The sequence below is a fragment of the Pagrus pagrus genome, assembly GCF_965226575.1.
Source record: "Pagrus pagrus genome assembly, chromosome: 3".
Taxonomy (NCBI): domain Eukaryota; kingdom Metazoa; phylum Chordata; class Actinopteri; order Spariformes; family Sparidae; genus Pagrus; species Pagrus pagrus.
The window spans coordinates 24,431,613-24,710,935 of NC_140187.1; the positions used below are offsets into that span (position 1 = coordinate 24,431,613).

The following is a 279,323-nucleotide window of genomic DNA, read 5'->3' on the forward strand; positions in this document are numbered from 1 at the left end:
ACCTAATCTATATATTAAGGTTGCAGGTTTTCTACATACTCAGTCAGCAAAAGACATCAACTTTCCTGTCACAGAAAAAAAGATTGGTTACTTTCTTGTTCCCCACAGCTTTTGAAATTGGAAAAAAAGCGATGCATGGAGATCCATTGTTAGATGATTCAAAATGCCCTGCATTTGAATGCCCAGTAGACCGAAATGTTTTTGGCTGGATATTTTACAACACTGTGTGGGGCTTATCTTGGTTGCTGCACAATTTCAGTGCAATAAATGTACAGCTTTTATTTATGTCACATCGGATCAGTCTTATTTTTACCAGTTGCAGATATGAAATCCTTGCAGAGGCTTTTAACAAGGGGGTATATATGTGTTGAGAGTGCTTTTACAGCTGCATTGATTAACTCTGCAGCTCCCGTCAGCCATATGAGGACTTTCAGCTCATTGATTTGGTTCATGGCCTGTAACGTCACTGTTTTGGGTCAGTCTGCCCTCTTTCACTGTTTGGGTTCAGTCTCACTTCAATCATTAACCAAGTTTACAACACTGCAGCTGTTTTTTCAAAGAAAAAACTTCTGGTAAATCGACAGTGAGCTACCTCCCAGGCACCAAGACACAGACAACCGCATTTAGCACGGTGAAGCATTTAGCATATGCATGTTTTTTGTCCATTCTACAGTGATCAGAAAACAAAGGAAAAATCAATGAATGCTTCTTTAAATATCAAATATCAAGCACATTGTGTACAGAAGTGGAGTTTTACATTAAACACAACTTTTTATATACAGTACAGTACCACCACTGAAGATGACTAATATTTACAGGTTATGTCAGTACTAACAGAGGCAGATAAATAGAATGAGATCATCTGACTATTACTCTCCTCTGCCACTTGAAAAAAAAGAGGTTGTGTGAGGACTTCACCGTGGAGATAGATCCTGACCCAACTCAATGTCTTGTGGCTCTGCTGTGTGTGCACTACGCTTACAGCTATGTTTTTAGTAAACAGATAGGCGGGCATTTGATTGTAATGTGATTAAATATTTTAATGATTATTTTCGATTGAGGCTTTAATAAGTAGGTGTTAAGGGAATATCTTTTGTGTTTGTGTACATTGCTTTGTAGTCTTCAGTGATGTGAATGTGATACAAATAGACACATTGCCATGGTCAGCTTTTCAAAGTACACATTTAAAACTAATGTGTCTTCTCAAAGCAACTTGTTGGTGGAAGTGTGCACGACAGCATCTTGCTAAATGGGGAAAGTTACTTCTGAAGCAATATACTGTTTTAAGTCTCTCCAGATCATTGAACCCACATGGCAGTCATCTGTGTTCTCGGCTTTCAATGACGTCAAAAGTTAATATGTATTTATATAGCTCATGATTAACACCAGATGTTTCCACTGCTCGTTCCCTGCATTTCACACAGTTTATTGACACAAACGGATCATACCACTGCCTCCATAAACACCCAGCAGCAGGTTGTGGAGTGTGACTTTTTTTTTTTTTTTTTTTTTTTTTGGGCACACCTACTCCGAATAAGAAGCTGGCTCACGCTGGCCAGCTGCCCCTGCGTTCCCGTGTCATTCCTCGCTCGGCTCAGACGCAGAGATGTTTGTGTTGGACGTGCTCTGTCACCCGGTGTGGGCTCTGTCCACGGCCCTGCTGGCGATCGTCGTGCGCATACAGAGGAGAGCGCGCTGGGATCCGCAAGCCTGCAGCGTGCGGCTCACTGGGAAGACTGCCATAGTGACAGGAGCCAACACAGGTCGGTCACATTCTACCTGTTTCTGACCCATGTGCAGGGGAGACTACCACTGATCCATCACACGCTTTACTGCTCACATGTTAACTTTGGATGTGGCAACAATACTGGAGGTTTGGTGGATTAAAGCTGGCTGTTCATTAAGTTTTGATATGGCAGTAATAAAGCATGTCCCTGAGTAACAGGCACTCTGGGATTTAGAGGACATTGCAGAAGGCTACCAGGAAACTTATAAGACTTTATAAATAGCCCACTTCCTTAGTGTTAATTGTCACCATGCTTAGGAATGTTTGAGGCAAATAGAAAGTAAAGTAGACAAAAAAAAAAGGTAGGTCGGTTAACAGTTGTTTAACTTTTCCTGAAGGTTAGTCAGGACTACCAGCCTGCTACTGCAGTGCAGAATAAAACGTTATTTCTCAGGCAACAAAATCATATTAAGAGCAGTTAGAATATATGATAAAAAATTATAAGGTAATAATGGTAATATTGTTGGTAAGAACTGATGTGTATTTATTGAAAAAACTGTGATACACGTAGTTATACATTAAAAGACTTTTTTTTTTAAACAGTCATATCTAACAGAGAAATTATTAATCATGAACACAGAATTACACTGTAAACACGGCATCGTAAGAGTCTAACTTCATCCTAAAAACTCTTAATATCAAATCGGAGGTGGTTTGCCGTGGGGGCCTGAAGCTTAGATGACTGTCCTTGTGTGACTTGAGGGTTGTAGCTTCAGTTCCCCTTCCCAGCAGGGTGAATCAGGGTGGAGGAGGCTAAAGGCAGAGCTCGCTCCTTCCTCGTTACCACCGCCGAGGCTGTGAAGCTGCTCAGCAGCTTCCAACTGTGTGAATGTGATAAGGCTGTTCCTGGAAAGGGTTAGCGTTAGTGACACTACCCTAAATAATAAAGATTAAAAGAAAAAACATCAAAATGTCGATAAGTTGCCGTGTTGCCTTAAGGAGTGTACACTTAACTTCAAAGTGGGGCTGAAATGTACAATTTCATTTTTGTAATATAAATCTTGAATTTAAAAGAAAAAAGATCAAAATTAATTTGATTCATCAAAGTTTTACTGTCTTTCTGCTTTTGTATCACATTCCTAGAGTGATGGCAGGATGTTTGATTGATCAAACAAAATGAGGAAAAAGACAGTTACCTCTGCAGTTACATGTAGCTGTACAGCTGTTTCACTTTCTAGATGACATTCAGTTTTTGGCTGTTCATCGGTTTTAATCAGTTTCCATAATCTCTACAGGAGGTTATGCATGTAAAAATGTAGCTCAGCAGTCATCTGTATCTCACACGTCTGACAGGTTTTTGACCTTCATTTGTAAACTTCATTCCAAAGTTGAGCCTTTCCAGCATCAGTGCTGAAGATTCTCCAGGAGTACTGTACAGTACATCAGCAGAAGTCAGTAGACGTATGTTGGTGTGACAAGGGGCACTAAGGGGGAAAAAATCAGGGGGAAGCCGAACAACTCCACCTGGGGACTTGCAACCCCAAGAAATATTTGCAACTCTGATATTGGTTGGGAAATAAATAGAAAAGGACACACAGGCTCGTTACTGAATTGGCAGAGATGTGAGGTAAAGTAAATAAAAAAGGTTTTATTTTAAACAATCAAAATTTATCAACATAAACAGTCAGGGGTTCACAGTGACCAGGGGTGCTACGACTACTCACCTTCAGTGCAGCACAGCAATCCTCACAGCAAAATGTCAGTCAAATGGAAAAATTTAAACAAAACAGCAGTGGATACTGTGCAGCTGACCCACTTATGGCACCAGACATAAACACAGAAAGCACTCTGGTAAGGGGCAAACAAGGATGCCTCACATGGACGCTCACGTGGATGCCTCACAGCCGCTGGAACACCAAATACTGCCAGCCACAGCAGAGACAGAACAATGGCACACAGAGTTATAGTTTGGCCCTGATTAGGGAATTTGTTGGAGGAGGAGTTGATTCAAGGCTGCATTCACCAACACTACGCCTTGCTCTGTACGAGGGGAGTATACCCGACCGCATTGGTAAGACTTACCCAAGTGAAAGAGCAAGGAGCTCACACACAGAGAAAAATAGAGAGAGGCTGACATATGTAACACTGTAGGGAACTACTACCAACTACATGTGTTGGCCCGTCGGACATGGCTTCAAAATAATATTGCGATATTTTTAGGCTTTATTGTGATACACAATATATATCTTGATATTTTGAAATATCCTCAAAAGCACTTCATAAATGCTCGGACTGCGCAACAAAATCAAATTTCACAATATTTATTACCAAATACTTCGATATCCATATTGCCACAACATTGTAGGGATGACTATTGGCACTAATACAATGAGATTTTTTAATAAATAATCATCAGTAATGTGGATATAATGGTTTAGTTGGTAAAGGCAAGTATTAGAACAAGTAGAACAGTCTGGTAAGTTCAGAAAATAAAATCACTTTAGTGTAAAGCCGCCTTTAAAACCCAGAAAAGACAACACTTCATGATTTAACGACATCCAAAATCTAAATCTACAATACTGATATATTACCCAGCCGTGTGTGTAGGCTACCAAAGAAGATGACTGGTACCCATTCATTTGGACTGTGATATAGATTCATTGTATCTCTGCAGTTTGTCTTGTTACTATTAAACTTTACTAACATCTAGAGGATTTTAAGTTGTGTGGCATTTGTGTAAGGCCAACTGCCCTTCACCACACCTTCACCCAAACAAGCCAAACCAATTGCTTAACCTCAGTAAGTGCGCATTACATTACCGACAGACATTAAAAACTGGTGTAAAACTATGCAGCCCAATGTTGTGTAACAGGTTGGTCAGGCACTGATCTGTCTATGATCACTGTTCCACGCAGAAGCTGTTTGTCTGGTCTGGATCTAAACAGTCATACCACAAACAACTGCGTGGTTTTACATATCTTAGACTGGATACAAATATAATTGTCATTAGCACAAGGCTGCAGTGCATGTTGTGGTATTAACCTCTCTACTTATAAGAAGTGGTGTGTAGTTATATGTAACCGTGCACATTAGTAAAGTCTGCATACACAGCAGTGTAAAGTAGTTTACCCTGATGATGTGTTGATGGTGTGCTGCAGCCCTTTTTCAGCTCCCTGTGGCTGATTTTGTTCATACTATACTGCTCCCTTTAAAACTAATACATAATAACAGCAGAATATGTCCAGGCATGACTCTCATGTATCAGTTCAGTGAATTAAAAGCTATCTCTACCATGTTTGTGATTAACAACATCGATAAATGCATTGCCAAGAAATTCCAAAGAATTAAAATATTCCCCATTTAAAATTCCTTGTAAAACACTTGGGCAGTGTTGCCAGAATGGGCAGATCCCGCCTAGTAATCCACTTACTGCTGAGCCTATAACAACCCACAACGGTCGGTTAGTAATTTCCACACAGCTCAATCAGCTCAAACACATCTAAGAAAAACACTGCTACAGCTGTTAAGCTAAACATGACCTGCCATACCCTTTTCCAAAGACATTTCCTGTTCTTTTTTTTATCAGCTGCCCCACATCTCCTTCCTTCATGGCATGCCAATCTTACAAAACCAAAACCACAAAAATAAAAACTCTGCATTTTGTCACTTGATTAGTGAAAGATTATATTTTATTGACCAGATTATGAGAGAAGAGCGATCAGGAGTGTTACACAACACCTCAATTCCTCTTAACTCCTGTCTCTTTCTCTTTCCCTTTTTAAATGTCAAGATCTTTTACATGCACAAGAACATATACAAACACTGAAGTAAGGGAAGTAAACTTTAAGCATAATAGGTCACCTTTAAATTGTATTTTACATATCTCCAAGTTATGAATCAGAAAGCAGTTTAGCAGTGAGTAAGAAATGATAATCAGTGAGCTCATGCAGCCAGCTGTTTTCTGTTTTGTTCAAAAAGTTGATGGATGGAAACAATTGGGAACCTCTCTACAAAACCATCTGCACCAAATATTACAGAGCATGTTGCATAATTATTCCAACACATCCTATATAGTCACCAGGGAAAATGGCTTATCAGAACCATAACAAACACATGGAAGCACCCAAACTTCACAAATACAAGCAAGATTTAAACCAGGAGGTTCTTGTTCTGTTGTTGTTTTTGAGGCCTGTCCCACCCTAATTGCTCAGGTTTTCTTACAAAGCACAGTCAGACACATTGTAATCATCTATACTTTCTTTAATATGTGTAAGTTTCACACATTCTTCTTATAATTTAATTGGATATGGCTTCAAAGAACTACAGGCTTTGGCTTTTGTGCCACAGACCACATCCCCCAGCTGCAAACTGAAAACAGAGCTTTGCTTTTAGAAGTCGTGATTATCGACGAGTTGCTTTTCAAACATTCAGTATGTCAGTGTTCGTTTGTCTTCAGTGCATTTGTGTTTCCTCCATTTCACAAAGTCGCCTCTTTTTTATTGCTATGTGCTATGTCAAGTAACGCAAACTGATTTTTGCTCTCTTCCACTCTGCTAGGGATCGGGAAGTTCATCGCCCTGGACTTTGCACGTCGCGGGGCCCGTGTTATCCTGGCCTGTCGGAGCGAGGCCAGGGGGTCAGCAGCGCTTAAAGAGATCAGGGAGAAAACAGGAAACCCTGACGTCCACTTGCGCCTGGTGGACCTGTCCTCTCTGGATTCTGTCAGGGAATTTGCAAAGGGGATTCTTGAGGAGGAGAAAGCTCTCCACATCCTTGTCAACAACGCTGCAGTATCAGGTGACACATGCACAGCAGAAATGTAATCATTTGTTTTAAAGCTGCACTGGGCAGTTTTGCAAAGAGATTTAATGGAATTCTGTTAAAAAAAAAAAAGTAAAAATCAGTGACTTGGATCCTTGTGAAAGAACGTAAAGAACATTAAAGGGAACATCCAGTAATTACACATCTGGAACTCACAAGAAAATAAGACCAGATGGCATCAGCAAAGGATTCGTTTTCCAGACTTGACAAACAGAAGGCATTACACAACTTTGAAAAAGGGTTCATCTCACATTTTATAAATCCCACCACCAGGTTTACCCAGGCAGATAACCAAAGATGGGTTGGACATGTCTTTTGCCACGAACCTACTGGGACCATTTCTTCTCACCAACCTGCTGCTGGGTGAGACTCTTATTTAATCTTTAATCCTCTGGACTGGGTTACCGCAGGTGGTTTATTCTATCACCTCAGTCAAAAGCACCATCTAAGCTTAACATAGTGAATGTTTGCCAATTGTCCTGATCTCTAAAGTGTCACACAGTATGGGAGGGGAGGGGAAATCCCTGTTAGTCATTCTGAAGTAGACACACAGATGATGCAGACACAGATTAAAAAGGGAAAGTTTGAATGACTGTGGGTTGACTTGACTTTTTTTATATTGGTATACTGCTTATATTGCTAACAGGGATCCTAACATACTGAAATAAACTAAACCATATAACTATAACACACTTGAAATTACTGAAAACTAAATGATACCATAAAATCAAAGGGTGGTTCTAATGTGTGTGAGTACTTACTGTATGTGGATTGTACCTGGGTCTGTTTGTCATTTTACACAATATGCAAGTGAACTGTTACTTTCTTGAAATAATAATAACCTGTTTTATTTCCACAGTGACATTAACTACATAACCAACTAGAATGGCATACAGTAGAGCGCATACCTCCGCTGAGGCCCAACAGTCCCATTGATTTCAATCAAGCATAATCCAATATCAAATTGGACAGGCTAGTAGCACTCTATATTTTGAACCATCCATAACTACTTAACAATAATTTAGGCTCACCAACAGCCAACCACTAGTACAGCATGTCCATTGTGTTTGACCATGAATAATAGGTTGATAAAAAGAGAAACAAAGTTACATTAAATACCAAAAATAGCATTGATGCAAAACATAAAACTCACTATATACTATTTTATATACAACATTTTCTCAGTATACAATAATGCTACAGTTACTTAGATACCAGCCACCTAAACACGCCTGATTTGTGTTCATTAAGATACATGCATTCTCCATTTAAAAAACATCCAGGATCTGTCCCTTTGTCCGGATCTGGGCCGAAAACCATCTTCCATCTAAGTTTCATGGAGATCTGTTAAGAAGTTTTTGTGTAGTCTTGCTGACAATCCAACCAAAAAACAACAAGACATGGCTTAAATCTTAACCTCCTTTGCGGAGGTAACAATGATTTGCGAAGAAACTGGTTAACATTTTGCTGTGATGGTTGTTTCTTACTGTAGTTTATTCTTGGGGTTGTCAGGGGACCATTGCCATGAAAAATATTTTGCTTTTCATTTTCTCTCTTTCCTTCTCACCGCTCACTTTGCATGTCTCCTTTTCATTTCAGACCTGATCAAGCGTTCGGCTCCGGCCCGTATTGTCAACGTCAGCTCAATGAACCACAAGAAGGGTGAAGTGGACTTTGCTCACTTTCGTGGCGAGAACCTCACTTATTTCATGGATAAAGTCTACAACAACACTAAGCTGCACAATATCATCTGTACCAATGAGCTGGCACGCAGGCTGCAAGGGACAGGTAAAGATTCTTATGATCAGTGGTACAGCTAATGCATGGTCTTTCCTGTTGAATAAGTGCTGCAGAGGATGTAGAAAGTAATGACAATGGATGGATAATGACCTCAAATTTTGATGTCCATTTAGATTAAAAATGCACATTTTAAAATGCTTTGCAGTCAGCAATGTGGATCAGGACACAAGATGTCTTGAGGTCCTAGCTCTGCTTCTTGAGCACTACCATATGTGACCTATTTTATGAACTTGACCTCCCAAGAGCAGGTTTGTTTATGCATATGTGCTTGCCAGCTCCTGTCTCAGTTAATCACACGTCAGGCTTGACAGCATATATCATCTGTTGTATAAAAAGGATAAATTTTTCAGACTAATGTGATTAGTCCTTTGAACTTATAGTCAGTCCCTACTAAGGACACAGATGAGGTGAATCAGATGTTCTAGCTTTAATCAAAGCCTTGCAGCTGAAACTAATTTTCTGCTTTTGAGTCATCTGAAAGAAGAAACCATGGAAACGTCAGCCTTCAAAGACTTGTTGCTGAGGCTGGCCTTGAGTTTTTCTGTTTCCATCTGCACTCTGAACGTTTGTATCTGTGTTTATGTACACATAGGTGTCACCGCAAACTCCCTGCACCCTGGTGTCGTCATGACCGAGGTGTTGAGACACTATCCATTTATGATTCGTTTTCTTTTCAACCTCATTGGATTTTTCTTTTTCAAGGTGAGTACACTATCAGATTTTGCTGAAGAGTCACAGTCCATATAATGTCTCTACCGCTTTGTACTGTCTAGCATGAATATGATTGGCTGCTGCTCAAGAATCCCCCTCCTACACAAATATATACAAATGCACTCCCAATTCACTGGAAAGGTCAGGAATTTCACCTATCACGCTGATCGCACTGCGCTAGAACAATGAGACGAGAACCTCACCCCATTCTTAAGAAGCTAGAAACAAGAGAGAGTCAAGACTCAAGTCTGATATGAGTGTATGCAGCTTGCCACGATGCAACATCTGGCTGAAGCATTGTGTCTAATTGTCCGCAGTAAAGATATGATGCTTTGATAATTAGCTTTCACAGCCAGAACACAGGCTCAATGTGCAAAAAACCCGAAGAAAACGAAAGTATTAACAAATGTTCAACAACGGTGGCAATATGAACTAACTATAGAACTTGTAGCAAGGATTCATTGTTAGGAAGCTTTTGTTGTTCAGGAAGGGATTTGTCCGAGACTTCTAGTTAAGGATCTCATTACAAGGAATGCCAGGAATTGTTTTGGTTCTGGCCTTGTTCCCCAGCACAACTTTGTCTCCTTTTATCAGTAGAGCCTCAGTTTAAGAAGACATGAGTATTAGGACAAGCTAAAGGATAAGGCTGTTGATGTTCTGTATTGTTCTAACTGTTGACAACAAATCCCGTGGAAGGATCAAACCAATAGAGCGCCGCAGGAAGTCCTAAAACCCGGAAATAGGTTTTTATTTTTAAACTTCCGTTTCCCTCATCTACGAGTGAATGGGTTTTTTGAATGGGGTTTCGATTAAATGCCTGAAATAGGGTCTGTGGTTAACACAAGCTCAAGAGATTTTCAGCATTTTGTTCTACAACTTAAAATAAGCCAGTAAACACCCCAGGTTTGCTAACTTCCGGGTTAGCTTGCAAGATAACGTCATCCCTGCAGAGCTCTTTGAAGCAACCCTTTGCTAAGTCCCCCAATTTCCAACCCAGCATTTATATAGATGAGTCTTGATTTCAGACAGAAGTAAAGGAAGCCTGGCAGTGGATTTTTTTATCCCAGAACTGTCAGTTTTACCTGCTAAAGTTACAGCTGACACTGGCAGATTAAATAAGCCGTAGCAAACTTTGAGATGGTTGAAAACTCAGTCTTTGGCTTAGTTTTCAATGTGTCAAGCTAACTTGTATGAAAATTAGGACGTTTAAAAGTTGTCCTATGTGTATTAAATGTTATAAACATGTTATAATGCCAACTCAGAACTTACCATGTAATGATTTAGGAAAGGCTGAGCTGAATCTAGGCCTATATGTCCAGGCAAATAGTCAGTGATGCTAGCGATCTATGTAGAAGAAATAAGGCCTTAATCCTGAAGAGGTCTGTTTCTAACATAACCCAACATAACCATAACCCCAAATAGTTATGTAGCTAATGATGTGCTAACTCTTAGCTTTAGAGAAACTAAGTTTTTATACTGTAGCAGCTTATCAGCAAGGTATGCTGACAATGACATTAACTTATGTCAGTGCAGACAAACATGTTTGAATCATTCCTTGCACTTGTTTAGATTTTGGAAAGATTTTAAGAAAACTTGCTGCCAGTCCAGCTCCTACTCTAGGAGGCTTCAGTCTGAGGGCCACAGAGCTGTTTTCACTAAATTTTGCTAATAATTCATTGACTGTAACCCCTACAGTTGGGGAGACGATGGTTAAAAAGTACTACAATTTGTACACTGTTTCTCTAATGTTGATGTAAATGAATTAAAGCTGACATTCAGATTTATTACAACTTATTTTGGTAGTTTGTGCCATATGTAATATTTCTATCACTTATAGTGATATCGCACTCAGCAAAGTAATATCTGACATCTGTCACAGCAACATTACTTCAAAGTCAGACAAGGCCAGAATCTTGAGCACTGTAATTGTCAAACAGGTTTAAATGAGTCAACAGTTTAGCCATGTCAGCCAACTGATTTTGCTTAGATGTGAAACTGCCTCCAAGCAAAATCCCTCTTTGCACAGGATCAAAATCTAATCTGTGGATTATCTTGAGTCACTGGGTCATGATTTGTAGATAGAGACTTTGCTGTTGAGTTTTTCAAATGTAGTCTTGCGGTGCTTTGAGCAACTGATGTCGCAATGTCCCAGATCTCAGGCCAAGTTGTAATAAACCCGAACAATCCTTTAGCCCCGATGTTTCGTTTTACATCCAAACCGCTGGCACAAATGCAACAACAGACTGCATGTGTGTATTTGACCCAAGACATTGTTGTTATGTGTTTATACAAACACTTGTTACTTGGCATCCACTGCTGATAGCCCCCCCCCCCACCACCACCACCACCACCACCACCTCGCGACTATCCTTGAGTGGGCCCCTATTAAAAACATTTTTTGTTTTTAAGGGTTCCGGGGTGGGGGGTGGTCTCCGCTCTGCAACATGTGTCTTAGAGGCTCTTTACACCTGGTATTATCACCTTATCTATTACCTTTGTGATCAGATGACAAGTGGACAGCTCCTACGTCTGTTCACACAGGCATTAAAATGCGTCTCGACAGACCACTTGGATCTCACTTCCCTGCTGATAAGCAAATGCAACACGCACATCATGTCAAGACTGGTGGGACAGAATTGTAATTGGTAAATTTACCGGCCAACACTTGCTAGATAACACACATTTAATCACTTTTTTTTAAGTGGGAAACTGCGACCGCTGCTACACATAAACACACATCATTAGTGCGCGCGGCCGGTAATGATGCCAGGAGGCTCTCCCTCAGCTGATACTGAAGCAAGGGGATGCTCTCCCTGAATTGATGTAGAACCCGCGGGCCTGCGCTCTCCCTGTCCTGGCACTAAAGCTTCAAGGTGCACAGTGGACTCATCTGACGGTAACACTGGGGTGTCTCCCTCATCTATATCTCATCCTTCACGTCTGACAGGATTTACCGTTCCAAATATAGTTGTTATTTTCGGAAGCTTGGCAGTAAATTCATCCGATTTTTGTTTATTGTGCTGTTTTTGGGCACCGCTTTTATATTCGCGTTTCATTTTCGAAGTGTCTCTGACCGTGGTGCTGAGCTGTCACTGAGCTGTACTGATTTGAATTTCCCGCCTATCGTATCAATTGGACCAAAAGTCTCTGACGTATCAAAGAAAACTATGGACCAGTAAAGTTTTTATGTTATTTTAAATGTTTGTTTTATTTTTATGCTCAGAATACAGACAATATCATGATGTGAAAAAAAAAAAAAAAAAAAGATGGTTGTTTTACAGGCGGGGGTGGGGCCCATATGGGGCTGTGGAGGTATACTTTACGGCCAAGCTTTCACATCCATCCATGCAATGTTCATACACTTTCAGATCTGCGATACATCACAAGTTTTCTTTTCTACTCTCTGAATTCAAACTCTTGACCTGACCTGAACTGATGTGCATATGTGATGTGTATCTGTAGGAGCAGACTACGCTCAACAACTGGTTATACAAGACCCACATCAGGGCAGAGATTACACAGACATCCTGTGGATCCATCTGTGTTATCTGGTGACTGTACTCTCACCTTTCCCCTTCACTGTCTTTGTCTCCCTCTCAGTCATCAGAGGAGGGCGCTGTCAGCTCCATCTACTGTGCGGTATCAGAAGAAATGGAGGGGATAACTGGGAAGTATATTGACAGCGACTGCTCCCTGCTTCTTCCCGCCCCTCTAGCTCGAGACGCTGCCCTCGCAGTCAAGGACTTTGAGATGTGCGAGAGAGTGACATCAAAGCTGTGAAACGACTATCAGGCACACGGAGGCTTGATAACAGAAAAAGGGGTCAAAGTCCACCCTCATATTGCACTGCGTCTTTAAGATCATCAGGTGGAAGGAACATGTTTTTTTAAAGGGACACACAACTGAATCAAATCTTGCATATTTGTAAAATGATGAAGCTTTGTTGTTCTTCCCTGCATTGATGTGGGTCAGGCTTAAATGACTGAAGAAGAAGCTGTCACATCAGCAGTCATGTTGTCTGAGTAATTGTCATTTTGTAAGAAGGTCCTGTGAGGTACGTTATGAGGTATGTTAATGCTGAAAACATTCCTGAGAGAGGTGCTGACATCATGTGGCCGCCTCACACCGACACGCTTCCTCAGAAATGACGACACAGGTTCCAGTAAGTGGCACAATCACTTCCCTTTATTGACTCCATTCATTAAAACACAAAGAAACATGTGAGCATTCAGTGCTTTTTGAAGAATTTGTACAGCGTTCATTCCCTCTTGTCTTCAGGCTCGCTATTTGGCTGCGGAGACAGAGAGAGTGAGAGAACAATCAGGTTACCAAATGTGTTTTTAATCACAGCACTATCACTTGTACGTGTGTCTTTGGATAATAAAAGAAGATGCAAGGCCATGCTGTGTCCCTGTTAAGAGTCTTTTTCTAACAAATGTGTCTCGCTGCATCTTCCACCACTCAAATACTTGTACCTTTCTGACGTTCCTCCACTATTTCATGGATGATCTCTTCGAGCACCGGAGCCACGTGATCCAGCTGTTTGGGTGACAGACGTATGGCAATCTCCACTGTTTTATCCTGAAAAACACACAAAAGAAGCGGTAATGGCTTGTATTTAATGACACCAGTAACAGCAACAATATTGGGGATGAAGGTGGTGTTTTTGTAGGTGTGTACTTGTACTACTTAGTAAAGACAGGCACAGGTTCTTTAACCAGCAGAGTGAGGACCTATTTACAAAGTGAGGACATTTTGTTGTTCTCAACTTCACAGGTCTTCACAAGACTTATGCGGTAAATGTACTGGACTTATGTGTGTGTGTGTGTGTGTGTGTGTGTGTGTGTGTGTGTGTGTGTGTGCACGTGCACTCACAGGATTTCCACCATGTTCCACTTGAGGAAGCTGTTGAACTGTAACCTCTTCAAACTGACCATCCTCAGATCTAGGCTCCATGTCCTTTCTACCTTCTCGCTCCTGCAGCAAAGACACACAAAACACATGTTTACACAGCAATAAAGAAAGGATCTCTTCAACCTCCGGACATTCTTTTGTTGAATGAAGTATGAAGAGGCACAATACCGTCATTCATCCCTTATCAATACACTTTATCAGCTTCTGATTTGCCGCAACAGACAACCTTCACCTGATCTCTGTAACTTTATCATGCAAACGGTGCAAAACTAAAACACCAAACTGCAACATTGATGGGATAATCTTTCCTCTGTTGGATAAAATGGACAAAATATTTTTAAAAAATACTTTATATTGTTCTCTTTTTTGCCACTGGGGCTACAGCTAATGATAATTGTAATTATATAATTATAAGGCAGTTGTATTATCAACTAAAAGATGAATTGTTTGGTCTATAAAATGTAAAAGAAATACAGAAAAATGTCTTACAATTGTCTGACATCTTATCTCATGTCATAAAATTAAAGAAAAAACAAAGAAAAGAAGCAAAATATCCCAAGTGAGAAGCTGGAACAAAGGAAAGTTTGCCAATTCTGCTTGAAAAATAACTACCTGATATTAAAAATATTCGCTGATTATTTCAGATCTGTTTCTTTACAAACAGTATATTATGCAAGATCACATTACATAATCAAACTGATGTTCACCCAGTAAAGTTACAGGACGAAAGTTTCCCGACCACACTGGAAAGAAATCAGCCAAACTGACTCATTACTTCCGCTGCACGCTGTCCAATCAAACAGGAGCTGCTTACCTTCATCAGCATCATCTCCTTTGGACTGAAGAAGGTGATGTGTCCCTCCGTCCTCTCTGCCAGCAGAGCCACCAGGCACGCCAGCACCACGCAACCGGTCACTGCTCCGCGCATGCTCATCCTGCTCTGTCCTGGACACAAACACATACACGCGTGCATAAACACATACTGTACATAGGTATGCATACAGAGCAGTGGAGGCTCATACAAGCGTACAGTGGAGTCAGTCATACCACATAAACAGGGGTGAGTGGCACCGAGGCCAGGCAACTTCCAGCAGTGGGAAAGAGAGGCAACAGTCAAAATAGGTCAACTTACAGTGTTTGACATGAGGTGGAGTGTGTGTGTGTGTGTGTGTGTGTGTGTGTGTGTGTGTGCGAGGAAACAATAAGTGAGTTTAGAGGGAGCAGGGCAGAGGGGATTCCATGTCATTATGCAAGGGTGAGGTTGACAAATAGACAGCAGATAGGGAAAGAGAGAGGTGGGAGGACGAGGGAGAAGCATGGAAGTAAACTGCTCCGCTGACAAAAGAGATAAGAGGCCGGACTTACTTACAACAGCAAGACAGCTCTTTTCACAAACATAGGAGAATGGAGACGTGGCGACAAAGAGGGGGAAGACAGGAGTTACAGAGAAAAGCTATGAGAAGTAGAAGAAGCCATGCCCTACTCACGTGCTGTGTCAGCTTCGGTCAGTTGCTGAAGGAAGTGTGCTTTAAGATGAGCAGAGCTGCACCGGTCTGAGTGTCAGCTCGTCCCTGCAGTCCGCCTTTATATCAAGCCCTCTCCCGATCCCTGAGCTTTTTACTGTCCTCCCTCACATCCGCTCCTCAACAGCCTCCTTCAGTCACTCTTCTCCATGCTCCTGGAAACACACGTATTACTCAGGAATCTGGCTTTTTATTGGGGCAGTAAGCTCATTGTGCTGTACGTATGTGGGCCTTTGACAAGATTGACAAAATGACATTTTGATGAGCAAACTCACAGTGTCTGACCATTATTACAGGATGTTCTACGCATACTATAGGTTTGTGTGATTATTTGTCGTTTATGGATGAGCCCCCGTAAAACACAAAGAAATCAGTATTCAGCCTCCTTTATTTCCTCCGCCGAAGAGGTCATGTTTCCACCCCTGTCCGTTTGTTGGTTGGTTTGTGAGCAAGATTACACAACAACTACTGAACAGATTTCCACCAAACTTGGATGAAGGATGGGTCTTCACCAAGAATAGACCCCATTAACTTTTGGTGCGGACCTGGACAAGGGGACGGATCCAGGAAGTTTTTTGTCACTTTCTTTAAAGGGGCACTATGAAGTTTTGAATAGTTACAATATTAATGAGGTAATAATACAAACTCATTTTTTTATTTTTTCCATAACTGAATAAACAAGCTGTTCTCAGAGGAAAATAAGGTCCCTAGAACACTGTTTGAAGATAAGGTGGCAGGGTCCACCACATATAAACAAAGTGAAACAGTATGAAACTGTGTTGTCCTTAAAGTTCAGTTTGTTTATTTCATTTACTCAGTCATTAAAACAAAGATAGTTTGTTTATTAAGTTTGTTTAGTCATAAAAAATCAAGTCAATAAAGATCTTTCTCTTGTGATTCCCCAAAACTACATAGTGCACCTTTAACATTGAAAGATAGGGTGAATTTAGGTGTAGATGAGTACAATTTGATGTAGATCCACGATCTGTTGAGGTTAAATTATGGTCAAGCCGTTATGGGTGGTTTGAATTGTAGACTGAAACAGGGCTATTTAGTTTATTATTGGATTAGGCTTGATTAAATTAAAGGGGACTGTTGGGCCTTGGCGGAGGTATGCGCTCTACTGAGTGCCATTGTAGTTCATACTTATATTATCACACATGAGGGCATACAAACAAACACATTTAGAGTAATTCAAAGAAAAGGAAAACAGATAGAGTAGACTTAAAATAGAGTACTGCAGAGTGAGAAACAGAGTCCAATCTGTATGTGACTTTCATTTTTTTAGTCACCATGTTAAAAATGGAAAAAGATTCATGTGATAAGTGTACTGGACTTCTGTTTTGTGTTTCTGTGTGTGTGCACTGTGCATGTGTGTGTGGCAGCCAGGAGAGGATCTGTCCAAAGAGGTCAGTCATAAATTCTTTGCTCCACACTAATATCAAACACCATGTGACATTTATGACATGCCAGTAATTTATTCTGTGTACAAACAGACCTACATGCGTCCGTTCCTTGGAGACCTCCTGACTCCAAAGTACTTTAATGATGCTTTTTGTGGAATCTGACACTTAACAGGCTTCCTGCATGATGGTGAAATGTTCTGGCAGGCCCGGTCAGAGTACTCTGCAGTGGAGGACAATTAAAAATAGTGCCATCGCTGTATCTGGTTTATTACGATTCTAGTACACAAGCACAGCTTTGTTTCTCATCTGTGGCACTTCTGTTAGCAGCACCACATTTTTCCATCACCTGTGCTTCTTATAATATGTTATGTTCTGCCTGTTGGGGTAATTTTCTAGCTCTTTAAATGTTTTAAAGAATTTTCACCTTGACTTGCATGTACTAAAATAATTATACTTGTACTTTTACCTTATAGTCAGTGTTGTATTTCAAACTCAGTTGGAGCACAAACCCAGAATCACTGCACTCAGTGTTCACTGCTCACTGTGCTGACTGAGTACTGCGCTTGCTTTGGATTTCCACTTAAAGGATGAGCCTAACGCTAGTCTTCATTTTACATCCAATTCACAAATCTCCTAAAAAACTAAACCCGACAAAGAATAGTAGCAATATGTATCGTCTGTGTAGCCAAAACCTGATATAGTTAAATGCGTTATGTGTGTTGAATTATTTATAACCAACTAATGAGTCGATCGACAGAAAATTCATCTGGGACTATTTTGATATTTTATAGAAGATTGAATCATTTTACATAAGAAATGCAAATTATTCACTGGTTCCACCTTAAAAAAATGTGAGAATATGCGCTGATTTTATTGTCTGCAATGATAGTGAATAGAATAGCTTCAGGTTTTGGGCTGTTCGTAAGACAAAAAAAGACATCTGTCACATTGGACTAAAGGTATTGTAATGGCCATTTTAAGGCACTTAATGGCATTTGATAGACTAAACGAAGACTTCAACAAATACAATCAGCACATTAAAGGATAACTAAAATTCATCTACCTACCCCATGTCTATAGAAAGTCAGGAGAAGTTTCACAACCTACAAAACATTTCTGGAGCTTCACAGCAAAACAGCGTTGCAGCATTCTCCTTAACAACTGAAGTGGCTGGGGACTTGTTTTAACACGTAAAGTTGAGTTCATGCACCCATTTTAGATGGGGTTTGCGTCAATGCCTTTAGGTTAGCAGCAACAGGGAAGATTTTCATTCATTTTGTGATTTCGGGGCTTGCGGGGGTGATTTCGGGGCTAGAGACTTTAGGGGGCCATGTTATGTTTGTTTTTTTAACATTTTAAACCAAGTCCCCATCTACTTCAGTTGTTTAGCAGAATGCTGCAAAGCTGCTTTGCTGTGAAGCTCTGGAAATGATTTGTAGACAACAACACGTTACCTGACCTACCATCACATAAAGGGTGAGTAGATAATGAATGAATTTTCATTTTGGGTGCACGTATCCTTTGACTCAACCCTAAAACCCACTAGAACTCTATTGTGTTTTAGATAATGACCTCGTGTTTATAAAAGATGACATCGTGTATTTGTGACCCACACTGGGCTACATGTAACTGTAACAGGCTTTGGACCAGGGGTGACTGGTCAGACCTCAGGTCTATATATGCAGTGTAACTGATCGACACTCTCACTCTCCTGTTGCACCTGTTCAGCAGGACAGCACTGTTGTCAACCTTTAATGAGCCTGTTGAGTGAAAACACCTGTGTGGGTCTTCAGATCCTGTATAACTTCAGCATGGGCTGCAGGTGGAGTGCCACAGACCAGGTAGAGAAGAGAGGAAGGAAAAATATTTAGAAATACTGTGACACACTATTGGTTTGGGGTTTTTTCGTGGAATTTGTTCAGCCTAATATTGTATTTTTTAGTTGGAAAGTGTTGTTCTGCTCTGCAGCCAGCAGGTGGAGTGAGCTATGCCAGGTCTCGCGGTGTCAGGCCGGTATCGCGGTACTTGGGTCATGTGGTATTCTGCTGAAACGTGTTGACGCCGTCTTTTTCCCGAGGTGAAGGAGCGGAGCAGACACGCATTGCGTGCTGCTGCAGATATTTACTAGTCATGGTAAGAGAAGTGCTGCTTGGGTGTAATTTCAAACGTTTTCTTTGTAGGATTCAGTTGAAGGCATTTTTTAGACTACAAACGCTTTTAAATCAGTTTTAATTTTTTCAAATATTCCCTGTTGTTCAGTTGAAGGCCTCGACATGAGTTGAGCAGTTAGCCTCCCATGTGGCTAACATTAGCTTTAACATGCGTATTTTAACTTAACTACTTTGACTACCACTGCAGTAACTTTTACGTATGCAGCTTTGTAACTCGCAGTCGTGCAGATTAACCCAGTGAGTTGTGCTTTTAGCAGCTGTACATTAGTTTCTGATTAGTTTGCAGTGTTAGCGGAACTGCTAGCTAAAATTAGCTTCCTGGCACTTAACCGCCGGGCCCAAGTCAACACGTGGGCTCATCTGACGACAACGTGGCTGCGTATTAACGTAACTCACGGCAAATTTTGGGGCACAACGCTCAGATAGGAATCAGTGCTTAGTAATACTCAACTGTACTATATTTTATTGCATTTTTGACAAAAGTCGAGTTAGTTACGATGCTACCAGAAACGACGTGCCTCAGTGGTTACCACGTGCAGTCCGGCAGACGCATGTTGCATCCATTATCGTGACAGTTTGTATTACCTGGTGTCAGTAGTTGTCTGGTTCGCTCCTTAATCCAACGCTTTCACCTCCCTCAGGTGCTGCTCCACGTGCTGTTCGAGCATGCGGCAGGCTACGCGCTGTTCGCCATCAAAGAGGTGGAGGAGATCGGCATGCTGCTGCCTCAGGTGGGTCTTCTGTCTTCGCTCCTATCTGCAGTTTTAATCTGTTATCCAGCTGGAGTAGAGATAACGATGTGTGTGTTTCAGGTGGAGGAGAGCGTGCTGAGCATTGGAAAGTTTAACAGCATGGTGAGCCTGGCTGCCTTCTTCCCCTTCAAGTCGGCCCAGGCTGCTCTGGAGAACATGAACGCCATCTCTGAAGGCAAGTGGGCTTCCTGCCTTTTTCTTGTAATGTGTTGGTGTCCTCAGTTGTAATGATGTTTCCTAAATCTGTCAATCCACTGAGTTACTGTGCTGACAGCCTAATATCAATCCTGAACATCTGAGGAAAGCCCTTTTGAAATGCAGCAATGGGTTGAATATGTGAACTGGGAAAATTATCCAAATTTAGTGCTGTGACACAATTGTGTAAAGTTTAGAATTGGCCAACATGGTTTCTTTTTAAAAGCCTCTAGCCTGACATGAACTGAGGTTAAATCACTTTAATGCCCAAATTCAGACCATACAATGGCTAGATTGATGAAATATATAAATTAAAATCACTAGCACCGTTTGACATGGTTTTTCCCTCCCAAGACTGCTGTGCAATCTAAGTTTTATTCCAATAAAGTGCATACAGATCAATGAAGAATCTTCTCCTGTCCTCGCAGGTGTGGTCCATGCTGACCTGAAGTTGTTCCTCGAGACAAACCTTCCCCTCTCTGGGAAAAAGAAGGCAGTATTGGGGGTTTCAGATGCCAAGATCGGAGCAGCGTTGCAAGAAGAATTTACCCTGTCCATCCAGACGGGTGGGGTGGTGACAGAGATAACCAGAGGTGAGGAAAGGCATGCATGTTTGACTATTAAGAGTGATGGAACAAGAAAAGTTTGTCACTGGAGCATAACACTAAACCTGAGGAATCATAGCCTTTTAGAAATGATGTGGCCTGTTGTGATGTAATTTTATTGTGCTGAAGCTCATGAAGGTTTATACTGAAAATCTGAACAGCCACCAGTCACATGCTGCTCTGCTGCTGTCCACTTAACTCCAACAAACCCCTTTTATCTGTCTGTCCTGTCAGGTTTGCGTCTGCACTTCCACTCCCTGGTAAAGGGTCTCACAGCCCTGGCCGCCTCCAAGGCCCAGCTGGGTCTTGGCCACAGTTACTCCAGAGCCAAAGTCAAGTTTAATGTCAACAGAGCTGACAACATGATCATCCAGTCGATCGCTCTGCTGGATCAGCTGGACAAAGACATCAACACGTTCTCCATGCGTGTCCGGTAGGGTTCCCCTCATCATGCACCTAACTACAGATGTTTGTTGGAGGGGAGATATGTAATGTGACTTTGCATATTGTGGTTTTCAGTGCTTGTGCGTGGTTTGAGTTTGGCTCTCGCATCCTGTGTTGCTTGGCAGTGATGTGGTCCTGATTCCTGTGAGAACATCAGTAACACTGACACTCGCAGGTCTCAGCAGCTTGCGCTTAGTACTGGCTTGTCAAGTTTCAGTATTTTGGGCCCTTAAACGGTGAGACATTTGTTTGTCTTAACTGTTTTGTAATGCAGTCAGTAACCTGTCTGTGTTTTGGCTTTTCTTTGAAGTGTTTTCTGTTGGTCAAGCGTCCACCATTTTGGAGTATCCTCCTAATGCTTACCACAGACAGTACACTATAAAGTGCTGGCTGTATAGAAACAGGAGGGACATCGACCTCTCCTCTCACATCTGCTCTGCCAGCTGTTGTCTGGTGGGACAATGTTGTTGGGTGAGACATCACTGCCATCGACTCGCATGTTCAAGCACGCCACTGATTTGTGTTGTGATTAGAGGCTTCACTATTCTAACAATCTTTGTTTTGTGTGCAGTGAGTGGTACGGCTACCACTTCCCAGAGCTGGTTAAGATCGTGCCTGACAACTCGATGTACTGCCGCCTGGCTCAGCTCATTGGAAACAGGAAGGAGCTGTCGGAGGAGAGTCTGGAGAGCCTGGAGGTGGTGGTGATGGACAGTGCCAAAGCTCAGGCCATCCTGGATGCATCTCGCTCCTCCATGGGTCAGCAAATCTTTTCATTCAGACATGAAATATTTGTAAAACACATTCTCATTCTCTTTGCATAGCATTGTCAAATGACAATGTATCTGTTGCCCCCTTTTTGCTCATCTTGGACCAATAATTGTCCATGGTGATAACACAGGGGGGCAGACTAGCTCTCTCATAAACCTGTAGTGAAGGCACAAATCCTCACTGCGGATCCTGTCGGGAGAAACAAACACCCATTGCATTTAAGATTTAGTGAATTTATAATTTGATATGCGAGTAGTAGTCTCCCTCTGCTCAACACCTTTTCCTGTTCAATTTCCAGGTATGGACATCTCTCCCATCGATCTGATCAACATAGAGAGGTTCTCCAATCGTGTTGTGTCTCTGGCTGAATATAGGCTGGAGCTGCAGGAGTACCTCCGCTCCAAGATGAGCCAGGTGGCTCCAAACCTGGCTGCTTTAATCGGAGAAGTGGTAAATAAAAGTTCAATTTGTTCCTTCTATTCTCATAAATGGGACCAGTGATGTTATACCAAAATCTGTCAATCCACTGAATCAATGTGATGACAAACCTATCCGGTTGCTGATGGTCCTCCAGACAATGTAAATTGAAAAATGTAATCTATTAAGTCCCACCGCTACGAGTATTTTAGTCAGTGCGACTGACCCTTTTTTTTTCCTATTTCTTTAGGTGGGAGCTCGTCTGATCTCACATGCTGGCAGTCTCACCAACCTGGCCAAGTACCCGGCTTCCACCGTTCAGATCCTGGGAGCAGAGAAGGCCCTGTTCAGGTACTGGGGCACCCCCTCCCTGCTGGGGAAAGTGGTTGCAGTGATGGCAGGGCTGGGCTGGAGCAGAGCAGGGTGACTGGAGGAAGCATAACTCTGAAGTCTCCTCTGGAGTGATCCCTCTCGCCCTTACGCACCCCCACAGTCTGAGCAGCCACTCACAGCACTGAGGTAGAAAATCTGAAAAGCTAGTTTTTCCTCATGTTCAGCAGTTCTTCCAACAGGGGGAGCCATTCAGTCACTGTTAGAAGTGCTGGCACAGAACACCATAGTTGACCCTTTTTTAAAGCATAATTTAAACCCATAAGAAAACATCTTTACCGTGACTGGATTTTTCAGTCCTTTGGTTTCTGTCCAAACATTGCACTTACATCCCTTCTTTAAAAAAAGCTTTTGTCAGTAGAACGGATGCACTTTTTGACATAGGCTCAGACTTCCCCTCGTGTCTTTTTTCAATAACATTTCATTGTTTCTTCATCTGTACACCCTGAATGTGAAATTAGTTGTATCTTCACACAGAGCCCTGAAGACTCGTGGCAACACCCCCAAATATGGTCTCATCTTCCACTCGACCTTCATCGGACGTGCTGCAGCCAAGAACAAAGGCAGAATCTCCAGATATCTGGCAAACAAGTGCACAATCGCCTCACGCATTGACTGTTTCTCTGGTGAGTGATCACACTGTATGGTGTAATGCTGTCATAGCATACATTTCCCTCGGGATCAATAAAGTACCTAATGTGGCATAACTGCAGTGATGCTCATATTTTTCGTCAACAGCATTCATCCCTCGGGTTGATGTTGATAAGCTAATTTCTGAGCAAAGCCACATGTCAAGGCGCTTTGAAGCCTGCTGTAACCTGCTGGCTCTGTGGTTGATTTTTATTGTTCGCTGTCTTGCAGAGGTTCCCACAAGTGTGTTTGGAGACAAGCTGCGTGGGCAGGTGGAAGAGCGACTGTCTTTCTATGAGACAGGCGATGTGCCACGGAAGAATGTAGATGTCATGAAAGAGGCTGTGAAAGAGGTGAGCTCAATGAAAAGAAAAGAAGACGGCGTGTGTGAAGCTGGTTCGTATACTCAGCAGGTCAAGGATCTGTTGTCTAAAGTGAATTTGTTTTTGAATGCTCCTATGATGCATTCAAAATCTTATTGCTGTGAATGATGACAAGTCTTTCCCTGACTTCCCTGAGGGTAAACACTGATTTAATGAGCCTGACGCAGCATTATCATCCCTCAGAGAAACCTGCTGGTTTCCCCCTGACTGTAATTAACATGTCCCCCTCTCCTCCCAGGCTACTGATGTTGCATCTGAGATCAAGAGGAAGCTAGACAAGAAGGAAAAGAAGCGCAAGAAGAAGGAAAAGAAGTTGGCAGAGCTGGAAGGAAATGGTGAAACCAACGGTGAAGCTGAGGTGAGCCTTGTTTTTTTTTTTAGTCTGGCCGCATGTTTTGATTTGAGATTTGACCCTAACGTGGTCCTGTCTCAGTGTACGACATGCTATATCAGCCTGACTCCGAACCATTGGCTGGTCCCAAACAGTGGACTTGATCACTGAAGTGAGTCAGACATTGCAGTCACAAGCACACAAAGGATATATTATACTTTAAGGCTAGCTTGGAGTGCAGTCGTCCATGTTGTCTTAGCTCTCGCTGAACATGTTTTCTTTAACTTGTTGCAGGTGGAGAATGGAGAAGCCGACACCCCTGTAGTGAAGAAGAAAAAGAAGAAACAAGCAGCTGAGGAGATGGAGGTCGACGCAGAGGAGGCCCCTGCTGCAGAGAACGGAGCAGAGGAAACCCCAGCGAAGAAGAAAAAGAAGCGAAAGGCCGAGGCTGTGGACGAAGAGCCAGCAGAAGAGGTCCCAGAAACGCCCGTGTCTGAGAAGAAAAAGAAAAAGAAGAAAAAGGAGGCTGGAGACTAGACAATATGGCCAAAGACTGAATCTTTATTTTTTTTGTGTACAGTATATTTTTATTTTACTTTTAACCATTTCATGTTAGCAGCTTCATGTTGTACGGTCTTGTTTTTTTGTTTTGTTAACCTCAAAGCAGGTTAGACTGCAAAGAAATGTATATAACTGTGCCTTGAAGTCGATGAACTTCTGTCTTTACCTTCTGTAAATAAATTGTAAGTTACACCTTTTTGAGGTAAACGCATCTCGTCTGTCGTGTATACAGGTGAAAGGATCACTGAGGCTGTAAGCTTGTGACTAAACGTCAATCGGTGTCTGTTTTATGACACATAATTTAACTGGTGCATTAACAACACTTTGAGCCATTACCTTCTCACTATATTGAAGACCTGATCTTTGACTGACCCTCATGGGAGATGTACATCATGCTTTGTGTGGACAAAAGAGGATGGAAACTGGGTTGGATCAGGCTATGGCAGGGAGATTACTTTAAAACAGCAATAAGATGATACCACACTGAAAAGAGCAGGTGAGCGCTAAAGCCTCTTAGAAGTCTTTTTTTGTGTGCAAGCTTACTGAGAAACGACCACTAATTGTGTAAAGTGCTTTAAGTTCTTCATGCAGGCATGTTGACTGTTGGCAAAATGGATCTCGGTGCTTTGAGTTCTGAGGCTGAGGTTCCAACTTGTTGACTCACTTGTGTAGGATGCTGGGAATGCATAACCTCCCGCTATAAATAAAAATGTTGATTTGCTTTATTGAAGTCGAGTCATGTACCTGCATCATGCACACCCAAATGGATTGCAGCATGTGTTCATGGTAACACCTTAACACCAACCTTTTCTCTTAGAGGCCAAAAAACCGGTTGTACTGGTAGGATGCTAAATGGTACAATAATCCCAAGCTGACAGACCTGTTGCACAAAGTGTCATTCAGCTAGCCATGCTCAGATTGTGAGAACTAATAATTACGGGTTCTGCTTATTTACTTAATATTTATTGCTATAAAGATTTAGCAGGCCAAACCTGACAGAATCATAGGGTGGGCCAACTTAAGCACACAGAGCAGTCCTGTTATTACCTACAGCTGTTGGTCAAGTCAACATTTCTGTGAGCTGAGAAGCAAATAACTAAAACAGCTCTTCCGAAGTCCAGTACGGAAGCCCCAAAGGGCCATGCATTCATACATTTTATTTCCTCCTCGAGATCTCGAGTTATTATCTCGAAATAACAACTGCCGTTTTCTCAATCTCGATAGTGTAGTATATGAAATCATTGCAGGAAACATCATTCAGTGTAGCAATGTCAGAGGAGCAGGAGCATATCGATCACCACGTCACATATCTTTTCGATCAAGGCCTGACGCAGGCTGAAATAGCATTATGCCTTGCTATTACAGATAATATATACATTAGTGTGCGTAATCTAGAAGACTTCAGCTATATTGGCGGCGCAATGTAAGTGAGCCTGATGTCATCATTAACTACATAGCTGACCAGCTATGTAGTTAATGACGAGATCTCGAATTAATTATATCATTATCTCGGGAAAACAACATTTCTTACGGAAGCCGAGAACGGCCATGGATTTTTCTTCTTTTTGCGCAGTTATCTTGTGATAACGACTTATTATCTCGTTATCTCGATATAACAAATATTGTTTTATCGTGATAACGAATTAATTATTTCGTTATCTCGATATAACAGAGTTCGGTAAAGTTAGAAATATATTCACAGATTCGAACTTCCCAGATCAATAACTCATAAGCGAAGTATTGTTAAAACACAAACGACAATGGACTCTGAAGCATTGAGTATTGAATATTTCTTTCCTCATCATAGTGGCTTTGCAGTAAAAACTGAAAAATGAGCACTGCAGGTAGAGCTTAAATAAAAGTTGCTCCTGATTGGCTGGTGACTTAGTCACCCAATGCATCCTTCATTTGATTGGTTCAAAGGCAGTGGCCATGAGACAGCCATGACATTAAACAGTTGTAGTATAACAAACAGGGAGACCCCTGGTTTGAACAAATGTTGGTGACACTACACTGAATAAGAGTCAAGTTATTGAATATTATTCAATTCCCCAAAATTATGCAGAAGCACATTTGTCCAAACTAACAGTTGTAGTATAACCAGCAGGAGACCATTGATGTGTGGAGTGATTTTGGTGACACTACACTGAATAATAGTGAAGTTACTGAATATTTTTTGTAGCATCTCTTTTCGGGGTTGCACTTTGTAGACGGTCCCTGCGCCCTTGTCTCACATACGGCTGACCATAGATCGTGATAACGAAATAATTAATTTGTTATCACGAGAAAACAATCTTTGTTATATCGAGATAACAAAATAATTAATTCGTTATCACGAGAAAACAATATTTGTTATATCGAGATAATGAAATACTTAATTTGTTATCGCGAGAAAACAATATTTGTTAGATCGACATAATGAGATAATAAGTTGTTATCACGAGATAACAGCGCATAAAAAGAAGAAAAATCCATGGCCATTCTCGGCTTCTGTAGTTTCATTATCTCGAGATCTTAAGAAAATTATCCCGTTATCTCAGGAAAACGGCAGTTGTTATTTCCAGATATTAACTCGTTATCACGGGAAAACGGAGGAAATAAAATGTATGCATGCATGGCCCTCTAGGGCTTCCGTAGGTCCAGTGTTAAATGTCACACATTTCTATTTATGGCTCAGTTATTTAGCTGCCATATTGCTATATATAGTGGAGTGATGACGGCCTGACCAGAGAAGACCTCACTTCCTAGATGTGTATTGTTATCCAAGTTTCTCTGTTCTGTTTTGGTTATTGCATGTTTTTACTCTTTTTGACGCGTACAGGTACATAACTTTACAGACTAGAGTTGGTGTGATAGCAATAAGCTGTTAAAAGATATTATGGATTTGGATCTTTATAATCGTGACAAGACGTATTCCAGTGATGGGAAAATGGTCAAAAGTTACACTAAAAGTAAAAGATTAATTTTGGCTCAACACCATGAGCCCCATCCTCAAAACGACCTGCTCTGCTCACACGATTGCAGTATATTAAAATCAGTTGAGCTTTTAAAGGCTGGTTGGAGGTGCTTGAGCTCTGTATAATAAAATAAAAAGCATCCATATACTCCACTCAAGTATTATATATATGGACTGTGTTCAAATTTATGCTGGGAAAAATATTGACATAAAAAGCCTTGCGAGGCTTCAGTTTCTGTCTGTTGCATATTGGATTATATTGTGGAGTGTTTTTGTTATTTTGGTTTGCTCAGTATAAAATAAAAACTAAATATGGTTTGTCATGTGTAATTTTAACCTGAAGCATCAGATATCAAAACCCTTGACGCTACATTGTTCCAGGAACTAGCTCAACCTGTTGATTGACCTTGAGAGTTGGTACTTTGTGTAATTTGGCAAAGGCCCAACAGTACTCACATTTGCCTGTGTCCACATTTTGCAGTGACAGCCTTTGGTCATTTAGTATATCAAATATTATAAAAGTTAATGTCTGCTGCCTCGACCATCTGACACAGTGAGACTGGGAAAACATGTGAAAAGTGTAAAACTGGTTCATAAGGATCAGTATGATGCTGAATGTGCATGAAAGTTGTGGGTCTGAATCCAGAAAAGCCATGTGGTTGGTAAATATTGATGCCAGACCCATACCAACTGTTCATAACTTTTAATTTGGACAACAAGGATTAAACCAATGTTAAAATGACATCAAATCCAAGGCCTGGCTGATGAAACCAGCCAACTAGTAAAGAGTTGAGGAATGAGAGACAGATGGAGGGAAACGGGGCAAAAAAGAAAAGTCAAGCTATCAACTCAAGTCACCCTCAATATAAGGATTCACAGATGTGGGAGACCAAAGTTACAAAAAACGTTTTTCCTCTAAAATAAAAAAAGGCCTTTGCCGTGAAAATGATGTGTAGAATCTATGTACATCATTCTCAATTCATGTATGCATACAAAAAAATCCACATCACAAGATGCTTGTGTTCAAGTATATTCACCAACTTCATCTCCATGATTTAGCATTCTCATCTTTCCACATTTTTTTTGAAATAAAATGTCCTTCAAAATAAAAACAAAATGCAGAAAACCACATTTTATGTCCTACCAATACATATATACTGTATAAATACATACATAAATATATTTTACATACAACAGCCATAAATTTGAAAAGGGGATATACAGAGCAAAGGGGAGGGGAGGGGTGGTAGTGTGTGTTTTAGCTTGTGTTGTAAAATGGTTTGTCCCTCTACGATCTTGTCAGTCAGATACACAGGTGTGGTGCTGTGTGTTGGTGTCTGTCCACGCACACACACACAAACGCATCATAGATGTAGCCGTCTCAGTTGGCCCAGTAGGGAGAGCTGCCGTAGCTCGACTTGTTGACTTGGCTCTTCTGCTGCAGGCTGCTGGACTGGCCACGCTGGCTAGGACCACCCTGAAAATAGACAGACAAATAATGTAAAACATCTGAGAGCATCTCCCTTGGGAAACTGCTAAAAAAAAAATATATCTCTCTGAGTGTTACCTGTCCATCCTGAGCTAGATGATGGTGCAGCAGCTGTGAGTGTGGTTGCTGGTGAGGCAGGATGTGGAGGAATGGGGCCGGTGCATAGCCTCCAGGAGCTGCTCCAGGGTTCAGAGGCCCTGGACCCCCCAGTGCTGATGGCAGGCTGAAGGGAGGAGGGGTCCCCGCATGGAAACCCTGCTTATCAAAAGACTGCAGATGGAGAAGAACGGACACATTAAACTCCAAACTTGAATATTTATTGGCATAAAAAGCAAGACAACAGGATGAGTGGAGCGTTGAGTGTTTGAGGCTCACCTGGGTCTTATTGTAAACACTTCCACTGATGTCTGGCACACCCGAGTTACTGGACGTCACTGAGACACCTAGCAGAAAGTAAACAACATTTTCATGTCACAATTCCTCTAAAAAAACAAATTAAGACATTAGTAAGTGCGTGTGTTGTCTTCTCACCTTTCCCAGGTCCAGTAGTAGCAGATTTGGCTTGTGCCTGTGAGGAGGAGTTGTATCCTTTACTGTAGTCCACTCCTGCTGGCCCCGCTGTCAGCTCCTCATACCCTGGAGAGGAAAACATCAACCACAGAGTTCAAACTTAACACATGACAGGATTTGTACAGTAAGTTAAGAGTAAAATCAAGCACTTTCAAGACACCAAAACCAACCATTTCCAGACTCTTGAGCCCTTAATCGTCTCATCTAATTAATGCAATGAATGTTTATAAGCTTTGATTTTATGTTATGATCACGATTGTTTAATTTTTGCTAATTTGGACACCAAGAGACTAATGAATATTTAAAGTCAAGCATATTTCTAACCTTAAAAAATATATGAAAACAAATGTAATAATATTATATAATAATGATAATATTTTGGGATTAAATAACACAGACTCAAAATAATTTACTTAACTGTAAACATTACTTTTAACCTTAATTAAACAGTGTGTTCCACTTACCTGAGCTGAAGGCGTGCTGGCCGTAACCGCTGGGCTGCTGCTGTGTCTGCTGCTGGAAGGGGCTAGCCGAGGGGTTTCCCAGACCAAGGCCCATACTGTGCTGCTTGGCCGAGGCTGGTCCCGGGCCCCCGGGAGGAACAAACATGGTGTGGCCATACTGGAAGGCAGCAGCACTGGGTACGGCGCCGGGCACCCCGGGGTAGTAAGGCAGGCCTGTGTAGCTGTAGCCTGGAGGCAGAAAAGCCTGCTGACTGTTGTGGTGCTGAGGCTGGCCCTGGGGCTGAGGCTGGGCCTGCGGAGGCTGGGGCTGAGCCTGGCTCTGTCCTTGGCTCTGGCCCTGGGGAGGCTGCGGGGCCGCTAAGCTTGTGGGGGGTGCCGGGGAGGTGGAGTCATTCCTGCCGAACTTTGTGACTTCACCTAAAAACACACACACACAGCAGAGCTGTCAGGTGAGAACTAACACTAGAATTTGGGCCAGGTCAGCAAAAGGTGAAGGTGCCTTACCTGAGTAGGGGTTGTTGGCTAGGCTCCCGTCTCTGCCAGACAGAGTTGCTGTGGGGCCAGGGAATGTGATTCCATAGTAATCCTGCAAAGAGGGCTGAAGGGACAGAAGAGGATCAGGAGAGGAGCCACACAACAACCAAACAAGCTAAAACGCTTGCGTTAGAGCTGTTTCAAGAGTGTGGTGATGAGGCTCACCATTGGCAGTCTGGACTGGAGCATATGGAGGTCCTCGTAGCCATAGATCTGCTGTAACATACAAAGGACAGGTGTGGTCAGCTGGAAATACTGAATAAAACATATTTTAAAGGAAAAAAATGACTGCATCTTCATCAGTTCTGAGGGGGTTTAACATGAGCAAAGCAGTTAATAGATGTGATGGGAGAAATATCCCATTTTGGTTCTGTGATTTAAAAGGAAAACCAGTAAACTACAATGACTCTAGATCCTGACAGGCTTCTTACTGGGTATGCTGGCAGCAGCCCCCCTGGGCCCATGATATACTGGTTGGGCAGTAGAGGTGGCACTCCTTGGGACAGGTTAGGGGGAGCTTTACCTGTCAATGCAAGGAAACATCACTTATTGACTTGTATTATCATGGGGACAGACCAAGGAGTAAGAACAACCCATCGCAAACAAACATTCCCAGTATCTGAGGTTCGTGTACCAGTGGAGGAGAGCAGGGCGGTGGTCCTCGGTGCAGAGAGGTTAGACGTGGCAGTAGCTCCATTGGAGCCAAGTCCCAGCGCCGCGGTGACGGCGGTGGCAACAGAGTGAAGTCCGCCGGTGCCAGTGATGCCGCCGACTGTGCTGCTCATGTTGTGGCCCATGTTGGGCATGTTGGGCATGTTGGGCATGTTGGGCATGTTGGCCATATTGGCCATATTGGCCATATTGGCCAGGTGGCTGATGCTGCTGCTACTGTTGCTGCTGTTGTGGGTTGAGTGGAGTGCTGATGCCGAGGGCTGCGCTGACGTGTAGGAGCCAGTGGAGGGGGCCAGGGAGCTTACGCTGCTGTCGACACTGGTGTACTGAGGAAGGCGAAGAATGGGGGTTCAGGTTAGATTTGAAATAAGTCCATTTTTCCTGACTGCAGATGCATAGCATCACACAGAAGGTTGTAACCATTATGCTTGAGAAAGATGAGCCAGGTACTTACAGTGAGAGAGCTGGAGCCCAGAGCTGAAACTGAGGAATGACTGCTGACATGGCTGTAGAGTGAAAGCAGAGAGGAATGAGCGATGATCAGTGCACTGTTGTGGCAATAACAATGATTTTGACATTATAAAACATAATTTTGTATTCATAAATACATTTGCATTAAATATGAAAATGTACAGGAGTGGCAGCAGCGTGCACCCAATAGTTGGCACTCTCTTGAGACTTCAGGCTGGCCAATAATGGGTCAGAAAGATAGTAAATACGACTTTGCAAAGAGTTTTTTTAGGTCCCTCTTTGCCAAAGCTGGTGAAGCCATGTGTATGTCGGTCACCTGTTGAGCGAGTTAAGCTGGCTGGCCGAGGGCAGGTCATGTGCCAGGTTGGAGAGCGTGGTGGAGCTGTGTGCAGGCAGGTTGGAAGGTAAGTGGGAGGAGGGTGCTGAGGGACCGTTGGCGCTGATGTTCAGAGACGGCGATTCTGGCTTCGGTGTGGAGGACGCTGATGAAGCTGAGAGGAGGAGTACAGAAAAGGTTTTTATTTGGAAAGGACTCAAAACAGCAAAGCCTAAGAGAAATGGCTGTTCATAGATGATTACAGAAGAAAATATGAACTGAACAAAAAGATCATCAGTAGGTAAAGTAGGGAACTTACTGTCTAGAGCAGCAGAGGTCCTTACACCATTCAGCCCATTCTGGTGATAAAGAAAACACAAATGTTTGCATATACAGATAATAAATCAATATTATAACCATGTCTATGAGACAAACATACAACATAGGAACAGGGTTGTTGAAGTTGTTTAATGCTGCTGGACAGTGGATTCATTTGTGAAGGACTTGGGTCAGAGCCAAAGGATGGGACTTTGTGTACGTTAAAGTGCCTCGTCTCAGCGCCTCGCTCTGCTCTGCTAACAGAGAGCAACAGTAGCTAACAATTAGAAGTCGAGTCCAGGGTTCTGTTATAAACCAACAGAAATATCCACTGCTGTACTTCCAAGACTACAGAGCTGCTTCTTTCCTCAGGCTGAGACTTTGCCATAGATAATTCTGAAAGTGAATTGCAAAGAAATAGCCAACCTTCTTGCTGATGGTCTAGTTTGCATGTGTATGTCATATAGAGGCATCAGTATGATATTGAGACTGTTTCTTAGCCATTTAAAAGATCCTTGCTATATGTTTAAATCACTCTAAATTGAAAACAAACACTTAAGGACCTTTGAGTTCACAGTTTCCAAACATGGGGTTGACCTCCATGGGAATGTGAATTTGGATGATTTATCATGTCAGTCAACTACAAAAGGCTAAAAGCCCTAAAAAAAGAAGCACAAGCATTTCTGTCAACTATTTCTACTCACCATTACTGGCCCCGTGGCCTCTTTGCTCTGGGAAAAGGCCAGCCTTGTGTGAGGGGACATGGTCCCATCGTAACTTCCCCCCACTGTGGAGAAGTGAGAGGAGGAGGGTACGGAGGAGGAGCTGGTGGAGGCTGTCGAAGAGGAGGGAGGATTGGCGGAGTTGGCAGTCCCTAATGAGGAAGGAGCGAGGCTGGGCAACGCCGTGGAGGAGTGATATACTGGCTCTGATGAGGAGAGGGGCAGAGGCAGGGAGACGGAGAGAGGGCTGCCCAGCGACTCACTGTAAGACAACAGCAGGGAAAGAAGAAAAACAAGTTATTGGAGAAAATCAGCCCAGATGAGCTGATGAATTAAAGAGAAACATGTGGTATATTATGAAATAAGGATGCCGTTTGGTCGACTATACACATTATATTATATGCGTTTACAAACACCTGCATTGACTCTCTTTTGATGTCTTCTATGTCTGACGTGTAGAGAATGAAACTCTCGGAAAAAATGATCAGTTGCTGTAACAATTTAAACTAGAAACTAGGCAGGCATCAGTGACAGTACCTGAGCGGTTTGGAGTACAGGCTTGTCTGGCTCTGTGACCCTGGTCCTGGTGCAGGTGGTGCAGGGGCAGGGGCCGGCGTGGACTCCCTGGATGCTGCATTCACACAATTGTCCACAACTCCAAACTCTGGCAATGCCGACTCCGAGCCAAAGTCTAGTGCTCCAAACTGGAGGTTCAGCCCGGGGACGTCAGCCGAGCCTGGCATCTCTACTGCCGTGGAGGGGATCTGCCAGGAGGGAGGGACACAGTCGTGTTTCAGGACCATGGTATTATATTTATGTAACTACTTGTATTTGGTCAATAGCTGCGTTTGTATTAATGTATTTTTAAGCTAATTTTGAAGTAATTGCAACCTTCATGTCCGTCAACATACAGCCTGTACCTTCGATGTGGGAGGTATCCTTCGTTTCTGGCCCTTGAGCTGCGCCCGTTGCTGCTGCGGTGTACTGCCACCCTGAGGGTCCAGCCCTGCGCTGGGGGCAGGAGGTTTAGCACCAGCAGCAGCCATCACCGGGCCTGCCTGTGCTGACGTGCTGGTGTGCTGGGGAGCAGGCGAGGCTGAAGCAGAGGCCGCTTGTTGTTGCGATGGAGGACTGGGTTGACGCGCCAGAGGCAAGGAGGGGCCGGTGTGCCTCTGAACCAGCTGGCTCAGCACAAGAGAAGGCTCTGGCTGCAGGCCAAACTCACCTGCACACACACAAAGTACAGGCTCAGGACAAGGACTTTAAATAGGAATACACACATGCCTACGTTAATAAATATGACAAGAACAGACACACTTGGCTGTGTGGCTGCACTATGAGCGTCCCACTTAAACCACTTACGGCTGAACTGTGAGGACAGCGAGGTTGCACTGGATTCCGAAGCCTTTATGTCCCAGGTTGATGAGGAGGGTGGAGGTACTGGTGCTCCCAGGCCTGGCAGTCGGCAGATGGAGGCATTGCTTCCTTGGGTGCTGACAGGAGGCGCGGCCTGGGAAGAGGGGAGCGGACCCAAGCCAGGACCCTTCAGCTGTTCCAGTATCTGAGCTCCAGCACTGGGCTGAGGCCTCTTGGCTTGGCCCAAGTCCCCAAAACCAGCTCCCAGCACTGACGACTGGCACAGACAGGTGGAGAGAGTCTATTCGTCAGTTTATATGAAGGAACGTGTAAGAAAAAGGGTGCAGAGTATTTAATGTTTCTTTTTTTTTTTACCAGAGCAGCATGAGCGTAGCTTGTGCTGCTGGTGGCATTGCGGCTGGGGGGCGGCTGCTGTTGCTGCTGCGGTGGCTGGTGGTGATGGGAGTTTGTGAAGACCAGAGAGGAAGAGGAGGAAGGTGGTTCTCTTCCTCCACCCACAGGCTTCTGCAGCAGAGAGGCGAGGTCCAAACTACCACAGAAAACAGTTGGTGAAGCAGTTAGAAAATGATTCCAGGACAACGAAGCTATGTCCAGACTGTCAGCCCAAATTCAAAAGTTGCAAGTGTAATGTGTTGTACATACAGTAGGTACAAGTCAGTTCTACAGGGGACTGATTTGCACTGCCAATATAACATGGTATTTATATTTACAGTATGTAAAAGATGCAACCCAGAATTTAAGTTATTTCATTGATGCTGATAATTCTTTGCTTTACTTTTTTGCGTAAAATTGTTGCTAATTTTTGTGAAATGAAGCCTCACTGTAATACGAGATTAACGCCAATGCATTCAATTACAACTGAGACAGTTAATTACCTTTGTCCAGGTGTAATGTGATTCTCAGCAGCAGGTGCACATGATGAGGTGAACACTTTGGTCTCTGAGAGCTATAAGAACACAACAGACAGACAGACAGAGGTGTTTTAATTAGACATCAACAAACTGTATTGTGACTGATGCTGTAATGTGCTACTTTTTATGTCAACTCACACTAACATCCTCACTCCAGTCCTCAGCTGCCCAGTCTTCCAAGGTACTCCTCCAGGCAACTAAGGACAAGCAACGATGAGTCACAAAGTTGAAATGCAGGTGAAATAAGTAGGTTACTGAGATGCAGGATGCCTGCAGCTCATGGACATTTTCATAAAATACACAGAGCTGCACAGTCCTGTCCCCACAGAACTGCCTTTTTAGGTCAAGAGAATATCTCTTCTGAGAGAGCCTACCTGTCCCATCTGTGCTGTTGTTGGCCACCGTGTCCCACACCTCAGTTTGTGTGGTCCCTGTCCCAGCCTCTGAGGTATAATCCGCTGGATTGAAGGTCCTGAGAAAGAGTTATGAAGAAGTGTATTTAGTTACACAGAAAATACACAAAAAAGGCCAGAGAGCAGTTGACAGAGGGGCAAATCAGATTTAATTAATTCTTTTCCAAATAAACAGTGTGTGTAGGATTGTGTGAAGGACACTGTTTATTGTGTAAATTAATTATTAGGGTAAAGCTCCCATTAGAAAAAAGATGACTTATTGCTTATCCAAACAACGACATTAAAAATGTCTTTTAATGGCTAAAAATGAAAAATAAACTCAAGTGTGTTAAAAAAAGAAAGAAAAACATGTAATATGTGTGTCCACCATACCCCATGCCCTGGGCTGAGAACCGACTCCCTGGTGGTGCTCTGCCTCTGCCTCGACCTCCAGATCCTGCTTAACATTCACACAAATGTCAAACATCAACTTCAGTCTTAGGCGTACTGACAGTGTTGTAATGTGCATTTGCTCATTTGCTCACCTCGGCCACCTCTGAGCCTCCGACCTCGATCTGAACCTCTGTCCAGTGGTGTCACCTCCACGCCATTCTCCTCTGGACGTGCTGGATGTATGCAAACCAAAAGCAAAAAGATTGAGAGAAGACAAACCACATTAGTAACATTATGATGTAACCAAACAATACTAAGAAGCTACATGAGAGACTCTGAACTAGATTTAAACTTTAGACTCTGTACCCGGTCGGCTGCGACTGGCTCCCTTGGCCTTGCGGTTAGCCACTGCGCGGCCCTTGCTAGCCTCTCTCTCTCCTTTCTTCTCCCTGTTCTCCTTGTTCTCCTTGCTTTCCGATGGACCCTCCTTCACCAGGGGCTTCTTCTTCCCTACCGTCTCCCATGAGGTCTAAACACAGAGACAGCAAAGAAATAAAGACACAGGATGAATAAATCACAACACATAACAGCAAAATAAAACAAGGTTTAGGATTAATAAAATTGTTTTTATCCACCATTTTAAAAATACTTAAAAACTCTAGCCAGCTATAAAATAAGATATCAACAATGTGTTTCGAAGCAGGCAGTGCAGCTGTACTATAACAGAGCAGTTTTTGACTCCATTTCAGTGACATTTCACAGTTGTACTATGTCAAAGTAGCCTCAGGTGTTCTGCTGTTGGTTGAAACCCACATTTGAACTTGTGTATTCTGTTCAAGAGGATAAAAGAGACACTATACCAAACACTACAGGGAAGCATTTCTGTTAGCAGTTACAGAAAAGCTGTGATGTCGGCTATTTTTTGACCAACTTATGTACTGAAGTGTGCACTGTGCAGCAGCGTTACGTAAGAAAAACAAGTATCAGATCAGGCCTTGTAATATGGTAGATATTCAATTTGAACTATATCAGATTAAAATTAATAACCTATAATAACCATGCCTCAGCCAAGGCCCAACAGTCCCCTTTAATTCAATCAAGCCTAATCCAAAACATATTTAAATCAGCTAGATACGGATTTTTATTGGCGCCTCATCAAATTGTACTCGCTCATAGATAACAGCCACCTAAATACGCCTAATTATTTCAGTTTATTTTTAGTTCAGTGGGCTTTGTGTAATCCTGCTGACAAACCAACCAACCATCCAACAAACAGGCAAAATGATAATCTCCACAGCAGAGGTAATAATAATAATGACATTTTTATGCTACACCACCTCTTACTCCTTTCCTTTTGTTAATGAAAGATAAGATCTTGAGGTCTACAGTAGTAGCAGATGTAATCAGTGGATTGCAGCATATACCGTAAGAGTACAGACTTCCACGTAAAGGCAAAAACCAGCTATTTGCTATTTTGGGATTTCCACGAAACAAAAACAACACCATGGGTAGCTGTCTGGCTGACTGCCCTGCCCTACAGCCTCTCCTCGCCATCTGTGCAGACTGGTTCTCTTCAGAAATGTTGGGACATTCACTCTGATCCGCAGCACACAGGCAGAACAACATCCAAGCGTTTGCCAAACATTTGGTAGCCTGTTTGACTTTTGTGTACAATACTGTGCCTTCATGATAAAATGGAGGCAAATGTTGGAAGCAGACTGCTTAAAAGTCACCGTGGCAAAGGACACCTCAGAGATAGATTTTTACTCTCTTATACTAAGAGCCAACTGTTGTTTTTCAACACCATACACACAACAACCTCGTGTTTTTTCTTTTTTTTTTTCTCTTCTGAGCATGTTACATAACTTGAAATGTAGTACTGATGTGCCACAAGCCTTTTTTTTCCTCTACTACGAAAAAGGCGCAAAGAAAGATATAGAATATAGCTGTGTTAAACATGGTCCTGCAGCCTGACAGGCTGTCTACACAGGGTGAGTTTCAGCTGTCTCGCGCTCTCTCTCACACACACACACACACACACACACACACACACACACACACACACACACACACACGCACACACATCTGACTGAACAGATCGGATTCTATTTTAATCAATACAGCTGTCTTCACAGGCCGTGCACTGGCTTGCATTTCGCTTCACATGCACTTTAAAAGTGAAATTACAGTGATTTGGGCTGTGAGCGCTGCTGAAGCACAGCAGTGCTCTACCTGAACACCTACTGTGTACAGACTGATAGAGGACGTGCTACTTCTGCTGTAAATCCTGTACATGCAACTAATCCTACAGTGGTTTTTTAAAAAAATCTGCATGGTGACAGTCTAGATAAATACTGCCAACTTTCAAAAAACTCTCCAGGGTTTAGAAAACTTCTGAATGATTTGATGAAGGATAAATAAATAGCCCATATGACATTAAGAAGTGAAAAGGTCATAAAAACCTCAATCGCAGCAATCAGCAACATCATAAAGAACTGATTAACATAATTACATATTATAACACCAGTGCTTTTGATGTGACATGTCAACATGTCTGCTGTGAAAGTTTTTTATGAATGATTATTTTCACTTATTTCCACACTTAATGCTGTTGTTTTTACCCAGTGCTAAAAAAGTTTTCACATTTAATGTCACACATTCCAAGCAGATGAAATCTTTTCAAATGATCTGAAAGAGCAAATCCATACAGATGAAAATGACAAGAGACTAGTAAATTAAGTTTAAGAGGAGATTAAATTAAATGTACCATGTCGGAGGTGCTCTCCAGGAGAAAGTTGATGGCTCTGCTAACATCCTCATTGCAGTCGTGGAGCGCTACCATGCACTCATCCTGGTTCTTCCCAGTCACCTCCATCAGCTGAGAAAAGCAATAAACACACATCAGATTAGAAATGTCTTGTAGTCAGCAAAAGGTGTAACAAAGACAAAATGCACAAAAAGTTGGGTGTCACTCGCAGCATCAAACATGCACATGAGGAAAGGAGTCATGGAAGAACGTGACAGCTCGACCCAGCTCAGCCTAGTGGCCCGACCGTGAGCCTTGTACCGTCTGCCAAATGCTCCAAATGTCTCTCACCTGGTTAACTTTGTCCTCAAAGTCAGCATCATTCTTGTCATAGATCATCTGGGCAAGCCGGATCTGTTCAGCAGTAGCCTGCAACACAGAGACCAATGGGTCAAATTTTGGTTAACAGGACAAAAGAAGGAGGAACAAGCACCTGTAAAGACACCTGTAAAATGTATGTGCAAAATTCAATGCAACAGCTCAGCCATACATTCTACCTTTACAGGGACAATAATGTAATAATAATAATAATGAGAGGTATTAATTTAACGAAATGTCTCTTACTGAGGATGAATTGTTAAACTGGACTACATTATACTGAGAGTTTTTCTTACATTTTGCCCATGCCATTTACAAACATTTCCATACAGTGCAGTCTAGTACATGTCATTACCACCACTACTAAAACCTCAGTAATACACATAAAGTTGAATCAACCGCTCTTTTTACAAAAGACGAACATTATAAGCTTAGTAAAGGAAGAATATGAGGAAGAGCTGCTATACTGGGTTTCATTAGATTGTATAGGTGGACCTAAAAGAATGAATGACATTGTTTTGTTGGTTATAAATGTCTGTAACTACTAAGTTACTAAGCAAGTTCCTCCTATTGTCACCCTATTGTCCTTCTAAGTTAAAGTACTATGTGTCTGCAATGAGAAAACAAAAAATCTTTTCAGTATTGACCAAGACGGTCATGGCATAATGTGTGCACCGTGGTTTTGTTGGCACGGGTAGTGATGTGCACACTGGTGTTTTGTCTCGCAATTCCTGTGGCTCAGAGGCGTGTGCTTTCAGAGAGGTTTTTCTTGATCAGGTGGTTGAGGTTTCTCACCTGTATCTGTTTCTGTGGTTGTGAAGTGTGAGTGGCAGCAGGCAGCGCTTTTTCCCGAGGGCCCCGGGCCTTGTCGCTGCCCAGCGAGCTCATCATATACAGTATATACAAAACTCTGTATGTACAAAATAGAAAAATCTGCATAGGAAACAAGGAGACACAGAGAAGGATTAATGACACTAACTTACAGTTCTTAAACTGTCCAAAACACACACACACTCATCTCATTTACTATGTTGTTACAGCAGAGCCTCAACGCTTTCCCTTGTGCAAGTGCATAGAAGTAAATAAGCGTTTAATACCAGAAATATGTGCTGTAAGCGTAGCTAAGCCTTATTGCACAATCATGAATACAGCCCTCATGGAGGTTGTACACAGTTGGCCTGGTGACAGACCAGCTTTACTGAAAATCTAGGTCAAGGAGGGAGAGCGACCCAGTGTCCTCTTACAAACAGCACAGACCACAGAGTGTGTGAAGCAGAACAAACACTGCATACCCTGTCCCCACATCCCCTCCGACTGCATGCACACATGCACTCGCGCTCAACATTAATCCACCGCAGTAAAAATGCTGATTTATTCTCCATGAGTGTATTTGACAACCGAGCCGTGTGAAATCTGAACCTTGCCGCAAACTGGGCATGATACCACATCCCCGAACAGTAATGATTCACGGTAGCAAATTATTGTATACATATTAACACTTAAAAACAACCATTTATACACACACACAAGGTGCTTTCTCCACCTGCAAATACACAGAAAATGTGATTGCTCTATATAATGAGGAATACCTTGTAATGCCATTTAAAATAGTAAACTGTTACTATGGTGTCCTTACAACAACAGATATCCCCACTGACCCATTTGTTTTATGTCAGAGAACAATAGCAGTCCAGCTTACAGTGCCTGAGTGACGTTGGCAAGTGCACTGCTGCCATTGGCTGCTGGACTGAACAAAGCTAATGCAAAAGGACGAGCTGGCTTTAAATGTAATACCAGGGAAAAATGTCAAGATGTGTTTTTATAACTAACAAACAGACCGCAGCAGCTGCCGCGTGTGTGCAAAGCATCAAATATTAATATGTTATTACGAGTGTGAGTATCGACGGTCTTACGCACAACAACAACAAAACAATTCAGTATGTTAACCCTGCACATCATCACATTTATTCGGACATACAGATTTAATTGATCAAATATCAGTTTAGTTGTTTACGCGTGTCACAATCCAGCTGCTCACAGCTGACAATCAGCCACAATTTATCCTAGTTATAAAGCAAGCGTTGTTTTGAAGCGATGCTAACGTTAGCCCGTAGCTGTTAGGTTACTTATTGCTTTACTCCGCTATATGGGACTGTTTCTATCTAACGGTTCAAGTTACATGTCTATCTTGCAAAAACAAATCAGATTCATTTAGGGTCAGTTTCGTCTCGACACTAACCGACTTGGTGCCTCTGCTGCTGGGGTCCCTTTGTCCTCGCTAGTTAGCTGCTGCCATGCTAATGCTGACACTACACCGTCGATACTGAACAAACGGTGCAGTGGGGATGAAGCTAGCTAACGATGCTATCTAAATCTGGTCCAAGTTGATAGCCAACGACCGTCTAACTGGCTCGCTGAAGTCTTACGCGTATTTATAGATCCGCAGTTATCTAACAATAGTGGCAGTTACATCAGGCTCGTCCTCGACGTGTGGACAACAGGCTAGCCAGCTAACAAAACAAAGCTGTGTGAAATGTAAAGAAAAAGGCCTCGAAGCGGAGCACAATCCCATCCCGACATTGCTCGCCGGGGAACAAGACAACAGAGAAAATTGCGAAAGACATCCCTCACAGCCCCGTGTAGGCGAAGCGACGGAGCCGAGGGCCAACTATGTCGGCGAAAACGCGGCCAAGTGTTTGGTTTAAACGCGTTGCGGTGGAGAAAGTGAACTTGTAAAAAACGTAAGAAAATGAATGTTTTTGTTACCTGCTAACACGCTTCAGTCGGCCAGCAGCAGACAAGATGGTCACGTGACGCGCGCTGCCGCGGTAGATGCTCAGCTCTCCTCTCCGGGTCACAACTTCTTCACCTTCACCACACATTTCACCAGAGGCTCGGCCCGGAGCTGGACTTATATGTACACATGCGGCTTGTTCTCCCTGTTCTGCTTATTGAAGATGACCACAGCTTCGTCATTTCTACAATATGTGCTCATCTGGTTCGTCTAACTCAGCAACGACCCGTTTTAATTCAAGAGGAAAAACCTTTAAAGTGGATAAATGATGTCAAACATGAGGGAAAGAAGGGGCGTTACATCAATATACATTTTATTTTTATTATTTACTCTTTTTTAAAGATTTAATAGCTTGTTTTTTCAGATGTTTATATCTTACAATATCCTCAGATTCAGTCATTTGTAAAAACATTCATGAGGCATGTATAAAAAAAACAGGGCATCACCAAGTAGACAGATCAATCCACACACTTCCTCAGACATATACATAAAAATGTATGCAATTGTCCCTATGTATTTTACACATACATACTGTATACACACTTATATATAAAATACACTTTAAAAGTGTTTGTTGTTATTTGTTCAATTGATGGTCGTAATTGGGGTTTGTCTCTTTTTTTTAAAACCTGTCATTATCATGAAAACTGTAGAAAAGGAAAACTATGATCGCCCGTGGCAGTCTTTCACAGAAAGACTTGAGGAAGGCCAAAAACGTAACTCAAGCCTACCCTGCCTCTACCAAGCACGGAGAAGAGCAGAATCACTCACTTCTTGGTACGAAAAAAAAAAGGACAAAAAGAAAAGTTGTGCAACTGTAACAACTAATGTATGTGCCTGCAGCGTCGAACTTCAGGGTAGAGTCCAAAAATCTTCTTTAGTTCTGCTTGCATCCTTTCTGCCGGATCAGAGTGAGCTACTGCAGATCTTCTCATTGGAGGAGTCCCAGGATCATTAAGGGGGAGGTTCAGTTAAAGGCTCCTTTATCTATCAGTCATCATACTCGATGATACTTAAGTCGCTACAGAAGTCTTAGAGTATATTCTCTAGAAACGTAAGCAGAGGGCAAAAAAGACAATGTATCCTTCAAAAGAAGTAGGTATAAAGACCCCGGCCAACTGAATAAAGGTGACGGAGAAAGGGGGAAAATAAATACAAATAAAAGGTCATTTAAATGTCAGCAGGGGTTTGCCTGTCAAATCACACAGTCAAAAAAATAAAATACGCATTTGTTGGGATTAATAGCAGAACAACAACACTGCATTTAGCATTCTCAATGTTCCTCCTTTACATCATCTCGGTGGGAAAAATATGAACACAAAGTCCCGTACTGATTGGCTTCTTCGTTTTACTTCCGACAGGAGAAGAGAGAAGTTCTTTGTGATTGTTGCGGGACAGGACGGGCTGCTCCAACCAGCGAATATTGTCGATCAAACGTCAAACCGCACTCCAGTTTCAGTCCTTCAAAGTGTTTCGTCTCTTCAGTCCGTCTTACTCTCTCCCTCCCGTTTCTTGTTTTATTGCCGTCCAGTTCAGTGAGAGAACAAAAAGGAACTTTTGGGAGAAAGTTCCCACAGCTGTTTCACAAAGACACTGTCATTTATCACAGAGGAAGCAGCAGTAAACACTATCCTTACATACAAAAACAAGCCAGCAAAAGACCATAGCCTAATCCCTGCGTGTTGGATGTAAATGTCTTAAATGATGCTGAGAACACGTATTAGTTTATTCTTTATATTTCTCAAAACTCTTCTGAGTTCTTTAGTGGCAGACTTTGCAGCTTTTGAGAAAATTACTAGTTAATTGTTTGTACATTTCATATAAAAAACAAAACAAAACTGAGTAGTTGAGGTGGAAGGAGCAAAGGAATAATCAGGGGAAAGGGGAGAGAGTGATGGTGGACACAAACATATACAACAACAATATTCAAAGCCGTGATACGAGTGGGGGCAAGATCATGCTCCTGAGTCCACGTGTGAGCAAAACAGAGTGACAATTCAATGAGCAAGAGGGGATACCAAAGACAGTGATGTCAACGGACCGGAAGAGGGAGAAGGATGGAGGGACTGGTTCGGTAAAAATCTGGACGAGGATGTAGTGACAGAGTGATGGAGGAGACGGAGAGGCTAGCTCCACAGTCCTGCGTAGTTGCCGTGCAGGCCGGAACAGAGCGGGCCACCTGCTACAAACAGCTTGGTGCCGGAGTCGTCGTAGCAGTGGGTGTACACCGCGTTGGGGAAGGAATGAATGTCTGAGAAGTAACTCCTCCACGTCTCGTCGTGATTCTGGAAGCAGAGCACAAGAGTCGAAACAGCAGGAGAAAAGAGAGAGTTATGTAAGCGATCTATAACTACACTGCTTTAACATTTGTGTCAGGCCAACTCCCATCTTTCCAAAAAAAGGAGCAGCATATTGACGACAAGCAGAGAGGAGAAGAAAGATTGTGTACCAGCCAGCCTTTCCCTGTAGTGAGCTTGAGGATGCCATCTCCTGGGCACTTCCGGTAGCCCCCAGCGGGATTCAAAGGGTTCTCCAGGAATCTCTGGGCCCGGATGTCGTAGAAGAGAAGAGAACCTTGGCCGGTGCCCACCGTCACTATGTGCTCGTAGAAACTCACTGAACGGATCCCTGCACACACACAATCACACACACAATCACACACACAATCACACACACAAACAGATGTATAAATGCAAAGCTAGTCAAAGGTAAACATCAAGCCTCCCTGCCTGTTTGAGCTTTACCACTAAAAAGCTCGGTCATTGGCAAGTTTTACGATAACCATCTGCCCCACATAGAGCCCCAACACATACTTTAGAAATCAAGAAATTACAGTATAGCCACAACTCTTTTACTTTCATTATACAGCTTATTAAACGATTTCTTTTAGCCAAACATTGAGCCATCTTTAAGATCACTTACCGCTTCCTCTCTCTCTGGAATTGACGGACTTGATGCTGTGTGTCGGCTGCCGCGGATCCAGAAAGGAAACGTGGGCCTGAGAACCCACAGCGTACACCGACCAGTCCTGCCCATACGCCAGACACACATTCTCTTTGCAGTGAGGCAGCTTGGTGGACAGTATCTGGAGGGAAAACACCAGGGACTGTTAAATGGGAACTGAGGAATTGTGTGAGGAACAGCCCTTTCTTGGTTTTGTTTGAACACACAAGTTAGAGCATGCAAGGCTATCAAGCTCCCATGCCATCCAGATGAACTCGACTGAGAAGGTCCATTAAATAAGAACAAGTGTAAGAAATGACTGCTGTCATCTGCAAGAACAAACATAAATGTCTTCTACTCCCACAATCCATCAAGTGCAGACCCAGTGGATTAACTGTATTCGTGATGGAAATGTCCCCACAACAACAGGAACTCTTAAATGTGCGCGCTGACCATTTTACTTCGGCTTGCTGCTTTCTCAACGAGGGCTGGTGCCATTAGGGGACAGTCAAGAAAAATTGCGTGAACGTTGAGCCTTGTTAAGTTTGCTGAGGCAACATAACCTCAGCTGGCTCTGTTGTGATCATTACATTGAAAGCTCCCTCTGCTCAGTGAGCCGCTCCGTCTGTTGTTGCTGTAAATGTACTTGATAGACATGCCCTGTGGCACACTATTGTACTTCCTTCCTTCCTTTATGCCAAGTAGATGCTGTTGAGATACTTAATCCTACCTCTCGTCTAACTCTGAGAGTGAATTACATTACATTTACGAATTAACCTCCATTGTGGGGCAGCCTACTCCTCCAAAAACATGTAGGCCTACACCTAATTGTTACTACTATTTGAAGCCTATAAACACATTTAAATTTTTAAAACCTGTTCCCCAATATAGCCAAAAGAGGTAAGAATCATGTCAGAGTATCCCTTTTACTTTTGTAAATACTGTGATATAATGCTGTCACCACAACAAAAACAAAAAAACTAAATACCGTGATATACATTTTAGGTCACCCCTGCATCATGTTGATTCTTCTATATGCAGAGGAAATGCATTACAAAATGGTTACGACTCAAACTATATATTTTGATTTACCTTGCACAAGTTGTGCTCAGCTTTCCAGAGGTGGAAATAGCCGTCCAAGGACACAGCACCCAGTTCCTGGAAAAGGAACAACATGGGAAGACAGATGTAAATGACTGCAGCTGACGTACAGGAATCAACTTTTTTCAAGAACTTAGCATATTGTCCTCAACATCAGTGTTTTTGATTCAAACTCTCTTCCCCTGTGAGTTGAGAAGACAAGAAAAAAATGCTTCAAATCACCTCTGCAGCATAAGACACTCCTCTGCTGTCCATCTGTATGATCATTCATACTGATCATAAACATATACTGTTTAAGACTCGCAGGAAATAAGTCACGGAGAACGCAATCATGCTGCTTCCCCAACAGTTGTGTCAGGTTGAACCTTACTTTATGGTTGTTGTTGAAGGCCAGAGCCCGGACTTTGCAGTTGTATGGGTTGGTGTACTCTTTTGGGATGTCCTTGAGGGCACGGTGGGAGATGTGGGCGTAAGAGGGTACCGACTCCTCATTCTGACTGCGCTCTGCCTGGCTCATGACTTCCTCGGTCACCTCCCACAGGCCCATGGAGCCGTCTCTGGACCCTGGGAATTGTGACATAAGACGTATCGAGATAACAGATTGTTTTTACTACCTGCGTACAAACGTGAAAAATTAGTGTTCATTCATACAACTTAGCTAATATAGACAACTCACCAGACACCGCCATGTTGTCGCTGATCCACGCTATGGAGAAGATCCAGTCATTGTGACCATCCTGAAAAACAAATCGCTAACATGTAAAACCCAAAACAGCAAGTCTCACGTACTCTGCAGCCTGAACTGCTAAACAGCTAAAGCTTAACAGTGACTGGGCAATATTAACAAGATATCAGTGTATATCAATACATTCAGATATAACCATTCTTGCATGCTACATAAAATGTAATATGTAGAGCTTTTTTTCACAATAATCAACAAAAAAATGCCAGCTCACAAGTTATTACTTTAGGTTAAGATGCCAACCAAACCACTTACATCTCCAACACAAACAGGGTCCAGTGTGGGCAGCTGGTAGATGGCTAGGCTGTTGGGGTTGTCTCCTCCGGTGGCTAGCAGCGTTCTGGAGGGGTTGAGCTCGATAGCGTGGATCCCGCAGCCCTGCTGGTCCATCCGGGAACGAGAGCCGGCTGTGGAGTGGTAATGCCGCCCCGCCGTCACTGTACCCACCACCCCAGAGCCTCCACTGCCACACTCCCTGTCCTTCAGCATGGGAATGCGTGTTATCTGCCCCGTCAGGACATCGGCTACAAAAAGCTGCAGGTAAAGGGAGGAAAGGAATCTGGTTATCCTGCCAGGTTCAGGAATTAAAACACAGGCAAACCCTGAGTTAGAATTATTCAGACGAGTGTTTGTGTGCATGTCCTATGATCTGATAGAAACACCTAGACTGAATATATTCACCACATGGAAACACTGACGAGACAAAATTATGGAAATTAGCTGAATGTAATAATTGTGTTATTTAATGGACACATGCTGGCACAGGATACATAGCACCTACTAGAACAGATTTCCTGGGAGGAACCCTGCTGACTGTTGTGATGCATCACAAAATAATTTGACAGATTCAGCTCTGCTGCTTTAATTATACTCACTCTGAGATCAACCTTTAGGCAGCAATGCAACCTGGTTTGTAGTGTTTACACAACAGTTGAAATCATCCAATAACTGCCTTTCTATGTTTATAAATTATTTAACAGCATGTAATATTTACTGAATAAGTGAAAGTATCGGCAGATTAACAACAAGTGTTGGAAATATATGGCAATGTCCAAATAACTGATACACGTTAGTGACAAAATGACATCTCACCGTGTTGCACTTGGTCCCACACACCACCTGCCTGTGGTTGAGCCACTGTGAAGCAAACACCTTGTTGAGCCTGCCCAGAGAGAACTCCCTCTCCTTGAGGATGCCAGGGAGCCTGCCGGCCGCAAAACCCCGCAGGCTCCGCTGGAGCCGCAACTCATGCTGCTGCTGAGGCCTGAACTCCCGCCCCCGGAGGGCACACACCACTGAGCGCCGACTGCACCACCACTGCTGGTCATGACGTGATGAACAAGAAACACGGCTCCGCTTGTGTGGTGCCTGACACCAGCCCAGCTGAGGAAAGAAAAGTGAAACAAAGTCAAGTACCGCGAAAGATTTCTGTGGGGAAAGCACCTGACTTTTTTCAGATGTCCACACTGTGTCAGAGACAAACAAGAATTGTGTTTTACAGACAATTTTGAAGAAGTAAGCCAAGAATTAATTTAATTCATGCTACACATTTTAAAAAACTAAATAATATAATCTAATTGCATCCAGTCGTCTTATTTTTCAGTTTTCTTGATCTCTATTTAAAGATCACAAACTGTGTTTACAGAGACGGACCCATCCCCCAGGGGACTGTGGACACGTCTCTGTAACTTGCTGATACAGAATTAAGAGCCTTAGTGGATCATGGAGTATTACAGCAAAAACACACACGCACACCGTCACTGTCACTTTATCAGGCTGGGTCAATACAGGACGAGTGCAAACAAAGGCACCGAATTTGATACAACATCTCACTCAGGTGGCCCAGTATCATTGGCTGTCTGTAATGGAGGTGCAGACCACGCCTATTGTTAGACAGTGGACCTCATAGGACCAATCCAGCCCTAATGCAGTCAGTCAGCATTACCACTGCCTGGTCAGGACAGGAGCACAACAAGATATCTGTCATACACACACAAATACATGCTAAAGAGGCTGAGTCACATGAGGCACACTGGTCACACTCTTGGTTGTCCATCAGTACATCCAACACTAAGAGAGACACTATTCACACACTGTGAAACCTTGTGGCTCAATGTTTACATTTTCTTTGTTTTTTTTTATAGATATTTAAGTACACGTTAAAAGCTAATACACCTTTTGTAGTAAAAGAATTGCAGTATGTCAAAATGACAAAATAATATCATCCGGGCATCCCTACTAATGAAAACGATAACACAGAGAGGAGCAGAGGAGCTACTCTTGTGATCGAGTGAAGACAAAAAGCCTTTACATTTTATTCTTGTTCTTACTATTTTGATTGTTCACTCAAACTACCAGAAGCTTTACCTCACAATAAAATTACAAACACAACTCTTGATTATTAATTGTCTTGGCCTAAATATTCACACCTCACATAAGTTGTGTTATTGGTATGTTTCTATTCCTTTGACCTCAAAGTAATTTGTATTGCCATCTGCTGTCTTTTTGTAATTTTCTAGTAGATTTTGATACTTGTGACTGATGTGAGTGATCAATAGATAATAGATACATTAAATGGGTTTGCTACTATGAGTGTGCTTTATTTATACTGGTGAAAGACGGTGGCCACATATGGCCAAGACATGCCCTGGCAGTGTTGGCAAACAATCCAGTAAAAGCAGATCTCAAACATAAACCAGTGATGATGTCAACCAGTTTCTAGTTCAAGTCAACAACTGGGCTCTGGGCTGACTGTATAGGAAAGATGTTCGTGCTGATGAGGGATGTTGTCTGTCAATTCAGCAGAGGACGATTTCATTCTCTTGGACGAGCCCATCTACAGTTAGTTTACATGTAAGTCAGCTAGCTAACTGTTTGTTAACGTTTCAGCTAACGTTAACGTTAGCGCCAGAGCTAGCTACAGCTACACCTAATCATTCGCTACGATGAGGCAGATTCAGTTTTCAGTGATGATTAAATCTATCTGCTGTTGTTCTGGGTGGTGACTAGAGGTTGACATGTAATGACCCCAAACGAAAAAGGGACTGACAATATAATCTACCTACGAAAAGATTGTTTAATCATGGGTAGAATTATATACAAGCCTATATTCGATGAGGTAGCTAGCATTTTGGCTAACGTTAACCTAGCTGTCGTGTTGACAACGGACTGCCGTTGGCTACCGCCATGCTAACATTTGCAGGTACTAACTTCCAAACAGAAAAACAACGTATTGTCGTTTAAACAATACCACCGTTGTAATGTATTGTCAATGTAGCGTTATGTACTTTAGTTGGTGGTTAATCTGTGAAAATGACATGAAAATTTGGCCTCTGGCATAGCTTGTATCAGCTAAATCCTGCTAGCCCAGTGTCAGTTAGCGGGCTAGCATAACTCACTAGCTAGCTAATATGGATCCGCACCGGGTTTCCGCCTACCTGTTGTTGGTCCTTGGGCTCTCCTGCCTTCCTTTTCCTGCTAACTGTTTTTCTCGCCATAATCTGAAACACACAGTTCCCTCACCCACATGGAGGGTAAAAGTGACGCTGGACACTGGATCATATAATGGCGATATGCTATTTTGTTCCTTGGCCCTCGCTGGCAGCGTCCGACGAGGAGGAAGGGCGATCACATACGGGAGAGGTTGGTTAGTCGCTGATTAAGACTGTCGCTGAATTACTATCGCAGGTTCCCAAATAACACTTCTCTCGGGCCGTGCTACCTATTCAGTTCCGACAGAGTCGCTACCCACTGCCAGAGGGCTCACACTGTCTTTTTCCCTGCCAAGTCGCGTCAGCAACGGCGAAAGCATTGAGTAGCGCGCAGCCGCACTCATTAAACATCAACAAAAACAAGGTCGTACGTGAACGCGAGCGTCGTGCGTGCTCGTCCCCGCCGACTGCGTGAGACCACTCATCAGATGATTGTGATCTCTGTCTGAAGATCATCGTGTTTCAGTCATATATTCATTATAAAACCAAATAACTTTATTACCACCAATCTTATTATATTATTGAGTCTCACGTGCACAAATCTAATAATAGTAAGCCTTTTTAAATATCATTTCTGCCAATATAAAATCAAACTACAAGTCTGTGCTCCCTTTAAAATGTAGTTGTATTATATGATTTACAAAATTAACTTTACATTTTTTACCTAGTCATTATTTTATTGGTCTGTTATTTATTCTACATACCCTGATATGTTCATTATTGTTACTATGGAGATAAAGGACTTCTGGTGGCCACCTGCATAATAAACTATTAGAAAATCTTAATACATATCTAAAATAATACATCTAAATCATGTGATTGGCTGACTGGATCTCCCTGAAGACAGTCATCAGTTGCATGGGCACTAAGACATGGTTAACATGGACATCTGAAATGACCCAGGTGACTGAGCACTGTGAAGGACCTTGTACTGTACCATGACTTTGCAATCTTCTGTTTATTAACCCTGGTGAGCTTAGGCAGACCAAATATGGCCTCTATTCTGATGCATTATCGTCTCTTTTTCTGCTGACTAAGGCCACACGGTTGGATGTTTCCAGTCGCCGCTGACAATACCTGGACGGACAATCGTCTGTATTGTTGCTGTCTTGTCGACTGAATGGAGAGAATAAAAATGCATTTGCTGTTGAAGAGAGACAACAAGGAGCAGGTGAGCTGTCCCCGCCAGCTTCCTGTTGGAACTGAGCTCAGAAAGCAACACACCAGTAACGATCAACAGTCTCACCACTGAAAAGATGTGCACATTTAATTGTGTGGATTTTTCCAAATAATTCAAGAGGAAATTGAAAAATGTTGCAAATCACATTTCAGGAGCATGGGAAAGAACACTCACCTCACCCGCCTTTTATTATACCGTTAAGATATTTCAATGTTCATTAGACTCATTAGCGCCCCATGTTCAATTATGCAGTGACTGATAAACCCTCAGACATGATGCTACCCTTAATAACGAGAACCTAGCGGCATGTCGCCCCCACAAAGCTTGCAAATCGTAACAGAAATGGGAGGAGGCATTGATGGAGGAGGCCCAGAACCTGCTATACTGTATTCACTCCAACGTGTGAGGCTGTCAGAGGAGCGGATGTCATCTGGCATCATGTGTGATTAAGGAAACCACACTTGAGTTATGTAAGGCGACAATAATACCACTTATGTGTTTGTAAAGCGAGTGTGCTATTCTTCTTTATCACAGTAAATCAAGAAGGAAGGCAGTTAAAACGGGGTGAAAACACTTGCTTCAGACAGAAGACTGGCTTAAATAAGGATAATACACCTAACACTGCACATTGTACATGTCGTGTTATTAGCTCGCCCAAGGCACTGCCCTAACCAAAGAATGAAAATGGACTGACGGACAGGTTTGGGATGACGTGTCACTTGAACAAACACTGGGATGTGCTCATCACTCTGGTTTGAGTGCTGCTGTATCATCTGCAGAGACTTGGTTGCCAATATTTTTCATTAAACAAGTACAATTATATGTGTATTGGCAATAAACTTCACTATAACTGTATTTGTCTAACCAGAAGTTATTTTAAAATAGATTGGTGGTTATGAAGTTTCTTTTTGCATGTGTGGAAGGTAGGACAAAGTACTGGACCTGCCCCAAGCAAAGTGCCGGTTCTCCCAGTCACATTTTTTCTAATTTTAAGCCCTTAATCTGTTACCATGCCTCTCTCACAATCCCCACCAGAACCACAGAGCCCAAGATTATGGAAATGTCTGCCATCTTTGCCCTCAGTACAATTGAGCAGCTTTATCAACATACTGTATGTAGCATTGAACTCAAGAGGTCCGTTAACACAAACTATAAAAATAAAAGATCCAGATCTTATTTTAAACATAACACCCAATGAACATATGGAGAATGCTTCTGACGTGTGGCGACTGACGTGCTTTTTTAAGACTGTGGGGACGCCGACAAAAAAGATGAAAACTCATTCCATATTACACTTGAGAAAAAAAAGTGGACAAGTTGACAAACCAAAGTCATGTTTGATTAGATTTTTGTGATATGTAGTCCAATAACAGAACAAATGATAGAAATCAATAAAATTAAACCTTTACAACCAAATTTCCAGAAGGCTTGAAGACTGTTCCTTAACTCCCAACAATTACTTGAGGCTCAAAGTGCCAGTCAACAGTCAGACAATATGAAATGTCTCTATTGCACGATGATGTGGCTGTAAAAACAAGCCTCTCTTACATTTCTTCGTTGATTTGTTTTTCAAACCACTCACTCTTTTCCAGTCTGCAAAAAGAAAGTCCATGACATTTAAAAGTGTCACTTTTGTGAGTTAACATATCTTACATTAACATATCAAACTCTTTAATTATAAATGAAAGTGTCAGTGTACTATTTTAAATAAGCTGATAATTATGAAATGTGTGCCTGTGCAGTATGTGACACATCGGTGTCAGTGGGTTTTGGGACATTTCTTATTATTTCCTACAGAGAAACTTTCCACGTCTCCCCAATCCTTTAACAGGCCATTCCAGTGCAGGTCAAAGAGCGTACTGGGGCAGTAGCATCTCTTTATGTTCTGAGTTATGACGACTAGTCTATTGTGCAGTTCCTATAACAGAAAGCAAAGAAATGGAATCTTCAAATTGTCGTGAAAAAGTGCCCAGAAAACAGACATGAATGCATGAAAGAATAAAGTAGAACAGATCTAGGTGCAGGGCACCAGAGCAGAGAGGGCACTTCTTGAGAGTCAGTTATCTGTCTGGCGACTGGGCCTTTGTTTTCTTTCTTTTTTTTTTCTCTTTTTAAGATTTTTAATGTTAGTTTGCTCAGTTTGAAGAGAGCCTCTTCAAGGCCCTGATCCCCTCCACCATTTACTAGGTCTGCACTGAACAGTGGAAGATGGCAGCTTAGTTGTTTAAGGGTTTCAGGAGTTCAAACTGGCCTTTCTGTGATGCAGTCAGAGCCTGGGATGAGCTCCCCATTCGGTCCCGCAGCTTCGCCTGCAGTCAGATAAACACTTCCAAGTGGAAGCAAATCAGAACGGCATCAAAACAGCCACAGCCCAATTTCTTCCAGTTTCTCCTTTCTAGCTCAGACTTTCTTCCCATTCTTTAATACCCTAGCAGTACCAAATCCTGGAACCTAACCCCAGGATTTCTTAGAAAAAAACACCACCATGAAGTATGGCTACACTTTGACCCCCTCCACTCTAGGCACACAGTCTTTAAGAAGTGCTGAGACACAATACGTTTTAGCACAGAGAGAAATACAACTGTCTCCCAGCTGTCCCTTCCACAGCCAAGGCGAGGGCAGGGCATGGTGCGATAGGGTAGGCAGAAGGAAAGGGGCTGTGTTGGGTAGTAGCGGGAGGCAAGCCCTGGGCAGGGCTTTGGTTGGCTGGTTAGCTTGGCTCAGCTTGCTGCAGCCCGAGCCATCAGGTCCTCTAGAGCCTTGTCCTGATCATTGTTGTGGACCAGCAGCACCTCTTTGATGGCATCCCGCTCAAATCCCATCTCGCCAAATCTTGACATTAGCTCAAGGAACTGCAAGGCCTGGGAACGAGAAAAACAACAACTTTAGATTATATAGTTTATAATGTAATCTAGAGACTAAATTATTAAAAGGGTAATGTAGAGGCATTGTTCATTAAGACAAAACACTATTTTCTGATTTGACTTAACACAAAGCATGTTGTTAAGATGAGCAGTTACCTATACAAATTATACAAACCTTTTCCTCTGAACATTGGTACATCTCTAAACATTCCTCCACTGCACTTGAATCGAAGCCCCGCTCACACAGACGCCCATGGACAAACAGATAGTCCAGTACCTTAGACAAACAATAAGTACATGTTCATTACGTGTCTGCTTTGAAAATCACATTGTTATTAGACTTAAAATTAAAATAAAAAACCAAATGAGGATTTGGTTTTGAGTAAACAATAACGCATTATATTATGGATTGAAATCAATTACTGTTAATGTTCTGTGGGGTTCATTTATTGTCTTGAATGCTGTATGTGCCTTACATGTGCCCGATGTTTTATAGTTATTTAATACCAGCTGGTGCAAATTAAATCTGCCATACCATCTCCATTGGACCTGTTATCTTTTGCTTTTTATCCCACATCTACTGCTATAGCTAGGATAATCCTGGGACAATGGTTGGACAGGCTATATTGTTTAGTTTTAGCTACACAGATCACAAACACGCATCTATTGCCATTGCTTTAGAGACAACAGACAGTGTGATTTAACAACTTTATTTCAATTTAAGGCTATATTTACAGTTGCACAGCATTGACCCTTCACTGAACACAAATACACAACCACACAAACAAGCATGTCTGACAGTGAATATGCTAGGAATCCAGATTTCTGCGCATTGGGATGAGGGGGTGTCGCACCTGCTCCACGTTCTGCCCTTGTCTCTGCATGGCTCGTAGGACACCCTCATAAGAGTAGCCCATGCCCACAAGGGTTTCCACACATTGGCGCTCACTGGGGGTCATGCTGAGCAGGGCGCCACCACATGGTAGACCAGCAGATCCTGACCCTGGGTTGGCCTAGTGGGAAAAACAACAGTGAATGTCAATGAGGTTCCTGACGTTTCTAATTAACCATCGCAGGCTCATCTGCCATTCTATACCCCACACAAACACTATTATCAAGTTTATAAGTCAGTGTGTAATCTCACCAGTTTGGGTGCACCGCTCTTGTTGTGGCTGGGTGGCTCAGGGGCAACAATAACTTGGCTCTTGGGTATGGTCGGTGGGCTGCCATTGGGTAGGCTCTGTCGGGGGCCAGGGATGGGTGCAGGGAGTGGGCTGTACCTCACTGGTTCTGGGTCTCCAGAATCAGAGAGCTTAGGAAAAGTGAGAGAGCGGATGTTACAGGGTCGATCATCCGTTTCAAACCCTGTTCTCCCAGGATGCCCGACTCTGTCCATGTCCAGCAAGGCAACCAACCCGTTGGGTTTATGGGTAAAGCCAGGTTTGGCTGTGAGGCTGGTGTTGGTGCTAGGAGGGGATGGGCTGTTTCCACGTGACCCCCTCTGGGAGACCTCTGGTGGGGATACAGAAGGAGGAGGTAGAGGTTGGGGCTGGCTCTGCAGGATGCTCCTGAGCTCCTCCTTATCGTCCAAAGTTTTGAGCTCCAGTTTGTCAAAGGGGTCCTCTTCCCGCTCAAAGTCAGCTAGGTTGAGGCTGTGCAGCTGGGGAGTGCTAGGCTGGGTTTTCCTGGGGCCAAGGCTTGGGGCAGGCAGTGGAGTGAGGATGGCGTTATGGCTCAGCCCTGCAAGGACAGGGTTCAACGCTGGTGGAAGTAGGTCTTGGTCCTCTGCAGCAGACCGGGGTTTCTTCCCTCCACCACCATCAATGTCCTGGGCCTGCGCCAAAGACTCCCTGCTCTCTGCCTCCTTCTTGGCTGCTGCTTCTTCTGCTCTGGCTTCTGCTGCTCTGGCCTCAGCCAGTTCAACCCCCCAGCGCACGCTACGCCTCTCCAGAGAAAAGTCATACTGTTTCGACAGTAGAATGAGTAAGAAGAGGAATGATGGGCAAGGAGGGCACATAGAAAACAAGAATAATTATGATTATAAGAGACACATGATGTTACAACTTCAGTTGAACAGATTAAACACAGGATGAACTTGTACCAAATACATTTAATAAACTCCAAATTTGAGGTTGCTGTAACTTGTAAACAATAAAGATACTCCATTGTTTTGAGCAGGAATGCTTAACACCTAGCAACTACTGAAATAATTTCTGGTTGTTAACTGTCCCCCCATTGACATGTGCTTGACCACACCTCTCAATCTAAATTACCATAAGCTAAGCATAAGAAGTCTTCTATGTCCATGACCAAAGACGTAATGTTGACACAGCAGGACAACACAATAATGATCAGCGCCATAATGTTGTAGGTCACCACAGTTAAGCCCTGCTGTGAGGATGCTGCAGAGGTACACGTAAGTGCAGCATTCATCAGCTAATAACAGTCCTGTACCTGTGTTTCCACCAGCAAAGAGCCGCAGTCTGGTGGACAGAAACCAACAGGGAGCCCCACTTTGGCTGGGCAGCGGAATTTTTCATTAACCTTGAAGGGAACATCATCAAGGTAGCTGATGGGTCCTGTGTACAAAAACATGAATTAAAAAAAGAAGAAATACAAAGCAAGAATACATGAGAAATAAACACTGAATCTACAGGCACCAGCAGACACTGAACCTAAACTTACCTTAAAACTAACGGTGTAACAGTACATGTAATAATCCTGGGCCATCACAGGACCAACGTCATCAATCAATCATACGAAGAATACATCTTACTGTCACACTACAGCAAGAGCATATGTCAGTGGGCAAGAGTATAACCATTCTGATCCACACTCCAATCCAGTAAGTGGCAGTAATGCGACTAAACAACGTTCTCCACCCACCATTAAACAACAAAAGCAGAAGACGCAATAAAACAAGACGAAGAAGAGACTGGGATCAGCTCAGCGAGGTCAAATGAGACATTAGAGCTACAGGAAATGTCCACTTCTTTCAAATACGCTGTGTGGAAAAAACTGGACAAGGACGATTAATTGTGTTGTTTGACAGTTTTGTGTGAGTGGAAACACAAGCAAACACTTATTAGATGGCATCAAGCAGATGAGTCAATTACTGGAGCAAGGCCAACAACTTATCCTTACTGTTTTTTAAGCAGCCTCTAGATGTGAAATCACACAGGGCCAAAGACATTACCGAAGCAATTAGCATTAATGTCACATTTACATTTGTTTATCAAGAGACCTGCCTTAAAATAAGGCCTATGTGAGTGTATTAGTGATATAAAAAATATTTAAATATCAATACATCTTGATTCTGAATGTTTGAAACTGTCTAATTTTCCACAGTATTAATACACCCATACCAGCTGCAGTACAGTATGTCACTCTCTTCTGTCCGAGAGTGAGTTGACATACGCACCCTGCACTGCCCAGATAGGCCTAAGTTTATGCATTTGGGATTTTTTGTTGCTTTTTCCTGGTGAACCGAAACTCGTACCGAAACCATGTCTACAAATACGAGGTATGAACTGAACCGTGACTCTGTACTGTTACACCACTTCTCCTGACTCAAAACATCAGTGTAGACAAACAGTGGAAGAGGAAATTTTTGAAAAACAGGATCTCACCATTGTTGTATACATCTGATCCAGACTTCCTCGCAGCCATTTAGAGACTCTGAAAAAAGACATCAGCACATATAATATAAGCCATTGGTCAATGTATCTTACAAACACAACACTATGGGTACAACAGTGTGAAAACAGGCCAATGTGGACTTCCCCAGCCCTTCTTCCACCTGCCTTCAGGAGTGCATTTGTTTAACAGAGTAGTTCTTGAATGATAATTACAGCTCAGAAATTGTTTCTACAGAAAAGTTTTAATCAAAGCATGAGAGCAATGACACATAGTACACATGGTAGTGCAAAATGTCCTCTATTCAAATTCAAAATCTTCATCATTATTGGCTTTGTACATTCTGTTGCTCTGCATCTGAACTCACATAATCCTGTTATTTGGTCATGCCATGCAACAATGCCTGACATTTCAACACAGTGAAGCCACTGTCTTCACATCCACTGACGCAGAACTTTGATCTGTGTGTTTTCTCAGACCAATGTTCAGTGGAAAAAGTGGTAAATTTGATCCACTGACACAGCTGAAAGGGGCTGATTTGTTAGAAAAAGTACCTTGAGCTTCTATTGGCCAAATTTAAAATAAACACTGAATCAAATGGCTCACTGGTGTGACATGATTAGTTTGCAAGTAGTGTTGAAAATCAACACCCAGCTCTACAGCTTGTTGCATCTTTCAGCTCTTTACTTTTGAGCACTTGACCTTTGATTAAATTACAATCTTAGCAATCCGCCATATGAATAAAGTCAGCCACAACACAAACTCACACAAGCCAACTGTACACTATCCACCCAGCCAACATAACATTGAGACAAAGAGGAAACTTGAACATCTGGCAGGAGTTTGTGGGATCAAACTAGTCCTCAAAAGTTAGGCCGACCGATATTATCGGCTGATATTGGCTTATCACAGATATATCAGTATCAGCATATATGTTGTCCGACGTGCACCGACTCAATTTTGCATAATGCAGAAAAAGATGCCAGGGTATAATTATTAAATTTCCAGTTAGGTTAATTGTGTCAGTGGTTACTGGTCTTATGACTGCAGCAGCATGACTGGTTTGCTCTGTGTATACTAGACATGTAGGCATACAACAGGTTATTTACACATTAGCAAATGATAACCAAATAGTATAATGCTTAATGCTCTGTTTAGGTGAGTTTATTTTTAGAAAAACAGTCAAAATTTTAATTGCTTGACAGCTTTAATGATGCTTTAAATCACTGAGACATTAATGTAGTCAAAAATTAATTTCTACTTACAGATCAACAGTTAAATCACCCATTACCAGTCAACTTTACTTACGTATTAGTAATAACGTAACCATGAGAGGCAAATGTGTCTAGGCTGATTAATTATAGTCAGTCATACACCAACATTTCAAACACATCTGTGTAAAAATGTAACCTACGATCGAATTTCTTGTACTACCTCTGAAGCTGCACACGCCCATTGGCCTCATTTTTTAGTTTAGTCAAAATACTTACACTAGACCATGAGCTGTGACTGTGGAAATCATGTTAAAAATGGGACACACATGAGCAGGAGGTGTCTCGTGATCAGGCATCTCTCAGATTTGTTTCAGATATTGATTTAGTAGTTAGCATATAGTTAGCAGCTACTTAGAGATGATATCATGTACTTCACGTGTTCCGTAACTATTTCTATCACTTAGCTAGTCCTCGCGGTTAGAGCGCAGCTAAGTTGGTGTTAACATTGTAGACAACAGTGACAACCGAGCACAGGACAACTCGCTGAGGTAATTAGGTCGGCTAATTTATGAGTAGTGAACTTACATCTCAAAGCGATAACGAAACAATTGCTGTTACTGTAGTTCATCACATTTTTTAGGCAAGCTTCTGGTTAAATAGCAAACCCAAGGCTCCCAGCTGTCATGTTTGTCTCGTAATCATGCTAGCGACGCAGTGAAGTACGTTGTAATCATTAGCTAGTGTTACTTTAGTTATATCAGCGTTAATTAGCAACAAGCTAAGCTATTACTATCAGTGGATACTCCTAGCTCAGTGCGCTAACAGTGTTCATAAAGTGACAGTTTTGCTAGTAAGTCAAAGTGGGATATGGTTTTGGTTAGTGTTAGCCGAAAATTAAGGCCGAATAAATGAATTTGCTGACAATAATCACGACTCGCTGACTAATGTTTTTGCGGAAAAGCTACCGTACATGCTAATACGCTTAGTTAGCTTCGCCAGTGGCCTGGCAGTAACGTTATGTGGCTGGATAGGATAGACCGCTGTCTGTTCTGCCACCGCCCCTGAAACAAAACTGAGCTCACGCATGAACACACACTCCTCTCACCTGTATCTGCTCCGTCTTTTCCTTTCAAAATCCAAACGACGTCTTGTCGAGGTGGCACTCAAATATAAACTGATCTCCGAATGAGTTTTATTTATGACATCTCTTTCCTGCTTCAGCGTGGGACGCCATCTTGATTTGTCAAGCTCCCTTCCACTGGTTCCTGTCTGACGTCACTCACCTACGTGACGTCAGAGCATCGCAACACTACATCCAGCTGCGTGCACCGACTGTGTTTGCATACTGATAGGTACTTTTTGTAAAGAAAAGGTAGAAACAGATGGTAAAACAGTGCTTGTCATCACTTAATTAATTTAATTTAATTGATTTTCATCACCATGTTGTTGACATTGTAAGGGGACATGCACGAGCCACTCCCTGAATGAATGCACAACACTTGACTGAAGGCAAACTAGAACCACTTAACTTACTAAGTTAGTTATTAAAAGTTGACTAAAAGAATATGTAATACAAATCTATTTAAAATGTGTTCATTTGAACTAATCTAAAGTGAATTTCATTGAAAAGGGGAGCTGTTTTCACTTGTTTCTTGTTTAGCCTGTTAACTTTATTATAGTATTTGTGAGAAAATCAAAAACATACTGACTTATCATGATGACACTGATGATTATAATGCTACTGACAATGTTAGAATCAACTTTACAAAGAGATCATTTCTGTGGACGTATTTTTATTTTTTTCAAGGCCAAGACTAAGTCTTGGAGCCTTCAAGATATCTAAGAATAAGATTGTGTGAGATCAGCATCTTCTACTCCCAATTCTGAAGCTTATTTATCTCCTTGACACGAGAATTCGTGTAGACTTGACCCCTTTATTTATCCTCTTTATCATTTCTGACATTAAGAGAAATGAATAGTGGTTAAATATAAAGTATCATGTACCACTTACTTATTCATCAGAAGTTAAACTGTCAGACTGCCAACATTCCTTTATTTATTTTAAAATGCTAGCAGTGGAGGGCTCTGAATGATGTAATCAATTAGGCTATATAGACTAAACTGACCTATTCAGATAAGCCACTCATTGTTGTCTGAGCTGATAAACCAGAGAGTGGCACAGTGGCATGTCAATAATTGATCAAACAAATGAATGGATATCATTATAACACATGCCTACATTGTTTACAGTTTACTCTGTAAACACATAATTATAAAATATAAACAAGAAGAAACATGAAATGACAGTTATGATATTTAGCTGATCAGTAAAGAGATGCAAATGGAGATAATGAACCTAATCGTTAATCAATTTTAATACAATTATAAGAAATTATTATTATTATTATTATTATTATTATTATTATTATTATTATAAGGTTGATTGTAGTAAGAATTAAAACATCTAAATGTCTTGTCATAGAAAATTGTGAATGCTTTCATCGTTTCATTCATTTTTATTAAAATTATCTTATTTTTTGCTCAGCCTCGAGAGCGCGCACGTCACGCTCTCACCCGTACGTGCTTTACGTTCTGCAGACACGCGCAATGATAGCCGGAAGCACCGATGGGAGGAAAATAAAAATCGATGAAATCCACTGTAATTCGCGAGTGTAAACCTCTCACTTACTGTCCTTTTTCGCGACCGTAGGCTCGAATTTATTCTCCACGTCCACTGCCACTGTGCCGGAGGGGACGGCAGGGAGCAGGAGAGCTGCTCCGTTTGAACGAAGTTGCTCGGTAGGGGTTTAGCTGACGTGTGGAGAAGTTGAGACTGCCAGAGAGCAGATAAACAAACATAAACAAGCAGGGATCAGCTGAGCGCCAGCCCGAACCGAACCAGCAGCACGGAGAGATGTCAGGGAGAACGAGTTTCCTCTTTTGTGCCCAAGAATGATCCACAGGAGACCGTGACTTACACTGATACTAGCTCCATGTCAACTGTCAACACTGGCACACAAAGAATTTCGGAAACACAACACGAGGACCAGCCATAGGCTTTAGCAGAGAATCCACTGCTCCTGCCCCTCTCTGTGTCAAGACTTAGCCAGGCTAGCATGGACAACCAATGAGTTTACCTTCCAGTTCTCAGCTGTAACGACACGAATACACATTACAGTGCAAGGAGAGAGGTAAACACTTTTTTATTAACTTTGCTTCTTCTTCCACAAAGGGCCTGCGAGCTGAGGCACTGAACTGAGCTAGCTTGGAAGGCCACATATCCTGTTTGTGTTTGAATTGTTTATGTGGCGGTCAGACTGTTGCTGTTTCTTCTAGCGTGTTCCACAGACACTAGTGTCAACACAAACACAGCTAACACACTGGTGTTGTTTGCTGCTACTGCCAACAGTAACCATGACATGTAAGATGTGTTAAATGTAAGCAGAATCATTTTTTTCTTTCCAATCTACAATATCCCCCCCCTCCCTCCCCGCTGGTGTCAGAAGTGGGATCAACATGGCCCACCAGGCAACCCCTAGTTCCCAGAAGGCCCTGATGATGGAGCTGAAGTCTCTGCAGGAGCAGCCGGTGGAGGGCTTCCGCATCACTCTGGTGGAGGAGTCTGACCTCTACAACTGGGAAGTGGCCATCTTCGGACCCCCAAACACCCTGTATGAGGGAGGCTACTTCAAGGTGGGACACAACTTTCAGTAATGGATTCAGAGTAGACACAACTTTGCACAGTGTTTAGACACATTCACGAAGCTTATTTTTTTACGTAATAAATGTGTACAGTGCAGCTGTGCTCCTGGGCATGTTTTCTTCCTGAGTAAAGGACCGCAACTAGTGATTAATTTCATTATCAATTAAAGCTGCTGTAAGCATTATTTTCTTATTAAAATAAGTGTTTAATAGCTCTGTAACCCATGTCTCTCCTCCCCAAAGACAGACAGCAAATCTTTGACACTTCAGCTTTAAATAGACTGAAAGGATCAACCAATCATCAAAATAGTTGGCAATAAAGTTTCTGTTGATCAACTAATCAATTAATGGACTGATCGTTAGGGCTCCACAGTATCTGTGTAGGACATACAGGAGATTGCTGCAACCTGGACAACAGACAGCTAGTACACTGACAGGGACTGTGTTTGAACCCGTGTGTCAGACCAAGTAAAGTATTGTTATAATGATTGTTGCACTTTTAAAAACTATAATTCACCAACAAGCCAGCTCACCTCTACTGGTCAGCTCTGAAGTGTTTTCAGGCAGCCATTAACACTTCTCTAATTTGTAGTCTTTCTCCCCTGTCCCTCCACTCTCCTTTTCTGCCCCCCCTCCCAGCTCTATCTATGATGGTTGTGCCTCAGATGGCTATTTTTAGCCGTGAGACCGATATAAATGGCACCTCAGCGCACAGAAAGAGCAAGAGAGAAGGGCATGATGAGACTCATCTTCCTTTTTTTCTTTTATGTTACTTATTCAGTGAAACATCCCGAAAATGCGGCGCAGTAAGTGCCTGCATTCAAGTTGGGGCAATGCGTATGATGCTGTAGCCTCCTAGGAATGCCAAAATAACACAGGGCAGAGCAGGCGCTGCTGTAGTCTACTCTCACAGCTGACCAGCATTGATTGCGTTGTGCTTTGGCTTCACAGTGACGTCCCTGTGTTATCTATTGTTCTGTCAAATCAGTTTTGTTTATGTAGCCTTGATCCACAAGTTTGTATCAGAGTGTTTTCACAATGTGTAAAACACATTATATTACACCCTCTATTCTTAGACGCCGCAGGTGGATAAGAAAAAAGTACACACAAAAAAAGGGGAGAGACCTCAGAGCAACAGAGGAGGGATCCTCCAATCAGAACAGACAGACAGACAATAGGTACTGTAGCTAGAGTTTCCTGTTCAGCGACATGGAGCCTACTCATTTTGCATTGAGGCAAATATTGCTCACCCCTGACCTACTGTGACACCCACATAATTACATCAACACATTGTAAATATAATTATACTGAATTATAACGCTGGCTTGTTGAGTCTGGTGTACTAAGGAGAGGAAGGCCTTGATTGTTTGATTGATCTGCTTTTAATGAAAGATTGCCGGCAGAGATTGACTCGTATAACTGCTTGTAACTTTGTTTCCGCTGCTGAACCCTGCGTGGCTCCACAGTCATGCGTTTGGGACGGGGATAAGATGTTTCGGTATGTGTCTGCATGTCAGTATGGTAACTGATAGCAAGCACTGAAACTTGTGCCAGCGCGTCATGACATCTGTGTTTTTATCGTCTCAAAGCTGCGCCACCGTAGCGACTAGTCGCGGAGCAATGATAGTCCTATCTGAGTGGCAGCAGTCCAGTCCAGAGCTGGGGTGGTGTTACACACACCCAAGCCTCTAATGTTGATAATTGCACAATACTTTGGGAAGAACAGACAGGACCAGAAACACCAGCTGTTAAGTCCCTTAATGTCCAGCTTTATTAAAACATAGATGTAACTGCTTGACGGTGTGATCGTCTCATGGTTGAATGTATGATATATTTATATCCAGGAAGCTGCTTTGTGGTTGAATTCTTGCTTTGAGTCAACTTGTGAGACTCAAGAGAGAGCTTATTTTTTATGCATCATTTCAGTTGGATTTGAACAGTGAACAGAGTCCAATTTGTCATTTCACTTCAGCCTGGACATATCAAATTTATAAAGTTTTATTTTGTTTTTTTAAAATATAAAATTAAGTTAATAGCAACTTGCGTCATCTGCAAAATGTTTGTGTTTCGTTTTTGTTGAAGAAAGCATGAAAGAAGAATTGAATTTGTCCTTCCAGAGAGAGGATGTATTTCAAACGTATGTGTATTTTGTTTATTTGGAGTGTGTTTTTTTCCATATTTCATTTCATTTCACCAAACACCACTTCTCACATCTCCCTAGGGGCGTCTCCAGCAGGTCTCAACGGAAGTCAAGCTCGGCTGTCTGTAAAACATGTGTTGACTGTCAGCTTCTGTTTGTTCTCTCAGGCTCACATCAAGTTCCCAGTTGACTACCCGTACTCCCCACCCACCTTCCGCTTCCTCACCAAGATGTGGCACCCCAACATCTACGAGGTAAAACAATTTGTGTTAGTCATTTTATATGTGTGCACATGTTATATGGTCTATTTTGCTCTCTTTCCAGAACGGAGATGTGTGCATCTCCATCCTGCACCCTCCTGTTGATGACCCTCAGAGCGGGGAGCTACCCTCTGAAAGATGGAACCCCACCCAGAACGTCAGGTAATATCCGCCTGGTTCACAGAGTGGGGTCCAGGGATCTTCAGTGATCTGTGGGGGGGTTCCAGAAAAAGGGGATTAATTTATATTCACTATAATTCAAGGTGCTTTATTTGTCATATACACAGAGCATACAATACAGTGTGCAGTGAAATGCACTTTAGGCCCTCCAGAGATCATTTTATATAAACTGGTAATAGAAAAAAAAGAAAATAAAAATAGTAATAAAATATAGAGATGAAAAGATACATATCAAATATTACAGTATGTTTACACATTATGTTATATACATAACATATTGGTTATAACTATACACAAATATTACTACAAAAAGTAAAGGTGGCAAAGTATGGTGATGATGCACACACACAGTTGGTGTTGTTGAAAAGTGAATAGATGGATGAATAATAATAATTCCATCCATAAGTAACACAATAACAGAAGTTATGACTGTTTGGGCATGGCTGACAAAGACTTTCAGTAATAAAACATCCAAAAGTAAAGATATTATAATCAGATGGGTGTGAGGACCACTGATCTAAGTCACACAGCCTTCTATATGCATTTGAATCCTCTCTACAATAAAGGAATGCTGGATTATAAGTACAATAGATTGATTTTAAAATGTCTCGCTCAGTGGTACATAGTACCTCCTATTAAATTTGTGTTTTTGAATATAGAATATAGGATGAGAAAGCCAAGTAGTTATACAGCTTAAAATAATAATAATATTGTGATATTCTAGGAGTATTGGGATACTAGATATATATCTGGATATTTTTAAACCTCCTCAAAAGCTCTCCATAAATGCCAAGAGGGGGATAAAATCAAATAAAACGATACTTTTGACCAAATACTTAATCAATATTGCAGGGATGACTATTGGTGCATTTTTATATCATCATAATAGCACAATGAGACTTTCTCAGTAAAGTGGTTATAATGACTAAGTGGGTAAAGACAAGTATTAGAACAAGTAGAACAGTCTGGTTAGTTCAGAAAATTACATAAATGTACTATAATGTCGCCTTTAAAACCAGGAAAAGAAAACACGTACACTATATCAATTCTGATTCAATTCTTCTATATTCTCTGCTATCAAAAATGCCCAAAAGACATTTTTAAAAACAGAAAAGCAAGAAATCCAAGAGTAGAGGACTTGTGTAATGTTTCATGTAATATACATACAGTATAAATCAAAAGTAACAACATTCAGACTGGTGTAAATGAACATGTTCAGCTTCAGTGTTCCTTTGTTCGTCTTAAGAACGAGACAGTACTGCGGGGCAGCTTTCAGAATTCCTTTTAAAATGAACATGTCAGCAGGACTGGTTTGGTCCTGGACTCGTGGTAAAGTGCTGAGTCTGTATTTATTTGAGAACCTGAGCAGATTGGATGCAGCGTGTAATTGAGCCACAAGGGGAAAGAGGTGAGGTAACGCCTCTGTCTGAGCTGGGATGAAGGTTATTACAGTTTCAAAAAGCCTGTGCAGAATTTCTTCGTCTTTTTCTTTTTTAATACACTGACTGGATCTGATATTTGACTGTCCTCATTTTCTCTCTGTCTGTGTGCTGTTCCTCCATCATCAGGACGATCCTGCTCAGTGTGATCTCTCTGCTCAATGAGCCGAACACCTTCTCCCCGGCCAATGTGGACGCATCTGTCATGTTTCGTAAATGGAGGGACAGCAAAGGCAAGGACAAGGAGTATGCAGAGATTATCAGGTAATAATCTTCATAAGAAGTGTTTCACTCGTGTACAAGACATATGTCAACTCAGTCCACTTAGAAGATAACGTCAAACGCTGACTGTCTCGGCCCACAGGAAGCAGGTGATGTCAACAGCAGCAGAGGCTGAGCGTGATGGCGTCAAGGTGCCGACCACGTTGGCGGAGTACTGCGTCCAGACCAGGGTTCCCTCCCAGGACAGCAGTTCAGACCTCCTCTACGACGACCTCTACGACGACGACATGGAGGAGGAGGACGAGGAGGAGGACGAGAGCGAGATGGAGTCTGTAGGCGAAGCCGGGGGGATGAGCTCAGTCGAGGACGGCGGGACGTCCACCAGGCGTTACGACAACCAGGACGACTCTGGCAACGAAGACTCGTGATGATCTGGATGACAACTCCTCCCTGCCAACCCACCCTCCTCCACCCTCCTTCTTTTATGTGTTCCCTTACAATTTTCTGTTTGTGTGCGTGTGTGTGTGTTTGCCCATACAGTGGGGTCAAAGGTCTACTGCCAAAAACCGTTTCATCATTTATTAAACTAATACAAACCATTGGTCAAATAATAGTTGTCAGATGCTTTTACATAGGTTTTTAGCAAAGGTTTGTTGGTACTGTTTTCACTCAAAGTCCGAATTTGGCGTTTCCACCGTTTGCCTTAATTACAGCTTGCGCTCTGTTAGGCGTCAGACGTTCTGGCAGAGTTTGAGAATTTAAATGAATCCAGCACAGTTTGAGAGTGTTTGTCATGTTATATTAAAGTTCACGTTTGTAAATGTCCCTGGTGAGGAGGTTGAGGATCCATCCTCGTCAACACTGATGTAAAGGACCAGTGTGTAGGATTTAGTGGCATTTAGCGGTGAGGTCGCAGATCGCAACAAACGAAACCGCCCTCCTTTGTGAAACGCACTAAAGGCCCTCTCCAGAGCGAGTGTTTGGTTTGTCACTTCTGGGCTACCGTAAAACATGGTGGTGCAACATGGCGGACTGTAGAAGAGAACCTGCTCCCTTTATAGATATTAAAGGCTCATTCTAAGGGAATGAAAACACCAGTTTTTAGTTTCAGGAGAAAATGCAAAAATGAAAACACAATTATGAATATTGTATTCCATTTCTGTAAAATGCATTTCTCTAAATGCCCCGAAATTCTCCACCAGACCTTTAAATTCAGTTCTATTACTCCATGGGTCAGTGTGTGACAAAACATGTGCAAGTTACTGACTCCAGATGAGGCAAAACATCCCCACAAATAAATATTTCCCTCATTGTGGTTAACTCTAGATTGTTGTATTACACTGTCATGCAACCGCACATTCTGGACTGTCAGTTGCTTGGCTGCAACCATGAAGCTTTTTGCAAAGAACGAGTCTTTAACAGTGAAAGTTCAGTATTGTGCAGCTCATGCTAAACCATTTAAGAAGTGGTTTGGTAACTGCTAGAGTTTGTTGGTTTCCTTCAGCTTGAGTAGGACTTTGTTGCGTTGGCTTGCATCTTGGATGCAGACGCTGTTCAGTCTTATAAAGATGTTGGTTTTTATACCGTGGTGCCATCTTTATGTCTGTCTGGTCCCTGGTTCAAACCATTTAATCACAGTCCAGTAACAGCTAGTTGCTAATTAAATGTCCAGTTTGTAAGATAGTTGATTGTTGAGTCTTAATCCCAACGATCTTACAAATTGTACCTTTTAATGGACCATAATAATTAACATTGTGCAGGAGCATACACGTGTTGATATTTGGATTATACTGCATACACGATGAGACAAACATTTCAGAAAATCTTCCCATCACATAAACCAGTTTTTCAGTTACTTACAGGCATTTCCCAAAAGATAAAAATTAAATCAGTTCTAAATAATTCTATATTTGAAAACTTTCCCCAAAGTCAACAGATTGTCTTAGTTTTTGATAAATGATGAAAACAAACTGTCCTTGTGGTGGTCTCTTGAACCCCTCTGTAGCTGGCCAGCTCTTCAACTGGCTAGTCCACGTCAGATTGTATGTGTTCAAAGATCGGCTCTACCCACCGTGTCTTTACATGTTGCTGTTTTGTTTTTTTTATGTTAATCTTTCATTTAGCTGTTTGACATTCTGTCCTCCCTAACTTGTCCCTTGTAATTCCTGGGATGGCTCAGACAGTCTAATGGCTAACGGACACTTTGCTTGTTTGGCTCATTAAGCAGTTGATGAGCTGGCATCACTGTCCATCAGTGTGTCCCGGAATATCTCTGTCCCTCTCGCGCCTGTCTCTTTCGACTTTTGATGCAATCAACTTGAACTCGCAAAAACAGGCTCTTGCCGTGACTCCACCCTCTTGGACCCACCTCGGGTGGTGTCCGTCACAACTGCTCCCTCATGAATCCCTCAAAGCGACGTCATTTGGTAGGGGGGTGAACAAGGTTGAGACCTTTTCTCACGTCGCCTCCTTCGCCTCTCTCTGCCTCTTAAACCTCAGGGCCTCAATGGACTTTCGATGAGAGAGAAAAACCAGTCAAAGAGAAACTTAACACAAAACTGCTCCTCACCTGCACCTCCTTTTTCTTACTTTCTGCATCGCCCGCTGTTTTTCGAGGGGCAGAGAGTGAACTGAAGCTCTCCAATCCCACCGCCAGCGTGTTCACACGTGACAGAGTGTTGCTGTTGGTCCTGATTAGGGTCCGTTAAGTTCTTCTTGGTAGGCTAGAGTCAAATTGAAAAAGAAATCAAAACACAACCGTCGGGACTTTTCTCCTCGAGACGATGCTCACATTATGTTGCGATTGATGTGAAACTGTTACGTTCTTGCGCTGTGACTCCAACTTCAGCTTAAATGCAACTTAGTGAAAATTGGACGTTGTTACTGTGCTACACCACATACAGTGTCTGTTTATGGACAGGGACGAAATCAACATGCAGCTTAGCGACATATTTGCATTTGAATGAATATGACCCTGATTGCCTGTTATCTGTATGTGTGTGTGTGCGTGCGTGCGTGCCTGTATTTACATTCACTATTCATCTATTGACTACAACGTCAGGGTTTTATTGTTCCTGTCTCTGTGGAACCAGTGCAGACTTCTGTCACACAAGTAAGTTTGCCCAAATGACCTTTTGGACTTGGCCCAGTGGAGAAAATGTCCAGTGTGTTTGCACTGCGTTCCAGTGCTGTGTTTGGGAGGCCTGGATTGGCTGAGGATTTGACTGATTCAAACAACAAAACACCCTCTGAGTATTAAACTTTTGAACACACTGAACAGCCTAATGTGACTATAACTTGTAGGACGTCAAGTAAACCGCACATTGTGAGCTGTGTTTTATGGCTGCGGGTATGAATCTGTTGCCCTTTTCAACACAACAGAGCACGGCGCAAACCTTTGATTCAAATGGATGGATTTTATGCCAAGGAAACCAAGTACAGCCCCACAACCGTTCATTTTAAAGACTACGGAGAAATGGTGTGGTGGATTAAACGCTGTCTGAATGAACTCGTAAGAGACACCTTTTGGATTTTAATGTGAAGCCAAAGGAGTGAAACATTTCCTCCTGGCCCTGTGCTTTGGAGGCTCACAGACTGGATCTGGTCGAGGACGTTGAGGGGAAATCCACTCCTGAACCGGATCGTTAATGGATTTGATATCAAGGCACAACAGGAAGTGGATAGATGCCAGAGATTCTGAACTTTTCTTGATGTTTTCCCCATTTTTTTGCCCACCCATCACAATATAGAGAAGAAGTAAAGTCGTAGTCACACATCTCATGTGTAGTAGGACTAGTTTGACATATAAATATGGCAAAAAAAATTTTTTTTGCAGAATTAGATTGAGAAGATTGATACCTCCAACTGTTAAATATGAATCTACCGCCAGAAGCCTGTTAGCTTTGCAAAAAGACTGGAAACAGGAAAAGAGCCAGCCGCGCTCTGTCTAGTGGTAAAAAAAACAACAACAAAAAACCCCAAACAGCACTTTTTAAGGATGCAATACGTAGTCAAAGCAAGGTCACTCCAAACAAATGGGGGGCAGCATATCACCAGAGTAACTGGTAACTGCTGCTAACTGTAGCTGCCATTAGCTAGCTAGCTCAGTTAGTCGTGGAGGTAGCGATCCAGACAGCTAGCAGTCCAGACTGGGAGACCAGAGTGGTAGACAGGGCGGGCTGGGGCCTGTTGGTTAGCATGCTAACTGCAGTAGATATCGGTGCAACACAATACATAGATACTTACTTTGGTAACATAGGCCAGAGCCAGGCTAGCTGGTTTTCCCCATTTCCCCATTACATGTATGCTAAGCCAAGCGATCGCTGGCTGTAGCTTCATTGTTAATGGACAGGCATGTGTGTGGTATCTTCTCATCTAACTCTGTCAGAAAGCAGAAAAGTGTATTTTCCAAAGTTTTGACCTATTCTCTCATAATCTTCTAATATGAAGCAACAGACAGCAGCTAGTTAGCTTATCTTAGCTGGAACAGGGTCAAACCGCTAGCCCAGTCTATCTAAAGGTTTTAAAGCTCATGAATTGAAATGTTTGTTTGTTTAATCCATTAATTAAAAATGAAAGGTAATAGAGAGGTTGTGGTTGAAGCAGGATGCTGGACACTTTTTCTTTCTCTCCGGTCTTTGTGCTAAACTGCTAACTGCTGGCATTAGCTTCATATTTAGCAGACACACATTAAAGTGGTATCAATCTTGTCATCTTATACTTGGCAAGAATGCAAATAAGCGTGTTTCCCAAAATGTCAAACAGTTTTTGCCTCCAAATTTGTTAGCGTAAAGTCTCGGCATAGTTTAGCCCTTATGATAGAAATCCAATGATCAGTTTAGAGCCGTTTGATCTTCAAACCCTCCTCTTCTTTACTGAAATGTATGCCTTGTTTTTATAATGAGGGCAAGTGGAGAAAAGCTAAGCAGGCCTTTTGAGGGAAGAGAGCAACAGTTCTAATCTCTGAGGGATGACGATAATTCCCCAACTCAACCTAAGAAATGACTCACTAAAGGTCTACAGTCTGAGCTGTTGAGGCGTTGCTCCATACACACTATGACATACGAAAAGACTGAATGAAATCATTTAGTTCATTTAATCTGTGTGTGCGCGCGTGTGTGTGCGAGCATGTGTGTGTGCACAAATGTGTATTTTTTGAAGCGTGGTCACGCACACTTAATGGACTGACTTGCGCGTGTCCACGACGCCACCACAATGTGTTCACACCTATTGATGTTTAATGCTGTCCTTGTTGGTTTCTTCTTTGGTTTTATCTTATTTTTCCCTCATCATTTTTGTGTTTGTGAGGATGCAAATGTCACTCATAAAGTTTCTATTGTAAAAGAAAACAAAAAAAGTTACATTGTTGGGTTTGTTTGCAGTATAGCTTTGATATCTGTTGCTAAGCCCGCATTGTCATGGAAAACAGACGACACAGCAAGCTGGATTTTGGAGTAAAATTAGGGGTGATATGCAAATGGAGGCGTACAGTTATTGTGGTTAAGTTGGAAAATCATTCAAAATAAAAACAGTATGTCATTGAAGCCTGCTGAAAGGTTTCCACCTTATTGTGCCATTGACCCCTGATCACTACTACATGCTACATGGATTAATAGATTATTTTAGATTTGTTATCTTAAATTGTTGCCTCAGTCAAATAACATGAAAACCTACCCCATAGTTTTATATAGTCAAGCATGCAACCTTGATTAAAAAAAAAGTTGAGACGCCAATTCTTCGTACTCTTTGCAGGCGTCAAACCCAGAATTAGTTTATTTACAAAAAACAAAGTTTTTATCAGTTTGAACATTAAAGCAGCTACAAGGATCTTGATCTGGTTAGCGTGTGCATTTGTTTTGAAAGCAACAACATTCAAAAATTACTAACGCAAATTATCAACGGAATACTGAGAGATTACAGTTTTGATGTTATGACGCGTGTGCTTTATATCACAGGTTATCTACTGAAGTTAGCGTGCTAACCAGTTAGCCCTGGCTCATCCAAGTCCTAAACTCCTGTGCTAGTGGTGTCCAGACCACTTCACCACTTCATGCACGGCTAACTGAGCTAACTAGCAGCAGTTAGTAGTGACTTTTGTGATATGCTGCCCTATGTTTGTTTTTGAGTACAAATTTGACGGCTGGTCAAGTCTTTGGCCTCTGGTAGCAGCTGCAGAATGCATAGCGATGAGGTCAATAACTGTAGTATGACGATGGTGAAACAAAGTAAAGTTTGTTTTAGTGCCGCACTGTACCACCAGACTACAGAGCAGTTTCTTTCCTTAGGCACTGCTCAGTTCATCCTCAGCACTCAGCCATTAAAAACTGTTTTAATTTTATGACTCATCCAGACAGAGGAATTAAGTGTAACTATAATAACTACATAGAAATAGCCAATCCTCTCGCTGATGATCTTGTTTTCTTATGTAGGTCATATAGCAGCATCAGTATTAAATTGAGAATGTTTGATAGCCAGTTAAAAGTTGTACGTTTAAATATGTTGTACGTTTCCAGTTGATTATTGGTTGAAAAGGATTTACTTTCTACACAGTGTCCCAACTTTGGAACTGGGGTTATGCCTAAGTTTAGATATCTGTTTCTGAGATTTCTGCTGCCACTCAAATACAGTTGATTTAAAGGTAAAGCCATCAATTTTGCACAGTAAAGTGTGATTGCAGGTCTTGAGGAGTACTACTGCATATGCCGAAAATAAGTAGTATAAAGCTTTTTGTGGCTCCAGAGCAAGCTACATGTAATCTGATAAATTACCTCCAGTGATGTCACTCTAAGTTGCATTGTGGGTAATGAAGGCCCCAGGTTTCGAAAAGGAAGAAGAATGCGTTATAATAAGTTACCCACCGAAGCTACCTGCATTGCTTAGTACTGCAAGTGGTAAAAGAGTATATTTTTTCTTAACTTTGAAGAACAAACCCTTCGAGGCCCCTTAATGGCCAAACTTACACCACAGTCTTATCCAGAAGTACACCCTAATTAAAGTTCATTATGTCACTGAATGCACAGGGATGATTTTAAGATACCCAATGCCTTATTACAAGATGATACATGACCAAGTTACAGAGTGAATGTTTAATCATGAGGAGAGGCGTAATTTCAATTCAGAACAATTAGTTGTCCTCTATCAATGGAAGAGGAGCTTTTATGCTCTACCAGGCATGATATTAATTACTGCTTCAATGATTCCCCGATGGGTCTTAAAGCAGCTTTTCCGCTTTTGCTCATTGCAGTGTTCCCTTTAAGTATACTGTGAAGTATACAGTGTATTCCTTGTGGAAGACATAAGTTACTTTGGCCACTTTCACATACTTTTTCCGTGTTAACTGCCGTTTTTATGTTTCCTGTGCGTCCTTAAAATACCCAGAAGACAAATGGCAGTTAATTGAAGTCCTCTCTCCTTTATGAGTTGAAAGAAGACATTTGTTTCTTTAATTACCCTTATTCCATCACTGAAGTTGGAGGCTATTAATGTAATCCTGCAGGATGATGTTGAGAGCAGGACATGTTCCTGTATATAGTACAATGTGACAGTACCAGTGACCCGGGTCGGGGTTTAATCATTTGCTTGGAAGACAACGAGCCCTTTGGATCGAATGTATGTGTGCTACCTGCAGCTTTTTAGGTTCGTAGTTGATTTCACAGCAGGTTTAAATTGTTATTGAGGTTTAAGATTTTGTCCTGATTATTAATAGTGTCCATGCTGACTGTGCATAAAACCATAATCAATCACGGACAGACTCCACGAACAGTAAATAAGACCCGGTGATGTCTCCACTGTCCAATCTAATTTATGATGCAGCAGTTCTGCCTGTTGGCTAATGGCTTCGTTAGTATATAAAGGGCTATATAGTACATATTGTTCAGCATATGATCCAGGAAAAGTATTGTTAACCTGCTGTTCACTGTTTGTAGTTTATGATAATACCTACAGAGACCCAGAGTCAGTGCATCATAATAGTTCCTCTCACATTTTATGACCATAGTTTCTAACATAATAAAATGATATCCATTACTGGCTTTAATTACTGGACTAATTTGCAAAAAGTAGTAGGTGTATTTCACTTTTATTTGGATGCTGAGAGCCATTACTTCTACACCCTGCAGTTAGTATTTATAGTCCAGATAGCAAATGTGCACCTGATGTGTTGTAAAGATTTCTTGTTTTTGTCCCCACCCTGTGGCAGCATCAACTGCCTACAATCTATTTCTTTTTTATCTTTTTTCCTTCTGCCACCCTTCTGTATGTTTTAATTTTATTTTAAAATACAGACAGTATTAAAACATAAAACATCCCTCTGTTCAGGTTTATACTGTTCCAGTGATGAGAGGGTATTCATCTTTTTGTTTTTCTCCTTCAAGTTTTGATTTATTTACATTTAAAACAATTACTATTTGATGTAATTACATATGATTTAGAAAATTCAAAGACACAGACAGTCCTCCCTGCTCATCTTTGTTTTGAAAGAAGGGACTCTACTCAGCCTTACATGATACAGTACAGTAGAGACATAGACATAAACTGCAGACATACTGTCAGTGTGTGCTCTACTAAACTTAAGTCTGAGAGTCCCAGATGCCAGTTCAGTCTCTCTTTTTTAAACTGTTCCTTCATCACTGTTTCTTCTGCTGAGCCTCCAAGTGTTTGTGTGCTGCTCTCAGTGTGTCCTGCAGGTCTTTGTACTGAGCCAGAGTGCAGGCTTCCTCCAGCCGAGCCCAGCGGTAGTCCTGGTGCTCGTCAGATAATGTCACTGCCGTCCCCGGGTCTCTCAGCTCGGCCAACCAGTATAGCACCTCTTTGGGTCGGCCTCGCACCTCGTAGCGAAGCTCCTGCACAAAGCCGTCAATCATCCGCAGGTGCTCCGCCCCCAGCCCTGCCTCCTCCCTGGTCTCTCTCAGAGCTGTGGTGAGGTCGTCCTCACCTGGGTCCACATGACCTGATGGTGAACAGGTTACAGTTGTATTTAGCTCGTTAATATCTTCATCACTTACATCATAAATGTACTGTTTTTGAACGTGTAAACACCTTTGGGTGGGGTCCAGTGGTGTTCCCCATAAGACGTCTGCAAGAGGAGGTACTCGATGTTGTCCGGTGGAGGGACACAACCGGCTAGATGACGAAAAATGATGAAGCCACAAGCACGCAGCGCCATCTCCCTGTTCAACAACTTTACAGACAAACACATTTTGTTTTACACTGTTCCAGGTGCAATCATGAAACTTTTTTTGTGTGTGTCCAATCAGAACTCCTGTGCACACACTTGGACTCTCACAAACACCATAAATAAAATTTTAAAGGCAAATTATAACACTGGTACAGGCAATGTAATGTGAAACTATTCCCAAGTCTAAAATCTGTATATCTACATCTCCACAACCATCTGGTGGCCCCTGGAAATTAACTTGCGGCCTTCTTGAGGGTCTTGACCCACAGGCTGACAACCAATGGTCCAGGATTCCACTGCAATAAGCTTTTAATGCCTTTTAAACCTTATCAGCATTTTAAAATTCATATAAAAGTAGAATAGATTATTTTATTGGACAGGTGAAGGCCGTGTTTAGGTGGGAAATGGTAGATGACATCAAATATTACGCCTTTACAAATGTCCAGTAAAGGTGCATGTGTTTACACAGTACATGTTCATATGTTTTATCAGTTCGGTTTACTAACAATGCTTAACATTTAATGTTGATGTCATTATGTTTTTAAGAAGGAAACCTTTTTTCCTACAACATATCGAAGAGAATAATGGATACTACACATCCCCATGGGAATGACAGCCACCATACTGGACAATGCCACCAGCTGCCCTTATTCTGCAAATCTAAACCTTTAAGCGCAGGTTTTCCTGTTTAACATACTGGCCTACTTTGAGCCTTTGCTGGTGAGCCAACCAGTTGAAACAAAGTCCACCAGTGTTACAGGAGTTAGCCTGAGCCTGCCAAAGAAAGATTAGCACACACTGCAGCTCGTGCTGATTCTGTGAGCGATGTAACAGTTTGACAGGCTCATGTACAACACTGCTGCAACAGCTTTACTGTTTCAGTAGAGCAAAGTGTGTCTATAGATTTCCAGCATGTAGGCTAGTTAGCTTACTTCTCTGCTCGCACAGGAAACATGTCAAACACTTTAGTGACTGGACTGAACATGTTATAGTTTCTACTGTCACTGCGGAGGCAAAGTGTGACGAGTATTTATTGACTTAACTTCAAGAATGTGAGAAACTTACGGTCTATTCACTGTGACAAGATGTGTTTGGGCGCAGATAGTTTCTCACCATCTGAGAGTACTGCGGAACTCAGCGGTGCACTGAGAAATGAGTCCGGTGCTCTTAGAAGACGCACGCAAACAGTTCCGCTTTGTAAATATGCTCTGACAGCAGCTGTAACAAAACTACAGGACTGCATGTGGTGACAAAAATATTCACATCCCTTATTTAGTAGCCTAATGTGAAACGTCAATATCAAAAGTAAAAGTCATCAGGCAGAATGGCTGTAGTGGGGTATAATATTATATTGTACTGATATAGCTATGTTAAATACACACAATGTTTTATTATATAGTATTATGTTATTTGTTATTTTATTTATGTTATATTTATTGGATGAATGACTCCAGTTATGACGTTATTACGGGGGTTGTGATGCTCAAAAAAAATTTATCCACCGCTTTACAGACGCTTCCTTCACAAATTAGCTGGTGGGAAAAAGTCTTTATGGGCCGCAGTGAATCACGTGACAATGTAATTACACAGTTTGGCCACCAGGAAAGCTGGCTTCAAAGCCAGGCGCTTGTCCGGGTGGCTTGGTTAGCAGCAGTTAGCCCTTAGCCCCTATTTCTTTGGAGTATGAATTCAAAAGGGTAACAAATTCAGAAATATTGCACCTTTAATGATGTATTATTTTATCTTGATTGTATATTTTGTGTATTGAAAGTAGCTCATAACTATAAACCTAGCAGCAATGCTAATAAATGTGGCAAAAGTCAAATATTGTAAAAAATAAAAAACACATTACATTACTTACAGTAAATTATTGTGCTCTGAAATGTTATGGAGTAGAAGTATAAAGTATCAGAAAATGGAAATACTCGAGTAAAGTACAAGTATGGCAAAATTGTACTGTACATGTACTTTTCTGCTTTCCACTACTACTGCTACAACTGCAGATGATGATTGTGATAGGAATTAGAATAATTCAGGGGCACAAACCAGGTGAAGTGAATAAAATGGCTTAATAAATAATATCAATTTATATTTTGATTTCAATGGATTCATCCTGTTATAAATCTCCCACATTGCCAGATTAAACAAATGGTTTGATGATAAAAGTATGTGTTTCTTCACTATCAAGAAGCTGATGTGCCTGCGGGAGACAGATAAGAAATGTACCCAGTGTAGATAGGGCCAACTGAAGACTGCTTGTGTCTGAAGATAATAGAGATGGGGCCTCCTTCCCGCACAAGCCGAGCTGTCAGCAGCACACTTGTTCAGCTTGACGGAGGAGAACACCGCTGCTATGTTTCAAGGTAAAGAAAGGAACTCACCCAAAATACTTGTTTATAATTTTTAAGTAAAAAATATACAGAAAAAGGGAGAGACAGACAGAAAGACCGGCAGGGAGGATGCAATAACATCATGTAACTTTGAAGGAATTGTACAAATGTAGCCATTGGTCCCTAAAGGCTTTGTGTCTGTAATGTATTGTTTTCCTGACATAAACAATTATTTTGCTCTTCTGTACTTCTTTCCTTCATGTCGTTGTCTGTGGTTTAGCCTGAGGCCTCAGGACACGTGACTTTCACTGCTACTACTACTGTGCTTACTCAGCCTGCACTGAAATGCTCATTATTCCACTCCGCTTTACGTGAATCACACTTGGGGGTCAGGTTTCCCTACATCCAGTCAGATATTTTTGATATATACTGACTGTCACAGAGATTAAACATGAATGTAGGACTGACCTCTCTAGATGACCAATGCCAGTGTACAATTTTGACACCCAAATGTATATTTTATGTCACTGTATTTGGCCCACTTGTGTCATTTCTGATCTGCTGAGGGATCTGACTGTTTTTAGGGTTTAACTAGACACGATGAGGCAGATATTAGGGATTATTATTGCAGGTCTGAGTATGTTCGGTGTAAAGCTGATAAGTGCCAAGAGAAGTCCTTGCTTGGATTCTTCAAGCTGAATGTTCTGGAGGAGTCGTGGACTTAATTTAAGCTGACAACTGTGATGGGAGGTGCCAACACAATAATCCCAGTGACAAATCCAAAAGCCACACTTTTCATGTATAGTTGGGACTTAAGTTGCACTTCTCACCTGGAAATACAGCACAGTCACTGTGCTGCACAGATGGCATTGATTGCAGGATCCTTAAAACCATTCTTGCAATTTGGTAAAGCAAAATAAAGTGTTTCTTGATGATAAATACTAAATTGTGATATGTCCTGCTTGCCATCCAAACAGCATTTCTCAAAGGCCTGGGACAGCCCAACGGAGAGCTCCATTTTGTGGGGAAGAAGGATGAACTGATTGAAGCGAAGCGCACTTTCAGAACACTAGACGGTCGGGATATACTGATCATCCACCACCAGGGAGCCTTCTTTGCTATGGACTCCTACTGTTATCGTGAGTACCGTCCCTCTTGTGCTGTGCTGTAAACAGCTGCTGGTTATTAGAAAGTGAAAGTGTGTGAGTCTGTAACTTTATCCAACAATATGTGCTCTTGTCAGACATGTTATTTCAATCAAGTCTCAAGCAAATCCCAAGTCCTTTTTCCTGGACAAATCAAGTCTGGTGGAGTCCTTAGTTGAGCAAGTTAAGTCCCAAGTCAAGTCACTTTTTCCCCTCCTGCAGTATCCGGTCTTTTTAAAGAGAAAAAGATAAGGTATTAGTGCCTGCAAAAACATGAATGAAAGCATATTTTTTTCTTAATTTCTTCTCAGTCCTATAATAATCCCTAATAATCCCTCCAACAGTTAGCAGCAAAGATGTTATATTACATCTGGACACAGTGTTGGAGGTGGAGCCCCATTCATGCCTATGAAAGCTGCTCTGTGGCATTTTGAAGCCCAAAAAAGCTTGACTTTCTGAGTATGAAAATACACGGATCTTCTGTGTTGTGGACTACAAAACACCTAAAAAACTAAACTGAAACATAAAATGACCACAGACAAGTCATTCGAGTCATCAAGTCTAAGGTAAAGTCATGTCACGAGTTATGCTCATTTTCAGGTTCATAGATTATTTTGGGTTACTACTAGAATAGGTGTACATGCTTTAGTGCTCAAAAAGCACATCAGTTTTCTCAAACTGCCCAGTGCTGCAGCGCCATTTCCTCTGTCTGAAACACTCCTGTCTCTTTAAGGTCCCCCTCATGAATACCCAGTCTGCTCTGATTGGTCAGCTCACAATGCCTGACCCAACATCACTAACAACAACAGAGCTGCTGCGCTAAACCAATTCTTACATGCCAAACTAGCCACTAGGCATAAATTATGCAAATATATAACATGGTGACATAGTGTGATGTCACAAAGTCACAGAAATAAAGGTGGGACTCCTGACGAGGCGTTTCAGGAGCAGTTTTTTCTATAGGAAAGAGGAGCGTCCGTTGGTGCGGGCAACAGGCTTTTTTACTTTCAAGATCTTTGCCATGCACTAAAACATACAGTAAAACTATGAGCGAAAGGAAAAAAATATATAATGTCTCCTTTATTTTCCAAGTCCAAGTCATTTAGTTTCTGTCGAGACAAGCTGCAAGTCATCAAAACAGTGACTCGAGGCCGAGTCACAATGACTTGAGTCCACATCTCTTGATCAAAGGCGTTGTTGGCAATTGCTTACTTTTAGTGAACCAATCCAAAGTTGCTTTCATGGGACATTTAACACTGAGCTGAACTACTTTGTTATCCATAGGACATTTTTGCACATATTACCTCTAAAGTGTGTCCAGTCAGCAAAATGTTAGTGTACTGTAAACTGTTTGCTTATTCTGCAATACACTGATCCTGTGCCCTTGTGACAGATTCTGGGGGAATGCTGCAGAATGGAGACATTGAGGTGAGATTTACGAATCTTATGAAATTTTTAAGATAATAGAGAATCCAAAATGCCATTTAAGTTCAAGAACTGGACTGCACTTTTGTGTTTTTATTGAATTCATGCTTTCACAGGCTGTTCCATCTGCACTACAGTCCTTAAAGGCAACTGCAAGGCTGTGGCATAGAGGATAATTAACATATCAAACCTGCATAACATTAAGATAATGTTATGCTAATGGTGTCGGGTCTAAATGACCTACACTTGTCCCACATGAGGTTGTTTACCTGTTTTCTTTCAACACACTCACAGGAATTTGATGGCAAGATGTGCATTGTTTGTCCAAGGCACAAGTACAAGATCTCTCTGGCCAAAGGGGAGGGCATTTACAAGGCCAGTGACCCCAGGGAAAAGCCGCCTGTGCCCAGATGGTACTCCAAGGGTGTGAAACAGCGGACCCACACAGTCACCGAGACCAACGGGGATGTCTACGTCAGGCTCTCTACAGAGTCGTGCTGGATTGACTCAGACTACTACCAGGGAGAGAAGGGCAAGATAGAGAGGGCCAAAGCGGAGGAGGAAGACAAGGAAACAGCTTGATGGTAATGCAGACGGATGAGGATGGGCATCCCGATAGTCTCCCGATGTCAGACATACAGTTAGTGCTCTACTTCAAGTAATCACTATGGCTTCCTAAAAAATTGGCTTTTTTAAATGAGTTTGGGTGTGTTTAGAATTTTAAATGACATTTTTAAGGGGCTTTCTTGTTGTTTACATGATGTTCAGATGTTTTACTTGATAAATGTTACATCGACACATGCATCTCAAAACTCAAAACCATCATGTAGCTCGAAACTATCATGTAGCCCATTAAATAAACTTTTTTTATGGATGAAATTTGATCTCTGATTCTCTGTTCTCATACTGGGCAGTGGCACAAGGTAGCTGAATGCGTGCCCACACTGGTGTATCCCCGTGCATTTCAATATTCCTCATGTATTATGCATACACTGAACGACTCAATGGGATAAAAAGGTTTATGCTGATCCATCAAGTCGTAAAGTGGAAAATCGTTAATGTAGAATAATAAGATCATACCACATTACTGGACACTTTTTGTGATGTCCATGTATGTTTCTTCCCTCAGACAGCATGAATATCAGAGGGCACACATTCCAGCATTTGGGATTTGTTTTGTGATGTGTTTCTTTTTCACTGGCAAAAAAAAAAAAATCCTACAGCTAGTCTGAAAGAAAACGTCACAGAGGGCACCGAGTTAATCCCTGAGGTTGTCGACAGGTGCGTTGACAGCAGCTTCACACAGGTATTGTGGCTGGCATGAAGGTCGGCCCTCAGGGATTTTTGCATTTTCAGGGTTTTGTTTAAAACATTCAACAGTTGTCTTTCTCATCTAACTCTCTGCATTTCCAAATTAACCCATGTCAAATTAACCCTTCTTATTCGTGATGTCAACAGTATCTCTAAACCTGACTTTGTTATATTTTGCTGTGTTGTGGTTTAGTTGTGGCACTGTCATACTTGAAGGATTACTCCTTCCTCGTCCTCCTATAATTCCCATAATGCATATTTGATAGTATCTTCTGTTAACTACCCCACTGCCAGAATAAATATTGGCAATTCAGCCTTGTCCTCATATATAATGTTAGCAGTTAATGTTTCTGCAAACCACAGATGTGTCCAAGGTTGACATGTGTACCAAACGTGGCATATTACGTTCACATTAAATGCTTATTTGCCTTCTTTCACACCAGGAAGAGGAGGGGATGGTGGTGGTGTTATGGCATTGTTACAAGCCAACAAGGCAGCCAGATGGTTGACGTCAGTTCAAGTCACGCCAGTGGATATTTTTAAGGACATTTGCAGCTGTTTTTGTTTTTGTTTTGTTTTTGTGGCGTCACAGCCAGTGTTTTTTAAGGAGACCTGCAGACATTTCCAGCCAACCAAAACTGGATATTTTTTTCGGGAACTCATACCATCTCCATCCGTGATAGTGGCCACCAAAACAGGTATTGTAAGCCAAGCCATGATGTTTTCCTAGCCCTAACTAAGTGGTTTTTGTACCTAGACCTAACCAGAGCATAAGCACAGCATTGTGACAAGAGAGAAATAGAAAATGAAACCTAAACAAACATAAATTAACAACATAAAGAAACATTGCAACTTAACATTTCTTTAGGTTAAAGTTTCTATTTTATGTTTAATTGTGTTTTGGCTTCAAATACCTGCTTTGGTTGGCACAAACAAGGCTGGAGATGTCTCCTCCTTCACTGTGGAGTAAAATCTCAGTCCAGTGAGAGCCCATCGTATCTTGGTTGTAAAAAAAAAAATACAAAGGTGAGTGTTTTATAATAATTTGCTAGCATATTTGTTAACTATTTGATGTAAAGAGTCACGACAGGCTGTCACGTTCAGATTATTTCTGTTCCCCAAAGTGCAGGCTACCAGTGACATGGCCCATGCCATGGGTCGAGAACACCAAGGCTAAGGGGTATAATCTTCCTCTGTGCATGAAGGATGCTGGTTTCTCGGAAGCTGGCCTGCGGCAAACTCACATCTCAGTCTGAAGCCCCGGCCTATGTGACGCCTCGAATACAATCAAGAAATGCACACGGCCGTGGGTTACATGGAAAGAGTGGGCTGAGCACTTGTGCAACGTTACCGCACATGAAATATTAAAATATGAATTGCGAAATTGAGAATACAAGGCGTGGACCATTATGTGCAGGTGGTCATTTGCAGTATGTCAAGTGGAGAGTCGTTTGTTGAAATAAAGAGAGTCTATCTGAGTGGGAACTGCTTCACAGGGTGAGTGCATCTTACTCCAGAGGGAGAATATTACACAGCATGGAATCAGCGTGGAATTACAATGATGCAGGGCATTCAAACCCAAGGCCTAAATACTTGCTGTTGGTTTTATGTGTTGCATTATTCATCATGCTTGTGAATGACACAAGAGGCTCTGATTAAACCTTTTTAAGGCTGGAGCCATTCCTCCTCTCCACACGCACTGGAAGCCCTGGAGTTTGTCCAAGAGGGACCACCAGATCTCATTATCACCTTTTATCTTCGACTGACTCACATAGTAAATCACCCCCAAAGTCAGTTACAGTATTTTATATTTCCATGCTATGTGGGTAAAATAGTCTCCTTACTCGTCATTATTATTATCACTATCATTAACATTACACCCCATGCTCACACCTCTTGGCAACTCTTTCTGTGTCTACTCATGTGGAGGAGTTCAGTGTCTGTCTTTGTGAGACAAGAGAATGGGAGTTAATGGCACAAGGGAGGCATTTTTCCCAGCCGATACGCTAACTGATCACCTGCTTTTAATGGCCAATACTGATAAGATAACCAATATTTTTTTTTCAAATTATTATTATTTTAAAGGCGCAATATGTAAGAATTGGCCACATGTCAAATCAATACTCCAAACCAGTAGGGGGCAGCACATCACAGAGTAACTGCTAACTGCTCCAAACTGTAGCTGCCTTTAGGTAGCGGTCTGGACTGAGGGGGGCGGGGAGCAGCAGGGGAGTGTTGGTGTTTTGGCTTTGGGGCTTTGGAGCGTGACTGGCTAGCTGGTTAGCATGCTATCTTCAGTAGATATCTCTGCATCATTAGACGTCGCAACATCAAAACAGTTATTTCCTCACATTCTTTTGATCATTTTAGTTAATTTCTGAATGTTTCGACTAAAAATTCAAATATATTGCACTTTTAAAAAGAAGTTCCTAACCTGTAGTTTCAACACACCTGAGGGTTAGAAGGGGGTGTAGTGAGAAAATATGAGCCACTTATGGGGCTCTGTTGAACTTCTGGTCGTTTATGTCAGCGGACTCCATTTCTAAACTACATTAACCAGGGATGATTCCAGCGCTCCCAGTAATGTCTTCTACTGCTAAACACAGCATGAAAAGGAAAGCGCCTGAAGGAAAGAAAGAGGCAAAAACAGCAGCATCCACAAAAAACAGTCATGCAAGTGTGGTTACAGAAGACGCTTACAGAAGTTTGAAGCCAATGAAAGCAACTTGGCTCCATATTATGGGCTCTATTTATCGGCTGAAATGATACTGATGCTCATATGTAGCCGATATCAGTCATATGGTGCATCCCTGAGTGGCTCTCACTGATTTTCAGCAGAGGGTGAAGCTGTTGACTGGTTCAGAGGTGAAGCTGTCAGCCTTCATATGACAACAAGGTGTGAAACAGTGTGAGAGTGAAAGGATCAACACTGTCACGTCCACAGCTCGTCCTGGTCAGGCTGCTGGTGTGTGGTGGTGGCGCGCGCTGCTTCTACGTGTGTATGCTTGCGTGCGTGTTGCTGAGTCAGGCGCGACCTCTCTCTCTCTCCCCCCATCTCTCTCTCTATGTCTCTCTCCCCCTCTCTTTTTGTCCCTCCCTTCTCTCCCCCCTTTTTCTCGCTCTCTTTGCCTCTCTCTCTCTCAGTGTCTCTCTCTCTTTGTGTCTCAGTGTCTCTCAGTCTCTCTCTCCCCCCCTCTCTCAGTGTGTGTGTGTGTCTCTCTCTGTCTCTCTCTTTATCTCAGTGTCCCTCAGTCTCTCTCTCTGTGTCAGTGTCTCTCTCTCTGTGTCACAGTCTCCCTCTCTCTCTCTGTGTCAGTGTCTCTCTCCCTCAGTCTCCCCCTCTCGCTCTCTGTGTCACAGTCTCCCTTTCTCTCTCTCTCTCTCTCTCTCTCTCTCTCTCTCTCTCTCTCTCTCTGTCAGTGTCTCTCTCCCTCAGTTGGTCTTTAACCACCGGCACTTTTTGTTTTACCCGCCGACGTCATTCACGGTGTGGACACGGCGGCTGCTCTCCTCCTCCTCCTCCTCCTCCTCCTCCTCTCGCGGTCTCTAATTGTGTTTCCCACCGCCTGACAACTTGTTTGTGTGTTAGCGCATTGGCTGCCCATGGGCGCTGCTGCTGTTTACTCACTCCGCGCTGCTCCGCCGGCTGGGCTGTCCGGTGCGCCTCTGCCTCTGCCTCTGCTGCTGCCGCTGCCGCTGCTGCGGGTCGGTTCGGGACGGTACCGGGCTCCGCTTTTATGAATGAATAACGAGACGGGGAAATGCCAGTGACTGCGAAACTCCCGAGCAGCCGGGCTCCCGGGGGGCCGGCCACCGATGAGAGGGATTAACGACGGAGCGGAGCCGCGGCTCATTGCGGAAAAGCCGACTGCAGACTGGCGTGGAGACGCACCGCGAGGGAAACGGGCTCCATAGCGTAGAGCAGCGGAACAAAACCGCGGCCACCACAATGTAAGTTGCTCTGGAGCTGCAACTCATTAAGGGATGTGAGGAGAAGGGGCTCCTGGTATGGTTGCATGCTTTATTTATTTTTTTCCCCCCACTGCTTGATAAATATTAATACAGCAGCGAAATTATTCCGCCAAGTGTCAGATTTATTGAACCATAATATCCTCTCAGGTGTCGTATAATAAGGGCCCTGGCACGCTTCTCCTCAGTCATTTTCAGTGACATAACGGTGATGCACTGTCTCCGTGATAGACATGAATAATAAGGACCAAAGCCTCCTCTCCCTCAGTGCTGCTGCACCTCTGGATCATCATCATCATCATCATGTGCTGCTTGTGTGCTGCTGCTGCTGCTTCAGTCACTTCCAACCAACAGTTCCTTGGCTTACAGGTCCATCCACATTGTGGCTCTGGGCAGCGAGTGCCCCGGAGGAGTCGGGCCAGGGGAGGAGATCATGGGCCAGGGGCAGCTGCAGGGAGGCCTGCTGTGGAGCTACCTGGGTCACGGGGCGCTGGTGGGACCCTGCGACCTGGAGAGCAGCATGCACAACCCGGCCTTCATGGAGTACACCTCGCGTGTGTTTGGGGATGTCACTGTAGTGGTTCGGGATTGTCCCAGCTGGGTGAGTGACTGGTGGTGTGTTTGGGTGCAGGAGGAGAAAATCAGAGACACGGATGTGTTGATACTCAGATGCTTCTGTGTGTTCTGCATATAGAAATGTGAGCCTTCAGGGTGATTTTGGGTGCTGCTTTGGCGCTTTTTCTCACTTGTGTGAAACCGAATCAGACTCCAGGCCAAGAGTGTAAAACACGGCTTCAGAAAGTGGTGTAATTTTTCCATAGCGTTGTCATTATGAAAGAGTGCGCGTCACTTCACTGATTTGCTGTTTACTCTGCTGCTGTTTCTCAGAAGAAGTACAACATTTCAGACACCAAGGCCACTTCACTCCCAGCGCTGATTGCAGGCTTTGTAAAAAATGTCTCTATTCTTAGGAGGACGCTATTTTAACATGCACTGCACAAAAAAAACAACCGATGAAAGAACTTTTGTTCTTAATAGCGCATGAATTTGAAATGAAAGCGCTGTTGTGATTTAGTAGCAGCACTGTATGCGTCCTATTGTAGGGCTGTCTAGCCCTGTCAGGGGTGGTGCTGGTGAGAGCCTGACGGTGTAATCCTATGCCTATGTTTTCCTTATTTGTCAAATTGCTCAACGCTCTCTGAAGTGTGTTTTTTTCCTCGCCTAATGAGTTGATTCGGAGCTTCACACAAGGTCCTTGGGGATAAAGTCCCAAGAGCCTCACACTGAGGTATTTATACAAAGGGAGACTCTGAGGCAAAGGGTGAGGGTTACCTGAGGTAACATCCACAGCTCAGGTTAGGTATTCAGAAAATAATGCATCCCTCATGTCTGTCCTCCTCTGACCTCCCTCTGTTTGTCCTCTTCTTGACTTTCCAGGACTTGTTGGACAGCGACTGGGCCAGCGTACGGAAAGTTCTTGAGCAGGCGGACATCCTGGTCATTAAATATTCAGTCACTGACAAGCTGGCCTTCCAGCAGGTCAGGAACGGCTACGCCCCGAGACTCCGCCCGCTCCTGAGGCACTGGGGTGTGCCTGTTATCCTGGTCGCTGTCGGAGCTCGCCTGAACGGTGAGGAAGCTCTTGTTCTGTGTTTTCATTAGAGCCGGAGCGAGTTCAGTTTTGACAGCGACACCTTGACAACTGACGGCTCCTTCAGCAGTTTGTCACTGCTGTGTGTGAACAATGGAGCCTGAGAGGCAGCAAATACCAAAATGCCTCATCTCCCTGCTGTTGCACTTGATATCCTTGTATTTAGGGTCGATTTACAGTTGCCTAAGTTGATGAGTTTGATATCTGGACGATATCAGGCTCTGCTCATTGGGCCAGCGAGATCAGCATCTGAGCCTTGTGTCCTCTAATGTGTCCTCCCAGCAATGAGGAGGATGCTCATGATTAAATCTTCCCTCGGCGGCCTTCAGGACGTCCGCTCACACGCTTTCTTGCAGGAAACAGACCAAACGGAGACATTACAGGAGACATAGTGATCTTATTTTCAGGTTCCTAATTTTATTTTGGGTTACTACTAGAATAGGTTTATGTGCCTTAGTGCTCAAAAAACACATGAGTTATCTCACACTGTCCAGTGCTGCAGCTCTGTATTCCCCCTCTAGTTCCTCCTTTAGTCGTGGCTAAGATGGTGAGAAAACAAGACACACCTGCAGGCAGAAGATCACAAACCTGGATGCTGTTATATACAGTGATATGCATAGCCATGTTGTTTATGTTCTATATGAAGGCCATATCTAGCAAGAACAGGATACATCACATGTACAGTAAATGCACTCAGTGATGGCTCGAAAGTGAACCACACATTTCTGTAAGTACTACTACACGGCTTGGGTGGAGCCTCGCTGATGCTGCTCAACACACCAGGACTTAACGTGCATGTACACTGACACCTCGGCGAGTCTGCATGTGTCGTCGCACACACAGTGACCCTTGTCGTATCCAAGATTCTGTAAACAAGCTCATCAAATGCACCTGGTTGTATTTTTAGCTTGTCTGCCCGACATACTTTGAGATCCTGTCAGCGCTCCGCTGCAGAGTGATCACAGTGCCAGTTAAGTCTCTGCCAGAAAGAGACAGAGACAGAGACAGAGGAGGACCAGAGCCTTTGTTTGTGTTTTTGTTTGTGGCTGCTGTGAGTATTTTCATGCTATCCCCTCATGACTGCAGAGAACGACGGCTGGGCTGTGAGCGCTTCCTGCCGCTGCTCGACTTAAAGCCACCCAAGGCACAGCTGTGGCAGAGAGCGCTGCCGCACGTGCATTAACGCAGCCATTAAACCAGCGCTGAACGCAGGAGCACAGACAGATTTATCCAAGGGCACGCACACACTGTCAGGCACACAAACATACCACTGATATGCCAAGTCACCGCCTGTCAGACGCTTACACACACACACACACACACACACACACACACACACACACACACACACACGCACACACACACGTCCGTCTCTGTGTCATGCCTGTAGGTTATTAGCAGTATGATTTATCAAATGCTTCAGCACTTAGCTGCATGTCCCGCTCATTCCCTCTTTCTCTTTGGCTCGCTCCTTCTTTGTACAGTCTTTTTTTTCCCTCTGAGCTAATCTCTCTGAATTTCTGTCTGATTCTGTCTCTTTGGTCCCTATCATACACACAGGCCACTGTGTGTCTGGTCCTAGTGCGTGTGCCATTGCAGATTTTATGTGTCTGGACGATCTGATCTGTCTCTTCTGTTGTTATCAGAGAATTCGTCTTTTTTCTTTGGCCTTTTAGAAAATGTAAAAACTGGTGGCCTGGAAGTGCAAAACACATCAGCATTAAATGAAAGAAAACTCGGGACCTGAGGACATTTCAGGACACTGAATCACACAACAAAATGGTAAACAGCAACAATCTCTCACAAAATGAAAAAAAACCTACACACATATCTCCCTTTTAAATCCTTTCTGGCTGTCCACATAGTCACTGTGACACAGACGAGAGGAGTTGGGATGTAGGGCAAGTCCAAGCGTTTTGCACTCCATTAAAGACATCTCACTGGGCCCCACAATCACAGGTCGACCATGCACGATTGCTGTAAGCACTACCTCCAGAACCCTACTGACCCACTTAATACATTAAATACAGTAACTACCTTCGCGGGCTTGCAGCTTTCTTGTAGTCCAATACTTACTGTACGATGTTAACTGACAGTGAGCTGCTACAATATAACCGTGTGCAGACACGTGTGCAACAGTCTGCATAGAGTGGGATTCACTATGTGTTTCAGACTGATACCCTCCATAAGAAATGTGTTGACGGACATGTTTTACAGTCTAAATGTATTTTTTCATGGTACAATTATTGAATGGAAAATTGTCATCAATACATCAATAAATAACTTAAAATAAAAATAACTTAAATATACATCAAACCCTTTCATTTAAAATGAATCATCATTTATAGATTGACAAAACAAACCAAACAGTGAAATCAGCTGCTGGTTGATCCTCTGAGTGCACTTTAATTCACATTCTTGAATCACATACTTTAGTCTTGTCGTGTTAGGTTACATTATAGAAGGTATAGTTCTGTTGTGTTTCATATGACTAAGCCTACAATTCAAAATATTAATTCCCATCTCATAATATATCAGACTTTGATCCTTTGTCTTTATCTTTGTGTCCAAGGCCATTCGTTTATTTCAAAAGATCTAGGCTATTTAATTGTTTGTGACAGGTTATTTGGGCATTTTGTTGAACGTAGCTAAAAAATAGTGTAATAAGTAATTTATTACTCTACGCAGACAGTAATATTGTAATGCAATATATTACTTTAAAATGAAGTTAACTAGTAATATGTAATATATTGCATTTTGCCCAACACTGATGGGGAGACTGGGCTGCTGAGCCTGAAGCTGTCTCTGTTGTCCTTGGCACCAGGCAGGAGTCAGGGACGACCGGTTTAGTGTGAGTAACTTGTTAAAAGCTTGACTGTTGACTGAAAGAGGAGCAAAATGTAAAGAGCTGTCTGTGGGGTGGGCTATTTCGCTCTGGACTAAGCTAACAGGTTAATCTCCACCACTGAGGGACTACACCCACTTCTCTTTGTGAAACATTGCGTCGCCCTTTCGTTTCTCCTCTGTATTTGTTTTCTGCCTGGTTGTTTCCTCACTCTCCTTGAAAGCCAGACTTTCCTTCAGGAAGCGGAGACATTACGCTCCACTGCCATTCCTCACTGACACTACAATACAAGCGCATGTGGCTGTGGCATCTGGTTGTAATGTTCTGTTTTGCAAGCTATATTTTCTATTTTAATTTGGTTTGTGAGATGCTGTTTTATGTGCCGTTCATCACATAAAATTACTTTGAGTTTGTGCCTTTCATTCTTTTCTGTCTGGTCTACAGGGAGCACATTAACAAGCACCGTGACACATTTGCAAAAGAGAGTTTCTGTGTCATGTAGCAACAGATGTTTTGAGCGTCATGTATCGTATCTGTAGGTTTTTTGTAATGTACTAGATTTAATGTTGTTTGAGAAGTACTTGTATATCGTGAAGTAGCGTTAGATGATCACCTTGCAGGGTATCGATTATCACAGAATCGCTGTATCGTGATACTACCGTCTTAAATCTTACATCACGAGTCCCTCCGTGACTCCCGTCCCTAACATGCAGCATAATATTTGCTCTGTGGTCTTAACTTGACAATGCCTGATGGAAGTCTTGGTTAAACATTATGGCAGTCAATTTCTTGTTTCAGCAGAATATCTAAGCAGATCTGAACCACAGGCGAGCCCTTTCTATGGACTATATGTCACAGCCGGCGCAGCTCATTCATAAAACATGCGGCAAGCGTTTACTGCATCGGCTGTTCAATTTATACTGGGTTTATACATCCTCAAAGCTGTAAGGTAATATCGATGACTCATGTATTGACTCTCATATACCTTCACCTTCATCTTAGAGTGAAACTCCCCTCTGTGTTTTCAGATGAAGGCCCTCCGTGTACGTGCCCGCTGTGTGCTTCTGACTGGAGCAGCTGTGTGCCTCACAGTGAAGGTCTGCAGCTGTCCCGGGACCTCGGGGCCACCTACCTGGAGCTGCCCTCTCTCAACCACGTCTTTGTGGGCCGCTACTTCGGCAGCGTGGTAAGCGGCCGCGTCACATGGGAATCCGGGTCACATCGGCCCATTTGCTGCACACATTTATCAGCTCCTGTGAATAAGCACACAAATGAACATCTGTGTGATCAGGATGTGCTGAGTGAGTTTTTTTGATCCGGCGTCCCCCTGATAAAACTGCACGTGTGTGTTTTAATGCACTCGTTGCACTCTTCACTTCAGATAGCTACAGTACTCGGTAGAGGAGGCAGAGACAGGTAGCTACATTCTTCTCAGGAAGTTGCTGTTTGGAAAAGCAAAGAATCGATGATGTAACATCACTATTTCTGTATGTTGCATTCGTACTAACGTGTGTATTTCTGTATTGTTCAGCTGGAGTACTTCATGATCCAGTGTCTGAAACACAAAGCCAAAGAAAGGCCGGAGAAGAGGCGAGGAAATAAAGTGAACGAGCTTCGCCCCCCTCACTTAGAGCAACCAGGTCAGAGGAGTACTATACTTAATTTCGTTTCTGCGTCTTGTCGGTTTCTATCGACAGCAGTTTTAACCCTGCTTTCAATTATTGTTTCTGCTCAGTGTTTTTTCATGTTATTAAGTAATGGTTGTTGCATGGTGTTTAGAGAAGCTTCAGATGGACTGACTGGATTGTTTCTTCTTCCAGCTTACAAAGCCATAAAAAGAGCTGAGCACAAAGGTTTTTATCCGGATCAATATTTTCTGTTGCAAAGTGGAAATAAGAAGAGAGACAAAGAGCTAGGTAGACTACTTTCATTCAGTGACGTTTAAATCAATGTTAGACTGAGCTCCTTTCAGCTCCGGACGCGGCAACAACTGAGTGTTTAGTGCCTCGTTGTGAGGCGGCTCAATGAGTGGAGGTGCAGGACGGGAGAGGATTACTCATTAACCTCAGCTTTAGCAACGTTTTCTCACTGGTCAAGGCACCTGGACACCACAGACCCACTTGACCTGCCAGTAAAATCTCTGCCGCAGTCCATTCTGTTATGCGTTTGTTCATTTTTGCGCACAGTACTTAAATTGAATATGTCACTGAAGATTTAGTTTAGGGCTGCAACTCCAAACTAATTTCCTTCCAATTTTCCAGAACCCAAGGTGACATCTGGAAATAGTTTGCTCTGTCTGATCTAGTGCTGCAGGAATTAATGGATTACATGTCGAGTGTTAAATTAATCGCCAACTATTTTGATAAATGATTAATTGGTTTGATTAATTTTCAAAGAAAAAACAGGTCAGAATTGTCTGAGTCCAGCCTCTTAAATGTGAATATGTTCTGGTTTCTTTTCTCCTCAATGACAGTTGACTGAATATCTTTGGGTTGTAGACAAAACAAGATGTTTTGGGTACATTGTCTTTGGCTTTGGGAAACACTTTGGGAAATTAATTGACAGTGTAATCGACAGTGAAAATAATCATTGGCCGCAACCCCTTGTCCAGCTAAACAGTTAAAAATCCAAGGATATTCAGAAAACTGGCAAATTCAAACAAATCTTTCTTTTCGTGAAGCCGGAGCCAGAGAATGTTTGTGCCAGATTAATGACTCAAATGCCAATTAATCATCAACTAATCACTTGTTTAAGCTCTTATGAAGTTTTAATCTGCTTATTGGAAATTCAGAATTTTGGATTAAATTATAATTAGGATTCAAAACAAGACACACTGAACCGACAGTTTTTAGTCTGTAGCAGATCTGTTGCCTTTTAGTCAATCGGGCTCCGCAAACTCAAAACGCTAATTATGAGACGAGATGAACAACCGAGCTGATCGTCAACCACGACGAGCAGCAGAGACACAGCAAGTTTGCTTATTGTAGTAAATCTGAACAGTTTAAAAGCCAAGCTGGAGTGTGTGACGGTATCATTTCTTCTCCTTCGTCGTAATGTTCCTCTTTTTCAGACTGTGGCACTTTTTCTCCTAACTGGCTAAAAGTCAGTTTGATCGAGTCTGCAAGCGACTGCCAGATGTTACCACGAGCTGAAAGCTCTCTCTCTCTCTCTCTCTGTGCCGGTGTTAAAAATAAGAGTCCAGTGTTGTATTCTGAAATGTTCGCTCAGGTCTTGCTTTACAAATGCTGACACTGCTACTTACACGGCCAGTTAATTGTTACCAAATAAAACAAATCTGGAAATATTTAACACAAACCGCTGTCAAACTAGTGTTAAACATTGATCTGACCTCTTAGCTGTGTGTGTGTTTGTGTGTGTGTGTCTAAATCTGATGCAATAACTGACAGCTTTAAGTCCAGCCAAAAAGGCAGCAAGCAGTGCTGGCGGATCTATTGGTGCATGTCCAACACTACTTAGCTCTACTTACGGTGTAGTTTGCATTAAATATGACGCGCCGCTTCAGGAGCAGCACTGCTTGCACAGCCGAATCTGGGCAGCCATTAAAGAGGAGAAGAGGTCCTCTGAGGAGCACAAGTATAGGAGCTTAATAGGACAATGATTTGTCCCACATCCTCCAAACACTCTTGCTTTACCTTCCTGTTCGGTGCTTTTTCACTTTTTTATTTATCTGAATTGATCGCTGCATGCGTCACAAAACACTGTTTTATCTCCTTCTCTCTTTTCTAATAAAAACATGTCTTTACAGGTCGTTGCTCCAGACAGCTTTCCCAATACTGCAGTACTTTGTTTTCTGTACATCTTCCTAAAACATTGACCTTATCTAAAAGAAGCTTTTAGACGTGCGTTGATGTCTTTCTACTGCCGAAATAAACCCGAAACATAACTACTAAATGTCAACTTTTGGTGTAAGCAGGGACAAATCCTCTGTTGAGCAGACTGTCGTGACAGCTTCTTCCAGTGCAGCAGCCTCGGTTTGCATGTTTGCAGGTCTGTCATTAGTGCAAAGGCAAACATGTCTGGAAGCGTTTTTTTCTAAGTTGAGCGACAGGGCAGGGAGACCTTGGTCTCTCTCAGCTTTCTCGTTTTTGACTTTAACATCTCACTACACTATTGTTGTCTCTATCACTCCCTCCACATGCTCGTTATAAAGCCTGTTTCTCTCTGCGTTGTTCTCTCTGGCTGCTTCGACCAGACTGAATATGGAGGATTTTCAGCCCTGATTGTTCATTAACACAACTCATCCTCTACCCTCTCCCTCCCTTCAGCACGTCTCCCTCCTATCCGAGTAGAGGAGTCCAGCTTCTCCCAGGACATGCAGTGGTTGCTGGAGCGTGGCGTGCAGTTCGCCGATGTGGCTTTCTACGCTGGGGACTCTGGGAAAGAGCTGGGGTGGGCGCATGCTGCTGTGCTGTGTGCTGTCAGCCCCTACTTCAGACAGCTGCTCCTTGGGCCCAAGACCAGGTAGGAGAGATATTAGCTCGTTCCCAGGATGGAGCTTAACAAGCTTTTTCACCACCTGAGCCTGTTTGCCTGCGGGCACTCAGCCTCTCTGTGCAAACTCCTCTTTCGTGTGACTGTGAAGGATTTTGTGCTGAATTTCATCTCTGGCTTGGACAGGGAGCGTCCCCAGTCACGGTGTGTTTGCCGAGAGCGGGATGGAGGTCCTCATTCACTGCTCTCCACCTGGGACGGCGGGATCATTGACGACTTGCCGCGATCAGAGGGGCATCTGACGGGACGCCTCTCTCGTCTGGTGGTGAAGGACCCCCTCCTGTGTATGTGCTTGTGGGAGACTCTCATGTTCATTTACAGAGGTAAAAAAAAAACACCGGTCAAACACAGCACACATACAGAGCAGCTGTTTTGGGTCTTTTCTGGAAAAGTCTGTCATTTCCATTTAACCTTTTTAACACCCCACTGTGCGCAGGATGCCTGCAAGATGTAGAGTTCACACTGACTGCTGGTACTGTGAAAAGTGACATTAATACGACCATTGAATATGTTAATTATTTCCTTGATTCATTGATTATGAGTTTGGTCTTTAAATGTCAGAAAAAAGTGGAAAATGCAGCTCCATTCCCCGAATCACAATTTCCCAAAGCCCACATATTTAATCGCTTAATTATTCCAATCAACAGTTCAAAACCCAAAGATTTTCAGAGAAGATGAAAAGCAGGAATTCCTCATATTTAAGAAGCTGAAACTACTGAATTTTTGGCACATCTGCTTTCGCAGAAGTCAAGTCTACAGTCATGCTAGCTGCTCCACGAGGCTTATCTATGTTAAGGGATCACTGAATATAATTCATCCTCAGGAGGACATGAATGTTTGGGCCAAATTTCATGACAATCCATTCAATAGCCCAAGAAATTTCACCCATTTCACAAATATGAACTTGCTGGTGGGGCTGAAAGAAAAGCTGGGGATCACCATAGTCTTTAGGATTCATCCTCTGGACACCATGAAAATTTCTTCACAATCCGTTCTCTCGTTGTTGAGCTTTTTCAGTCTGGACCATCGCCATCCCTAGAGCCACGCCACTAGCATGGATAATAATGGTCATAACAAAGTTGATTATCAAAAATTAGACACTTCTGCTACAATCAGCTAATCAAATACTCAACTAATCGATTCAACTCAAAATATATGTATAGATTATACATCTCTTTGGTCATTGTGGCCATTTTCACAGCCCTGTTGTAATTATACTGCAGGGCAAAGTATGCAGCTAAAAACCCTCAAATATGACAAGAGCTTGAGTTAGTCAGACATGAAATGTTGCACCAAACTAAATCACAGCAACGCAGAGGAACATCCCAGCCCCACTGGAGTGCAGCTCGGGCAGCATTTTTCTGTCCTAACCAGACCGAGTCCGAGAGAGTAGCGACCGAGCCCAATCTGAACTCAACAGGCTTGTTGTCTAAAAGCCCGTCACAGATAATGTAAGCTGAAGTCCTGAGTTTGTGTTACCCTGTCACACAGAGTCCCACATGAATGTCTGCTGCCTGGAAAGTGACAAACAGCCTCTGTGTTGCGTTCAAAGCGCTGTCACGTATATAACAAACCGCACCACTTTACAGGACTTACAGCCCCAACACGCAGTAGGTCCACCACTTATTATCAGTCATCATTTAAATCACCTATTTTTACATATTTATTTATTTATTTTTAGCCTTTATTTTCACTGAAAGAACTCGATAGCACCAGGTCAATTTGTCCGAACCCGGCGGGCTCTGTTTGGATATCTACCCTCTAATTCCAACTAATTAAAACCCTTTGGTTTCACCAGAATCAGAGTTGCCCAAACTGACATTTTGGCACCAGGATCAGTTGTAGAGGAAGTGCCAAAGAGAAAGTGGAGATCAGAACACACAACTGTCTCCAAAAAAGCAGCCAGAGAAATCTGGACTCAGCAGGGACGGCTCCATCAGTCTGCTCCCATCACACTGCATTATTCCTGGGAAACGCTGCCATACTAGACCGATTCTGCACATTGCAACTGGAGTTTAAATACAGCTAACAGAGCCGGACTGACTCCCACAGCACGGGAACTCCGTCCCGCAAAAGGCAGTTGCTCTTTCTCCAATAATTTAGATGCGATGATTAACGTCCCCTGGCAGCAGGAGGCAGTTTTTCTGCGGTTGGGTCTTGTCCAATGTTCCATTATGGTGAGGAACAGAGATCAGTCAAACTGAAAGTGCTTGATATTAAGCAACTGTAGTATTTTAATCCTGGACCCGATCATTGGTGGAGTCGTACTGTGATCTCACTCATATTTGTGCACGGGTGCCCTCGGGCCACTCGTGTCTCCTTCATCTGCGCCCAGCACTCTTTTATTAAACATTACGGACACATGGCTCGCTTCACAGACTGATGTCTCTGCAGAAATTGAACTTCCATCCATCTGATGGCTGATGAGATTAGTTGTTAGGTTCTGGCTCCGTCGCCTCTTACAGTAGCCTCATATTCCAATCGACCGATGATTAACTCTCTAATGAAACTGTCATGTAGGATTAACAGTGTCTTACATTAGCGTGAGACCGGGAGGATACAGGCAGAGAAACACGCAAGCAAAACATTTGCAGATGCGAACTGTTCTCCGGTCGCGTATGAAGCCTTGTTAAATAGCCGTGTGATATTCTGCGAGACTTCAGTGCCGTGATGAAAATCTCCTCAGTCTGCGGCTCAGAGCCTGCAGTGCTGTGCTGCCTGCATGTTAGATCGCAGCGTCTGTGTTTGCCAGCGCCTCATCAAAAGGCTGCATATTGTGCAGGAGTCCTTATGGCAGGAAAGCTGCGCGAACATCTGATTCATAGCCGCCTCTTAACATGTATGTGAGCAGCACCGGTGGTCTGAATGAACAGGCGTGTGCTCAGTCACACATACACACTAGACCAGAGGCAGACACACAAACGCATGAGCCGAGTGTGTGTGTGTGTATGTGTGTGTGTGCTCAGTGAAGGGAAGAAGATTATAGGGTTAGACTGAGTCTCTGTGAGTGACTGTATGAATAAGAATAAGAAAGCAAGCGGTTGAAAGACGGAGGGTGCAGTGTGTAGTTTCACGCACACACACACGTCCTTGTGAGGATTTTTCTTTGTGTGTGTGTGAGTGTGAGAGGAGGAAGGTGGGAAAGTAAGGAGTGGAAAATTAGGGCGAGAACGAAGTTGAGGGTGACAGAGGGGGTGGAGTGTTTAAGGTGCTGCTTGCGTTTGTGGTAGATAACGTGCGAGAGTGTTTGGGTGGTGGGAGGGCTGGGCACCAGAGCATATTGTGAATGTGTGTGTGTGTGTGTGGCTTGGAGAGAATAGTGGAAAGGGGAATATGTGTGCATTTGCTGAGCCGAATACGAATGTCACGTTTCCATAAAGCACTGCAGGGAGACGGTGCTAAGCCTTGTGTGAAAAATGTTAACCTTCAACACGGTGGGTCTGATTGTACGTTCAAAGCAGCCGACCTCACTAACAGTGTGCGTTTGCCTCTATTAGTGTATTTTCTTGAACTCGGTGTGTCGACGAACGTTGATTGTGTGCCTCCTCTGCACATGGGGAACAATTGGAGCACAGTAAGCCAATGTTTGAGGCTCATTGGCAGTAAATCCACAACAAGCTGTACTTTCCCCGAGACGTGACGGACATCTTCTCGCTCGCAGTTCAACTCCACTCATTTGTCAGTTGAAGCTCCTTTTGATGGCTTAGCGGGGGAAAAAAAAAAACATTTCCATAACAATACCCCCTCTCTGTAAACACACAGCGTCACACTATTATTCCACACTCTGGGCTTTCAGTCACTTGAGTGTGTGTGGACAGTCACAGAGGCCGTGACTTTGCTTGTGTGATGTTAACACTGTGAGACTGTGTCTCCTTGCGTAGTGTGCTGCTGAATTATCGAATGTGTCACTTGGTGGCCATTGTGTGTATTTGTGTGTGCTTTTTCAGTACATGTATATGGCACATTGTGCGGGTCATCCAGGCCTTGTTCGGGGGTCGAGTTTCAGACTACAGCCCAGTTGTTTTTGGGACAACTCGTCTCACTGGAGGGAAAATGTAGCTAACTGTAGCTGCCGTTAGCTTCTTAGCTCAGTTAGCTGTGCAGCTAGCGGCCAGGACTGGGAGCTCGGAACACAGAAGATATCTCTGCAACCCATGTAGATGTCATAATGTCATATATTTTCACATTTTGTTGACAATTTAAGTTAATTTTTGCACGTTTTCAACTAAAATTCTTACATATTGCACATTTACAGTCAGGGAGGTAGTAACACTAATCCAGGAAATGAATGTTAATCTGCACAACTCGTTCCCAAAAGTATCCAATCTCTGCATCTGTTGTTTGTCGGGGTGTGTTTGTGTCAGCAGGCGAGAAGAAAATCTTCGAGCGCTGAAACTTTGTGAGATTATGTAGAAATGATTTAAGCACATCTGACATCATGCAGCAGTGTATCCCAGCCCTGTGTTTTGGTGTCTGGCTGCATCATGTGTCAGCAGCACAGCTCCTGAGCTAATCTCTCCCCCAACCTATGAGGTGTCTGCTGCTGTGCACTGTCATTATCCGCCACCGTGTGTTGAGGTAATCCCTCTATCAGCCCAAATACCGTCATTATGAACTAATGATGAGATAAATCCTGCCCAGTCCAGCTCCCTTCTTCCCTCGACAGTCTGTTTATGTCCCGATGAGACAGAGAGCGCCGCCTCAATCAAGCTGCAGGGCTGTGCGGGCTTTATTAAGGAGTTTACCACTGAGGCGAATACAAGCAGCGCCGATGTTTTCCAAATGATAAAAGACGGTCTTTATTGTGTCTGGTTCAAAGGTTTATCTTTATATATCAGTGCTGCTGGTAACTGAGTATGAATTTCCTTTTAAATCCTTTTAGATGACAACCTAATGTTCTGTACATCACAGACCTATGTCCTTAGAAATAGGTCTTCTTTCCTTCTTCCTTTCCTTCCTTTTCTTGACAACTACTGGATGGATCACCTTAAAACGTTTGGTCCCCAGAGGATGAATCCTACTGATTTTGGTGACTTTACCTGTTGCGACCTTCACGACTCAATACCTGCTAAATTAATGAAATTCCAGTAAGCCTCAGTTCTACTTTGCGTTTAGTGCTAATAAGCAAACGTCGGCATGCAAACACGTAAAGCCGAGATGGTGAACATGGTCGACATTACCACTGCTACACATCAGTATGTTACAGTTGTCAGTGTGAACATGCTGGCGTTAGCATTTAACTCACAGAGCCTGAAGACTTGAACACAGTGTTTTTCAGCATTAGGCAGCCAAACAGGATTATATTTGAAAAAGGATAACTCCACCAACTTTACACATTAAAGGGAAATTCCTGTTTTTTTAAACTCTGGCCCTATATTTATATTTCGGTGTGAAAATGATTAATTCTTACCAAAAGTTTTGGAATTGGTCCAGCAGACCGGCTCAGCTGGCAGCTGCCGACATGGCTGCAGCGGCTGCAACGCAATCCTTTAGGGCAACACCGACTGTCAACGTTACATCCACTGAGAGGGCTTGTTTTTGCCACTGGCAGGCTGAGATTGTTATTCTAAGTGTCTGGCAACATTGCAGAGATGAAATTCCTACAGAGGCAGACCCTTTTCATTACATTATAAGATCTTTTTTTAACCAGTAGCACAAGTCTCATTCAAAGAGAAGTCACGCTCCGAAATCTTGTGATAGGTGAGTTGTTGCGGGAAGATGATGATGGAAAGAGAAGTTTGGAGTTGACCGAGAGGAACTGCCAGCAAAAGTGTTTTTACAAACTCATGGCTGACTTTATAATTGATTGACTTTGTGAGATTTCAGAGTGAGACTTCTCCTTGAACTAGGCTTGATTTTGTCAGATTTTATCAGATTAATAAATTGCCTCCAGTGATGTTACTCATTACCCACAATGCAATTTAGCCACAGACTGACATCACTGGAGGCAGTTTATCAGATTATATGCAGCTTCCTCTGGAGCCACAAAAGGCTTTATACTACTTTTTTCACATATGCAGTAGTCCTCCCCAAGACCTGTAAACACACCCTTATGTGTAAAATTGGTGGAGTTACCCTTTAATGTGATGAGAAATGGATGAGAAACAACTAACATGCAGATTTTCTATTTATAAATCGGACCCATATGACATGATAATCTGTAATTTAAATTGTGAAAATATGGATTACAGTTTTAAATATCTTTTATAAAATCCATCTGACCTTTTTGATATGTATTGAATGGCATTTTTTGCCGGCAACTAACTGGTAAAAGATGAATGTTTTGTGTTGTGCGAAGGCATTTGTGTCACTGTTCCTGACATTCATGGAATCTGGGTGACCCACCCATAACCACCACGGGTTATATAAACAGAGAATTTTTAGAACAAGCCAACTTTGTCCAAAAACAGGTCCTGCGTGTTGGTTGTAAAAAGATACGTGGGCGGTCAGAGCACAGTGCCAGCCAGAACACAGTTACTGTATACTGTACTATTGTGGGTCCAAAGAATCGGTGTGTTTGTGGATGTTTTGTAGGAGCCTGGGAGTGGGAGCACCTCCAGGAAGCCCTGGAGGAGAAGTTGAAGAATTCCCTGGCGGTGGCTCAGCTTATGGAGCGCATCCGATCCCTCATCGGCAGAGACAGGGTGAAGTCTTTAACGTTTACCATCATCTCTCTTCTCCTTCTCTAATACATAATCACATGCTTGTCATTTTGTTTTCTTTCACGGTGTGTGTGGTCTCACAGCCCTCCCTAACAAAAAGAGGTTAAATATCTTTAATGTGTCAAATCCACTCTTTGACGGTATAAACACATGTTTTTGAAGTTGCAGACTAACAGAGCCCTAATTAGCAAGGCCTCATTTAGAAACGGCGCAGTAATAATGTGGCTATAATTAGCATATTTTCACTTAATTAATGCCTGTATCACCTCTCAGACACTGTGGCAATTAGCACAGGATAAACAAGAGGTGCTCTCCAAGGAGCTCAAAGCACAACACACAGATCCGTAGGGAGCTCACAGTGGACCATCAGTCACGAAATCAAACATTATGTTAAAAACTGCAGCATCACAGCGTCTATTTAGAAAACACGAGGTGGCTTTGTATAACAGGAAGCAGACTTTAACGTTTAGAGAGAGAGGGAGATCAGGAGATATGACATGTCTGCCTCTGACAAGCCTTTGGCACCACGCATGGTCTACCAACCCGTCAGGAGAGAACTAGGCCTTCTACCTGAGGCGGCGCTGAGACGAGCTGACACACCGCAAGACGGCCGAGCCACTTTAACGCGATGAGACGCCCTAATGTCCTGTTGTGAGTCGATCCCGTCCTCTGCAAACACCTCCGGGTCGCCTCAGTCCTCTCTTGGTCTGGGAGACCGGCCGAGATCTGCTTTCCATAAGCTTCCCATTGACTTACAAAAGAGGCTTGAATCTGTTGCTGCCTCTTCTGAAGGCTCGGGTGTTTGCTGAGCGCTCCCTCTGCGGCAGAGCGGTGCGAGAATATGGAGTTCTTTGTGCTTCAGTCGACTGAAAAAGGTCATGTAATGCTAATGGGACGCTTTGATGACACTCATTTGCAGACTTAACGAAACCACTTGTGCGCATCCAAAACGACACTCTGACAGCCGGTCTCATGCTACTGATTTCACCTGCTGTGCTGTGCTGTGCAGTGTACTAGGCACACAGACTTTATTGCTTCATGCTTCATTTAAATGCCTGAAATGAGCAGGAATGTGTTAATAAATAGACAGTTTGGACGGCCGTCTGGTTCTCAGTGCGTTTTCAGTTCCGTCGTGTCCTTCTTGGCATTGCAGTTGAAGCATGTTTGGGTAGCGCTAAGCAAGACTGGCAAAGAGGCCATTTGTATTCCACTGGGGAGGTGAGATTGATGCACAGAATGGCAAATATGCTGGTAACTAGTACCTGACATTCAGCACAGGAATGTTAACTCCCTCTGTCCGTTTCTTTTGGCTTCCTCTCTCTTCTGTGTGTGCGCACAGGGCCCCAGGGACACACCGAGCGCGAGGGCAGCTCAGCTCGGCCCCCAGACGCTTGTCAACCTCTTCAATTCTCCCCTTTACTCTGATGTCATCTTCATGGTGCAAGGTGGGTCCACGCTGATCTCATCGACGCGCGCACATTAACAAATGCATGCACGGTCACACAGCAGAGGAAGGTCACATTTCATTAGCTGGGATTGAATTATGATCTCAGTCCCGGGGCCTGATCATCCATTTGGAGGCAAAATAAGATAAAACGGTCCGAGGGACCGGGCCGCCTTCCGCTCCTGTCATGTTTCATCTCGACAACAGCTCCTCCATGAGCTGCATTTAGCCAATTCTCTATTAAAGGATCAAACTGAGAAAACCAGAAATACTGCCCCAAAGCTTTCCTCAATCAATATTCAGCTCATTGAAAAAAGTGCAGTGAGCTTTTCTTGTCCCTGTACCTCTGAGCTGTGAGTTCAGCTCTCAGAGGTCACAGAGGACAAGAATAGTTTGGGTTTTCTTTTTTTTGATGGCGTGTGGTGAGAGCTGTCACCGGCTGTTAACGACACTTAATAGCAGTTATTATATAATGCCAGGACTTGTGCTCGGGCTTCTCGTGTCATTTGTTTCCTGATTTTTGAATTTGGCCCACTGTGACGGATCATCACTCATCACAAGTCAAATTGAATTAGGTTTGGCCTACGTACTTTTGCAATGAGGCAAAAAAGACATGTTAGTGATGTAATAGTGCTGACTTAAATTATTTAAAACTGTGTTGTTTGATGGTAATTCTATAACTATCAGTCCAAATTAAAGGGTAACTCCACCAGGTATACACATTAAAGTGTGTTTACAGGTCTTAGGAAGTTATAAAGGAAGAATAAAGTAGTATAAAGCCTGTTGTGGCTCCAGAGGAAGCTGCATGTAATCTGATAATTTGCCTCCAGTGAGGTCACTCAGTGGTTAAGATGTATTGTGGGTAATGGAGGCACCATGCATGAGATAAAAAAAGGCGATATCTCTGGTTCTGCGGTATCAATTGTGATAATTTGTTTCTATTTGTCCATAATGAGTCCAACAGAGAGCAATGCTAGACAAGTGGACTGCTTTTCAAAACCTGGCGCCTACATTACCCAAAATGCAACTTTGAAGGAGCCACAAAAGGCTTTATGCCACTTTTCTTCACATATGAAACACACTATGAAGTGTAAAATTGGCGGTGTGACCCTTTAAACACTGTAATCATGAACAGTTTACACTCTCAAGGATTTCACTTCACAGCTCTTTGGGACTTTCCTCGACGCTACTCTCAAATTCTAAACCTATATGTTAATTTTGCTCGTCTGTATGTGTGTGTGTGTGTTCAAGGGAGTGTACTGCCAGCACACCGGGCGGTGCTGGTGGCGCGCTGTGACGTCATGGCGGCCATGTTCAGCGGGAAGTATGCAGAAGCCCGCAGCCGAGTGGTGCCCATCCACGGAGTCTCCTCAGACACCTTCCTGTCTTTCCTGGAGTACCTCTACACTGACTCCTGCTGTCCTGGTGAGTTTACTGCACTAAAGTATATCACAGTGGCCACTACAGTATGCCTCAAGATTAACGACAGTTTGCAGTTTTAATGGCACCTAAAACTGCAAACACATCCCCAGTGGGAGGCCTAAATATAGTAAGAAAATGGCCCTCCCGTCCTCTTTATCTTGTGGACTAATTAAACCCTGTAGCAGCTTTTGTGCAGTGGTGAGATTGATTGCGCTGGGAAGCCCTTGGTCAGTGTGTTACTCATTCACCCGTCTATAACCTCTCCCTCTGGCTGTTGCTGTAAATAAAACTAGAGTTTGCAGAGTTTGATAATTACTCTACACTGGTTGATTTGTGAGTGAGATGCCGTGGATCTGACCACCAATGCAACAGAAGGACGACGGACCTTTGATGTAATTTGAACGCGCCGCAGGAATCAGCGTCATTACCAAATCATAAAGCACTTCAGAGAGGTACAGTAGTGTTTTCCTCGAGGCCTCGCTCACAAAACGGAAGCGCAGATGACAAGTGCCATCAACCATCTGTGTGACTGCGACATGCTGCCAGTGTCGGTCTCGGGAGGCGCGCGGGGAACAGCACCGGGCTTAAAATTAAATTAGATTTATTGCTGACAAAATCAACCCGTGGCATCACTGCTTCATCTGCTTTTAACCGCGCCAACTCACGGCCCCAGACGTGTTGTTGTTGTTGTTTTTCCTCTGTCACTATCTGTCACATTGTGCGCCGCATTTTCAAAGTAATTAGTGAGGGTCATTCCCTGCGGTCGGTGGCAGTGAGCTGAAGTGCATTACATATTGTTTGAAGTGTTTCTACAACCTAAAAGTTACATGAAGTGATATTTTTTATTTCAACGCTGAATCAAGTCACTGCTTGTAATGTGAAAGCTGATACGGCTGATCCCACTGGAAATCACCACTTTGAGCAGCTCTCAGCCGCTTGCTTGTTGTTTTGGGGCAAATTTTGGTGCATTTATAAACTGTACACTGTTGTCAGGCCACAGGCTTACGCACACAAGATTGTGTGTACCTTTGATCGGCCTAGAGTCGAGGTAAATAGCTGGTGAACACAGTCAAACATTTCAAAAGCAAATGGACCAGAAGTGCCAGTGAATATTGGTTTTACCGGCCAGAGGGACTCCGGTGTAATGTCCATGTTGCTCTCTGTCTGCTACATGTGTAAGTGAACTACTGCGTGCTAACAGCTTAGCCAAAACAACTGGATAAATGTCATTAAGGCTCCTTGCTGTGTTAACTTTTTAGGTTTTCTGCCCCCTAGTGGCAAAAGATTACTTAATGCAGCTTTGAATGACAAGCTTATGCAAATATGTCTTAAGGGACTTAGCTGTGTGTGTGTGTGTGTGTGTGTGTGTGTGTGTGTGTGTGTGTGTGTGCATGTGCCGACAAGAAATTGTAGTCTGTCTTGATTCAGTCCTTCCGACTACAGATTACAGATTCATAGAGGAAAAACAATATTTTACATTCCTTAATTAATAGATAAAGCCATATAACTCGCACTTACAGAATTAGAGTTAATTACAACATTGGCTGTCATCTTCCTTTTCGCTATTGTTATATAACGAAGCTGCTGAATAGACATTATAAAGGCTCAGAATAATCTGTTCTGAATAGCCGGCTACTGAGTGCTGACAATCCCCTTATTTCGTGGCATGAGATGTTTTGATGAAAAAAAAAAAAAATCATGAAAAACCTTCAACAGGCAGCCTTTAAGATCCAGCTTAGGTACAGGGAGGGTAAGCAAGCTGTTTCCAGAGATACAGCCTCAGGTTGAGTAACGGGAACAGGAAATTAAAGCCATGAAAGAGCTCCAGAGGCTGCAGCCGCTGCACCGTTATGTAAGAGCTCAGCACTCAAGGTCAAAGCAAGGTAACTCCACCAGTGGAGACAAGAACTGAGGTTGCAGGAATCAAAGGAGGAGCGTTTCATTCAGATAAATACTGTGCCGTACATACTGTGTGCGAGGAGAATAAATGATTAGCGCTCATTTTCTATGTTTGATGATTGTGCAGCCGAGCAGGACGAACTCCTCTGCTCCGTGTGGCTGCAGCTCAGCCTGTCAGGCAGGCAGAGGATCAGTGTTTATGGGAGAAAAAGAGGGATGTCTCAGGCGGTTTCTGACTGACACAAATGAGTCATCTGATTTGACATTTTGACATTACATAATGGGACTGACATTACGTGTGTGATGCTTGTTGCACATGTGTGTGATGTCATCTGACAGCTTGGAAAGAGCAGTGCTAAAATTATTTAGCGCAAAATGATTTAGCTGGTAAATTTAATGCGACTTGAATGGTGAAGATGATGTGTGTAGTTTTTAATCATAGAAATCACGTGGTTTAATTACGCCTCCGTGCTGCTGGTGGCCGCGGCTGGAGGCATTATGCTTTCGGCCCGTCTGCCCGTCTGTCTCGTTCTCGCGAACACGTTATCTCAGGAACAACTTGGGGGAGTTAGTTCAAATTTGGCACCGACCACGACTTAGACTCAAGGATGAAGTTATTAGATTTAGGAGGTCAAAGGTTACTGTGACCTTACAAAACACATTTTTGGCCATAAGTCAAGAATTCATATATTGATTATGAAAAAATTCCACACTGTGATAATTGATATCCAAAAAGTGAAAGGTCACCTTCAATGTGACATCACAATGTTCTGTAAAAACACTCTTCATGCCATTATGCAATGCCATAACTCAGACAGAAGGAGAGACTGTGACCATATTTCACATTTGGCTGAACACTGACTGGTGTCTAATCTCAGGTTGCAGAGATCGTCTGTGCTGCCAGATGTGTGTGAAGCCTCCACATGTTAGAATCTGTAGTGTCTTTCTTCCTTGCAGCAACATCCATATGTTTTTATTACATTCTTTTATTGGGACAGCAGTTCATATAAAAAGTCAAAAATGCATACAAAGTCAGCTTAAACTCTTCAGCAGTCCACATATGTTCTGTAGACAAGAACTATTTACAGGTTGGGAGAGGAAAGCTGTGCATGAAAATAGAAAAAAAGTAGACAAGGGGAGATTTGTGAGAAACTAAAACCAATACCGTTTGTTAGACACAAGCAGCTTAACAGGGTCTTTCATACCTCCACAAAATCTGGTAGTAAAGGTTTTACGTATTTAATCCATTTAGTCCAGAATTTAGTGAACACTTCTTTCTGAGGGCGAAGGGAGAAAGTGATCCTTTCCATGACATAAACGTTATTCACTATATCAATCCATTCTTGTATTGTGGGCGGTTCAGGAAGAAACCAGCGCCTGGTTATAGCTTTTTTGCAGGCTGATACCAAAATACCATACATATATTTATCAGCGCACCTTATCAGAAGGTCAACAGGAATAATACGGTGATATGAAGAAACGAATAAAGCATTTATTTCCACTGGAGTCTACACATATCAAGCCAACTTTCACTTGAGATTGAAAGGTTACCCTCTCTCCCATTTTTCTTTAATGTATTCTGTGGTGTTGGATATCTTTTCCATTAGGACTTTATACATTTTAGAGATAACACCCTTGTTAAACTTGCTCTTGTAGGCGTCAGTTAATATTTTCAGTATTGGGTCATTAAAGTCTGTTTTATTCTTAATATTGCTGTGGAGCGAGACCCATCCTCCGTCCAAGTTTTGCGGAAATCCATTCAGTAGTTTTGGTGTAATCCAACAAATGGATACAGGAAACATAATGTCTTTGCCGGAGGTAATGAAAAATGTAATGTTATTCTTGGTTTACATCAGTATTGCTGTGTGGGTTGGTCCATCCTGTCCTTTTCTTTAAAAGCATTTTATAAATAAATAATGCTGAAGAAAAGCGCTGTTAGTAAATACTTCTGTCTTATTCTCGGATTGTGTTTCTGGCCACCTGACAGTGTTCACTCTCTCTTTTAGCTCTGTTTCTATCAACTCCTGAGGGAACGTCGGGCTCTTGAGCTGCTAAATGTTTCACTATGTTCACCAGCGAGCTGCGAGCTGCGTCTGTCTGCTCTTTGGTTCAGTGCGCAGAGGGTTTTTAGAGCTTTCTGCTCAAAACAGCTGCTTGTGGGTCAGAGCTGTAGAGCTGAGGGCCTTAAGACCAAAACAATGAGCTGAAAGATACTAAAATGCACAGTAAAGATGAGGGTAGGTGTTGAGTCGGGGGCTACTCTTCTGTGGGTTTGTCATGACAAGCAACACCTTTGACATACATATGCTTGTTTTATCTCTTGTTAATTTAGAAATATATATCACTGTAGCTCTTTTGGAGGGGGCTTAATAAATCTTTCTGGTGATATATCTTTTCTCTGTAAGATACCAACAGTCAACCATGTCAATGTGCGCTGTTGCAACAAGCAAACAAAGTTTTTGGTCAAAGTGAAAAACTCTGCTGAAAGAGACTCTAATTGATATTACTGATGCCTTTGGATTTGCTCAGCATCTAATTTGTGTAAAATAACAGACCCACAAAGTGCTTTGATAATTATATGGTTGCTTTAAGCTTCATTGAAATTCCTGGTGTGGCTTTATTCCAATTTAATTTGTGGACCAATAATCATAAAAACACTTTGTTTACTTCGGGGAGCGTTTTTAAAGCCTTTGATTTCTTCGGGAGGTTTATATCCTTAAAAATGTTTCCAGCTTTTGAATAAATGTAATCTTTAGATGGAACAACAATGCATGTTTGATAATTACTACATAATCAGTGTGTCAGACAGAGCTGTGTGTGTGTTTGTGTGTCCAGCCAGTGTGCTGCAGGCCATGGCCGTGCTGGTCTGTGCCGAGATGTACCAGGTGAAACGTCTGCAGCATCTGTGTGAAGTGTGTGTGTGCGCTTACCTCCAGAGCATGCCCAGTAGAGAGCTGTCGTCGACAGGTATCAGCGTGATCCGACTACTCCGGCGAGCAAAGGTCAGTGCAATTTATGAGTGCGAGGGTAAAAAAGGTCAAGAGAGATGAGCAGAGAACATAAACAGACCTGCGGGAGATACTGTGGCTTCTCTGTGTTAAATGATAACTACTCCATTATGATCTGACATTTCCTTCAGCCGCCGATATGCAAAAGGAAGTCTTGTCGTTTTTCAAATGCAATTTGTTTTTCTGTGCTTGTCGTAGCCTCAGGCCTCCATCTGCAGCAGATATTCACAGTTATCTGTTGAAAAGCATTAATTCTCACTACCTTCATGTCGGTTTTTATTCTCAGTGCCACAATGCAGAGCAGCTGTATGTGTGGCTCCTCCACTTCATCGCCAACAACTACCTGATCTTCAGCCACAAACCTGACTTCCTGGAGCTCTCAGGTAAGTGTGCGCATTGCTTTAAACACAGTAAGAATCCAAATAAGCCCTGAAAGTGATGGTTACGCAAAAGCTAAGAATACTGCACGGAGTGATGGCGAAAAGAAACAGCTGATTTTGGCTTCGGACTAAAATAATGAAGTCTATGTGCCTCCAGGCTCTTGAGAATCTGTTGTTTTTCTACACAGTATATGTAGGTTAGGATCCCTCCGTCTCAGATAAGTCCTGTGAACAGCAGGCTTGTTCTCAGTCTTTCGTCCAATGCCCAACCGGTTTGTAAAATCCATGAGGCGTAATCAGGGTGTCCACGAATTGGTTGTCAATTCAAATGAAACACCACGTTGTCACCTTAGGAATTTTGGTTAAGCTTTATATTAAGTCCCTTGTAATAAGCATTAGTTAGGTAATAGGTAATAAAGCCCTTATGAGTCCTCATAAGATGCTTAACATTAATAAAGACTATACAGGTAAGTTTGAGACATTTATAAGAAACATGTTAACAGTTTATAGACCGCTTAGTTGCTGATAATTGTGTATAATAGCATTATAAACACATTGATTGAGTTTAACTAACTTACATATTATGCCACTCTTAATTGTTTTATGAGGACTGATACATACCTTCGTATGCACTTCTGTTAAATATGCTTTTTGCTGATACTGGATCTAAAGTGAGAACAATGCTTTATAAGGGTAGCATACTGCAAACAGCATACAGCATACTGCAAAAGATATTCTTATTCCTAGCCCCTATGACACCTTGCATGAATTATGGGCATGTTTTCCATGGTGACAGGACCCCATTTTCCTCTCTTATTGCGACTGGTACTGTGTGTCATTCATTCATGATGATCTAGGTCAGCGACTATTACTAACACTGTTATTATTACTGAACAAAGCTAATGCTTCTAAAGCCTTGAAAGTGCTGCCGTTGCATCTGTTATTACTACACTTTTTTTTACTAGCGCTAGTTCTGCCAAGCACCGTTTTCCCAAGTGATCTCCCCAGGAAACTCACAGATATAAAACATCACTTCTGAAATTAAGACAGTGTTGACTCTTGAGAGTGGGTGTGCTCAGATGGCTTACCCGACAGTGAGCATGTTCAATGTACTGAGGCAAAGTTCTTACTGTAGCGGGCCGGGTTCAACTCTTAACCTGGAGTCATTCTGCATGTCTTGTAGTCTTTTTAAAACAAACTGTCAAGAGGTGAAAAATAAAGTGTTTGTTGATTGTAACAAAGCATTGTTCTCATTTAAGATTCAGTAGCTGCAGAAAGCATGGTTACCCCTTCACTGTTAATAAGTGCATGACAAAGCATGTTTTAATCTTACAAGAGCAACAAAGGAGCTACGTGGTTAAACAATGGTACAATATCAGTTAAACTCAATGTGTTTGTATTATTAACAACTGTAAGAAATATAAAAGGTTTTTGTTAACGTTCTTAAGCAAACAATATATGTTTTATGATGCCATTATTAGCACTTATATAGTCCAAATAATGTCAATAAGCAGCTTTTAAGGACTTACAAGAGCTATATTACCTATTAACTAATGCTTATTACAAGGACTTTCAGGTACACTATGTAGTTTTGGGAAGAAATTTTAAGAGAAACATTTTCACTGATTTATATTCATGACTGTCCTCAAAGGAAAACACAATTTCAATCTGTTTTACATTGTCTATTTTTGCAGGAGCCTTCAATTTAGCCACCTCTCTACTTTCAAACATTTCTCTTGTGACCTTATTCCCCTCGAGGATGGCTCGTTTATATGCAAATATATCACATAAATATTTCCCAGTTTGTATTATTACCTTACTATTATAGATATGAACTTTCTCAGCTTGAATTTCTTTTCTGAAGCTACATAGTGCACCTTTTAATATAAAGAGTTACTAGAATGTTAAGTGTTTTAAGACACCTGTGAAAACCTACATACACTGACATATAGCACAATATGGCAGTATGCATGTATCAGACTGTGGGCTGTCATGCTTCCTTATAGTATGCTTTATACTATAAGTTTATGTTTGATTGCACCTCAGTTATTATAGTCGTATGCATTTAATAGGCCACATAAAAGCAGGCTCATCACAAAGATTAACTGCAACATGGCTGTGGTTAGTAGCAGTAGCACGTTTTATTGTTTTCATTAGTCATACACACAGAAATCATTTTAAGGTCATTGGACGGGTATTGAAGGGCACAAGGGAAGTCAAAGGGCAGAATAAATAGACAGCACATGATCGATTGCCGTCGATATTCTGTCGCTTGTCAGTGTGAACAAAATCTGATCAGATATTTCGGCCTCGTCGGCCGTGTTCATGGCAACGATCCAAAGTGTTACTACTGAATGTGTCTGTGTGAGGGTGTGCCAAGTACAGTAAATCCTGCTGTAGTGGTTTTATCAGCAAGACATCTCCATAGTTGTGTTTGATTACAGTTATGATGTGTGTGTGTGTGTGTGTTTGTTCCAGAGGAGGAGCGTGAGCAGGTGGAGAGGCTACGCTGGCCATCCAGAGGCTACCTGCAGGAGCTCAGCGAGTACCAGCAGCGGCGACGCAAACTACGCAAGTCCCGCTGCATAGTCATGTGACCTCACCTGGATGCCAAAAGACCTGTGGAAAACAAGGGGGGAGAGCAGAGGAGGGAGAGCAGGGAGAACATAATGACAAAGAGTGAGAAACAGACGGGAGAAATGGTTTCTTTTCTGTTTGTCCTGCTGGATGAAGGGCTGATTCTGAAGGACACTGTTGCAGAGGAATATGTCAAAAGACTCCTGAACCGATGGGACAACGTCGTCGAGCGGCGACTTACACCGCTGTGACACGCCTCTCTTCTCCCCCGGAGGAATGGCTGTGTGTCCTTTGTATAATGACGTTTCCAACACGGGCAATACAAAATGACTGATCCTTACCACCCAATATGAATAAAAAATAACCGGCTGGAGGCTCCGTGAAAAAAATTATATTTCTATTGGCTCATGCAAAATGGTGGATTTCCAAGATGAACTGTGACACAAAATGGCTCCATTAGCAGAACAGATCCATCAAATAGACCACACATCTGTTGAAACAGAGCAGGATCATGTGCGGACTGTTTCAAACTACAGTTAACGGGTATCGTGACTTCAGGTTGAATAAGCAGGGAGGACAGCGTTTCCTTCTCTACCGGACACCTGGGGACGTCTTTGTGTCTTCTGTGCGCTGGACACGGGACGGCTCTGTATTCAATTAAACCGTGGTCCATGATGATGCGCCTGTGTCCTGAATTGTGTATGTGTGCACATGCAGCATTTCTTAAGGGCCGTTCACACCGAGAATGATAACTATAACATTAACTATAAACAGATAGTTTAAATAATTGTTTTAACTAGATGATGACGACAGTGGCAAACGATATCTGTGGGATCAGCGCGATTTGATGAACGATAAAAACACTGACAGCCAATCAGAATCCATCAGAATATACCCAATCGCAACTTGTAAAAGGTTTATATAATGTAATATTAGACTGCAAATTACACATAAAAAGCGTCATTTTACCTGAGACACACCACCAAACAGTGTTTGGCACCGATGGGGTCTCTGAAGTTCGTTTACGTCCTCTTCCAAGATTGCCAGGACAACTGATGTTGACTTGTAGGAAAGTGTGAATAAAAGTTGTATTTAAGAGACGACAACTCTTGTAACAGAGTGTTGGATTCTCCTCTCTTCTTTAAAGAAGGAAGGAGCGCACAGTGTTTGGCTCCTGTCGTTACAGATATCGTTCTCGGTGTGGACGGCCCTTTAAACTGAAATAACTCTGAGCCTCCAACTTCTTTGTGGCTCAGTCTGTATTTCAGTCTGATCGGTTCCATTCAGAGATGGCTTGAAATCAAGTCTTCAAATTAAACTACACATAGCCTGTATCGAAATCAAGTGCTCTGTACACCAAATCCAGAACAATAATCGATGTATTTTGAAATTTCATTTAAAGCCTTTGAGCTGGACTTTTACACCATTTCCTTTGCAGGTCAGTATGAAATAATGTTGAAACTATTCTTTATCTGTTTGCAATAACAAATAATAATGGTCTGTCTGTGTCTCTCACACCAAAGGGCAAAAGCCTTTTGTAGCATTTACATGTACAGAAGCAGTGTAATGATTTAGGAAAAAAACAACCATATCATGAACATAAGTTGGTACAGTGAAAACCACAATGCCTCTGGGTGTAACATAATATTTATTTTATCCTATTTTTTAATTTGAGAGTTTGTTCTTAATCATAACGAGATTATGATTTATTGGTGCTGCAATTATTTTTGTAGACTTTACTGTATGTGGACATGATTATGACATTATGATACTGAACAGACAACTGGGTGACACTATTTTACAGTCTGCTTTTTCACTGGGATTTACTTAAGAGGTGCATGATTATTGAAAAAAATGGATATTTTGCAACTATTTCTTTTATTCAGTGGAGCAGTGTCAGTCAATCGTCACCCAGAGCTGCAACAATTGGTTGATTCATTTATTAGCTGACTGACAGAAAATTACTAGCCAAATATTTTGATAATCAATTAATTGTTTCAGTCATTTTTAAAAGGCAAAATTGTCAATTATTTGCTGGTTCCAGCTTCTTAAATGTGAGAATTTGCTGCTTTTCTTTGTCATTTATGATATCAAATGAAGAGTATTTGGGTTTTGGAGCATTTTTCACAATTCTTTGACATTTTTGATGAAGCGATTAATCAATGATTTGTGAAAATAATCAGTATGCAACTGGACTTATATCCAGTTCTTACAGAGATGTAGCAGCAGGCTGTGTATATAATACAAGAAATCTACCACTGTGAGATTTTCACAATGTACAAGTCAGATCAATTGGTTTATTTCACCTGCTGCTGCACCACAACAACAACAAAGTGTGTGTCTCCCTGGAATCGTCAGATAAATCCCAGTCCAACTCTTCAAAACAACATCAGTGAATAACAGTTGAAAAACTGGACTGTAAAACAAAGCGTGCTTCAGTGTGTGGAGACACACATGGCCCCACTGGGCCAGTGTTGTACAGACTGTAGATACCATGACGTCTGACTTTAAATAAAGACATGTTTTAGAATGAACCGACCGTCGACTCAATGAGTGTCTGCACTTCGCTGTGTTTCTACATTATTGTACAGCCGTTCGTGTAGACTGCATTCATTTTTGTCCTCATGAATTTCCTCTCCCTCCCCTCTCCTCTTAAAAACAGACCTGTTTTACAGTCAAGTGTTGTGCCAGGATGAGGCTCGAGTCTCTGAAACTCTGTCTGCACTGTTATTGATCAGATCGGATTTGTGAGTCCGGACATCACCAACCTATCTGCAGGGGTGTCTGTGGTAATGATGTTAAGTATGTGTAAGTAACCACATACGCTGGTAACACGGTGTTCCAACACAGAAGCTTTAGATTCATCATTGCGCCTTTAAAATCGCGGTGCAGAACTCCTCTGTAGCACCAGGACTCTCTGCGAGTAGCCGCATGGATTCTGCTCAGCCGCTCTGCTGCACTTCTGCCGTCATGTGTCATGTTGCGATTGTCGCAAAAGACACTTTAAAATCCGTTTTCAGTGTCCTGTAGAAAAAAACCTCTAAATGAGGCTTGGATCTGATTCACAAAAAACTAATTTAATTGATCCTTTTCTTTTAGTTGTCTAGACTTTCTAAAATCAATCTAGACGCAATCTGAATATTCAAAAAAACAGATTTGGGCTGGCAGTCTGAACAAGGCCAGTCCTACATACAGGACATTATGATGATGTCTGTTCATCTCTCCTGATGCTTATTTCCTGAAGATGCATGTCTTCTCAGTCAGGCCATCATCAGATTGATATCATTTTGTCTGATTTCAATATGACGTGTTGTTTGAAAACCTTCGGTGTTGATTTGGGGTTTGAGAGCTGATGATTTTGAAGATCTTAGCACATGTTCAAAGTTAATTTCAAACCATTCAATAATCCCCCTCGTGCCCTGTGTAGAAGCCTCTGCCTTCATTATGTGTTTTCACTCATTTCCTTCAATTTGTCTCCCATCTGTACGTTTCCATCAGGATGTGAAACAGTGTTGGCCCAGAGCAGATTTTACTCCTGCCTTCACCACAGAGCAATTACCTCTTATGTCTTTGAGCACCACCTCGGGCGTCTTATTTCCCTTCACTTATTTATTTCTACACTAATGAGAGCTTACCGCCACTAATTAATGCACTTAATGACTTGCTCTGGGTGTTCTGTGGGGCAACGCCTACCTCCTTTTCTTGCCTGCTATTGCAAATGCTTTCCTATTTTACTCCCCCCCCCTCCCCTTCTTTCCACAGCCAGACACATTATACGAGTGTGAGTCTGTGCGGTGTGCTGTACTGTACCAGGGGGTCTGCAGCAGGTCACTGCAGGGCTCCGATAGACTGCAGCATGCCCTTCAGTTTACCACTCTCTTCCAGGGCCGCCACGTCGCTGCCGCCTCCGACACACTCCTCACCGATGAACACCCGTGGCACCTACGATCAGATCGATACAAGACAAACAGGGATGCAACTGGTTCATATGCAGTCGTTGTGTAGGGATGGGTGATACGACAATAAATACCACGAGACACTACTCTTTTGTCTGTCGTACCAAGGTAACTATCCCTTTAACATCTCTGAGCAATGTGCACATCGATGAGCAGAAAAGGTTTAACCAGAAACTGATACTCCGGTTGGATTAGTTAATGGGAAACTATTTTTAAATCTGTGTTCATGCATTTATGCACATTTCCCTATTCCAGAGAAGAATTGCTGATTTTCCCTTTCAATTCCTCTGGATTGGGTTGCAGTTCATTTTCGGTTGGACTCCCGATTGGACAAAAACAAGCACTGTCAAGTCAGAACTGGGGATCAACCTGATGATCACCAGTATCAGTGCTTTGTAGCGTGCGATTGCCAATAAAATACAATTATACAAACTGTTCTGGCTCTGATGCAGCCTCCTCTCTCTGTGGTCTCACTCAATGCCCCGCGCACATCACCACCTGATTAGTTAACCGTCACAAGTAACTAGTAACCGCAGCCATCAAGTAAATGCAGTGGAGTATAAGTATGAAGTAGCAGAACATGAACGTACTCAAGTAAAGTGCCTCAAAATTGTACTTTCAAGTACAAGTCTACCTGTAGTAGTCTACTTAGTTACATCCTCTCAATGGTTATTCTACAATTTGGCACTAAGATTTTTCATTTTTTATGCAAATGCACATCACTTCCAAATATTATCTCATCATTCTCCTTGATTACTAACAATCTGTATCAACACAACATCTCATAATTATGCAACATTAATACTTTAACTTCTAGAGTAGATCCTTTAAAGTATCAGAGTACTTCCTACACCACTACATATGCTTTGACAGGATTGTTATCTACATTAATAATATTACTAAAACATACAACTTTAAACTATTATTTCACAAAAGGACATTTGTTTCATGAGTCATAAATGTGATGCTGTATCATGGGTGGGAGGTATCATGTTGCTGCGTGCGCACTTCCTCTTGTATTGACTCCCTCTTTGATGTCACAATTTCCTCCTCTTTGCACTGATTTCATGGAAAACTTTAGTCAGAATAACTGAATCCCAGCCAGCAAATTAACACGTCCCGGGTATTTATTATTTATTATAAGTTATTAATGCTCAAACGTTCAATATTAAAAGCTAAACCTCTGTTTATATTCACGGTGTCAGTGCTCTTTACCTTCCCTCCTCCTCTGGTAACGCTACACATGACTCCATTAGTGACACATCTGCCTTGAAGCTGCTCATACTCCCTTGTTCCTACTGAGACAAAGAGGCGTTGTGTTTACCGTGCGGGCTCCGGTCAGCTCCAGGAAATAGTCCTGCATGGTGTCCATGTCGCTGCGTCCACTGATGTCAATGTACTCCAAATGTCCAGGCTTGAATTTGTATTTGGACAAAACGTCTTTGGCCTTGATGCAGAAGGAGCACGTGGGCTTCATGAAAAGCACCACTTTGTCTCCTTTGATTTTGGTCTGCACAAACTCCTGCGCCATTTTGAAGTGTTCAGAAGATCAGGGAGGGAAAGAGTGAGATCAATGGAGGAGAAGACAGAAAGATGATCGCTCGCCCTGCGCTTTGTCAATTATGGTAATCATGACGTGGCAGCGGCCCCGCCCCCTTCTTAAAGAGACACTGCACGCTGGTGAGCGTAAGCGCGTGCACAAGCTAAGGACTTTTCAGGTTTGCTAATGCTAATAAGTTTTTATTAAACGTACTAACACTTACAGTGAAGTTTTAGCTGGTTATGACGGAGGTTTAGGGTTATTGAGGATAACAGTAGCGTGTTGAATGTTGATACATTCAGCTGTCGTTACAGAACTGTTATTATGGAGCAGCCCTGTTAGCTCTAGGCTACACAGGCTAACCTAGGTGTAAGAATGGCATTAAAACAAAGTTACACTGACGTCATATGACAGTTATTAATCTTACATAGATGTAACCTCATTACAAAACTGTTTTTTAAAAAGAAAATAGTAGTTAAATGATGATGTGTTTGTTTTTCAGTACCTTCCGAAACAAAATGCATATGCTAGCTAGTCGGATCAAGGTCTTTAGGCGGTGGGGCTCATACCACTTTAGTCCAGAATTTAAAAAAAACAAAAAACAACAGTTTCTTGTGTCAGCTTTAAATTAAAATGTGAGAATACCACTACAACCAGATAAAGGGGCATGGCTGGATTAACCTGTTGAGGAGGTCCAGGGGCAGAGGGGACATCTACTGGCACCCACACCCCTACCCAACATGTTGTGCACAAGACAAGATGTTCTCCAAAGGCCCCTGGAACAGATTATCACAAGTGTTTAAAGGTGCTTTTGGGAGCCTCTCATGTCCCAGGGCCCTGGAAAACTGTCCTGGCGTTCCCCTTGTTGGCGGCCCGACCCCCCACCTACCTCCCCATGTAGGCTAAATCATGTATGTACCCTGAATCATCCAAGTCCCCGACAGTGAACACAGAAGATTCATTATTTGCCTATGCTGGAATGATACCACCTGACCCCTAGTACTTGTATTCAAATGGAGATTGTTTTAATTTGATTTATGATTTGAAGTATGAGAGCACTGAAATAATCTAGGTTAAAAGAGTGACACAAGATAATGCAGGCCTTGCTTTAGTTAATACTGCACAACTTTTAATATATGACCAAAAGTAACTGACATCCAGTGGTGCTCACTTGGTTTGACTGGTAATCCGGCCTAGATTTAGGGGCGACTTCTTTAAATGTAATGCTTAAATTGGTGTTGATACCAGTTTAGGTAATCAAGCAGTGAAATATTATCTTACTGTGCTTTTGGACTCTCTTTTGTTCCTAAGTTTTCCACCAGTTTTGTAGGTTTATTCAGTCCTGGTTCACCAGGGAAATAAAATCTGTAACTCTGTAATGTGCTGTAATTCCAACATTTAAGTTACCTCTCACTGCTGTGGAGGGCAATGAAGGAAGTTGTTAAATTCACCCATACAGGTAATAGTGAGAGCAGCATGATTTCAACCAAGGTCACATTTCTGAAGTCAGAAACACTGAACACAGTCACATATACCTGTACTCACACATACCAGTCTCACCAGTTTAACCTTTTCCTTATCTGGTTCAGGGAAGTCTTTGGATCCAGGCATAACAAACCGGTCCAGCAAACCTGAAGCCACAGAGTCAGGTGTAATATAATAATAAACTATTTTTGAATTATCTGACTGTATTTGCCTCATTGCAGTCCTGAAATGTTTATTATAACTCATTGTTATATGAATCTTTTGTCAAACTATATCCAAGATGTGTCAGTGTGGCTCTTTTAAACCAGACTGTTTGCATTTTGGGTAACAGTCTCCAATCAAACTTCAGGTACAAAGCAACATTTAGAACAAATCTTTCAATAATTTAGCTCCATTAACCCATAAATAAAATGTAAGTGTACCATACAGTAGTTTTTTTTTTAGTACCCAAAAACTTCAGACTACTGATGCAGATGTAGGCCAACACCTTCAGATCTGGCTTTACTTGTGAGAGCTTTGATAACATCTGCTATTCAGTCAAAAACAGAAATAACACACCATAAAAAATATACAACAAAGGCATTTCCAGGTAAAACTAAGTTGATTTTTATTGAAATGTCTTACATTTTCACATGGGCAGGATCTGATTTCACACTTGATTTTCAGTGGTTTCTTATATCAAAACACTGCCAGGGCATATTTTACTTAGTTACGTCCTCATTAAGACTCTTAATCAAACCGCTTCCCTCCTTCCTCCCACAACAATGAGTCACATAATGCTTATTCATGTTGATCAGACCAAACTGACATAAATCTGTTTTTGATAAAATAAAAAAAAAAGAAGACATTTCTTGGAAGGCTGAGAAGGACACCAGTGACGGATAGCACTTAGAAGGCTGCACGTGAAGCCCTGGTCTGTAACTTAAATTTGTTTAAGTGGCTCTTTGTGCCGCTCCATACTTTAGGAAATGACTTCTGCAAGGGAAAATAAACCAAAAAACTGACCCTGTAGCCCACAGCTGTAGTAACTGTAGATCTTGTGCAGATGTGTATCTGCTGATGTGACACATCCACGATACAAGTGCTGATTTTCTGTCCGAAATAACTTGAGACAACAAGTAAGTTGAGCAGAGTTTGTTATTATGCTGAATTGATTGTGACAGCCGCACAAAACAGCCAGTCTGCTGCAGAGACTAACTGTTCGACAGAATGCCACAATCAAAATAAATGTGAGATGGAACCGGCCAATATTTAATATATCTCCACTTGTCTCGGAAAAATAAAATGGAGCCCCATTTTTTCCGACACGGACATGTCAACACCAGCTGAATATACGCTCAGTGTCCACTTCATTAGGTACGTCTGTACAATCTAATACAAGCCCATACAACTGTACTGCCATAAAGTCTATTTTTATGTTGCCTTTTTAGTTAAGTTTTTTTTTTTTTACATTATTGCAGAGGGGTTAATTACATGTAGCATTGATGTTATAGTTAGTGGTGGCGTCTCACTTCATTACAGACTTCATCACACTGAGGTGTTTCTTGTGTCGTAAATGGGGAAGCCAAAAATTAGAAGCACACCTCAATATTATGAGTCCAGTAAAACACAACCTTCAAAAAAATAATAAAATAAAATAAAAAGGTGCAGTATGTAAGAATTGGTCACTTGTTGAATTCTTAACTCTCAACCAATAGGGGGCAGCATGTCACCAAAGTAACCAATAACTGCTGCTGCCTGTAGCTGCTCAATAAGCTGTGCAGCTAGTGATCCAGTTTGGGAGCTCAGAGCACCAGGAAAGTGTTGGCGTTTACACTGTTAGCACAAATTTGGACCAACATTCTTAAGTATTGCACCTTTACATATGAGCTTGGTACTGAACATATTATCTTATTTACACGTCACCAAAAACTTCATAAAGATATTGTGACAGGTGTACCTAATAAAGTGGCCACTGAGTGTATATGTCTGAGAAGGGGCCGACCTCTCCAAAAGTTGAGAGTCAACACCTTCCACTTGTTTCTCAGGGTACAGTGACTCAGTTCTTCTTCAGTGTTTTACTGTTTCTTCATGGAATGAGACATAGTTTCTTCCAGTATTAATGTCTCCTGCAACTGAGCTCCAATCAGGAATTGTACTCCATGGATGCAGTACCAGAAAAATATTTAATTTTTGGCAAACATTCTAACACAGGCTTGTAAACAACTTTTCCCTTGTTGAAATAAAGACTTTTCATTGAAGCCGTTCATCCATCCACCAAACTAAATTGGTATAAATGTTGAAAAAAAAAAAAATGCTACTCTGGAATCTTTCACTGCTCTGCAGAACTCAAACTGAGAATCAAATAATATTTGACATAGTAATACAGATTCGTCCTCTGGTGGATGACAAACTTTGGCTTCTCTCTAAATCAGAAACACAGACCGTTTGCCGCAGGGTAAAGATGAAGAGGTGGGCGCAGTCCTTTCCAGGGTCTAGACGTGAACCATTCTGGAAAAATAAGGATCTTCTATATCTCCTCAATATAGATCAGGTACTGTTACTCCAGCCAGGTTGATCCTGAGTGCTCTGGCTGGTCAAACACTATAGCAGCTTTTTTTGTTTCTTTTTCATATTTCTCACTTTTTTCTCCACATTTCTATGATTTTCTTTCACCTGTCACTCCACATAATGCACAACCATACGAACACACACCCTCATACGATTTGTAACACTCCTTCCAGACTTGACATCCCTTCCTTTCTCCATGCACACACGCACGCACACACACACACACACGTACACAACCTGTTTCCAGGCAGTTATAGTTCCTTTGTGTAGCCTGTGGACCCTAAGGGTCGGCCCGACTCGGCGTTTCCGAGTGTAAACACCTTAAGGCACCCATAATGCACCGTGAACACTAAACACTGTTGGTGCGGGGGAATACTGCCCCCATTGACAGGGGATCATACACCTTTAGTTACCCCACCCTTACCACCCCATGTCGCCATTACAACTAAATTTACAATCCATGCACACGTACAGTTGTTGCCTCTCAATCAGCTTAAGTGATTTCTCCGGCCTGTCTCATTTCCTCCCTCCTCAGCCTCAAATTCAGCAATGACAGCGATGTGCTGAAGCAACGTTATCCAGTACAGCTTTTATGAAAAGAGAGGAAATGAGGCAGGAGAGACATCTTTGCCAAGTGAGATTACATAATGGATCTTGCGTGCAAAATGGCTTCACAAAGTCAGAACACATAAGGCCCGCGGTAATTTTTTTTGCATTGTTTTCAACAAAAGATAAACAATATATCATCTGCGGACTCTTCCTTTGCACTAAGAGTCCCAAAATAAATAGATCTCCCTCTTTTTTTTTTTTTTAACTTAAATACATTGTTAATATTTTCTGTGATGCTCAAAAATACTTTTTTTTGTTCTTTTTTTTTGCCTGAAGATAAAGTCCTTCAAAGGTTAGAAGAGTTGAAGTTTTTCCCCCAAACCCATTCACACATGCAGGCAGCCCCTTCCACTTGTCCAGTGGCATGAAATTCCACAGGAGCTCATTGAGAAAAAATAAAATAAAAGAGAAAGCAAAAGATAGGGGAGGTAAAGTCAAAGTGGGATTTTCAAGATTGCAGGCAACAATGAAGCCAGTGGAATCAAAGATCGGAAAAGAAGGAAGGAATGAAGAAGGATGATGGAAAAGGAAATGGGAAGGGAAAAAGGTGGGAGGGGTGGCTGTTGTGGAGGCAGTAACTGAAGGGGTGTTAAATAACAGCCAGTTGGACACCCCCTCCTGGTTCGTCACTCCGTTCTCAATACTGATCAGTGAAGACGTGTACTGTGCTCTCAGCACCAGGACTGGGCTCTGCGCTGGTCAAAATCAGCTATTAGCCGCTTGATGTGGGCCAACTTGTTGTGCAGGTACTCGCAGCGTTGTTTCTCCTCATGGTAGTTTGGGCTGCGCTGTAAAACAAAACAAAACACAACACACACAATTAATATCAGACTCAAGCTATCACCCCAACAGCAACTCCTGCTGTGGTTGAGAAACAACGATCCGATGTTTGTGGCCTATAAAAAACTTCTGTCAGATATACTGTAAGTCTATGTCACCACTTACTTGTTTCATCTTCTTGTACTCTTTCAAGACTTCTTCTTGCACCTTCTGTGAAATTAAAAATAAAAATAAAAACTTTAATGCAAATGAACAATTTAAAAATATTACGAATTAAACAAAAACACATCATGCGGTCAATAACATTGTGACAGGAAGACGTGTGAGCGAGGCTGGGTGATAATGTTGCGAATGCTATATTTAGTTTTCCATTGAAGTGGGGGTGAGGAGATCATGACTTAGTTGTCATTTTTGAGTGAACTTAATTTTTAAGAACACTAACAAAAGCACATCACTCCCTATTTCTTGTGTAGCTGGACAAGGTTGCACAATTCAGAAGAGTCTTTAACATTGTATTATCTGCTATAAACAAAGGAATCTGCAACCTAATGGGAACACGACTATAGGGACTCAATGATGCTGCAAAGGTGCTTAACCAGCTGCTCTGTGACTCTGTGCCATCTTAGATGACAATCAGGATTACACAGTGTTGTGCCTTTAGATAAGAACTGGCATGTGAACATGGTAACATCAACGTGAGTACAGTGTACACAGTGACCTGGTGTTCTTTGGTGCCAGCTGCCAGCTTCCGGCACTGGGCATCCAGCTGAGTAAAGCGGCGAGTGATATTCTCCACACGGGCGTGTAGCAGGCGGTACTCATCATACTCTGCATTGAAGTCATCCTTGTAGCCTTGTCGCTGGTCCGTGGACACCAATGGTATGTACTTCCTGTAAACACAGGAGTAAATGTATTGTTTAAGAAAAGATGGTTTTGTTATGTGCAAGACCAGAACCAGCACTCCTCCATGAGCAAAACCCTTCCATCTTTGCTAGTAATGACACTTTACTAAAAGGTCATGATATTTAGAAAAAGGTGGGAACCCTTTTGAACAGTTGTTGAACTTCTCCATTTCTGATGTGTGATGAATAAAATGCTGTGCACTTGTTGCCAATGATGTGTGTAGTGCAAAACAGTTCTAGTACGGCGATGAAAGAAGAACACCAGACTGCACAAATTTAACATCTGTGTTTATTGCTACATTTTCTGTGTCCCAATTCTTAAGTTTGTGTCTGAGCTCAACTCCCTGTTTAATGAGTCAAATGGTTAAAAATTTAAATGAGACGCATGGAAAATAAAGGGGGTCACGCTGTGGGAGAATGGAAATTTTGGGGTATATCAAATTTACTCACACTACATAGTCAGGCATCTCAATTGTGGAGGAGAATTCGGTGGATTGGACTGGCTTCTCTTTATCTGAAGAGTCTGCGGAGAAAGAGGAATATATAAGAATATAAATACAGCACAGACAATCCATAATACACAGTATCAATGCTTCTGCAAGCCAGTGGCCAGTAAATGATTTAAATAAGAGCTCCTGGATTATCAGCAGTTATTAAACCAAGTACTAGCATATTCTTGAGAAAGACTTCAACACAGATGGTGAAACAGAGTCTCTACAATGCTAACACAACACTGTCAACTTCAAGGAAAACCAGAACTAAAGACAGCAGAGCAAAGAGGAGCTTGGATCAATGCCTCAGCATGTTCAGACAACATCCAGTGCATGTGCATAATCAAAGATCAAACTATGATTGGGCGGCTGTAAGAGACGACGCAGAGATAAACACTGAAACATGGTGAACAACAATACAAAGTCTGAAAGATAAAACTGGCTGGAGGCTGGAAACTTGGACAACGGAGGCATGCGAGTCACAAGACATTAAAAGGCTGCGTGAAATAGAAAGTGTGCTTGTTTGTCTGGTCTCTCTCTTTTTTTTTTACACATTGAAGTTGCCAATGAAGCAGGGTTCTTTAAGTTTGACTCAGGTTTAAATGTAATGTTGATTTGCCATTGTTTTCAATGACACTTTATTACTTAACTACTTTATAACTAAAAGTCTTCATTTATTTTCTTAATAAATTTTATTCTCAAATACATGTTTGACTTAGCAAATATGGCTCCATTAGCTCTGTCTAAATAGTACTTCAAAATGACGACATGCATGCACATCATGTCGTCAAATAATAAGCTGTATTACTACTAGTAATACTCTGAAGAGACAGGAATTTAGTAAAACGGGGCAATTCCTCATCAGCCTTTAACATCCAAGTTTTCTTGCAATTTGACATCTTAGAGGCAAAACTGTGACAAGACTTTTCTCAGAAACGTTAAGCTGCTTTACTTGATTTATGTCCACTAGGGGGCAGGAGAACTACAAATCAAACTGACAGCCTGGTGTCACATGTTCGCAAACAATTATGTATTTATTTATATGTAGCAGACAGAGCAATATTATTGTCCCACAGGGCTTTTTCATAGTGGACTACTGAACGCGTCTTCGTAGGAAAAGAACGAGCACTACCCATAACACTGATAAATACTGTGTTCTAATAAACATTGCACAATACCAGGACCTCCCTACCAGGCCTATTGGAGTTGTTTTTTTGTCAATTAATTTATTTTAATTTGCACTGAGCATCTACTTATTTCCACACCATCTCCTACGAAAATGCCTAGATTTAGCAGCTGCATGTTTGACCCTTGTCAACTTCATCTGTCTGCTATTTGATGGGCAAGTAGCATGCAGTATGTTTATCAAAGCTTGTATGGCAACAACAGTTTACTCTTATTGAAAAGTGGGGGCTCTTAAATCAACAACAACAATAAACTACATGAAGCTAAACTGCTCCCCATAACTGCTGCCAACTCTCTATGAGTTTGACACAATGAACAATCTCTTCTCCATTATATTAATAGTTCATTTAATTCAGTGCTGATATGAAATAATTTAAGTTAATAGATATTTAAAGATGCCCCATCAACTGAATTACAACATAGTGCTGCCTGAGAGCGTCTGATAGTAGCTTGAAGTGAACCATGAAAACACTGGTATGGTCATTTTAGTCTTGAAACGTGGTTGATGATGATGCTGATAATAAATTTGACAGAAACAAACCTTTAGCTTTGTGAGGAGTCTTATCGATAACTTCTCTGCTCTCTTCCTCAGCATTGCGTCTCTTTTTGACTCTACGAGTCTCTTCAGCCTGCTCTGCTACATTGGGAGGACTTCTGCTGCCACTTTCCGTCTGTTTCCCTTTCTCCCTCTCTCGATCCTTCTCTCGATCCCTCTCCCGATCCCTCTCCCGATCCCTCTCCTTCTCCCGATCCCTCTCCTTCTCTCGATCCCTCTCCCGATCCCTCTCCTTCTCCCGATCCCTCTCCTTCTCCCGATCCCTCTCCTTCTCTCGATCCTTCTCCTTCTCTCGATCCTTCTCCTTCTCTCGATCCTTCTCTTTGTGCTTCTTGGATTTCTTTTTAAACTTCTTGTTGGTACTGCTGGACAAAGGAGGGCTGGTGATGACAGTGGAGGTAACTGTGAGTGAGGTGACAGGAGGAGGAAGAGGAGGAGGGCTGGGAGAGGCGGCTGGTCTGGGGATAGGGACGGGGACAGGATGCCGATAACGGTCCTGCAGGTTCCTATCAGAGGGGAAGGGGCTGGGTGACGGGTCTCTGCAGGAGGAACTCTGGTCCATGGGCAGGTCCTGGGTGCCACAGCCCTCCGGGGTGCTGGGTGAGTTGGAATTAGAGGCCGGGCTGGGCTGCTGGTGAGAGGGTGCAGGGGGGTGGGACGAGATGGGGAGATGGGTGGGGGGGCCTGAGGCTACGTTGGAGGGTAGGGACGAGCGTTTAGAGCTGGGGCTGCCCTCGTCCTCACGGCGGTCAGAGGAGGAGGAGGATGAAGATGCGGCTGGCCCTCGGCTGCTGAGGTGGGAGATGCGGGCTTTCTTAGGTGCCAAAGGATCAATGAAATCAAAGTCTGGCTGGCGCTTCTGGAGGAAAACACAGAATTTAGCTGAAAAACCACATGCGTCATTGTTTGGTGGTTGTGTGTGTTAGTGTGCATCTGTTCAGTTACCTGGGGGGATGTGGGTGCACTGTCTTTGGGAGAACTGCTTGATGTGAGGGTCTCAGTAGGAAGACCTAATTTGCTGTTAAAGAAAGTAAAGAGTGTGTCAGCAGGGAGTGGTGCAACAGAAAATAAAGAGCAGGTCCTGCTGAAGAAATTGTACTTCTATAAAAGCAATGGTTGTAGCATTTCCTTATTTTAAACCCTCAGCTCATGTAATACCCAGGAAGTTATTATTTTCACGCTCTCTTCATTTTCCAGCAAACAAACAGCAGCTGGACACGTGCCAACAGAAAGAGAGTGCAAGCAAGAAAACATGCATGTTAACGATGCAAGAATCTGCTTTACAAATGTTTAATGTGAAAGGAAATGTAGTCAATTGTTTGTCAGGCCTCTGGGATACACACAAAATGGTGAATGAATTAAATGTAAACATGACTGTTAATTGTTTACAACAAAACTCCACAAAGTATCTTTAACTGGAAAAGAAATTCAATAAAAGGATCACAAAATCTGGAATTTGCTTTTTTAAGATCAATGCAAAATAATGCAAATCTCATCTACCCACAAGCCATTTTGTCCTACCCCTATATTTATATTAGAACAAGTAAATAACGTGAATACCTAACTATATGAAGCAATCCAACATCAGCATAAATCTACAGCCACAAGGCTTAGCTGATAAGAAAACAACAAGACACAACTGCGTCCTTGTTGTTTTTGTGCTGTAAAATAAAACATACTTGTGTACTACATGAGCTACTGATAGACTTTAAAATGCTGCACTATTCCATTACCATTAAGTAGGTCACCCTCCGCAGAATTGAAAAGTTGCTAGTTTTGTCCATCATAGAGCACAACAGCTTTAGTTACAATGTGTTCAAATGACGGCAAATTTTGTACACAGATCACTCTGAGCAGAGAAAAATTAAAGAAACACTGGGCTCAACTGTAAGTAAAAAAAGATCTGTCCGAGAACAGTCACTGCACTGTGTGAAGGACAAAGGAGCCAACTGTGATAACAGTTGTAAACCCCCTCAGGTGGTAGGCTACCACTTTAAAATAGTGCTTACATTTTGGTGTAATTACAAATAAAATCAAGAGTGTCAGTAAAAAGGCTAATAGGATGTTTCAGTACCGAGCCAGGATCCGGTCAACCTGGGACTTCTCATCCTCAGAGTAACCAGGCCAGTCTCGCTGGACATCACGATATATAAAGTCCTTCAATGAGTATGTGTTGTCTTTGGGGTTCAGGTTGGCCACCTGTTTCACACACACAGAAACACACAGACAGTTTAAAAGTTATCTATGACAGCATGAAACGTATACAATATGTACAGAAACTTCACATTTCCTGTGCTGGCCAAACATCTGTGCATGCAAATAGCGTTTAACGATTATGTGGTTTGTTTCTAGTCATGATGAATGAAGCCTTTGTTCTGGGAACTGGATTTCCTCAGGCAGATTTGTGTGCCTAGACCTCATGTTTAAGAAAGGTGAGTTGCTCTTTGAAATGGGACACTTGAAGAAAACCTGTCTTAGTGTGAAATACCTGAAGATCAAAAAAAGTTATTACTGCTGGATCTTTCTGTATATTGGTGGGTGTCTCAGTGTTAATCACTAGGTCAAGTCCATTTTAAAAATAAACACTTTGTAGTACCTGTTGCAGGGTGGACCCCAGTGAGTTCCGGTCCTTCTGGTTGATACCGTCCCGCTGCAAACGGCCAAGCATTTCCAGCTTCTTGTAGGACTTCAGCGCCAGAAGGTGGATGATGCGGTCCCGGAATGGCCGCTGCGACACAGGGTTATTTGAGAGGCACTTACGAATAGTGTTGGCTGGGTTGATGGGTGTGGAGCGCTTGCGCTCTGGGACCACCTCTGGGTTCGACAGTGCTGGCTTACGGATATGGACTTGCTTTCCTAAAGACAGAAGGTAAACACAGTGTTAAAGCCTCTTCTTTCTTTTCAGGGACCTTCATCATCGGAAATTTTTGTGTTGTCAAATACTTTCACAACAACACACCTGCTAATCAACTTTAGCTCACTTACTGAAGAAAGTCTCATATCTACAATCACCACCACCCATACGTTGACAATAAAAAAACAGGAGCTCAAGGACATGTGGAGTTTGATCCCACCCATCAACTCTGTGGCACAAACCTCAAAGCAGAGAAAGTCTTATTTTTAGATGGCCACAAACGAGGCATGCTTAAAAAGAAGCTAATAAGCCAGGACTGTTTCACTAAAAACCAGATCAAAGTGAGAGTGTTAGTGAAACATGGTAGGAATATTTGTCAGATCGAGCAAGTTGAAATAGTCAAGTCAAAACCAATTTCTAATGAAGCTTTGGAAGTGGATATAAAAAAGGTACACAAAGTGAAATTCTAAGCAGTTCCTATCATGTAAATTTGAATCCACAGTATGTAAATTCATGTAGGGGTACCTCAATCAACACAATGAAAACATAAGATGTGGTTTGATGATGTCATGTCTATCTGATGTGATTAAACAGATATTATCATCACAGACAAGTTAAGGTTTCAAGGTTTTATTTATGTTTTAATGAGGCAAGGAGGTCCAGTAGTGCTAAAGCTAATGCAAAATACCATCGGATAAGTCAGAAGAGAAGAGACCAGCACTAAACTACGCTGTCTGCTGGACTACAATTCTCTGTATCAGCTGAGACTAGTTTGGAAAGCTGATTTGGAGTCGAGGTGATTAGAACCTCTTGACTGTGTTTCTGAGCCACATGCACAGTCATGGTGCTTGCACATTTCCCTATACCAGTGCATGTGCATTATGAAATTCTCAAGCTCTTTAAGAGATTAAGGTTAAAGAGAGGAAGAGAAAGCAAAAACTCCTCCCCTCCTTCCTTGTCAAAGAGCAAGAGATTCAGAGAAACGGGAGGAGGTGTAAGCTTATGCTTGCAGGTGAGAAGCTTATGTAATAAGAAATAATCAGTCGTACATTGAGAACTTATACAGAACAAGCATATAGTAGCTAGGGACATCAAATGCCACTGAATTCCAAATGACAAGGGTTGTACAGCTCTCATAAAAAGATACAGGCTACAGACAGAGATAAAAATAGAAGTTACAGATGGTTACCTGAAATTAGCAACCTGTGAAAACAAGAAGCTAAAGGCCCCTTTTGCATTAGTAAATAGGGTGCTCACTCCAAACCAGCTGCTACAAGCCCCAGTCCCACCCCCTTTCTCGGCTGCTCCTCTCGTTTCCCAGTTTCTATCTGGGCCAGTACATGCAAATGTATCCCCAAGGCCCAGAAAAACAGGCCTGAGGAGGTTTTCACTCGTATAGAAAATTTGTGGACTGAACTAGACGTTTCATTCTGGTTTCACCGACGAAATCTTTGACAAGGGATTAGATCGCACAGACTGCTTGCACAGACTGCTGCTAAAAAAAGACTACATTTGCTTTCTATTGAGGATAAAAAGTTACTCTTCCCAAACTAAAACACATGGCCGTCTGAGCCCAAAGTGCTTGAGAGGATGGAAGTATGCATTTTTTTTAAGTGATCAGATGGCTTATCTACAGGGAGTATTTCTCATAAATGAAGAGAAAAGAGAATGATTTTTGAAATTATTTTAACAAGCTTCTGAGTGTTTTTTAAATATATATTTATCAATCATAATAATTATGTTGACAACATAAGATAACCTAGTTAGGACATCTTTAAACAAGGATAGATGGAGACACCTGTCACCTGTCTCCAAATCTACCAAGCTTTCTTTCTGCTTTAGTACATATCCAAATAAAGTTACATTTCAGTTTCGTGTCTCTTACTTGCCTTATTTCACTCATACATTCAATCATGAGAAAATTGAAGACGTCAAGGTGTTGGCTGCATAACTGTTGTTTAACATCAACTTTAACTGTAATTTAAACGTAAACATTGAAAGATTTTTCAATGCCCACCCGCAGTACTGATACTAGAGATAAACAGTGCATGCTTGCATCTGAATAAACAAGATTTATGTTTTACAAACCAGCAACATTCACACGACAAACTCTGCAGTGACGGTTCCTGACCAACTCAAACATACTACAAGTGCAGGAATTTTTGTGGGACAGGATATAACCCCCGGGAAGTCCAATTATATATATATTTTTTAATCAGTTAATCATTCCGAGCAACTGTAATTAGGTTTAGGAGGTTGTCTATCAAGTGGAGCGCTTTAACAGAGATTAGATGAGGTTTTATCTTGGTATCAGAATCACTTCCTTGTTTAACTCGGCAAAAAATGTTATAATACACGTACTGACAGTACCTCCATTTTTTAGAGGTGCCCTACAAATAAATAAACCATTTTTTATTAACAGTAACCTATTAGCTTAAATCATACAATATCCTTAGTAGTGTTAAAGACAGACCATCAGAATATTTTGCATTCAGGGTTGCTTTGTGGTTTGATAGCCAAACCACTTCCATATGATAAGAGTGATGCTGCTCTTCCTCTGAAGTTTCCTTCCTTTACTGACATGCTCATTTTCATCTTAGTCATGATAATATTAGTGGAACTAAAAAAAACATGGTAACACTATCATTCAATGTGAGCGGCTGTTATATGTGGGCAGTTGGTGTCAAGTTTATCTGTTTGTTGAGCCTGTGTTTGTCTTGTAATTGTCTTGAGTTTGTACATCAAGTTTATACCAAGACCAAAAAAGATGCTTAAAATAAGTGAGGCAGGCAAAGAGAGGGGGGGACCCATTTAGCATGACACATTACATCATCATGTGTTCCTGCACATCCTTTGTCCTACCTGTCCAGAGTTGGATAAGACATAAGAGTAAGGCTGGAGAGTGACACGCCAAATCAGATAATCAAGATTACTTTTCTTGCTCGGCTGGTTTGTCTCAATACTGGCACTGGGTGGCGCAGTGGACAGGTATACATGCATTTATGCTCATCATTTGGAAGAGAAACATTAAAGGAAGTCATAATTGTTTGCTCGTAATGGACAGTGTTGGGGGTAACGCGTTACAAAAGCAACGCATTGCAGTAATATATTTCTTTTTAATGGTAACGGAGTAATATAACGCGTCCCTAATGATTTCCAATAGTGCATTACTACAGTTATGTCACGTAAAGCATTACATTCCGCGTAGCCATCTGAACTGAAGTGTTTATTGTTGTTTCTTCCATTCACACTGCGCATTACCGCGACCTTCCACCACTGGGAAAAAAATCCCTCTGAATAAAATGAGCCGTATTTCATAGCCTAATGATGAAACCTAATCCTCTAAGCGCACTTTTATTTACATTCTTGAATCACTTATGCCCATGCATTCCTTTGTTCTGTGGACTAAAATAAAAAGATTTAAAAAGGATATTTTTTCCCCGTTATTTCATTATAGGCTACATTATAGAACGTATAGGTCTATTGCGTTTCATATGACTAAGCCTACAATTAAAAATATTTATTCCCATCTCATAATATATCAGACTTTGATCCTTTGTCTGCCTGCTCATCCCTGTGTCCAAGGCCATTTGTTTATTGAAAAAGATCTAGGCTATTTAATTGTTCTATATAGGTTGTTTGGGCACTTTGAGGAAAGCAACTAAAAAGTAGCGCAATAAGTACTTTATTACTCTATGCAGACAGTAATATTGTAATCTAATATATTACGTTAAAATGAAGGTAACTAGTAATTTTGAAAGTAACTTGCCGAACACTGGTAACAGATGCTGAACACAGGCAGCATTTAGTGCCTGTACTGTGACATTTTCTGTATCACTTTGGCAGGCTGTGTGTCAATAAAACAGAAATAGCTTCACCTGCTACCTTTGGCCCTTATCAGTCAGACTGCTAACCTGGAAAAGACTGCGATGGCAAAATGGCTTAGTTAGTCGCAATAATGGCTTTGAATGGAGTTAGGCTGTCAGCTTTCACCCATTCAGTCTCTCAAAAGGGGCCGAATTTGAAAAGAGAGGAGAGGCGATGATAGGACGTAAAGCAATGCTGGTGTCCAGGGATCTAACCTGACATCTGACTGCGGCAGGTGGAGAAGTTAGAGTGTAGTGAGGGGCCTTACCTCTGTACTGGCCCCCAGGCTTGATGACTTTGGTCCCGCGTTCACGTGTGTCCTCCACGGCCTGGGTCATACGGTCCCGGGTCACCTGGTAGGAGTCATTAGTAGCGCACACTGTGACCTTGTCCTGTACTGTTGCCAACAATGCCAGGTGTGAGGCCCCTGAGCTGGAGACAAAGAGAGAGTATGAGAAAGAAATGTGAGGCAGAGAGGGATTACCTTCTAGCAATGTGTGGTAAGACAGCAGTAGATGATTCAGCTGACCAGTGATTACCTCGACACATACTGATGGATGCACTCAAAGCTTCCCTGAGGGTTGTCCTTGCCCACATTAGACAGGTAGAAATCAAAATTTTGGAAGGTGTCAGAGGTGGAGTCCGTCTTGGGAATTTTAATACGCTGTAAAAGATGTACACAAAAATGAAGCATAACAAAACTTTTTACCCATTCACTTAGAAGTGTCCGAGTTAATTAATCAATTGATAATCAAATACAAGTGGTTAATTTACCATAAGAAAACTGTCACATGCTATACCAAGCCTGTGTTAAAGCACCTTCAAATCTTCCCTATTTTTTTCCCCCTCTTACAGTTCAGTGCCTGCACACTGTAATGAGACAGCGTCTACATCTGAGCTACGGGCTTTGAAAGGAAGGTCTCTGAGGTCTAAGCAGCTAAGGGGAGGCTGTATGTGAGTCATGTGCATCATGGACTACAAGCAGTGCAAAACAATGTTTATAGATTTCAGATGTTGGCGTTTGCCCCACTGAACAGTCCAACAGACAGTCTGCATCAAGGACACAGCTTATATTACCAATTCTAAATAGTTACCTCATCAAAACTATCTTTAAAACTCAACAACATCAAACAAATCTTCTGGGTTATGTCTTATTGCCTATTTTATACTGTAATTTGCAATGCATTCTTATTACATGATTAGTGTATAATCTCATCACTAATTTAATAATCAACTGTTAAATTTTTGATAGAGCTATAATGGTCCAATGCTGGTGACATAGATGAGTTAAAGCTGATTAAATTGACCAAGTCAGTGCTTTTATTGGTGATACACAATGGCTACAACTCAGCATTACAAGCAAAAACTGTAAATAAACAAAATACTAGCATAATAAATAACATCTTCATTAATGGATGCAAAATTACACTTGATGCTGACACCTGGAAACAGAACAAGGGTTTTATTTATTACGATTGGGAGTTTACAGCATGGGGAAGAAACACTACTTACCCCTTGGAGTCCCTTGAATTGTATCGTTGGCCGCAAAGAAGGTACATTCTGAAAGAGAGGAGAATGACCAGTTTAACACTTTGGAAATGTAAATGATTATTGGGAGAGAAACAACAGTTGCATATGTAAAATAGAAGAGCTACACTCTTTTCTAGAACCTGCAGAACATGTTACACTATCTGACAGACACTTCAGGAGTCGAGCATTTGGTTGTAGAAACAGCAGAGCCTTGGGGTCCTGTCACACCAAGGATGTACAATACCTAGCACAAACAACGAGTGGAGAAAATGTTGCACTGACATGGGGTCAAGACTACATACACGACTTCTGTGTCTGTGACAAAAAATAACTAGGTCACAAAATAGAAAACCTGAAGAGCCTGCATTTCAATCTCTCATTTTCAAACTGTGAACCCATTAACAACTATCAAGTGTTATGCAAAGAATTTGAATTGAAAATATGTCTGATGCAGGACTGCAACTGAGGATATTTTCAGCATTGCCTAATGTGCAAATATTTTCGATCAATTAATCAATAAACTAGTCAAAACAAAAAAAATAAAAAAAACTTTCTAAAGCCCAATTGATTTCCATTTGCTTGTTTTAAGATATTCAGTTTACAATAACATTAAAAGAAAAAGCAGCAAATCCTAACATTTGAGCTTGGTTAATTTGGCATTTTGCTTAAAAACAACAACAATTGCATTCTGTTCCGTTCATAATATTGCACTAGTGGACTGATTCTGCTGAAATCATGGTCGACAGTCAGCCACAAATACTTGATGACCGTCCACTGGCTGCCAACATTCAGCTCTGCGTCTCTTAAGCTCTTCAAAGGAACCATGTGAGTCAACTTTACCTACATCTTCTTTTAAGTGGTTAAGAGGTGGGTGGTAGGTAAAAATATTTACTTTTATGTGAACACAAGCAGTGGAACTTGGACAATAGTCAAACACAGCGGGTATTTTCAAGAGGATATTTTTGACATGTCTTTGTTTTGCGTAGGTTTACAGGTTTGTGTTGATGGCTACTTGAAACAGAGTTGACAGCCACAAATATGCAGTGGCTGCACAAATATGCAGCGGCTCTGGTGCAGTGCAGGTTAGGAGGCGGTCTACAGCTTGAGGTTGTAGCTTGAGGTGCACTGGCGCTGGTAATATTAATACCAAAGCTCCACTGATAATAAAAATAACCATACAAAAATTCAGTTTAGGGTTAGTATTGGAGAAAATTAAACAATGATCCCAGACTCTCCTATTCATTTCGGTATTAATAGAATAGGAACACAGAGGACTTGCTGCTTCTTCACATAGCCAACAGAAGCACCAGTTGGCTAAATCATAGACTTGTGAAATGTTTTGTTATGAGTGAAATGTGCATTTTATCAACAATAGCTTCTCTGCATTCCTGTGGACAATAAGAGACACTTGCTAACTCATATATATGACAAGAGGCACATCATTAAGGAAGGAGTATACTTTTTTCAGACTGAAAAACCCATGTCATGGCTGTTAAAGCTAAGCTACCCCAAGCCACTGACTGACTCCCTCCCCCACTATCCATACACTCACTCAGTCACTCACACACCAACCAGTCCTCTCACACACACAGTTCTGATCACATTTCACATCACCACAGAAAGACAAAGATAGCCAGCTTCCATAGTTCGATGACTGGTTGAGCTACAACACACATTACTGAGAGGGAGAGAGACAAAAAGCAGGCAGTTTTGGCTGCTCAGTCAGCAAGAGATGGCAGGCTGCCGTTCAATGCAGCGTACAGACCAACATTACCACATCCAATAAGGTTGTAGCATGGGCTGTCACAAAAGAATTCATTCAACTTAGTGATGACTCGGTCTGCCAGCTGTCAGAGATGGACTAAATAATCAATTTAAATTGTGGTACATTTCAAACACTCTACACGAGATCTCTTTATTGTACAGGGCTGAACGTGAGCAAAACTTTACATACAGGGGCGCGAGTTGAGTGCGCTATACATACTGACACACACACCATGTGCCATAAAAAGCTGTCACAGAGACCTCTGAACAGTACAGCCCCATGCTAAGCTGCAGTGCATCAGCTCTGAGCAGAGCCCAAGCCCAGGCAGCGTGTTATGTAACGGGGTTGTTGTTGGCAGGGTTTCCGTCAGGTAACTTGGCTTCGGGCCTCCGCAACTCAAGACTGCATTGGTCCGTCCAGATTAGTTCACCTGTGTAGCACCTCAACAAGATTACACCATTTGCAGAGTTCAAGAGTTATATTTAATCTGCACAGTTATGTAGTGCCCTATTAGCGAACCTGGTTTTAAAAGCTCCTCAATGACTGGTGGTGTCAAGCTCAGGGGTGACATACAGTACATTCAATGAAGTAGTTTGTTGAGAGCCGAAAGAAATACATGAATATATTGTATTTTGAACAAAATTACACATATAGTAAGATAAATAATCCTATCTCTTAAAAAAAGACGTTTTGATGCAATCTGATAGCATATGCTGTATATTTGCAAGTGCTGGCCTTCTCATGCAGCTTGACGTGGGGGTAATGCATTCAAATTTCGGCAATTTGACTAACATTTGGCTAACATTTTTTATTTGGCCCAAATTAAATATTTGTCTCACGTAAACCTTTGAGGCGACTGCTCATACATACATCCTGTAGCTCCAGTGTGGCAGCTCCTTTAACTGCAACACTTCATGATTAAGTTAAATGGCTATAAAGGGCTGAGCCTTGCTATGAGATTCACATCCCTGCTAGGCTGTGCTGTTGCCCTTTCCTACTAGCTAAAACTTCTAACCATATGGTAAGCTGCCTAGTCACCGACGGGCTTCCAACGCCACCAACTTAACTTGTTATCAAGTTACATTTAGCTTCAGTTTATCCGTGTATTTCCACCCTGCCCCTGACGTAAAATACAACGGCGTCGAAAGAAAAGTTAATGTTAGTGAACTAAGCTTGTATGTTAAACTCTCAGCTTATGAAACTTGTCTCATGACGAGCGTATGAGTCGATTTAAAATGACAACTTTCCTAATTTGGTCAAAGCAACATTAGTTTGGCAGGAGAAAAAACGGAATCGGTTGGCCAGCACAGCACAGGGGGTTCTGACTAACGCAGCTAGAAGCTAATGTGGCTAATCAGAGTGTCTAACTTTACCAACAGGTTTACTGCGTTAAATAACATTTGTCAGTTCGTAAAACCTGGCCAGAACATAAAGCCAAGGCCTCATTTACCTTATTCAGGTGGTTAATTTAACGACACAAGGCTAATATAATCAAAAAAAGAAGCAGAAAGTTGCTCTGTCAAAAGCTTAGCTAACTTTGTAGCTTTAGCTGTGCGTGGCAGTTGAGCTTCCCAGCTGAGACGAGCTGTGTCAGCCCGACGGTCCTAGCTCATATTTTAGCGAAATAAACGCCCGTTTTACTCACCATACACTTTTGGTGGCTCTCTATGGCTCTCAGTGCTGTCTCGGTCAATTTGACGTGTAATACGGTGATTCTGTCGGCGCTCTGTTGGCCACAATTTAATCCGTACCTCCCATCCTCGGAGAGCGCCGCCATCTTTACCAGCCCTCCACCATCGTCCCTTTGAGGCTGGAGCATTTAGCAGCCCAGGCTCCCTGTGCTCGCTCTGGCCCGGGGAGGGACTACAGCTGCTGCCTACAGGGCTGACAGTGTTGGATTGGTCTTGACTTGCTAGCTTGTTAGTTTGTCACTTTCTAGCCACGGTGAAGTTAACATACAGCATACATTATTGTCAGTTAGAAAGATATTAATGTGCATGACAAGTGTGCCGTTTAGTTTACTTCTATAAGTGCGTTTTACTGTCCATTTGCAGAACCAGGGCTATTTGTCTATAAAGGTCTTTCAAAGCATTAGTTATTCAAGGGTACATTCTAGTGATTCCCTGTGTCTGTCAGCTCATATCTCTCTCTTAGACACAAATATGTAGTTATGGTACTTCTTAGCAAAACTGCCCCTGTCAGCTGTGTTTTGCTGACATGGTAGAACTAATTCTAGCCTACTGAATCAGTTAAAGCAAGCTGCTGCAGACTGCTGTCAACCTCTCCTGTTAAAATACAGTTCAGCAGACACTGTAAGGAATATCAGCGTAATCTAAATCATGATATTGTGAACTACTTTGTCTATATCCACGTATACATTCAAAACTTTCGCCATATATTTCTCAGAATAAACTGCCCCACACTGTGAGGTGAGTCCTTTAAACTAGTGCTCAGCTGTAAAACCAAACAATATGCTCTTGTACTTTAACCACTTTGGGAACTATGCACTAACCCTGACCCTAATTCTCATGATATGGTAGAGTCAGCTGGGACCATTTTTTGACAGCGGGCTACTTTATGATCTACTTTGCCTTTAAGTTGGCCTATATAATCATCTTTCATGTGGTGCCTTTAATGATATAGGGTGTCATGTGACATCAGCACAATGGGCACAGGGGTGTCCCCATGTGAGCTGCACCTCCACTATCTCCCAGTGTCAGTCCCCTTGACCTGGTGATTAGGGCAGCGTGTTTTGGTGTGGAGCAGCCTCGGGCTGGGTGGGGAAAGGCCTGTGTGAATCCAACAGATTACCATAGCTCTTCACCCCACCCGTCTGCCTGACGACACACAAGCGCAAACACACACACGAAAAAACACTTGAGAGTTTTTGCCGTGAATCCATCAACAAATTAACTCCACGGATATTAAGTCAATTTAAAGATAAACACGTGGAGATCTTGGAAAAATCATTTAATACTGTGATAATTAACCTTATGGTTATACCCTTCATGAATCAAACAATAGGTAAATACAACTTTGTCTTAGAGCTTTACATTTCATGTACTGTCTCTTGGTTTTAATTACATGCAAATTTTAAATACTAAGTCAGTTTTGTTCCAGATGTCCTGTGGTTTGTCCGACAGGTTTCCTGCTGTGCAAACAATTAAATAACGCCTTAGGGGTGGCTAGGGCTTATTGATTTTGGGGCTTTTATGTTTACAGATGTATCCTCTGATGGACAAACACCCTTTGTTTAAGGCTAAGCATTAAAAACAGGGAGACTATTACAATTACTGACCACTAACAATTATCTTTCAAATGTGGCTAAGATATATTGTCACATTTTGTTTTGTTCAACATAGAGGAAATGCTCATTCATGACTCTCTAAATTACTCTCCATTACAGTTCTGTGTAATTCCAGGAGTATCCTTCTACCTTACAAGTGGTTCTGAATAACTACAGGAGTTAATCATTAATAGGTGTATTATTTGGCCAGCCTCCGGTTTTGTTGCTAATCAGAGGCCCATGTTTAAGGATCTGAAGATTGAAACCAGTAACAGTGATAAAGACGCTCCCTTTTCTGTTTTCTAGATCAAAGGGTTTACATTTAAAAGTTGCCGTTTGTTTCCAGATTGGGCTGCTTCTTCCCATGTGATCCCTTAATGTATTGCTACTTAAGTGAACCCAAACAAGAACTACTACCTCCCACACCCACTGAAATCCTTTCAGAGCCCAGTCTTTAATCATCAGTGTAAATATTCAAAGGTTGTTTCTGCATTAATGTGAATGACAACAACACCAACCGTTGATCTCTCTGGCTAAACAGGTACACTGAGTCATTTTTTGTCTGATTATATGTTCATGTGTTATATATGGCAACTTTTGTCGCAGAGCTGCGGACTGAACACCTTCAATGTGATCAAAACGATGTAATTCAGAAGCTTGAAAGTCAGATGCCCACTGATATACCACTGTGTAACTTATCTCGGCTTGTTTGGATATTAGTTGAAGCATCTCTGTGGTTAAATGTGGGGTAGATATAGCAGATATGAAAGCCAATAACGGATATTTTCATAAATAGAGATCTGCATTAGTTCAATATCAAAGTTAGCTTTAAAGGTTGGGTGTCTACTACAAAATGTTTACATTTTTTAAAGTTGAAAACATTAAAAAATTAGCCAAAATTCAACAGCAACCATGAAGAAATAACATTATTTAGTTATGATGTCTGTGTATTGTATTGCACGGCTATCTACTGAAGTTAGTATGCTAACCAGTTAACAAAGCAAAGCTCCTGTGCTAGCTGTGTAAACACCAGCCCTCCCCTGGTGATCCAAGATCCCAGTTCAGACCGCTAGATGAATGGCTAACTGAGCTAACTAGCTAACGGCAACTACAGTTAGCAGCAGTTAGCGCTTATCCGACATTTTTCTCATACTGCCTATCACTGCAGCACCACTGTTCACCCTCTGTATGAATGATCCATTTAAGTGCCTGTCTCTTTAAGGCCGCCTTCCCAAAAAGCCCAGTGTGGTCTGATTGGTCAAGTCTCACAGGCCTGAGTAGGCTCCACCCACCGTTTTGTCAATCAGCTCTGCCAGTGTTTTTGCAGCCATGGCTGTGCTGGGGTCGTGGCTTAGGGCGTCGACTGTATAGTTGTGTCATCACAACCTTGGAATCATGGGGGCTGGTTTGAAGGCACAGTTTCAAAATATGACAGAGACATGCTCTGTGGACTGACCATTTTGATACTTGCAGTATATATATAAAGGACTTAAACCTGCTTATAATTTAAAAAGAGAGGAAATCTCACTTGTTACAATATGGGACCTTTAATATGTGAAATACTTACATTGTTGTAATATAGCTGAATTATTGTGTATGGTTAAACATAAACTTAAGTAAAGGGGAATTAAATGATCAACACGTACTTGAGACTGAGTAATTGCCCCATCATCAACAAGTCTCCAGCAGTTTAACTTACCTGTAGGTGGCCTGCAATTGACACTAATAAGCAGGCATGGCAGAGGCACAGTAGCTCATTAACTAGCAGTGTCGCCTTACAGAAACATCCTGGGTTGGATTTTATCCAGATGCTGCAGCTTCTTCCCTCAAAACAAACACATGCAGGACAGGTGATCTGAAGACAAAAAAAAGGCTAATGTGAATTTAACTGCTTGACTTTTTAGCAAAATGTGGATGTAGATGAAAGCCCAAAAATATGTTATTATTTCTCTGTTGATTGGCTTAAAAGGACTGATTTGCAGCAGTAGCCAGCAGAGAGAGTTTCAAGGAAAAAGTAAACTCAGCTTAACTTAATCAATAGTATATCAATAATGTAATGATTAGAATAATCTCATCCTTCACCATTGTTGAAGAAAATCTACCCTAGATGTTTTGTTTGTTATAGGTTAACCATCTATCAGAGCTGCCGTTAGCCAAAATGTTTCATTAGTATCACCCAAATTTAATATATTAAACATCTGTTAACAATTAAAATGACTTTGCTAACCCAATCATACGTTATTCACTGTAAATAGGCCTATTCATCATCTGAATGTTTGTGTAAATTAGCTAACGTTATGTGTCAGTGTCAGCTAATGGCCAAGGGCTGTCATTAATATGTCGTCCTTATAGGCTAATTAGATTTAAACTATCACCAGATACCAGAAACATTCCCCAAAAAACAATCAACAACATGAAACTTAACTAAACTAAAAAATAAGACTAAATTGCAGAAAAAATCTGAGGGAAAAGGAAAGGTTCAACTCCAAGTTCTTCTTTGGGGAACAGGCACAGCTAACAGTTGGCTAACGTTAACTGATTGATTAGGAGTTTTGTTTCAGCTAAAACTGACACACATAAATACATAAAGGGTGCTGAACAGTGATTAGGTAAGGCAAAAGTCCCCTTTTTCCCCCAAAGGTGGTCTTAAAAAATGGATAAAATGATTTTTGGCTAAACCAACATATACTGTATGTGTGTATAATAGCCTGGTGATGACACCGCTGCAGGCTAATTGTTGAATGGCTAGTTTACTGAAAATAATGGGGCAAGGAAGGCTTTTAAACAGCCTGTATTAGCAGAAGTTTGTCTTAATGTGTTCACACAGTAAATCATAATCAAGAAAGAAAATGATGTACTCCGAACCCCTTGAACACGCACAGGCCTCTGATTTGCCTCATTTTTGTCCTCTTCATTTTCACGCTCATCATCTAATAGTTGATTATCATACAGGCCTACATGTCTATAGGTTTTTATGTTAAGGATTTCTATAGTGCCTTCTGTTATGCTGCAGCCCATAGGCTCCTAGACCAGTGAACCACATGACAGGGATTAATCCAATAATTCTTTAAACTGCTTTGAATTGTGGCTTGAAAAGGGGCACTCAGCATGGATCAGGTAGTCTAAAAAGCCTTTATACATAGATGACTGAGGTATTCATAAAATACTACAGCAACTTCAGGAGCATCTGCAATTCAAATTTATTTGGCGGTTAATTTCAAATTTAAATATAATTTAATAATCTGAATGGACATGTGATTACTTATAATGACCTCACATACACACACTTGTGTGGTCAGTGGAGGGAAATTGAGCATTAGTTTCAGAGGGATTATCTGAAGTTTACCTCCGGCTTCACTCCACGTGGCGATCTGGCCCCGAGGACAGATTCTGTTGGCAATGAGAAAAAACCATCTGCTGCTGTTTAACCCTCCCATTAAAACACACGGAAGAGAAAACAGAGTGTGAACGTGGGAGAGTGTTTGTGTGTGTGGCAGACTCGCAGACAGCCACCAGCGTCAGGTCATTTGAGTTTACAGTTTACTCCAATTCACAGTCGGGGAAAATAACAGTTTTTCATGGAAATTTACATCAATGCATCCTGAACCAGTTCCACCGATCTCAAAACAATTATAGCTTTTGCTAAAACTTAAACATGGTAGTTTCTATACACGTGTAACAGCATCCCATTCTATCAATCCCCCCCCCTCCACCTGGTATTTAAAGACCTTGAAACAGCAGCTCTTCCAGTTAATGATTGGCCACTGCGGGGGAAAGTGTGCACTTACACTGTTGACTCTTATCGCTGCTGACCACAAAGCCACTGGAGCAGTATCTCTGAGGCTGACATTAATGGAGAGGACAGTGCTTCGTTTAAAGAGACAGGTCAATTTCTTTTTGCCTGCTGTGGAAGAGATAGTAGACAAGCAGAGAAACCGTTCAAACATATGGGTCTTTAATTGAGAACAGATTGTGCAGTGTGCGATTGGAAGCGACATTTATAGGCTAATAGAACAGAAAATTAAATGGGAATCTGGAGTTATGAATTGAATAACGATGACTGGAATATGTGCTGTCTTTCTATCTGGTTCCTTCATCTACTGTCCTGTCAGAACACCATACGCTAAATATCAAGCAGTCCTTCTCCAAAAGGAAATTCAAGACTAAAAAAGTAGTTCTTCATGTGCAAGTGAGCTCTACATCCATACTTCCCTCCCTCTTTTTACATTGATTCAACATTTGTGCTCCTCTCTCTTCTGTTTATCTAACGCCTCACATTGCCTTCCCAAAGAGACCAGCCTCTGCACAGGCACATCAGCGGCTAGGGCCGAGTCCCACCAGCTGTACTCTGGTGACAGCACGCAGGTCGGCCTGTGGTTGATCAGGTAGCGGTTCAGATAGCTCTCTTCGAGGCCCCTGGCCATCACCCCATTAGCCTGGTCCTGCAGAATGAGCAAAGAACAGGCTCGAGCCAGTTTGTACATCTCAGAAACCAACCCTCCGTACAACTCGGAGGTGTAGTAGTACTCCCCTTCGTCTTCCTCCACGTAAGCTGATGAGGCTTCTTCGACTTCGTAAGGAAACGCATTTCGTGGCATCCCGTAGAGCTCTGGGTGCAACGTGGCCACTAGGTGTCCAAGGATTTCCTCTCCCACAGGGGCCACAAACTCTTGATCAATGTCAGCACAGAAGATGTACTCAACCTCGCTGCCGATCGGGTTCCTGATGGCATCAGCAAGCAGGGACATCCGTCGATGGGCCAACCTTTCCCAACCAGGCATCTCTGCAACTGGAACCACCTTCAGCTGTCGATCAGGCCCCAACTCGATTGGGGGATCCAGAGAACGGGGATTGTCTGTGAGGATGTAGTAGGTGACAGTCTGGCCAGGGAGGAAGTAGGTTTCAGCTGAAGAGAGGAAACGTCTCGCGAACTTGGCATAAGTTCCCACCACGAGGGCCAGCAGACCTGTACGGATTTCCTGTTGCGCGAATTTAGCCCTACGGACAGCTGAGTTACGGGCGTCACCCCACACTAAAGGTGCACCCCAAGGTGTTTCCAGAGGAGTTTGTGGTACTGCTGCCTTGACAACCGTCTTGCCTGTCGTTAGTCTTCCCCTGTCCTTTCCCAAGGCATGAAAGATAGGATGAGGTGACTTCACACCGACAGCTGCTTTACGTCCATGGAGGAAGTCTGAGGAAACAAAGCATGGTTTTTATTTTCAACATCAAACTAGTTATTCTTGTGACCGACACCCATACGTTTGTGAATAATCATCTAGCTCAATCCAACTGATCACCTAATCTTATTTAAACTACTTTTTAACTTCAAACATACGCCCGTGTGTGTTATACTTAGAGGAGATATTGCATATTTGTAATATATCACCACAGGTTAATATTTATATGTGCATTTGTGTCCCGGCAAAAGAGAAGTAGCAGAAACACAGTTCTTCTGTTCACTTACATATGATCAGAGACAGGAGAAAACAGTACAGGAACAGTTGTATTCTGGTCACTCTGACTGCTCCTGTTCAAAGGACAAACACACAGATGGACGAGCATTTAAATGAAACTTGTACAAGCTGCTTCAACTTTTCCAGTCAGCGCATTTTGCTGAAATGTTTCTTGGAAGCCCCGACAGGTAAAAAGAGCCAACCTCACAGGAATGATAAGAATGTGCTGCGAAAGAAATATCTTTCTTTGGAAGTGTAGCAACCTGTTGTTGCATCAGTAATGTAATCTCTAGAGCAAATGCCATATTAACCCGCTACACACCATAACCCACGTAATGTCTATGGGCTGTATATGCATAAAATTGAAATTAGTTGATTTATAAAGGCCACATTATGTGTATTGTGCAATCAAATATGTGAGGTAGTAGTTTGTACAATGGAATCATGAGACAAAAATATGTGTGGTGACATTTTTGTAATATTGAAGTTAACTAAAATTCAAATGTTAATTTCAAATGTTACTTTTAGAGTCAAAAAATATTCTGGTTAACTACTGACCAGTGGAGGAATGTAAGAAAGTACATTTAGCCTACTCAAGTACAGTACTTAAAGGGGCTCTATGTAACAATTTGTAGCAAATTAACATGCAATTATCACTTTTATGTGAGCAGATTGTTCCGTGACATGAAAAATAAGACCTTTCCCAACTCTCTCAGTTGCCTACACAAGACTGTGGACAATTTGTTTAAGTTGTTTAACACTGCTGGACTGTGGATTTCTTTGTGAAGGACTGGGGTTGGATTTTCCGTGACTTTATGCACGTTCTCGAGTGCCTCGTCCTCGAGGTACTTGTACTTAACTTGAGTATTTCCATTTCATGCTTCTTTATACTTCTGATTCAAGCCAATATTGTACTTTTTACTCTGCTACATTTATTTGACAATATTAGTTACTGTTACAAAATATGAATCAACTAAGTTATGATGCATTCTTATGAATTAACATATCAGGCATTGTATAAATGAACAGTTGCAACATTAGAGATATTTACATATTAATGCATTAATAACTATGATCCAGTGAAATTGCAAACATCATTCTGAATAAGGCCGTTCTGCTAGATCTCATGTACTTTTATTTAAATAAGATTTTGAATGCAGGACTTTTCCACCACTGATATTGACACAACGAGATATTCACAGTGCATATCATCCTTTTCTTATTTTGAGGAAGTTAAGTGTAAAGACAATATACAAGAGATAATATATCAAATGGACGAGCATTCACTGCTGGAACATACAACATAGTAAAACCATGTCATTGAACCTGATTGAGCCTAAGTAGAGGCACATGTTAGTGAATCCAGATGTTTATCTTCAGATTGTCCACGTACATTCCCCCTAATGTGTGCAAGCTCTTTAACCAGCCAAGACGTCTGGGACGAATGCACAAACGTTCTTGAATTAATCAAGGACTAGTTTTGCCTTGCTGGACATATTTTTACCATCAGATTGCTAATAGAAACCTTTAAGAAAGGCTTTACGAAGCTTTGGTGTTTGCAGTTCAGCTTCTCTGGCTCAATCGAACTGAGCTTTAACTGAGCACGTACAACAGTCACAAATCAATCACAAGTGAGGGTGAAACAGCCATGCATGACACAAGCAGAAGAGGTGGAGCAGTGGCTGAGGTTGCACTGACCTGAGGGCGTCTTGCAGAATGGGAACAGCGCCATACCGTGACCTGCTGGTGGATAAACACACAATACTTTGTCTGAGGTCACTATTTTTACCCCAGAAAAATCTCTGCCTCTCGCACTCTGGCTCTCCTCTGCTCACACTGTCTCTTCCTGGAAATGTGCTGTTTAACTCAATGTGTTTCCACTGGTTGATTATTTTCTTACCTCGTCCCTGCTTTCGCTCTCTTCTCCTTGCTTTTATAACATTTCCACTCCCTTTTCTTCACATATCTTCTTTCTCGCCTCCCCCCCTCACGTCCCCCCTCAGGCTTTTACAGCGTTTAGTTTTTGGAGAAAAACCAAAGCAACCAGATGCCTGGGGAATCTGGGCGAATGGGAGGAGCTGAGGAGTGAGGAGACGACGCAGGCAAGAAAAGAATAAGATGGTGAAATGATACATGCAGTTGAAGAGAGAAGTGGATACTCACATTCCTTCCTCCTGCTCAGGGTCGATTATGGGCAGTAGCCGCTGGAAAGTTCCTTGATAAACACTCACAATTTCCTCAAATTCATTCTCCTTACAGAAAATATCAGTGTACACAAGTGTTTGATGATATTGTGTAGAGGAGAGTCAGTGAGGAGAGTTAGAAGGCAGTAGACAGAGATAATAACTGTGTTATAAACCAGGCTTCATAAGGTCACGTCAGCAGGGTTGTTGTGTTGTAATTCTTTCTGTCCACAAGGTGGTGGCAGTCAACAGGAAATATAATGGAAGAAGCTCTTGCATGTCAACAGTGAACATCAGGAGACGACATATATGAAAGAGGCTCTGAAATATGTCGATTCCATGTAACAGAAAGGATCTTTAAAGACAATGCAGGGAAGATAATGTGTCTTGTATTAATACAAAGCCCTCAAAGGGATTCCTGTCATCTGGTTCTTGAACTCCTTGTGGTGACATTTCTTATAGGCAGGGCAACCCGGCCAAATACTAAAATCTTCATTTTTCTCAAGCTTGAGTATAAATAATTCAGAATTCAGAAAGAAAATGCTTCCTACATAAAACTGAGGATTATCTTTTCAGACGTATTCTTTTTTTGGCGCTTTGAGCACCACAAGGCACGTGACATCTAGTGACATTATATTTGAGTGAAGGCAGCCATCTCTTCAGCTGATATCTCCAAAAGTCTGCAACTCACACTAAAACAATCTAGACTGATAAACAGCATCAGAGGTAAGAGAGCAATATGTATTTTTATTTTGGGGATGAAAAGTCCCTTTAAAGCTTCGGGACAGATAGAAGTTGAATTTTTCTGCGCCCACTGCTTATGCTTAGTGACAAAATACCCTTTTTATGCACGTTGTAATGATTTGATTTTCAAAAGATTTTAAATATCGTACAAAAAAACTGATGCCAGCAGAGACTCAAACAGACTCAAGAGGTCACTTTGCAGTTTATTACGATAAATCTCATTATTTTTTTTTTTATACATCCATACAGAAATTGCAACATAATATTGGTTTGTGTAAACAACGTTGGACTGAAGAATCAGTAGAAAACCAAAAAAACATGAAGAAAACAGCACGGGCTCCACTAAAGAATGGATAAATTACAGGGTGCGTGTGAAGCGTTGTCCCGAACATCTTCTTTCTCCTGTCACCTTGTTGGCAGAGAAGCGGGGCAGGCAGTTCCAAGCTGGAGGATAGAGACTCTGCATACAGGATTCATAACTACTCATGTCATAAACACTTAACTAGCATCTGTAAATTGATCTACACCATGTCGAGATGAGTATGCACATTTATTACAGAATATATTAAGGCGTTCAAGATGAATGTGCTTGAAGGGAGCGGTGCAGAGCCCCTATTCTACAGAGTTTCTGTTCAGCTTCTGAAGCGTGATAGGTCCATTAATACCAAATAAATAATACCAGAGAAGTCATATTACTGCAGTTATCTGTCCAGGATTCAAGGAACTGTTTCTAGTTGGCATATTGCAGAAGATGAACAAACAACATGTTAGCCATTTGCACATTCACTGATTTTGGCAGTGTTCATTTGTGGTTATGATAACTACACTGACGGCACAAGAAAATAAACTGTTCAAGGGTTTGATACTGTATATATTATCTCCATAAACTATGAGGATCCTTAGAAAAATATTTCATTTAATGCAGCATTGTACGTACAAATTGCACAAGAAGTAGATTTTTTTTTTCTCCTATGAATGTGTCGCTACCGAACCCAGTGCTCCATCTGTCATTCATTATCACCAGAGTAGAGGTTGGTTATGTTTTTTAAAATCTCTTTTTTATAGTGTACCGATACAACTTTATTGTCTCATTTCACTCTTTGTATATTTCTCTTAATACTTCACAGAATCCAGAGCACGAGTCTGTGACTCTCTTGAGCTTTGCTGACACCCTGAGAATAAATCTTTGTCAACAAAGTTAAAACATTTCAAATTGATGACCAATTTAACCTTTTTTTTTTTTTTCAATTTGAATGTATGCTGACTCTTATTATAACATTATGTTGTTTTTTTAGGATAAATTTGTCCTCCTAAGGTGAATCAAGTGAGCAGGTGTCCCATAATAATCAAACATAGATAAAAAAAAAAAAACTATGTCGGGCAAATGAAAAATGACAAAACACAAATAGAAACGGGATCTTTGAGAGTGAAGATTTCAGCTGTCAAGTGTTGTCAAAACCATATTACAATCATTGTCTTTGTATAATATATAGATAATATATAGATACTAATACAAAACTTATATTCTAAAGGTGGCATGCTTGAGCAGGCAGTGAAGAGAAGAGAGACAAGGCCTTGCTCTCCTTTCCAGTGATTTAAATGCTTTCACTTTCACAACATGGAGATAAAGTTTGTAGCAGAGAGGCTCTAAACAAGTCCATGTTCCTGTGTGGTCTGGACGGTCTTGCGTGACTGATTTAAAAGGAGTAATTAATGAATGGTGATTGGCAAATGAAGGTAAAGATCAGATTTGCAGCATTTTTGGGAAAACAAAAAAACAGAACTGAGTGGAAGAATTCCTCTGTCCTGTGTTTCATCTCGTCTCCTCCACTCCTCTAATGCCCGATCCCATCCCTCTGCTTTCTCTCCTCTCTTCGCCTTGTTCCTCTGCTCCCCAACCAACACATAACCATGCTTCCTTTTTATCTGATTTCTTTCTTCTCTTCTTCCCTCCCCTCCCCTCCTCTCCTCTCCTCGAGGCCTTCACTTGCGGTCATCATCTATCATGTCAAACAGGGCCTGCAGCAGTCGGTCGTCTCGGTGCCTGTACGGCTTGGTGCTGTAGAAGCCATCAGTGTAGTCACTGTAGACACTGTCATGTGGGCCCCGGTACTTGTTGATCATGTCCAGAGCCTGGTACAACGTCTGAGGGGGGAGTCTTGTTGCAGGTGGAGAGAGGCTCCGGCCCGGCTGCTGCTTCCTCCAGGCGGAGGAGGGCCTGGCTTCGGACCGGGGCTGCTGCATGGCAGGGATCTGCCTGTTGAAAGCCGTCTGAAGGAGACGCAGCAGGGCCAAGGAGGGGGAGTAGGGTGAACTTGAGGGCTTTTTGGGCTCCTTTTCTGGGTTGGAGGGAAGGGAGGTTTGTGCAGTCTCAGTCTTTGGATGTGGTAAAGCCTGTGTGGGCTCCTGGAGACACGATGACAGGAAACATGTTACTGGTTTGTGACATAAACTGACTCACAGAGTGTGCACATAAAGATACACAAAGTAACGGTGTCCTTTTCTGTTTATATTGGGGAAATGATACAGAATGTGGCTTTACAGTTCTATAATGTCTGTTAAAAAATCAATGCAGTCTTCCATACATTGCATTTGAGGCAGGGACATTGGATAACTAATACGTGCCAATCTTAAATTACAGATCATATCAAAGCAGGTTAATATCAAGATATTCATTGGACTATATAAACACCCTTATGTATTATTATGTCTGTAGATTTTATTTGAGTTTTCTGTGATTATGATCATACATGATATGGGGAGCCATGTATGTCACTATTGTGGCATCTGCTGGTTGTGTGTGTGTGTGGGGATGGTGGGGAGTGGGGGGGGGGGGTCAAAGGTCGCTTTCATGCAACTGTAACCACACCCAGCAGTGATGTGACAGAGAGCTGATGCACCATGGAGCACACTGCGACATCACTGCAGCAAGGTGAGAAATTAAACCACTGGGGCTTTGCAAAAACAAGGTTTTCAATGTTCTTGTACTATTGTGCTTAAATTGTCACATTTTTTAGGATGGCTGGTTGACAACTTTGTTCCAGACTGAGATATCGTAACAACTGTTACTGGACAGACATTCATATCCGGATAAATTACAATCTAAATAGCTGCAGAACTTGTAGTATTTCCTTTAGCCTCCGCTGTTTCATGCCAAATGACCAATGTTAGCATGCTCATGTGCTAAATTGGGATGGTGATTCACGATTGTATCTGCTTAAAACCACCATGAGTGCATTGTCATTGTGGGCATGTTAGGATGCCAGACATTAGCATTTAGCTCAAAGCTCTGCTCCCTTTATTTTAGCACAGCCTCATAGAGCATGACTGTAGTCTTGTTGTAATATCACTTTGCTTCACTGTTGTTATCCAGTGTACATTTAGTGTCTCTACATTCAGCCCTCAAAGTTATGGGTCCAATTCTCCCCTTAACAGTTCTCTATGTTGTCATTAAGCTTTAGCTCTAAATTCTGTTGCCACTCACCTCCATCATGTCGTCCATGTGTTCCACACCGCGGCGGTCGTTCTGCACGGCGTTGTAGGGAATGTACACTCTAGGTTTCTTCATGTGCTCTGGCTTCTCTGACGTTCCATGAAGAATCAGCTTCCAGTTCAGAATGCGACCCTCGTTCTCCATACGGCCCGACTGTGAGGTGGAAAAATGTTGCTTAGATCTCAGGAAGAACCGACAGAGGCTCAGCAGTTAGCTGCTCTATGGGTTCCTGAATGCTTTTCGTGTGTAACAGTGGGATTCTTTCTTTTACTGCATGTTTAAATGTGAAAAATAAATCAAATGGTTGCTCTATCATCAAATATCTGTGGAACTCACAGTATCTGTAATCTTTAGCAACCACGTTCCAGCTGGATCTTCTCCCCATGTATGGACAGACATGAAGTCCCAGTTTCTGAAGCCATTAGCGGACGTGTCCCTCTCTCGCTCAGCCAGCAGCACAGTGCTGGTACCTGAGGGAATATACAAAGGGATAGATCAGTCGAGAACATGTTTATTTTACTCAGATGTGTGTGTTTGTGTGTGTACGTGCACGTCTCTAACCTGATGGGGAGGTGAGGGTTATGTGCAGGTCCCCTCTCCTGGTGTATTCGATGCTGGCCTCCACCTGTACATGCTCCAATGAGCGGACTGCGTTCTCCTGCCCCGCACAGGCTTTGGTTGGAATCTCTATAGTGATCTCCCCTGCTGCTTTCAGCTCCCTGTGGAGTGCATTAAAATAGCAGGGAATGAGACAAACAGCTCTTCCTGTAGTTCCCTGACATGTTCTCATTACCGTACGTAGATCTGGGAAACAGCAGCGGGGTGGAAAAACACACATTACTGCTGCACCTGCATTACGTTTTATTGCGTGATTGTTCCATGACAATCCCATATCTAGCAAATATTCAGCGCAAGATGCACGGACAGATTTGGATGCCTTTGGTCATTCATTTGCAAAAAACAGTTAATCCCCATCTCTCCCAGACATGAATGAAAGGATTTCCGTGTTCAAGCTGGCGTAAAGCTGGAGGGGGTTGTAGACCACTAAGCATTGAGGGAAATGTAGAGCCAAATCCTCGGGATTAGACAGGGACGTTGCAAGGTAATGGGGAAACTGGATGTTGGTGCTATTGAGTCTCTTAATCCAAAGCAAATTGCAGACTGGACACTTAAAGGAACTCAGAATCCAGCTGACCTATGCTACTGTCTGCCGGAGGAACACGATGTGAAGAGAGAAGTTGTTTCTAGGAAAAAGTATAGCAGCTAAGCTCTAGCCCCTGATCTTCCTGGTTTGTTAATCTGTAAAAAAAAAAAAAAATGCAAACAAAACATCTGGAGAGAAAACAGAAGGGGGGGAGGCTTTGCTTTGACTTCCTGTCCATGCTTGACAGCTTTTGGATTTAGAGATTTAATCCTATTGTGTAACAATTAGCATTTATCACCAGGTGGTCAGAGTTGATTCAAATGCACTTGGCTGTTAACTTGTTTCAAATTAATTTGGAATAATTCACAAACTGCACACACGTAGCTAGGTCTATCATTGACAACACAGTGACCTGGGCTACAGAGATAAAATTCTCAACACAAATCAAAAGGTAGACGAGAGCAGCTGGAGGACGTTCTCTTACCTGGGCTGGAAAGAGTCATCCCTGACGATACACTGCGTCTTTTCAGGCACATGCTTCCAGATGGCCGGGTCAGCGAGGTCCACCAGGGCTTTAGCGTTGAGAAGGCCAAACCCGAAGCGGCTGTTGACCATCAACCCTGCTCCGTTCCTCTTCCAGCCCGGGTTATTGGCCAAAGGATCGAACTCTGAAGTCCAGACCACAATATGCTGCAGGTCTCTCCAGGTAAGATCAGGACTGATGAGGGAAGAGGGAGGACCGGTGAGTATTTATACAGAAATGTCAATATATTGTAAATTGCAGTAATAATATCACCGCCTATAAAAACAAGTGTATTACATACTTCTGTTCCAGTGCCAGGGCAAATATTCCAGCAGCCAGGGGGGCAGAGGCCGACGTTCCAGTGTGAGTCTGAGTGCACTCGTTGTGCAGGTCAGCACTAGTCTGAAAGCAAGCAGGCAAAATGCAACATAAAGAGAAATTCATATATGGAGATGAACCTTAATGTTATCAAAACATGGCATGACATAACAAATTATGACAAAACATGACTCAAGTTGACAAGACATAATGTAACATAACATGAGGTAACATAGCAAAACATAATATAACATAACACAACACAACACGACATAACATAACATACTATAACAACACATGAGAAACATAGCGTAACATAATGTAACATAACATGAGGTAACATAACAAAACATAATATAACATAACACAACACAACACGACATAACATAACATACTATAACAACACATGAGAAACATAGCGTAACATAATGTAACGCAACATAACATGAGGTAACGTAACGTAACAAAATGTAAAATAACATAACATAATGTAATGTAGGTAATGTAACGTAATGTAACAGCATAACAGAAATGTTAAATAACATAACTTAACATAATAAAACAAGGTAATGTGACGTAACATAACATAAAATTTAAAATAAGATAAGATAAGATGAGAAAAGATAACATGGTAATGGAGGGGTAGTGACTTACAATCCTCTGGTCGGTGTAGTCCCCACTGCTGTAAGCTGTAGCCAGAGTGGAGGAGCACTTCTCAGCGTACCACGGGGACAGGCCCTGCTGGGAGGCACTGCTGATTGAGATAGTGTAGATGCTGTCTGTGTAACCGTCACAGTCACAGTTATCGCCCTGGCGGCCACCATTACCTGATGCCCAAACAAAGATTGAGCCTTTCCCTCCACGGCCCTGCAGAGGACAAGATGGATGGAGGGAGAGCTGAAGACGATGCGTCACGTCATGATATTGCAAACATACTACTGCTGCCATTATACCGTGATCATTCTAGACGCAGTAAATCTTTGCCAACATTTACTAATGGCATTTTGTCATTAGAAGCTTTATTCCCAGCAGTGATTACAATGTCCTGATTACAATTGATTATTTTTTATCTGATTCCCATCACTGCTGCAGATAACAGCTCCCATTAGAAACCTCAGTCTGCGATCACACCAGCTGAATGTGACTGTCTGTCTCATTGTTTACCTTCTGGATGCCGTATTCAAAAGCCTTCTGGGCCAGGCGGCCAGGGCCCTCGACTGTCTTGCCATCATCGTTGGGTCCCCAGCTGGCACTGTAGATGTCCACATGGTGTGGATTGAACCCGATAGAGCTGGCCTCGATGGCGTCAGTCACAATCCCATCCAGCATACGAATCCCTGCGCAGAGAGAGATAGAAATGTTATAGAACAGTGCCCAGATGCTTTTTTGGTTATTCATCCTGTACTTGTTGAAACTCACGGACGTATCATCGAGTTAAGAGTTAAGGCCACATGTTAGGGAGGAAATAGAGCTGACACAAATATTGCAATTTACTAATGCATTACAGTGAATAAATAGAAAAAATAACAAGCCCCTCATTGGAAGGTTATGATGATAATGGTTTTGTTTTCGGGCCGCAAGATTTGTGACATTTGTATTTTTAAGATGGCAGGTGCTTATGGGGCACTAAGAACCAGCTGGCCACTGTGGCTCTTCAGATATTGCAAACCAATGTTTATGTGGATTGAAGCTCAGCAATTTTGGCGAGTGACGTTACACAACCATCTGGTATCAAAAAAAAAAAAAAGAGGTCTCAATCAAAATTTTTTGCTTCTCTACTGGCTATAAATGAAATAAATAAAAGATGTGTAGCCACATTGTCTAAAGGCAGTGATTGGATAGGAAGCAATTGATTAAAGCTCGTTGTGTCCTGTTTAAAAGTGACACAATTATCTTTACATTTTTTTTACACACACGCTTAAAAATCATTTAAATCCCTCACAACAGCGACAGCAACAGAACAATTTAACTCTCAATCACAAGTCTTTATTTTACAGCGCACAATGTGCACACAGATAGAGATCTAAATGTCGTGTGATGCTCAAATACACAAATATTCAGCAAAAAAAGCTCTTACCTCCAACCTTGGAGTTGTATGCCACTCCAACGCCACATTTATTGTTGTCCGCCTGCATGGCGATCTCCCCAGCACACCTGGTCCCATGTCTATGAACAGATTACATATTTAATATACACTTAATTGAAACATTTGCGTGTGTTTTTATCATTATTTCTGTATTACTTCCATGAATCATCAAGTGAGAACTATTTTCCTTGCCCTTGTTATTTCATAGAATATAAAACCCATAACAAGAGGCCTCTACATTGTTTGACTGCATAACATCTCTTATAAAATGTCATGTTCAGAGCAGGTAATAATGATCGTGATAAAAGGGTGGTGGAGGTTCTCTGGTTCTGTGGCTCTGCAATTACAATGGACAATAGGCTATTGGCGGAGAGGAGTGCGTGTGTGTGTGTGTGTGTGTGTGTGTGTGTGTGACGGCAAGCAGAGGGTGAGTCATTGACTTCAGGTATGGTCTGAGAAACATTTGGAGTAGAGAGGCAGGAAACTGAATCGGCTGACAGCACTGTTTTCCAATCCTTTGGCAGAATCTGCTCTTAAGATGTTCGGCCTATTTGTACCTACATTATACTGATTTATTACAAGGGCTATATCAGGATGCATCCTATAATAACTCAGCTCGAGCCACAGAATGGTTTCATAAAAAGGGAAGGTCAGGTAATGGGAGAATGTTGCCTCTCAGCAGATAACTCACTTGTTCTCATTAGTGGAGTCGTATCTGGGGAAAGGGTCCGGGTCGTTGTCATTGAAATCGTAGCTGGCTGCTGCGTCCTTTGAAAAAAAACAACAGACAGAACACTATCAAGCACCTCTTTGCTGTAATGACGTCAGTGTGCATCAGTGACGGAGGCTTCAAACACAGATTTGTCAGGGCCAATCTGCTGTCATGGAGACACGTATGATGGGTGACAGGAGGAGGGAGTGATGGTGAAACGACACGTATTGATGTCATGTCGTATTTCAGCTAACTGCAGGGTTTAAATGCTTCACTGTGTTTGGTATCACAGATTTTTTGTCTCTCCCATCATTCCCCTGCATCTAATAAAGCGTACAAATTATGTTCTTATTAAACAGGAAATCAGATATCATTAGTCATCCCAAAGCTTCCTTCAGTTACCGGTTCACGGTAACAGCTTTAATATCCGACTTAAATCAGCTGCCTGCGACTGTCGTTTTAGAATTACTGCTGTTAAGTTATGCAAATCCACGCCGCTCATATGCCCTGATTGTTAAGGATGAGCGTCTCGCTTGATTGAACCTCTTTGATTAATCAGAGCTAACTTAATTACAGTGGGAGTTGTTTCCATCAGCCCTGTTGTCATACATTATTTCCCCCATCCCCTCTCCTTCCCTTTCAGTCTCTTGCACGGGCGAGGCAGCGGTGGCGGCTGGCTCTCTGAGAGTGACGGCACTGTTTGAAACCAAACCGCAGATGGGGCTTTTCAAGGCTTTTAGAGTCCTTCTCAACAGCAGGACCTACGCCAAAATGAAACCTCCTTGAGCTCCCATTCAGTCATGCTCGCTTTCATCAGCTTGCAATCACCCGCATGCCCCTTCAGACTGTCGAAAACGTTCTCAGAGGAATTTGAAATACTTTCACATTCAAGTTATTTACTCAAAATGTGCATCCTGGAATTAAAAGCCACCAAAGCTGATTGGAGGCAGACACTATCATATAGAAGACTTATTACTGTCTTTATGAATCGCCTTGTAAGGTGTCACCAGCAGCGTTGCTAGGGCAACGGCAGACCCAGACGACGGAGGCTGTCTCCATGGAAACGGTGTCTTACGTAGTTGGAGTAGATGTCCGTGTGGTTCCACTCCAGCCCGTCATCCAGGACGGTGATGACCACTCCCTTCCCCGTGATGCCTTTCTGCCACACGGGGATCACGTGCAGGTCCAGCTTCGGCAGCGAGGAGGACGTCCGCGTGTCTTGCTGGAAGACAAAATGTACACATATGTGATTCAAACTGTGTGTGGATGATCTCAGAGCACTTCATCTAATCATATGTGTGAAAAAGGTCAGCCAAAGTACAGCTCAGCTGCACTGACCTTTGCAGAAAATTCATTACTGGGATTGTTGGCTTTTCTTTTGTCCACTCTTATGGCCACTTGTTTTCTGGCAGATTGCCTCCAGAGGGTCATAAAGATACAGGCTCTACTGATTAATATAACCCTCAAGATGCCTGGAAGTGTGCTGCGCTTCAAGCCACAGTTTCTTCTGCCTCGACTCACATCAAATCCCCCTGTTGGATTATTTAGAAATCCGTCTCGGAGGCCGTATAATATCACATGTAGTGAGCGAGGTGGGGTGGGGGGGAAATCAGCAGGGGAGAAGGGGGAAAGTGAGCAGGGCTGAGAGTGTGATTCAGAGCTGGGAGACGGCTAAGACTAAAAAAAGAACTCACTTTGCTCTTTCGCTCTTTGCGCATTATGCACAGACACTGCAGAACGCCACCCCAAGACGTGACTCATCCCTGTGATGTATCGCCTTTTCTTCCCCCCCTTCCCCCCTTCCTCTCACTGGCATCTCCCGTTCCTCTTTGGACAGCCTCACTATCCAGCGGACACAAATCTCAATGTAAATACGCAGCAGATGTTGTACTCTCACACAATGTGTTTCAACAGCAATTTGCTGGAGAGGATTTTTCACCCCCGACCGGCTCATATCTACAGTTTGCTTGTTTTGGTGTGACACCAAATGACTCACTTGTTGGTGCTGGTGGCAGCTGAGGGGGCTCTCAGTCTCCCTGCGCCGATTGCATATAAAACAAGCAACTGGACACACACACACACACACACACACACACACACACACACACACACACACACACACACACGAGAGACCCATCGATTAACACACAATGACACTTGTACACACGCTCTCTCTCACACACACAGAGACGTGCAGGCAGGAGGAATCCGAGCTACGAGTATGAGTCACTCGTTGATTTAATTATCAGGCAGTCACCCACTCCTGATAGATAAAGACACTCATCATGTTCTCGGGCCCGAGCTCTCCCACTCCGTCGGCCTCTGCCCCCGTCACACAGCTCCACCCTCACTCCAATGTCGGGCGTAATCAAGGCTGCCGACGTCACTTCTCTCATCCACCTCCTTGCCTCATCATCATGTTTTGTTTTCATCATCACAGCACAGCGGCTGTATGCGTTTTACGTTATTTCTACATAGATTTGTCGAGGACGAGGTGGATGAATCACAGCGATGGATGAACTATATGTGGCTCGTGGAGTGACAGAGACCCGGGCTGATGGGGAAATACACTAAGCGGCACTTTAAGGCCAATTCCATTAGTGTCATCATCCCTCATCGGCAAAAATGATTCATCTCAATTTGTTTTCTTATTCCCCGCAAGCGTGTGACTCATGCTGGCGGTTAGTGCAGGTGCAGAGAAGTGGAAGCTGAATCTGCCTCTACATCCCGAAGGCACACACGCACAAACGCTGATGCAACACGCACTCACAGACACGTCGTCATTTTCCTGTCCAGCCAGGAACAAGAGCTTTGATGGTGACCAAGGAAAAGATGATTCACCACACTGAGTGTGATTGTTTTAATAATTGATCAGGCCGGGGTTATACTTATATAATATTAGACATCATGTCTGTTTCCTGCAGCTAAACAGATTGTGGTGAACATGTTGTGGTCTGTTTCTCTGATGTTGTGAATCATCTTTTAACTCTATTTTTAGTTAGTTATATATGTGAGTTTGCTTTGATTTATTTGTTTTTAACGGCTTGATTTGCTAATTAAATTAGATCAGTGGTCACTGCTACATGTTGATAGAACTATGTTGTTGAATACGGTAGCATATTATATCATACTTAGTCAGAATCAACATTGATAACTGTGTTTGGCATTAAAAAAAAAAAGGGATATTTTCAATTCATCATATGGCCAATTCGTCAAAATAACAACCAGCAGATTAAAGCAACACTATGTAACTTTTAAAGTAATTCTGGAGAAAGATAGTTGATTGTCGAGTCTCATTCCCAGATCGTCAAGTACCAACACGTTGGGTTAATGGCTCGGGTCCCATGGCAAAGACCCAATTTATTGTTTGATGACCTGGGCATGAAAGTGGCGTGCCCCGCCACTCGTTCAATGTTTGCTAAGGATAAGTGGTTACAGATGATGGATGGAAAGAGACTCAACAATCAACTCTCTTTCAGCAGAAAGTTACATAATAATAATAATAATAATAATGATAATAGTAATAACTTTATTTATAAAGCTCTTTTCTAAACAAGGAATAGAGTAAAATGATAAAACCCAAAACTTGTTAAGACTTCGTAAATGCTTTGCTGTAAAAGATTTAAGAGAAAATTTTATTTGATGTGATGATGTAGCCTGCCTGATTTCAATAGGGAGAGAGCTCCATAGTCTTCATCTTACAAGTCGGGATTTTGGAGCTGCATTCGATTGAACAGAACGCCCAGGCACATCAGTAAATCTTTAATATAATCTGGGAGAGTAACACTTAAACAAAAACATAGTGTGCTTTAATGGACAGTAAAAGTAAAAAAAAGTGAGCTGCAGCCCATTTACTTGCAGTTTAATGTATTTTATGGCTTGGTCTGGCGCAATGAAAACAATAAACAGCATCCAAAATCATTCCTCCCAAAATACATTCAACCACTGTTGTATCGACTGTGGTATATATGTACAGGATGGGTGTGCTGTGGTCAGTGGGCCAGTCCCAGAGTTATCTCTAAGCTTATGGATCAAAATAAAGTAAAGATGCCATTCAGCATGGTGATGTCGGGGTCAGCCCACGGTCAGGATAGAGTGAAAGTGTCAGTAATGGATCTGGTAGGGGGACGCACAGCTGTGACAGTCTACTGTTCTCTGCTGCTACTTGGCCTCAGAGGGCTAAAACATCCCATTCAGAGTAAATTGGGACTTAATGCATGGTGCCCTACTCTGCTCCATCCTGCTGGATTACAGCCTCTCCACTCCTCTCATCTCCACACGGACTGTGTTACCAATTAAGCAAATGGCTCTTTTGGCCAGAACTGCTTGATAGCATGCTATTGTTTCATTGTTTTCGTGTTTTCGCCCTCTCTCTTCTCGGATAGCGGTTTATGGAAAAGTAGTAAGCTGCTTCCTTTATTTTCTGCACACATGCATGTGCACAAACGTCGGGAATGCGCAACATTTATCAGTCTGATGAATTATTAGAGGAGGACGACATGCAGTTGTGCAAGTGTGCGTAAACCACAGGTTAGGAACTTCTTTTTAATATTCAAAGATATGAAATTATCGGTTATCTTATCAGTATCAGCCATGACAGGCAGCTGCATATCTGTTATGTGTTGGCTGAAAAATATCTCTAACAAACGTTCTGAGACAGCCCTGTCCACATACAAATGTACATGCATTTTAAACAGACACATACACAGCACACACACTCAGTAGCTTCCTGCTAGAGGCCTGAGGTCCCTGTGACAGCAGAGCGGTGAGCAGTGTGGAGCTGTCCAGCACCGCCAGGGCTTTCAGAGAGTCTCAGGGGAGAACAGACTGGCCGCCGGCAAACAGAAGGCTCCACCAGACACATGTACGCCACATATGACCAGTAGACGGGATAACAAGCTAAATCTGGGGTTTATAGAGCTCTGGAAAGTACACAGTGTTCGACTGGTTTATAAAATGTGTACAGACGTCTTTAAACCAGGACGAAATAGATTCATTGTTGAGCTGTGGCAGACAGGCTTAACTTCCTGTTTTGTTTGTGTTTGTGTGTTACGTTCAATCCTTATTAGAGACTCACCAGGTACCACTGCTGGTTCCACATGGGATCATCAAACAGCTTATCCACCGGGCAGTCCCTGCACTCCCTGAGGGACGCCCGCTTGTTGCGACGCTTCTCGTACTGCTGCTCTGCCCACAGCACCTGCACACAGACAGGAAGTGGAGACCTTAGTCTTTGAAAATGAGACAAGACAGAGTGAGACATGCTGATGGCTAAAAGGGTCCACTCACCCGATCATCCTCCGACAGCCGCCTGGTGATGTGCTCGGCGCTTCGTTTCATTCTGCTAGGATGATTGCGGTGTTTGAACAAGAAATGGTCTTGCAGGGCCCCAATCTGCAGAGAGGAAGACAGGCCGAATATGTTTTTTGCAGGAAATGACATAACAGCAGCCATCTGGTCGCTGGTGCCTGTCGTTCAGGTCTAGAAACATTATTATCTCTCAGAAAAAGCTGCAGGAATTCAGTCATTCAGACGGTAAAACATCGCTGCAATGTTACATTTATGTTTTATCTGTGACACGGCGTACGGTGCTTATTATTAAGTAGATGGTAGACTACACGGTTGGAAATCAGATTACTAGCAGACATAAAGTATTTACAGGTTTTATCTTCATTAATTCCAGTTGGAAACATCCAAAGCACACCACACAGGGTCCACAGATGTCATTTACACTGGGGAACGCTGGGGACATGTCCCCACTATCTCTTTGAAAGCATATTGTTTAAATATTCCCAAAAAAAAAAACAGCTTTCACAAAGAAATGTTATCTAATAAATGAGATGAAATTAATTTTGTTGTTTCATTATGCATTTTTCTCCTAAAATTGCACATCTTGAAGAAAAAGAAACTCTGATAAAGAAATTATAGCTGATAAATCTCACTGATAATACAAAGCCAAATTGCTCTTGTTGGCTTAACAGGTGCAGCATCCACACACAGCAGGTGGTGGCATGCACCTTTCCAGTTGTTTTATGAGCAGCCAATAAACACAGAGAAGAAGAACAACAGAGACGCTGTTGTCTCGCTCATAACTGAACTGCTGCGACTGTGTAGAGCCACGCAATGTAGACATGAGCCACACGCCGTCACTGGTGTGATCTTTTTCTTCACTGGTGTGTTTTTACAACACAACACGAGGGAAAAAGCCTTTCTCACACTCAGGTGTGCATGAAAAAGCATTAAAACGTTGGTTTCTATTTTCGGTTATTTTATCAGTATCGGCCATGAGAGTCAGGTAATCATCGGTTAACTCATCGGCTGAGGAAAATCCATATCATGCAACCCTAATTTAAACTAATCTTGTGTTTTTTATTCTATTGCTGCTGGTCTCTTAGAGTTTTCATAATTACATAATTGTGTTTAATATCTCGATATAACGATATACAAAATCTGAGATGATAGTCATATCTCAATGACGATTTCATATCGATATATTGCCTGGCCCCACTTCATCTTAATCTTGAGGGAAAGCAAAGCCTGGTGCTAAGATGTGAAACACCTCGAGCACAATCACATCGTGTCCATTCCACAGACACAACCTCACATTTTGGATGACATCTTAACTTTTGTGCTCTCATTCTCTTGGAGCCTGAGTACAAGCGATGATGCTGATGACACAGTGATGATGATGATCCAGTGTGTCTCGGTCTCCATGACGCCCTGAGAGCTCAGTTAATCATTGGCGGCTGCTGGACACAAATTAATGAACTGTCCTTATATAAATCATCCTGAGCCTTAATGTGTTTGTAGAGGAGGGTGGTCAGTCAGCATCAGGCTGGCAGGTGATGTGCAGAAACAGGGAAATGAAAACCACAAGTGTGTAAACAGTGAGTCATGGACTGATTACACCCCCCTCCTCGTTTAATTTAATTTAGCAGGGTGCTGGAAATACAAACGTGTGCTTTTGGGCTATCATAAAAAAATAAAGCGACGAGTTTTCCAGTGTAATGGCCTCATCAGTAATAATTGATACAGCTATTTGCCTCTTCTTCTGCTCCAACACAATCCTGATGGCTGATGTTGCAGGCTTCATTAACATTTCATCATTCAGTTTTGCTTTTATGGTTTTCTCTTTGGCTGCTGTTTGATGTTCAAATGAGCGCCGTTTGCTCGCATGTCACGCCAAATCAAAATAAATAAATAAATAAATAAACGAGCTCAGGTCTGAAGTGGTGCCTACCTGTCGGACCAGCTGGTAGTCCAGCTCTCTGGCGATCCCCTCTGCAGCATCCAGCCCGCCCGGGATCTCCACTGCCCACTCGTTCAGGTACTGCCTGTCCCTGTAAGAGGACTCCAGCGAGCGGGGAACCACGGAGCAGAGGACGGCGAGGACACAACACATCACCGCTGGACGACATCTCACTTCCATCTCAGAGCAAATTCAACCAGATGAGAAAATGATAACAGTAATAACAACAACACACAGACAGCTAAAGCGCCAAAAGAAAGCTGCGATGACGAAGAGGATGAAGAAGAAGGAGAAGGAGAAGAAGAAGAAGTGTCCCTGCTGTCTGTTTATTCCTCAAGAAAACAGCTGGCTGAGGTGGAGGGAGCGTGAAACTGCGCGTTATTGGTCCGCCAAGGAGAGGAAATACTGGTGATGGGAGGGTGTGTGCGCTGTGTGTGTGTGTGTGGTCGCGATGGGGGGTGTACACACGTCAAATTACGGCTGCTCTGACGTCAGTTTGGCGTCTACCTTCGGTAAGATGTGAGTTCAAGTCCCGAGGGGAGAAAGTCTGAAAGGGAGGGAGGGAGGAGGAGGAGGAGGAGGGAGATCCGACTAAAAATATCCCAGCTTGTCCCTGGAGGAAGAGGAGGAGGAGGAACCACAACAATATATGTGATCCTATAACAGTGCTTGCATGTACATGTTTATCCTCATCATCATCCTCAGCATCATCATCATGAGGCGGATGTCGTGCAGCGTCTTCCTGCTGTATCCTCCATCCGTGTGAGACAGTCCGACGCCTGATCTGCTCTTCTTCTGTTGTGTTGCTGAAGATTATCGATAGCAGAAAGCGGCCTCAGTCAATAATACACCTCTGTGTGTCCTCAGACCGTGCTCACGTCACTGTAGGACAGAGACAGACAGACAGACAGACAGACAGGACAGGACAGACAGAGGAGGAGGAGGAGGAGGAGGGTGGGGGTGTTCAGCACCGCGGACAGCTCCTCGATCACGCAGCAGATTCTCATCAGGAGATGAGATGAAACCAAAAGACTCATGTGAAGGAAAAAAGGGTCAGAGCAGCAGCTGAGGAGACGATTACAACAAGGCAGAGTCTAAAGAAGCAGAATCCAAATGCAGAATGTGTTCAAAATGTCTCCTGAAGTAAAACTACAAACGTGTATTCACTCAACATGCAGTATTGTAGCAGTCCAATGGTTTGAGACTTGCTATTTTTCTTTGTTTGGGCTGATTTCCCTCATGAACTAATTGCAGGGGACTCAGATCACCTGTGCACAGGTGGGGAGGCTGACCCCTGATTGAGGAGTGGAAGCAGCTTGGGGCATTTCCCTCCCAGCCAATCAGGGTGTGAGGACTCTCTTTTTGTGAAGGCTTAAAAGAGGTGGGGAATGGCACACAGGTGGCTCTCACCCTCAGTCTGAATCTGTCCCTGAATCACTGAGCGCCTCATTCCCCCAGGCAGAAGCTCTGGTCTGTTTACGCCCTAATTTGATTTCTTTGCTACCACCATCTTTATAGTGAGGAAACTGTTTATTTGGGAACCCCTTACAACCCAAGCCCCTCTACACCTTTAGTTGACCTTTCATTTCCCTGGGGCTTGTAGGAGGCATTTGTTTATTGATTTATTGCCCAAGTAGCGGACATTGGGCCTTTCCCCAAGATTTGCATGTTTATTGTTTGTATTTTTATGTAGGTTGGGCTGGCCCGTAAGCATTTTACTGCCAGTACCACCACAGTATAATACATTATTGGATTGTTAATATCAGTGTATTAACAATGTAAGTAGTACTTTTATGTTTTTGTTCAAGGAGGTGGAGCAAAATAGAACCACTTCATATAGTTGGGTAGTTTAAAGGGGCACTATGTAGTTGTGGAGAAACTCAGAATTTCAATATTTACAATATTAATGAGGTAATAATACAAACTCAAATATTTATCTTTTCCATAAGTGAATAAACAAGCTGTTCTCAGAGGAAAATAAGGTCCCAGAACTCTGTTTGAAGCCACAAAGGTGGCAGGGTCCGCCAAATATAAACAAAGTAAAACTATGAAACTGTGTCGTCCTTTAAGGTCAGTTTGTTTATTCAGTTCAGACAGTTTGTTTATTTAGTTTGTTTAGGCATAAAAATCAGTCAATGAAGATCTTTCTCTTCTGTTTAAAATGTATTCCCCAAAAATACATAGTGCGCCTTTAAATAGTGATAATGCATCAGATTGTGTAAACATTAAACAAAATTCCCTTCTCTCTCAATTTCTCTTTCATTTCAGACCCTAACCCACAGCCCTGAGACATACAGTCTCAGGGCTTTACAACATAATGCATATGGCAGCTCTTTTACTGAGGCAGTATACAGCATATTGAAATGGTTCAAATACTCATGATGGTTACTGTCACGGACATGGTGTGTCCTTTGACAAACCTAGATAAGTTAAGTGAGACTCTCTTCACAGAGGACATTTGGCCATGTCGCAGTAGAGGATGCACAGGTGTAAGTAACAGGATTCAGAGTCAGATCCAGAGTCCTGATATTGTGGCTCACTGTCACACAGACACGGCTCACTGGGACACTTCAACAGAACAGAGCCATTGTTAATGTTATCAGCAACACCTGTGCTTTTTCTAAATAGACAAACGATAGTTGTACACTGATTCAGGTCTGACATGGTTCCGGTCTTTAGTCGTTTATATACTAATACATAATATAATGTAATACGTTTTACACTGTGAGCTATTCCCATTATCAGATATATCAGATGGATTCAACATAAGTACTCAAAACAAGGCAATATTTGTGCAATATTGGGTGAAAATGGCGTACAACATATAAATATGGCACATTTTCGACAAAGATACCCATATGTCACACACTCCTTTATTATACAATGTAAGCTGCAGTCCTACAAATGTCTACACTGTATGGATAATGTAACACATTGCGTTTTCAGAGAGGGGCTCATGCAGCATAATGAGTTTGATTGTGATTTTTTGGTGTCTTCTTTCCAGAATCAATACGACAACTGGTTAAATAAAAACACAGCTAGATTAAATTATACATTCCTTTCTCATGATGGCTGAACACATGCTGGACTCAAATGGGACTGAAATAGATTTAAATGAGCTGAATGTACACTGTTTTTTCATTGTTAAATGTGTCAGTGCTGTCAGCGTCAGGTGCTGTTTGAGCTGTTTACTGATGGAAACAGTGTGTCATTGAGTGTACGAGGATCCAGAGATAAAGGTGTTGTAAGGGTGGATGTTATTTTCTCCCCTCGGAAACAATGGAGCTCGTGTCGGTGCGGTTCATGTCAGACAGTCTGTATAAATTAGGCACAAAGAGACAACAATAAAAGCACTATTATACAAAAGGACTCTCCAGTTTAATACACGTGTAGGATGTTTGCGCGAAAATAGAGCGAGCTTGTTCGTCATTGTGTGTTAAACTTGTCAGAGCTGATAACGACTGATACGGTCGCTCATCTGGCCGTGTGCAAACAGGTCTGCACCAGATCTGCAGTATAATCCACGTTTACCTAGCAACAACTGTTTGCTCTGACTGAGGTGCTCACCGAGGCGCGCAGAAAACACACAGCGAAGAGCCACAGAAATATGAGCAAGGTGGACAATCTCTGGTTTCATTAGAGAGCAGCGAGTCCTTGACTTTATTTTCATTGATTCTCCGTGTTCTCTGTCCTAATCTCTGAACTGTGTGGGTGTGTATTTCACCACAGTGTCCTGGGATCAGTCATCCGGCCTTCCTTAGTTCACCCAGAGACCACACACACACACACACACATAGGCACAAAACCAACACACACACGTCAGCTTCGTCAAATGAGGTCAGAGTTCTGTGCGTGTTTCGTCAGCTAATTATTTTTCCAGCTCCAGAGACAGACGGTGAAGGAAAGTCCTGGCCCTTAGCAGGAGGATGACGCAGATGAAGCTGCTGACACCTCAACAGACACTAATTCAGCCGAAATCAATTAGGTGTGACAAATAGATGTGAAGACTTCAGCTGCACTTCCCTGTGTTTACGGTTCAGTGGCAGCTACAGTTTTTGTAGCTTGCTGGCAATTTTCACAGTCATTTACTGATAAGTTGCTGTCCGGTCTTGTGTGTATATTATACCAAGAGAGTGCATTTTCTAATCCCAAGGAAAGAAATAGAATAGAAAAGATAAAATATTATAATAATGTGATGATAAGATTAGAGTCAAAGTCAATTTAACTGAAGTGTGTAAGGCAGAGAGATACATTGTACCAGTGAGGAGGACTGATATACTCCCATATCACCCACCAGCCCTGCGAAACCTGCTGCATGTGACACTAAACCGAGGACACATGGTTGCCATACCAACCCCCTCCTCTTGTCACCTTCATCATCACCGTGGCCATCAGAGAGCAACTGAGTGACAAATCTTCACCCACAAGTCGCAGTGTTGGTCAAGAACAACAAGCGTTACCATGAAACGTGACATCACACTGATGGTTTGCTGCTAAGACTGTGATTTTTTTTGCAGAGCGTGCTGTGCAGGCGAACACTGATCAAACCAGATGAAATGTGCATTATGTTCTCGTCAAAATCTACATAATAATGATATAATGATAATGACGATAAGAAACATTTTGGGCTTAATAAACTCAGTAAGTGTTGCAACAAAATCTGAGCTGTCTGCCCCGACGCCTCTTGATGAAGTCTCTCCCCTCACTGTATCACTGTCAGAATAACAGCACGAGGCAGACCTCGAGGCCGTACGCTCATCGCTGGACACCTGAGTCTATTGAAGTGGAAATCCCCTCGCCCACCATTTCATTCTCTACAGATCAAACATATTCCTCATTTCATTAAAGTGGAAAGAATTACAATGAGAGGTAATTTCAGCCAGATTGAATTAAACATGAGGTTTTTTTTCTTCTTCATGACAGTCGATATTGTAATGTGATATATAATAAACTGTAATAACAGAATCTCAATATCTCCTACGACTCATCTTCAAACATGCTGGTACTCTGAAATGTGTCTTTTACATTGTTTCACGTGTTTTCTCATGTATAAGTGTAGTATTTACATACATCTGTATTCACACATTGTCCGACAGGTGAACAGACCAGGTGAGTTTTTCTTTGTTTTGTTGTTGTTTTATCAAGTGTTCTCAGGTAAAGGCATAAAAAAAGATGATTCCTTAAAAAAGGTTTTGTTACTTTTCTCTATTGTCTTGTATCGTTAATTTTCTTTTGCAAATTCTATTAGTTTATTGTATTATTTATTAATGATATGTAATTATATATCTTTTTTTATTTATCAAAAGAAGAAGAATTTTTAGCATCACATGACTCAACATATTTTCTCAATACAATTGTTTTATTATTATCAATTAAGTCTTTTAACCAAATGTTTTATTATCACTACCTCTCTATCTCTCCATGTAAACACGTATTTGCATATACAATATATATTTACCTACCTACCCTGAAATGGACATGCAAACCTAGAAATTGAATTACTGATCCATGTGTGCCCTGAAAATTTCAATAAACAAAACTTTGCAAAGGAATATTGTACAAAATTCAGTTGTACAGCCATCGCAACATGCAATTTTTCTTGTAATGTAAGCATCCTCTAATTTAAAGGAAGTAGTGGATCAAGCAGACAGAGAAGACATGTTTGAGATTCTCAAATGTTTTTCATGTTTAGAGACATTTCCAGATTTTCCAGGTAAATTTTAGGGTAAACTGAAGGTTGAAGAGGGTCAATAAAAGCAATCAGAATGTTATTTAAAACATGTGGCGGAAAGAGAAGGATTTCTGCCTCTCAAGTTAGAATTATGAATAAACTTACAGTAAACTGTATGTATACAGTAATAGATCTGTTGTACATTACTCTTAGTTGTTATTAAAAGTAATTCATAAATTCTAAAATCAAATCTTAAATACTCGTCTGTTTAATAGCTCACAGTTTAAATGTGGAAAATATATGTGATACTGGAAACAAAAGCAGCAAAGGTTAAGAATCCGTCTCATTCACTCGTGTCACCAACGCTCAAACTACACTGCACAAATGTCATCTGTTATCACACGGTGCTGTAAAAATGTCGCCGTGGTGTCACACAGATTGGCATCGCTCTGCAGGTGATAGACTGCTGCTTTCTGAGGGGATGCGACAGGGTTCATACTGTTATCAGGAGGTGTGAAGGTCAGACTCTTCTGTCTCTGAAGGGCATCAGAGTGACGGACACTGTCGACGCTCAGACGTCCCAGTCACCACTTCATCCATCCCCTGACGCTGACATCACCGCTGAGAGAAGTGACAATGGAAATGTGTGTGTGTGCTCACAGGAGGCAGATCAGACAGGAAGTGCACCAATCAGTGCTGGATTTGTTTGTATCGATTTCTCTTTTGTGTCTTCTATAATATACAGTATCAGTCCACATATCAGGCAAATCATAATGTTGTTCTGGATATCTTTTAACGGACATCATACGTATGTTATTAAGCTTTTTAACAAAACTGATTCTCATACCGTTGCGTACTATGACACTGAAGAGACTTAAACACAACAAGGCTTATTTGTCATGTTTAACACTACCATTTTTACTTACCGTGGAGAAGAAACATCGACAAGTAGACCGAAATGTGTTTGAAGCATCTATAAAAAGCATCACATCACAGTAATTGGGTACATCACATGTACCCAATTACTGTACTTAAGTACAAATTTGAAGTACAAGTACATACCTTAAGACTTTTTTCTTTTCCTGCCACGTTCTACCTCCACTCCACTACATCTCAGAGGGACATATTGTACGTTTTACTTCATTACATGTACTTGACAGCTGTAGTTTAGTTACTTTATTTATATTTTTTGCATACAAGCTTATACATATGATGTTTTGTTATAAACTTAACTACCAAACTGTATAAACACAAGCACAGCTAAAATGATTAGTCGACTGACAAAATATTAATTGTCAACTACTATGATAATCATTTGGGATTTTCATTCATAGTTTTATGTAATTTTTAATAATTTTGAGGTTTGTACTCGTGGTTGGACAAAACAATTATTGAAAATATGTCAGTTTGTGACTGCATTTCTTATTATCATCAGATTTTTTTACAAGCCAGACCATCAATTAATTAGTAGTTAAATAGCAGATTAATGAAAGAAATGAATTGAATCATTTGTTGCAGTCCAGTACAAAGTTAACTCCACCTCATCCAACTACAACAGTAAAATCCTGCTTTCATATTAATGCACGAGTAATAATACTTTACCGATATATAATAGAAGCCTTTAAAAGTCACGCGGACCAAGTTTCTGCATCAAGTTTGTTTAATACTTAAAGCAACATTATGCAACTTTTACCTTAAAGTAACAGCTTCAGAATGATTTTGATTGTTCAGTGTCATGTAACAGGATGAACAGTGTCTCTGTCTCAGCCACTCCGCCTCCTATCACTTGTTTCTGCACTATGTAACTTCAGTGAGAGGGTCGGATCACAGCGCTACATACATGTTTACTTCAACATACAAGTTTTCAACACATAACATTGTGACGACGTAATGAGTTTTGTTTGTAGTCAGCACCTACATCACATCTGACAAACTAGTACAGACCTGGGATTTGTATTTACAGTAGTGGTGTTGCACTCAGAAACTGTGGGGGGCGCCAAATGGGACGTACAAAATGCCAATTTCTACATAATGTTGCTTTAAATATTTCAATGATTTTGACTTAGTTAATAGTTTTGATGTGTGGTCTTTTGATCGGACAAAACAAGCATTGTGAAGGTGTTCATTATTGAGGGCATTTCTCACTATTATCAGAATTTTAACAAACCAAACCAAAGTTAAAATAGCAGAATATTGGCAGAAATTAAATGTATCATTCGTTGCAGTCCAGTATGAAATTTACTCCACCTCATCCAACTGCAACAGTAAAATCCTGCTTTTATAGTAATGCATGAGTAATAATAACCCAATATAAATGTCACATGGGCCAGTTTTCTCTTTAATACGTAAAGCACATGTTCTACGTGCTTAAGTAGAATTTTCAATGCAGGACTGTTTTTTCTTGTGGTCGTGTCACAGTCCCTCTCTTGGCCACCAGAGGGCCACCTTGCGCTGCATAGAGAGGGAGAGAGTACGAGGATAACATCAGCGGTGAGTCAACTCTTCCCTGGGCGGTGGGGTGTGTCTCTTCATGCCAAAAAAATCCAGTTTGAAGGCTCTTCCTGCACAGAACTCAGTGTTACACGAAGATTTCAGCACAGAAATACACGGACATGTCCTCACATGCACTGGATCACACAGTTAACGCAGTTTAAAGACATATAGTTCACGGCTGTTATTCTCTTTATATGATCTCGTGTGTGCGTAAATGTAAAGGCTGTTTTACTGTGTTACAGTGTGTGGAGCAGTGTAGCTGAACATCATATGTGATATGTAACCTCTCCCTCTGCAAGACCTCACTTGCTGCAGCTCCATCTTAAATAAGCACTCACACAGCCGGGCTGCACACTAAACATTTAGTTTGTGCCAGCTTTGATCAATCATCAGACGCCAGAAGTGTTTTCAGCGGGAGGGGCAACTTATGTTTGCTCAGAGGGGCAGATCAGCCTACTCTTACTCCCAAAAAACAAGGGACCGAGGACGCAGAAGGACACTTTTAAAGTTCATCTATCCGCGTTTTAAAGATGCCACAGAAGAAGAAAAGCCACGGTCAGCACAAGAGCGCAAAGGAGGCGAAAGAAGTAAGTTGCTCTTTCTCACTGGGTGAGGGTTGGATGCTTCAGGGTGTGTGTGAGGATGCAAACACACAAATGGCTTCTTCTAAGACAACACTGCAAGTTCGCAGTGAAAAATCATCCACTTTTCCTCGAGTTTGGACACTTTCCGTGCGTATTTTGGAGTGAATGTGACGCGTATTGCTGCAGGACGGCTGCTGCATCGATTAACCGCGCCTATGACTCGGCATCCTCGGCCAGTCGATGCTGATAACATCGGCTATTGTTGCCAAATGCTGGAGAGCTGCTGGCGCTGGAAACAAGTTCCTCTTTTGGAAATGTGTGTGTGTGTGTGTGAGTGATGGTTGATGGGAGTGTGGGGGTGGTACACACACTGGTACTGGATAATCATGGGCTATGCGGAAGAGCTGGACGCTCTGGAGAAAGAATTGAATTCAGTGGAATCAGCCTGAGTCAGAAGAAGACAAGGAGTACAGACAGCTTTGTCGTAATTATCTGAAGCGTGTGTGTGTGTGTGTGTGTGTGTGTGTGTGGGGAGTGGCACACTGTTTAGGGAGGCATGAAAAAGTAGATCCTGCGGTGAGGACAGGAGATAGTGGCTGGCAGTGCAGGGTTGAATCTTTATTCCTTCGCCTCCTGATCACTCATGGCGTATGCAGCATACTGGAACAGCCTTGTGAGTACATTGCTTCCCTCTTCTCTGCCTCTCTTCCCCTCTGGCAAAACACGCTAATAAGTCTTTGTAGGTAAACTTGGCACCTGTGTAGAAGCTGTCTCAGTGTGCAGAAAAGCAGCACAACTAGTCTGATAGTGTTCAGGCTCTATTGAATGATCTTTGAAACTTGGCATAGTCAGCAGAGGATCATAATCAGTTATAATACATGAATGTAAGAGCTGTGCCCACATTGTGTCACACAAAGTGTTGATAGACGAGGGTGTGTGTGACTGTTTAAACACTCGTTTCAGCTTTGAGTTTGTTCCAGTTGTTCCTCCTAGAGGTTAGGATCAGATGTTAAAGGGGCACTGTGTAGTTTTGAAGAAGTTCAAAATTTTACAATTTGCAATGTTAATTAGGTAATAATACCAACTCAGAAATATTTATTTTTTCCATAACTGTACAAACAAGCTGTTCTCAGAGGAAACTAAGGTCCCAGAACACTGTTTGAAGCTAGAAGCTGGCAGGGTCCGCCAAATATAAACAAAGTAAAACAGTATGAAACTGCGTTGTCCTTTTAAGGTCGGTTTGTTTATTCGCGAAACATGTTAAAAAGTAACAATGGGTTTGTTAAGGAACACTTTCCCGTCACATGTTAAATGAATAAAGCAGCAACACAATAGCTTCTTCTCGCTGCATCCTGTAACAGACGTTCCGTTGAACTTACAGCCAAAAACTCTTTCTCAAAGCCTGTGCACCTCCAATAACGAGCTGGCTGGTGTTTGTGTGTGTGTGTGTGTGTTTGTAGAAAGGTGGAGCAGCTGCTTCCCAACCTGAAGTACATCACGGTAGCAGGTTCACAGCCTGCAGTCCTGCATGGTCCAGCTATGGCAAGGTACTGACTTCACCTCCTCCTGCTGTCTCACAGATGCACAGTGAAACCAGAGAAGAGGAGTTCTTGAATTTATTTTGCTTCTGACAGAATCTTGCAAGGCTGATTTTTCTTTTAGGGATTCTTGACGAGTTTTAGTTTCAATTTAAGCTCTGTTGAAGAAGGATTGAAAAAACCTTGGGCTCACTTGAGGAGCAGGCAGGGTTGAAGCAGATGTTTTAGATGAAATATTTAAGAATGTGTATCTGTAACTGTTACAGATATACAGATATAATGTATATCTGTCTATCTGTAACTGTAATCTGTATATCTGCAATCCTGCATATGACTGCATATTGCTCTGAAGTCAAAAGACAGTGCTGATCTCAGTATATACGTATGTGAAAGAAGCTCTGAGTTTGTGTTTGTCTCCCTCTGCTGAGCACAGTCACCACTTGAGACTCCCTGAGCTGGTAAAATGCTGATTCCTCAGATAAGAGCTGCTCGTCTGTGAGCCTGCAGCCTGGGAAAGTTGTTGGTGTGTTCAGTCTTGCTGTTGATGAGGAGGTGTGGTAACCACACACTCTGCCCTCTTTCCCCCCAACCACCAACGATCTGGTTCGTTCAGAGTCTTACAGAGAAATAACCTCAGACAATGTCGTCTTTGTTCTCATTGAGCACTTAGTCTTCATTATCTTAGACTCATTTGTCCTTTTAAGAAAAATGGCCGAGCTACTTTTATCTTTATGAGTATAAACCTTTATCTTTACTAGGAATCGTCTTCATCTATTCAGAAGACATTTTTCTAAGATTATTTTCAGACTTTCACCTCGACGAACAACTCTTGCCTGACTCGAAAAATACACTTCCTGTTGTTTTTTTTACAATGATGTAAAAGATGTATTGGCTGTAGAGTTATCAGACTGGTGCAGAAGTTTGTGGATGTATGAACTGCTGGGTGACTGTAGTACGACATGGGTCTAAATATAAAGAAGAGCGCCACTCTAGCCGAGGAGTCCAGTTACAGATGCGCATTAACGTGGCACTGGGACGTCATTCATCCATTTGCATTCTGGTCATACATTTAACTAGCTGTATTCTATTGGTTAACACTCTGCACTCACTATCTGTCACTGGATTAATCTTTTTATGCAAATCTGAAAAGAAGAAAATGATTTGCGATGCCACCACACGCCAAACAAGTGATACAAGTTCAGGTAGATCTTTGGGAGTTTACATCAGAAGATGCCTGTTTCCCATGGTGCACCAGCTAGTTTTACAGGCTGGGTCATTTGGCACGGCGCATCGACAAAGGTGTGTCTGTGGGGGCTTGTGCCAACGCCCGTATGTGCATGCGTACACACATGTGCAGGCATGTACATTGTCAGAAGTCTATTGCAACATGTACAATGCATGGATACAAGTGTGTGCCCGTGCTGCACATACTTAGTTCTTCTTTCTCCTTTCTGAAGTCATCAGGTACAGAACAAGGATGCAAACTTGTATGACTTCATTCCATCGCAGTGTGAACACACTGGCAGTTCAGATGGAATAAAGGAGATATGTTCAAAGCCTTAGTTGCATTGTGGGTAATGTAGGCGCCATGTTTTGAAACGCAGTCCACCGGTCTAGCATTGTACTCAAAATCTAAAGAGAAGTACCACATAGGGGGCAGCATATCACTACAGTAACTGCTAACTGCTGCTAAATGTAGATGCCATTAGCTGGTTAGCTCAGTTAGTCGTGAAGCTAGCTGTCTGGACCGGGAGCTTGTTTATACAGCGAGCACAGGAGCTTTGGACAAGGACAGGCTGGGGCTAGCTAGTTAGCATGCTAGACTCCGTATATATCTCTGCAACATAATATATAAATGTTATAATGTCAAAACTGTTATTTCTTCAAATTTTGGTGATAATTTTAGTTAATTTTGGATGTTTTCCACTAAAATCTTACATACATATTGCACCTTTCATTCACACAACAGATATATTCTTTAATTATCCATGTCCACTGACATTCATTCATGTGTTTAGGTTTTAATTCTGCCATTCACGCTCATGTTGGTACAGCACCCAGTGTGGTGTGACTTCTTTTTTGCATCCTTAAACCCTGCCACGTGGCACGCTTAAAGGGACAGCTGGACATTTGTTCAACCACAAACAGGAGTTTCGTGTCTGGCTGGTTTCAACTCATTATTTGCACATTATTCTGCCGAGGTGTGCTACTAAAACGCTCGCAACTAAGAGGCTCGCAGACCGATTCCATCGTACTGACTCACTCAAAGACAGTATTGTCTCGCACCCCACCCGAGAGCTGCCCAAAGGGACACACAATCCACACAAGTCATAGGTGAGGTGAACGCCTCGGAGCTATGAGTGGAATTGCAGTTTGCGCTCGCTCTGATGCAAAAGACATGAAAACAATAGGAGATAAGTAATGACTCTGGGTACTCCTGAGTGTACTTGTTCCACACATTTTATATGTGGAAGGCTGTATAGAGTTCAATGTTGTCTTTTGTGTTGTTCAAATAAAGCATGTCTCTTCAATAAAAGTACTGTGGGTTCAGAAAGCCAACACCCAAGCCTTAAGCTTTAGTAAATCTATTACTCATGGGCTCAGTAGGAACACTCCCTACATTCTTGTTTCCTATATACACTGATTAATGATGAAATCCCACTGATAGCAACCTTACACTGTCTCCTCCGGTGGCTTTTCACCGATTTCGACCTGGTGACCAGATGTTGTAATAATCATGCTTTAATCAGTATCCTCCCCTGACATTACTCCTTCAGATCAGTCTCGTCTCTCGTGGTTACTTGACGCAGATGTAATATAAAGTTTGCCCCTCCCTTTATTCTCAGAGGCAATTAGGCGCCGGTGGTGGTTGCACAAGCTGTCTTGTATTGCTGCGTGTAGTGTGTACATAAGCATGTGTGTGTGTCTGCTATGCCGGTGTGTGCTCAAGTCACAAACATGGGTGTGTGTTGATAAGTAGCTTGTCTCAGATAAAAGTTTAAGATACAGCACACTGCAAAAAATAGGTTCACACATCTGCACATGCAGGCATATTTTCATGCATGTGTGCCCTTGTGTGTGTGTGTGTGTGTGTGTGTGTGTGTGTGTGTGTGTGTTAGATCCGTATCTGTTTCTCCTGAGAAGCAGCTCAGATGTGGCCCCTCATCAGGTTGGTGGGTGTCAATCCAACGTCAGCTCACTTCCCTTTATAGCCCAGAGAGTTACGGCCCGGCCTCTTGTGACTTCTTCCACATCTGAGCCCCCCCCTCCCTTCGCCTCTGCTCCACGACCACACCCCCCTCCAGTCCCTCCCCTCTCTCTCTCCCTGTCCCGTTGCCTTCCCCGTGCACTGGAAACATGCTGCAAGCCGACAGACAAGGCAGAGGCTGACAGAAACAGACAGACAGACAGACACACACACACGTTCGGAGGCACTTTCAGCCAACATGGGCCAGATACTGAGCTGGATCCGAGGCCCACGGGACGCCCCGGCCCTGCGGGATGTGGCCGTGGAGGAGCAGGTGTGTTCAGATGTGTGTGTGTCTATGTGTAGTGTGTGCTTGTGCCGTGGTATGTGCTGAGCAGCTAATGCAAAAGTGTCCACGTGTGTTTTGTTTTGCTAATGTAAGTCGGCCCGTTAGTTTAAATGTACATAGTAATGCAGCTGTTCTTGTTGGTTCTGTTGGTCTGGTTCGTGCTGTGCGTTTGACAAAGGACTTATAGGGGAAACTCACATAAGGAGGAAAACTGTCTTGGCTTCAGTCCAAGTGAGACCTCCCTCCCTCCCTCTCTCTCTGCTGGAATGTGAGTCTGCCGGTCAGTCTCCACCAGTTCAGAGTCAGAGTTTGTGGTTTGTAGTAGTCAGATATTAAACCGAGGCTTGGACGAGGCCTGCCTCGGTCTCTACCTGTTGGGACAGGCTCTTGTAGAAAGTGCATAAATACTTGTTAGTGATGGTTGTTTTCAAATGACATATTCTTGAGAATATTCTGATTGTATTGTCATTAAAAGGAACAATAAGTTCTGTATTTCTCTGAACAGGGGTTATAGTTTATAGGTGTTGCCCGAATAGCATTCCCATGTGACAATCTGCAGCAAGATCATGCAATCTGAAAGGGTGTGTAGCTATGCTGAGCATGTGTGTCCATGTGTACACACACTCTTGCTCTATTTTTTTTCAAGAACAAAGAGATCTCCTATTTTTCTTTGCACAACTTAAAATCACACATCCTCACTGATAGGACATCCTGTAGCCTGTCACTGACACAGGTTCATAGAGAAGGCGGCTGTGTGGTGATATTTGACAGATCCACAGTACATGTCACTTCTTTATTATCAGGGCTGAGCTAATGTGCTCTGAGTCACTTTATGTGCTTAAGGTTCAATAGAAAACGTGCACTGGGAGGAGGACTGCTCACAGATAGCCTTCAGATTTTTGTGGGGAGGTTTTTTGTTGTGTTTATGGACAAAATTCTTCCGACTACTGGCCTGCGGCAGTCTGCCTCCCCCACAGCTCACTGTCCTCTGGAGCCATTATCATGACAGGAAATGGCCACTGGGGAAACACATCAGAACAAAGTCTAAAAAGGACAAGACGACAATTGAACACTTACACACACGTCTGAAAGGTTTCCTGACTGTCACACACACACATCCATTAAGAGCTTAGTGGGGATTGTACTCATCAGTCCTGACATTTGACACTTGTGTTTGCATGCTGTGATACAAATCAGCTGTTTCAACAGTGCAGTGGATTTATAACTGATTAATAATTTACATCACATACTACAGCATCATTCAAACTGCTTCAATACCTATTAACTAAGAAGTATTGTAAGTACAGTACGACTGTTACAGTAGAGACCCTAATGTGTAATGTAAATGTAAAATTCTTTGTTGAAAACGTTCAAAAATTAAATAAATTGTCAACAGAATGTGAAAAAGATAACTATATTGTGTTGCAGACATATCTTCTGAAGTTAGTATGTTCATCCATAGGTCCAGCTAGTCCTGGCCCATCCTGGTCTAAAGCAACCGTGACAACCAATGTAAACACCAACACTACCCTGGTGCTCCGAGGGTCCCAGTCCTGACTGCTACCTGTACAGCTAACTCAGCTAACTAGCTAACTGGTGATATGCTGCCCCGTATTTGTTTTGAGTGTGAATTCAACAGGTGGTCAATTCTCACATATTGCACCTTTAACTTAAGCGAAAGTAACAGAAATTGCAAAGGTAAAAATTGTAGTTTAATGTTTTGGTTCACGCTTGTTTTTCTCATAGTGTTTTCGGCTGCTGGGCGTCTGTCAGTAAAAAAAGTTCTAAAAAACCTTCTGTACACAACCTGCTCAGGATCAGACCACTTAAGAGACACAGTTAGCGACTAGCTGGTGAACATTAGCAGCTAAAAAAACCTGATATGTCCCTCTGTAGAGTTGGTAGAGACCAAAGACTGAGCTAAAAGAGTGACTCTGTCTTATGCAACTTAACATTTTCACTTGAGGCACCGATGCACCTGAAATTTATGACTTTTATCAACTGAGGTTGTCGCCATTTTTTTGTTGCTTGTGCTGCTATTTGAATGAAGAAAAAATATCTATTTGCATTTATTATTTATTCCGGTTTACAGTCATTTATATCACGTGTTAAGAATGCCCTGCATAGCAACTTCACAGATGATGATAAGTCAACATAAAAATAATAAAAAAACAAACCTCAAGTCCAGACACTGGTTGTTGTTATTTTACTGGCCTGGAGCACAAGGATTGACTTCAGTACAGTTCTGATGAGTCATTTGATCAAATGAGTATGATGTCATTAAGCATTTAGACTTTTCCGCTTTTAGGCAATGACAGATCAAAACTTGAATTTCCCCTGTGGTGTTCGTTAATATCAGTAACCACAAACCAGCAGGGTCGGTTTGCAAGAGCCGGTGTCATGTGCCGTTTACTGAAATCATGTCACAAGGTGTCTGGATGACAAAGTTCAAATATCATTAAGTCCTATAACTACTCCCCCTGTGAAAAGTTTGTGAATGTAAGCCAGAGCCAAGTGAGAAATCAAATGTTTTGAACAGTGGGAGGGGATCAGCTGTATTGATGTGATGCTTCAGCGCGTGGCTTTCTGTAATAAACCCTCAGGCTGTGTGCGCTTGTGCCAGAAAGAAAGCGAGAGAACACTGTGTACATGTGAGCATAAATACACAGCCACATTTGTTGACACATATCCTGTGCTGCAAAATATTATCCCTTCATTTCCTGTTAAATGTGTTGGCATTCAGCCTTCAGGGAGCCCATGTGGTATTTCCCAGCATTCAGCGGGACTTGTCAAATTTCTCGCTGCACTGTCAGTTTGGCTTGAGCTGGCTGCTGATCCAAACGTTGCTCTCAGGCTTTTTGTTATGTCGGTTATATAAAATCAACTCCAGGAGAGTGTCCAGGCCTCTGGGCTCACCTGCGTTGTTGTTCACCACCAAACTCTTCTTGAACTCTTGTCCCGCTGTCTGTTTACATCTGACGTGCTTGAGGAAAAGCTGGCGCTCGTAGCCACATGATGTTTGTGACAAGTAAGGTAATAGGTAATGAAGACCCAGTGGCTTGACGCTTACTGGAAATTGTAATGTGATATAAGGCTAGAGATTCTTGGTATTACTTCACATAAGCACATCCGAGTAGCAGGCCGAAGTTGATGATGACGTTGTAGCAAGCTTGTGATTATTATGAGCTAATTTTCAAAATGGCTGACAGTTGAAGTCAGTTGTGGCCCCTGTGCTCCAAAGATTTATTCTGTCTTGTCCTGTAATGTTAGGCAAACAGGATGAGCCTTTAATCTGTAGATGTACAGCATAGATAAGCCTTATCTAACTGACAGTAGATATGGTAGGAAGGTGGAGAGAGGTCCAAATGTACTTGTGTGTTTTTTGTGTGGGATGAAGTGTGGGTCAACAAACCAGGGGGAAAGTGCAGTGCTAAATTTAGAAATGGTACGTGGACATGCAGCTGAGCACAGGACATTATATGGTATGGATGGACAAGGGGGAACCAGAGAAGGAGAGTTCAACAGGTGTCACTATTTCTATTTTCACCTAAGTACCAAACTGGTTTGACTCCTCAGATTTTTTCGTCATTGTCAGTCCTGTTATTTAGGATACCAATGCACTGAAGTCATTGTTCTACAATGACGTGTTTTAATGGCTAAAAGAGGGACAAGTTAGCTGTTGAATAGTGATTTTTTAAAGGAATGAAGCTGTCAGATTAACATTATTCTCCATAGGGCAGTGCTGTGTCACTGAGATTTCCGAGCATCGCATCATCACTTGAACGCTCCATAAATCAACAGTGATTCAGATTTAATAGATTGAGACTTCAAGTTAACCTCAAAATACATTATTACACAATAATTTGGTACCCTTAAAGGTGCAATATGTAAGCCAACTGCAGCTGCCATTAGCTAGTTAGCTCAGTTAGCCGTGCAGCTAGCGCTCCTATTAGCTGATAAAGTAGCAACAGAAAAGTTACATTTAGGGTGATGCAGACAGACAGTTATCGTTATTATTGACATTTCACATTTCACAGTTCACACTTTTGTATTGTGTTTCCAAAACTGAATAGATGAATCCAAGGACTAAAGGAGAATACATAAACTTAATTTCCATTTTTCAGTCAGACTAGTAGCATAAGGATCGAGGCATGGTGATGTACTTTGGTTGCTCCAACATTTTAGATCAGGGTGAAGCATTAGCAGCATTAGCATATATTTGGAGTCGTGTCTCTGGCCACCTGATAAACAAAATCATTCAACTATTCATTAAGTCTTTTTAGCCATGTTTGTGGTCTCCAACTTGTGAGGCAGCTGGATTTGATTAATCCCATGATATGTGAGCTTGTAAATCTATTTTGCCTGGCTTCAAGCTATGCTCTTGTGGCAGAACACACAGTGGTTGAACCAATCAGCATCCCATGAGGAACCACTGGCAGCTGTGGGTGTGACGCCCAGCCACACCAGCCATAGATGCTTTCCGTTTGAAAGCAACAATGGCGGCTCCTCAAGAGGGTAGCATAGATGCTGCTTTAACATCAGAACTGTGGGGTCTATTTCATTAAAAGGAGAGCAAAGAATGGCACTGAAGGCTTTCCTCGATGGAAAAGAAGTCATTGCTCTTCTAACTACTGTTAACTAACTTCTCAGAGCTTGTGTGCTGGAAGCAGCTGCTTCCTGCTGCTGGAAACAGGGCTGTGAGCTGAGAGTTACAGAGCTGAGCAGTCATCCCTTGTAGATTTATCTCTGCCAGTAACCTCATTACCAGCAGTGATGTCATTGTTACAACCATGCTGACATTCAGATCGATTACCATCGCAGGTTTAATCCATGTTACTGTGTTTCTTAAAGGAAAATGAGTCTGGTTTGTCAAGTTTTCCACGCAACGACAAGTTCACACGGAGAACACGGATTCCTTCTGGCAGATACTGTTCACAATCAGACCAACCAGTTTCACACAGTCTTTTATAACCTCTCAAACCTTTTGGCAAAATACGCCTCTCTCCCTGTTTATCTGAGTTTTCAGTGTAAATGGTTTTAACTGTGATCTCATGCCAGCAAAAGTATACAATCACTCCTGTGCCTTCCCACAGACTTAGTTTGAGAAACATGAGACTATGCAGACTCCCACTTAGAGTTTTTATCTGAGCTCATAGAAACAGAAGCAAGAAGTTCAGACAAGAAACCAGCTTCACAGCTCTGATTGGGCGATCCCTCTGGATGGGTGGGTCCCGGCCCATTAGTTGTCAACAAAGATTAGTGTTACCAGGGGTTACCAAATAAGATGTTTGGATCCAGTTTTCTTACAGAAACATGCCAACACTCTCTCTCTTTCTCGCACACACATAAACAACGACAGAGTCAAAGACACAAAAGCTAAAGGGCAAAGCAGTAAGAGAAGATTTATTGTGAAAGGTCCCAAAACGGACACAAACATTCCTGGCAGGGAGATGCCAGGGCCGGGGCAGGGGTTGTGCAACACGTTGAGGAGATAATGTGGTCGGACTACTTGTTCTTTAAATGTATTTTTGGACAAAGAGGATACGGTCAGAGGAATTTAGGAACAAGGCACACCATTCTTCTGGAGAAGAAAACACATCCACCATACTCTTTATTCAAGGAGATATTCCTGTGTCCTGTAATCATCAGCTTGACTTGGCTGATGTTTAAAGGCATAGCTACCGTGCAGGAATTATCGGGTGCTGTTTGTGAGCACACCATTTAAAGGTGCAGTGAGCAATTCTGGAGGGAGATAGTCGACAGTCTCATTCTCATTTGGATGTGCACTAAATTAAAGCTCTTAACAATCAACCACCCTTCTCCAGATATGAATCTATAAATTGTTTTCTGGAAAATCCCTCATAGTGTAGCTTTAAGCAAGTCTAGGAAGAAAAGAGAACAATGTATCTTCAGCAGCAGCTAGAGTTCATTGTGCGGTGACATGAAAAGGAAAGTGCCTCCAACTGTGTTTGTAAAATAACAATAAGTGGGTCAAATACAGCCCCAAAACAAAACAAACTGAGCTTTCTGTTTGTTTCTTTGCTTTAAAAAGCACCATTTTTACCCAGGGGACCAGGGTTCCCACGTCTTAAACATCAAATTGAAGGACTTTTCAAGGACCTAGGCCCATTATCCAAAAATACCACGGCCCGACATGGCGTCGTTTGCGACACGGATCAAGGACAAATACTGTTACAACACTGATTACTCAGAATAACAAACTTGGATTGAGCGTTTGAACGTTTCTCAGCTGTGCTGCTGTTTTTGTCTTCAACCATAGGAACTCTGCAGGGACAGATTAATCAGTCGTGGTTAAATCTGAATTTCCTTCATAAATAAGATACTTTTTTACTGTTTATTATAGTGCGGAGACAAAACAAGCGTGGCACACATACAGTACATGCCAGACGTGTGTTCATTCACCATAAAACAACAGACTGATACAGACACTGACAGACACAGTGAGCCCACGCAGCAGATGACTCTCACACAATCCTCCATTCATCTTCATCTAAGTGCTTTGAGTATCTTTAGACACAGGGGGGCGCTGTCCTCCAGAGCCCTCCCCTTCAACATGCTTCACATGTTTTGAGGTTTGCAGTGCTCCATCTGAGATGTATTTAAAAGTCTGTGGATTAACTTTAGTAGGTAGCGAACTATCAGCTAATCAATACTGTGAAGTGTGTGGTTGCTGAGAGGGGTTAGAGGTCACACTGCCATGCTTGTTTCTGAATTTCTTACATCACCTCTGGCTGCTGTCCAGCTGCTGTGTTTCCTGTCCCTTCCTTTGTTCAGGGGCTGCTTTAAAGAGCTGTGGAGGCCATGGAGAGCATGCCTGAACGTGTGTTGATGATCACATTGTTTCAGGTCCCTTCCTTCCAACTGTGTCTGTCTTAAACTTGCACCTTTTTTTTTTACATTTTTCTCTGCTCGGGCTGTCTTTGGGTGTGGTGTGGACTACATGTGACGTGTTCCCCCTCCCTCTCTTCTTTTCTTTCCAACAACACACACACACACGCTCTGTCTCTGTTGCTTCAGTGGCTCTGCAGTCTAGATTCCTAAGCAGTGAGTGTATCAGACACACCCAGACTCTGCCAAACAACACCACTCCAGCAGATCTACTTCTGTCTCTTTACTGCTTCATCCTTCGACAGTGACTCTTCGTGATAACATCTTGATGTAGGCCATCATGTCTGTTATCGAACTGGAACATCCCCTCCTCGCACAGATCGCCCTGACCCAGCCCCAAGTTTCCCTCAAGCTGACTTATTTTATTTTCCTGGCAGGCGCTGAGCAGTGGGTGGGTCTGTGTGCGACTGACCAATCTGACTGAGCCTCCTCTGCTAGCCTTTGGCTGAGGAGGTGGAGCCCGAGCAGCACTGGCTTGTTGTACTGCTCCCAAGGAGGCGGAGCAACAAGTTTTGCACTGCTGGGTGTGTGTGTCAGTGTGTGTTTACATGTGTGTATGTGCATGCTTATGTGGATTGATAGCGGGAATCTAAGGTGAAGCAGCTGCAAGGGAGCATCTCGGTAGTGTACACAGCAGGATATATAGAGGATATACACTCACAATCAAACCTATGGTATGTATCTGGGAGTATTTCCCCTTCGTGCTCGCTCTCATGTAAGTGTGTGTGTGTGTGTGGAAGGGCTTCCTGTTTGACTGATACCTGTCGACTCAGTTTGACGGCTGCTGTGGGGTTGTGTTTGTGTGAGATAGCAGCTTTTGTTGATCCAGTTTGCGGCAAAGTTAAGGAAAGTTGGCAAAGGACGACAGATTGCTGCGTTACTGTTTCTTTTATGGCCCCCGAGAAGGAATTGTCCCTAAGGTAACAACAAAGGGGATCCAAACAAACAGTAAACAAGCAACTGGATATGTTTACTCAATGATACTGCCCTTGTTTTTTATTAATATAGAAGCACTAACTCTTTTAATGGCTTTAAAGGGGCACTGTGTAGATTTGGAGAAGGAATTTAAACTTAAACAATATTAATGAGGTAATGATACAAATTCAAACTCATTATTGTTTCCATAACTGAGTAACCAAGCTGTTCTCAGAGGAAAATAACATCCCCAGGTAGAAAGGTGGCAGGGTCCGCCACATATAAACAAAGTAAAACAGCATGAAACTTTAAAGTTTGTTTAAAGAGTTGGTTTATTGAGTTTGTCTAGGCATATAAAATCAGTCAATAAAGATCGTTCTCTTCTGGTTAAAAACTACATATTGCACCTTTAAACAAAATCATCTAACAGTATCCAGACTTCTGTAAACCAGGGTTTGCTGCTTATTCGTCGTCGGCATTATGCCTGCATTAGTGTGATGGACAAACTTACAGGATCAACAATGGATGTGCTTCACCCCTGCTTGCTCTCTTCTCGAGGTAAAGTGCATGTCAGTTTGCAATAAAAGGCAAATGAAGAATACAGTAAAACCAGCACAGGGCTGTTGATGTGACAGTTAAGAGTATTAACAGCACGCTGTCCTCACAGATAGCCTGTTAAAGTAGTTATGAGTTCACCCACACTTATCCCCACAGAGCTCTGCACAGAAGACAACAACGGTTTCAGACCTCTGCTCCACATTCTTGCCGTGTAACACCAACTGCAGCCTTCGTCATTTCCACCTCTGAGCCGAGGTGATCCACATTATCACGAGCGAGCATTTAGACAAGTTGCCAGTGCTATTTTGGAGCAGCAGCAGCAGCAGCAGCTAGCTAAGGAGCTGCTTCCAGCCTTATTCACGTGTGCGTGTCTGTGGTTTGTTGGGTGGGGCCCAGCGTTAGTCATCAGTTTTCATTGCTGCCTGACGCTACTGCTTTAATCGCAGTAGTCGGGTACGGCTGCATTGTTTCTAACAGACAAATACATTGTGAGTTATGTGCGTCATGTAAAGAGCAGTCCGGGAGGGTCTGATGCAGCGAACGTATGTGCAGACGTGTCCTGGCTGAAACAGGAAAACCTCGAGCACATCGACTGTTTCCGTCTGTGTCAAAATGAATGCCAGTTTGAAGGGGGCGATGTTTCAGATGGCTCTGTGCTGCCATCAGCCAAGCTCTGAAGTCTTGTGTCTATTTTGACCGCACTCACTCGAGCTTCAGCCAACAGCTCTCCCAGATGGGTCATGATGTGGATATCCTGTCCCGAGCGGCGTCAGTCAGTGTCGCCCTCACTGGTTACTGCTGTGATGGCTAAAGCTCTGTGGTTCTGCACACATGCATGAGTGTATGTGTGAGTGTGGGGGTCATGTGTCGCACCACAGGAAGTGTGGTCAAGCACCAACTTAAGTGACCGGAAAGCAGTGGGTTTTGGTTTCGGAGGTTTTTGTCTAAAAAGATGTTCACACTTGCCTGCTGCTGTTGCGGCTGCAGTGAGCAGGACATTCCCTCTCGCTGTGTGTCACATGAACTGTTTTCTGTGTGTGTTTCTGTGTCAGCCAGTGTTATAGTTGAAATAAAGTAAAGAAAGTTCATCGTAGGTCTGTGAGCCCCTTTTAATAATAATTGAGTATATATGTCGGCCTCTATGTGCATTTTCGTTTCAGTGTGTGTGTTCGTATTTATCATGGTGTTTATTTGTACTGTTGTGTTTCATTCTTCCGCTGTCTATGCATCTGTCAGCTGTGAACTCAATATGTCCCTTTTATAAAACAGGTACATGGCAACTATCGGCCCCTCCCCTTACCCCGACAAAATTTCTACCAGGTACAGCTGTATGCAGTTTCTTCCGTGTGCACACTTTGATTTTGTCTGTGTACAAGAGTCGGACAGAATAACGGGAACAGCTCACAATGCAGTGGAGGATACAGCGGTCAGATCACAATCTACAAAAGTGACCACAGTGTTAAATGAATGTTGTAGCATCATGAAGGAAGGATTTTCTGCAGATCAGATTGTGAGCTGTTCCTCTTACTCTGTCAGCTGCTGTTAGCTGCATGAGAGAAGTCCTGCATAAATCCTCCTGCACGGAGCCAAAGTAACAAACCACTTGGAGCTGGTGTTTGTTGTCCCCAGTGTGGTTTCTTTGTTGTTGTTTTTTGAAAAGCTGATTAAATGACTCCAAATTCAAAGGCCAGTCAAGGTCGACAGGAAAAGCATATTTTAACAGAATTTAATTTAACTGATGCTTCAGCTAGCATGACATTTGATAGCGCAGCTAGTGTGAGGCCTCATTAGCAGGGCTGGTTATCAAACCTCATGACTTTCTGGTACAGACCTCAAATGTGTCTGTGGAACCAAGTATGGACAAATAGAAAGTGTTGAAAGGAGATACTGAACCCAACATATCACTGTGTGATATGTTGGGTTGTTTATGTTACTTATGATCTTATTTTTCCTTATTTAAACCAACATGTTGCCAGTTTGAGACAGTATTTCTGTGTGGCTGTTTGTTACATTATTTAAAGGTACAGTACGTAGGATTTAGGGGAACTCAGGGACAGAAATGGGACACAATATTCATGATTATTTATGTATAATCACCTAAAACTAAGAATCGTTGTGTTTTCGTTACCTTACAATGAGCCTTCTATTTCTACAGAGGTAGCAGAGTTTGCCATCTTGCACCGCCATGTTTCTACAATAGACCAGAGCAAACAAACTAAACACTGGCGTTAGAGAGGGCCTTTTGCATTATTTGCGATTTAAACAGCCACTGTAGGGGAGGATGAGAAGAGGGGTGTTCAGTTGGTCGCAATCTGTGACCACACCAATAAATGCCACTAAATCCTACACACTTATCATTTGATACCTTCAGAACATTATCTTCTTTTGGATTTTGTAGGAATACATTTTATATTCTCTAAATTATGTTACAAATAAAAGTAAGTGTTTTGGTATCTGTAGCCAAACTCAGGTATTGTACTAATACTAGTACTGGAAAATTTAAACATAATAGGCCACCTTCCCATCGCTCTTTGCAGCTTTAGTTGTAAATGGTCCATATTTCACTGTGCAGCACAGTAGTAGATATTGCTTTTGCTCTGTTTACTTAGAATGTGAGTGTCATGTTTCAGCTTTTCAAGAAAAACAAAAACTCCGCAAATACACGTTTGCCACAGGGCAGAAGCTCACCTGGAGGCAGAGCCAGACTTGAGCTGTTTTTAGCTCAGTGGGTAAAGCATGAATGTACAGTTACACCAGCGGGATCCTTTTTTTAATTCTCCCTGAGGTCACCTGTGTGTGAGGCCTGTGCTAAAAGCAGCTTGAACTGTATGTGCACTGCTTGCATTGTGCCGGTGGATGGTCAGACATGCGGTTATCTATAAGCAGAGAGCCGTCTGCTGGACAGCTGTGTGTGTGAGGAATGCAGGAATGCTGCAGTTTGGAGTCTGAGCAGAGAGAAAGCTTGCAGAGCGTCTGGGTGGAGCTCAGGTGAGCCCAGGGTTCAGTGTGGTGGCAAATACCTAAAACTGGCCCCATGTTGTTGCTTGCTGTTACTGGCTTTATATATAAATAACTTTTAGCATGTTAATTTTAATGCCAACAAGATAATTTAGCCTTTAATTTCAGAGGACAGTCGAGGGAAGAGACCTTTGTGCTTCACTCTTTGGCATGTTCTTGTTTTATTGCTAATTTTTCTCCGGATCTGATTCTGACAGTGGGAGTCATCTTGTAAACACACTTTATAGCTCCCTCCCTGTCTGTCACACAGTGCATTGTTTCCTTTAATGGACTGTGAATGAAACCAGGGTGTTTGCCTGTTGGAAAGGTATCTGGGTGGTTTGTTGTAACTGGCAGCTGTCACACTCAGTGAATGCGGAGCTGGTGGTGACTTGTGCAATGCTTTGACTGTCAGACTGAGGGGAGACTATTTTGTTTGTGTGTGGTTTGAAGCATGATTTCCTCATAGATCTCCTATCTGATCTTATGCAAATGCATGTGGACGCTGATTTAAGCAGTAAACATGAATTTGTTCAGACCTGTAGTAAGTGAGCAACACTTGCGGACGTGGAGATACGCGTGGATGTGTATGAGGGGTCAAAGAGCAGAAAGTCAGATTAGCAACGTAGCACGTCCATGGTTTTAATCTTGTACTTTGTTGTTGGACTGCTCTCATATGACTAAAAGGCAAATGAGTCAACATATCCTCTTGGCCAACTTCCTTTCATTTCAACTGACACATTTAAAATTTGCTGAAGGTCCTATGTTTAGTTTGGACACGTTTCCTTTGAGAGCTTTTGGTTTGCCACTGTTTTGCCAGCTTTCAGTTTTCGAGTGTAAGGGAAAGTATAGAGAACAGTAATGATGTCATTTGGTCACAGAGACATCTGACATCATGTTTTAGTCATGAAGGTGAAAGCTGCCACTGCAGTGACCACAACAGTCCCTTTAATCAAACAAAATGAAAGCTACTTTTTCAGTGTGCGCTTAAAATGAAATCATGCCGTTCAGAGACAGTCTGCATGATCTAGTTTTTCCCATTCCCTGCAAAATAAAATGACCAAAGAAAATACAGCTTTCCGTAACCTGATCCACTTCATAAATACATACATGATTTACATACATGATTGTTGTTGCATGTGTTTTGTATCGGCTAGAAGGGCTTCTCCAGCAAAACCACTGTTCTCCTGCGGTACAGCTTGCCCTGTTGTGCGCTCATCTCTTGCATTACGCTTCTCTTTTGCTAAAGGTTTTGTTGGAAGTTGAAATTATTTTAACTTTATAGCACAAAGCACAACATAAAACCCAGCGCCCCGCTCAGAGATGGCATGTATGCTATTTTCATGTCTACACAACAAAAATACAATACAAACTAATACTTGATGTAAAAACATTTGTTTATACTGTCAATGTCAAGTATTGACCAAAGTAATCTGTTAGTATATGTACCAAAATACAGGTGCATTAGCACCAACATCAGTATCAACATTAGCTTCATAACTAAAATCTAAAATGAAAATATCTTAGCTGGTGGATTTCAGTTTCATGTGTAGTATCAACCTTAAAAACACATCTGACACATCATGCATTACTACCCAGCATGCACTGCAACTCTGCTTCCTTCTTAAAACCTAATACAGTTTTGTCCGTGGTAACTTGGGAGCATTCAATATTTATGTGGTAACAGGAGTAATGTGACTTCCCCTGTGGCGGGGGATCCCCCAGCTGCTTGTGACCTCACTTCCTCGCTTGTGCCATTTCCTCCTCATTCTCCCTCTCAAGCAGCATTATGTTCATTTAATTATAGTAGAAGAAGAGAAAAGACAGTAATAGGGGGCATGCTCTTAGCTGTATTTCCATTTACTTGACTTTGAATCTGTTTTATCAATGTGAAGAACCATATGTTGTTATTTTAAAGTGTGATTGTCCAGAGAAAGACGGAGCGTTTGAGAAAAAAATGAACCTCGGAGCTTTAATAAACTAAATAGAGCCTCAATTAGTGACCTTATTTGTGTTAAATGTAACAGCAGTGTGTGAGGTAGTCACCGACAGTGCTGAGCTGCAATCATTTCTAAATCAGAGGTGACAGATTACAGATGATTGAGAATGGTGCAATTCACACTGTGTCCCTGTATCTCTGTGCTATTTCCTCCTCCCGTTAATCTGTTTCCCTTCTCTCACTGTAGTCATTCACAGACACACAACCTGCCTCCATCCTGCTGGTTCAGGGTAACTGTAAGACGTGATGAACGGCTGGCTTAACAGGTTAAATCACTTAGACACACTTAGACACTCAGACGTGGAATAATGATAACTGTTGGGCCTAATTGCCACGAGACTCAACGGCATCTGTCAAAGGATACTTTGAAATTCATCATAAACAAACAGACCGGTGTTCAAACTGTCGTCTGTGAACTTACATCAGCACGTACAGTATGTCTGAGGGGGCACTGATGGACAGCCTGTGTGTTGACATCCCAATGATCTCACAGCCTTTGCGTGATTAGTTTGAAAAGCATAGAAACAGAAATGTTCACTAACTGGCTCGGTTAGATCTGACTGTACAATGATACACAGCCACACAATGCTTTGAGTTGGATGTGAAAATAACTCGGCAGTAATTCTGACCTGGTGTCAGCGGGGTGGAGGCCTTTTAACACTCTTTATTCACACCACCTCAAAGGACAGGGCTGGGCTCTGTGGCATACTGAGCTCCACCTGGATACAGCAGAGTGCTTCAAAATACCATACACCACACTTAAAAAGGAGTGTATTCATTACATAGTTTGTGTATGTACTTCTGTAAAAGTGAAAAAGCAGTTATTCTTCAGAACAAGTGGAGCAGAGAGTGCACCTGAGAGCGGTATATTCAGTATTGTACTTCTCATTTATTGCTGCTGCTGAGACTTGCTGTATAACTGAATTTAATTCGATTCATTTTGCAGAGATACATTTTAATAGTATGTCGTTACAGTTACAGTTAGAACAGGTGGCAATATCCTTGTTCCAGTGATGAAGCTGTATAAGATTGCAAGTTTGACTTCTAGTCTTCTGTGTTTTATTGGAAATTAGAACTGTTGTCTCACAATATGTGGGTCCAGGGTTGAATTCTCAGCCTGTGATGAGCAGTCCAGGTTGTTTCCTTCATGACTTCCAGTCTGAAGAAGAAATTTATTGGCTTAATATTAATATTAGCTTATTTCAGGCATATGTAAATGTGAGCTGCCTAGTAACAAGAAATTTCATTCAAGACATGCCAAACATATATTTTTGCATAGTAAACATGGTTTTTGTGCCCTCACAAGCTTACTTTTCAATTCTGCCCTGCTCAGTACAAATCTTGGTCACAATACTCATAGTAATAATTAGTTTATTTTAATGTATGTGGTTTTTTTTTAATGCCTGTACTGTAACTGTTTATATTCAATATTGATATATTGTTATTAGTTTTATGGATTGGGCATTAATACCTCTGCTTCAGTTGGGCTATAGTGTAAATGCAAGGATGAATACAGTTAAATGTAAAATGAAATGTTGTTTTCGCAGAAGTAAACTAACAGTGCTGAGTGATACAGCTTGTGTCCTTTAGACTGTAAAGAAATGAACAAATCACTTTAGAGTTTTCCAAATGAAATGAACTCCTTCTGTAATTGTTCCAAGTGAGTGAAGCCAGAAAAGAAAGGTTTATAGACCCTGGTCCCTCAAGAAGCCAAATGCACCTTATAAAGTTTTACACATGGACAAATAGACCATTGTCTGTTAGCTTGTTTAATGCTTCTATGCTAACTGAGGGAACATGACCAGAAGGATAATGACGCTGAATGTTCCCGGTTGACTCTAATCAAATTTGGGGACAGACAAAATGCCAGTTAGACCAAACTGTAACTGAAGAAATAACCCCAAAACATAATCTATTGATCTCTGAAAGGAACATTAAGACCTCATTTGCTGTGACTGAAGTCTGTGTATGCTGTTGTCATTGAGATGATGTTTGAAACACAGGAAAGACGTCAGAGCCGTTTTGGAAACCCAGCTGATTATCAGTCATTGAGCCTTTAGCGTTGTGTCATACTACTGCGATTATGTACGCAAGGCAAGAACTGCTGTGCTTGCAATAATTTTTTTAATTCATTATCTTGAGATGAGGAAACAAGCATTGTTATCTGGAGAGAGGGAGATAATCAACCCGCTATCACAATGAAACAAAAGATTGTTTCCTCTCATTACATATAATGTTATCAGAGATCAGGACCGTGCTGCCAGCATGAATCGATGGCGTATTGAAGACTGTAGCAACTGATTCAAGCTGGAAATGCAAACACCACCAATGAGGGTCATTTATTTTCAAGATGTCTAAACAAGAATTCAGTTGGTTAAAGTTTACTGGACAGTAAAACACCTGCTGTAAGTTGACCACTGTATGTAAGTCTATCCTTAATAATTAACCATAATGTAAATACATGTTAGGTTATAGGGAACTGTTCCTATAAAAAGCTGAACCAACACCGCAGACCAGTGTGTGTATCAAGTTAATTATAACATTAGCATGAGTTATCTCGAGTAAAACAAAACTGGAAATTAAATGTGATTAAAATACATAAAACTGATGCTTTGGGGAATTTTTTTTTTTTTTTTTTTTCTTGAGATAACTAATGAAATGAACCCTTTAACGCGAATAAACAAGATTTGTTATCTCAAACAAATGCTATTTTGAAACACATAAGCGACATTTTAAACACACTTTAAACAAACCTTACTAGGGTTGTCTAGTTATAAATAAATAAATAAATATGTGTTAATAGTAGAGTGTGTAGAACAACTCCCCACAAAAATTATGGACACAAGCTTTAATTTTAAACTGCATGATACATTTTAACAATATAATAGTTTGAATGGCTCTTTAAACTAAAGATAGACAAAAAAAGGACACTCACAGAAAAAGTACCCTAGCTTGTATGCTACTTTTGTTACAGCATTGGCAAACAGACTTAACTATACCTTTTTTAAGGAATAACATGGACACAAATGGGCACAGTGACAGTGTCCTACATGTTTAATTTCTTCTCTGGTTAGGTATTTCCTTTGTGTAGTGATGTGACAAATTACCAGAAGATGAACTGGATCTTCACCTGGATAACTTTTGTGGCTACGTTAACTCAGATCTCAAAAAACGTAGACAAAATCACAGTGGCACTCTTGACACTGTGTGAGGAAGTGCAGTGCAGCGCAGATATCACTGCACTTGGTGTGTGTGTGTGTGTGTGTGTGTGGTTGTGGGTGTGTCTCAAGTAGTCATAGGTCGACCTCTTTGATGAGAATGAGCTCGGGTTTAATTTTTCTCTGTGTGACGTCAGCTGAACAGCAACTTGTGAATCCTATAGTCGCCGCTGAGAGTTGCCGAGGCGACCCAAGAAAACAATAATACTCAGCCTCTGCTGTCGAGCAGGTCGCACCCTTCTGACTGGAATGTAGCGGCTGAATCAGCCACCTCTGACTGCAGTATGATGGATGTGTTTGTGAGCCTTCTGCAGCAGGACGTCACTGCTCTGTTGTAAATGTTTCCTGTCTGTACGTCTCTCTATATTTGTCCTAAAAAGTGCAGTTCGAAGCTGTGATGACACGTGTTTCCTCCCCATTCATAGATGAGCTATGTGAAATCTTTCCACATATGTCAGCTCTTGTGAAACAGAGATGCTGCTCCGAGTGAATCTTGAAATAATTATGATGTTTTTGTGAGATTTCTCACCGCACATGCATAACTTTTCTCTCTTGTCTCTTTCTCTGTCTCTCTCTAGTCGCAGCCTAGCCAGGCCACACCCAAACCTGCAGCTCAGGTCTCCACCGTGAAGCCTGCCCAGTACGAGGTATCAAACATTCCTCTTCATTACCCTTTAACCTCCTCTCCCTGCAGCTCTCTCTGAAAACTTCCCACATTCAGTGGGTTGATTGTTGTGCGCCTGACCTCTGGCCTGCTCATTATCTGGACTATGTGTAGTATTTCCTTTCACTGTGCAGCTTCAGGCTAATAATATTTTCAAATAAAGTGAAGGGAGTAGCGTTAGCTGTGTCCTGTGAGCAGTAGCATGCAGAAAAGAAAACTTTCCTTTTCCTTCCATTCAAGCACAAGCGAGGTAACACCCAGTTTCTCAGTCAGGGGGAAGAAGTTTACCCCATTAATGCAGCTCTCAAACAATGGATCGTTCCAGCTTGTTCTGTGAGATTTGTTGCTGATTGGAGTTGTTTCTAAATGTTTTTTACAGCTTAAGGGAGCGGACATGCTAAGATAATACACCAGTAGTAGTAGTAGTAAGAGTTCACGTATTATGATAAAAAAAAACAATTGTGCTGTTCGTGACTTCATGTCAGTTTTGTTTTAGGATGTTAACAAAAACCAGCATGATGTATGTTGTGAGAAAACAGTTGGCAGACATGAACAAAGACTTATTAGGTAGCTCTACTTAATTAAAAGTCTGTATAGGGGACAACTACAGGACAAACTGGTTCTCTTGACCAAAAGGGAAAGTCCGTTTCTCTACAGTGAAAGTAATGACTCGTCTTTGTCCTGCTTTAAGCCGATTTTGGCTCCAAAACAAGGCTTTCAATGAAACCGTAGTCTAACTGTCTTGCAGTGTTTTTCTCCTTTAAAGCCAGACAGTGTTGTGACAGAACAAATCAACAAGCCCAGCCTGAAGTGTTTTCACTCGGCCTTCAACAACGGGGGTTGAACATTGTCTATTTTGGTGTCTGGCCTGTTGAGAAAGGCTTCAGTGGGATATCTGAACTGTGACAGTGGCTTTGTGCGGGAAATAGGTGCACCGACGTTTAAAATAGTAATGAATTATAATGTGAGAGAATAACACACAGTTATTTACAGACTAAGCTTGTGTTACTCGGGCATTAACCTTCGGCTAAAAGTGACTCTTGTTGGCAGTTGACCTTGCTGCCCCTTTTCATACCTCTTGGTTGACTTAGTGGGGTTCAGCTCTTCATGTTTCAGTGGCAGTGTACATGAGCAGGGCTTTTTTCAACTTAAAGGGGCAGTTCAGTGATTTGATGTTGCACTTCCATAAAACTTTAAATTCAAGCATTAATGCGAAAATATCTTCTGTAGTCTCTATTGGCCTTATGTACTTTGCTGTTGCTGACTACAGTAAATACAAGTAAGACATTATGATCCTGATTGGTTGAAAGATGTTGAGTTAAACTTATTGTAGGTGAATCTGTTCCATCAACATGAATTAAAACACTTTTTCACCCAACTATGAACATACAATTTTAAATGATCTGCTTGTTACATAACAATAATCCCATGTCATGGAAACTGGACTGTGTGTCGCAGTGTGACTAACCAGATGAGTCTCCACTGAAGAAATATTGTGTTAACACGCATTTTTAAAGGCCGCTCCAAGACAACACCTACAGACAGCTTCTCTTACAGAATCATGGGGTGCTCCGGTAGCTCTGCTGGGAGAGTGTGCCCCCCTGCTGCTCTTCAGCTGCCTTGAAAAGACTAAAAACATTAAGGAAGAAAGGAAACACAATTTGACAGTCAGTCCTTCAGGCTGTACATTATATCATGAAACTGGTCAGGTATTTTGCTAAGATGAAGGTGCATGGTGAGCACATGCAGCAGTCTATCTTATCTACACAATCTGACACATCATTTCATTCAAGCCAAAGGCAGGTCTGTCCAGAGCCACAGGACAATGTCAGTTAAACTGACCTTTGTGTGTTAAATTGATGGATTACTCCTTTAACAATTAATTAAATTTTCTCATGAAACAGTAAATACATCAGCAGCTGTCACAAGCAAATGTATATTGGCACTCTGTAATAAAGGTAGATGATCGACTTTTCCACATCTGGTGCGTTGCAGAAGGCTTCATCAGGATCCGCCATGGCTACAAAGCCAGGTGGAGCCACAGGAAGTGGCGTCAAAGCAGGAGGAACTGCTTCAATTGGGACCGCGGGAAAAGGGTCCCCTAAAGCCAAAACAGAGGTAGACGGACTCTGGATCTATCAATGATGGAAGGGGGCTTCTGGCTGTCTGGGTGTGATGTAACATGAATCTCCGCTTCCTTCTACACTCATCATGAGGCCGCTCACATTTCTTCTTCACTGCCTTCATCTTCTGGCTCAGCCATCCAAACCTCTTGACCTTTCATGTGCATTAGAATGACAAACACTTGCTGTGAGCTCTCACATCATCACGCTTGGGATGAATGTTCACCACAAACTGTCCTCATGAGTAACTTTCTCGTGCTCCTTGGTTTGTAGACTAACACTACTCCGGCAGGTGCTACTGTTATTGACATGTCGTCCGCTGGGGTTGCTATTGTTGACATGACATCAGCGGGGTCGGGAGGCGGTCCTAAAGAGATGTCAAAGGTAACATCATGACATCACTGCTGACCATTTTAATGACATTTTTGATTGGTGTTCCACCAGCTGGGCAGCTGGCAGGTACTTGAACATTTTATCACCTTAACTTTTCATTGAGGTTGTTTCGCTGTCAGTTTGTAACGTCTTGTGATCGGAGACTGATGTGATAATGCTTGTTGGTCGAGCCATGTGCTTGTGGGCAACTCCTGCATACATGATGTGTGTGTCAGCTGCCTCTCATATGAAATGACCAAATTCACAGGACCGTTTACCACAACATCATGTTAACTTATTGTTTCAGTCATTGTCTTTCGTTTTATTGTAGATTTTTAGATTTGATTTTCTAATAGCGTGGCTGGCGATTACAATTCTAAGCAGATACCACGCTATTTCCCAGCAGTGTCTTGTACACCTGAATGCAACCAGCCACCTAAATATTGCAGATAACGCCTTATCTCTAAAAATTCCTGGATCCGCATCAAAGGTTAATGGGGTCTATTCTGGGCCATGAAAGTCTGTTCTGTAGTTTTGGTGTGATCCTGCTGACAAACCTACTGATGAGCTGGAACATCTCTACTGAATACCCCACACATTTTCTGCTTACTGTACTACCTTCACATATCTTGCTCAGCTACCCAGGAGGCGGAAAATCAATTGAGTGTTCAGAATAAAGTCAGCAGTACTGTAAAGTATTAAATGTGTTTTAATGGGCTAAAAGCACCAGCATGTAACCACACTCTGTGATCAATGGTCAGATACGTCTCAGTCGTCCTGAGTAATTAACAACTCAGCACGTTTGAAACATGTACTTGTGCTTGAGTCGGACTGCAGTGGCCGATCTGACCGGTGATCATCGCACATTTACTTCTGCTCTGTTTCCACTAACACCGTTTAAAATGTCGTCCACGTCTCTCGTCAATATGTTTACTTTCTTTACTGTGAAGTTCTGTGAATCTTTCCTCTTGTGTTTTAATCATTTGGCTACGTGTTTGTAGACTCCACCTGTCTCTCAAGGCAAAGCCACAGCTACAGTTCCTTCTGCTGCTGCCGGAGCAGCTGCAGCAGCTGGCACGGCAGCGACCAAACCTAAAGAGTCACCTAAAGGCACAGCCAAGGTAGACCCGACTGCTACATCTTTATTGCCTCCATGACTCCCTCGAGGTGTACTTCTACTACTACTACTACTACTACTTGGCTTTATTCTTTTCTTTCTGCAACATTTTCTTTGTGTCGCAGAGTCTCATCAGGTTGCGTTACTTTCTTTACCTGACAACAGTCTCGCTCTGGGCAGTGCTCACTTTGGGAGTTCCATTGCTTTCGCCCTCTTTCTTCTACCTCGGCGATGACCAGTTGGGCGGTATAAAGGACTTTTGTTCTCCTCTCTGCAGCACATTGCTCAGCATGCCTGCGCTTGTTATTGTATCTGCAAACAGTGCACACCTGTCCACTTGCATCACCACTCAAACATCATTAATCTGACTCAGTCAGAGGTGCAGTCTGTTGGTTTGTCTTCTCGGGCTAGTTTCATTGCACAACACCTGCTGACACTCATGACTGTCATCAAGTTGGTGGAGGCTTTCTTCTCCAGAGGTCGGCCCCTCACTGTCCTGTGTTTCATTTGCTTCCTTGGGTATATTACCGACTTTGTGCATGCACAGCGGACCTGTAATTTTACTTGATATGGACTTGGCTTATAAAAGATTCAAATGTGTTGTATTTTAGAGTGCCGCTGCCGTCACAACACTGAAGGCTGATGTGGCTAAAGTTGATCCAGTTAAAACATCAAAGTCAGCTGCAGCAGCCAAGGTAGATGATCCTGAAGCTGACAGAGGTGGAGGCTGTCCCGTGTATTTCCTGCTTGTATAATGGTCATGAATATGATGTGTTGAATGTCTTCATGGTGTTCTGTCTGAATTGACCACTTTATTCAGGCTGGTGAGATTTTTTATTTGTGTCAGACTTTGGGGGTGTGTCTCTGGGTTTAAAGAAGACCTAGAACAGGTTTACATGCTTTAGTGCACAAAAAACACATCAGTTTTCTCATCCAGTGCTCTTTAAGGCCCGCCCTCCTCTGATTGGTCAGCTCACACATGCCTGACCCAGCACTGCTAACAACAACAGAGCAGCTGTGCTAAATCAATTCTCATGTGCCAAATTAACTGCTGGGCATACATTATGCAAATGTATGACATGGTGACGTAGTGTGATGTCACAAAGTCACGGGATTAAAGGCTACTGACGAGGCGTTTCAGGGACAGTGTTTTCTGTGGGAGAGAGGAGCTTCTGTCGGACTTTGGCCTTTTTCATTGTCAAGATCTTTTGCATGTACAAGAACATACTGTATATAAAACACTGAAGTAAAAGAAAAAAACTAAAAGCACAATAGGTCTCCTTTAAGAATATTATTAAGTCTCACCATTTTTATTTTCTGTCTGGAATTAACATGACGAAAAGCGACGTCTGGCTCGGTGAAGATGGATCAACTTGCAACCAATTAGTGCAGTCTCTTGAGTTGAAGCACACATACTGTAAATCTACCACAATGACGCATGCATGTTTAATGGGATGGAGGTGGGAGAACTCAATCTGTATCTGTGTTGCAGGTGCAGGTGGAGGTTCCTCCCACAGCAGCCAAAGGAGCCAAAGAGGTAAAGACTTACTGAAGCCCTTTGCTTTGAAAAGCATGTTGCATTGCTCTAGTGTGCTGAGTTGTGTTGCATGTTTGTTCAGGCACCTGAAGTGGATCCATTTGACGCCCTGGCCAGTATACTGCCATCAGCTGATCCTGTCGCACCAGAGCCTGTATACACGGGGCCAGAGGTCAAAGAGGTACAGAACAGCCGCAGTGTGCACTCGTGTGTGTGCTCATATATAAACTGAACAGGTATTTAATTGCATCGAGCTGCAGCATGGATCTGTTGTGAGTAACCGTGTGTGTTGCATGTATCACAGCATGACATCATCTCTGAGAAGGGTCAGAAGTGTGGAGAAAGAGACAGCACGCTGCCTCCAGGATACAGATTTGAAGATATGGTCAGTTCTCCCCAGTGGTTCTCATCTTCATCACTTCTGATTCACTGCTTAACTTTGCCACACTGTCAGCGAAGAGTTTTTTGTCCCATTGACAGACCTCACTGTTAGAAGGGCTATTTCTTCAGTAGGAAGAAGTTCATACAGTATGAAAGCTGTTCTGGTCTGAGGATTATCTAAAGCAGGGCCCAAAGTGCGGCACATGGGCCAAAGTTGTTCTGCCATAAAGTTTGATTTGGCCCGACATGTTTCTAGCTGAAGTATATGATATCATTAACTGGTTATGGATTTTTTATGAGGTTAAACACTTTAAATATGTGGTATCCCTAATTATGAATTATTTCTTAATCTGAGCACGGCATGCAAAGTACTAGTGACACTTTCTGCTGGCAATATGGAAGCCTTGAGAGGCAAGTGAAAAAAAAAAACTTTAAGTAACTCAGAAAGATTATCCTGGCAAAACATGTCCACCTGTCCGTAGGTCATAAACACAAGAGAGAAAACTATATTGACTTAAATTACCAGAATTTTTTTTTTAGGACTCTTGAATTTTAACAGTACAATACAATAGTTGCTTGCTTTTGGCCCATGGTCCACCATTAAGTTTAAGTTTTGGCACTCCAAGGAAAAATGTTCGGGCACCACTGAGGTAGAGTAGCCTAACAGGGAAGTTCTGAAATGTCATTTTTCAACACATAATAAAGATCCATTCACCTCCACTGTATTGCCACGGAGATACCTAAAACTGGCATCAGAAGTGTGGTCGGATTCATAATCTAGTTCGCTCATTTGTTTTGACAAGATAGTCGCAGATTTAAATTAAAGGTGTGATATGAAAGATTTTAGTAAAAACAATCCAAAATGAACTAGAATTATCTCCAGTTAACAACCAGTATAACAGTTACTGTAGCATGCTAACCTGCTAGCTCCAGTCTGGACACATGAAACCAAAACTACCTGTACCACCATTTTTCCTCTTATATTCTAAAATTGGTCTTTTCTCTCCCCTAGCCTCCAGTCCCTGCCGATGTCAAACCCAAGGACGTCCCTGTAAGTGAACTTTCCCCTTTAATGGAGTCACAACCTCTTGCACAACACTGATTTCTGGTTCAGATACTAAACTTTTACCAACATCTGTAAGCAAATCACATCACACAGACATTCAGGAAGCACTGTTTCCACTGGATGATCTGGTTCCTCTAGAGTTGGGAATGTTGCACTGCACTGGTGGGTGTTGTCACAGCAAACAGCGCAGGACCCGACTTCTCCATCTTAGCTCGTTGGCTCTTGGCATACCAAGCCCAAACACTTATATAAATATACAGTACGTGCACCACCACATAGACACACACACACTGATACATCTGTTACACACTTAGATATCCACCCACATGTAGGTTACTATTTACTCACCGTCAACACACCCACATTTGCATCATAGCCGACTCCCACTTTGTCTTTTTGTCTTGCATGAGGCTTCTTTAGTTCTGTGTCAAACGATCTGTTTCCACCCAGATACTCTCCTCCAGTGTGAGTTTTGTGTTTTAACTTTTGATGTTTATCATATTTATGCTCAATCGAAGCAGTTTTATGTGTCAGATGTGTCTTTTAAAAGAGTTTATTTGTGATTTGTTTTGTCTTCGTGGTATGTGAAGGGTGTGCCTGTACTTTTCCTTCACTGTTGGTACATGTAGTCTGGTTTGCATTATTTTGCCCTTTTGTTTGCCTCTGACTTGATCAGATATGCCATCTAGTGGAGGATCATATGGCTGTTATGGATAATTTGTAGTAACTTCCTCAGATTAATAGTTTTTAAAAGTCTGTTCGTGTCATGTCATGTTTTTCCACACAGAAACCACTGAGCACTGACGACGCCCTGGCTTCTCTGTCAGCTGGTTTCATGTCTTCTACCACTCCAGCTGCAGGCTTGCAGCCAGAGGTCAGATTCTTAAAACATATAGCACTCGGCTGCTAGTTCCTCCTCCAGCTTCACACCTCGTGTACCCACTTGACAAAACTCCATACTTAACATTCCCAGTCTGGCATGTCTGTTGTTGACAGCATCAGTCCTGACTCTCCACTTACATTCCTCTATAACATTAAAGGTGCAGTATGTAGGAATTGGTCACCTGTCAGATTCATACTCAAAACAAATAACTGCTGCTAACTGTAGCTGTCCTTAACTAGTTAGCTCAGTTAGCTGTGCAGCTAGTGGTTCTGACTGAGGAGTGTAAATGTGTACACCGCTAGGACAGGAGCTATGGACTGCGATGGAGTCTTACATATTACTCCTTTTAAAGGGAGATCTTTTTTTTTTAGACAAACAAAACAATAACATATTCCCTTCTTGTTTTTTTCTCAATGAAATTCATAGAAAAAGGGCCATGTCGACGTTGTCAGTGCCTCATCTGCCGGCCCTGCTAACTTCGCACCACCTCCTGTACAGGTAAAGTAAAACTATCACGTCTGTGCAGTGTCATCATAGAGAGCATCTGACTGATGGAGCTAAGAATTAAATCATAGTGTTGTGTCTCTGTTGCAGAAATCTCAAACCTCTGCAGCAGCTCCTCCTGCTGATAAAAAAGCCAGGATGGAGAAAGCTTCAGACGCTGGACGCCCCTCTGCTCCTTCCAAGGTACAGTAGGTTCACAGGAACACTGTCCTGAAAACTTCTTGAGGTGCTGACGGCGCTCAGATATCCTGTTGCTTTCAGTAGTTTCCTCTCAGTGAAGTGTGTGAAGTTGAATGTTGTCTCTGTTGGACACCAAGCCCAAGACTGATGACATAGATATACAGGAGTGGACAAAATACTTTGTACCCTAGTCTTTGCCCGGCGCTCTCTTCTTCTTACTTCTGTAGTAGTAATATGTGACAATCCCCTTTTCTCTCCGCAGAGCGCCATGCCTCAGGACGCTCTCAGTGCTCTTGTTGACTCGTTGCCAGCAGACACACCGAAACCTGAACCCCCCAAAGTCAGACCTGAGGACATGGTCTCGGTAGGAGCACACAGAGTTCACAGCTTCCGATTGCAGAAGGCCTCCGGCTGTTGGCACATCTGTAGTATTTGTGTGTCAGCTCCTCACAGAAACCTTTTGTATTTCTTGTAGGAGGACAAACACAAGAAGGAGAAGGGTGTTTTTGTAGGAGAGAGGGACGATTCAATTCATCCGGACTACAGGTTTGATGAGGAGAAACTCAAAAAACTGCCTGCTCCCAAACCTGAGGTGAGACTGGGACACATTCAAAGTCTTACTGTGATATCAACACAATAATGAGGATATTGGTATTCAATCTATATCACTCTCTTCCCTCCGTGTCCCTTCCTCTCCTCCTCCTGCAGCCCAAAATGGCCACTAGCGAGGCTCTGGACTTTTTGTCTGGAGGCTTCCTGGACTCCTCAGCAGCTCCTGTACAGGTACATTGTAGATCTGTCACTGGTAACAGCAGACAAACTAATGCAACGTACACATCATCTCTTTAAATGCCATCTCTGTTGGTTGTTGTAGAAAGCCCCTCCTGTTGCTGTGTGTCCTGCTCCTGCTGATAAAAAATCCAAGACAGCGAAAGTCCCTGATGATTTCTCTCTGGAGGCTGGACTTTCCGCTTCGACTGCCAAGGTACAGCGAGCTCACAATTCCACTTCCCATAAGCGTCTCCTGTGAGGTTCTGACCCAGCAACACTTATATGATACAAATGTCTTTAAAAATGTCGTGGTCACATTCGAGAGTACGGCTGAAATAGGTCATGAATATAAAGTTTAATGTCGTCTCTGTTGTCTGGTGTAGAAGGTGGAGTCCTGTGCCGTCCCCCCTGTGGCTGTGTGTCCTCCTGCTCCTGCTGATAAAAAAGCCACAGGAGGGAAAACTGCTGCTGTAAAGGACAGCACTGACGGCAAGCTCAAGACTGATCTGGTGAGACACTGGACATGTACAGATTAGTTTCCCTGCTGTTCTGTCCCTCACCAGTTTGCCTTGTCACTCATGCGCGTGGGAGGAATTTCATTTAAATGTTTAAACTGTGAATATATGACGGATCAGTTGAGCACAATCTCCTGCTCTCTCCTCAGGGCGGCATGCCTCTGGACGCTCTCAGTGCTCTCGGTGACTCGCTGGCGGCAGACACCCCAAGACCTGCACTCCCCGAAGTCAGACCTGAGGACATGGTCTCGGTAGGAGCACACAGAGTTCACAGCTTCCGATTGCAGAAGGCCTCCGGCTGTTGGCACATCTGTAGTATTTGTGTTTCAGCTCCTCACAGAAACCTTTTGTGTTTCTTGTAGGAGGACAAACACAAGAAGGAGAAGGGTGTTTTTGTAGGAGAGAGGGACGATTCAATTCATCCAGACTACAGGTTTGATGAGGAGAAACTCAAAAAACTGCCTGCTCCCAAACCTGAGGTGAGACTGGGACACATTCAAAGTCTTACTGTGATGTCAACACAATAATAACGGCAGGATATTGATATACAGCATTTTCCTCCATGTCCCTCCTCTCCTGCTCCTGCAGCCCACCTTGGCCACCGGTGATGCTCTGGACTTTTTGTCTGGAGACTTGATGACCTCCTCAGCAGCTCCTGCTGTCCACGCTCCCGTCATCACGCCCTCAGCTCCTCCTGCGCAGGTAGGATCCAGCACTGGTTCCAGTAGCTCAGACCTGCAGGTTGATGTACAGATGAATCAGTCCAGCAGATGAAACATATACGTATACTGAAGCAGAAGTAATGGTAGCATGTTTGTGTGCTGCTTTATTTAATAATAATGTGTGCATTTTTAGCATTAGCACAGTCTACATGTCACGTCTTCATATTCTCATTTCCCTCGCAATGTTATATCATTGGGAAAAAAGTAGACATTTTGGGAAATATGCTTTTGCTGTGTCTTGCAGAGAGTTAGCAAAGAAGACCGATAGCACTGTCATGTCTGTAGTCGATGTTAAAATGAAGCTGCAGCCGGTTAGCTTAGCCTAGCATAAAAAACTAGAACCGGGAAGAGAGTTACTCCGGCTCTGTCCAAAGGTTGAAAATAGAATCAAATGAAAATAAATAAATAAATAAATAAATAAATAAATAATACATTTCACTTATTAACACACAAATAAAAACAAAACAAACAAACAAAAAAACTGCAAAAACAACGTGCTTTTACAAAGCCAGGCTAGCTGTCGCCTCTTGTTTCTAGTTTTAATGCTAAGCTAAGCTAACTTCCCCTTCTTACTTATTGGCCATACCTTGGAATGGTGGAATCCAGAGAAAAAGTAAAAAAAAGTATTCTTTCAAGATTTTGTGTTAAATCAAGATGAATTCTCATTTAAAAATGTTCCTTGTGACCCCTAAAAGCTCTTGTCTCCGTTTTCCAGACCAAAGTAGAGGATTTGTCAGCTCTGGATTTGCTTTCTGACGATTTTGCGGCTCCAACCAAAGCTTCAGGACTTCAGGCACCGGCCCCTCCTTCTTCCAAGAAGAAGACACCAGAGGTAAAGCCATTGGTGTGTGTTAGCATATCTCTGAAACATTTAGGCTTGCTATACTGTGTTTCTCCTGGACATAATATTGTGTTCTCAGCTGTGTCCGCCTGTGTTTGCATTCTCTACCGTCCCACGTCTTCTTTTGCGTCAACATGTGTGTCCCTGTCTTCCTGCAGAAAACTGTTTGTCCAGGCTCAGTTGATGTCACCCCTGCAAAACCCAAGACTGGGAAGGTAACTGTGAGGATACAAAATTACATTATTTCTGAAATTCTTCATTTGCACTATATTTTTTAAATTCTTGTTTAAACTGTATCCAGTTAAAAGACAGCTGATGATATAGTTCCTCTCATGTTTCCTCCTCAGGACGACTTCATGTCTTTGGACGCTCTCAGTGCTCTCGGTGACACGTTGGCAGCAGACACACCAAGACCTGAGCTCCCCAAAATCAGACCTGAGGACATCGTCTCGGTACGGGACACACACAAACTCACACAAAAAGGGCTCGCACTCCAAACACACAAAAACACAGGCTTCATCTACATTTTTTCTGCTTTATCGCGCGGTAGAAAATCAATGTTACATATGTTATTACACATGTTATATATGAAATGCATGGATGTGAAAAAAAAATGAAATAATTGTAAAGAACCATGCAGACAACTTAACATTATTTTGTTTACAAGCGGCATTTGTAGTAAAAAATTCCCACCAGGTAACGTCTTGCATGCTTTGTTCCCTTTTCATAGGAGGACAAACACCAGGAGGAGAAGGGTGTTCGCGTAGGAGAGAGGGAGGACACACTTCCTCCAGAGTACAGGTTCGATAAGGACAAACTCCAAAAACTGCCTGCCCCCGAACCTGAGGTGAGACTGGGACACATTCACTCATACGCTGTTTTGAAAAAGGCAAAGATCTGATCCTAAAAAACAGTGTTCCTAATCAGAGCTTAACCTGTCCCTCCTCTCCTCCTCCTGCAGCCCACCATTGGCACTGGCGATGCTCTGGACTTTTTGTCTGGAGACTTGATGACCTCCTCGGCAGCTCCTGCTGTCCACGCTCCTGTTGTCACCCCCTCAGCCCCTCCTGCACAGGTACACTGTGGATTTATCCCTAATGATACAAGTGATGATGAAACAATTTGAGACTTCCTGAACAGATTTTTTTTTCACGCTTCGTTCTGTCCCCCTCAGTCCTCTGCTGACTTTGCTCTGGACGCCTTGGCAGGAGACTTTGTTTCCTCCACTGCTGCTCCAGCAGTTAAGTCTGGTTTTGCTCCCCCACAAACTGCCCGGCAGGTAACCACGCCAGAACATCTCAAACCTCTTTGGACCGCTTAGACTCTCTAAAACCCTCAATCAATCTGAATGTTTTTGTCTGTACTTTCAGCTGTCAGGGGGAACAGACAGCGCTCTGGACGCTCTGTCAGACACCTTGAAGGATATCGCACCCGCACCTCAGCCCGCCCCGGTTCCTTGTAAAGACATTGTCAAGGTAGCCATTATGCTTCAGGAGCACAGCCAGGATGAGAGAGAATATTTTCAATTTCAGTCCACCAGTCACTTCAGCTGTCCTGGTTTGTGTGGTTGTTGCAGGAGAAAAAGATTGTTGAAGAGAAGCTGATAAAGATGGGAGAGAGAGACGACACGCTGCCGGCAGAGTATCGACCCACAGAGGAGGATCGTAAGGTAAACTGTGTTGATATGAAATTGTATCCACACATTCATGCAGCTCCTAATGAATCATCACGGAGCTGCTCACCTGAACTCAGACTCTTAGTTTTAATGATCATCAGCTGCCGTGAGCTTGATTCACAGTTTTGGTGCATGTTTTGTGGGAAAAAACAAAACAACCATCTTTTACAAATCATAAACAAAAATACTGTGTGATGGTGCTGATTTGAAAACTTACTGGAATCTGCTTATTGATTCATTTTGTTTTAAGAAAATGGAAGAAGAAAAGAAAAAGGCAGCCGCAGCGCCCAAGGAGGTAAAAATGCAACACGCAGAAACAAACACACATACATACACACACTGTGAAATGATATGTGTGCAGATAGTTTGAATTCTTGTCTTTCTCTAGAAGACTATGGATGATAAAACAGCCTTGGACCTGCTGGCTGGTGATTTTGAAGCTGCTCCACTGCCCACTGCAGCTGCTGCATCATGTGCAGCCACAACAAAGCTGGAACCTCCTGTGCTGGACTCAGATCCCCTGAAGGTAGCGCAGAAAATAAACTAAAACTGCCCTTACATCTCCTCCTTATGTAACAGATTTGAGCTGCAGTTGGTAATGTGGCTATGTGTAGCTAATTTTATTTATATTTTTTTATATTTTTAATTATTCTTTCCCAGCCAATGGCCGGTCCTGTCCTAGACAACCTGGCAGGCACGCTGCTCCCAGATGAGTTAAAATCGAAGACGGACAAACCAAAGGTAAAAACCGGATCTGTGTGCAGAGAGCACATGTATTAAACTTCACTCATAAATGATCTGAAGAGCATGAAACTCAGGTGTTCTTGTGAAAAGTGAAGAAACATGTCTTACTCCTATTCTGAATTATATAGCACACATTGTTTCAGCTAAAATATTATTTATAGTTTGTACAATCATTAGAAAACATGTCTCTTATCTCTGATCCAACCTACCTACCACAGACACCGTAATGTCAAAACTGCTCTGTCTTCACATTCTGTTGATGATTTTATTGGATTTTAAATTTTCTTTAACTTAAATTCTTACATATTGCACATTTAAGTCAAAAGCAGTTTGACAGGTAACTGTATTTGTTCAGTTTGTTAGAATGAGTACGAGTGAAGTGTTTGATCTTTCGCTTAAAGGGCCACTATGTAGTTTTGGAGAAGAAATTCAAACTTGCATATAAGAAATAATACAAACTAGTATTATACTAATAAACAAGCTGTTCTCAGAGGAAAATAAGGTCCCAGAACCCTGTTTGAAGCTAGAGAGGTGGCAGGGTCCAAATAAATAGTATGAAACTATGTTCTCCTTTAAGGTCAGTTTGTTTATTTGTATTAAGTTCATTCAGTTACGAAAATGAAGGGAGTTTATTTTGGCGTAAAAAACTAATTAAAATGTTTTCCCCCAAAACTACATAGTGCATCTTTAAGTCTAAAATGTCAAATGTCAAGTCTGATAAATACATGCCCAGATCTAAATCTTTGTAAGGCCTGACATCCAATGATAAAAACCTGCATCTGACTTACAGCACTTCATGTGTGTGGTGACTGATGTTTTAGTTATCATTGCTACATGGCGCCCTCTAGAGGCCATTATTAGCACCTACAGTTCCAGTGGTCACCACCTCATGGAGCAACGAGGACTTGTTGAGCCTAACCAAGGTGTCAACTTTGTTACAGGGCAAGAGCAAGTCAAAGTCCAGGTCTAAAGTAAGACACCTGCCTGCTGCATGAAGTCCTACATTAAATTGGATATGCACTATAATCGACCATAAATGAATCTGTGTGCTTATGATTAAATCAGAGTAAAAAACAAATGTCTCCATCGATGGAGCCTGCACCAAGCTGCATGTGATGCACTCCTGTCTCTGCTTTGTTAATTCCCACAAATAATTATCATCGATCTTTCAAATCATCGCATGCAAAGGTGCTGCTCTTCCTTCCCTCGATGTATATATTTCTTAAATGTAATCTTGTATTTCAGAAACACCATGCAGAGGAGCCATCTGCCACCGACCTGCTAGCAGGTCAGCTAAGCTCAGACGTTGTGCCAACATCTACAAAGAAGGGAGGCAAGAGCTAGACCACTTGGTAGGGTTTGCTCTCGTCTTTTGGACATTTTTACCAGATAAATGATGAGGATAAACGTCCACATTTCCCCACTGACGTTTGAATGTGTCGCTGAATGTGTTGCAGGTTGACGGTGCAATTCGTCCTCCCGGCCACAGGGACGCATCAGTGAGGGAGCAGCTCTCTGGATGGCGATTCTATTTTTCTAAATTGTCAAGAATGTACAGTTTACTGGATGAGAGATGAACTTAGACACACCGATGACACTTGCTCAACACACACACACACACACACACACACACACACACACACACACACACACACACACACAGAGCTCTGCGTGCGGCGCCTTTCTTGCTCGGTTTCACATGTATTTAAGGATGAGAGGCTTTTGGTGTCAAAGAGTTTTTAAAACCAGATGAGAAGGGGAAGCGTGGGGGAATAGAGGAATTGAGGACAAGTGACAATATTTTGTTTTGCTGGTTGGTGTGTTGAGCGTGCTGAAGGAAGGAAGGCGCTGCTCGTCAGAGTCCTGCATGCACATCTCAGCTGACAGTTTCCATCGCTCCAACGCCGCTAATGTCACAACTCACTGCCGAAGTGAGTTGTGACACTGGTTCGTGCAGCGGTGATTGTCGGCTTGCCTGGGAGCAGTGAGGAGTGGGTGTATAGTATCGGGATGTTTGTGCAATCTTGATGTACACAGAAAAGCCAAGTTTTTTTTATCATGATGTGGTCAGATGCCTTAAGGACACTAGTGTACAGCTTAGTTTGCTTATATTTTGGACAACACATAGTTTACATGATATCTGGAGGATTTCCAGGAGGTGTTCTGCTTAAATCTGTATTCGAGAGCTTCTTGCAAATGCCTTTTACTTTCTGGAGAGATCTGTCTGCCATGAGGAGGGTCTGTATGTATTTGGCCGTGTAGAGAAAAAAAAAAAAAAAATGCTGGTGTCCAAAAGTGCACTTAGTGAGCTGAGGTGGTTACAAGCTTTGTAAACTGCCCTCCTTTGTATACTGTAAAAAACTGTAACTGTTTTTTGCTCTATAAGACAACACTGTGTAATTTAGAAAGGGCTTTCACCTGTAAGATCAAAAATCAATATACTTCCCCCAAGTTTTTTATTTTTTTTCATGTCAAAGGTTTTGTGTGGGTGTGAGTCAACAGATATGAGAGATATTTTAGATGTGGGAATACTAATTAAATAAAATAAACTAAAAACAACAGTGTTTCTGTACGCAGAGTCTGGTTTTTAAGATGTTAAAAGGAGAAAAACAACCCAACATGAACTGCTTTAATATGTGGAAAAATGCTGAATCCTGCAGAAAATCAATAAACACTGTTTTCTCAAAGGTGTGAGGGGAATTCTGAATTATACACATCTCTATATTCTGACTTCGTGGTTTTTTGCCCTGCATACAGTCGTAGCAGCCCACTTCCTTTTTACGCGGGGGACTTACAACAAAACAACTTTGCTCCAATTTCGTGTTAAACTTTTATATCCCTGTGCCAAAAGCCTGAATGACTGATCGGGATGCAAATGAGTAGGTTTGATGTGTGAAAAAAGAAAAGGAAAAGAAGCAACACAATTAAAGACAAATCGAATCGTTGCAAATGAGAAAGCATGCTTTTCTGAGTGGTATTCAATTTTATTTTGTTATACAATTCTGACATCGGGAAAACTCTAAAATATCAGTACTGTACATACAATTATACATAACAAAACAAAGTTACATATTTGTTCCTCATTACTTTGAAACCATAGAAATCTGAATAAAGGGAAGCGCTACTTTGAAGAAATGAAACAAACTAATTGAAAGCTTATCCCCCTGCAAAGGATTAAATTATCAGAGATCATTTTCTCAAGTTTGTCTATTCAATCTACTCAAGATTAAGGCAAGTTAAGTTCTCATTTAAATCACAAACCTAAAGGAGAGTACAGTAAAACCAAAGTCAAAACATAGTCAAAAGTACAGATTGTAAATGTAAAATAAAAAGAAACAAAAATTAAAATTATATACAATCTTTGCACACATTTCAATAGGGAAAAAAAACATGAATCAGAGTGATGAATTCTGATATTCTCAGGATTTAGATTGTTATTAATATCAAAATTATTTGATATGGATGAACAGACATTTCATTTCAAGTTATTTCATTAAAAGAGTTCAGTCTGGGTGTGATTGTGCAGCGTTATCGGCCATCAAACCAAGGATTAGAATGTGTTTGATGTGTTGAATCCTTGATCATCTTTTTATATTTTTCATTACAAATAGTATTTTATAAAAAAATGTGTCAGCAGCAAAATATTCACCATGATTGCCACTAAACTGTAAATCAGATTAAAATAGCTTCTGCAACAAGAACACAACACTGTAAAAGAACTGCAGTTTAAAGAAATGTCGGTGAAATGGCACTGCGTGGATTAATATTGTCTGTTTGGCATTTGTTTTCCATCAGCCGCTGCCCGTGGTCTACAGAGATGAAGAAGTAAACAAGGTATTTAATGATGATGATAATAATAATATTTTTGATTAATAATAATAATAATTATAATAATAATAATAATAAAACAGCATTATAAATAAACTTTAACACATTAATTTGCTAATGATCACTAGGAAGAGTACTGTAAAGAATTATGTAATTTGTTAGTAATTGCAGGGAAATAGAGACAAAATATTAAGTAATTTGAGTTTAATTAGTGAAGAATCAGAATCACATTTATTGGCCAAGTATGAGTGCGCATTCAACAAACTTGACTCTGGTTCTGTCGTTAGCCGGATGTACTAACAGTCAGAACAATTTAAAGAAGATGGAAATAAATACACAGCTACAAATGAGGACGACAAACTCTACATACAAGTAGGTGAAAAAAATAAAGGTAGTATAAAAGCATCGTATAAAAATAGTATAAAAGCAATGATGAATAACAACATGCATGTTTATTAGCATTAGTTGATAATAGTAATTTCCTTGAAACAGCTGCTTATTTAATTAAAAAATACACTGAGCTTTATTTAAAAAAATCCTACTATCAGAGTAAAATAAAATATAAATAACTTACTTTCTTTTGTAATGGTGTGGGCATCTCTTTGTCCTTATTTCTACAGGAAATGCAAAAAGGGTTGTTAAAAATGTGATAAAATGTGACATTATAGCAAAATCATGCAAGTATTTATCACAGGACGCAGGAAAAAAACCAGAAAATTTGGTGAATTTTAAACAACAGCGTAAGAATTTATCGTCTGCATACAAAAATCATAAAACAAAATGGCTGTTTTTGTAGCTTTAAGCTCTCGGGTGGACTTACTGTTGCAGTACACGGTGGTGATGATAAGGAGTAGAAGAAGAAGACCGCAGCCGCCGACTAGTGGGCCCAGTATGATCGGAGTACAAAACATGGAGGGGTCGGTTTCTGCAGTAAAGCATGTGCTCATTTACCACCTGCTGTTCTCTCTTCACAGCATCGTAAACATGAAGATGATAAGGATTCACTACACACATTTTTTGATTTGTAACATTTACCTTTCACGTTACTGTTGCCGCAATTGCATGGCGGGGCATCTGTGCATCGACTCCGTTCATTGTCACTTGGGGTCGAGGTCGGTGGGGCTGCTTTTTCTTTAACTTGAGAGAAGAATATGTGATGAGAGTGTGACTGAAAAGCATCCATCATATCACAATGAGACCAAATTTATGAAACAAAACTCACCTACGACCAGTCGAGTTACTGTGCCGAATCTCAGTTCAGTGCCTTTGTGGAGTGACGCACAGGTGTAAACGCCGCTGTCAGCTTCTTTGAATGACTTCAGTGTTAGGACGCCTTGTGCAATCTTTGAGTCAATGAAGATGGAAGTTGGAGGCTTTGTATTTGTTTTTTTCACGCCAGCATTGCTGTAAGACCCAATGAATTCCATGCCAGATTTGTCCAGCACTCGAAACCAAATGATCATAGAGACAGAATCAGGAGGAGGACGACACCTGATATCAACCGGCTGCCCCTCCTTTACGGCCATGTCCTCGCCAGCTCCTGAAGTAATCTCTGAAAGATTAAATAAATAACGCCTTAACACATCATCAGCATTTACACATGAACAGCATTTCACCCTCATGGTAGCAATTAGAGAAAACAGTAAAATTTAAGTTAGACTTACTTTGATAAAAAGCCAGAATCACCAGAATATGAATCCACTTTTGTTCCATTTTTAATCTTGTGGGTGACAGAAGCTCCTAAACACGACTTTGCTTAAGACTGCTAGGAGATAATTTAGTGAGATATCAAACCACGCCCCACCTGTAACCTTCTTCTCGGCTGTGTCAAATGGGATCATTGCAGCGCAGTGTTGCAGAGACCTCCTGCAGCATGGTCGTGGTCTGCTGTTCTTTGAAGTTGAGCCCACTGATGTGCACTTCACACCTCTGCCTCTGGTTTGAAGCATCGAACTGCAATTCACGCACCAGGTACTGACACACAAACGCAGCAGTGCACGGTATGTGAGATGACAAGGGCAGAGGAGAAGTATAAAAACTGCAAGCTGAGCAGCTCACTTTACACAGATACAACTCTGCACTGTTTCACAAATCAAACGGTGAATTTCAAGAACAAATTTCGAGAAACCCTGTCCTTATGTCGGCAAAATCTGCCCTGCTGAAGTGCCCTGGAGCCAGAATCCCTGCCTCCACCTCCCTCCTGTGTGTGATGTGACAGATCAGCTTTGAATAAATTGATAATATCGTTATAAATTCCAAAGAACTGACTTTTGTTAATCCTTCTGATGAAATCACTTCTTGTAGCTGCTAATTTCCCGGATCTGAACAGTTAAGAGACAAGTATAGGGACGTCACAGTGGCTAAATTGTCTTGACTCAAAACCACAAGTTTAACTTCCCTATTTTATTCCACCAGTATTAATCCTGTTATAATAAAGAAGCAAGTTTAACTTCCCCAATTTGAATTTGACTGGCTAACAAACTATTTGTGTTGAGTGGTACCTAATAAATAAGAGTCTAGTTACGCCGATGACATAACTCTGATAGGCAGCATTAAAATAAAATCATTAAAAGTACAATGTTATGGCAAATTGACTAATTTTCATTGGCTAACCACACCCAAAACAAAATGTCACACTGTGTTATCATTCAGGGTCACATTCACTGCAGCAAAGGGAAAATTCAAACCAATAGATGGCAGCAAAAGCAACATTTATAGGTCCGTCATTGTTTAACCGGTGAATCTTGAGTCACAAAACTGCTGCTTATCTTCTCTTCAATGGTTGAAATTTTAAAAGGTGTTTTCATCGCTGCCCACACCCCAGTTAGTAATGTCATGGCAGGTGTTTTAACCTTTGACAACTGAAAAAAACCCAGTTAATGTGAAACACCTGCTGTGGTCAGATATTTGAGCCCACAGAGAAGCAACAGCTTATTGTCTCAAATGTTTACAGTGATTAGCTATTTACAGTGAGAGACGTCACAGTGTAAAATGGGCCTCAACCATAGAGGTGGCATCATTGTTACAGGCTTCTATCTTTGTTTTGTTTTTTTCTTTCTGTTCTTTTTTACTGTGTTATAAACTGGAGATCTGGAAGACATGCAGTATGTACAAGGTCCAGGGGATTCGACAAAACTGAGTTGCATTACAGGAAAAGCAGGATCCAGTGTTTTGGCAGCTTGACCTCAACTTTTGAATATATGTTGGAATATCTTAGGCCAGCTATTCTCAAACTGTGGTATAAGTAAATACATGATGAATGACTGGAGCTGATATAAAGCTGTATTGTACTGTTAAGTAAAATGTTAGCACAAACAATAGGGATGTTGACCAAAAATGGAAATGATCGAGGTTGCAAAACAGCATTTTCCATTCATAAAAAAGTAACTACAAAGGACTTAGCTTCTACCTTACCAACAATTAAAGGGGCACTATGTAATTTTGGGAAACAAATTTTAATCAGAAGAGAAAGCACTTCAATGACTGTTTTTTTTTTTTTATGCCTAATCAAACTAAATAAACAAACTGACCTTAAAGGACAACACAATTTCATACTGTTTTACTTTGTTTATATTTGGTGGACCCTGCCACCTTTCTATCTTCAACACCACATTTACCTCGGAGAACAGCTTGTTTATTCAGTTATGGAAAATATTAATATTTCTGAGTTTGTATTATTACCTCATTAATCTTCTAAATATCAAAACTCTGAGTTTGAATTTCTTGCCCCTTTAAGCATCATGTCATTTGCCGTTTCATGCGAAAGCTTGTCTAACAGTTGTAGTGAAGTGAAACCTCTTTCAGATCAACTGAGATAGCAACAGCGTCTGTGGCGCAACCCAGGGCCTGTCTATTTCCTGTTCAGTGATGGAAAGTAAATGCACCGATTTAGTAATGGGCAAGAAGGGCTGACGTTTTACTGTTTAGTGGGCGATTTATCTGTTCCATGAGTGGGTGGAAGGAGTGAGACAGACAGACAGAAACAAACAGAGAGTTCAATACAATAATGTGTCTCGTTTACCAAGATTTACCTTAGAATTTTCTTAACCCTGTCACATTATTGAAACCATGAAACCATGATGGAAACCGGGTTCAGGTTTTCAGTAAGCAGGGGATTCTGTTGATGCTTTGAGTTAGAGGGAAGACCCAGTCAAAACGCTCTCACTTAGCCCACTTCACCTTTCCATCCCTCTGTTTCAGGATTGAGTCACTCACAAACACACCTGCATGGGCTTCCCTATCTTAGTCACACAGGGGGGTCTCCAACCTGAAACTTACATCTGTGTTTTGTGTGTGTGTGTGTGTGTGTGTGGGTGACCAGGGGAAGCCGGTGAGAAAGGGAGAACTGCAGCACCACATAGCTTGACATTCAAATGTAGTCAGAAGGGCCATTCTTACATTCTCAAAATAGCAGCACCATCAATACCAGTAAATCAACATCGATGCCAGTTGCTTGTTCAGCAGTTCCTCATCACTTTGGCTCACCTGGCTCTGCTCTGTTTCTCCACCAGCAGTTTCAGGCATTATGGAATATGAAGTTGTGAAAAGGAAACCAAGAGCATCAAGAGGAGTAAGTACAAAAGGGCTCTGCAGTGGAGGAATTGTACATGTGCGGATGCGTCTATATGAATACATGTTTGGTCATCATTTCTTAAGTTACTGAGACTTCCTGTCACAGTCTTATATGTGGGTTTCGGAAAATCATTTCCGCATTTTAAGTTACCCTTTTGGTTTCTGCTAAGAATACTTAAATTAGGAGAAAGAAAAAACATGTCTAATTGGAAATGTTATTTTTTTATTTAGAAAATGTGAGATGAAATAGGTAAACAATTGTTAAACTGTTCAATCGTATGTGAAAAGATGGTGTGTAGGGTGCTCAACCCGCGTACTCTTGCTTGTTCAGTTTGTTACTGATTGTTAAATAAGATAATGTGTGACATATTTGACTCTTACTGACATCTCTTTGTAAAGCATGAGCTGACTTTACACAATATGTTGTCTGCAGGATTTCACGATTCCACGAATATCCTACTTTTATGGCATTTGTATTTTTCAACAGTGTTGATTTACATTTACATATTTGGAAACTTTCATGTGTGACTTATATACTGGTGTGAACTCTTGTTGCAGTGAACTTAAATGTAAAACTTGCATTTTCAGAGCTGATCACTGATGTACAGCTGGCTGTGTATTGTCTTGTAAATGTATAAACAATCTCTTGAAGAAAAAGCAGAGGCGAAATGAGGATTTTTCAATGTTAAGAACTACATTTCACATGTAAACTGTCACTATTATCACAAACAATATGCATATATGTGAATTTATCATGTGAAATTGAGTGGGAAAGTGCTTTTTGTAATATATAACCGAAATCAAAATAAAAAAGGTTTCAATCAAGTGTAGCTACATGCAGTTATCCTTTGATTTAACATCTGCCAAATGTTGTGCTCCTACGTCTTTAATGTTTGTTTCTCAGAGATGAGCAGAGACTGTATTCAGTTCAAATGTTGACAGAAGTCAAATCTACAAGTTTTTTGTAGAAAAACCATTGTGCCCTCATGTACAATTTATAGCTAACTTTAACAAGTCATCTAATAAATGTAGGGTGCATTATTAAATTCAAAACTTTTAAACCCTTATTTTAATATATGTGTTTCTCTTTAAAGTTGTATATGTTTTAACAGATCATCTAATTTAACAATTATATTTAACATACTGTTGGTAGAAACGGTAAGAAATGACACATCAGTGTGCAGTATGTACTGTATTCATCAGAAGGTACATGGTACAACACACACATGGTTTATATAAGTTGTACATTTTGCAGTCTTCACATTGACATTTCATTTGTACAGTGTCCTCTGTTTTAAATATAGACTCGATTTGCCATGACACAACTAAAGAAATCAATCATCTGTATTAGACGTCCTACAAAACTTCTGCTGCTCAGCATTCAGTCATGTTTCCTGGAACTGATGAATGTGAATAAGTGGTTTCCTCAAACGTCGACACAGGATGATATTTGCTTTATCGTGTACATGCAGTTGTTAGTTTATTAGGTACACCTAGCTTAAACTGAAGAAACTGAAGCAGCTGGAATTAAGTCCTACCTTCATAAAGGTTTTAATATTCAGTTTTTCTGGAAAGTTTTAATGTTTTTTTATGCAGGTGACCTGTTTTTCCTTATATAGAGTGCCATAGGGATTAGTCCTAAGTTAGTGTTATAGTGTTTTTTTAATGGGTTTTTGGCTTGATACATGAATAAGCTTAACACAAAACAAAAGAGATTTTCATGTTTTGTTCTGCAACATAAAATACATCAGTAAATACCCAACTTGTAAATTTTAATGTGTTTTTGTGTCTTTAAAAAGACAGTTGGTAACAAGTGGCTAAATGAGACTGGGTTGTCTGGGACGTTAAATATTATTATGCCGAACACAGAGACTCATCTAATTGTTCTTCTTTGCAGGCGGACCTTATTTGCAAACTGTTATAACTTTAACTTTCCAACTTGTTGACTGATCCATTTATAGTGAAGTGTATGTAGTACAACATAGTAGGAAGCTTGGTGGTGGGGATGTTAAAGTAATGTGACCGTGATGCTTTTTGTTTATTGCATAATGTTAGTTTTTACTAAAAAATTACAAAAACGCTGTTCAAATGTGAAGATTATCTTGCTGGGCAAAGCGAGTATCATAAACTTGTGTTTGCCACAGAGCTTATTTTTCTGCAATAACCCTAAATCCAATTGAAAACTCCTATAGGCTTTTTATCAAGGGAAATGGGGCGATGCTAACGTCTGCATTAGCCTACAAAAATCGATCATCCCCGCAGCACTCTGTTGGGAGGTGTTTCAATAGTTTTGTAAAACCAACTGTTGTAGCTGTTCAATTGTGTTTGTGGTATAGTTCACCGTTTTAAATCAGAACATTTAGACTTCCTCATGTTCTGCTTGTTTTAGAGTGATTCATGATACATAAATTAATGAACACCCCGGCACTACCGAAATACACACACACACACACACACACACACACACACACACACACACACACACACACACACACACACACACACACACACACACACACACACAAACAGGTAAAGTATATCTTTAAAATAGTAATTCACTGTGTAAATGCACCTGGTAATGGAACTGTATTATATCATATCAAATAAAACACACTCCCAACAATAAGTTGTCTTCAAGTTTTCATTAAATGTTTTTTCTAACTGTATTCTCATTTCAAAACTGTAACGCTCTTTCCATCTTAGCTCCCTCTGTGTCTCTGTCAGTGCTTGTGGTTCGGTCTGTGGTATTTTTGTGGTCTTTTTGTGTCAGAGACGAGATGAAGAGCTCAAAGCTGAAGCGAAGCGATAGCATCTCAGTAAACACAGCTCTGTCTCTCCTCTCCCTAAAGCACACAGGAAAGGGTCGCGCACACTCCTAGAGACCTGAACAACCACCAACTCAGTCTAACTTCACACTCAATTGCACAGGTGTTCATGTGTGTTGTTTATGTGTAGATTTTGTGTGTGTGTGCGTGTGCACGCACGAGAGAGAGAGATAATGAGCGAGACAGAGAGCAAGAGATATACACCTGTAATTTAGAATTGTAACAATAAAGCTTGTTGGCACATACTGTAGGCAGTTCAACAGAAACTGAATGTGATGTAAGCTTACGCATCAAAGGTAGAGGAAGAAACCGAACCCTGTCACTCACCTACTCAACTTCCGCCAAACTCAATATTGACAATGAATGTACAACACCCACTGCGAAACCTCTCTTTCTCTTCCATATACATGCAAAGAAATCTTTTAGATGTGCCACAAAACACTAAAAACGCTCTGAAACGTAGGATTTCTTAGTTAACTGCACACTAAGCATTAGGGTCATTGGAGACACATACAGTGATTAGCCTCTTAGTTATACTTGTATTATTCCTGCTGCTGCAAAAGTGCCCTTGAGCAACAACGCACAAGTGTAATTCGTTTGTGGTTAACTGGATTGTTGGGGGGAAAAAGGAAGGAAAGAAAATGTGTTCATATAAGTGTTTAATAACAGATAATGCAATAAAAGTTACCATCTATAAAAAGGAAAGAGTCACCAGTTTAAATGATTTGAAATATACAATTTTATTGATTCAACAGAATTATGCATAAAAATCCACTTGACAGTGCTGTTTTCATTAATGTGTCTTAAAAATGCACGTAAAAATGCTGTGAAACACAATAAATAAAGAAATAAGCAATGAGCAGATAGGAAAGTACTTCATTTTAATTCTGGTGTTTTGTGGTCTACGTGCTTTCTGTAGTTTGTAAATAAACTAATTAGGTTTGGGCTTTGAAGAAAAATACTGCCCTTTGTCCAAATTTAATAAATAATCTCAAATCCAAAGCTACAGATCACAAACCTACTGAATTTTAAAAAAGCACCTGGATAAATGATGATGTCATCTGCATAATGATTAATGACAAAAAAAATCATATACATTACAGAAGAAAAGTTACAGCGCAGAGCTTAGAATTGAAGTTGGTGGAGCTCTGGAGTTGTCTTGTAATATACAGTATGTAACAAAAAACAGTCAACATATCACAATAAGTTTACATGTTTAAAGCTGTTGAAACTCATGACTGAGTGCACATTTTGCTGTAAATAAACATGACGTGCTGTTAGCACAGTGGATCTTCAGGGTGAATCGCCTCCTTCATGGTTGACTGGATGTCGGCTGAAGAAAATCACAGAAGTGAGTATATATATCTTTATTTCAGACTCAGGGTCCATAGCAAGACAAACACAAACATGACAACAGACAACACAAACAATAAAGTCAGGTTTTACATAGTTAATATCAAAAATAGAATTTACTATAAAGTTCAAATGAGACAACTGTACCAGTGTCTCCAGAACAGAGATTGATACCTGGTGGAGCTACAGTTGATATGGATCAAACTATTAATTATATGATTTTCTGAGGCATCAAGCCGACACATAAATCTATACATCAGGTTTCTGCGTACGGCGTTAAAGGTGCTGACACGTGCATTTACAAACATTTCACTCGCACTCAGCCATCGGGGTCTTTTAATAAGATTCTTAATGCATCGTTATAAGCAACCTGTAGTTTTTTCATGCTTGCTTTCTTATAGTTAACCGACAGGTATGCGGTGTACAGAGGAGTGTTAGTGTGTATGAAAGATTTTAAATATTCATACAGCGTAAAAGACTGGTTGTCTGTTTTGAGCACATTTTGTATGGTGATTAATATCACACATACACATAAGGTTTTATTCATGGATATGCAAAATGATATACAAGGTACATACTTTGAGTACAGCAGCCGTCCATGCAGTGTTTTAGGTCATCCGCCTCTTCCTTATAAGAGAAAACAAAGCAAATAGATCATCATAGAAGTATCATACAATTACAGTTTTTAAACAATGAATGTAAAGTTTTCACCATTTATAGCTCTCTACTTACTTCGCAAAGTGGTGCCGACATTTTTTGGGTAGCCCTAAAAGCAGAAACATGTACAAACAAAAGAAAACAGTTTAGAGAGACAGTACATATTAACACACACATTTTTAAACTTGTGCCACTTTGTAAAAACAAATAAAAACAGAATGGAATCAACTGCAAACAAATTATGTTTACCCAACACGGTTTTACAAAGTGTTTCTGAGCCCATGTAGGAGTGTCCTTTATACAATCGTGATCCACATAGTGGTGAACCTCGCCCCATCCTTGCTTCTGTGCGAGTCTTTCAAGGATGGCTTGACTTTTTTGAATCAGGGTTGTACGTGACAACCATTTGTGAACATTATGTGTGGCATCGCTTGTTCCAGAAAATGTGTGCTTTTCCCCACCAGACTATTTAGCACATTAAACTTGAGGAATACTCACGGCTAAAGTAGTACAGTGTGCAGATGAGAGCTAGAGCCAGGGCCGCAATTAGTCCAACCAATGGCCACAGAACCAGGGAGCCGCAGCCCTCTGGAGCTAACACACAACATATACAGTACTGAGTTTGACCTGTTGTTTCATTGTCTGTACGTAAACAACCTCTTCTGTTGCATTTACATCATCTCAATCTGATACAATGCACAAGATTAAAACCCAGTTACAATACATTCCCAGATAAAAGGGTTTATGCATCATGAAACATACATAAAGATACAGTATATTTGTAAGCAGAGGAGCATCAGACACATTACATACTGCCACAAACATGCACATCAGTGATAAAAACATCAATACTTACCCTGTTTAGAATTCTTAGGGCAGCGACAGGTGGCTGGTCGTTTAGGTTTTAACTTTGGAGGTAAGGTCGGGGGGATCACTGTAAGATAAAGACAAGCGATAACTAACAAGAATGTCAAGACATTTTTAAGCAGAGATTAAAGGAGAATACAGCCGTCTCTCATTTTCCCATTTTTATCCATCATAAAAAAATACTTTGATCAGGACCTTATCAACAAATCGTCTTGACAATACATAATGTGGTTTATAAACATGTGACTCTCTAGTCCAGTCAACAGTTTTTCTCTTTTTTAACTCATTCGACATTCACATAATGATGAATAAACTCCATAAATCAGGGGTGCCTAACCTTTTCCCTTGGAGGGCCAAAACTAAAACTGATTAGTGGACCACGGGCCAAAAGCAAATATGTAATGTATCAAGATGCAAAATGTTACTTTACTGAAGCCCCGAGAGGCAAGTTAGAAAAAAGCTCCATCTAAATTGTTTTCTCTCTGATGTTTACTATGTTTAAGTTAAGACATACATGAAAAGAAAATGTTTTTCTCAGAATAATCTTTCATTTTTTTCCACTTGCCTCCTGAGTGCTTCTGTAGCACAAGGATCCCGAGCTCCCCTGAACTGACTGGTTTCGTGGAGAAAGTTTCAATTTGCCCGCTGTACTCACTGACATTTTTAAAAAATCGATAATTAGGGATCCTACATTGTTAAGGCAAAATTTACCTCACAAAGGGTAAAATAGCATAAACAGCAATTCATATAATAATTGTCTTTGTATTAATTTGTATTTCATGTCGCTAGAAATATCTGGTGGCCAATTTTCGGCCACGGGCCCCACTTTGGGCAGCCCTGCTCTACATAGATACAATACACTCACCTATCGTAACTATGTAAGTGTCTTTTTAATCCATGATCTGGAAAGTTCTTAATATTTAATTTCCTCTACATTGAATTGTCCTTCATGTAGACAGACACCACCAGCCAGTGAAAAAAAAGTGCCCCAACAAAAACCAAAAACAGCGAAACTACAGTAATTATCATGTTTACCTGTTACACGTATACATCTCTTAACAAAAGCAACACATCGACTGGTTGCAGTAGTACTGAGGTTCTTTCGAGGGTCCACTAAGTCAGTGTGGTTGTATTAGACTGCCGCACCCAGGTAAGTCAAACTATGTGACGCCTGAAGTGAAGATTTTGGTCAGAACTAACAACTTTAAACAGAAACAATAATTTTTTTTTAATTTTTTTCATTTATAAGTATAATATGAATTTTTTTTTTACTGACAGTAGACAGTGGAGGGTTATACTGTGGAAACATGAGAAGAGAGTCTGGTGCAAGTCTGAACTCAAACTGGGGATGCCGCAGTTACATGGTACGTACTGCCATATAATTATATTACTAGGTCTCAATCTTTATTGTGCAATAAATTTTTATATATTGTTTAACCCAGTTTTAAATGCAGGTTTAGTTCAGATCAGGAAATTTGAGGTTCATACCTGCCTTGTGAAGTTCGGATGAATCTAACCCTGAAGCATTTCGCCTTTGGTGCGGTTCGTTTGGGCAACACACCAATCGCGCTCGAATGTGGACCTCAACAACCAGACTGGGACCTTGTTTAAGAGGTGGTCTCGATCTGGTTACAAACGAACTCTGGTACAGTTTGTTTTTGGTCATGATCCTAAAAACATTTACTCCTTCACCTGCCACCTGAATTTGTAAAGATGAATTGAAACTCTGACAGACACTTGCTATTTCACGGCTGTAAATGAGACACTAGAGATTTTTAGTATACAAACCTCCCGGCCGGAGAAGAGTTCCAGTCTTCCACATTTCGGTGTTTTTCTTGTCCTTAAGAACACAAGAATACACCCCTGCGTCTTCTTCTGTCACATTTATAATGCGTAGCGCAAAGGACATGCTGTTCCTCCTGTACACTTTGAACCGTGCTTGGTCCACACCTGTCCCATAATTAGCACGGCCAGCGTTGTTCCATTTGCCAAGAAACTGTACTTCACTTTGAACAGAAATACTTCTGAACCAGTAGACATATTCACAGGAGATGTTAACGCAGTCACACTCAACAGACTCTGTATTGAGGATCTTGGGATAAAGAACGGTGAGGGGTTCTTGTTGCAGGATCAGGCTTGAACCTAGGACTGGAAACAGAGGGATGTTTGAGATTTCAACAGACACGCACATGTAGTACATTTAGCAAATCCTACAGTCAAGTATGGTGGTTTAGGGTCATATATTGTTAACGGAGTTGCACTCAAATACTGCGACGAAATCAAGGCCAAACACCCATATAGTGATTTCTCAGGCTGACTCGTCCATTATTTGGTGTTAAGAAGGGTTTGATGAAAAGCATTAAGCAACAATGCATGTGTGGTCTCCTCGCTAAACAAAATTAAGACTAATTGTAACATAAAAGCACATAAAGGTGACTCTGCTTCGAGCGAGACGGAAGAACGTACAAATCTAACTGGCAACATGGTACAGAAACATTACGACTATCACCAAGTGTTGCAAGAATGGAAATGAACTATGAAGAAACTTTTGTACATATTTCAAACTCTGTGAATGTGCCATTTTGACATTGCTATATAAGGGGGCTGATTTATGCAATGTTTAAGAGATGCCTTCATCGGAAGAGCTATTTCATCTAATTTTAGAATCTGTTCGTGTCTATTTTGTCTGTTTTCCAGTCAGGTATGGAGGCATCTACCTGTTACAATCACTAGTCTTACGAAATATCTAAAAATAAACTTATATTCAAAGGCTTCCAGTGTGGAAAGGTTAAGGCTCACTGGTGTGTCAGCCTTTTCTTCTCTGTATGTAAATTAACAAATTGTGTGACGCTCAAGAAAACATGAAATAGTTTCATCCTTATTCAATGAGTTGTGCAATAGTGTATAAAAACAAAAAATGTCAAAGTTGTAATAGAGGTACAATATGAAAAAAAAAACCCACATAAAATATTGTAAATATAAATGTATATTGATATAGACCCACCGCAGAACACCAGCAGGCAGGCTAGTGTTTTGTTACCCTCATAATTTATCATCACTTTAACCGTGTACCCAGATTGTACTAATTATAATGATGTATCACACAATGGTACCAATAACTTACAGCAGTGTAATTGTGCAATTCAGAGATATATTAATAATGACCAGTACAATTTTGACTGATGAGCGGTGGAAGGGTAACGGCATTGCACTTGATCTGTTTAAACAATCTACCTCATTTGTTGAAAGACTCAATTCCACCTTTCAGCACAGACCATGGTAAGAACTATCTGATAATTGCAGACAAGTTAAGTTAAACATCAGACATATAATCAGTGTAAGTCGACAACAACACGTCACTCGCTTCAGGCCTCTGGCTGAGTTATGGTGTTACGAATGCCTGAGGCTAACAACAACATGAAAACATCAGAGAAACTTGGTGGTCTTACCTGGCGTCCACAGAGATACTGTCAATAGTGTCCATGCCAGTGGCAGCAGGATCATTTTGTCTGGTGGACAGTATTTGTACGCACGTATGTATCTTGAATGGTAGCTGAGGGACGGTGCTGATACTTTCTTTTCCTGCTATCTATCCTTCAGAGGTGATGGGAGGAACTGAGCTGTCAGGGCCCTGAGTATACAAGGCAACACCCCAATGTGACACACACAGGGCCTATCAGAGGGGGCCATGTACCAGCCAGGACACACACACACACACACACACACACACACACACACACACACACACACACACACACTCTCTCTCTCTCTCTCTCTCTCTCTCTCTCTCTCTCTGCTGAAAAATACCTTAATTTGAGATGTGCATAAAACATGATCTGTGAAAAGCAAACCATATAAGGCGTCAAAAGGCTAATCGGTCTTGACTGCCCTTCACTTAAAAAATATATACCGAACAAATAGCGTATTTTCAAAGATGGGAGTTGTTAAAGGAGAAACTTGCAGTTTAACATACAGTACATGACATACATAAAATGGTCATAACAAACAGCTGAAAACATATTGTGATGCTTTGTCAGAGCTGACATGATACCACATATCAAGCAATAAAAAAAAGTGATATTCAAACAGCAGCAGTTTGCAGTGCTGTGGTCTCTGCCCAGGTGCGTGACCTAGAGCGACCTAGAGTCCTATATACGCAGCTTCATGCCTAAGTGCAGAGCACGGAGAAGGAATACCGCTGTACGAAGCCTAAACATAAAGTCTTAACTGGAAATGAATGATAAGTTATACAAACACTGATCCACAATGCTGTAGGTTATTGTTATATAATCACTGTTATCTGTATACAGCTTTTTCAGATCTTTCTAATAACGTTTATCTTTAACCTTGCATAAAGTACGGGGTAGAGTGTACCAAGACACACATGAAGAAAACACAACGACAAAATGCAGTGAGATTTTTTGCATGCGAAACTACGCAATTAAATAAAATACTTCATTCATTCTTTGAATACTTTTCTCAATTATTTCAACAAACTGAATGTTCTGATATTTCGTAAGTTTTTCAGTTCAATTGAAATCATAAAGAAACCACCGTTTGAATTTCATTGAATTTCTCCACTTTACGATGAATTGTCCCCAAATGATTTCTTTCTTATCATATAAATTACTTAGATCATAAAAGAACAAATAAAAGACATTTTCTTCCAATAACATGGAAGATTCCTCTCTGCACAAATCAACTGATCAAATGACCCACAGCTATAAAAAGCTGCAAACTGTTTTCATTTTGTTGACAAAATGATAGACACGTAGTAAAATTTCATCACTTACAGACACGATGGCCTAAAATACAACCAAGGTTGCGTTTTAGAAACACCTGACTTTGGAATGAGTCAATAAACGCTGCAACAACCAATTTGTTTCCAGAATGTAATATTTTTTCTGTCAATTGTTTAATCACTTTTCAGAAAACAGTGAAAAAATTGCCATTGAATTTCCATGGGCCTCATGTGATGTCTTCAGATTGTTTGTGTCAGTTATTTGTCCAATAACCAAAAGTACATAATTTATTATATAAAACAGAAAAACAGCAAATCTTCACATCCCCAAGGATGGAACAAATTAGCTAAAAGTAAGTACTAAAGTACTACATTTCACATTGAATACTTCTGGTTTGTTGCATTCAGTGGATTTACCAAACACTCAAGGCTAAGAAACACTGAAGTCTTTTCATTGACCATAAATCAGTGATGCTGCCACTAATGAGCAGCAATGACTGCAGAAGTACGCTGTATTGGAAAGCACTTGAGCTTCCCTTGAAGTTGATATGTTACATTAAAACCTAACTTTAACAACTTTATTTCACATTATTGGTAATATGTCCAACTCATTGGCACTTGTGTTGCACCCATAAAAATGAGAACTGACTGTTCAAATGTCTCACTATCCCAAGAATTCAGAATGTTCCTGATAAACTGCTCAGTGCTTAAATCATCCGAGTGGTGTCTGTGGATCATTTTGTCTCTGGATTTGTTTTGTGTATGCATGAAAGGTTATAGCGTAGAACGGTCTAGTGGGGGTCTTAAAAGTGAGAGGATGTGGGCACTGTATACTTCTACGGGGGTCGTAGACTCGAGCGAGGCATGGAACGAGACCACAGGATTCTTTGAAAACAGGAGATCTCAGGGGGCTTCAGAGCTGCTCTTTACACATCGCTGAGCTATATCGCCTTTGTTGGTCTCTGCGCTGACGCTTCAAGTCAAAGCTGCTGGCTGAGAAATTCAGCTCCTATTTAATTCCCTCTTTCATCAGCCAACTTGTTTACAATTTAGTATTTTAAGACGCTAGCTGTCTGTATTACTATGTGTCGCAGATGTAGGAGTTTGTTTGGTTCTCATCAGCAGCGCCTTGAAAAAGTTTGCATTTAAAGTCATCTAACAGCCCCTGCAGGACTTCTGTAATGGACTACATCAACTTTTCGATTACTTGTCTCGTTCGCATTTTTACTTTGCTGTCAAAACTGGTGTCTCAAACTGTGATCAAGATGGCATCTCAGTCTTTTTCAGACTACTTTGGCTTGAATGTTGTGATACCCTGTGCTCCTGTTCAAACAGCCATGTAATGTGCATCATTCTGCGCCCAGTATCCTACTGCCATCGAATATCTGACATACAGCAATCAGCCAAACTTAAAAGTTAGTCCATATGCTACACATTAAAAAAGTCATGTAGAAAAAAACAACTTTCTTTTGAAAATATTAAATCTCTGGATCAGTTTGATCAAGTTTTGCCAAGTTTTTATGGCACCTGTATCAAGAGTAGTGTAAATAACTAGACCACCACTTTGGTCTGCTCTCAGGGTTCAGTGTCTGTAGTCAAACTCGCCCACTGTCATAATTCTTACAACTCTACGAGCAACCTCATCAAACAAGTGCAAACAGAGGCTCAAGGACCTATTTCAAACACCTATCTTGTTTTGAGTGGCTCTTAATGAGTCAAAGGGACAGTTTATTTAGCCTCTTTTCAGTCACCTTTAAGTTACATATACTGCCTGTGTTCAAGTCGTCACAAACTGCATCTGAATTTGAAAAGTTTTTTGAAGAGCTGTCCTCGTTTGATCTTTTGCACCTGTCTGACCCCAAACACTTCATGTGCTGTTTGGATGTGGATGCAAACGCAGACAATGCACAGTAGATTGGGGCGATGTCTCAACACTTTGCTGCTTATATAAAAGTTTTGGTGCAGTGTGTGCAAAAGGCACAGAATTTGTTACATTTTCATCATTTCATTATGTACAACATGGACTCTACCTCTCTACATCTCCAGTAGCCTTCTTTCAGTCTGTGTCTCTGAGTAAAAGCACACAGAGCTTCAAAAGAAATGAAACGACTAAGTGCCTACCATCTCTGGGCTTTTATTTAGATGCTCTGATTGAAGCTAAACAGCTCCAACCTCAGGCTGCTATAGGGATCACAATCTATCAAATCCTTGCCAAAAGCACTGTCACATAATCAAACATAATTTAACTTATTAATGTGTTAAGAGATGTCAAGATGACTTCCTGATAATTTCAAACAATAAATGTTACAGCCAACAATAATAACTGTGCAAATTAATTAAACCAAAGACATATTAAGTGTCATAGTGAAAAATAAAGCTATAACAATTGTGGATGCATGTTAGAAACCCCTCCAAACACACTGAAATAAAAGGAATCCATCCATTCCTTACAGACACAAACTGACTACACACGGCTAGCCAGCTAGCACAGCTGTGGAGAACAACACTTTAGGGCTATCAGAGCAGACAGTAAAAACAGCTATAAAGATCATTTTTATGTACACGGTTGTTTGAGATTTTCCATGTCATGCTCATGATAATGTCATGTTTTTTCTAAACGGCAGCAGTTCAAAAGACAGAGTGAGAATGGGCCTTTTGAGTTTAACAGCCCAGAATGGAGTCGTCCCACAGCTTCTCCTCTTCTGTCCTGGTGTCGACTCTCTCTTTCATTTTTTTCTTCTCTTTCCTGTACTTGGGTTTAGCTGACCCATCCTGCCCACCATCCCTCTGCTCAGCATTCACTTCAGTCTCAATATGCACTTCAGTCTCTTTTCTATTGTCCATCATATCCTCTGGCATTACATTGTCCCTCACAGTTTCCCCTCCTACTGCCTCAAAGTCCTGCTCTTTGGATTTCTTGTCTCGTCTTCTCCTCTTGCCATGACTTTTCTGCTTTTTTCGCCTCCTCTCTTCCTCCGAGTCTCCAGATTCCCTTCTTCTCCTGTCATCTGACTCCTTATCTCTGTCCCTTCTCCATCGCTTTCTCCTCCTCTCCTCCTTGTCTATGTCCTCATCTTTTGCCCTCTTGTCTCTCTCCCTCCTGGATTTTCTAATCCTCCTCCTTTTTTCTCTGCGCCTGTATTCTGTGTCATCACTGTCACTTGTGCTACTGCTGTAGGAGGAATACGAGGAGGAGTAGGATGATGTGGTGGTATACGAGGAGGAGCTCGACTGCTTCCTGCGCCTCCGTCTCTTCATGGGTTGATTTGTGAACATTGGAGAGCCTGAGCCTGGGAAGACTGGAGGAGGGCAGTTGTAATCATAGCCATGGGGTGGCCGGGGAGGGGCCTGATATGGGGGACGCCACCCTTCAGCTGGGTTGTAACAGCCAAGATGGGAGTGATGAGGAGGGTTAGAGGTGGGAGGAAAGTTGGACACAGGTTTGTTCAGCTCAATGATATCCGCCTTGTTTAATACTTCCTCTTCTTCTTCTTCATCTTCCTCATCCTCCTTTTGTGTCTCACCTGGAGGGAGGACTTGGCCGCTCTTGGGGGCGAGTCCACGAGCCTTCTGAATCTGAATGTAATCTGACAGTTCATCTGCAAATGTGTTGTAGGCTTTCTGCTGGGACTTGCACAGGTTGATGACCTTCTTCTCCCTGGTCAAGAACATGTCAACAGGAATTACGTCACTATTACAATTCATGTGTGCAGCAGAAAACTAAAACACGAGCCAAAAGTAGCACAAAGCAACATAGATGTTAGGTGATCATATCCATCTGAGCTTTAAGAAGTTGAAGCGATTGAAGATATTAAATTTTCAGCGCAGTTTAAATTATGACGCAATGACAGTTGCCAGGTTGTGTTGATCTTACCTAATCTGGTGTTTGTTTCCTTGCATGTGGGCCTGGTACATCTCCACAGAATTAAATTGCAAACTACACATCTGACACATGAGGGAGTTGGCTGTAGTCAACAGAAGGTGGGTGAGGTGGGAAAGAAGGAAGAGACAGCATTAAATATCCAATGATGGTTTATAAGCACTCAGATATAGAGCTTGCATTTTGTTTGCATTTGACGGTCTCCAAGTCTTCTCTATAAAGAGAGGTTTCACAGCCTACGATGGAAAATAAGTCCTGAGGTTAGCATCTGTTTAACTGCAAACAGTGGCTAACTAACTGCAACTTTGCCATGTCAGACTAACTGCCTCGTCAGCACCAGTTTATCGTCAGAGGGTTAGAATACCAACACCTACCTGCTCATCTCCTACCTTCCTGCTACCATTGATGGGATAAAATCTTCATAGCTGAAGGATTTTCCGTTTCAAATGTAAGAGGGATTTTCTTTTTTTATCGTGTAAGTATCAGGCTGTTAGGCTGTTGCCAGCTTCTAGTGATTTTATTTGACACCTTGCATTTCATATGGATTAAAGGACACTGACATAAAACTCAAGAACATAACTCATTGCACAAAACATTGCCTCTTAAAATACACTTAATATCCTAATGTGAAACTGTGAATTTTAAGATAGTTCCTGCAGGGTCTGATGGCCTTTGTAATATACTGCTTTGCTGAGAGGCAGGACCATGTGTTACCTTGTTGGGCATCGTCTCCAAGTTCTTTGAGCAGATCCTGTCTGGTCTGATTCCTCTGGTGTTTGCGTCCATTGTAGTGCTGCAAAGCCATTTGGGGATTGTTGAAGGAAGCAGCACACAGGGCACAGTATTTGTTAGGGTCGTTCAGATCAACCTCTGTGCTGGGGGCAGTTGTTGTGCCTGTTGGGTCCATAGCACCCTCTGGGGCTGATTTCTGGTCGGTCGTATCAGGATCCTGACTCAGACTTGGTGGAGTATGCACCTCTGTGGATCCTACGACTGTAAAGAGAAATGATCAATTAAAGTTAAATTGTGTGACCATAAGAACTTAAGCAACTTGAGCAGTTGGTTTAATCAAACCCACACTTGCCTGGTGGCTGGAGACCTTGTTTACGGAGATTTTTAAAATGGACTTTGCCCTCGTAGTGTGATTTTGCCACCACAGGGGAACTAAACACCATGTTACACAGCTCACAGAAACGGTCCCTATCAGTCATCATAGTCCGCTGCAAAAAACAGATTGACTTATCAAGAAACAGCTAAATGCTTCCTCACATAGCATGTCAACTGCAAATAAAGTAAAATAAGAAAGATGTCTTATTTGATCATATTTTATTGATGATATTGGAGCACTAAAGCTATGAGACTCAATGTTCAACATTACAGATTTAGATTGTACCTAAATGAGTTAAATCTCTACATGAGCTCTAACCTGAGGTCCTGTGGACTCTCTGTCCATCTTCTCTGCTCTCTTCGCCTGCAGGTACACCCGGAGTTTCTGAGCATGTTTCTTTCCCTTCAGTGGGGGAGATATGGGAGACATTGTTACACAGGCTTTGACCTCGTGAGGTTAATAAAACTGTATCTCAGTCCCATTAGGAGTTCCTGGAAAGCAGCACGCACCTCGTAGTGGGACAGCCTCTGAGATTCAAAGAGCAGCACAGCCTCACACACATGGCAGTAGTCGTCAGTGAGGAGACCCTTAAGTAGCTCCTCTTCACTCTTGTCTCCTGTGTGGCAGAATATGCTGTCACCGGGACGATCAAGCCACAGTCAATTACATGGACGACTATTTTAAGTATGAACAAGAAATGAGCTAGTAAATCATTACAGTGCATTCATACAACATATACAAGGTCTATGCAAGACCTAAACTTTAAAATAAATCTGACTGTTGCTGTCTGAACACCGGTTGGTTAAGTAGAAATACAACAAATTAGTTATTTTCTATGGGATAAAGGCCTCATCCAACATTCAAAATAGTTTTGTTTTTGTAGGCCAGGAAGTCTGCACAGCATACGACAAAAGTGAGGGAAAAAGCAGTTTTTCCTGCAATACAGCCTGTAATAACAACTTCCTCCTGTATAATGGAGAAAGCAGGAGCCAATCTAACATGAAATTTACAAATTTTACTGAATTCCACACTTATTTAAGACGTACCCACCCTCTTCAGACTGTATTTAAAGCAAGACATTATTTACTACATAATGTGTGTGAATGTATACAAAATCTAATATTACATAATGGATTCTTTGGGACAGCACTAAACCAGGAAGTCCTTCTATCATTACATTTCACAACATGTCTTAATTGCCGCATATTGCTACCTGAATCACTGCGACTTAAAGCCAACCTCTTTAAGTGCTAAACAGCAATACATCTGAACACTTGTAGCTTATAGTGCTACAGTGTAAAATAAAATAATCATGGTTTCATGCTTGAGGCATACATTCATATTCATTTTTCACTACAAAAGGTCAGCACATTTCCTATGATAACATCAATGAAATATAGTGTGCTCTGCTTTTTTTTTTTTTTTTTTTACATGAAACAAGATTATTTATCACTCAAACATTTGTAATATCTGGCAACATCACTGTCAATGAATAATACGCTCAACTGTTTGGCAAAGGTTAGTTGTGAGTATGGCTACTTTTGCAAAATTGTGAAGAAGCAGTTTATGAGGTGTACAAGTTTAATTCTATTAATCCACCAGATATCAATAAATAGACATCAATAAAAAGGAACTTTTTAGTATACTGTGAGAATCAATTTGTTTGCATTTTGGCTGGCTGTCTTTAAACAGTATGCCATGTTAAGTTAACCATGACTGATAAATATGGTTTTATGACTGGTGGTGACTGAGAAATGATTAGTCAATAGGTCAATGGACAAATAAATTACAGATCACTGTTTTTAAATGAATTACGTTATATTCATTCACTAAGTAACACATTATTGTTGGTTACAGTGAGTCAACTGCAAAGATGCGCTTGCTTTTCCTGCAAATGCACATTCAGTATAATTGTAAAATCAATATTTATGTTTATGATGATCAATTGTCACTTATAAAGCATGGACCAAATGGTCGAAAAATTACTTCAACATGAATCAATCCTGAAAATGACCATGTTCAGCCCTATCAAGTGGAAATGAGGACTATGTGCTGGCTGAACCTCCCAAATTCTTCAATGTAATCAAACAATTACACACTAAAAGCATTTCCCTCTGCATCTATGTAAAATAATATGTACAGCTCTAATAAACTAAGGACTGTCATGAGTAAAGCCAACAATTTCCATGTCTGCTGATACACTTCAAATATTGTACTTACCAAATGATAATCACAGTAGCAGTTAAGAAAACAGAGACTGCAGGTACTGTATCTCAAAGTATGTGAACAATGTTTGCATAAGAGAAAATATATTAATAATATAAAATAATTTTATTCTACTGGTGAGTGATTGATTGACACTTCATCAGAAGTCGGAGATCCTTCAAACTCACTACCAACTTCAGACTACTCTTTTGACTAGCTTGTGTATTGCTTCATTATATTGCAGTCCACTGATAACGTATTTACTCAGCTACCATCTATTTCCAGAGGATCAAATGAATGTCACTCACTAATTGTATAAACTTATTTGATGGCCTACGTTTCAAGAGAATGTTAGCTGCCTTACCAGCTAACCTTGACCACTGGTAAGTTGCTAATCCAAGTGGTCGACAGGCTGCCTGGGCTGGGGAACAAGTTAGCTCGCACAACCATCAACGTTAGCAACTGTTAAACCACTTCCGGACCTTGGAAAACGAGAAACCTTTTAACTTTGCATGGTTTCACTAGAAGGCTGGAGTAAGGATTTAAAGGCTATTTCAGTGGGCGATATCTTAAACGAGCCGTGTAACCACGGAGCGGTATAAAGTATTGAGCTCCTAACGTTACAGCTAATTTTAGACAGTTGACATCGCGTTCTTAGCTAAGGAGCTAGCTAGCTCACTCGATTGTTGAGCTGGCTAGCCAGTTAGCTAAAAAGCTAACGTTGGCTCGGAATGTAGTGTAGGACGGCTGAATTTGCATGTTCTAGACAAAACTCACCTTCAACCTGGGTACTATCTATTTTAGTGTTTATTACTTTGTCAGCATCTGGGACAGAAGCCGCGTTAGGGGTACTAGTAGTGTTATGTTGAGCGTCTGACTCCGCAAGCAGCGGAGTACAGACACTCCTGTCGTCCATCTTTTTCCCTAACATAAGCTGCTCAGCGCATGCGCAGTGGTGTCGTAGTACTAATGGCGTTTGGTTTTGAGGGACAATCCTCCAAATAACTTGTTAGTGTCCCTGATGATTGTGTTTGAATCAGACTCAGACCATTAACATGCATTTAAAAACGTTTGTCATTTCATAAACTGTATCTCAAACCTCATAAATTATGGCAAATTGTGAATTCAGTTTTGTTCATTTCTAAGGTTATTATATTTTATAAAAGACAAATAAAATAACACATTCCATGTCCTTTTCTTTGCTGTACTTTATTTGAGTTTTTGTCATTAAACCTTTGTGTTTGTTCTATTCAAGTGCCCCAGTAAGCCATGACAGCAAGCCACCATGCACAATACCAGGACCCTGAGCAGCTAAATGGTATTAAGCCATCAAGAATTTAATTAATTTTCTTTTAGTGCCTACTTTTTAGAGCCTGCTGTTCTTGCTCAAAAGACAACGCCAGAAATGAATAAAGTTAATATCAAAATAGATACTTTATTGTGGGACATTATTACACCAACAGGGAGAAATCCACGTAACACTGGAAAACAAATTTACTGACAAATGTAACAAATAGTCAAAACCAGAGGATCAACATGAAACTGTTCCACAACCAGACCAGGATAGTGAAGAAGAAGCAGAGCGTCGCTATAGATAGAAAAGCAGCTGGAAGTGGAAAGCTGTCACTTCCTCTTCTGGAGCTCTCTGGCTAAGGCATCCAACTGTGAAGAGCATGACAGCAACATGAGACTCAGACACACTTTACTCAATCCACTAAAGTACTGCTATAATACAACTTTTTTTTGTTATTTTCAGTGTATAGATATGTGGGGCATTATTTGAACAGGGTGGCATCTGTGAACAACCTTGAATAGGATACAGTTAGTCCACTTACAAAGATATTTCTCAGAACGCTCCTCCTCTGGGGTCTCAAGTAGCTGCATTCTCCTGCCTCGCACAGCTTAATCTCCTCGGAAATCTGAGAGACGGAGAGTTAGATTTGGAATACGAGAGAAGAGCGAAGCGGGGAAGAATATCTTCATTCTCAACAGGAAATGCTCAGTGAATGAGAAAACCATGCACACACACACACACACACACTGATCCTGACCTCTGATGTGCCAAAGGAGTCCAGTTCCCTCTTGCCTCCGGGGTACCAACCGTGGGACCAGTGCTGGCCGTTGGACAGCTGAGCCCCCACACATAGAAGCAGCCCGAGCAGCAAAACCAGCCGAGATACACACATGATATTCCCACCTAAAGGCAAAGACGGACACTCAATCAGCTCTGATTATAACAGGCTATTATCTTTCATAATTTTGAATCGGATTAAGTCATTCTAAACACATTTGAAAGTGGATGTAAATCATGTTTTCTGTCAGCTGTTTTGCAGAATGTTTGAACTAGATTTTAAAAGGCATTCTTTACATTTCGATTACATTTCCTGTATTAATCAATCAGCTAAACGGGTTATTGCTTTTAAAACAACACTGTTTAATGGGACATACTTCATCATATATTGCCCTTCACATAGACTGTTTTCCTGTATGTCCTGCTGTGATATGTCACGTCAGGCCAAAATAATTGGCAGACAATAGACAACACCTTTACAGTAATAATAAACACTCTATTAATTTATTCAAATATTATATGTATATTTTAGACACAGAGTACATTAAAGCTATGATGAAGTAGAAGTAAGTGTCCTCACCTTGGTCGCAACTCTCACAACTTTATCTCTACAGGCGTCCTGCCAGAAGCTCCCTCTGCTTGTCCTTCAGGCGGTCAGTCGCTGAAAGTATCTCACAGGATCACAAGTTTCTTACTGTAGAGATTCTCTTCAGCCTCCTCCTCTTCCTCAATATATGTACCAGTCTAAAGGCCCCCCTCCAAACACGCATTTACATTATCATTCCCTACTCGCCCCGCCCATTGCTGACCCCTCTGGTCCCTCTGTTCCCAGTGGTGAATTGAACAGTCTCTGGGGACAAAAGGTCCAGAGGACGTAGCCAGTACCAATTATCACCTGCAAACAGCGCTGACACCCCTGGGATGGACTTCTGAATATTGTCACTCTGGCTGTACAACAGATTTAAGTCATTCTGTGAACAGATTAGTAATAGTTTCAGTCATTTATACTTTTTCTACACATACAGACTTAGGAAAACATGTAAAAATCCAAAATGTATTAAAAGTCTGGGCCTCACCAACAATTATCTTTGACTAATGGTATCTAATCGTATTTCTCAGATCAAACAGCAGGCCCTTGTCAGAATTTCCTCTCCTCTTGCACCTGTTATGACCACAGTGACCCGTCACACATCCTCCCTCTGACCCCGATGACCCCTCAGTCGGAGGAAACACAGATGACAAGGGGAACAAACACCTTCTCAATTAGTGGAGCAAAGGTGTTTCAGAGACCCAGTTCTTACTCAAGAAGTGACAAACAGCGTGACGTGCTGCTGTTGACTTAGTGCGACCAGCAGCTTGGCGACTGTTGGGTGCAGGCCAGGGATTGGTTGAAGCAAGATGCGTAACTGGTGACTAATGCTCTGGGCTCCCAGACTCACCTGCTGATGAGAAGCAAGAGCGATTACCTTAACAGAAGTCTGTCAAAAGGCATTTATGAGCACATATACAAGAGATGCAAACTGCTTGCAAAATCATGTAAATAATAATGAATTCAAGTTAATTGATTTTATGTTGTTGAAATGCAAAAATGTTTCCTGAAATTCTTCAAACTTTTAACCCTTTTCACTGGTGTGTGAACCTCGTGCTGGATTGCATGCTGAATTAACCCTCTTTTGATTCGTTCAACACAGACGTCTACTGATCGCACGTGACAGAAGGACATTTGTTACTAAGTAGTGTAATAATTCATGAAAGGAACCAGTGATCAAAGTTTTTCTGGATCCTAAATCATTACATATTAAAGGGATACTCCAGCGATTTACCATTGCACTTTGAAGTTGCCAAGACTATGAGTATTAGTCAAGCGCCAACATCACTGGATCCTACATTTCCCTTAATGCGTTTTCTCCTTCAACCCTCCCTGCCTCAAACGCTCAGTTCTGTCAGTTTCTTCACTTTGTAAATAAAGACTCAATCCTACACTGTTATTTTTTTCTTTTTAGGTATTATACTATCTCTTTATCTTTGATTAGGAATTTCTGTTGAGTTGAGTTGAGCTGCTCATCTGAATACCAGGTTCGGTCATTAGCCATTCTAACCTAATGTAAACCTTAGATGAATTCTAGGTATTACTGTCAACAGCAACATTTCTACAGTAAGCCTAAGTGATTTCTCATTTAATTATTTATTGGAGCCAAAAGCACTTTAAAATGTGATCGGGGGTGAAGGGTTAAACACGGATTGAAAAGCCTTCAAGAGCAACCCTCAAGAGGACTGCCTGATCTATAAGGTACATGAATGATTGGCAATTATTTTGCCCCACTGTACCATTAGTCTTCATTGAGAGGTTTAGCTGTAATGAGCATCAGGCTGTCCTGACTTGAAATGAGCATTTGAGACGTGTGAAAAGTTTGACGTACCTGTACACATGCTGAACTGTGTTTTTACATTAGATTTATAATAGCTTTGAAGGTGATTAAACAAACTTCTGGATATTCTAATGAGACGAGAAAGATCTTCACTGACTGAATTTTATGTCTAAACAAACCGAACAAACAAACGCATTCTCATGCTGTTTTACTTTGTTTATATGTGGCGGACCCTGCCACCCTTCTAGCATCAAACAGTATTCTGGTGACCATTTTTTCCTCCGAGAACAGCTTGTTTATTCAGTTATGGAAAAAAAAAAAAATTCTTGAGTTGGTATTATTACCTCATTAATAATGTAAATATTAAAATTCTGAGTGCCCCGTTAAAGACATAATAAATACAGACAAATGATAAAATCTCAAGCACTTTATTAGGTTTGAACAGTATCTTGCTTAGAAAGGCCATTTGGCATTATATAATTATATATAATTTTATCATATATATAATTATATATACATATATTCAAATGTTGAATAACAAAACACTAGAAACAAACAGATGCAAATTAAAAAATAGGATTTGCTTAAGACAATTATACCAAATTAAAAATGGCCAAAACAAAACATCTCTAATACATTTCAAAATGGTCCCGATACAGTTCAATATACATCTTTTAGAAAGAAAAAAAAGAAAGAAAGGGGGGAGAAGAAAATAAAATAAGCAAGGCAGCAGACAGGAATGAAATATAAATAACCTTACATTATGTACAAAAGGGAGTGGGCAGTGACCACTGGGGAAAAAATGGTCCAAAGGACAAAGTGAAAGAGGAAAAGGAAGCGATAAGTGGACACAAGTGAGTGGAGTTGGATAGGAGACATAGGAGGACATATAAAGGTGGAGAGAAGAAGAGCAAAGTTGGACTCCAGTCTTCCTTCAGTCTAACACTCTAGTAGTGGAGACATATTTTGATTCTCCGGGCCGTTCAAAATGTTCCACTCCAGGAATAAAGGGATGTGAAACAAGGACGATACTGCATAAAAGATGCAACTGTTGCTGTCCAGGGAAAAATCTATGAATTCTTCTTGAACACTTGGGTACCCACAATTGATTACTTGTCATGGATCCCACATTTAAGTGATATGGAATGAAATGAAGCCATTAAAGATGGAATTTAATTAAACAGTGACCTCAATGTTAGTTTGATCTGCACAATCAAGGAATCTATGACTAGAGGGAATGTGAAAGGAAGGATGACTGACCCAGTCTTGGTTTTGGCCCTATTGATTTGTCATACAAAGAGGTTTTGTCATCGTTTTAGGAAATACATGCAAAGATTCCATCACATGTCGAATGTAAAGTCTTTTTGAAAACCTACCAGTGAGGCACTTTTTTTAAGTTCACTGTAATAGCAAAACAGTGGGTCTTATGTGTTGGCACAGTGTCGAGTTTTGCTGTCAGATTGCAGTGAGACAAAGTGATCACATGATCCAAGCACACACAATAAACCCATGTAATTGAAGCACAGACAGAATAGCCAAAACAAAAAGCTTCCCCTCCCCTGCTGATTAAAGACCCAATAAGTGACCAAGTCAATAAATGAAGAACATAATGGCACCTAACTAAGAGTGCGGGCACTTGTGATGCTTTGGAACAAAAGAAGACCTGAAATGACAATGACGATGCACAAACAGCCATCCGTTTCAGTGACCGGTCAATTAAAATACCTGCTACTTTAAGTCCCGACAGGGGCCTTCGCCCGGGGCTTTGAGACCTGAAAGAGCTTCTCTAGGGTTCAAATATATTTCCCATAATCCAATATAAAAGGCCATATCACAGTTCTGACCTTATCTCTCATTTGGTTATTTTTAAGGGCTTTGCTTTTGGTGCAAATAGTGCATGAGTGTTCAAACAATCAACATTGACGCATCACCCTTCCTGAAAATTCAGCATGAACTTTTAATGACATCTATCAATAAATTAGATTTGATTGTGCTCCTCCTTTTAATAAAAGTAATTACATATGGAGTGTTAGTGTAATGCGTTAGTGTGATGTAAGTAATGTACAAGCACTGGGTTGTTTTAGTTAAAATCTACGTTTAAAAAAAAGATTGAGAACTCCTTAAAGGAATATAATTTCTAATATCGTGGCATTAAAATCTGTAAAAATGCAGGTGAGTCTCTGAATGCTCCTCTGCTGGGAGTTAAAACCATTTGCGGAGATGAACTCGAGCCTACTTTGTTCAATTTGTAAATTTAAACAATCCTGACATCCGTCTTTTCCTGAGCTCACGGAGTTGAAATTAGGACTGACCTGAAAGTCCAAAAGGGTTAACTGACATTATTCATCTTTCATTACAATCATAAAAGGGCAGGGCCTCAATTTGACCTCATCTTAAAAAAACAAACACTGTAATTCAAGTCTGAGTGCCCTCAATAGACAGCCATAAAAAAAAAAAAAAATCATAGCAAACATAGCATGGCACACCTCCACTATTAAAGTAACAATGTATCCATTATTGAGGAATATGTTAGCAACAGCATTCGAATAAAAAGAAACATTCTTCGGCATCAGTGTTCATGGTGGGAAATAAAAGGGGATCAGTCTTTAAAAGAGTGACAGTACAGCGTAGTGATGCGAGGCTGATAATGATATACAAAAGAAATGACAGTTAATTCAGGCAGGCTCAAAGGAAAACCCATTCAGAAAAGAAATGCTCAACACAATCTAAAAGAAATACTGACGTGCGTCTGTAAACAAGAAATATGCTGGGCGTATAACATTTGTTGATGTCTATGATGCAATAACGGAGTAACTTGTGATTTGGCTTGTCAACATGATCAACAATGCTGCTGATGCTGTAGCAGACTTCACCATAAAATACAGATTTTACATTAAAGCTTGACCAATTCTGCTGTTCCTTAAATTTCTGTATAGGGTAAAAAAAAAATCTATATTTATTTGCTACTTTCCCAGTTTCCTGTCGTATTCCAGGAGTGTGTTGGCTACAGAAGCTTAGACAGTAAAATAGCTTTCTTGTACTGAATGTCTACACATGGCTGGTGGAGTGTCAGACTCCAGAGCTGCACAACCAAGTGAGTGAAGGACTTTGGCACTCGGCAGATAGCAGTCTTTTCCGCCAGCTTATGCTCCAGTTCGAACAAACATGCACACACAGATGCTCAAAAAAATGAATGGCTCCTGGTATTTAGTGTGTGTTTTATGTGTGTGTGTCAACCTGAGCCTATGAGCTACATGACAGTGATTCAAGTCTCCAACCGTGAGTGACCTTTGAACCCCTGAAACTTAAAAAGGGGGGAAAAATAAAGAGTTTTATCTGTAAATGTTCAGGATTCTGCTACAACACATGTTGCTACAGCGCGGCTCTAGCACAGCCAAAAATGTTTTAAGTCTCTGTCCCTAAAAAAAAAAAAAAAAAAAAAAGAGAGAAAGAAATCCAAACATCCTTACCTTGACTCTGGATTTTTTTTTTTTTTTACATGAGCTTCCAAAGCATTAGATTTATATTCATATATATTTATATATATTTATATACCAATAAAATACATTACAGGTGCCACCCGAAAATGCAGCCAAACTCAAAACTGTGTCTGAAACCAAAGTAATAAGATGCAACACAGTAAGTATATATACATATGGGGGAAGAAAATGGGGGTGAAGGGCTGTATTAACAAGACCAATATTACAAAATATTCAAGAAGGCATCTCAGTTATTTTCTCTGTCCGACTGCTCTGCCCTGTCCTGTCCTCTGGGCCAAGGCCTCTGTTCCCTTTTCCTCCGGGCAGTTCATCCCATCCACAGGTCAAGTTGCGATGAGTCTTTATGTTTTTTTTTAAAAATCCATCAGATGGGAGTATGCAGCTTTCTGCATGGTAATGTATGTGTGTGTTATCTGGTGCGTGCATTATGCTTGTGTGAAGTGTTTGCAAACATCAGTCCATCCACGGCAGGTCTTTACTTGAAGTTGGCGTAGTCAGAAAAGGCATCGATATACTCCTGGACCACTTTGTAGCAGAACTCGTACTGCTCCTGAGGAGGGAGGGGAGAAACAGCCACATCAGTTGGGAGTACAAAATCTGTGATATTTCAGTTACTTAAGTAACCTATTCCTTGTTTCGGAGATTACTGTAAAATCACACAGCTGTAGTTTGAGTACTGATACATGAATTTGCGAGATCTAAGCAATTAGACTTATCACTTAAGGGGCATGAGGAAAATCTAAAAATCTACAAACTCACCGTTCGGCTTCCACATTCTATCTGCTTCATAAATTAAACCAATTTCTTAAAGTTATAGTTCAACATTTTAGGAAATATGTTTATTCTCTTTCCCAACTGCTCCTCACCAGTGTCTGCACCATGTGGGGTCTCTGCAGTCTGAGGCTCTTCACTGTCTGGAAGACATCCAGGATGCCCTCCGCCTTCACCCTCTCCAGGACTGTACTCAACGCACAGAAAGTCCCCGTCCGGCCAGCACCAGCACTGTGCGCACACACACACAAACACACACACGGGCATAATGTAAACCTCAATAAACACACTACAGTAAGCATGAACAGAAATACACACAAGAGGCTTTGTTGTGAGTGCACACGCTAAGAAAGGGAGCACAGCAACATTTCTGGGAGCAGTTAAAATGTCACAAGGAAGAAGAGAACAATTCTTCTAAGTTGTTTTTTCCTGTGATTTCATGGCTGCAACAACTTCCCAGACACACAGCAGCTCACTTGATTGCCAGAAGCATTTTCCATGTGCAACCGTGACACAAAAAAGTCTATATAATTTAGTAGAGTATTTGTTTTTTTCTTACACATGTGCATACAACAAATATTATAAGAGCAACATAGTGTCAAGAAGGTTGTGTGTGTTTGTGTGTGTGTTTGTGTGTTTGTGCCTTACCTGCAGTGCACTGTGATGGGGTGGTTGCCAGACTGCTGCTGTTGTTTTTGCACCGCAGCAATTATATTAATCATGCCTTTACCGTCAGTGGGGATGCCCACCTCCGGCCAGCCGTGGAAATGGAACTGACGCACCGCTCGAGCCTTGTTCTCCTGTAAAGATTGAAAAGAACAAAAAGAAAAGATGAGGAAATGAAGGCAGTATTGCAAATACTGTTGTTGGTGTATGATCAGTATGAGATAATCTTGGCTTTAAAAAGCAAAATGTTAATTGATAATATTTTGTCAACTGTCAAACCTTCCAGTGTGTTTCTATGTGTCCTTTCTTACCCTGTTGTTGGTGACCAGGAGGTCACGCACTGTGTAGCTCTCGCTCTCCTCCTCCCTTTTAATCTCAATGGAGATGTCCCCGTGGACCACCGCTCCATCACTGGGCCAATACTGAGCACACTTTTCCTGCAGAAGCCATAATGACAGAGATGGTCAAATTACCACGCTTAACGACAAGGTGAATCTCAGCATAGTGGTTTTCTAATTCTCCAAATATCTAAACACTAATGACTTTGAAGGAAAGAAACAAATTCCAATTTCATTAATAATTAATTACATGAGCAAAGAAGGAAATTGATACCAAATCCACCATGTTTGCTAGAAATAACCTTAAGGTCTGGTCATTAAAGAGGATTTCCTGGTATGACTGTCCTGTTTGAACAATTCCGGTCAGTCTTTGTTGTAGCATCGTGACCACTAATAATTTATATCACATTTTATTAAAGATCTAACATGAAGATATGTTGGAAAACCACTACAGATCATTTTACCCATGTTTTACAAGACTGGAGGCCTTGCACTACCATAGAATAAATCATCTAATATCAATATTCTATTTTAGCCAGTTATTGACCTGATATTCAATACCAGTGTTTGTAACTGCACACATCCACACAGACACACACCTGCCCTCTCTCCTCCAGCTCGGTGAGCATGACAATGGAGCAGCTTCTCCACTCCCAGATCATCCTCCAGAAGTCCTCTATGGTGTGCTGCAGGGGGCCCTGACTCGCCATGTAGGAGTCCTTCTGACGGTAGCCCTGTGAGCAGACGGAGGGGATGACAGGAAGTAATGTCCAGAGGGAATGCAGAGATGAACGGTGGATACAAAAATAAACAGTGGGAGGAAGAAAGGGAGACTTCAAACACCTGATCGATTGCTTGCATTAATGAAATGAAATGATCTACTCTTACGCAGGTGCTTTTACACTCACATCAATGAAAGAGGCATTCACGTAGTCGGTGTTCTCCTCTCCTCGCTTGACTGGAATGATCACTCTGTTGAACTCGTCTGTTAGAAGAGAGGAGAAACATTAACCTTTAAGAGGTGACACACGGACTATACATCTGCAATTTCAGTATGTGCATCACGGCTCTCATCACCGTCCACAGGCACAATAATACTGTATAAACCCACAGATCACTCACATGGAATGATCTGCAGCACTCTGTTCTTCTTCATGTTGGCCGGCAGGTTGCCTGTTCTCATCTTGTCGTTCTGAATCTTGATGGATGTCAGTTTCTAGAAATGATGAGATTGAAGCCGTTTAGATGAAGAGGTATGAGAACTGAGGGGTCAAAGAGAAAAGCTGTCTCTTCAAACATGCAAGCAGACCTTGAATTCTGCCTCCAGCCCACTGCTAGCTCCAGGTGAGGGGGAGTAGAGTTTGGCCAGGTGGGACTCCAGAGAGGTCACTTCCAGCTCTGTGTCTCCGTACAGGTAGTGCTCTAACAACGCCTGGAAGATGAACACGTACTGCATCTGTTGGGCAGAGTGAGAGAGGTGAGGAACAAGTGGAAGTCGGAAATTGTTGTACGCAACAAACACAGCATCTTGGGTATTCATGTGGCAAGAAATCAGGGATAAATTAAAATAAATTAGTCATACTGTGATTTTTTTGTCGGACAATGTGATTGCGATATGATTCATGATTAGTGGGAAAGATCATTTTTGAATGACATATGCCTTTGCCTGTATTGCAATTTTGGTCATGTTTTGATTAACTGAGCAGCCCCAACAGAAATTGCATTGTATTTTCAGCAGTGTGTTAACACTGGACTTACATCAGTCTGGACCATCTGACAGCGCTGGGCTCTGATCCTGGTGACGAAACCAAACACGTCCACCTTCCTCTCAGTGTTCATCATGTCCAACATGGCATCGATCACAATGAAGGTACCCGTTCTCCCCACACCCGCACTGACAGACAGAAATATGACATGTTGTGAGTTGTGTGTTGGATGAAGATAACAGCAAAACAGGCAAAAGCAAGAGAGCGAGCTTTGATCTACTTACCTACAATGGACCACAATGGGCCCTGCATACTGCGGGTTGCAATTCTTGACTTTCTTGAGGAACTTCAGCATGCCAATAGGAGTGAAGGGCACCCCGAAGTCTGGCCAGCTGGTGAAGTGGAACTGGGTGACGAGCCTCTGAGGCTTCTTCCCAGACACATCTCCCACCTGAGGAGCAAACACATGAGTGTGAACTAGGTTTCTTTTTAGGTCACTAAACTCAAATCACGGCATATCCAAAGTGTTGAATCTTGTTTTAATCTATTTTGTGTCAGTAATCTGTGTCATTATACTTTAAAAAAAAAAAAGAGTCTTTAGATAAATACTGCAGCAGTTTTTATTGTGTATTCAGTCACACAAACACTTCAGGAGAAAAACAGAAGGTAAACAGAAACAATTACATCCTGGGACTCACACTCTCATGACACATTACCTGTTGGATGCAGAATTTGCGGATGGTGTAGTCCACCAGAACCATTGTGTCTTCTACAGACACGCGGATGTTGCCGTATGTCCAACAGCCCTGGTCCGGCCAGTACTGGGCACACTTACACTGAAATGCAGAGAGGGGTTCACATTGAGCACACTCACAAAGCTGTGTATACAAGGTAGTAACAGCCTCAAACTATTTCACTTGTGAAAAAAGGACAAGAATACTGCGTGTATAACAGAATGAGTGTGAAAAATGAAAGAGAGGTTAAGGCAAAGTCGGGATTTGGAGACTAGTCATGCTTGCCCTCACTTTAAGAAGTGCACCGTTGAACTAACTTTGCAGATAAAAACTTTGCAAATAAAGACATGTTAAACATAAAACCAAACTGTGCTTTTCAAAAGGGATATCCAGTCCCAACTGTATATGTAAATTATATACCATTATCAAACACAGTATATAAACACATGAATCATCAACCCTCCGTCTCCAGGTCGCTTACCTCTTTTCTCTCCTTCAGATTGGTCACCATGACAATAGTGGCTGTGTTCTGCTCCCAGATCATCCGCCAGTAGTCATTTACCGTTTCCTCCTTCGGCCCTGAGAGACAGAGATAAACAGAGACACAGAATCTCAGAGGACGAGTAATAAACAAATAATCGGGTAGTCTGTTCGTTAAATAAACTACAGCACCGCCTTTCTGCTGCCAGTGCATTCACAAACTTTACCTTGAGCTGCAATAAACTTATTCTTCTCTTGGTAACCCTGCAAAACAAAGACGTTAAGAAGACATGTTATGATGGGGTAAAATAAGAGTCCATAATATTTAGAGCAGAACTGATTATTTTGCTGGAAGAAAATACGGCACTCGTACTAACATTTATAAAGGAGGCGTTGATAAAGTCAGAGTCGGGGACTCCCTCCAGAGATGAGAGGTGCACCCTGGAGTGATCATCTGAGGGAGAAAAAGCAAAGGAAGCAGAGGAGGAGCACAGCGAGAGAGGAAGTTTTAATTACACATGTCAGATTGCATTTTCTCCATCCTGACCACAAAAGTATAACTCGGTAAATCACTTTGTTAAATGTCTTTTACTGCCAGCTGTCTGGTATTTACTATGATCTTACTGATTCATCTTTCTTAAAGCTTTACTAGCAGATAACGTCAGTCAGTGTCACAGCTCTGTTGTCACTCACATGGCAGGATGTTGACATATCTGTTCTTTTCTTTATTCTCTTCCTTGGAAGCAGCGTCGCATGATGCCTGGATGGGGCAGACCGGCAGCGCCTAAACACACAGACAAAAATGCACACATTTAGATAACAGGGAAGAGCAGACAGACGTGTATCAGTTCAAAATATCTCGGTGCGATCCTGCGTATCATTTCCTGCTAGCTTCATCCTTTTGTTTGGTGTGTGTCTCATACGAATCACCCCGAAGTATTCTCTTGAATGTGCTGCAGCAGTAGACTGATTATCTGACAATACAAATAAGTCAGATGTGTCCAGTAAGATCTATCCATCTCTTTAACTTTCGTGTCTTGATGTTGCATTTTAAAATTAATAATCTCAAATGTCTTTTGTTTACTCTGTCAAACTGTAAAAGTTGCTTTCCCACACAATTAGCAATACTTCACCAAGTCTGTTATAAAGATGTTATAACGAACGGTAGTTTCCAAACCTTTGTTTTTTTTGACATATCTCTATCAGTTAAGCTCCAGTACCACTTCATCTGCACCAGCCTTCATATTCCACGTGTTCACTCTAGTCGATTTTGAAGGGAATGTTAACTAACGCCCCAAAAAATAGATATTAATTGTAGAAAAATTTCATACACTTGAAATTACGGCTGCAATGATTAATCTCAATCAATTAACTGTCAACTACTAAATTAATCTTTAACTATTTTGAGGTTTGAGGATATTTTTTCTAACTGAAGGGTAAAGGTTTAGGTGCCAGCATTAATATTAACTAACTCCCACTTATTACTCTTAGCAAAAGCATTGATATATGACTTCATTAATTAGCTAACTATTTTTTTTTTTACCAGTTTATCCATTAGTTTTGGGTCATTATTTCAGTTTATCTATTGCTTTAGGCTACATATTTTGTTATTATATGTTAATCCTCTTTAGGCTGACTGTTTTAACCTTTAACTGAACCATTTTGACACTCCATGCACTCTTTTACTGGTTATTGTGAAATAAATGTAGTTCAGATCAGCATCACATCAATTTTCTTTTAATCCTTTTTATATGGTTATTTTCCTCTTAACCACAAATATGTGTATATATTATATAGCAAATCTGTATTTCAAATTTTTCACAATCTTTCCACGACCCCTGATGTAACTGAAATACGTCCTGGTCTACAAGCACCTGGTTGGGACTTATTTTGGCGATAGGGTTATGGGTTAAAGGTCCAGTATTTGCTATCTGAGGGTGTGTGTTGAGTGTGCCATACATTAAACTCCTCCCTGAAGAGCTTGTTGTCATCAGCCATGCGACGGTTCATTTCTTCCTCGAGCTTGTCGACGGGAAGTGGAGGGTACTTCCTGTTTGTGCTGGGTGAGCGGGCCAATAGTGGGACGCTCTGAAGTTCTGCGCCGGCGAGCAGGAAGGGAGGAGGCAGGAGAGGAGGGAAGGAACGGGAGGGGTGAGACAGGTGGAGATAAAGACAGGGGAGAAGGGGGTAGAAAAGTGAGAGTTGAGCTGTCTTACATCAAGTTGCACTGACTTCATCATTTGTCTTTTCTAAAAGTGCCCACCAGAGGGCGATGTGATTCAACACTGAAATGAGCGAGGTTACTGCAGCCCTGTTGGTTAGGTAATCACAGCGAACAAAAGCCTTCTGCCAGCACTCAACCAGTGTAATGTTATCGCCGGGGAAGCGAGATCAATCAAGTGTTATCAGAAACAACTAAGAGTAACAGGTTAGGTCAAGTCGGCTGTAAATATTTGCTGATACGACCCAAAACAAATAAATGAGTGCTGCTCAGTGAGTGCTCAGTCACATCTGCAGACACAGACAAAGCACACACAAACACAAACACTGATGCATGTGTTGGAGTTTTACCTGTATCATCTGATCTACCATTGGTCAGTCTGAAGGAGTTTGAATGGCTTCCCGCCTGCTTGTACTTTTTAAACCTGTCAATCAACACAGATCAAAGTGCATATTAATACACAGAGATTCGTGTGTATCTTTGTGACACACACACACACACACAAATAAAAACATATCGCCTTAGTCTCGCAGCTGAATGCCAATCAGCCATTGCCATGGTAACAGGAGCACCTCAGGCTTTCACCACACGTCTCCAGCTTGTGTGTAACATCAGCCGCACTTCACCAACCTGAGCATGTAGAGGATGATGATGATGAAGATGATGACCAGCAGGGAGGACAGAGCCACCATGACTGCGATGATCGGCATGTCATCAGACTGGTTGTTGTCTACATCAGAGACGGAAAGAAAGCAGAGAATAATGATTTGTAAGATGGATTTCATAAAAAAAAAAATCAAAAAGGTGTCTCAACACTTGAGGTGAGTCAGTGTTTAAACTGATGCCAAATTCCATTGCCCTTACTGAATTAGTCTCATATTACACCATTAGAGGAAGCTTGAGGTCTTAAATGTGAATGTTTTATCAGTTTATAAATGTAACACATTTTAACAAAAAATTATTCAATGTGCACAAAACATGGGAAGGTATTTTACTTGTTTTTGTTTTTTATACATAAATATTAATTCAAATATGACCATCTATTAAATGCACAACGGAAGTGTGAGAAAGACCTGGAACATGAAATAACTTGTTAATTAGCAAGCGTTAGAGGCAAGTTTGCAATGGTATGAGATTTTTCCAATATGATAACCATCTCAGTAAAAATCACAGTACCATGTGGCATTGCACAATTATTAATGTTATCAGTTACAATGAACCTTAAAAGGAATGAAAGAAGAAAGTAATTTTTGGTTGGTCGCAAAATATTATGTACCGACAGACATGAAACTTGATATAAACTTACTATAAAATACTATACTAAATACTGTAGATAAGCAAATTTGCACAGTGGATAACTGTCTATTTTCATAACGTGGTATACCTTGAAACTCGTATGCCACTGCAATCCTATTTAGAGATGCTGTTCAGCAGGTTTGTTATCTTCGGACAAAGCCAGACAAGCTATTACCCCATTTTCAAACTGTCCTCAAAGGACAATTTCAATTTCATACTGTTTTACTTTGACCCTTATGAGCAGGCACCTTTCTAGCTTCAAACACCTTGGAACCTTATTTCCCTCAGAGGATGACCTGCTCATTCACTTATGGAACTACATCAAATAACTACTTCTGAATTTGTATTATTACCTAATCGATATCCTAAATGGTAACTTTTCAAGTTTGAATTTCTTTTCCAAAACTGCATAGTGCACCTTATAGCTAAATTAAGCTAACCAGCTGCTAGCTGTAGCCTTATATTTAATGTGCAGACATGAGAGTGATATATGCATACCTTACTTTTAATAGACCGTGTTTTTTTTTAATCCCTCTGTCATTTTATTTAGTTTTTAATCTGTTGTTCTTAATTTGTGTTTTTATCTGCAGATTGTTCCCCTTTTTCTGTGAAGCACTTTGTAACCTTGTTTGGAAAAGTGCTATATAAATAAAGCTTATTTTTATAATTATTATTATTACTATTATCACTCTGTCGATCAACTGAAAAATCTATTTACTTACTGCTTCGGCAAAATTGTAATGAATACTATAATCAATATCTTAGTGGTTGTTTAAAGTCCCAAAAAAAAAGTTTTTCAACTTGTTAACATTTCAGAATGTGGGTAAAATAAACCAAGAGCCAAGGTTGTAAAATGACCTCTGCCTCTTTCAACACCCGCCTGGATCTTTCCTTTCCGTAATGGTCGTCCATGTTAATATTTTATTGAGCTTCCAAAGGAAAAGAAAACCCAAATAGAGAGGCAGAAAGAGTGCACAAGGCTGTCCTTTGGAGTGAGCACATAAATCACAGATTAACAGTTGAGAGGTTTGACCCTTGGCTTCACGATGACAGCAGACACAGGGTGATGGTATAACACACTGAAACATTTAGGATGTTTGCCATAAATTCCTAATGAATTATTCAGGGTTTTAAGGCTAAATGCTTGTTTTGAATCAGGCACCCATGGAGGACTATTGTGATGCTACTGACTGTTGACAAAGCACTGTGGTCACACGGGCTTAACATTACAAATTAGACATTACATGAACCAAGTCATCTATTCTTTGTGATGCCTCCTGTAGATTACAATAGCTGACCAATTTGTATGTTTCCACCACGCGCATGAGTTACTGGTTGAAGGCAACCCTGTGGTCTTCCTGGTGACCTTACACTGTCACTGTTAACACAAAAGACATGAGATCTGCGTGAACAACAACAGGAGTTTGGCGCACAAAAAAAACTGGCTGCCGTTTGTGTGCTGATGACTGGTCAGTAAGACACACTGGGTGACAACAAAAGAAGAGATTTTTCCAGAAAACTGCATGGCAGCGGTGACAATGCAATGACAAAATCAGCTGTTCCAGAGGCCGACTCAAAAATTCAAGAAAGCTCTTAACGTTACGGACAAACTATGCGGCAAAGAATGCATCATTTGACTTCATGCTCCATGTGCACTTTCTGGTGGGAAGTGGTTTGGAACGCACCCCAGTTATGTTGCATTTTCACACACAATTCCCAGGACATTTCAGTGTTCTCCCTCGGACAATGTGTACATTGAATGGAGCTGGAGCACAACAGGCTGTGGGCATCATGTGGAATTGACACAGCCTTGACAGATCTGATGCCATCTAGAAGTGCTCACAGCTCTCCACACAAGGCTCACAGACGGCCAGGGGGAGACAATAGAGCAATTACATAACACCTAACAACCAAAAGTGATTATGTTATATAACAGACAGACCATTCAGCAGTGCAGGCACAGCTGTTGTATTTATGTTGACCAGCCGTGTATAATGCTCATCTGAACTTCTACAGCTTCCCATTAAGTCTGAAAATACACTCCCCAAGTGTTTTTACACCAAAACAGCTTCAAATGCTCCTGCAGGATGATTCAGAACTTACTTGCTGTTATTATGATCTATGATAAAAACCATCCTTCTGAATCAATCAATGAAATTTGATAGTGATTTGTGCGTTTCTCTATAATCATGTAATATGAATAATTAATGTAAAAGAAAAGGGTGGGGGGAGTCATGTTTCACTTACAAGGATATTACTAGGATGGTCAGTGAGCAGACACAACGCTGCTAAAAGTGAAGCCGAAATTTAAAGTATTCTTCATGTTTAAAGCGCTGAAGTCCATTTAAATGCTGCAATCCAAGTTTCATGCTGTACAAAAGCAGCATTACATGAAATCAACAAGATGCATAATAATCTTTCATCGACAGTTTGTTTTAATTCAAAATAACAGTTTTAGGCAGCGTCCGGGTTGTTTGGTTTGGTGGCACTCTCATTCCTGTGGGTGACTGGTCAAATACAGGTATGTCACGTCAGGATATTTCCAGCACTGCTACAATGGAGTCTAAAAGCAGAAAAGTGTTCGACTCTCTAAAATATTAAAGGTCGACTCTTGACCAGAAAGCTCACTTGGCTGCTCTTTGGAGCTGTTGCTGCGGCTTTGCCAGGCTGCATGAATAACACACGGCTCGATGGAACAACACAAAAAAAGAAACACCCCGACACTCTCATGTGGTATACCATCAATCTGTGATGTTTATGTATTCCAGGAGTTATTCGAATGAAGCCTTGCTTTATCGCTGCATCCAGATTTCTTTAACCTTTTCTATTTCAGTTAGGCCATGTTCACACCAACACTACAATGTGTCTTGGAAGATCTGATGACAAGTGGCAGTTCTAAATACAGAACCGAATGCCCCCAAAATGTGTTGAGAATTCATTAGGACCTAAAAAAAACATAAAAAACCTCTCTGGCCCAGCTGCATCCAGCTGATCTGCCGGTGACAAACGGCCTGAATAAAAAGTATAAACCTGAAGCAAATCACAGAACAGTGAACAGAGTCTTTTTTCTGTTTAGCATCAACTGAAATTTTGTTGCGGATAAAATCAAATGAGAGCAACAAAGAAAAATCCCATCATGGAACAATCTGCAAATATCTTTGCTTTAATTTCAAACACTTCTCTGATTCAGAAGTTTTTTGTTCTGAATGACTCTGAACAACTGCGGAGAGTGTGAAAATGGTAACGGCTTACATTCAGCTGTAGGTTTATGCAAAGACAGACAGACAGAATCATAGCAGTTCCCATGACACGGTAAGTGGGTGTTATTCCATTCAAGATAAAATGAGTCACTGAAATCACAACATGTCTTGTTTTTTCATGGCATTCTGGTCTATTTAGGCTACCATTGGTAGAGTACAACATATGTTTGTGTTTTTTATGACTCATCCCCATGTGACTGTAAAAAGATGCTACATTACTATCAGGGCTGTAAAAAGTACCCTCAAGTCATACTGGAGTAAATAAAAGTTAAGATATCGTGTTAAAATACGACTTTGGTAAAAGTGGAAGTCACTCATACAAATAATAATTGAGTAAAATTATTTGATATTAAATGTAATTAAGCATCAAAAGTATACGTAAAAGTGAATTACACATATTTACATGTATGTATATCCTGTATACTATGGGTCGACTGAGTACCTGCCTGGCCAATTATCGTTTTTTTAAAATCACATTACTGATTTTAAAAAAAATGAATTGATGATTTGCTACTTTGGCTCTGATGCAGCATGCAATCTGCAAAGTAACTAGTAAGTAAAGTTATCAAATACATTTAGTGAGTAAAACGTAGAAGTATGAAGAAGTATGTCAAAACTGTACTTAAGTGCAGTACTTGAGTAAATGTATTGAGTTACATTCCATCAGTGATTACTATAATAAGTGTAGACACAATTCCCTAATCTTTAACTTTGTGTATATTGTTTCATGGTGGATAGATATGATTAAATAAACAGACACCCCTGAATATGCACACACACTCACCATGTGGGGTGGTGTCTGAGGTGAAATCTAGCCCAGGTTCTGTGGTGGTCTCTGTCTCCTCCGTTACTATATAGCCATCATCATCAAGGTCAGTCTCTGTAGTTGGGGGGTCTGGAACATAATCTATGGTGTCGTTGTCTCCCCCTGCCGGGGTGGGAGGAGGGGGAGGCTCTGTAGTCGCGGGTGCCTGTGGGGCATCAGTTGGAGCTGGAGGTGGGGAGAATGGCAACAACCTCCCCGTGCCATTGGGGCCCACTTCTTCTGCATCATCCTCAACAGCTGGGGCTGTGGTTGTGGTGGTGGTTGTTGTTGTTGTTATTGTCGTCACCGGGATGACTGCGGGGGCAAGCGTCGTGGGTGGGCCAGCTTGGGCTTGTGTGGGTACGACTGTGAAGTTGAGAGATGGTGCGACTGGGGGATCTGTGGGTTTGGCAGTGATTTTTGGAGGACCTAGAAAGAAGACGACTTTGTTCAGTATGGTGCAATTTTTCAGAGTGAGCCTTTTAAGTTAAGACGGTGAATAATAAAAGGAATTTGATGTAAGTGAACACGGTTCGTACTTGTGATGGGTACATGATCCTGGGCTGAGGCCCCGAGGGCTAGACTGAGCAGCAGGAGCAGGGGACACACACCCATTCTGCCCTAGATGGAGGAAACACAACAAAAAGGATAAGAAGGTTTTAGTCATGAACAAACTCAAATCTCTTTGAAATCAATAAAAAAAAAATTTACTCAATCCAAAGATTTTTTCTATTAAGATCAGTAGACTTGATCTCTGTGTTGTATAACCCACTGTCTATTTTTAAATCTTCTAGCCTAATCCCACATGTTCATTTTTGGAAGGTAATACTATAATACTAATACTAACATACAAACAAATCTAACATGAAAAAAAAAACATGAATAATGTTGCACCTGTGCATGTTAAATGTTTACCTGAAGAAGGGAAGTTGGCATCAATCACTCATTCGCACAGCGTGGTCCTAGGAAGCAGACAGAGGACACTTAGACACTTACTGTAGCATGGCAGAGGAACTCATCACTTTATTTTGTCAAAACAGTCAAGAAATATATCATTTTTCTACTGTATTATTTATTATCTATCAGGATAAGGACTATGGCTGCACAATATATATCGTTTCAATATCAAAAGTGCAATGTGCGCATGTGCGATAGTCACACCGCAGCAGGTGCAATGTCAAGTAAGGCAGTCTTGGCCATTTTATAAAATGTGTTACAACGTAATAAAGCATTAACAGCAAGAATTGTCACGGCTCAAAAACTAAATTAACTACATACCCGATGTGTTCAACCCACTAAAGTTAGCTGCAATTCGAGCCGAGGTAAATACATTCCCTGTTTCAGTCTGGCATGAGCCGTGAGGGTAACCAAGTGACATTTCAAGTGATTTAGTGAATCAGTAATCCTCAATGTTCACATTAACTTAAAAATTAAATATGTAACATTTATAATTTTAACCAGCACTGCAACAAAGCAACATTTTTGTAGTCTGTCATACCCGATATCATAATGTGAGTTTTTTCCAATATCTTGCAGCTCTAATAAGGACACAGGTGTGAAGAAAGCAGACTCATTTTCCCTAAAAATGTACATTAGCATTTGGCAAAAATTCATTATTATGATTTGGTGACTTCCAGCAGAATAACACCATGTTCATATGCTCATATTATATATTCACTTTTTTCAATTTGATTCCCAGGAAATTTGATAGGGCTGGGGGAGGAAATATCAATACATGGATGCATTTGGATTCTCTCTTGAATATTATGTCTTGATGCAGAAAAAGACAGTGACCTGTAACAATTCTGTGAGACAGGGCTGTATGTTCCTTACGTCTAAATCAACTGGATGCTGAAATGAAATGGACGTAAACATCTGGTTTACATTCTAAGATAGGCTGCTTCTTGGTTTTGGTGAGGATGGCTGAGTGTATGCAAAGACAATGGAAGTAAGACTCTCATCCCTAAAATTATAGTTATATTCTAATTAAAGAAGTAAGATATAATAGATAATTAGAAATGAGTTAAAAACTAACACAGTAATTTCATATTCATCTACTTTTTCAACAGGGCTTTGACTTAAAAAGGCCAAAATAAACTAACATTTGACACATTCGTCACCCGCAGCACGACCAAAACAGAATTAGTGTCACATTTAAATTCCTGCAGTGACGGTGAATCAGCACTTAGGACTCTCTTCACCCACTGACATGGGGATGAGCGGGTGGAGGCCAGAGGACTGACAGACTTGGAGAAAGCATGACGGAGGCTGGGTGGTCGTCGGCTTGACTGGCTGTCAGTCTTTTCATAATCCCAGAGGCCAACGAGGCTGTTGTCTCCCTGACTGAGCTGTGATAATCCCTGGACCTAATCCCGTGGTCCTGACCCTGAAATAATCCAGCCCGTCTGCCTTTGCTCACAGAGATACTTCAGCACTGAGCCAAACACCGCAACGCTACAACACACAAACTGATGCTTTACATCAGGGATTATTGCATCAGTGGGCAGAGGATAAATTGGGCGCTAAAAGCCCTAATAGTGCCAGTTGCCAATCTTCTGGTGTTTTGAACTGAGCTCATTCATTGCGGTACTTACATTCTGGTTTTAGCAAAGAGCTGTTTGGCTCTGACTGCAGCCTGAAATGGGGCATGATGAGCAAGTTATGTTGTCAATGACGATGCTATTAACCTACAAATCCAATTGTTGCAATCCCTTTCTCTCCCTCACCCAGCCATGCATCCATTTAGCCAGCAAATGTCTGCTTCCCAAAAACAATTCATGCCTTCAGCAAAACAGTCGATGGAAAAATTCAACAGAGATGTCTTTCTAATTATTTTTGCTATGGATGCCCTTTTGGGAAACACCAACACTAACACAAAAAAGTTTCTTTTGGCTTGAATTTTAAGTGGAATAAGGGCAGGCTGTGTCTGTTCTCGTCACAGAAATGCTTTCAGAAGGACCTTCTCTTTGTTTTTCAGCTGACTGAATTGTCTGGGTTGCAGCTAATTAATACATTTCATCATCAATTAATCTGCCGACCATTTTCTCAATAGTAAAAATTAAACATTTAGTCCATAAAATCTCTGAAAATAGTTAAAAATGTCTATCCCAGTTACCCAGAGGGGATGTCTCCAAATGTCTAGTTTTTTCCGACCAATAGATATTCAGTTTACAAATGTAGGTGAGTCATGAAATCAGCAAACGTTCACATTTTAAGTGCTGGGAATGAAGAATGTTGGCATTTTGTCTTAATAAAATTACTGAAATTATTAATTAATTAGCATAATTGTTGCCTAATCATTTTCTGTCAATCATCAAATCAATTGATCAAATAATGACTGCTGTTCCAATTATGTCTAAACCAATCTAGAGACAGAAAAACAGACTTGCACACGCTTGCCACTTAACATGCAGGTACAATGTGATCCTGACCAAATAGTACGTTAATTCCACATAATAATATCCTACCAGTGAATGACACATATGGGCAAACAAAGCATTGTGTACGATAATAACGGCACTTTGTCTTCCTGAGCCTACAGGTTGTCTGGTCATATAAAAACATAAAACAAATCCCTTGCTAACCCACAAACCACATTACAACACTAACCCCTTATGTCTACTATCCTCCCCTTCAGTCCTCATTAAAAGGAGTGACTCAGCTATAATGGACAAGCTCAGTGATTAGTACCATTTTGCGTGAATTAGCCTTATACAGCATCTGTCTAAATGTGTAGTGAATGCGACGTGATATACTAATGGGTATGTTTCGCATCAACAAGCTTTTTTTGTGTAACCTTTTCATAATGAAGCATGACTCATTGTTTTCTGCGTGCCAACTAGGGAGGCTGCATGACGTGTCACTGTGTTGGTGTAAGTGATATAAGCCGGTCCTGTTGCTAACCTTCACTTCCGAGATGCTGCAAGAGCCTGAGAGGTTTTTATCCAGAGACTGGAGACCCAAGAGAACAAGCTCCCTAGAGATGCATCCTAATGTGTTTCGGCCTCATGAGAAGCAGCAGTCTTCCAGTGTGTGTGTGTGTGTGTGTGTGTGTGTGTGTGTGTAAATGCATGCAATTCAGACTTGTGCATTGGTAGTGGACATCATTAATTTAAGAGGTACTGGGCAAGTGCTTTTATTTGTGCCGTTTTTAGGTTTTGTGCTGTCAGTGCTCTCTATTTAAAAGATACTCCAGGGGATGGGATGGCAACTCAAATGATGGACAATGCAGGAGAAAGAAAAGAGACTTACAGTTGAGTTATTTTCAATTAAGCCAAATATCGGACGGAACTGGTAAAAGTGAATTTGCCCCACTAGTTATGGGACATGACTCAACCGCTTCCGAGTGGAACATAATAAGAGCTCATGAAGAGTGTAGCCGAAACATAATCCATCAGGACAACTCTGACACAGCCAGTTTTGATTTGTCACAACAACCATTCAGCTAAATGTTTTCCCTCCAACAGTTTAACATCAAAATAATGAATACAATATAACTTTGGACTCAAGTTACTTGAAAAAAGGATGACCTTGCACGTCAATGACTTTTCCATAAAATGTTCCTGCAAATGTTTCACAATAAAGGTGTCCATAAAGTGTCCACACTGTCCACTCAAATACTAGAGGGCTTTGAAATGGAAATGGATATTATTGAAAGTATTAGTAGTGTGTATGGTCTTAAAATAATATTGCAATATTTTTTTAAGAGAATACATATCTTAATATTTGGAAATCTTCTCAATTTCACACTCTAAACCACTTCATAACACTAGTTATAATTAATCACCAGTAATGTGGATATAATGACTAAGTGGGTAAAAGCAAGTATTAAAACAAGAAGAAAAGTCTGCATTCATCTGCAATTTGGCCTCGTTTTTGTAAAGTGGGAGGGGTGGAGACATGTCCATCTTTATTTATGTCACTGCTCTCCATCTACACCTGACAAATGCCGATTCAGTCAGTTCGCATAAAATCAAACCAGTCAAGCAGAACGGCAAAACCGGAAACGTACCCAACCGGGATTATATTATTACATAGGGAGTTAATCACACATGAACAGACACTGACAGACCAATATACTTCTTAAAAGAACAAACAAAAGTCTCACTATATTACTTACTTTCACTCATTTGATCTCATGTTTCATGAACGTATTTAACTGACAAAGCACTTTTCCTCTTTATTTCCAATCCACCTCCTCAGCCAAATGTAAACAAAACAAAATAAAAAGGAGAGTAAATATCTTTCCAACAGTTTCATCATGCTATTCCCTGCAGAGGAAACATGAACATGCCCATCTATTAGTGAATGCATGTACTGAAAGGTAGTCATGCAGCTCATGCTCGTCTGACTTTGGGCTTGTTTTGTGCAACCATGTGAATATTTTTCAGACAAAGCCGAGAGCACAGACAGCAAGACCTTTAAAGCAGTCACCACTGGGATGAGCTGCACTATGGCCAAGTGCAAACCTGCCACAGCTTTCTTAGGACTGTGACAAGCAACAAAAATCAATAGCCTGACTGCAGGGAATAAAAAAAACACACAAAAATGTGACAGGACATTTGCTTCCTTTTCTAATCAAAAATGACTATGGTTCATTTGTTTTTCACTCCCCATATCCCCTAAGTGTTATTTTAAGCCTACTTGCTGTATCAGAACACACTGCACCGCTTGACTGATGCTAGGAAAACAACAGGACTTAGTCTTAAACCTCATCGAAATTTGGCTTTGAATGCTCGGGCAGATTCTTAGGCTTGTTTACTTATTCTTGGATGGGGTTTTTCTACATTGGGAACATTTCTAACTTTAGACTGCATTTTATCCAGACATAGCTCTTTATATAATAGCCTACTGACGCATTGAGTAGATTCTTTGATAAATCATCAAATAATAAAGCTGCATTGTTTAGTATTGTTCAGGCATCTGTACCAATGTTGGTACTGACATTGATAATAATTAGGGCTGAGAATCACACACTCACTCGCGATACAATTCACGATACGTTGCCCACAACAGTATCACAATACAGAGAATGTGCCATAATCAATATATTGTAAGACAGTCATCTAATGATACATAAAGATGTCTGTCTAACTGAAGAAAACAAATCCTCCTATAAGACAAATTGCAGGAATTCTGTATTTACTGACTGCATCATGGAGTGCACAGTGCAGTCTTAGCTTAGTCCCTCTTTATCACACACACTGACTGCAACTGGACTATATTCCTTTATTGCCATCATTCCATTGTGCCAAATGTTTTAATATAAAACAAAAAAATTATAATTTTGGAGCCAGCGTATCGATATTCGCGTCACAATATATTGCTGTATCACCGTATCGATATTTTGTCCCAATCATGTGCAATGATTAGGGCTGCACAATTAATTGAAATATCACTGAAATTGTAATATGAGAAAGTCCAAAATACAAGTCGCAAGAAGCTGCATTTTTTGGATAAAGGTAAAATGCGTGACAAAACAGTGCTGCAGAGATGCCCTGGCCTACAAATGTTTTTGGCCAAATGTAAGAAAGCATGTTTATAAGATAAAGGCTCCAAAAAATGACCACATCTTCATGATTTTAATAGTTTCTCCACTGGAAATGAAAATTGTGATGCAAAAATTAAATCATTCTCACTAATCTTGAATCATATCACAATCATCTGTATATGATATCTGTTAAAATAATCACAATATGATTTTCTTTTCATGATATGCTGGAGACTCTAATAGCTGCTATGCTTATCCCTCATGCTACATTTCTAGTTAACTCCTGGGAAATGACTATCGGTTAAACTGAGTGAAAATGTGGACAACTCACTCAAAAATACGGAAAAAATATGCGGACAATTCAGATACAACAATCTGTTCTTTGTTGTGTCAGGGCTGAAGAATGGAGAAATTTTGTTGAATGTTTCTTGATACCACAAAGATGACAACACATAATAAATAAAAATCAAAACAAAGGATAAATTCATTTCGATATACATTGGTTGAATTGCACACAAAAAAGTCATAACAGAAAATGAATCACCCCATATATAGTCATGGAAGACAACATACTAAACTATAAAATCTTTCTCATTTTGTGTGTCACCACCATTGTGCAGAGCTCAATGCTTAATGTGCATGCGCGTGGTGAGCATGACCAACTAAAGAAGACAGTTGCTTCTGTGCCTGTGGCCAACTGCAGACCTCATAGGAGTGCAATCACACAGTTGTGAAAGGGCTGGGCTGTTCCCATGCCATTTCATTCACACAGTGAAAGGAACACTTATAGGTAGAATATAAAGGAAGTCCAATTACATCTCCATGACAACCAAAGGCCAAAGACGTAAGATCAATGCAAGGTAGTCATTTAATATGGAGGGTTCCCACTCAAGTCCGCGGATTTCACTGATGCTTTTGTATTTACGTGTGACCTTAGGTGAATTAATAAGTATCTTTTCTGACGGCATGGACATGAATTAATGAATGATGATGGATTTTTATAAAAGGCGGAAGAAAATACACTTTTCCTCAGTAAATTATGTGCCGTTTGAGCTATATTTTACAGAATCCCAAACACAAATGCGGCCAAACAAATACAACTCACAGTGCCTTTATGTTTAGTATTTTTCTTAAAATCAACAAATTGTATTAATAATTCGCAGAGGGTAGCCTGGGGCAAGTGAGTGAGCTGAAAACCAAACAGACACAAACCCTACAGGCCTGGCTGACATGACACCAGTCGTGGTGGTCAAGGGGACTTTACCATTCATGCAGAGAAATATTTCCCTCTGGCTTTCTACAAGGCATCCTGCTTCTCTAGTCGCTGCAGCGCGAGATAATGCTTGTCTGTCTGTCTCCATTCATGGCATATTAATACTGTTTCTATGTCTTGAGAGGAGGAGGGGGGTCCGGGGCAACAGGAATACTGTGAATGCTTCTCTTCACGGGAGACTGAAGTAGGCCTAACCCAGGGCAGCTAGGACTCTCGCTCCGAAACAGACCACAGATTATACGTCCCCAGTGCCACATACAACAGCCACAATCCTCTGGACTTCCCTTTCTGAGGGATACTACTCCCTGCTGGTGTGGTTTGTGTTCCTGTTGCCTTCATTCATGAGCTGGTGAGTTGATGAAAAGACGAAGAGAAGCATGGGATTACTATTCTGGCTAATCATACAGGCAAGAGTGACCGCTGCGTCTGTTATTAAGCCCGTAATGATGATTTGGTTCCACCATGCTGGAAGGATCAAGAAAACTCAACTTGTTTCAATGAGTGAGAGTGGTCAGTGAAGCTCTGCGCTGTGTCTGCTTCATTGTGGGGTTTCTCACAGAGCATGCCAGGGGCCTCTCCAGCTTTCCCACATTGGACACAGAGAGGATGTGGAGGCGCAAAGCATGGCCTCCCCACAGAAGCCACTGTGACCTTGGAGTGTGGTGTGGGGCCAAACGGCCAGCCCGAGGGCCACAACGAAACCAGATTCACTATCGCCTATGCCATTAGAAACACAACACCAACACTGTCTTTTACATCCAGCCAATAAACCTCAATACGTTTGGGTAATGTCCAAAATGTGTCCGTAGTGCAGAGTATTGGAAACGTTCAAGCCCTGAAAGGGGTCAGATTCCCAGTCTTGTCTACTTTGATCAGTTTCCTGATGTAAAACATAATTTTGACTATTTCAGACTTGCAGAGCTGCTGGTGTTTAGACCACATTTAACATTTTAGAAGTTTGCCGGTTTTGGTTAAACAAACGCTTTATTATGATGTCACAAAATATTATGTTCTTAAATTTGACTTAAACTTGAAAAACAGTATTTGCAATAACACTAATAGGTAGAATTTCATACTGCAGATGAGCAAATGTAACTACTAATTTCATGGTATACCTTGAAAACTTATGCTGCAACCATTCAATAGGTATTCTTCTGGCACTAACATCCAGTGGTGGAGGAACAATCCGAATGTATTTTTGCTGATTTGCATTCAAACCCAGAGAAATTAGTAATTTTGTTCAAGGTAACAGTGCACTTAATTTGGTCACTGGTCGCTAATACTTCCAGGAAAAGATCAGATGATAGGTCAGAGAGTGATGAGTCAAATAGACTAAACGTATCGTGGAAAAGACTGTAACCCATCAGATTTTCTTTGGCAAAGGTGGTTTCTTAACAATGAAGACAACTCCCATGATCCCACGCTACTTCACAACGTCGTGACCCTAGATTGTTTGTTTTCTCTGTTTTTTTGAGGGGCCCCTATCTGCAGAAATTACATACTGTGTGTTTAAGTAATATAGTGATACTACACTGTAAAAAATATTGTGACATGTAAAATATTACTTAAATAAAAGTATTGAGGTTTTATGAGCAAGTGTTTTAAGTGTATTCTAAGGATAAAAATTAAAAGTATTCAACACTGAAAAATGGCTCCGCGAGTGTTTCCCACTGTACATTTCTGAATGATTATAATTAATTTATGAATTTGGAATTTTGCTGTTGTTGGTGGTGGAGGTGTATCTAATTTGAAGAGCAATGAATATATATAACATAAATCTTAAAATTACAAATCTTGATTTGTAATTAGTAAAGTAACCACAATCTGATATATAATTAATAATGTTGTGAAGTAAAAGGTTATATATTCATCTCTGAAATGTAGAAAAGCTGAAGTATAAAGTTAAATCAAGTATAAAATACTTCTGAAATAACTAAAATTTGTAAATACTTTTTTCCCACCATTGGTAATATCAAGACATTTTAAATTAATCTCTACCTGGCAGCAGTAAAACATACAGGTGGCGCTGCCCAGTTCCCCTGCCACACTTTATTTATTCCTTTGCTTTGGTCTTAAGTTCTGTAACAACAGAACCCAAAGTGAAGGGTCTCATATCTGAAGTGACCATCCTAGAGCACTCGTCCCCTCCTCTTCCTCTGACAGATAAGAAGCCCGTCCGAGATGAAGAGACAATCATCTGAGACTTAACTTCACAGACAGTGCTTCTCCTTTTTCCCCCACATCAAACTTTACGTGGTGCATTCAAAGACTGCTAACATGTTCTTTGGACATTTTTTCACAACAGGGCAAGAGAGGTCTTGCCGGCTTGAAGGCCGGTGCCAAGGGCAAATATAAATATTTATAACTACAGCTCTCAACTGGTTTTGAATCAGACCTGAATTTGACCTCCACTGCGAAGGCATTGTTTAAAACAGAACATCAAAGTTTTTATCCAGGACGAAAAACTGACTAAAATGCAATTGAATGAGTCACTTTATTTCTGCTTTTCCCCAAACAAAATAAGACATATGGACACATTCAAAGAATGATCTCCACTGCCAAGACACACTGTATAACAATCAAAGAATTTATGTGTCTCTTGTTAAGGTATAGAGACACGACCGAGTGTAATCCTTCATATGTAAGAGCGTTAATACGCTGCTTTGAGCCAAACTCACCCTCCCTTGATCCTTAACTCCAACATTCGGTGCCATTATCCCACCTCATGGCAAACCAGCACCCTGCTAAAATAAGGAAGTAGCAACCTGATTTTGACTGACCTGCATCGCACGTGAGCTTACAAGATCACAAGAAACTTCTCACACATCTGAAACGCTTCTTAAACCCAGAAACCCCACCTAGACTTTGAACTCCAATGAAAAGACAAACTGTTATCCATCTCCATCACAGTCGTGGTGAACCAGCAACATCAATCATCCCACATCAGGAGGATGTAAAACAAAGATTTACTCAATCATTTGAAGGGATTACGTAATTACTACCCCACATCTACAGAGGGACAGAACAAGGCCGGATGAGCTCTGGGTGAAACCGCTACAGCCGGGCAAGATATTTGATTCATGAACTTGTTAGTCACCACACAGGTTCATTTCCTGCGTTGCGAAATCAATGTACTTGAGGCTGAATGGCATATCACATGTGGCTGAAATCAGGCTGCATAATGCTCCGTAATCCTCTAAATGTAGTTGTGTTTATTCTGTCAGAGGCAGAATTACAGTGCTCTTCCACAGTCAAATGTGTGGACCCACAGGTGGAAACAAAAATATACCTCCTGCCCCACCCAAAGAGCCAACTCATAATATTGTGTCAGCACCCTGAAATTGTGAAATCTCACGACGCGGAGGTAATTTCAAACATCCGGCCATCGAAACTTCACGCAAAAGGTTCCAACAAGGCAATTTCAAGCTATACTTTATTGTTATTTTTAGAAACTAGGCCAATCATGAAACGTGTGGTGGTGTGAGGATCACTCAAGCTCCTCTGCAGGATCCCAGGATGGAAATAACTCCTTTTTTCTTAAAATAGGGTGGAGAAGATACGGACAGCAGAGCGAGGAAGATCAAAACAGCTCTGCCTTTACTTTCCTTACGCAGTCTGACTTTCCTGAGATGGGGCCGCTTGACAACCAGAGATGGTTTGACAGCAACATTGGGAAAGAGGCAGACGTGTCCGGGCCTGACATGCAGAGGTCAAGGTAGGCCTGGGAGGAGTCACACAAGTTAGCAGGAGGTGCAGCTTGACTTTTGCACTTGGACGGTCCAAACATGACAACCTCTGTGAAGTGGAAAGCGTCTTGTGGAGAGGTACGGTAGATAAGTGCTACAGCGAGGACTTTTTCAGAATTTGACAAGCCTCCTCAGCCCCGATGATGTCTCTCTCTGCTCTGACTTTCAAACAATTCTCGTAGTTGATGTTGATGTATGCACTCATTCTGTCTCCCATCGACCCCATTTCTCATGATAAACAAGCCATTAAAAGGAATAATCAGTGTTGTAATGAGCCGAGAAATCATAACTTTATAGAGTCGACGTGAAAATAAATAAAAACTTCAGCAGCCACAAGATTGAATTGGTATGCTCGGTTACACCCAACAGTCAGAAAGAGGGGAGATTATTAATCATTACAGAGGGGGGGGGGAAACTTTGGGAGAGGTTGTGGAGGGGAATGTTCACTCCTGTGTCAGAGAGCAGAAGAAGAAGAAGAAACACAAAGCAGGCGCTGCTGTGATTTCACAGACCTTACATGTTAATGTTAGGGCGACCTAATTCCTGTTGTGGGTCGCATGAAGCCCCCCTCCCTGCTCCTCCACCCACCCAGGCAGCTCCCCACCCTCTCTGGACGTGTAATAACAAAGCGTTGATCAATAAAGTGTACTTTCCAGTGAGGCAGGACAGACCTGGATCTCCTCTTTGTTCCACTGCCAGCGCAACAGCATCCGTGCTGGCACACACAGAAAAAAACCCCGAGTCACTTCTCAAGTGTTTGTCGCACTCATCTCCTCCAAGCCCCCTTTTCTGAAGGAGCCCCCTTCGCCAAAAAAAAAAAAAAAAAAATCCCTCCCTGCCTCCGAGCGACTTCTCAAATGTTCAAGCGTTCACAAAGAGGTTCACAACTATCAAACACAGCCCTGCTCCCCGCTAAGCCTCGGGCTGACTCCTCTGTGACACAGGTATCGTGTAATGAAGCCCGTGTGGGTGGAAAGTAGGGGGGGACAAAGTGCTTGTTTGTGGGTGACACAGTGTTACAGCGAGAGGAAACATGCTGCTACAGCGACATTGGAAACAAGTGTGATTCGGGCTGTGCGCGACAAAAACAAGAAAACTCACCTCAACTCTTGTAGCGCCCAGAGGAAACCCGAGGAAGAGGGGTGAGGGGGGGGAGAGAAAAGCCGAGCAGGAATGTATCCACTCCTTCTCTTCCACGTTTTTCAACCCCGGCCCCTGTCTCCACACCCCAGGAACCGAGAGTGTGAGCGGGGTGGGGGGACCTGGGTGATAGCAGAGGAGGGAAGCACGATCTGGGACACACAGCTAAACACTTCGCGGTCAGTTTATCAGCTAAATCCAGGCGAGGACGGCACTCCCAGAAAAAACCCGTGTTCGCCCGGGCGTCTCGTCCCTTCGGAGTGTACTTTCTCGGCCTTCCTGGATGTTAAATCCCACGGTCTATCCGCTGTATCCGGGCGCGTCGGCCGACTATTCTAGTCCGCCATGTTGTGTGTCTGTCTGCATAGGAAGAATGGGAAGCGAGCAGCAAATTCCCAGGCCAGGCCCCGTCTCTTCTCCCCTCCACCGTGCGTCTCCACAGCCCGCAGCGACACCTGCCGGCCGAGCTGGAGACTGCACGGTCCAGACTGAGCCACTGCAGCGGAATGAATCAGGGCCACCACCACACCACAGCGACACTGTCCCATTCATAAATACACTTAGGAGATGTTTATTGGGAGCAGAACACATTAGTGAGGGCAGGAACATTACAGTTACATTTTTTGAAGGTGGTTTGTGGTCAACACACAACAACATTAGACATTTCAGATATATATATTGTTTTACAATCAGACATTTTTTGTTTTGTTTACTGAAGTGTTGTCGTGTTCTGACCCTCAGGGTCACCGTACAGTAGTGGCAATGTATACCATTCATAGATAAACTTATTGTGAGAGAACAAACACATTATTGAACTTAGGATGAATCATTAAGACAGTAAATAATAATGAAAAAAGACAGGTTCACGATGGAGCCCTGAAACTTACAAAATGTAGTGAAATGTTATACAAAAATAAACTATACCTCATCAAATAATATTGTTAAATAATAGAAAGATAATCAAAATTAAGTGTGAAAAGAAATATACAGCTTAACACCTTGATTAGTTTAAAGGAAAAGTATAAAACTTTGTAGTTTTTTTTACTAGTTACTAACATAAAGGGTTTCCTTTAAAGTCAATATAAATAGCTCAATCTCTTGGTGATGATTTTAATGCTACAGTTTGACTAACGTTTGAGTAATCTCCTGTGAAAGTTATAAGCCGACAGAGCCAATTTAGACCTCGAAAAGATGACAAATTAACTAGTAAATTCACTGAAAATTAATTGGCAGTAATTTTGATAATTATTATTTAATGTAACTGAATTGAGTCGTTTTAAGCAACATGCCAAAAATTAACCGATTACAGTTTCTCAGGTGTTTTCAAATGTTTGCTGGTTTCTTCATCTTTTATTGGTGTAAACTCAATACGTTTGGGTTAAGGCTGTTGGGTGGACAAAATATTTGAATTGTGTTGGAAAAATTGTGACATCACACTTTTCTGACATTTTATAAGCCAAATATTAATGGATTCAATCATAATGCCAGTAATCATTAGTAACCGCTTTAGATTATAAGCACTATTTCCTAAAGTTAAAGACCAGTGCAAACATCACGGTTGTATCCAGTTTCTTCCTTCTTCACTTCTCCTTTATGGTTCTGGATGATACATCAGCACGCATGCTAAGTCTGACACAGCCAGGCACTCTCTCATTTTCATCTTTTATAGATTCTCCAGTCCACCTGAGTTGCATATTTTTGGACACAGAGGCTTGGGCCTGGATTTGAGTTCCTCATGCCGCCAGGTGAAGCGTGCGGACGGAGCCACCGGCAGCCATGATGAACTTTTGATAACACTAAATACTACATCAGTCTTCTATTAAGAGTCACGCAAGGATTCTGCACACAAGATTTCATATCTCATTTTTTATTTATCTCTCATCATAAATGAAGAAGCAATAAAGCTAAAACTTGAAGTTAATAAATAATAATGTATACATACATCAAGTTTTGACTGCTGGTTAATGTCCAGACATAAAACCATTAAGTAGAAATGAAATGATCTAACCATAGATCAGAATGTAAATGGCTGGAGTGTACCAGTGGGTCCACATGGAAACATATTTTGTGCGCTGATTATAAGACTGCATGTTCACTTCTGCCACTGATAATGAATTAAGCTCAACTGCAACACAGAGTTTGTGTATATCATAGCTGCATATTACATCTGCGTTTGACTGTTATAGCTGGAAAAATGTGTGTGAGCTGTTGACGTACTATCTGTGAACAATCAGTCAGTACAACAGGAGGTAAATAAAAAAAGCGTGTGTGCGTCTCAGCAGCTGACAGATTTGCAAATACAATCCTTAGACTGCCAGGTTAGCAATGACAGCCCGGGTGAACTCGTCGCTTGTGGCGTAGCCCCCCAGGTCTCCAGTGCGCACCTGTTGCAAACATAAGGACAGCTTGTTACTATATGCACAGCTGCAACAACACATGTCCACATACAGTATGACGGTCTGCATGTCAGAGAGTCTTTGAAAACTGCAGTCACAGAACACAAAATCAATGTGATCACAGAGATGTGTACTTCTAGAAAGAAGCAGTTTAATTTCCTTGGCTCTGTTCTCGTCTTTTTTTCGAATATTTTTATTTTTTGCAAATCAAAACATGTCAATGAACTAAACCTTTAAACCAGAGACAGTTTTAATGTACTGAAACACTTTGGAATATTAATATGAGAATACATTGCCATTGTACAACATGCATCAATTAGAGTTCAACTATATTATCATCATCCAAAACCCAACAGTGATTATTGAAAAGACAGAATGTTATTTATTCAACACTGCATCAAGCTTTAGTATTCAAGTATGAACTCTCTGTGAAGGATCTGAGATTGAAAAAGGACATGGTACCATTTACTGTTGTTTATACTGTGGTGGTATACAAAATTTAGAAAATCTGCAACATTAAGTACAGTTAGAACCAATATATTACTTTAGATTATTTTATATCTTATTATTTGTGATCAAGAGCTACCAATTGTAAAGTCTCTGAAACTATGACAGTGATACAAAGAGCAAAGATGAAGTGGTGAGACGGAGCAGTCTGTGTTTCACATTCTTACAGCATCAATGTCATGAACAGCAACAACATTACACAAAGCTATTTTATAGGAGTCATTGGAAATTCAATATAAAAAATAAAATTTCACACAATTCATCTGTTGTTATAATACCCAACACTTAACAGATAATCTATAGTTTACCAATTCATAACTCAACATAATGTCGATGCTGTGCACTGCTGTGCTCACAATGAATATTTCCTAGCTTTATGGACACTCAGAGGATTTCTGTAGCTATAAAACTGTAGAATTATTTAAAAACTGTCTTGAAAGTTACACCGCAGTCAGTAGAGCAAATCCTGAAAGTAACCATTTTTGGTTTTCTTTTTTGTTTTGGCAGAAACGTTTAAATATTAACAGCGTTATTAATATCACAGTAAGAAACATGAATATTGCAGTAACTCACAATTTTAGGTGCTTTTTGAGTTTACAGCACTGAACTGGCAGTTTTATTAAAAACATTAAAAAAAACATGTAGTTCAGGAATGTTCACACTGTATATTGAGTTAGAGTAACAGTCAGCTTTAAGATGTTTCAATTATGAGTGATGAGAATGTCAGAAAAAAAAGTGATGCAGGTTGGTGGCGAGCAGCTGATACAAACTATTGATAAAGGTGGTCTGGTTGTTTCTTTACAGACAGACTCTATCAATGTTTGATAGTAGAGAGGTAGCCTGGAGGTGGACAAGGCTGAAACACTTAGACAAACGACATGCACAATGACATGGAATGAAATGGAAAAAGAGATGGTCTGATGGACAGTTGCTATGAGTAAAGATGTAAAGACGATAGGGGGGGAATGGGAATCCTTTCTTGGTGATGTACAACAGGACCTTTGGTATTAACCATACACATTAGGATGCAACTGATGGCACAACTGTCATTTTGCGGTGAGATGGGAGGTGAGTCTTAACATGCGTCCAGTTCATGTTAAGAACAATGTCCAGATTTAAAGGAAAGTCAGTGACGAGTGTGACGAAACAATCTTAGTAAACTGGTCGGTGACGCAGGTTGTCCACGACAGCACCCACAAAGTCGCCGGTGGTAGAATAACCGCCAAGGTCTCGTGTCCGTACCTGGGACATGCACACAGATACACACAAACACACACAGGGTAATGGGGTACAAGGAGAGGAGGGAATTAAAGCAAAGGGGAGAGGGAGAGGAAGGGCACTTCAGACAACGTGCAGGAAAATTCTGCTTTCAACTGACAGACATTCCTTAAAAATTAAATTCCTCACAGTCACACAGTTGCCTCAAACTCAAACAGCTTCTGCCACCTCTTATAGAAGAGAAAAAAAATCTGCCCTGAAGCTGTTGTTGCTGAAATGCTTCTTTTTTTAGAGCTGAACTGATCGTGCTTTTTATCTGAGGGACTAAGGCCGGCCGACTGCATGCTGGTGTTTGTGTCAGTGTATGTTAGTGTCAAGGTGGAGCAGGTGCAAAAGGCAGTTAGTCCAAGTCAGTTCAAAAGAAAAAAAAAAAAAAAAAAAGACTGGTTGTCCTGGAAACAAATGCACATACCTTGCACATTTATACAGAAAGGAAGGAGGAAGAGACATGCCAAAGTAGAGCTAAAGTAAGATGCATGAGCACATACACAATCTCAAAATAAGTAGTCTAACATACTGAGGTGTAGTTTGCAGGCTGTTAGATGAAGGTATGTGTGGGTCAAGAACTGTCATCATTACCTCTAACATACTGCATCACTAGTATCAGACTTAAATGCCTGCAGCACTTTGACTCTGCATATATGAGACTACAGTTACTGACCCACAGTACTGAAACAGCAGCATGAGTAGAATTGAATTGAGTCCTGTTGGCCTCACATCTCTGAGGCAGAACCACACATTATTTAGTTGGCTCTGTTGTGCTAACAGAAAACATTCCCTCTTAGTGTTAATGCTGTTAGTGTTTAAGTCTTGGCAGCGTCTTCACATTCACAGCCTGAATGCACCTGTAGGCACACAGTAAGTTGAACTGACAAGTAACGCACACACACTCACCTTGCCCTGTTTGATGACCCTCTTGACAGCATCTGACACCATGTTGGAGTGATATTCAAGGCTGCAACACAATACAGTGACAATGAAGAGGTGGCCAGAACTGTCTTGTAGACATGACAACATCACACATCACAAACAGGCTGTTTTCTAAGCCTTGGGGGTGTAACGGTCAGAGGTGGGTAGGAACGAGTTACATTTACTCTGTTGCATGTACTTGAGCAACTTTTTTGAGTAAATTGTACTTTTTGGAGTAGTTTCAGCATAAAAGCATACTTTTGGTGTTTCTTGAGTAGATTATTTGAGGACAATCGTTACTTTTAATGTGTTAAATGTGGATATATTCATTTTGCTACTTTTATTTATCATTATGTATTCATGCAATTTTTTTAAGAAGCTGGTGGTCAGCTAGTCCTAGGTCTGCTGGTTCTCTGCTATTCTACCACCAGGTAGTCTATCTTATTAGCCCCATTCACACTGCTCTTTCAAGGCGGGAATCTTGCACCAATATCCTGCATCGCCTTCTGTGTGAAAGTTACAGAGGCTGAACGGGGGGACACTTACGTTCCGCCTCTGATCCGCCATCGGAGGTGGTAACAAACGTGCAACAGAGGCGAGACAGCGTTTGTGTGAATGGGTAAGCCGGCAGTGTGGAACAGGTGTGTGACGTTCTGATGACTTGTTAAGAGTCGAAATCAACTGACTAAATCAATCGCCACTTCTCGGAGATGGTAAAGAATGGCCTGTTGCTTGAAAGGCTATAGATAATAAAAAGGTACTGTTTCCTTTACTTTTTGACATAACAGAAAAGGTTTGTTATTAATGCACATGCACACAATGTTCTTATTTGTTAATTTCTTATTTATATAGAAGTGGTGCCTTTTTTCCTTTTTCTTAATTTCTAAAGTTTAATCTATTTAATTAATTCAGCAAGTACTTTTGTACTCTAGCTCAAGTAGTGATTTTGATTACTACTTTTACTTCTACTTGAGAACTTGTTTTTGGAAAGTACCAGTACTTTTACTTGAGTACAGTTTTTGGCTACTCTACCCACCTCTGGTTATGGCGGACCATGACAAAGGATTATGAGGTACGGTGTGAAATGCCGTGCACTTCTTACTACAAGACCTAACAGGTTGACTCACTTGAGGTGCCTGAGCATGTTAGAGGCACTGAGCAGCATGGCTGTGGGGTTAGCGATGTTCCTTCCTACAGCTTGTGCAAAGGGGTGGCGGGCACCCTGAAAGAGAAGACAGAGACAGGAGATCAAGAAGGGCTGAGTAATTATTAGTAGAACTAATACCTACACTCAGTTACTTGTTAAGATACTAAATGCTACTAGGATCCAGAGCCCCCTTAATTGACTGTCTTCCTGTGCAAAGTGTCACTCGGCCCCCCATGTTCAGATTATGAAAGATAATAATAATAATTAGGGATCCTACATATTTAAAGAGCTTTTTTTTAAAAATTTTAACAAAAATAGAAAAGCTTAAACATTTGAATATTTTACTCAAATTTGGCCATACATCCTCATCTAAAGTACGAACAACTAAATCTAAACAGACAAAGTGGAATAAAACTAGTGACTGACAGGCTGTATAAACAGATGTAAAACAAGCGAGACAGTAGAAAGGTCAGTGGAAACTCACAGTCTCAAACACAGCATACTCTGCACTGTAGCTTTCCCCAGGAACAACTCCGGCTCCTCCAACCAGCCCTGCTGCCAGGTTATCAATAATGTTACCGTACAGGTTGGGCATCACCAGCACGTCAAACTGGTATGGATTCTGGACCAGCTACAGCAAAGAAAATACACAAGAGGTAAATAAATGAAATGAAAACCTAATCACAAAGTAATTTATCACTCATCTAAGTCAGCAGAGTGAACTGAGGAGCTGTATATACCTGCATGCAGCAGTTATCAATGATTATGTTCTCATATTTGATTTTGGGATACAGTTGTGCAATCTCTGCACAGCTCTGCAGAAACAGGCCATCCGCTAATTTCCTGTAATAAGACAGAAGATGAGGACAAGTGTTGCTTTAACTGTAATGCAAATCAAGACCCAAATTAACACTATTTTAAGAATTAATAGAAGACAGGGAGAGCTTTTCTACTTCCTTACATGATGTTGGCCTTGTGGACAGCGGTGACCTTGTTTCGCCCCTTCTTGGTGGCGTAATCAAAGGCGAACTTGGCGATGCGCCGTGACTTCTCTCTGGTGATGATCTTCAAACACTCAATCACACCGGTCACACTCTACAGAGCAAGAAGAGGGGACATTCATTTGATACAGTCGCTCTTATTTAAGTACGACTAATCCATGGTGTATGAGAATTAAAACATGTTAGCGTTTTAGTCTTCCCCATGACTGAGAAATAGTTCAAAAGAAAACCTTAATTAAAGACACAAACACACAAACACATTGTGCTATTCCAGAACCTCTCTCAGAGTGATTCATCTTTGTTTTCATACACAGTTTAATGCTGGCCAAATCTCCAGGTGTTCATGGGAAACCTCCCTCTTCAAAGAAAAAGGCCCATCCCCTTTTCATATGGTTTTAAAGCCACTGTTTACCCTTGGTGACTGCAGGGAGGAGGAGTGTTGTTTACCTCGTGCTCCAGGGAGCTGTACTCCCCCTCGGTCTGCTCGCGGATGATGACCAGGTCCAGGTTGTTGTGGCGAGTGCTGTAGCCCGGCAGGCTGTTCACATGAACCACATTAGCGAAGAGGTCCAGTTTACGCCTGGGGAATGGATAGGAAGGTAGAGGTATTTAAAACAAACACAAAAACACTAAATCCACACACAACAATCCACAACTTGTTTTCTGGTTTTACCTCAGTCTCATCTCATATGAAGCCAGCTCCCCCTTGAACTCCATAGGTGTGTGAATCTTTCCTGGATGACCAAGCACATCACAAACACACACGTTAGGTCTATTCCAATCTATTTAAATCCTAATAGACTTTATTGCTGCCTCCAATTAACAATGTTTTTGCTGTTATTGATCGGAGGTGGATTATAGCCCTTTTTACACAGAGATCTCGCAATACCAGGGCAACTTAGACCCTTCTTTACAACGCCTTTGTTTTAAACACTGAACAAAACAATGACGGCATATTGCCACCCCAGTGCCTGATTTTGGATAGTATGCCAGCATTCTGCATGCAAAATGGCATGACTTGGAACACAACGATGCTGGCTTTGTTTCACAAATGCATCAGGCAGCGCTTTCTAAACAATGGCATAACATGGCAATAACAACCATTTACCATCTCTGTTAGATAACAGTTGATCTCGTCCTCTGCTTGGAGGGTAAAGACCTTGAGGACCTTGTTGTCATCAGACATTTTCGGTGACTGTTTTCTGCCGCTAGCTGTTTTGTAAATCGCCCACTTGTGTGTCGAACACATAACAAGTTGTCAAAATGTCACAACCCTGTTCCATCCTGCTGCCTCGCTGGCTCACTCTTTTTTCACGGATGTCGATTCGGCAATGTTACTACCTGTTCAGAGGCAGAATAACAATGACGGCCTATTCCGCCTTTGTGCTTAATATACAGTACAGGACGGCGCAGTGGAGTAAAGGCGCAGCAGTGACATCTTGAATAGACTGTGTAAAAGAGGCTTACATGCAGAGACAAAAGAATAACTGAGGTTACCTTTCATGGCCACTTTGTTGGTCTTCATGGAGGTCAACACCTGCTCCAGCTTGTCCTCACTGGCCATGTTCTGCACCTCGCTCAAGTGGAATTCCTCAAACTCTACTGGGACATCTCCTGCCTGGAGACAAGATAAACAGATGTAAACTTTAAGAGTTGTTTTAATCAAATTTTAAAGATATATGCCATCAACATACTATATATAAACGCTCAATAACCCTAAAATGAGCCAAGAGTGGGACAAAAATTTAAATGTCAAATAGGGCTGGGCATAATGTTGATATAATATCATTATTATAATATGTGACTATTTACCATCTAAGATTTTGTATATCGTTATACTGTGTTTTTTTCTACTCATAACTTAATGAATGACTCAAAATGCCCCTCTTTCATGTACCTTGAACACTTCCTTGACAGCAGTCATGAGCTCAGGTCCCACTCCATCCCCTGGCACCATGGTGACCTTGAAGGTAGCATCAGCGCGGGCCGGAGGGGCTTCTGGGCTACAGAGACCAGCAGACACACTCAGTGGTCGAGAGGCCAGCTGCTGCCACCGGGGGCTGCTCAGGCCCTAAGGATGAGAAAGAAGACAGTCACTACAAGCATAACATGCTGGTTACACCATGAGACAACTTAATATCGATCACTCTGAGCTTTTACCACAACGTACTAGCTATCCCTTTATTATATCTGTGTATAATGATGATTCACATCTTTTCTGGCTTGTGACCTCTCAATACAGTTTGAATATGCCAATGAAATTGGAGCAAATTCAATGACTGTCCCATCTTTGTATCAAATTATATATTATTATCATCCTTATTAATAAAGCCTGAAAAAGGAAAAGTACCCAGGATTTCACAAGAAAAAAGCAGCGACCTGAGAAAATTCTGACAACTATAAACATAACTGTGTTCAGAGCTTAAACGATGAGCACATTAATCAATTATTTGTTTATCAGAAAGTGTATCTGCAACCATTTTGATAACTCTCTAATCTTTGAGTCATTTTTGCTTTTTCTGTTTTATAATTTGTTGAATTTAATATTTTGGTGTTTCAGACTGTTGGTCAGACAGATTAAGACATTTGGAGATGTTACATTGTGAAACGGTATACGTTACAGACAAAACAAAGAAGAAATAAGAGAAAATGCCTCGTTACACCTCATATTTATTGTGAGAGAGATAAATCAGGCTACGGTGAGCAACAAATCAAAGAGCAATATTATATGAAAAAATTTTCTTTATGGCAATACTGGATTATTTTTATTTTTTTAAAGATTTTTGAATCATTGTCAGATTAAATTAGCTGGATTATCCAAAAACAGATATTCAGGTCAGGGTATTTCACCCACAAAGAATAAGGTAGCCGAGTTTTAAGAAAATGATCTAGATCACAACATTTAATGACATTATGACATAAAATAACATATAAACACTGACAGAGGTTATTATCCATATTGGCCATTGTTAGTTACAATAGTGCCCCTTTGGTTTGATAATATTAAGATGGGCAGAGATGAAACATGTTTCAAGAAGACCTTGAAAGATCATCAGTCAGTGGTTAAAAGGGAAGCTACAGGGAGTAAATACAATTAACACTTCACTTCAACTGTCATCCGTCAAAAAGGCAACTCACCAAGAAATGACACTAGCAGTTATACAGTTGACTAATTAAGAGATAATCTAAATTAACAAACTAGACAACTCTTGACTCCCACTGACATTTAAGAAACTGGCAAGTGAGAAAACTGGAGCTAACACGCAGTTATCAAACCAGATGCATATTATCTGAAGGGAACAGGCAAACAGACCTGTTATCTACTCTGCTCTTTTCAGGGCAGTCAGCTGATGGTTAGCCCCAGTAAGTGATGTGCTGTTTCCGTATGAGTGGTGAAGTAAATGCTGGTTTGTTAATGACAGGGAGGTTACCACTCTCAGGGTTAACTGAGTTAGCGTTAGCAAGTTGCTGTAGCTCACCAACGTTATCTCATTATGTTTTATCTATTGACGAGTGACCATGAGATTTTTTTTCTCGTTCACCAGCTGACAAGACAAGATGGAGCTACAAAAGTGTCAGTTTTTATCTGAAGGAGCTAATTCAAACCGAGTATAAGTTGAAGATGGAGGCTCGTGGTTAGCAACAAGATGTCACAAGCCGGTGAGTCTGGCTCCTTCTCTGACAGTTGATGATGACATGGCGCTTGAGGTGAACAAAAAGACAACTTCAATCACAGCACCTCCTCTCCTGTGTGTAAAATACGCTTGTACACACCATCCGTGCACTCACCTTGACCAATGTTACCAAGCTTCCTCTCAAGGCGGCCGCCATCGTCACGGGCATGCAGCAACTTACTGACTTCTTCTGTGGTGTTGGAGAGGGAGAGCACTGTCTATGGGACAATAGAAGAAGAAGAGGAGGAGCTGCTTCGTTACAGTGCCCCCAAGCTGACAGGGCGGGTATTGCATAGCGTGTCAGGGTGAAAACTACCTCCTCCTCCACTTGGGAGTGTCTTGCTCGGGGGCACTTCGGCAGACAGATGGTAGGTAGCCAACAGGTAACAGGAGGGTCAGCTTACATGATACGGTCATATCACATAGCCAGGCTGAAACATGTAGCCTGTTCTCTTGTGTTGTTGGAGACTGCCACCACCGAAAGGAGACCACGTGAGGTGTATGTTAGAGTCTAAACAAAAGGAAATGGTTCAAGCCACAATCTGCAAATGTGACAATTATGATATCCATACATGTGCGTTACACCTGAGGGATAAAAATGCCCACCAGTAGGTAAAGAAACATCACATTTTCCAGCCTCTGTGTTTCATTGTAACACCCTTCACAGTCCCATCTCTTAGGAGAGAAAAACACCCACACCCACCCACACAAAATCTATATTAATCAAATTTTGCAAAGTATTCATATTTCCAACTAGAGGTTGGATAGTGTATTAGCACAGTCTCAGAAAACAAGGCAACTCAGACATGAAA

At 41.6% G+C, this 279,323-nt stretch overlaps 21 protein-coding genes and 1 long non-coding RNA gene across 37 annotated transcripts; 7 read left to right on the forward strand and 15 right to left on the reverse strand.

The window, feature by feature from the left end:
- Positions 1–1,578: 1,578 nt before the first annotated feature.
- Positions 1,579–13,459, forward strand: LOC311252959 (retinol dehydrogenase 11). Its single transcript, XM_084346623.1, has 6 exons — positions 1,579–1,763; positions 6,284–6,523; positions 6,821–6,910; positions 8,147–8,335; positions 8,940–9,049; positions 12,659–13,459. Exons 1-6 carry the CDS (start codon positions 1,607–1,609, stop codon positions 12,836–12,838), a joined length of 966 nt encoding a protein of 321 aa, XP_084202749.1. The 5' UTR covers positions 1,579–1,606; the 3' UTR covers positions 12,839–13,459.
- mlnl (motilin-like) lies at positions 13,222–15,068 on the reverse strand. Its single transcript, XM_084346632.1, has 5 exons — positions 15,020–15,068; positions 14,787–14,917; positions 13,934–14,035; positions 13,534–13,639; positions 13,222–13,349 (listed from the first exon to the last, which is right to left on the reverse strand). Exons 2-5 carry the CDS (start codon positions 14,904–14,906, stop codon positions 13,342–13,344), a joined length of 336 nt encoding a protein of 111 aa, XP_084202758.1. The 5' UTR covers positions 14,907–14,917; positions 15,020–15,068; the 3' UTR covers positions 13,222–13,341.
- Positions 15,069–18,926: 3,858 nt separating this feature from the next.
- Positions 18,927–24,758, forward strand: nop56 (NOP56 ribonucleoprotein homolog). Its single transcript, XM_084346612.1, has 12 exons — positions 18,927–19,034; positions 19,714–19,803; positions 19,885–19,999; positions 20,448–20,612; positions 20,859–21,057; positions 21,640–21,827; positions 22,138–22,289; positions 22,507–22,607; positions 23,124–23,272; positions 23,508–23,629; positions 23,898–24,017; positions 24,285–24,758. Exons 1-12 carry the CDS (start codon positions 19,032–19,034, stop codon positions 24,525–24,527), a joined length of 1,647 nt encoding a protein of 548 aa, XP_084202738.1. The 5' UTR covers positions 18,927–19,031; the 3' UTR covers positions 24,528–24,758.
- A 3,437-nt stretch (positions 24,759–28,195) lies between these two features.
- Positions 28,196–42,156, reverse strand: ubap2a (ubiquitin associated protein 2a). 5 transcript variants are annotated; one of them, XM_084347949.1, is made up of 27 exons: positions 41,500–41,953; positions 40,056–40,193; positions 39,234–39,311; positions 38,904–39,014; positions 36,503–36,665; positions 36,289–36,369; positions 36,137–36,203; positions 35,726–35,823; positions 35,490–35,548; positions 35,316–35,386; positions 34,795–34,969; positions 34,426–34,696; positions 33,984–34,288; positions 33,601–33,827; positions 33,046–33,325; positions 32,343–32,382; positions 32,024–32,198; positions 31,691–31,742; positions 31,199–31,562; positions 30,996–31,087; positions 30,730–30,780; positions 30,535–30,628; positions 30,031–30,447; positions 29,528–29,632; positions 29,372–29,439; positions 29,075–29,266; positions 28,196–28,984 (listed from the first exon to the last, which is right to left on the reverse strand). In XM_084347949.1, the coding sequence occupies exons 2-27, from the start codon at positions 40,149–40,151 to the stop codon at positions 28,889–28,891; spliced, it is 3,828 nt and encodes a 1,275-aa protein (XP_084204075.1). In that variant the 5' UTR covers positions 40,152–40,193; positions 41,500–41,953; the 3' UTR covers positions 28,196–28,888. The 5 variants fall into 5 exon arrangements, with proteins under 5 accessions (XP_084204075.1, XP_084204074.1, XP_084204071.1 ...); XM_084347948.1 differs by having other exon boundaries at positions 36,137–36,200; positions 41,500–41,952; XM_084347945.1 differs by lacking the exon at positions 41,500–41,953 and adding an exon at positions 42,027–42,156 and having other exon boundaries at positions 29,075–29,439; positions 33,975–34,288.
- Positions 42,157–43,756: 1,600 nt separating this feature from the next.
- On the reverse strand, positions 43,757–50,687 carry dcaf12 (DDB1 and CUL4 associated factor 12). The gene is made up of 9 exons (XM_084347924.1): positions 50,278–50,687; positions 47,933–48,223; positions 47,096–47,374; positions 46,775–46,835; positions 46,469–46,662; positions 46,090–46,155; positions 44,977–45,139; positions 44,504–44,682; positions 43,757–44,339 (listed from the first exon to the last, which is right to left on the reverse strand). The coding sequence occupies exons 1-9, from the start codon at positions 50,335–50,337 to the stop codon at positions 44,181–44,183; spliced, it is 1,452 nt and encodes a 483-aa protein (XP_084204050.1). The 5' UTR covers positions 50,338–50,687; the 3' UTR covers positions 43,757–44,180.
- Positions 49,970–53,661, forward strand: LOC311254261. Its single transcript, XR_014622225.1, has 2 exons — positions 49,970–50,042; positions 51,370–53,661. It is a non-coding gene; the product is annotated as an uncharacterized lncRNA (long non-coding RNA).
- On the reverse strand, positions 52,843–60,493 carry ubap1 (ubiquitin associated protein 1). Its single transcript, XM_084347925.1, has 7 exons — positions 60,331–60,493; positions 58,005–58,053; positions 56,830–56,954; positions 55,520–56,338; positions 55,230–55,388; positions 54,551–54,652; positions 52,843–54,372 (listed from the first exon to the last, which is right to left on the reverse strand). The coding sequence occupies exons 2-7, from the start codon at positions 58,042–58,044 to the stop codon at positions 54,232–54,234; spliced, it is 1,386 nt and encodes a 461-aa protein (XP_084204051.1). The 5' UTR covers positions 58,045–58,053; positions 60,331–60,493; the 3' UTR covers positions 52,843–54,231.
- A 1,346-nt stretch (positions 60,494–61,839) lies between these two features.
- Positions 61,840–67,779, forward strand: ube2r2 (ubiquitin-conjugating enzyme E2R 2). The gene is made up of 6 exons (XM_084347796.1): positions 61,840–62,416; positions 62,729–62,918; positions 65,235–65,321; positions 65,392–65,489; positions 67,076–67,210; positions 67,311–67,779. The coding sequence occupies exons 2-6, from the start codon at positions 62,742–62,744 to the stop codon at positions 67,594–67,596; spliced, it is 783 nt and encodes a 260-aa protein (XP_084203922.1). The 5' UTR covers positions 61,840–62,416; positions 62,729–62,741; the 3' UTR covers positions 67,597–67,779.
- A 1,480-nt stretch (positions 67,780–69,259) lies between these two features.
- nudt2 (nudix (nucleoside diphosphate linked moiety X)-type motif 2) lies at positions 69,260–77,506 on the reverse strand. Of its 2 annotated transcripts, none has more exons than XM_084347798.1 (3): positions 77,409–77,506; positions 76,205–76,346; positions 69,260–76,115 (listed from the first exon to the last, which is right to left on the reverse strand). In XM_084347798.1, the coding sequence occupies exons 2-3, from the start codon at positions 76,329–76,331 to the stop codon at positions 75,793–75,795; spliced, it is 450 nt and encodes a 149-aa protein (XP_084203924.1). In that variant the 5' UTR covers positions 76,332–76,346; positions 77,409–77,506; the 3' UTR covers positions 69,260–75,792. The 2 variants fall into 2 exon arrangements, with proteins under 2 accessions (XP_084203924.1, XP_084203923.1); XM_084347797.1 differs by having other exon boundaries at positions 77,457–77,505.
- A 1,133-nt stretch (positions 77,507–78,639) lies between these two features.
- On the forward strand, positions 78,640–83,084 carry rfesd (Rieske (Fe-S) domain containing). Of its 2 annotated transcripts, XM_084347860.1 has the most exons (5): positions 78,640–78,706; positions 79,651–79,812; positions 81,212–81,246; positions 81,538–81,827; positions 82,998–83,084. In XM_084347860.1, the coding sequence occupies exons 1-4, from the start codon at positions 78,697–78,699 to the stop codon at positions 81,823–81,825; spliced, it is 495 nt and encodes a 164-aa protein (XP_084203986.1). In that variant the 5' UTR covers positions 78,640–78,696; the 3' UTR covers positions 81,826–81,827; positions 82,998–83,084. The 2 variants fall into 2 exon arrangements, with proteins under 2 accessions (XP_084203986.1, XP_084203985.1); XM_084347859.1 differs by lacking the exon at positions 82,998–83,084 and having other exon boundaries at positions 81,538–82,113.
- Positions 83,085–85,720: 2,636 nt separating this feature from the next.
- On the forward strand, positions 85,721–112,943 carry rhobtb3 (Rho related BTB domain containing 3; the record flags this gene model as incomplete). The annotated part of the gene is made up of 13 exons (XM_084346732.1): positions 85,721–86,505; positions 86,893–87,124; positions 87,961–88,153; positions 92,048–92,205; positions 92,551–92,659; positions 95,306–95,501; positions 95,658–95,854; positions 102,066–102,175; positions 103,533–103,638; positions 104,889–105,062; positions 109,794–109,960; positions 110,253–110,349; positions 112,825–112,943. Coding segments are annotated over exons 1-13 (1,860 nt in total). The 5' UTR covers positions 85,721–86,503.
- glrx (glutaredoxin (thioltransferase)) lies at positions 112,464–118,500 on the reverse strand. The gene is made up of 3 exons (XM_084346710.1): positions 118,204–118,500; positions 116,734–116,865; positions 112,464–112,965 (listed from the first exon to the last, which is right to left on the reverse strand). The coding sequence occupies exons 1-2, from the start codon at positions 118,408–118,410 to the stop codon at positions 116,752–116,754; spliced, it is 321 nt and encodes a 106-aa protein (XP_084202836.1). The 5' UTR covers positions 118,411–118,500; the 3' UTR covers positions 112,464–112,965; positions 116,734–116,751.
- Positions 118,501–120,486: 1,986 nt separating this feature from the next.
- Positions 120,487–138,847, reverse strand: ell2 (elongation factor for RNA polymerase II 2). 2 transcript variants are annotated; one of them, XM_084349962.1, is made up of 12 exons: positions 138,639–138,847; positions 135,211–135,258; positions 134,238–134,362; positions 133,967–134,130; positions 129,574–129,833; positions 129,052–129,176; positions 127,923–127,995; positions 126,963–127,833; positions 125,196–125,268; positions 124,562–124,733; positions 124,009–124,053; positions 120,487–123,851 (listed from the first exon to the last, which is right to left on the reverse strand). In XM_084349962.1, exons 1-12 carry the CDS (start codon positions 138,810–138,812, stop codon positions 123,735–123,737), a joined length of 2,247 nt encoding a protein of 748 aa, XP_084206088.1. In that variant the 5' UTR covers positions 138,813–138,847; the 3' UTR covers positions 120,487–123,734. The 2 variants fall into 2 exon arrangements, with proteins under 2 accessions (XP_084206088.1, XP_084206087.1); XM_084349961.1 differs by having other exon boundaries at positions 126,963–127,836.
- Positions 138,848–144,217: 5,370 nt separating this feature from the next.
- On the reverse strand, positions 144,218–147,757 carry LOC311254476 (globoside alpha-1,3-N-acetylgalactosaminyltransferase 1-like). Of its 2 annotated transcripts, none has more exons than XM_084348258.1 (4): positions 147,633–147,757; positions 147,431–147,472; positions 145,744–145,806; positions 144,218–145,470 (listed from the first exon to the last, which is right to left on the reverse strand). In XM_084348258.1, exons 2-4 carry the CDS (start codon positions 147,462–147,464, stop codon positions 144,512–144,514), a joined length of 1,056 nt encoding a protein of 351 aa, XP_084204384.1. In that variant the 5' UTR covers positions 147,465–147,472; positions 147,633–147,757; the 3' UTR covers positions 144,218–144,511. The 2 variants fall into 2 exon arrangements, with proteins under 2 accessions (XP_084204384.1, XP_084204383.1); XM_084348257.1 differs by having other exon boundaries at positions 147,431–147,475.
- Positions 147,758–148,849: 1,092 nt separating this feature from the next.
- On the reverse strand, positions 148,850–164,696 carry pcsk1 (proprotein convertase subtilisin/kexin type 1). The gene is made up of 14 exons (XM_084349960.1): positions 164,176–164,696; positions 162,225–162,329; positions 162,013–162,135; positions 158,011–158,157; positions 156,915–156,991; positions 156,215–156,303; positions 155,302–155,474; positions 154,792–155,004; positions 154,121–154,221; positions 153,781–154,014; positions 152,714–152,871; positions 152,489–152,622; positions 152,144–152,305; positions 148,850–151,065 (listed from the first exon to the last, which is right to left on the reverse strand). The coding sequence occupies exons 1-14, from the start codon at positions 164,362–164,364 to the stop codon at positions 150,643–150,645; spliced, it is 2,328 nt and encodes a 775-aa protein (XP_084206086.1). The 5' UTR covers positions 164,365–164,696; the 3' UTR covers positions 148,850–150,642.
- Positions 164,697–172,715: 8,019 nt separating this feature from the next.
- Positions 172,716–211,261, forward strand: cast (calpastatin). Of its 4 annotated transcripts, none has more exons than XM_084347935.1 (35): positions 172,718–172,935; positions 174,393–174,479; positions 195,181–195,249; positions 197,262–197,384; positions 198,763–198,882; positions 199,490–199,573; positions 200,371–200,415; positions 200,498–200,596; positions 200,720–200,800; positions 201,809–201,847; positions 202,650–202,736; positions 203,172–203,243; positions 203,340–203,432; positions 203,692–203,793; positions 203,905–204,021; positions 204,138–204,212; positions 204,304–204,414; positions 204,584–204,709; positions 204,865–204,966; positions 205,078–205,194; positions 205,304–205,417; positions 206,153–206,269; positions 206,437–206,499; positions 206,626–206,730; positions 207,009–207,125; positions 207,240–207,353; positions 207,453–207,557; positions 207,649–207,753; positions 207,855–207,947; positions 208,204–208,248; positions 208,345–208,479; positions 208,614–208,694; positions 209,639–209,668; positions 209,943–210,049; positions 210,155–211,261. In XM_084347935.1, exons 1-34 carry the CDS (start codon positions 172,879–172,881, stop codon positions 210,039–210,041), a joined length of 3,129 nt encoding a protein of 1,042 aa, XP_084204061.1. In that variant the 5' UTR covers positions 172,718–172,878; the 3' UTR covers positions 210,042–210,049; positions 210,155–211,261. The 4 variants fall into 4 exon arrangements, with proteins under 4 accessions (XP_084204063.1, XP_084204061.1, XP_084204060.1 ...); XM_084347934.1 differs by having other exon boundaries at positions 172,720–172,935; positions 208,342–208,479; XM_084347936.1 differs by having other exon boundaries at positions 172,726–172,935; positions 206,437–206,493; positions 208,342–208,479.
- cd8a (CD8a molecule) lies at positions 210,962–214,281 on the reverse strand. 2 transcript variants are annotated; one of them, XM_084347939.1, is made up of 6 exons: positions 214,190–214,281; positions 213,748–214,077; positions 213,561–213,656; positions 213,346–213,450; positions 213,100–213,139; positions 210,962–212,506 (listed from the first exon to the last, which is right to left on the reverse strand). In XM_084347939.1, the coding sequence occupies exons 1-6, from the start codon at positions 214,236–214,238 to the stop codon at positions 212,458–212,460; spliced, it is 669 nt and encodes a 222-aa protein (XP_084204065.1). In that variant the 5' UTR covers positions 214,239–214,281; the 3' UTR covers positions 210,962–212,457. The 2 variants fall into 2 exon arrangements, with proteins under 2 accessions (XP_084204065.1, XP_084204064.1); XM_084347938.1 differs by having other exon boundaries at positions 213,561–213,662.
- A 6,539-nt stretch (positions 214,282–220,820) lies between these two features.
- On the reverse strand, positions 220,821–226,352 carry cd8b (cd8 beta). Its single transcript, XM_084348011.1, has 7 exons — positions 226,249–226,352; positions 224,588–224,947; positions 222,789–222,866; positions 222,431–222,526; positions 222,008–222,041; positions 221,854–221,902; positions 220,821–221,255 (listed from the first exon to the last, which is right to left on the reverse strand). Exons 1-6 carry the CDS (start codon positions 226,301–226,303, stop codon positions 221,884–221,886), a joined length of 642 nt encoding a protein of 213 aa, XP_084204137.1. The 5' UTR covers positions 226,304–226,352; the 3' UTR covers positions 220,821–221,255; positions 221,854–221,883.
- Positions 226,353–229,658: 3,306 nt separating this feature from the next.
- Positions 229,659–235,651, reverse strand: zmat1 (zinc finger matrin-type 1). Of its 3 annotated transcripts, none has more exons than XM_084349312.1 (7): positions 235,511–235,651; positions 233,038–233,144; positions 232,847–232,930; positions 232,505–232,640; positions 232,135–232,413; positions 231,415–231,505; positions 229,659–231,198 (listed from the first exon to the last, which is right to left on the reverse strand). In XM_084349312.1, the coding sequence occupies exons 1-7, from the start codon at positions 235,647–235,649 to the stop codon at positions 230,202–230,204; spliced, it is 1,833 nt and encodes a 610-aa protein (XP_084205438.1). In that variant the 5' UTR covers positions 235,650–235,651; the 3' UTR covers positions 229,659–230,201. The 3 variants fall into 3 exon arrangements, with proteins under 3 accessions (XP_084205438.1, XP_084205439.1, XP_084205440.1); XM_084349313.1 differs by having other exon boundaries at positions 233,038–233,161; positions 235,511–235,601; XM_084349314.1 differs by lacking the exon at positions 235,511–235,651 and adding an exon at positions 235,098–235,178.
- A 509-nt stretch (positions 235,652–236,160) lies between these two features.
- gnrh2 (gonadotropin-releasing hormone 2) lies at positions 236,161–237,484 on the reverse strand. The gene is made up of 4 exons (XM_084349776.1): positions 237,385–237,484; positions 236,785–236,930; positions 236,569–236,652; positions 236,161–236,395 (listed from the first exon to the last, which is right to left on the reverse strand). Exons 2-4 carry the CDS (start codon positions 236,917–236,919, stop codon positions 236,357–236,359), a joined length of 258 nt encoding a protein of 85 aa, XP_084205902.1. The 5' UTR covers positions 236,920–236,930; positions 237,385–237,484; the 3' UTR covers positions 236,161–236,356.
- Positions 237,485–239,587: 2,103 nt separating this feature from the next.
- On the reverse strand, positions 239,588–267,976 carry ptpra (protein tyrosine phosphatase receptor type A). The gene is made up of 22 exons (XM_084349067.1): positions 267,561–267,976; positions 255,866–255,912; positions 255,490–255,571; positions 254,930–255,379; positions 250,220–250,319; positions 249,940–250,013; positions 249,328–249,464; positions 248,062–248,152; positions 247,746–247,822; positions 247,596–247,632; positions 247,370–247,467; positions 246,871–246,990; positions 246,439–246,605; positions 246,207–246,342; positions 245,758–245,904; positions 245,571–245,664; positions 245,357–245,433; positions 245,048–245,182; positions 244,422–244,547; positions 244,093–244,244; positions 243,540–243,675; positions 239,588–243,223 (listed from the first exon to the last, which is right to left on the reverse strand). Exons 2-22 carry the CDS (start codon positions 255,884–255,886, stop codon positions 243,149–243,151), a joined length of 2,532 nt encoding a protein of 843 aa, XP_084205193.1. The 5' UTR covers positions 255,887–255,912; positions 267,561–267,976; the 3' UTR covers positions 239,588–243,148.
- Positions 267,977–269,445: 1,469 nt separating this feature from the next.
- Positions 269,446–278,722, reverse strand: idh3b (isocitrate dehydrogenase (NAD(+)) 3 non-catalytic subunit beta). Of its 2 annotated transcripts, none has more exons than XM_084349736.1 (11): positions 278,627–278,722; positions 276,735–276,908; positions 276,335–276,455; positions 275,511–275,571; positions 275,285–275,417; positions 274,798–274,931; positions 274,577–274,679; positions 274,321–274,467; positions 273,817–273,911; positions 272,675–272,735; positions 269,446–269,983 (listed from the first exon to the last, which is right to left on the reverse strand). In XM_084349736.1, the coding sequence occupies exons 1-11, from the start codon at positions 278,678–278,680 to the stop codon at positions 269,906–269,908; spliced, it is 1,161 nt and encodes a 386-aa protein (XP_084205862.1). In that variant the 5' UTR covers positions 278,681–278,722; the 3' UTR covers positions 269,446–269,905. The 2 variants fall into 2 exon arrangements, with proteins under 2 accessions (XP_084205862.1, XP_084205861.1); XM_084349735.1 differs by lacking the exon at positions 269,446–269,983 and adding an exon at positions 270,161–271,744.
- Between the last annotated feature and the right edge of the window lie 601 nt (positions 278,723–279,323).

What these genes read in the sequence shown, in the direction of transcription:
- LOC311252959 (XM_084346623.1), top strand. Translation starts at nt 1,607, where the DNA reads ATGTTTGTGTTGGACGTGCTCTGTCACCCGGTGTGGGCTCTGTCCACG. An exon ending in TCTCACCAACCTGCTGCTGG is followed by an intron (nt 6,911 to 8,146) that starts GTGAGACTCTTA and finishes TTTTCATTTCAG; the next exon opens with ACCTGATCAAGCGTTCGGCT. An exon ending in TTGGATTTTTCTTTTTCAAG is followed by an intron (nt 9,050 to 12,658) that starts GTGAGTACACTA and finishes TCTCCCTCTCAG; the next exon opens with TCATCAGAGGAGGGCGCTGT.
- mlnl (XM_084346632.1), bottom strand. Translation starts at nt 14,906, where the DNA reads ATGAGCATGCGCGGAGCAGTGACCGGTTGCGTGGTGCTGGCGTGCCTG. An exon ending in AGGAGATGATGCTGATGAAG is followed by an intron (nt 14,036 to 14,786) that starts GTAAGCAGCTCC and finishes TCTTTGCTGCAG; the next exon opens with GAGCGAGAAGGTAGAAAGGA. An exon ending in TGGAACATGGTGGAAATCCT is followed by an intron (nt 13,640 to 13,933) that starts GTGAGTGCACGT and finishes TGTGTTTTTCAG; the next exon opens with GATAAAACAGTGGAGATTGC.
- nop56 (XM_084346612.1), top strand. An exon ending in TCGGCATGCTGCTGCCTCAG is followed by an intron (nt 19,804 to 19,884) that starts GTGGGTCTTCTG and finishes TGTGTGTTTCAG; the next exon opens with GTGGAGGAGAGCGTGCTGAG. An exon ending in GCAGAGAAGGCCCTGTTCAG is followed by an intron (nt 22,608 to 23,123) that starts GTACTGGGGCAC and finishes ATCTTCACACAG; the next exon opens with AGCCCTGAAGACTCGTGGCA.
- ubap2a (XM_084347945.1), bottom strand. Translation starts at nt 40,151, where the DNA reads ATGATGAGCTCGCTGGGCAGCGACAAGGCCCGGGGCCCTCGGGAAAAA. An exon ending in AGCCAGTCGCAGCCGACCGG is followed by an intron (nt 36,370 to 36,502) that starts GTACAGAGTCTA and finishes GCATACATCCAG; the next exon opens with CACGTCCAGAGGAGAATGGC. An exon ending in TGGGCTCCAGCTCTCTCACT is followed by an intron (nt 31,563 to 31,690) that starts GTAAGTACCTGG and finishes CGCCTTCCTCAG; the next exon opens with TACACCAGTGTCGACAGCAG.
- dcaf12 (XM_084347924.1), bottom strand. Translation starts at nt 50,337, where the DNA reads ATGGCGAGAAAAACAGTTAGCAGGAAAAGGAAGGCAGGAGAGCCCAAG. An exon ending in CGACAACATGGCGGTGTCTG is followed by an intron (nt 46,663 to 46,774) that starts GTGAGTTGTCTA and finishes CACAATTCCCAG; the next exon opens with GGTCCAGAGACGGCTCCATG. An exon ending in CTACAGGGAAAGGCTGGCTG is followed by an intron (nt 44,340 to 44,503) that starts GTACACAATCTT and finishes CTCTGCTTCCAG; the next exon opens with AATCACGACGAGACGTGGAG.
- ubap1 (XM_084347925.1), bottom strand. Translation starts at nt 58,044, where the DNA reads ATGGCTGCGAGGAAGTCTGGATCAGATGTATACAACAATG. An exon ending in CTTTGCTGGTGGAAACACAG is followed by an intron (nt 56,339 to 56,829) that starts GTACAGGACTGT and finishes CTGTCGAAACAG; the next exon opens with TATGACTTTTCTCTGGAGAG. An exon ending in AGAGCGGTGCACCCAAACTG is followed by an intron (nt 55,389 to 55,519) that starts GTGAGATTACAC and finishes TTTTCCCACTAG; the next exon opens with GCCAACCCAGGGTCAGGATC.
- ube2r2 (XM_084347796.1), top strand. Translation starts at nt 62,742, where the DNA reads ATGGCCCACCAGGCAACCCCTAGTTCCCAGAAGGCCCTGATGATGGAG. An exon ending in ATGAGGGAGGCTACTTCAAG is followed by an intron (nt 62,919 to 65,234) that starts GTGGGACACAAC and finishes TTGTTCTCTCAG; the next exon opens with GCTCACATCAAGTTCCCAGT. An exon ending in GAGTATGCAGAGATTATCAG is followed by an intron (nt 67,211 to 67,310) that starts GTAATAATCTTC and finishes CTCGGCCCACAG; the next exon opens with GAAGCAGGTGATGTCAACAG.
- nudt2 (XM_084347797.1), bottom strand. An exon ending in CCACTGGACCCCACCCAAAG is followed by an intron (nt 76,116 to 76,204) that starts GTGTTTACACGT and finishes GTTCACCATCAG; the next exon opens with GTCATGTGGACCCAGGTGAG.
- rfesd (XM_084347860.1), top strand. An exon ending in TATGGACTCCTACTGTTATC is followed by an intron (nt 79,813 to 81,211) that starts GTGAGTACCGTC and finishes CCCTTGTGACAG; the next exon opens with ATTCTGGGGGAATGCTGCAG. An exon ending in TGCAGAATGGAGACATTGAG is followed by an intron (nt 81,247 to 81,537) that starts GTGAGATTTACG and finishes ACACACTCACAG; the next exon opens with GAATTTGATGGCAAGATGTG.
- glrx (XM_084346710.1), bottom strand. Translation starts at nt 118,410, where the DNA reads ATGGCGCAGGAGTTTGTGCAGACCAAAATCAAAGGAGACAAAGTGGTG. An exon ending in AGCTGACCGGAGCCCGCACG is followed by an intron (nt 116,866 to 118,203) that starts GTAAACACAACG and finishes ATCTGATCGTAG; the next exon opens with GTGCCACGGGTGTTCATCGG.
- ell2 (XM_084349961.1), bottom strand. Translation starts at nt 138,812, where the DNA reads ATGCTCCAGCCTCAAAGGGACGATGGTGGAGGGCTGGTAAAGATGGCG. An exon ending in AGAGCCACCAAAAGTGTATG is followed by an intron (nt 135,259 to 138,638) that starts GTGAGTAAAACG and finishes CCTCTCTTTCAG; the next exon opens with AATGTACCTTCTTTGCGGCC. An exon ending in GCCTGGGGGCCAGTACAGAG is followed by an intron (nt 129,834 to 133,966) that starts GTAAGGCCCCTC and finishes TTCTGTCTTTAG; the next exon opens with GAAAGCAAGTCCATATCCGT.
- LOC311254476 (XM_084348258.1), bottom strand. Translation starts at nt 147,464, where the DNA reads ATGGCGCTGTTCCCATTCTGCAAGACGCCCTCAG. An exon ending in ATTCTGCAAGACGCCCTCAG is followed by an intron (nt 145,807 to 147,430) that starts GTCAGTGCAACC and finishes TCCTTTGAACAG; the next exon opens with GAGCAGTCAGAGTGACCAGA. An exon ending in TCTCCTGTCTCTGATCATAT is followed by an intron (nt 145,471 to 145,743) that starts GTAAGTGAACAG and finishes TTGTTTCCTCAG; the next exon opens with ACTTCCTCCATGGACGTAAA.
- pcsk1 (XM_084349960.1), bottom strand. Translation starts at nt 164,364, where the DNA reads ATGGAAGTGAGATGTCGTCCAGCGGTGATGTGTTGTGTCCTCGCCGTC. An exon ending in ACTACCAGCTGGTCCGACAG is followed by an intron (nt 162,330 to 164,175) that starts GTAGGCACCACT and finishes TCCTCTCTGCAG; the next exon opens with ATTGGGGCCCTGCAAGACCA. An exon ending in TGCTAAAGATTACAGATACT is followed by an intron (nt 152,306 to 152,488) that starts GTGAGTTCCACA and finishes TCCACCTCACAG; the next exon opens with TCGGGCCGTATGGAGAACGA.
- cast (XM_084347934.1), top strand. Translation starts at nt 172,879, where the DNA reads ATGCCACAGAAGAAGAAAAGCCACGGTCAGCACAAGAGCGCAAAGGAG. An exon ending in TTTCCGCTTCGACTGCCAAG is followed by an intron (nt 204,415 to 204,583) that starts GTACAGCGAGCT and finishes TGTCTGGTGTAG; the next exon opens with AAGGTGGAGTCCTGTGCCGT. An exon ending in CCACAGAGGAGGATCGTAAG is followed by an intron (nt 207,948 to 208,203) that starts GTAAACTGTGTT and finishes TTTTGTTTTAAG; the next exon opens with AAAATGGAAGAAGAAAAGAA.
- cd8a (XM_084347938.1), bottom strand. Translation starts at nt 214,238, where the DNA reads ATGGAACAAAAGTGGATTCATATTCTGGTGATTCTGGCTTTTTATCAA. An exon ending in AGTAACTCGACTGGTCGTAG is followed by an intron (nt 213,663 to 213,747) that starts GTGAGTTTTGTT and finishes TCTTCTCTCAAG; the next exon opens with TTAAAGAAAAAGCAGCCCCA. An exon ending in CGGCAACAGTAACGTGAAAG is followed by an intron (nt 213,451 to 213,560) that starts GTAAATGTTACA and finishes GCTTTACTGCAG; the next exon opens with AAACCGACCCCTCCATGTTT.
- cd8b (XM_084348011.1), bottom strand. Translation starts at nt 226,303, where the DNA reads ATGATCCTGCTGCCACTGGCATGGACACTATTGACAGTATCTCTGTGG. An exon ending in AGTATCTCTGTGGACGCCAG is followed by an intron (nt 224,948 to 226,248) that starts GTAAGACCACCA and finishes CTCTGTTTCCAG; the next exon opens with TCCTAGGTTCAAGCCTGATC. An exon ending in CACACTGTACTACTTTAGCC is followed by an intron (nt 222,042 to 222,430) that starts GTGAGTATTCCT and finishes TTCTGCTTTTAG; the next exon opens with GGCTACCCAAAAAATGTCGG.
- zmat1 (XM_084349312.1), bottom strand. Translation starts at nt 235,649, where the DNA reads ATGGACGACAGGAGTGTCTGTACTCCGCTGCTTGCGGAGTCAGACGCT. An exon ending in AGATAGTACCCAGGTTGAAG is followed by an intron (nt 233,145 to 235,510) that starts GTGAGTTTTGTC and finishes TCTGCCACACAG; the next exon opens with GAGACAAGAGTGAAGAGGAG. An exon ending in TGGAGACGATGCCCAACAAG is followed by an intron (nt 231,506 to 232,134) that starts GTAACACATGGT and finishes TGTTGACTACAG; the next exon opens with CCAACTCCCTCATGTGTCAG.
- gnrh2 (XM_084349776.1), bottom strand. Translation starts at nt 236,919, where the DNA reads ATGTGTGTATCTCGGCTGGTTTTGCTGCTCGGGCTGCTTCTATGTGTG. An exon ending in ACTCCTTTGGCACATCAGAG is followed by an intron (nt 236,653 to 236,784) that starts GTCAGGATCAGT and finishes TCCGTCTCTCAG; the next exon opens with ATTTCCGAGGAGATTAAGCT. An exon ending in GCGTTCTGAGAAATATCTTT is followed by an intron (nt 236,396 to 236,568) that starts GTAAGTGGACTA and finishes TGCTCTTCACAG; the next exon opens with TTGGATGCCTTAGCCAGAGA.
- ptpra (XM_084349067.1), bottom strand. Translation starts at nt 255,886, where the DNA reads ATGCCAACTTCCCTTCTTCAG. An exon ending in CTCAGACACCACCCCACATG is followed by an intron (nt 250,320 to 254,929) that starts GTGAGTGTGTGT and finishes TCTCTGATGTAG; the next exon opens with ACAACAACCAGTCTGATGAC. An exon ending in ATCATCCTCTACATGCTCAG is followed by an intron (nt 250,014 to 250,219) that starts GTTGGTGAAGTG and finishes GTTGATTGACAG; the next exon opens with GTTTAAAAAGTACAAGCAGG.
- idh3b (XM_084349735.1), bottom strand. Translation starts at nt 278,680, where the DNA reads ATGCCCGTGACGATGGCGGCCGCCTTGAGAGGAAGCTTGGTAACATTG. An exon ending in GCTTGGTAACATTGGTCAAG is followed by an intron (nt 276,909 to 278,626) that starts GTGAGTGCACGG and finishes TCTCATCCTTAG; the next exon opens with GGCCTGAGCAGCCCCCGGTG. An exon ending in ACAGCTCCCTGGAGCACGAG is followed by an intron (nt 274,932 to 275,284) that starts GTAAACAACACT and finishes CTTGCTCTGTAG; the next exon opens with AGTGTGACCGGTGTGATTGA.